Here is a 288,358-nt window from a genome sequence, read left to right on the forward strand (position 1 = left end):
GTTATTTTTTTTTTCCTTCAGAAGTGAGTTGGGAATTGCTTTCATTGAGCCAACGCACATATACAGCTAAAACCACCGACTTTTCTTCCCAGTCATTTACAAAATTGAGTTTTTGTCTGGTAATGTGGATTTCAAATGTTTCAAGGCTGATACTGATATCAGTGTTTTTGTATTGGAGCTGTCAATAGCTCACATTTTGCACTGATATTCAATACGGTTCATTAAAATTTGACCATAGTCATGCCCCAAAAAGTCAATATTTTTATTCTTGACAGTGAATAAAAGACTCTGAAACAGCATTTATATCATAATAAGATATTAAAGCACTCCAGTGAAACCCAGACAAATGAAATAATTTAGGTTTAGTGGCTCCTCGCTGCAGAGAGATCCACTGCTTTCACAAAGAATAAAACCAACCTTGTCCATTTTTCTGTAAATCAAAGTTCTTTATGAGCCCAGTGTATTAGACAAATCTCTTCCTTCCTTTCTTGCTTTCCTACTTTCTATCATGCGCACTCACATTTACAAGCCCGTCTTTCTCACACTTTCATGCACATTATTGACTCCACAGCGGGCAGAGTTTTCCTCCGCTGTTTAAATGACAGAATGTAGACTGCTAACAGGTTCATTCCTGGACTTGCGCTGTCTGGTCTCATCAGACATACACAACAACACCTTTCAGTATGTACTTGGAAATGAAACTGTTTGTGTGCCCAGGAGTGTTTGTGTATCACGCACTCCTCTTGTGTATATGCAAAGCGACGACTTGACGAAGTGGAACAAGAAAAATTACAAGCTGCATTCTCTGGTGTTCGTTATTTTCCATCCATGCAAGGACGTAAAACACAAATACACCTGCCCACACAACACACACACACACACACACACACACACACACACGTTTGTTTCACTATCCCCGTCGGGGACAGTCATTGACATAATGCTTTCCCTAGCCCCTTACCCTATCCTTAACCATCATAACTAAATGCCTAACCCTAACCTAATTGTAACCTGTACCCTAAAACCAAGTCTTAACCCTCAGAAAGCAGTCTCTTGAGGTCCCCACGGTGACACAAGTCCCCACGGGTTAGTTTGCATTCAAGTCCCCAACGGGATATAAGAACATGAAACACACACACACACTCAATTTAGATGTGTGTGTGAGAACATGTGAACACAAAAGGGCCATCTCTTTCACACATAAAACACACACATGCACTCAGCTAGTACTGTACATCACACATGTACACATATTTGTTCTCATGGCACATATGTGAGCTTAGCATGTTTGGCAGATATTGATGACATTGTCATAATAAAATCAGTAGTTTATGTATGTAGTAAGCCATGTGTAAACCATGACTAGTTAAATAAAAAGCAGATAGTGTCGAACAACACTGACTGTATGCATTATGTACCTTAAAGGATAATTCCTGTTTATTTCAACCTGGCGTATATTTCCCATAAATGTGGCTATTGTGGCTCTATCGGCTGTGCTAACTTTGCACTTGTCGCCTCGTACTCGTGCAAAACAACATATATCAGCTTTCCAAATAGACATGTTTTTGACATGAATCATTTCAAACGCTTGTCTCTGAGTCTGACCGAAAGTAAACACAGCCCGATACGGCCATTTTGGCAAACTGCATAGGCTCTACATCCGGGGCAACTTCAGAGCACATCGGTGTTTAAGGTTGTGGATAGCTTTCCATTCAGCACGTGTTCGTGCTGGAGAAGTAGTAGCAAACAAGTGCCTGCAAGTTTCTGAATTGCATTAATAAAATGACAAGATACACTGTGCTAGATCGAGCCAATTGTGGCTAATTGCTCTGCAAGTTGACTGAAACACTACTCTGAGATGTTACATTCTATTTGTTTTTTTTTTTATATTTGTTACCTGTGGCTAATTATCCAACACTTCCTCTCAGCTACCATTGTAATTTTGGATCATAGTGAATCCAGGAAAATGTATAATGTGGTACGTTCAAGTTTGTTGCACTTGAAATTACACCCATCAGTGATGTCACGTTGCACCATAGTACAGCATTTATGGTGTAAAAAAGTCAACCAGTGGATGGCAGCAAATGCAGTCTTTCATCATTCTAAGACATTTTTGACTGACCTCTACTGTTTCCAGTTGGAACTGCAACAACAATGATAGAACTTGATTTATTTCTTAAAAACTTTGGCATGAATTTCACTCCCCAATCTGATTGCCCCTATGATCATAGTAGATGTGCAACAGAACGTCTACTAACAAAATGATGTAAATAATGCTGCTCAGCAGTTTCTTGTTTTGGAGCCGGAGCAGAGCTTTAAGCCTCTGTTACTGGAATGTATTGGACTTGGACATTGTTGAGCAGCTGAAAATGCCAGTATTTGAGTAGAAGGAGTCTGGGAAATTACAGTGTCAGGTGATGAGTCTTCTGGCATTTAGATCTGGCTTTCTGTGTTTTTACCACCAAATAATTTAGTCATAAAAAATTGCACTTGGGTGCAGTATAAAACATAGATATTGTTCTTTTAAGTCAGGTAAGACAGAGGGAGGAATGGATGATTTGATGCATGAATAGATCTTCAGGGAATTAGGATTTGCACTCAGCGAAGAAAGAGAACAGAGAAAAAGAAAAAGAACATTGTGTCCCTTCATTGACGATAACATGTATAATATTGTACATCCTTAACTGGAGCTTGTATTGGGAGCATATTTTCCTTGTAATTTGTCATCCTCTCTCTTCATCCATCGTCTCATGCCCATCTGAGATTTGGTGGATGCGTCATTAATCCACACTGCTTTACTGTCTTAATCCTGTTCATTATCACTGCTCGGGTTTGGCCAAAGTAGCTCAGATTTATGTCTTAGTTTGCTCTTGCTGGGTTTTGCCGCTTCTGTTGGTTTTGAAGGCAACACTGACTCACCACAGTCCTTCGCTCGGGAGCTGGCTGGTGAGAAGTTTAACCATCACAGTTCACTCTGTGCAGTTTCTGAGGCTGCTGGGTTAATTTGTGACCTCTTTTTTTCATGATGTGTCCATGTGTGTCAAACTGACAAAACTTCGGCCCGCTACAGGAGGTTTACGGTTGAATGCAAAAGATGGGAAGTGATAGCATGGATGGAGGCCTGTAAGGGAAACAGAGGAAAAGCCATGGGGGAAAAATTCAGTCCAGATATGTAAACGGCAGTTATGGAACCCTTCGACATCCTCTGTAAACCAAGTTTTAAACAATCATGGCTGAATTGAAGTAAAGGAAACACTAAACATGTGCCATACTAATGTTGTAGTGAAAACAAATCACAATTATGAGAACTATTCCAAAGAAAATTAAAAATGCCCATGTGAATTCAATTTCATGTAAGTGAGATTATGTAATTATCCAGTCACTAATTCCATGGAGAACACTTTTGGTATAAAATAAATACTTTAGTAGCTCTTTTGTTTTAGATTCACGTGTGCCAATACAAAAGCACCATAGACTCTAGTACTATATTGTGATAGCTATGATGGCATATTACTCTATCAGTTAGTGCTGTAATTTCATTAATTTCTTAAGTATATACAGAGGACATGTGAGTGAGCTCCTCTACAGAGTTTATCATTGTTAACAGCGCCTTCTAGTGGTCAACTGCTAAACCAACGTGAGCAAATCACTTCTCTTTGGATCCTCAGCCTGCGAATGCAGAGTAAGGTAAAATAATAGCCACGTTTAGGAAATGACTCTGGCCGTTTATCAAGCAATGAGTGGATATGGGAAGGACAACCGATACAGCTTCCTGATACTCCGCTATTGCTTTAAGGAAGAGAAATCTGCCCTGAAAGCTGCAGAGATGGAAATAACAGCCCCGACTGGGCTGATTTAGAGTGCATATGTGGTGCAAGCAGAGCACACGCTGAAGCAATCAGGCATTATTCAGCATACAGGCTATAAAATAATAGAGCTCAGTTGCACTTAAGTTGTCAGGCTGTTGCCTCAAATCTCAGAGTTCGTGACATCCTTTTTCTCTCTGTTTCCCTTTTTCTTCTCTGCACATATAGGCTGTGTGTGTGTGTGTGTGTGTGTGTGTGTGAGAGAGAGAGAGAGAGAGAGAGAGAGAGAGAGAGAGCGGGGGACACTTTGGTGGAACACAAATGGTGTCCAATGGAAGCAACAGGTGCAGGCTTTAAAGGTGACTTATAGAGCGGAGCAGGTATCCCTGCGCGTGTTATCTAAACAAAAAAACAGTTCGGCGTGGAAAAGCTGTAAATTGGACGAGAAAGAAAAAATAACTGCAAATCCATTCTCCTGTTCCATCCCTTATATAGCCGAAGAGAATGATTCAATCATGAACACGCATGTGGTCATCCCGGTGCGGTGTACACACTTTCTTTCTCTTTCAACCATGAATGCAAAGCAGCACTTCAGATTCTCGCAGCTCCGTCCGACTTCAACTCGTGACAATGAGGCACTTATGACTCAAAGAGGGGGTTACCGATGATTTCTTTTTTATGAACACGGAAGAATCATGATGTAAGAAAGACTTGAAGACTTGAATAAACGTTTCAGATGTTTGAGACAATGCGCATTATTTCATTTTCATTTTCTGGAATTAAGTGCCATTTGTAAAGAGGCTTTCTAATCTTGGGCAGTTTGTTTCTATGAACCTCCAGGAGAATTATCTCACCCACAAGGGAAAAAAAAGAAAGAAAAAAAAAGAGCTTGTTTGACAGTGAGATTGTATTGCTGAATAAATGTGTATGACTTGTTGAGAATGGGATTTTTTGCAGTGTGGGGCATTTCAAAGCTCTTTCGGGGCGCATGTGAAGCTGCAGACCTGTAGACGGTGAAAAGCCTGCAGGATTTTGAGGAGCGCTCTGCTGAAATGTTTTGACGAGGGCTGCGTTGTTTCTGCTGTTGCCTCTTGCACCTCGGCATCAGCTCAGCCTTCAGGGTGAAAGAGCGATCCTCCTGCTGCTGAAAAAAAATGTTTGGCCGCCTGCCAAGCCGTGGAACAAGTGCGCCTCCCTTCCCTGCTGTTTAGCGTATTCATAGTTAGGGGTTTGGGCTCGGCTGTTTTTAAAAAGGCAAGGCAGCTCTCAAGTTGATCAGTCTGCTCAGGAAACTTGTGGTGGAGAAAGTACTGGAGTCCAAACTGAAGGGGAGAGAAGTTGAGATTCTGTGCAAAGAATTGCTTTGCTCCTGCAGAGGACAATATCTCGGGACAAATTTCACATAGGCTATATTTTAAATTGTTCATTTGAACTCGTTTTGCGCGGTGCAAGGCGCAAAGCCTGTAATTCATGTTTATTGAAATAGATAGCAACACTCTTGGATAAAGACTCTTGGCTTTAGCTTTAAAAATCGGATTATCTGACTGGCATTGTGCTTCATTAGACCAGTCTACTTTTCCCCCCCTCCTCTTCGCATTTGAGGTTTATGCTATAACTGAAGAGAACACCAACAATGTTTCTGAGTTTTTGCCTCTTGGTGACATTTATCTTGGGGCTGTCCGGGTGCTTGGGCTCATACGTGCCGTGCGAGCCTTGTGACCAGAAGGCACTGTCCATGTGCCCTCCGGTCCCGGTCGGCTGCCAGCTGGTCAAGGAGCCGGGCTGCGGCTGCTGCCTAACATGCGCCCTGTCTGAGGGACAGGCGTGCGGCGTTTACACAGGGACGTGCACCCAGGGCCTCCGCTGCCTGCCGAGGAGCGGGGAGGAGAAACCCCTGCACGCCCTTCTCCACGGCAGGGGAGTGTGCACCAACGAGAAAGGATACAAACCTGCCCACCCGCCCATAGGTAAGACGCGCACCGGCAGGCTTACTGAATGCATGCTTTGGACCCAACGATGACTTGAAAATGTGTGCGGCTGCAGTTTTAAACGCATCAATGCAAAAGGACAGCAGGGTCCCCACTCTCCTCTGTGGATCAGTGTTTGATAATGTCTTGTCCCATGTGGGGATCCGCTGTGTGCTGCTGTGGCATTGTAATGTCTAGAAGTAATAAATACAAGCCGAATAGAGTATATATTCCATGAGAAATCCAATCATTTTTAGTAGCCATTATTGATTATTTTCTTCTTTTTTGCCTCCTCATCCAGGGACCCCAGGTGGTTCCCTTTCCTCACCTAAACAGCCACTGTTGTAGAAAATAAACGGTAGGCTACCACTGCTCTCTGACAGAGCGTTTGTTTGACAGATGGTTTGAGGTGCCATCTGATTAACTTTTATCCACTGCCTTGATTGAAGTGGCTGCAGCAGCTTATTCCTCCTCTCCTCTCGGGTCTTTGTAGGGACACGCACGCACCTTGATTGTCACGGGTTCCGTGGCCAGCTGTAGTGACACAGTCGTTGTGTTATGCTGCTCATTGTCAACCTTCATAGTAATACAAACACAAGGTGAACCATCACTTCGCTTGTGTGTTAATCTGTTGCGAGAGGCTCTACGCTCCGCTGCGGTAAACGCGCACGGTGTGCACCGGCTGATTTGAACTTCTAGTGCGGGGCAGTGGCTGTCAAACTGCGGTCCAGCAACACCCAGCTGTGGCTGACAAGCATCCAGGCAGTCCCCATATTTAAATATTTACATTATAAGGCCACACGAATTATTAAACGCACCGTCTCTGCTGTTATCTTGACGCAAAGAAATTCTCAACCAAGTGAAAAACTTTATGAAAAGGGGTCTGCGCACTACATGATAGTCTAGTGTATTTATGTAAGGAATATTGAGAGGAAAAATGTCGGAACACCTAAAGTGGAGCTTATTCTGCAAATTGTCCCCTTTAATAACTACTAAGTGTCTGTCAAACCCCACTGTTTTCCATCCTCACGCCAGTGCGCATTCGACCTTTAGCTATGTCTTTCATTTCTCTCTGTTTTGCGCCTTTCCAATATCATCCGCACCTAACTGCTTGAGACGTGGAATCTAGAGAGGCATGAAGAATAAGCATAGTATATAGATTATATTGGAAGGAATGAGGTGCCACTCCACAATCTGTGGGTCTTGTTAAAGCAGAAGATAGATAGATTTAGGTCTGCAGGCTACCCATAGTGTGGTGTTTAGAGTCGGATTACCACTAAATCTGTGTGCCTGAGAGAGACACAGCGCTAATCAGACAGAGAGAGAAAGAGAGTTGAGCCAATGGCCTTGAATGATTTAAGACATTTCTTGGTGTAGCAGAGAGGTTCACTGTCACTCAGAGTTTTAGCAGCTTGTCAACAACTAGATAAGTAGGTGGTAACCACAAAGGTTTTGGCTACATGCCTCATTCTATAAAATAGGTGACCACTGGACTCATTTTGGCTGTTGACAGAGTCATTAGGTTGTTTGCACCCAGTTGAGCAGCCCCCACCTCTCTTCTTAATGACATTAAAGCAGAATGTGGTTTGTCCATGAATGCCATTGCTCTAAAAACACCCAGCAAACCTTATGTTTTGCAGAGCATTGAACTGAAACACAGTGAAGGTAGGCTATCAGCTCTGTGTGTGTTTCAAATGTGTGTGTGCGTGTGTGTTTGCTCTCATGTATACTTGGGGCGGGACTCTGTGGGTGTCTGGGTGTGCATTGTGTGTGATTGTTGTGAGTGATGACACCTCAGGCAGTTTTGTCTCACTCTGGCTTTGCGCGCAGCGCACACAAACACACACAGAACCTGGCTTCTTTGTTGGCCCACAGAGGTAATCAGAGCATCTTGTCCTGCCTCTGGCAGTGCATTCATTGCATGGGCGCTCAGTCACAACGCAGTGATTCAGCAGAATGCTTCTGGCTCTCTGTTTCCTCTGAAGGGCCTTCTGTCAAACAGCTCAGTGGATGGGTACTGGTGAGGTGAGCTTCTGGTTTCCTGTGGTGTGGGGTTGCAGCTGTCTGTGTGCTGTACCAGCTGAGCAAGCCAAACACTGGGAGGAGGAGCTCAAGTGTCCACGGCACTCAGGAGGCCGTGAGAGCTGCAGCCTACTAAATATTGACCGGGGCAGCCAAACAATGGGAGAGAGGAATCTTTGCTATCGTACAGTCCCCAGTCCCCCCTCCCTTTACTATTCATGTAAGAAAAAGAATCCTGGCCATCACTCTGCGTCTGAGTTCATGTCCCAGTGGAGCATTAATTCACGTTTTGCTCTTGCACTGTGATCCCAGGAGTTGCTTAGATTGTATGGCACCGGAGGTGGTATGTGCTTTGGGGGCACTCAGACTTTGTTAGCCCCCCTACGAGTGAATCAGACTCTGGAAAGCTTGCCAACAGATATGACTTCATGGCAGCAGGCCCCTCGTCCTTCAAGCTTCTGAAAGGGCCTTATGTTTTAACAGATTGCTCTTTGCCAAGAAACAAAAGATGATTAGGGAGTGGTTCCAAATCCAGAATACTCCACACACACGGACAGAAATATTATGCCCCTTATTAGCATAGCAACAGGAAACCTGGTGCCTTTACTGACAACTTTAATACTTTACATTTGTCTTGGGTCTTTGTATGTGTGTAAATGCAGTTTTAACCTGTTGCCAGACAGTTTGGGAGTTATTTCAGCCACAGCGACATTTTGAATAATTAGTGATTTTTCACGTGTCTCTGTCATTGATATTTACAATCTAAAGTAAGTCAAGCGACCGCAGACTTCTGATGCTTAATGTTTGCCAGAGAACTTCACATATGTATGGTAACACTGTTGCCATCTAATTTCTAAGCACCATACAGAATCACTTGTCATCACATACTTTTAGAAAGCTATTCAACTCAAACTGGAGAATCTCCATCTGCTTTTTCCATGTCCACTGACACAGCTGGTTATTGGGTCATAGCTGGGAAACTAATGCAAGTGGTAAAACACTGATTCTCTCTGACCGTACACTTAGACTAATGACAACCAGCCACCATACTCTGTCTGCTGTGGACGTTGCATGCTCATATAGACATGCCACATTAGATATAGCTCTGGTCACGTGTGGTCCCAGCTGCCTGACAGCTTCATGATGGGCTCATGCGAAAGGAAAGACTGTATGTGGCTTTCCATCCGTCTCACCTTGAACATCTGAGACAGTGCAGTGAAAGCTTAGCATGCTGCAACTGATCTGTTGCAGGTGCTAGGGAGAATTATTTGAAAGGTCATTTTGTCAAGATATCACATGAGGACTTCAAGAAAAGGCACACAATTCATGGAAAATGTGATGCCAAGAAAATGTAGAGAACCTGATTTCTTAGATATGACATTGATACTATTGATGTTGTAATTGGTTTTGTCTGCACATAGCATTTTGAGGTGCAGTCTGATCATAGGGACAATCTACAGCACTGGAGCTGTCGCTGGCAAGCACATAACCTCTTTGGCACACTTGCCTGATTTCTCCCTATAAAACTTAAATTCAATTCAATTCAATTTTATTTATATAGCACCAATTCATAACAGAAGTTATCTCATTGCACTTTTCCTGTAGAGCAGGTCTAGACTGTACTCTTTATAATATTATTTACAGAGACCCAACAAATCCCACTATGAGCAAGCATTTGGCAACAGTGGCAAGAAAAAACTTCCTTTAAGAGGCAGAAACCTTGGACAGAACCAGATTCAATGGTGGGCGGCCATCCGCCGCTGCTGTGTCGAGAGGCTTTGGAAAAGGGGGGGAGGCACAATGTAAATACCACCTAGAATTTTAAAAAAATTAAGGAAATGTAATTGTAGTGTTAATATTAATAATAATAGGAATGACAGCTGTAGGAAAAATAATGTCAGTATTAGTAACAAAGCCAATAACAACAACTGTAGTAGCAGTTGTCGAGCAGGAACACAGGGGCAGCAAGCGGCCCACAATCACAGATCCAGTCTCTGCAGCTCCGGAGGCAGAAATACCTGCTGAAAGTGATAGAAGGAGAGAAACGAGAAGGCACAGAACTACGGGAGAGTGAAGATGTTGAGTTAGTAACATGCAGTAATAGGATACAAATGCATACAAATGGAGAGGGAGCGAGGAAAGAGGTGCATCATGGGAAGTCTCCTGGCAGTCTAGGCCTATAGCAGCATAACTAAGGGATGGTTCAGGGCTCACCCAAGCAAGCCCTAACTATAAGCTTTATCAAAGAGGAAAGTCTTAAGCCTACTCTTAAATGTAGAGATGGTGTCTGCCTCCAGAACCCGAACTGGGACCTGATTCCACAGGAGAGGAGCTTGATAACTGAAGGCTCTGGCTCCCATTCTTCTTTTGGAGACTCTAGGAACCACAAGTAACCCTGCATCCTGGGAGCGCAGTGTTCTAGTCAGGTAATAAGGTATTATGAGACCTTTAAGATACAATGGTGCCTGACCATTAAGAGCTTTGTAGGTGAGGTGAAGGATTTAAATTTCTATTCTGGATTTTACAGGGAGCCAGTGCAGAGAAGCTAATAATGGAGAAATATGATCTCTTTTCCTAGTTCTTGTCAGTACACGTGCCACAGCAGTCTGGATCAACTGGAGAGTCTTAAGGGACTTATTCATGCAGCCTGATAATAAGGAACTGCAATAGTCCAAACTAGAAGTAACAAATGTATGCACTAGTTTTTCTGCATAATTTTGAGACAGGATGTGCCTGATTTTTGCAACGTTACATAGGTGAAAGAAGGCAGTCCTTGAAGTTTGTTTCATGAGGGAGTTAAAGGATAAATCTTCATCAAAGATAACTCTGAGGTTCCTTACGGTGGTGCTGGAAGCCAGGGCAATGCCATCTAGCTAACTGGTTAGTTTCATCTGGCTTGATCAATAGAAATAATTGGGTATCATCTGCATAACAAGACATTTACAGAGACAAGTCCATTGTCTAATGCAATTAAAAGGTCATTTGTAATTCTCACCAGTGCTGTCGAACGCAGCACTAAGATCTAACAAGACATTTGTCCATTGTCTAATGATGCATTCTCTAAATCCTGACTGAAAATCCTCAAACAAACTATTGTTATTTAGAAAGTCACACAACTGATTGGCGACTGCTTTCTCAAGGATCTTAGCGAGAAAGGGAAGGTTAGATGTAGGTCTATAGTTGGCTAAAACCCCTGGATCTAGAGTGGGCTTTTTAAGAAGTGGTTTAATTACAGCTACTTTAAAGGATTGTGGTAAATAGCCTGTTAATAAAGGCAGATTGATGATATCCAGTAAAGAAATGCTAACTAAGGGTAAAACGTCTTTAAGCAGCCTAGTTGGTATGGGATCTAAGAGACAGGTTGATGGCTTAGATGAATGAATCGTCAAAGTTAGTTGAAGAAGGTCGATAGGAGCAAAGCAGTAAAATATATATATCAGGTTTTACAGTTGTTTCTAAGGTTCCTGTGTTTGAAGATAAGTCGGTACCGGTTGAAGGGAGGACTTGATGGATTTTTTCTCTAATAGTTAAAATTTTTATTGAAGAAACTCATAAAGTCGTTACTACTGAGGTCTATAGGAATACATGGTTCAATAGAGCTATGACTCTCTGTCAGCCTGACTACAGTGCTGAAAAGAAACCTGGGGTTGTTTATATTTTCTTCTGTTAATGATGAGTAGTAAGCTGCTCTGGCATTACGGAGGGCTTTCCTATATGTTTTTGCCAGACTAAACGAGAGTCTTCCAGGTTGTTGGAATGTAGTTTCCTTCCAAGTTTTGCTCCTATCATGATGTTTGCTTTAATTTGCGGGTTGGGGGGTTATACCATGGAGCTAACCTTCTTTGTTTTATTATCTTCTTTTATAGAGGAGCGATAGAATCGAGCGTCGTTCGCAGTAAGCCTGCAGCACTATCAACTAGATGGTCAGTTTTGGAGGGGCTGCGATTTGCATAGGAGTCCTCTGTTATATTGAGACATAACACTGAATTAAATGCAGATGGGATCGCTTCCTTGAATCTAGCCACAGCAATATCAGATAGACATCTAGAGTTTTTGCCTAATGGCGTGTAGTCCAGTAATAGCAGTTCAAAAGTTATTAAATAATGGTCCGATAAAGAAGGATTCTGTGGAAAGACTATTAAATGTTCAATTTCAATGCCATATACCAGAACAAGGTCAAGGGTGTGGTTAAAACAGTGAGTGGCTTCATGTACACTCAAAAGCTAATCGAATCTAATAATGAGATAAATGCAGTACTAAGGCTATAATTTTCAACGTCCACATGAATATTGAAATCACCTACAATAATAATTTTATCTGTTTTAAGGACTAAACTTGATAAAAACTCAGAATAAGGACCAGGAGCGCGGTACACTATAACAAATAGAATTGGCTGTCGTGTTTTCCAGGTTGGGTGTGAAAGACTAAGAACAAGGCTTTCGAATGAGTTATAATTTAGTTTAGGTTTAGGGCTGATTAATAGGCTTGTGTCAAAGATGGCTGCAACTCCACTTCCTTAGCCGGTGCCTTGAGGAATATGAGTATTAATATGCCTGGGCGGAGTGGATTCATTTAGGCTAACATATTCTTCATGACCCAGCCAGGTTTCAGTAAGACAAAATAAGTCAATATGATACTCTGATATTAAATCGTTCACTAGTACAGCTTTAGATGACAGATATCTGATGTTTATGAGTCCACATTTAATTCTCCTATTTTGTTGTGCTATTTCAGCGTTTTTGTTTAGGTTTTTATGTATAACTCCTCCTCTGTTATCTTATGGTTTTATTAATTTAAGTGGTCGGGTTGCAGACACTGTCACTAAGGAGTTTTGGGTGGGTAACTGCTCTGGAAGTGCAGAGAAGCATGTAGGACTGCAACTCTGCCTCCTGATCTCAACTCTGAGTTGTCATGGTTTAGGTCCACTAATAAACTCGGCCAATTTGCCAATGAATGCTAATCAGACCAGGTCTCCCCCAAAAAGTCCGCCAATTATCTACAAAGCCCACATTGTTTGCTGGACACCAACTCGACAACCAGCGGCGGAATGAAGACATGCGGCTAAACATGTCATCACTGATCAGGTTTGGCAGGAGCCCAGAGAAAACTACAGAGTCCGACATTGTCTTTGCATATGTACACACCGACTCAACATTAACTTTAGTGACCTCCGATTGGGGGGTGCACGGTGGCAGAGCGGCTAAAGCTCCTGCCTCCCAATAAGGAGATCGTGGGTTCGTGGGATCGATTCCCGGTCCGGACCAACATCACACAATCTCTCTGGGTGGAGTCTGCATGTCCTCCCCGTGTTACCGTGGGTTCTCTCCGGGTTCTCCGGCTTCCTCCCACCGTCCAAAGACATGCATGTGTAGGTTAATTGATAACTCTAAATTGCCCGTATTGGATGAATGTGAGAGTGAATGGTTGTCTGTCCTTGTCTGTGTCTGTGTTAGCCCTGCGACGAGTTGGCCACTGTCCAGGGTGTACCCTGCCTAAGGCCCAAAGTCACACCCGCGACCCCTAACGGGACCAAGCGGTAGAAAATGGATGGATGGATGGATGGACCTCCGATTGGCGGAATCGGGAGTTGTTACCACCAAAGTGAATAACAATCTTACTGTATTTACGTTTATCCTTAGCCAGCAGTTAAGGATTCAACGTCGCCTGCTCTGGCCCCAGGAATACATTTGACTATAGTCGCTGGTGTCGCTAACTTCACGTTTCTCAAAATGGTGCAGTGGTATTTGTACAGCTTATTGGTCACTGACACCTAGCCTGCTGGTGGCAACAGCTGCAAAAGAAATCAGCACTCACCGTAGTCATTCTACGCTGGGAGAATGTGATTGAAAAAAGGCAGGGATGGCCACATGCTGGGCTTCAAAATGATGCCACATGTGTTTACACCTGACCTGTGCACTGTAATCTCACCTCCAACACCTGGTTACCCGCTAGCTTGGCATGAGAAAGGATCAAACTCATCTCATTGCATCTACAGAGGAGTTTTTCAAATTCCCAACCGCAAGCACACAATCTAGGCCTCTTAAGTTTCGTCGGATTTGGAGGCTCCAGTGACTTCTCTGAAATGCTGGTGTTGCTCAGAATGTGAGACAGGTAAACCTTATATGGTTCCCTGTCCTGGTAGGTAAGCTCATCTTTGGCATTGTGCTTCCTCCTAATTACTTGAAATTGTGTCATTGCAGATTCTTACTTTTGACCACTTTTGAAAAAAACTTTTCAATATAAAAAATGACTATGATGTTACTTCTGTTACTTCCAATGGTTTATGTATCATGTTACATAAACAGGCGGTTTGCTCATTCTTGGGTGTGCTATGATTCACACCATTATAATGCAAACCCCAAATGAAAGTTAGTTCTTCGCCCACTGTGATGTTTCTTTTTATGCTGCTTGGAGATCAGCTTTGTGCAGTACATTCAGGAGCACTCGACTCTCGCCAAAATAGCTGCTTCTGCCACTGGGGAGTTAGAACATCGTCACACCCAGCAATTGTGTTGTGGTGATGGTGACCCAAAAAAGAGGTTGCGTCCGTCCATGTGGCTTGTTGAAAACCCAAACTCAGATGTAGGATGAGACCTCAGACCAAAATTAGGAATGTACAGTAGAAGAGCCATGCGCCTTATTCTTTTTACATGACTGGCTGCAACATGGATTGAGCATTTGCACTGCGGAAGCTGTAAACAGGTCAGAAAGTTTGCTTACCTACAGCAGCATTTCCCTCTTGGAAAGATTTTGCATCCTCTCATAAGTCCTGTTTTGCGATTTATAATCCTTGAATTGTTCTTGTTGCTATTTATACCATGCATTCAGAAAAGCAGGAAACTTTTTGATTGCAATGAACATATTCTCTCTTCACAATACCATGGGAAGAGTTATTTTCTGCATTTTCAGAAGCTGTTTGAGACCATGCATGGGGTCGAACAACAGAAATTCCATCCAATCAACAGGACATAAGGGTCAAAACATAATTCCCTTACACTTGTGGGCAGTCAAACAAAATAATGGACTGAAGTCCATATTTTCTTACTGCTCTGAGTGGTTTGGAACAGAGCCTTTTTCAGTCATCAGTCTCTCAGTCTTCTCATGTAACCAGGCTTTGTGCGCTGCTGTCCAGTCATGTGCAGAGGGTGTGTCTTATTGGCTTTTTGGATCAAAACCACTGTCACTTTGTGAAAATGCAACTGGCCATCCATGCCATAATTGTTTACTCCAGTGATACTAAACTTGTCATTTGATCTGCAAATGGTTTTGCTACCTAAGAGTTCCAGCAGTGGTAACTTTGCCACAAGTTTGAAAAGCCTCTGTGACCCATATTGCTTTGGTTGTCAGGACCTAACTTTTGTGCTGCTGCGCACACATCCTCAGTGACTTGCAGAACTCCACTGGTTTGTTCACACCTCCTTTTCTGCTCTATAAACTGCAGGGTTATCAGGCCATGGCCTTGCTTTCAAATATTAAGTAGTGGAGGCAGTTTGAAGCTGAAGGATGGTTTACTAACGTTGTGCTTTATATGACACAGGTTCCTCAGGCTCATTTATCCCTACATTATCTTGTCCTACCCCCTGTTGAGATTAAACAGCACTTCTATTCACTACTGTCTTACAACTTGTAAAGATGTAATTTCAGATGCAGCGCAGAGTGACTTAATCAAAGGCAGTAAATAACAAATGTGGTGCAATGCTGGGAAATCCAAAGAAAGGTGGGAGAATCTATTGTCCTGGCTTTTATGCCATCTAAATAGTATTATTGTAGTCTTAAAGATCCAGTGGAGAGAAAAATCCAAAGAAGGGGTAGCTTATCTTTCATGCTTGGACTGGTGCCCGTAAGAAACTTGGGATATTCATGAAGCATAATTGTGTGCAGATGTTAATTTTTAAACAGAGAAGTATCAGGTGCAACTCCTTTGGCTACTCTGCTCCTCTTGTCCTAATGAAATCTTTAGCTCGAGCAGAGAGAGAGAGAGATAGCAGCACAGCTTTGGGCTCAGCTGAATGGAAGAGCTGCACATGACTTGGCTCACTTGGCTCCAGTCCAGCATCTTGGCTGAGTTTCAGGAGTTAAACACAGACCCTCTAAGCCTCCTTTACAAGCTGGGTACCCTGAGCATGGAAAAACTGAGTTTTTGTGGCTAGAGCCCACTTCAGAAAAGATGAATTTGGTGATTTTGTGAGCGGAGGAGAAAAGAAGTCAGACACCATTGTCTTTACAAAAGCTACATATTTTTTTTTAAATGCAGATGAAAAACTTTTTCTATCCTATGTTTCTAACACCATTCTTTAAAGAGAAATTTTCTCAAAGAGACTGATTTGTAAGGTGAATATAATTGATGTGCCATGGCTCAGACCTTTCTTAGTCTGGCCATTTATATGCTCAAATAAGATTACACATGAAACAAGAATGCACGTTTAAAAAAACACAGACCTTATTTTCAACAGCATATTTCATAGCCAAATATGTGGCATTTTAATCAAGAGCCCTGAGAAATTATTGGACTGTACAGGAGAAATAAAGAGTTTTTCCACAGTGGTCACATGCATGGTGTACATAGAAATGCTTGTTTGACGTATTTATTTATAGCAAGTAATAGCCTCGTAGTCTGAACGGGGGAGACACAAGGACATATCTAAACACAAACCAAGGCCTGCCAAGTCATGAGTTGTGAGATTAATTTCAAAGAGATGGCAGTGCAGAAGCCAAAGACCCAATTCTGGTAATCACCCCCCCCCCCAGACTCCAGACGCTCATGCTGTGTCAGGCTCTTTGAACATCAGTTTCTCAGAGCTCATGTCCTTGTTACATCTCAGTGCCTTTCTCTACAGTGACTGTGTACTAACAGGCAAGTTATGGCAACTTGTTAAATCATATTTTCCAATTTTATTCTCTCATGCCCCTATACAAGTATGGAAGTTGATTTGTCTTTCAGCAGCAGTTGGCCTATAGTTGGCAGCCAACATTCCTCTCTGGTTCAGCGCGTCTGGCCCTGTGCACCACGGCGGGTTTCCTTGTCAGATAAATATAACCAGGGTCATCCACTGGCACCATCGCTTCAGCCAGTTGGGGCCTGGCAAAGTCCCCACAATTACTCTGTACTTATGGTACAGCTAAGCCAAGGGAGGAGGGGGCACTTCTTTCTGTGGCCTCAAAGAACCTCTGGCTGGGGGTCCAGGCTTAAGAGACTGAGCCCCAAAGATACGAGAGAGACGGGGGGGAGGGAGGGTCTAGGTTAAGGATAAAGAACCTCAACCTGTGAACATCCTTTTGAGAGGGACTTTCAGATTAGTGAGACTATAGTGCCCCCTGGGGGAGATGAAATTACGTCGAAGGAGTGCATAAAATGTAACAGTAATGTACAAGCAATTATATGAGTCCATAGAGCAATTGGATTTTCCTTAGCTTGACATTTGAATCAGTTTAATGTGGGACATGTCGCTGTAAAGTTACGACACTCAGAGGCCTTAGTCCCTGTTGAAGTTTTTCTGTCCAGATAACGTGTTAGCAAATTTTCCAGGCACAGTGTAGGCAGCCATGAAACATGTGATGCTGTTTTCCCAAGTTGTAAAGGTCTGTATGCTCACAAATATGTGCTGCTTGGTGTCTGTGTATGGGTATTTATGTGTGACTTCAACTAACGTTAAGACCAACATGTCTCACTGATATATTAAGGACATTAAACAACCATGGAGGAGTTGTTGTTTGTTGACTAGTGTCTCTTGTTTTCATGGATGCAGATCAGCTCTAACTTGTCTTACATGAATGGATGTTTTAGCGTTACTTTTCTTTAACTGTCATAGGTAGAGAATAAGGGGGTTGGGTGGGAATGGATGAGTTTAAACTCCTGTGTTAGCTGTAGGAGTTCATCAGCTGTTGATCCAGCCTCCTCTCCTCTATAAACAAATGAGAAGCAACAGTTGGTGGCACAAACCCCGGGAAAAGCAGCTGGCATTGTTCTCATGTGGGACTAACAAGCTGCAGAACTTCACATTTATGATTTATGCAGATAGCAAATTAATATATAATAATATTTTTTACAGTGACTGTAGAATATTGCAAATATAAATCATATCTTTACATTTTACTGGTTCGTCATAATACTTGATTATGGGTCTGTGATGACTGTTATTAGATCAGGCATTACCCTTTACAGAGACATGTTACATTCCTGAATTTTATGCTCTAGTTCAAATAAAATTTTAAGACTAGTTTCATCATGAAATAACTCTGGAGATTAAATAAACAAGCATAAAAAAATAGTGCAATGAGAAACAGATACATTTTTACTTACAAGATTTTTATATTTACATATACAGATTTATGGATTTTAACAGTGACTTGAGTTTGGTATAAACCGTTTCCATTGTTACCCATGGGTAATTAGTCTTTGTCTTGTCAATTACCATTTTGGGTAAAAATGGAACCAAACATCAGACTTAAATTTTTCACTGTCCTCAAATTGACATTTTGCCAGAGTCTATCTTGCAGTCAACTACATGTTGACACCAACAACTGTCTCCAAGACCATTCTGAATGTAATTCATTACCCAAAATACTGTATGAGCCAAGTTTGGGAAATTTATTTTAAAGCTGCATCAATCAGTATTTTTATATTAGCAATGGATCAAATGACTATGAGTACTGTAAGAAGGGTTGAACTATCACCCGACTCTGCACTTCCCCTCAGCTCTACGGAGCATTTTAACATCTTTCAGCTAGTTGTTTTGGTTTTAGGCCAACTTTAATGTTTAGTTTCAGTCACACAGCTCTCATCAATCTTGCTTCCTGCTGCAGCAGGCAGCTGTTAGCATAGCAAAGATGCTATTGCTAACAACACAAATGATAAACCCACTGTACGCTACCTGCCCAGCACCAAACAGCAGTCAGACAAAGTTAGCAACTAGCTGGTGAACATAATGGAGCTTTTAGCAGCTAAAGAGACAGATAGTTCCCTAAGGCATTAGTGGAGAACAAAAATGAGTTAAAATGAGAGTGAATATTTGACTTATATCTGACATTTGCTGCATGGACAGAAACACTACTATTAATGAATGCCAATGTCTGTTGGTTGTGTTAAGTGATTGTTTTTATATGGTGATAAGATGACAATGTTATGTTTACAGCTTGTTCTGAGTCAAAGCGAAGTGAAGCAATTCTATTCAATCCATTCAAACTTCTCTTAATTTGCAGCAGAGGGGAGGCACAACTTGCTTATAATAAACAATCTGTCGCACATCGCCAATCAAGAAATTAACCATACACATATAAAGATGAGATGATTAAAGATAAAGATGATTATATGTGACATTAATTGACCATATTTTATTTGTTTTCCGGTGCAGATCGTGAGTCTCGAGAACATGAGGACACCAGAACCACAGAGATTACAGAGGAGCTGCAGCCAGCTAAAGTGCCACTCCTTCCCAAAGACATTGTGAACAGTAAAAAAGTCCATGCGCTGCGCAAGGAGCAGAAGAGGAAGCTTGGCAAGCAGCGCTCCATGGGCTCCCCCTTGGACTACTCCCCTCTGCCCATCGACAAGCATGAGCCTGAATTTGTAAGTTTCAACTTTGGTTTTATAATGTATAATTTTTTAAGCACTATGGGTAGAATTTGAACATTTCTGACTTTGGTGATTCCTTGTGCTAGTATCTAAAAGAAAGCAATGCAAGCTACTCCCTTGTAGCGACTCTCTTCACTGTAATGCACGCTTTTGAATTCCGTGAGGGTGCATTTCAGTCCATCCCTTTGCATAGCCTTTGAACAGCCTCAAACAGCTAAACACTTTCTCAACACAGAATGACCTCTAATGACTGTGTTGCTTGATTGTAACCCTGGGCTGTCTTTCCCCAAAGGGTCCATGCAGGAGAAAACTGGATGGGATCATTCAGGGAATGAAAGACACTTCTCGTGTAATGGCTCTGTCTTTGTACCTTCCCAACTGTGACAGAAAAGGATTCTTCAAGCGCAAGCAGGTCAGTTTGCTTCAGAAGCCTTCCAAATATTTTTGACTTTGCATTGATATCTTGTATTTAGTCTAATTGCTTTCACTTTTCCAACACCATTCCAAGTACTGTACCTTTAAGATTCGGTCATACCAGCATTTAAAATGAAAATTCTGTGATGAAACCAGTTTATTTTGGAATCGTTAAGATAAGTAGATTCGCTCGCGAGGGCAAAGTAAATCTGCAAGAATGTTTTGTGTTGACTTCAACTTTGGTGAACTCTGACATGTGAATTTGCACCCATAACCTATCGGAAGCTGTGTTGACAGTGATGACCTTTGAGGGAATGGAGAACCGGCGAGTCCAAAGTGGAGGAAGCTATCATAGTTTATTAGCTGTGTTGCACCAACCACTTTTATTTAACCTTCTTTTAAGTATAAACTGCTCCACAAAAGAGGAATAGTTTGCTGATAGTTATGAGACAGGAGTCGGTGATACAAGTATGTCCTTTTGAATAAACTGTGTGAACTTATTGACCTGTTAGGGACCAAGCTAACCAGCTTGTTAACTGGCAATAAGCAAGCAAGCTAGTTTGAAGAGCTTTTGTGGCCAAGATTGTGACTGACCAGTGCTAGCATGTTCCTGGCTGGCTAGCGTATTAGGCATTAGTTTGCCAGCTACAACAGTTCAGCCCGTCGAGTAGTCATTATGTCACCCAGCTGCTAGCCTATTTCCCAAAGACATGCAAATAAACTTTGCTGTGCCATTGTGTGGTGTGACCAGGCCTTTATCCACACGACCTTTTCTAACCCTTATACCTGTTTTCAGCAAAACTATAATCTTGTTTTCTGTGCCACAGTGCAAGCCATCTCGCGGCCGTAAACGAGGCATCTGCTGGTGTGTGGACAAATATGGTGTTCAGCTCCCTGGCACAGACTACAGTGGAGGGGACATTCAATGTAAAGACCTAGAGAGCAGCAACAACAACGAGTGAAAAGGGGAGGACCACCCTTGACCCCCCCACCCCCCCCCCTAACCACCACGTGACCCAGGGCCCACGCCTCCTCTCTGAATCACACCTGTATGCTCCGCCCTCTGTTCACTTCAATATTTTTGTTTTTTCAAATTGAAAAAAAAAAGGAAGAAGAATAATCCAAACGAAAGGACAGGCTGAAAAAAAAGACACCTGTAATTTTTTTCTTTTCTTTTCTGTTGTTGACCAAGCACTCATCTCCGAAAGAGGGGAAAAGTCCCAGAAGATTTACTAGATCCCTTGACAATTGCTCATGGGACCCCTTGTATGAGGCGGGTCCCCTGGCTGCAGATCCATGAAAATATATGCACACAATGGATATATTTTTATAGAAGCTGGGGGTTTCAGTACACCACTTTGTATGATGTAAAATTAACAAAAAATCATTGTGAAGAAAAAAAGGTATCAGGCACATTGATTGGAAACAGATCAGTTTTAGGCTGTGGAACATGATGCCACTGTGGAACTGACGATTGGCAGAGCAATTTGGGTTTTTTGTCTGTTTTCCAAAAGAAAAAAAGAAACAATAGATAGGGATATGCTGCAACAGTTGACTCTATCTAGGTATGTGGTTCTGTCAGAGCACTTATGAATAGGGGAACCTACCTTAGATATGTGTAACTTCACAAAATGATGCGTGCATTTGTTCATGAATGTGTGTATGTGTACAGTGCGAGTGTGTGGTATGTATCAGCCTGTGTTGGCGTATGATGGAGTGAGCCCATTTACAAAAAGAATGTCCTTTTTCTTTCTCTTTTGTTTGATTTTGTCACAAGTATTGCTAGCGCTTGAAGTGGTCTTGGGGCTGGCCTTCTCTATAAGCGATGTAAAGCATGTTTCGGGACACAGAGCATTTGGAAACAAAAGAGTAAGCAGATCATCCCAGATGAACCTATGTAAGTGGCTCTTCGACAATGTAGCTAGCCTGATATGCCAACTGTGCCTATTTGAACAAACACTGCCATGCAGGGCAACACAGAGCATAGAGAGCGCTGACTCTACAGGTGAAATAAAGATAAGTGTTTTCAGCTTAAGTGATGGGACTTAAGTTTGACTTCGATCTTTCGAATTGAGTGCATAATCAAACTTGCCAGTCAGGCCAGTTGCTTCTCTGATTCAGTTGTGTGAAGTGTAGTTTTGTATGGTTTTGTTTGTGCTGTTTTCTTTGCCTTCAGTGAAGTAAAGACCGCCCACTTTTGAGCCATGTTCCTTTATCAAGTGGTTTTCCCTCAGTACTGCTACTACAGTGTAACCATGGTGTATTACATTACTTTTAAATATAGTTATTGAATGTTGTTTTCCTGTAGAAACATAGTATGACAACAATGTAATTGTGCTTGAAAAAAAAAGACTTTTAGCCTGTAAAGAATTTGAAAAGGTCCTTGTAGCCTGTCAGGAGAATGACCCAGAGTCATTTGACTACAGGGCAGTCAAAGAAGCTAACCCTCTGGAACCCTTCTGCTTACATGCCTCCATGCAAAGGTTATCTACCTACATCTAAGGGGAGCTTGATCAAAACAAAAAGGTTACAGGTTATAACAGGGTCATTTAAGTAGAGTTGTTCCTTCTCTGTGTGCAAGTCACAGTGCCTTCCTACATGCAAATACATTTAAAAAGTGACGTGAAAGTGACATGGATATCATACGGGGCAATTTCCTTTTACAGACAGCCCCCCACTGGGGCTGATACTTGATACAACGATCAAGAGGTCTAGGTTTAGTTCTTATTAAGAGAAGAACAATGAATGTGGTAGGTCCTGTAAATGGTGTCAGCAATGCATTTCAAATCCATTTGTAATCTCCGCCTGTACCTCGGGGCAATTCTGGACAAGGATGATGCGTGAGGAACTGCTGCGTAACCTCAGTCAGTTAAACCTCCCTCTTCTCTTTCCTTGACAACCAATAAGCTAAGATTCTTGCATTTTCATGTAAATGCCAATGTATATGATTGCCAGAGAGGGGAAGCCAAAGGATGTTTGGAGGTAAATCAACCATTTCCTTCGCTGTAACAAAAGAGAAATGATATGTGCATCCTAAATGGCTTCCGGTTGTGAATATATTATCAAGGCTCTTTGCCCCACTTCCAACACCAAATCCCCACTACCACTTTCGAAAAAAAGCAGCTTGCACTTATTTCATTTACTCACTATTGACATTGACACACAGCGACGTCCTAAGATGTGGTATCATGAAGTTAGTGGAACAAAAAAAAAAAAAAAAACAGCCACAAAAGCTAAATGTTGTGTTATATTGTGCTTACCTTTTAAAGGTGGTGCTTTGAGGTAATATTTGTCGACAGGGGCTGTGCAGCCCATGCCTGGGACCTCCAATACAGCAACATCTTTTAGGGAAAGATAGATTGAAAGTAACACACAGCTAGAGATGTTCTCATGGCCAATTGCACAGAGATGAGAGTTGAGATAGAGAGGGGGAAAAAGAGATGGAGGGGAAAGGAAAGAGGAAGAGCGAGCGCCATGGGCAGTGGTCATAATCAGGGCCTAGCCACTTCCCGATATGGGGTCACCAATTGCATGACATTAGACACAGTTAGCAAGACAGTTACCAGGAGTCATGGAAATCTGGGGAATGCAATACTGGAACGGAGCAGTATCAAGTTTCACTTTGATTTTATACTCTTGAATCAAAAACAATTAAATATCTGATATCTGGAACCATTTACTGTCTGGATCAATCAAGTATTCGAATACTTCAGTGTTCCAGGTATTTGTTTCTTTTGTGTGGATTGCAGGTTGACGTTCAGTCTTAAAAAATTATCTACTAGCATCAGTGACTTCCTGTTCCCCACACCTGTGTGTGAGTAGTGACTTCCTCAGGTTTCACATCTCCTACTTGGTTTAAACTCATATTCACATTTCATACTTCAGTAGTACAGTAACTACAGTACAGCTTTTTTCTGAGTACATAACACTTTCTGGATGTAATGAGACAATACAATTGGTTTTCATAATTTGGTGTTCACTGGCTTGTGAGATAGACCCATCGGTGGCAGGAGGATAGTGGGAAATAAAATGGTCAGTATTTGGAACTACATAAAACAAATAAGAAAATAAATAAATAAAAAAATCTCAAATTATTAAAGTGAATATCACTGTGTAATATTTATTCAACTTGTAATTTATGTACTCTTTTAACCTTTGTCTTTTTTGTTATGACAAAGCATTTATTTAAATAAAGTTATGTATTCATTTAAGCACTCTGGTGAGGTTTTCATTTTTATTGTTGCATTTTTAAGAGGAGTAAGTAGCCACTAAACTGGCTTGAAAAGTACAATTTGAAGTGGAATCATCCTGATAGTAAGCACTGACTAATCTCAGAGGCACGAGCTAATAAACCTCTTAGACAAGTCTGAGACACCCAGGCTAGCCCACAAGGATCTCATGAAGCATGCAGGATGTGACTTTATAAAGCCTCGCCCGAGGGCAAGTCACCTGGTTTTCAACACCATAGTCAAAAAGATTGCACAGGAACAAGGAAGTCATTTAACATGAGTTTGAACTTCAAGGGGGGATAACATCTAGTGGGACCAGCTCACTATTCAAATAACTGGGAAGAAGGGATTTGTAGCCTGGAGGAAGCTTCATCATGTTATGGAAAACCTATGTTTATTACCACTTAAAGGCAGAATGGACTCCCCTGAGACACGCCCATTCATAAAGACATACACATGCAGTGCATACACAGACACAAAGTGTGGACAGAATATGAGAGGGCGAAAAGCTATAGAAGGTCTGGTACATATAACGGTAAGTCTAAGGTGAAGCAATTTTGATATTCACACTCACACACCCACATATTTGTCACAATGCTCTTTTGAAAAACATTATAAAGCACAATGTAATTACCTGTGTTACCTGGTTAAGTAAAGATTCAATACACAAATCAAGGGCAATGATATCAGCTCTCAATCAGCAGTTTGTTTTCTATTTCTGCAGCATGCACAGACACTCATAAGGATAAAATAATGAAGGGATCTAAGGATCTGTGCCTGGATCTCCACAGAGGGGTGTCTGGTCATTTTTATTCCCTCATGGATTCCAGGAAGTGACATAATAGGACTTTTATTTTTGGGGGCCACCAAAGTCTTTCCCTGGGGACCTCAGGACTTTGACCAACTCCAGATGTGGATGACTGAAGCAGGGTATGAAAGGGTGGAGGGCCCAGCAGTTCCTGTACAGCAAGCAGATCAAGGCTGCCGTGAAGGTTGTTGTGTGTGTGTGTGTGTGTGTGTGTGTGTGTGTGTGTGCATACATGTAGTAGGGAGGGCACAGACTTTGACTTCAGGGAGGAGGAAACATGTGTAGAAGATTTGATTTGTGAGGCAGTGAACATGACAATTACTATTTGCCTTCAAAGAAACTGACAACTGCACTTAGGACTTCAAAGCATTTATGCCCCTTTTATTACATAATTAGGCCAACAACGTTGGATGGCTACATCTAACGTCAACTCATGCACCTCACTCCATCCCAAACCTAGTCAAACTGCTGTGCCGAGCATTACAGTGCTGCTCAGAGTGGCTCAGACCTCCAAGTTTTGCACAAAGGTTGCATACTCTTCCTCTCTGCATTTCTGTGTATGCTGTAATGTAATTACACAAATGATCAGTGCTGTAAAATCACATGCAATAGCTTTAGAGATGCTTTCACTTGCTTGTGCATCGATTTGCCTGTGGCTCATATCATTAAATGTGACTTTTAGAAACGATGATGGGGCATTTAAAGACATAAGCTTACAAATGGCATGCAGATGTTTACAATGCATAATTGGGATCTTTGCAAATCACTGCTTGTGCTCTTGTATAATGCTATCTCTTAAAGAGGTAATGGTGGTTCTTTTCATCACCAGGATGGAGATGAAAGGAGATTTGAAAGAATGTACAGCGGTTGGAAGTAAATCACACGACTTAGTGGTGGAATCCTCCAATGCCGGTGGTAGAAGACGGCAGACAAGTGTCTGCTAGTTTTCATCCAAGCCCTTTCATCAAAGACGGACTTAGACCCGGAATCCCAAATAGAGGGTTCTTCAGCGTGGATCGGATATGACTGTGAGAACCACAACTGCATGTTAAGTAAATCAACTTTAAGATTAAGATTTGACATCCTACAAACCATAAAAGGAGCATTTTAAGGTAGAGTTATAATGCTCCTGTTCTGACTGCCATGCATTGCAGTCTCAGGGTCTGTAGTCCTGCATTTCACCAATGGTCTAGTAAAAAAAATGATGCTTCATAAAGGGAGGGGAAAAACAGAGATTAAAAAAACACGCTATGAGAGATTTGGGCAATTTAAATCAGTAATCTGACATTTTCAACTTTTGTAGCTTGTAGTTCCGGCTGTTGGTTCTATTAACTTTGTACTCACCAAAGTCGTTGCTGAGATCTCAGAATGCGGCTACATGGATTACAGATTAATAATAACATAATTATTCTGTTCTGTAATCTGTTAATAACGGATTACAGAACGGCTTTTTAGCATTGTCACTGTGCTCGGAGATCTCTGCAATGGATTTGGTGAGTGTAATGCCATGTAACCTGAGAGAACGGATGGCAAGATCTACTTCTCAAGTTGTAATAAAGCTGTAGTTTTCCTTTGACAACGAGGTTTTTAGCTTCGAATCAGCATGCCATGGATATAGGCTAGACAAACACATATTAGCTTGTTCAATATATTCTTATATTCTTGCCTCCTGTACAGATTCCAGGGCAGACACTGTTACTCTCTGACTCTAGAGAGCTGAAGTCTTCCCCTACCTCCGGGTTAACTTGTGTTCCACATGCCACCGTTACAATGTATATTTTTGCAGAGGATTTTTTTTTTTTTATCAGTCTTTCTACAGAGCTGTAACATAACACCCGGCTCCTTTGTCCATATTCAAAGATAAATGTCTCTACTGTTGTACTTCCTGCTAACATTGGAGCACCTTGTCATTTTAACATAGATAAAACAACAATTATTTTGTTAACATTCAACAAGTACAGCTTCCATGAGTCTTAGACACAGACCCACCATCAACATATCAAGGGAAGTTGTTGAATGCTAACAAAAGAAATACTAGTCTGAAAGTAGGGCAGATCTTCGGCTCTCTAGGCCAATACACGCACATGTGCTTTTGCACATACACACACACAGACGCAAGCACACACATACTCACCCCCACTCTTATTCCCACTGCTAAACTACCCTCCTCAGCCCATTGTGCCTGATCTATCAAACCCAAAACAAAGGACACTTGTTTTGATTTGTTTTCAGAAAAGGCCAGCTTAAAACTACCATTAAATGTGGTGAACAACCCGAGGATGCCCGAGATCCATGTGTGACACCAAGCCAAGCAAACTCCCTGCCAAAAGCCCAGCATTAATAAGACAAAATAAAAAGAAATTAAATTATAAAGCATGTCACAAAAACTGAACAAAGCTGTCAAGATGTCGTTTCTGGGACTGCTCAGCTAACTGGCACACTGGCACATGTATAAGGTTACAAGGCCAAAGCCAGTCAGGAGTGGTCTCATATGATACAGGGTTGGCCAGAACTTCAAAGAAGTATGTCTTTACACCCAAGTCGAATCATTTTGATGGCAAATCAATGGTGACTTTAGTTTGGGGACTTATGCAAGTGTTTGCAATTTCAGCCGTGTACTTAGGACATACATAAAGTTTTTATATGTTATACAACCTGTTGCCTGTATAATCGGAAATCTCAATTAGTCAGTGTAAAGTCTATCAGAAATAATCTTTTCTACATTGATTGAAACTGATCAAGAGAATAAACAGACTTAGTATAATACTCACATGCCATATGTATGTGTGCGAAGCGATCCCTTCCTAATGCGACTACACACTAAAAGATGGGGGACAAAATCCACAGTTCTTGCTCTGGGCAAAAATTCATTCCAAACATCAGCTGCGTCGAAGCTACTTTAAGGCTACTTTTAGTTAGCCAAATCATGAGGGTATATTTGGTCTGCCAGTGTGTAGGTTTATTGCTGGTGTTATTTCCTCGCAACAAACCTACATGTGACTACTAGAATGTATCTCTCTGCCACGGCTCAGCAAGGAAATACTGTGGAAACACAGAGGGAATTTGGCACTAAAAAGAGCTTACATTTGGAACATATCCACTTGATTTGGGTAACTCAGACTGTTGTAGCCTCATATTAGCTTTAGCTGAACCTTAGAATGCATCTTTGAAACTAGAACTTTGTATTTTGTTTTTTTTTTTTTTTTTTACAGTGTTGCTTGCTAGGAAGGTGACTTTCTGTATGGAGAGAGGGAGAGAAAGAGAGGAATGACTAGAGGAACCTATAACTATTTTAACCCACATCTGAGTACTGCATTAAATTTGACTTGAGAAATTCCAAACCATCATTTAAGTCAGTCAGTTTGACCTGAAAGATGCATTCACATGCATATTTATTTGTTGTAGGCTAATTTATGAAGCTTGTGTTAGTAGGCTAGTATCAGTGATTTACACAAACCAAAACAAATATTTGTAAAATTATATCTATGCAACCTTATTTTTGAACTCACACATCACATTTTAAAATCCCTTGGAGGTATAGAGAATCATCGTCATGCACAACTCTAAAAAGCTCCGGAACCATTTCAGATCACTGGGATTCATGAGAATGTTACCATCACTTTAACTTAACAAGGACCTGTAGACATGTCAGAAGGTTATGCTATTAACTATTGCTCTCAGTCACATGCAAGCCATTACAAATACTTCCATAATCGTAGCAGGAATAAAAATATACAACACAACTTTCTGATTATGCTGCATCCGCTGAATAATCACCTTACTGTGTGTTTTTACAGTGGCTGCAATGGGTTACAGATACATTTTTGAAATATGATAAAAACATTCCACGTCATCCATCACTCATGATGACGGGCTTGGTTGTCAAAGGGATAACAACAGTGGATTGCTTACAGCCCAGTGATGGCAGAATTGTTCCAGCACAGCGTGTAAAAGTGAGACAATAGTGTACAAAGTTAGACACATTGCCATGATGGTCCCAATATCCCGTTTTGTCAGAGGCATTCAGAATCATTAATAGCACCCCTACATGCCTCTGTTAAGACTTCACATTGGTTACCTCTCTTTAGACCATGATCTGCAGCACAAATATGTGTGTGTGTGTGTGTGTGTGTGTGTGTGTGTGCGTGCGTGTGAGCGTGTGTTTCTCTGCGTGCATTTATGTACTTGGGTTGGTTTATTCATAGACACCTTTACCCACTTAGTATCACATTTGTCAATGTCAGCCCGCCATCCTAATCCCTCTTCATGTCAACACTTCATTAGTAACCCCAGCAACACACACACACACACACACACACACACACATATCCACGCTCATGCACACATATGCATGTCTGAACACACAGCAGTGAGGCCACACAGCAGTTTCCAGCGTTATTACCGTAAGTGCAATTTTTATTTAGTGACACTTATTTAGAGTTGACAAGTGTTGATAGGAAAACTGCTGACAAACAACAACAGCTCTCTGCAGCTACCTAAACTGATGGGCGTGGATTAAAAGAAACACTTGGAACAGTGTCAGATTTTACATTGAGAGGTAAACTGACATGATGCTTTTACTGTGAAATGTCAAGAGAAAAGAACCAACAACTTCAGACTCATTTTCAGTGTATGTCAGAGCAAAACAGAATTTAATTAATTTACAGCTAACAATTTGGAAGCAAAGTTCAACAGTCAACAGGGAAATTTTACAAGATATAATCAGTGAAAAATATGACAGTGATACAACTTTTAATTTCCTGATTGTAAAGTATTTACTCATGAAAACAAGGCTACACAAAATGTTGGCACTAAAATGGCTTCTAGATTGTGCGTAAATATCTTTGATATCTCAAGATTTCAAGGAGCACCTGTAAGTCTTTCACCTCCGCTCAAGAAAACTAGAGGCTTGTCTGCCTAAAGTATAAGTTCAGTGGCAGCCCCACTCCATCATTAGCATAGCATCAAATCTGGCATGAGTATTCCCAGACTGAGGCTGGTGGGGAACCAGTAACGCTGTGTGAATGTGAGCATTCAAATGTCAAAGCCTTCGACACACAGTTGCTTCTACAGTTCTTCTCTTTAAGAAATCATGACATTACATTAAATTATGTCTGGAATTCATGTAAACTTATTCAAATGTGAATAGAATTTTAAAAAGCATGTGAAATGTTTTTATTTATTGGTTTATGTTACAGTGACAGTGTAGCCTGCAACTTCACTGTTTTGGTGCAGTCTCACTGCTCCCATTAACCTTGCTTCCAGTGGCAGCAGGCAGCAGTTTTCAGCTGAATAGCTCTGATAAACCTACTGTATGCCAGCTGCACAGCACCAAATGGCAGACAGACAAACTTTGCGACTAGCTGATGAACATAGTGGAGCATTTAGCAGCTTAAAAAAACTGATATTTTCCTCAGGAGCTGGTGGAGATCAAAAGAGAGTTAAAACAATGAATGAATATTGGACATGTCAGGAGGTCAAAAACACAACTCCAAATGATAATAATAGTGTCGTGTTTACAATAATGATGTTGTGTTTACAATATTCTATATATGTCTTTTTATTGTCCACAAATCCCATGAAATGACAGAAACAACAATGACTAGATCCTACTGGCTGGTACTGTCTGTGTAGCCAAAGCCTGATACAACTTATTCCTCTATTAACGCACTGGGTGGCATGTTTTTTTCATTACAGTGAGGATGGAGAATGAGCTCTGTAGTTTGAGTCAATCCCACATAAACTGTCCTGCTGCCATAAATTCATAAATACTTCCTAGCACACCAAATGTGTATTAATCCACAGCTAAAAATAGTCTCAAACAAATGAACTATTTACTAATTTAAGTTTGAGTAACATTTGCTAAAAACTACAGTGCCCATCTGTTTCAGGACATTACTTAAAAAAAATGACAAGCTGGGGAAGTCAGAAAGCATTGAGAGACACACTAATACATTGTTGGTTTTAGTTTTTTCATGGGCTTTGTTGACAACAGGAAAAACAGAATAACAACAACTTTATCCTTTAGTTTCATATGAACCTTAAACCTAGTGTAAAATAGAGACAAAGCCTTCAAATATAGGGACTTCTTTACATGTTGATAGAATAAGCTTGTTGATGGAAAAATCTTCCCAGATTTCTTGAAGAAAACCCAACCCTGTCATAAGATGTTCTAGACTGTGCTAGTGAGACGTAGCTGCAGTGGGCATTGCTCTGAGCTCCTCCTCAAACTGGTTACAGTTAGGATCCCCTCTGACTTTAGGCGTCGCTGGAATCTGGACCCCAGTTAAAGGGTTAACGCACCAGCACTCGCCCCGCTGGCCGTGGGTGGACATGTTGCACTGGAAAGAGGGAAGAAAAACACAAACTAGACAAGATGGAAAACACTGGAAAAAAGAGGGAGGGGTAAAGATGCACAGTGGGAAGTAGGGGTGCGTTAATGAAGCATGGCGTACGGTGGCATGAAATGTGTGTGTGCATGTGAGCGTGTGTACTTTTGGATCTTCTGGTGGTCGGGGGCCATTGGATGAGAGTGAGGGCTATGGTTCGGGTGGGACAACACTCACCCAATAACAGCCCATCCTCAGGTCATGCCCCCTGCTCACAACCCACAACCCATACACAGCCACACATGCCATCACAAACACTCACATACACACACACACACACACATACACAGAGGCATGCCAGTAGACCAGTCCCCCCCATAGAGCCCCCCTCTACTCAGAAAGGAGGTCATAATTGAAGTGGACACAGTTTACACCGGGCACGCGGGGCGGCCGCGGAGGGGACGGTGTAAAGAATGAAGTGCCGGGGGGAAAGAAAAGACTTTGCATTTTCTTCCTTGGATGAAAAAGAACAAAAAAAGTGACAGTTACAGTAATTACCCCGCGACAAGGAGGGACAACTCCAAAAGGGAGCCGAGTGTTGAGGAGGTACAGTGTTCCTTCCTGGGAACCAAGGACTCCAGTCCGAAACAATGCTGTTGTTTGTGACCAGTGATGAAAATTGGCTGAGTGGTAGAGAGCCTTTAGGAAACTGTGGCGCCTATTCAAATCTTCTTTTCTGCTCTACTATCCTCGTAAGAAAACACTGGATATGTGACCTTGTTTGTCCTCCTCTGTCTGATTTCTATGGATGAGCAGAATTCAAATTCAAGCCCCCAGTCAGAAGCACAGTTCGTTCCTCGGCTTAACAAAAGTCTTCCCATGAAGTACGCCAAACAGTTTTATTGCCTTGTAACCTTGAGCTCAGAAGCTGTTGCCTCATTCATGATGACAACATCTCCCCACACATTTGTGTGTGTATGTGTGTGTGTGTGTGTGTGTCTAAGAGCAGCGTGTTTAGGAACAGTGTGTATGTGAGTCTATAAAAAAGAGGGTCGGGGTAGCGTGGTGGCAGGTGGAAGTGAGGGGGAGGTTATATTTTTTTGCCAGGCTGATACAAGAGAGTTTTGTGTGTGTGTGTGTGTGTGTGTGTGTGTGGGGGGTCAGTGTAGTGAAAGAGAAGAGAGGGGAAATCCAAGGGAGAACTAAACAAAATTATACAGTATCTATGAGTGTGTGTGTGAAAGAAACATTTTAGATCAAATTGGCCCAAACTAAAACAAAACAAAACCTTTTTTCCATCATCAAAGTCAGTGGTCACGATAAACCAAATTACAACCAACAGAATTTGAAACCTGATGACTTCTGCGACCACTCGAGTCTCTCCAAGCTCTTGTGTTAGTGTTCGCCATGAAACAGTAAGTCGCCGGTGAATCCCACAGAGCAGAAAACTGCTGCTGCATTGTTCTCTATGGGCTGAAACTTTCAAACATGTCCAAATCCTTAATGAGTGATGTCACAGCAGGAGTTTTGCCTTTGACAGCGGAAGGAAAACACCTGCTGTGACATCACTGATTGGGGTGTGGGCAGTATTGTGACATTCTTGAAAGCTTCCACCCATAGAGAGCGGCCGCTTTCTGCCATGCATTTCAGTGTATATTTAATGTTAAAATATGATAAATAAGTTCACTGATGAGTTGATAAAAAGAAGAGTTGAAAAGTTGATAGTTGAAATAATCAGCATCTGAGCTGAATAATGGAATTTGAATGAATGATGAGGCAAGATATTGTTGTGTGTCACAAAATACAGTATCAGGTGCCAAATTCAGTCAAACAACTCCCTCTCACCCTATTACCGACACTGTTTATAGAGTTTTTACATTTGCGTCATTTTATAGACATTTTCCTAAAATTCTGCCTCACAAACTGTATTTGGAACCTCTGGAAACTTTGGGACCTTGACTAGCATTTAAAATAAAAATCTGTGGGTTAGAATGATTCTTGTGTCAACAACATGCATTTGTAATCAGGGCAGAGGAAGTACACATGGCAGAGTGGCAAAAAAAATCAATTTTGTTTCTACCAATCTTCACCAAAAATGATCCAGTTTTCAAAAGTATTTGTCTTACAAATGACATTTCAGCCAGTGATTAAAGTCTATTCTATTATTAAACCCAATTACCCAGAAATCAAAATAAAATCCTCCACTGATTGAATTCATTGACAGTGACATGCGGTTAAAAGCACTGGGAAAATCTAATAAGTGGATAATGAGTGCATTTTTTTTTTGTCAAACTATTTCCAAGGTAAATTTTTACACTTACAACAAAAAACAACAATTTCTGAAATAATTACAAGGGAAGGTAGGTACAAGGGACCTTCTCAGTACCAGTGTATCTTAGTGCTAGCTTCTTCAACATGAAACTCTCTGGATTTATTCCTCAAGGCCCTGTCTCCCAATGGTCTCAATATGGGTTTTGATATTAAGCCATTCTCATAACCCTCTCCTTTTGTAAGTCCTTTTCCTACGAGTCATACATTGTTTGTTTACTATATTTTAGATGCTTTTATTTGTTGAAATAAAAAAGTCTTGTTTGGCGGATCAGCCTGTAACTGCACTGGTTACATTTCCTCCATTTTGCGTGGGGTTCAATGTTCTTACTCAATAACAGTGTGTGTGTGTTCAGGTAAAATTGTGTGATGGGGGACTAGTGTTCTCTCCATGGCTCACCTGTTTGAGGTTGTACAGTCCATGTTTGTCACAGTTTGGAAATTTGAGCCCATACAGGTTCTCCAGCGGGCCTCTGTTATCCTCAGGGGTAATTCTGGAGATCTCCTCTAAGACCTTGTCCAGCTCCTGCTGACAGGCGCTCTGTAAGGACGAGGAAGGAGAAAATTATTAATACCAATACTAATAATGACAATTACTAAGTAGCACTTATTGAAGCAGATGTACAAATACATTTACAGAAAAAAATTACTTCAAGTCAATTAGATAAAATGACCAGGAAACAAGAAATAGAGTAAGGATAAGTTTCACTTAAGTTTGAGTCCAAGGAATGTGCTCTGTCCAAGAAAAAGAATGGAGAAATAAAATACGTCTGTGTGTCTTGTAAAAATGTCACAAATACACACATTTATAGCTAACATTTTTATGAGGTGCAGTTAGGCAAGCAGAAAGTTCAGCCAATATTATTGATGTGAGTCTGGTGGAGTGGAACACGAGTGGCTAGACTGCTTAACTCAGCAGGTGGCCATGGCCACACACACACACACACACACACACACACATACAAACGTAAACCTGTGCAGACACATGTTCATACACCTACATAAATACCGTGGACACTATTCATGCTACATGGATGTGCACACACACACTTACCATGTATCCACATGTACATGCACACACACACACACACACACACACACACACACACACACACACACAGAGTGTGTCAGGCTGCTGGTGGGATCAAAGGGGCCCAGTCTTATGATTAGTTGGCTGAGGATGAGAGAGAAGGGCAGGGGGAGGTGCAGTCTGCCACAAACCTTATCAGACATCTGAACATATGGATAAAAAGTACTCTCTTTCTTTCTTTCTCTCTGGCTCTCTCTTTCACACTTTCTTTTACAGTCTTTGACTCGTCTCTCTCTCTTTCTCTCTCTCTCATAATGAGGACACACATAAACCACACCTCAGGACATGCACCCTCCAGTTTCATGGCTGCCTAACTGCTCTCATATATTAAAAGATAGGTTCAGGCCATTTTATGCCGTACAATAACTGCCATATGTACGTTTAAAGAGCTAGCGGTTGCTGTATTATTGCTTCTTTCCATACTGGCCTTGAAGAGATCCCTTCATAATGCGACTACACTGTGAGAAATAGGGAACAAAATCCGCAGTCCTCGTTCCAAGCAAAACTGCATATGAGGCGTCAGTGGTCTGAATTAGCCCAATCAAGTGGGTGTCTTTTAAAGTTACAATTGTTTCGCTTTGTGTTTCCACACACAGTGTTTATTTGCTAAGTGGTGGTTGAACGTAAGTATGTAGATTTGTGTAACTCAGACTGCTGAAGCCTCATATTAGCTTCGTCTGAACTTAAGAATGCAGTTCAATCTGACTGGACCTTGACACACATTGATTGACCTCTCATTCAGGCAATATTGTTTGCTTATATTCTTATTTTATAAATGCATGAAAAAATAATACATGCAGCAGAGAAGGAGGGATGCTGCTTGGCTGTAGTGCAAGAGTGCAAGAACAGTGACAGAGTTGAACAGACTGCTGTTGTTAACCCGCTAGCCATGCTATATATTTTAACACCTGCATTTAGCCACTCCACACAAATAAACTTTGTCTGGCAAAATCCGGTCTGACTGCGTCTTTACAGTGTAGTCATGTTATGGTCAGACCAGATTTTTCCAGGCAAAATCTACTCGCATGCTGTGGCAAAACGGCAGGTGGGACAAGAAGTAACATGGGTTGGGTTGTAAGCATAAACTGCGGGAGCAAGCATGGCTAGTGACTAACAACAGCATTCCACCAAGTTGTACGTTATAGCCTACAGCTTGTCAAACACTTTACAGTATTGTCATTAACCAATATCCTTGCACTCACTGCAGCCAGTCATGTGCCCTCGTTATTCTCTGCTGCTTGTATTATTTCAACATGCACACAAGGATATAAACAATCCTTAATGAGAGGTCAGTCCCACAACCTCTGTCAAACTGACATTGGAGAGCATTGCGATTTTCGTGTCAGATATTTTCTTCAGATTGAACTCAAGGTGGAGTTCATTCACGACTAGAAGTGAATATGTCTTGCCCCGTTCCTCAGTGAAATGAAAGGTCTGACTGCACCATAAGGAAGGGATTGCTTCATGGCCAGTATGTAAAGGAGGAATGATTTCAACAACCAGTAACTCTTTGAACGTACATCTGGCAAGTGAATATTGTATTAAGACACACTTCCAAATCCAAACCTAACCTTTAAACAGTCATGAGTTAATCAGTGCAAAGACAACATATGACTCTGAGCCATACTTATAGGCTGTGCACAACAAAAAGATCACATTACCTGAGCTGCAGAATTTCCTTCCTCTTGCACTGAAACCTTAGCATTTCTGTAGATGTTAAAAGATTACTCGAACAACTTTGCATTGCACTGCTATAACACTGTCGGACTCACGGTCGACCATTTTTAAGTATCAAAATCGATGTAGCAGAATCTTCTTCTCTTCTTGTCAAAACCTGCTGCTTACATGCTGCTTATTGCTTACCCACAATGCAACTCGACCAACTGTGTTATGATAGTAGTGGCTGCTAGCCTCAAGCAGAGGCTACAGTGGGCTACAGAGGTCTGGTAAGCTCAGTTCTTTCTGTGCAATGAGATAACTTCTGTTATGAATTGGCACTATATAAATAAAATGGAATTGAATTGAATTTCTAACTCCACACCCCCAGATGTTTTTTTTATTGTCAAATGTGTAGCTCAAGTTGTGTAACTTCAGCCTCAACTCAATCACTTGAGTTAATTTATCAGACACAAATGGCTTCATTCACCCTTTTTCACATTTGCAGTAGTACTCCCCAACACCTGTAAATCAGTGGAATTCCCCTTTAACGTTTTCTTTTTCAATGACAATGACTCACATTAAAATCCTAATTTACTTTCACTTCATTACCATTAAATATTTTGTCTCCATAATTTGCTTTCCATGAACAAAGTTGAACATAAAATGCCTTGGTTTAGCTTGATCACCATATATATAAATTTTTTAAATTTCAAGTGGAGAATCAAAAATGTTTTAATGAGGCAAAAGGTTAAGATTTTTTTTTAACAAAAGTTATTTACAGGGTCATCGTGTGAAAACAATAATATGAGTGTGATGCAAAAGAGACTTTTAATTATCTAAAACAAATATGTATATTTTCAAGACATAGAGGGAACAATTCTGCCAGGACCGCAGCTCTGACGGCGAAGCATTCGTGTACAGTATTTGACCTCATATGACCACCCACAATGAACTCCATCCATGCTTGACACCAGCTGTCTGAAATCCTCCCCCTGCCCAACTGCACGACTCCTTTTACTGCATTCTCTCTTTTGTTGCTTCTAATGATCTTGACAATTGTTTTGTCCCTCCCGCTTATGAAATTTTGTTTTTGTATTTTGTTTTGTTTTGCTGCAAGCGAGTGAGTTAAGTGAGGGAGAAAATGGGCAAATGCACATAATTGTTTGCCATGTTGAGACATATACGGGCCTCCGCATGCGTAGCCCACAGCGCCCAAAGCTCATTTGCATGAAACAAAGAATTTCTATTTGTACGCCACCCCATTAAGGGTTTTCCAGGAACTGTTTTTAATTTTTGTGGAGCTGTGAAATGTTGAGTGAGTGTTAAAGAAGGGGGGGAAGGTGGGATTTAATCTATAGACTGCTTTAAACTGCCAAAACGCATTCCACTGTGGAGACCCAAACAATATCACTTTTCATCACAAAGACAACTCCGTCTGAATGCAGCTAATGTTGCTTATAGAACATCGTACACAATTGAAAATGCATCAATAAATGCACAAAGGTACTTTAGTGCTAAAAATAAATCTAAAGGTGTAAACAGATCACCATATTGGTCTAAAGTCAGTGTAAAATCTAAGAGTTTTAAACACAAGGCCTGCATTTGCTAACGAAAGCACAAACATGTTTGCTTGTGTTCCAGTTTTTTCCATTGCTAACTCACATTTCTCTATACCGAGTCCATCTTTTCAAAACTCTTCACACAGTTCTTTTTACCGACATGCAGCTCTAATGCACTAATGCAACCAAAACACTTCATACACATCTCAGAATCAACTTGTGTACCCGAACACAACATTTGTCTCCCAACAGTAACTAACAACAGGTAGAATTACAATATGTATCACTAAAGTCTTTGAAGTAGCTTTTATTTATTTATTTAGCGTAAACCAAGATACAAAAACAACACAAATACAACAACAAAAAGTTCTTTATTGGATGAACAACCTGACAGTTTATGTCACAGAAATTAAATAGAAATGTTGCAATATGATTCAGTAGATTCAGTAGTTTTTTTGGTGTGCCATTTTTGCATTTAGTAATTCCAAGTGCACAAAATGAAACAAAAGTAATTCCAGTAATGCAATATAAAACCATACATACTCACTATACATACATATATAGGACAGCTACAGATATAGAAATACAACAGTGCTGGCCAACCCTGTCTTCTGCATTTGTTCTCATCCACATCACCTTATGTCCTCTCCTCCAACACACCTGTGAAAGAATCTTTTTGTCTGATCCATCCCTGGCAATCTTCTGCAGATATGTCCAGACATCCAGCATTCATTGTGTTCAAGAGGGACATCTGATCATGTGGCTGGTGGTGATAAAATGTCCACCTCCAGGAGGAGAAGATTTTCTCAATGGGGTTGAGGAATGGAGAGTAAGGTGAAAGGAAAAGTGACACCATCATGGGATGGGCTGTAAACTCAAAGAGATGATGAGATGCCACATCGTCCCATACAATTACAAAACCTTCTGGATTCTGCCTCACCTGCCCCCCTTTTGCAGTCTTTCATAGATGTCATCAAGGAATAAAAATTGGTGTCAGTGTCTGAATTAGAAGTTTATGCATTTTTAAAACAATTCTTATTAGTTATCTTAGGTTTTGAATTAAATGTTCGCAGTTTTGACAATAGTGTGTAAACATGTGCAGAATGGAGTGTAAATACACAGAGTTTTGGTGAGTGCGAAAACAGTTCATGGAATTTGAAAGATGTGGTCACTGAATGCATTTTGTGTGAAAGCAATGAAAAGTGATCCACAGTTAAGTCCACATTGACTTCTGTTGTGCTGACTGTGTGAAGAGTTTAGAAAAAGTGAGCTCGGTATAGAGAAATGTGACTTAGCAATTGTAAAAAAACTGGAATCATGTTGTGGGGACAAAAATCTGCTCACACAGTTACCTTATAGGGAGTCATCTCCTATATGGGGACAAAAATCTGTCAGGTAAGGCATAAAAGTTAAGGGTTTAAACTTGGTTTTTGGTTAAAGTGAGTGTTAGGTTAGGGTAAGAGTTGGGATAAGGCATGTGGTAGTTATGATTAAGGTTAGGACAAGTCCCCAGGGAATGAATGTAATGTGATGTCAGTGATAAAAAGCGTGTGTCTGCATGTGGATATGTGTCTATGCACATGCATATGTTTGTTTGAGTGAAAGAGCACCCAGAGGAGGGCACCACTGTACCAAACAATGTTGCTCACACAGCACACTGTTGACCTTTTGTCACCTTTTGCTTGTTTTTGATAGGCAGACATTTCACTGCATCCTGCCATACACAACTACTGTAAGACTACATACAAAATATAAGCTGGGATGTTGCTGTGGGGAAAAATAAACGATTATAAGGGAGAAAATAGGGCCCTACATTCATGCAAAATTATACCACACTAAGACTTTGTTTTGTTGGTATTGTTCATTTTTCTACAGCAAATAAGAGAGAGGTTACAACATATAGTTACAACAGTTTTTTCATTTGACTTTCAGCTCATAAATGGACTGGTGTCAGTTATGGGTCTATACAAACAAATCCTGGTGTTGTAAATATATTTATTTTTAGAATAAGGGCAGACAACTTGTGCCTCATTTCAAATCCAGTGGATCAATCTTGTTGTGTGAGATGTGTGAAATGCTTTAAAACAGCCCACATGATAGTAACTAGAATTACCGCCCCACGGTTGTATGCCTCCACCAACTAGTCAAGTTGCAATTTAGATCCATGTCTGTCCAGACTCATATATGTAGTGAATACTTGGAAGAAATTGAATAAAAGGTATAAAGTGTATTTTTTGGCTAAATGGAAGTTATCACTATATTAATGATAAATATGTATGATTCCAGTAAATATACATTGTTGAAATGGTTAATGAAGGATTATCAGAGATGTATTGGTTAAACAGGTACACATGTACTCGATTACTATGTAAAGATGGATTCTACCCAAAATGTGGTGCTTTTGTTTTCTTCTGGCGTTTTTAGATGCGAAGCCTCTCTATGAGCTGCAGGTGGAACTCACTCACAGGATCACGATCAGCTAGACGCGCTCTAATACGTTGTTTGCAGTCACGTGAGTCCGATGACGCTCGCAATTCAGAATGAGGCAGGAAGTGAAAGGCAGAGTGGACGAGATGGAGGAAAGCCCGTACTGTGCTAGTTATTGTTTACTCATTGTGTCATCACAGTCAACATGTGTGTGTGATAATCTGGAATCGCCCAATTCATTCGTAAATTATGGCTAAAAACCAATTTTGAGGTCACAAAAAGTGTCACCTATTCAGTGTCCGACCAACTGTGAAATATGATCATCAATCTCCCCTTCTGTTCCTGAGTCATGGTGTTGAATAATGGCCAGGACAGGACATCATGATGTCACAGTGAAGTTGACCTTTGACCTTTTGGGTAAAAAAACGTCATCCCTTCTTCGTTGTATCCCATTAAACATCGGTGTGAAATTTTGTCATAATTACTGCATCAATTCTTGAGTTATGGCCAAAAACGTGTTTGTCAAGGTCATTTTGAGGTCACAGTGACCTTTGAGTCAAAAGTGTCACCAATTCATTGTCTGGCAAACTGTGAAATATGATCATCAATTCTTGAGTGTGATGTGTTTTGTGAGGTCACAGTGACCTTGACCTTTGACAACCAAATTCTAATCTGATCATCCTTGAGTCCAAGTGGATGTTTGTGCCAAATTTCAAGATATTTGCTTTGCTTTGAGTTATAGTAAGTAATAATTTGTGAGGAAGTTGAGAAGGTTTAGTTCTTACCTGAGGCTCTTTCTGGGTTCGAGGGTCTTCTAGTTGATTTGTCTTCATCTTGGTTCTGCGCTCATTCTGGTGTTGTTTCCTGGCAGACTCCTGCCAAATCCAAGCATCTATGGCAGGTCTTTTGGTGAGTGGATTCTCAGTCCCATGCACCTCTACAACCAAACAAGCACAAAAATCTTCTTAAACAGACAGTTAATCTGCAGCACCTGTACATTTATTTATTTTTAATATAAAATCTGCCAAGGCCTTCTTGAAAACATACTTTGTGTTTGTGCCCACAGAAAGCTTTTCTATGTTGATTCAACGTTTTGGTATACTTTCTGGTTTTAATCCCAGTGTAACATTCAATACTTTGGAGGTTCTCAGATATGCTTCTACTGAATCAGTTCTTTGAGCATGAAAGTAATCCGTGTCCTGTCTCTTAGGTAAGTAGTTAATGGACAAATGTTACACAAACACAAAACTGCCTCACCATCTTTGCTACTTTCTAAAACACTCACACATCATCAGCATTTATCTATTCTTTAATCTCAAACTGCTATTAAAAGCATTTTTCTAATAACAGGCCCTTTTACAAGTCATCTTAATCTTGGAATTAGAAGACAAAGTCATTCTGTGTCCTCGAGGCATCCTGTGTCCCTCATACATGTCATTAATTCTATACTGGACAGTCAGGCGTTGCAATGGCTGTAATTACTATGGCGACAGTGTGAACTTTTCTGTGAAATAGCAAAGTGCTACATCCACCCACTTAGGTTTATAGCGCTGGGCTTATGACTCAGAGACCTACTCTGTGCCACTGACTGTGAATGTAAAACGCAAATACATGGAGGGGTTAACACAGTATAGACATTTATCAACATAGCCATAGTCATCACAGACATATTGATGCAAGATTGTCTGACACATTTCAACAGGAAAACAGACGAGAGCGTTGACTGAATTAAAGAGCTGAGCTCGACTGCTAGTCATTGTTGGTGAGTCCAGACTCGTGAGGAGGTACTTCTGATGAAGGCTTTTCATGCTGAGTAAGGATTTTTTTTGGGTACCTAACCTACCTGCCAGAGGCTGTGTGTGTGTGTGTGTGTGTGTGTGTGTGTGTGTGTGTGTTTGTGTGAGAGTGTGTGTGTCTGTAATTAGTGCTGTAAAAACAGGAGCAGAACGCTGAGGTTGTAAATCACGCCTGAGAGGGAAAGGCCCCCCAGTGAATCCTCAGAGCTCCTTACATGCTATAACACTGTCTGAAATGTTTCTGTGCATGTTCACATGTGTCTGTGCGCGTGAATTTTGATGCACACACAGCCAGTTTTAAGAACTAAGTAAGTGTGGCTTCTACATTGCAACAGACATTTGTCTTACAAGCCACATTCAGCCTTAAACATTCATATAAACATTTTTTATTATTTTTTTTTTGGTTGTCCTGATGAGTTGAGAAAATGTGACTTGTCCTCAGTGCAGTTAAAATTGTTTCAGAAATGTGAATACAGCAACTGTGCAAACTTTAGCACTGGTACGTTCGTAAAAATTACTTAAAACACATTGTGTTACTTGTCTGTACAAAATGTGTCAGATGATAATGTTATTTTTTCCACATATTGCATGTTTTGTTGAAAAGGAACACAAATGTTTGCTGTCCCATATTGTACAAGACAAGCAGGCACCAATCTTTGGCATCTAGATCTCGTGAAGAGCCACGTGTCCCTGGGAGTTAAATGATGTAATAAGAATACAGTCAATGACTCACATGTTTGGAGTTGCCATCCTCTTAACTGGTTTTATATCCTGCGACCAGATCCAATTTAAGCAAAAGCTACCTCAAGCTTAAAAAAAAAAACTCTGAACCTAAGGTTGTAGCACCATAAATTCAATACGGGCGTGGCCACTGAGTGACAGGTGGAGGGTACTGGTGCCATCACCGCAGATTAGGGTATCTCTGCAGACTGGAGACTTTGAATAGGAGGGGTAACTGTCAATTATTTTTTAATTTGGCCAATCAGAGTCTTACAATCCAATACACTACTTGAACCAGTTGTCAATCACTTTTTAATTCAACGAATCACTTCACAGTATTATAAGGGGGGCACACAAACAACTCCATCCCTCATTTGTTTTGTACAGACAACTTTTCAACAAGCTAGCGCTGTAAATAGCAATGAGGAGGTTGCAGATGTAGACCACAGTCTTGCTGCCAATTGGAGCAATGTCATGATGATAGAAGACAAACCTGAACAGGCCTTTGTTGCTCAAGATGTTGTGCACGATGACATTGCTCTGACAGTGAATGTGTGTGACGCTGTTGGTTTGGGTAGCAGCGTTCAACAAAAAAATCTGAGCGGAAAACGGACAGACTCGGCATTAGGTCATTCTTACACCATGTCAACACAGTTGCCTAGCTGCTCTCTGTGCCTCTCTTCTTGATGGTCTTGATGATGCTCTCTGAGAGATCTTTCAAAGAATACAAAAGAAGAAAAAGTCAGTGTTTTCCAAAAGCTTGACACAATTCAAACTACACTGCACTTCAACTCTCCAAAGGCCTATGACTATGCCAGATAAGATGTTCACAATGTTAGAAAATGGTCCAGTAGCATCTGTGCAGATCTAGGATTTACTGTTGCTTCATTCACAGCTTTAAAAAGCCATGTCGCTGAGAAGAAGAAAACAGGAAAAGACACAGTTTGCTCATTGATGATGAATGAAATGTACATTCATAAGCAAACTGTTCTACGGGAACCAAATTCATGGCAATGTTGACATCGGTGCTGGTGAGATAGAAAATGTTGTGGGATTCGTCCTCATGGTTGTTGCAATCAATAAGTCTTGGAAGATCCCTATTGCTTCCATTCTTATCAACAGTATGACAGGAGCAGAGAGTGCAAAGTCCGAGTTAGGGTTGTCTCCTTGCCGTGTGATGGACCCTCCCAAAACTTCGCAATGATCAAGGAGCTTGGTGCCAACCTGGACATCATGGACATGAGACCTTACTTTCTCCATTCTGAGGATTACACATAAAGAGTCCATGTGCTCTTGGATCCATGTAACATGCTTAAGCTTCTTCGGAATGTATTCTCAACAGTTGAGGTTCTGAGAAGAAAAGATGGCCAGCAGATAAGGTGGCAGTACACTGGAGCTCCACAAGCTTCAGGGAGAAGAAAGGCTTGCGCCTTGGCAACAAACTAAAAATGGTGCATATTCAGTGGTGGAATCAGAAAATTAAGGTCCATCTTGCAGCCCAGCTCTTCAGCAGCAGTGTGGCTGATGCCCTTGAGTACTGTGAGCAGGAGCTAAAGTATGCCCAGTTTAGTGGATGTGCAGCCACAGTTCAGTTCCTGCGCATGACTGATGTTCAGTTCCTGCCTTTGATGTCCTAAACAGCCACAACCGACTTGGAAAAGGACAAAAAGCACCCATCAAGCCAGCAACTAAACACAGTGCCAAGGGTATATTAGAAGCAACAGAGTTACTTCTCTGTGGGATGAGACAACAGACTTGTACATGTACATTCCACACAGAAATAGACACCAATCTATGGTTTCATTGCTTGTGGCAGAAGTGTGATGGGCATCTACGAAGACCTGGTAGAGCAGCCAGCTGCCCCATGTCGTTGCCTTCTGACCTATAAACGCAGTCAGGACCACTTGGAGCTGTTCTATTCTGCAATCAGAGCAAGTTGTTACAACAACAACCCCAAATGTAAGGCAGTTCTGAGAGGCATACAAACGCTTCCTTGTAAGCACAGGCAACTATCTCCTTCGCGACAACACAACCATCCTTTACTCAACACCTGCGACTGTGAACATCGCAAGCAGGGTGGGTGTGGAGCCCGTGGAAGTGCTTGTGCCTGATTATGACACCCTGTCTGACATTCCAGATGTTTACTGCCTGTGTACAATGAAGCAGCAATCTCTTACATCACAGGCTTTATATTGTCAGTAGATTTTATCTGTTTGTGTGTACATATATATGTATATATATTTGGCCTTTTATATATAGTGAAGAAGCACTTGTATACAGAGATCCCCACTGATTACCAGGATGATTTTCAGTTGGCGTCTGCATGAACGGGGCCCAACTGTCCAGGAAATACTCTTAGAGCCTTTACACATGAAGCCTACCTTAAACCACACAGATATCGCTGCTTAAAGACTGTTATACTGTATATATCTCTTAGAGTCTGTATAAATGGGGCCTAAGGTGATATTGATCTGTTGACCATGTATCATGCGTAATACATACGTGACCTCCCTGGTCAATGTTTATGTAGATAGTTTCTGGAATTGTGTTTCTGGAATTGTGTGTCTAGTTAAGTTAAGGAACAGTTCACTGCATATTGAACAAGAGCACAAAAAATCTATTTAATAAAAAGCATAAAAAAGAGTTAGTATTTTTCTCATTCTCATTTACTTAACTTTTTCCTGCTTGCAACTTAACATTCGTTACATTTTGATTTTATATTATAGATATTTAAGTTATTGAAGTGTTGTGGTAATGCAGTAATTTAGCATTGTAGGTTATGTTATAATCTAAATTGAACAAAAATGGCTTTCAATCCAATTTTAATTCAAATTGTTTCTTAGGTGAATTTTTGGTCTGATTGCTGTTTTCATTAGGGCTGGGCGAAACGTTAGTGTTATACGAATGTTGTGATGGCCCACCCTCAGTTTTCACCATTGTATATAGGTTCTCCAGTGTTGTATCTGTCATATTTTCTCCTTTTTTTCTCTCCTTATATGTTGTACCCCAGCTTTTTAGTGTCTTGTATGTTTGTCCTGTGTTATATGTTCCCACTCCTGGCCTCCACCTTGTCTTGGTGAGTGGGCTTTTAACCAAGACAGGCCATACTGAATGTTTTCCACCAGTGTTTTTAACCTGACATCTTTCTCTCATGTAGGATGTGTGACGGCCCCTGCATAGTCTACTTGTGTGTGTGCTGTGTCAGTAACTGTGTCTACCCATGTTGTCTTTTGAGGTGCCAGAGGAGCTGATAGCAGTATCCAACCAGATCTGGAGCACCTGGGCACAGTGCTCTACAGGATAAAGTCCCAGCTTCCATCGTGGCTCGCTCTCTTCCCTGCCTCTACCCTACCCTACCCTAGCATTTTGTTTTACTTTTTAACACCTTATCCCACACTATCCACACACATCCACACAAACACTGCTGATTTCACTCACTAACACACCTCATATCCGAAGTTACAGATGAGTTTATTTTCTTTATTAAACTTGTATTTATTGGCATTTCCGTCTTTTCCCATTTTTGTCATGGCTCTATGGGCCCGGGTTATGACAGACACTTGAGGAAAGTTGCAACACCTAGGCCAATGTGATGTGTACTCCACAGTAAAGAGGTTGGAGGCATTACTTGTTTCACAAGACATTAAGATTTTGCCAAATTATGACACTGGGATCTCATCCCTAGCATTATAATTAATGTTACAACTGTTACACATCTTTTCATTTATTTTAAGTGTACTTAAGTCATACAAAACAACTTACACATTTGTAACCTTTAATATTGATTTTTTTTCTTGAATGGAATATGTGATTTTAATTGAACTGTTGCTTGTGTAATGGTAATAATTTTTGTTATATAAAATGGATAAGACTAAATATACTTTAGAGTAAAAGCACATTCTTAAAAGCTGTCATTCATCACTTCCCTATGTTAACTGGAAATATAGTGGTAATCTAAACTTTTAACAAAATCTAATAGTTATAAATGAAAATATTAAGATGATATTTATAGGTTAACATTTTGCATAGATCTTAGCAGAAAGTAAAAAATGAAAAGATAATGTTATGTGCTGGTTTTGTTTGGACATTTCTTTAAGACAAATGTGGAATGTTTACTGAGGAACTATAGTCTTTTGAAAACAATTATCTGCATACTGAATAGTTTCTATCACAAGTGGCCAGTACGGTAGTACAGGACCGATCACTGAAAGAAATAAACATCTTGTAGTAAATAAATGTGACTTTCTTTCTCAGCAGTCATATTCAAGATAGTAATCTCGCACAGTGCTGTCGATAGCTGTAGTTTCAGTCCCCCACGGACTTCTATCAGTGCAAAACCATAACTATGCACACTGTTATGCTATAGCGGTGTGGGGAATTAGAAATGTATGTAAACTGTTATGCACTGACGCATCTGCACTGATAATCGAACTGCAGATTTTCAAATTTCTTGTTTGGTCTAGCATTAATTCCTTAAAAAGTGGCAATAATAACTAATAATAAGACTATGCAAGCTAAATAAGTTAACGTTAGTTAAGTTATCACATGTAACTTAACGTAAACTTATTAAAAGTAATGTTATAATCAAGTTACATCCAAATAAACAACTTTTAACTAAAGTTATGTAAATCTAAATTCAAGTTAATTGATTTGCATTCAATTATTCCTTAAACATGTAACAAGTAAACCTTACGCTGATTCGCACATCTCGACAAAATCTAGAGTTGCAAATGACCATAATTATATTTTTAAAAAACGCTGAAGCATTTTAAATCGTGTGTTTATCAATGACAGATAAATCATAATTTCAAGTTTTGTTGTATAGTTTCAGGTTAACTTACCTCAAGTTTAAGTGGGGACGACCGGGTACCAAGACCATGCCAAAAATACCATAGGGTTGGGTTAGCCGGCTAGCAATGCAGTGTAGCATATAGCCTAGCTGCTTAGCCTAGCTCCTTAGCCTTAGCTAGCTTGGTAATGTCGAGCAAGTGGGTGTGGTTCAGCAACCAGGCTTCATCGCCCCAGCTCAGCTCCACCCACGCTCCACCTCTTTGCCCATTTTTGGTTACCCGGGAGTTGGGCCGTGTGACGAGCTGCCAAGATGGCGACAGCCAGCGCTGACCACTTTGAGCTTCAAAACTGCTTTTCAGAAACCTATGGGTGACGCCACGGACACTACGTCAATTTTTTTATACAGTGTATGGTTCACCATCATAGTTTAACATGCTAACATTTGCTAATTAGCACTATCAACAAAGTACACCTGAGTCATTAGTTTTGTGGGTATTTGGTCATAAACAAAGTATTGGACAAATGGAAATTCGATGGTGATTACAATTCATCCTAAGGGAAACATGAAAGTTTGTAGCAAATTTCATGACAATCCATTCAACAGTATTACTCTGAATCAAAAATATCAACCTGCTGGTTGCACTAGATTAAAAGTCAGGGAATCACCAGAGTTAGTAAAATACATTGCCTTGAAGCCATGAATATTTGTAACAAATTTTGTGTCAATTCATGCAGTAGATATGGAGTCATTTCACTAGATAAAAACTTTGACCTGCTGGTGGCACTATGTGTAAAGTCAAGGGATCACCAAAGTCGTTATGATTCATCCTCTGGGGCACAATCCATTCAGCAGTTGTCAGGACATTTCACGAGAAACCAAAAATGTCAACCTGATGGTGGCGCTAGAGAAAAAGTTAGGGATCCTCAAAGTCAATGGTTCATTCTCTGGGGACCATGAATGTCTGTGCCAAATTGAATGGAAATCCATTCAATATTTGACGAGATATCTCACTCTGGACCAAAGTTTTGGACTGAGCCGTCATTACCATCCCCAGAGCCCAAACTCAAGTTGACCGTAAATTATAACATCCTTGTTCTTTTGTATGTTTCTGTGTGACTGTAGCCACTCAGTGAATTCTTTCCAATCTGATAATCCAAATAGAAAGGCAACACTTGCCATAGGCAAACAGTTAAAACTGTGTGGTCACAAAGAAGACCTTAACATTTGAAGACATCAGATTATATTCACTACAGTGTGTATGTCCAGATTGTGTTAAGATACTCACAAACTGTGGAAGAATCCCTCACATGTAGTGAGAGCTTTTGCAGAATATTCAAGAGAAAGCTTGACATTTTTAATTTAGGTCGGCTGCTCTAAAAAAAAAAAAAAAAACTAACAACACGGTGAAAAGTGATATAGTTTTCTTTCCCCTGGAAGTTGCTAGTACACTGCATTTACACTTACATTTCAAAAGACGACACTCAATGGAGCAGAAATGTTAAAAAGCTAACTGAGGTGCAGGTAGTAAAGGTGTAAAAATCTCAATGTATGTCTATAGTTGTGTTTAAGAACTTGTTTTCTATAGACACTTATATGAACTCATGACAGCATGTTCCAAGGAGGAAAAAAAAACAAGTCTTTAGCCAACAGCTGTCATCTAAATACTGTGTTGTTGATCCTGTCTTCAGTGCCATAGAAACTACCTGTCTCGAGCTGTTGGGAGTGTTGGCTTTGGGTATTGCCTTTGAGCAATGCTTTCACAGTTCTCTCATAGCACAGAATGAGTAATGTCTTTCCAGAGTTGCTTATTAATATATTTGCCCTGTTATCATATACAGTGAAGCTGTGTCTCTAAAACTTCACTGTGCTTCCACGGCCAAGAAAGTGGCCTTACAGTACTTGAAACCATTGTCAATGTAAATGATTCCTCTCAAGGCTTGGCCACTTCAAACACTTTACAGCTGGCAAACAGACAAAAAGCAATTGAATAATGAAGAAGGTTTTGCCTAGCCAGAGATCCCTTTCAAACCTTTTACGGTTAGCTAGTTCTTTCAACTCTTGATGTTGTTATGCTTCCATGTGGCCTTGTGTGTCATCCTAACCAAATGAAGTTGCCTTTGTAGTGTGAAGGGGAAACTGTTGCCAACTGGTGCTCCAACAGTGTTTGCCAGACTTAAAAGACAATAAGTGTACTCTAAGGTCGAGGTGATTTTCTCTTACAAAAACATATGCTTTTTACCATCAACATAAGTGCTCATAGTATAGACTGACACTAAATTTGGCTGTCCAGTGTTGCAGTGCCGAGAACCAATGTCCATATATATTTTTATTCTGTATGTTTGTGTGTCGCTAATGTTTTCTGTTGCATGTGGTTCCTCAAAGAAATATTTCACTTTGGAGTCTGTGACAAATTACTAGTAATAATGATAACTAACCTGCAACCAATAGACATAAGTCCTTTCCCACATCTGTTTCTTCTCTTTAAAAATATATCACAGACAACATTTATTGTTCATCTGTTGTTAGTGGTGTAAAACGTATTTAGATTTTTTACTTTAAAATGCACTGATCAAAATTTCTAACAATTTTTTAAAAATGGAAAAAATGACAGGGGAGTGAATGAAAGGAGTCACCCATAGAGACATCCACAGAGAACTCTGTAGTTGCCCTCAGCTCTACAAAAGGTGTTAGCATCTTTCAGCCCACTGTTTTTAAGCCCTTAACTGCTGGTGAACATAGTGAAGCATTTGGCAGCTAAAGAGACAGATATTTTGAGGGGTTTGTGGAAGAGGACGGCATTGAGATTGGGATCACACGGGACCCACCGCAAATCTCAATATCTGTACAGGAACACATTGCAAAAGTGTACGGTATGGTCAGAAATCCAGCGGGAGAGGGATTAAGAGTTAACAGTCCCTCGCAGGGCTCTAGATGGTGGACACCAACACAGAGCTAAAAGGAGAGTGAATATTGGACTTTAAATTTAGATTTGCCAAGTGACCAGAAATACAACTACAAACAATTGCTAATATTGCTCTGCATGCCTGTTAGCAAACACTGAGGCAACAGTTTGCTGCACGTTCGCCATATCAACTTTATAAGGTGATAATATGTCAGTGTTGTGTTTATAGCTTGTTGTGCTGCATTAAAGTCAATTAATGCAGGCTTAAATAACTAGCAAAACCACAGTGTGAAATACTTAAGTACAGCTATACATTTTTTTATTTAATTCAAAGTGTAGAGATATTAAAAGTAAAAAGTTACTATCAACAATGGCCTCTTCTAGAGTATTATATTGTTATAAAAGAATTTTACTATTACTGGTGCGTTAACATGGACGCAGAATTTTAATGATGATGGAGCAAATTTTAGCTATACTGTTGGGTAGTTTAATCTATAACAGTGTATTATGATTGCTAACTTGAATAAATGTACTTAGCCTGTTGTGATAGTAAATTCTGGCTCATTAATGTTGTAATCATATCATGCAACATAACTTTTAAACAAGATCTGTTTTCAGATCAGCACGAAGGAGGGATGGCTTCCTATTTACACCTCAGGGGGAGCTTTCTCAGAATTACAGGCACCAACATGCAGCTCCCACCCAAAGTGATCTCTTATGGCTTCACCTTTTCCTGTTGATGTGTGCTGCACACATATTGTGTGCACACACATCTACATAGAGTAATTAAAGACCTGAGAGGGCGAGTGAAGGAGAAGGAGCATGTCTCAGCAGAGGATCACCTGCAGGGCAACAAGGGCAGTGTATATCCCACCAAAAAATGGTCTGACACTTGAACTGATGATTTTAGATTTATTGGCAATCCCAAAACCAATGTAAGAGCTGGTTAAAAAACGCAAAACAACAAATATGTTAGCTACCTTCCCATATGGATTCAGAGCATTAACGTTAACACTAGCTCACATTAAGCTAACGCTAGCTCAATTTAACAAACTTAGAAAGAGTTATTATAGATCAAAACTAATTCAAGACACAAACCACATCTTAATATTACAGTATTACAACAGATACTAACCTTGTGCCTCTTCGGAGGTGCTAATACATACCATTTTATGTGATTTCTATCTCTTCTCTAGGGCTAAAACATAAAATTGGGTTATTTACAGGCAGTCTTGGATCACCGACAACACAAGAAAAGAAAGGAGGGAGAAACAGAGAGATTCCCAAGGAAAGTGCAAAACAGCATTATACAATGGTTTCCTATTGGCAGGAGAAGGGGGTTTGTCAGTTGAGAATTGGTGGTCTGCATAGTTTAAATAGCAAAGAATACACACATGCCCTTCTATTATCAGATAGTGGTGAGTTGGACATTTAGGAAAAGGCCCTACTGTAGCATGTGGTTGTAGCAAGACAAATTTCCCCTCAAGAACAATAAAGTTAAAGTTGAAGTTGAACCCTATCGCACAGCAAGAACATGAATATTGGATGATTCTCCAAAACCCTGGACTATGTTAAATAATGTTTGTAAAAGTCTTGCTTCTTACAATATCTGTACATGGCAACTACAGTTTGGTTAAGGTTAGATGGTAGATAGACTATGTGCAGAGAGAGAAACACATTTACAACAGTGGCATGGTAACATTATACGATCAACATCATGAAAAATAATTCAAATAAAGCTAGTCTTAAGTATTTCAACTTAAGTCTGTCTCCTAAATTTTCATATTCTCCCAGATGACTTTTTTCACACTTTCAGTAGGCCTTTTTCACAGAAGACATGTCACAGTAGGAAAATCAGTCCTGGTATTATGCATGCTAGCTCCCTGTCACACTGGCATGGCTTACAGGGACACTGGAATAGAACTGAACCATCATTAATGTTTTTAGTAACACCTGTGCTTTTCCTACTATGACAAGGCAAAATGTCTGCTGTTAGAAAGGCCTATCATGGCTTGTGTTCCTGAGTTTTTCTTAGTACAATTTCTTGTTTTACAGTTACCTCTTTAATGTCATGCAACCTCACTGGTGTAAAGTGGATATAATATAATATAAAAAACAAACAGTATACAAGTATACAGGAATATCTGTGGGGGAAAACAGTTATCTGTGTTTCAATGTTGAGGAAGTACTGTCAGTGATGTCAAGTAAAGACCACTGGGACACATAGTCCCATATCCATCATTACGACAGTTTCAAGTGCAATTATATTTTCCCTCCCTTACCAAAAGTGGACCTACCCCAATATGTAAATGGTAATTATTTATTGTTTACATATTTCAATTCAATTCAATATTTATTTATATTCAATTCACAACAGAAGTTATCTCATTGCACTTTTCCTATAGAGCAGGTCTAGATCGTACTCTTTATAATATTATTTACAGAGACCCCACAAATCTCACCATGAGCAAGCATTTGGCGACACTGGCAAGAAAAAAAGAAGCAGAAACCTTGGAAAGAACCAGACTAAATGGTGGGCGGCCATCCGCTGCTGCCTTGTTAGGTTTTGAGAGGGGGGGGGGGCACAATGCAATGACACAATGCCTGATTTTTGCAACGTTACATAGGTGAAAAAAGGCATTCCTTGAAGTTTGTTTCATGTGTGAGTTAAAGGATAAATCCTGATTAAAGATAACTCAGAGGTTCCTTACGGTGCTGCTGGAGACCAGGACAATGCTATGTAGAGTAACTATATCTTTCGATAATGTGTCTCGGAGGTGTTTGGGACCAAGTACAATAACTTCAGTTTTGTCTGAGTTTAACATCAGAAAGTTGCAGGTCATCCAGGCCTTTATGTCCTTAAGACATGCTTGAAGTTTAGTTAACTGGTTAGTTTCATCTGGCTTGATCGATAGATATAATTGGGTATCATCTGCATAGCAATGCAAGTTTATGGAGTGTTTCCTAATAATATTGCCTAAAGGAAGCATATATAAGGTGAATAGAATCGGTCCAAGCACAGAACCTTGTGGAACTCCATGAATAACTTTGGCGTACATGGAGGACTCACCATTAACATGTACAAACTGAGATCAATCTGATAGATAGGATTTAAACCAGCTTAGTGCAGCTCCTTTAATGCCAATTACATGTTCCAGTCTCTGTAATAAGATGTAACAAGACAAGTACAGAGACCATTGTCTGATGCAATTAAAAGGTCATTTGTAATTTTCACCAGTCTCTAAATCCTGACTGAAAATCCTCAAATAAACTATTGTTATTTAGAAAGTCACACAACTGACTGGCGACTGCTTTCTCAAGGATCTTAGAGAGAAAGGGAAGGTTAGATATAGGTCTATAGTTGGCTAAAACCCCTGGATCAAGAGTGGGCTTTTTAAGAAGCGGTTTAATTACAGCTACGTTAAAGGATTGTGGTACATAGCTTGCTGTGATTTTCTGTCAGCCTGGCTACAGTGCTCAAAAGAAACCTGGGGTTGTTTTTATTTTCTTCTATTAATGATGAGTAGTAAGCTTCTCTGGCATTACGGAGGGCCTTCCTATATGTTTTAAGACTATCTTGCCAGACTAAACAGGATTCTTCCAGGTTGTTGGAACACCATTTCCTTTCAAGTTTTCGTGATGTTTGCTTTAATTTGCGGGTTTGGGGGTTATACCATGGAGCTAACCTTCTTTGTTTTACTATCTTCTTTTTTAGAGGAGCGATAGAATCGAGTGTTGTTCGCAGAGAGCCTGAAGCGCTATCAACTAGATGGTCAATTTGGGAGGGGCTGTGATTTCCATAGGTGTTTCCTCTGTTATACTGAGACATAACATTGAATTAAATGCAGATGGAAGTGCTTCCTCAAATTTAGCTACAGCAATATCAAATAGACATCTAGAGTAAGAATTTTTGCCTAATGGCATGTATTCCAGCAAAAGTAATTCAAAAGTTATTAAATAATGGTCCGATAAAGAAGGATTCTGTGGAAAGACTATTAAATGTTCAATTTCAATGCCATATACCAGAACAAGGTCAAGGGTGCGGTTAAAACAGTGAGTGGCTTCATGTACACTCTGATAAAAGTCAATCAAATCTGAGTATACATTTAAACAACGGTAGCTAGCAAAAATGAATAGCGTGTAAACTTAGCGAGAAAGTCGTTAAAAGAAGGAGAGCTATGAGTGCTTGAGCAGAACTAGTGTACGTTTATAGCAGATAGTAAGAATTTTTGCCTAATGGCATGTATTTTTGCATGTATTTTTGCCTAATGGCATGTATTCCAGCACTATAATGAAGAATCAAACAAAATTAACTGTGATGAGCTAGAGCAGCAGAAATACGCTATTAGTAAAACACAAACACCGGTGAGCGGAAATGACACAATACGCTTACCGCAGCACGTCCATATCATCTACCAAAAATATTTAAAATGCCTTTATGATTTAATGGTCCCTTGTTTTTCAAGTGGTAACTAGATTTGATTCTGCTAATTAAAATTTAACCCAATCACTATGATTATATAGGCCTCCAGTCAGCTATCCCCCTCACAAATATTTGAATAATTAAATGTCCAAACTGTTGCTGGTAGTGGATTTAAAAAATGCAGTGGAATAGAATTATTGAGTTTCAGCTTTTCAAGTAGCTTTCCAGATGAACATGGTTGTGCTGAACACAGAGTACACGTTGCTCAACAGATCTTCCCTGCATAAATACAGTACGTGTTGAAATGTTAATGGCTAATACAAATATTGTTGTATAATGATGCATCCATATCACTGACAGATGCTCCACACCTGCAACGGACTTCAGTACCCCATGAGAGAGTAAATTAATTTTCTTTGTCCAGGATTCAAAGGAAGAGAAATGTTTTGATTCATTTGAAGACTGAAACTCATACACACTCATCACCAGACTGAAACCTTTGTGGACCTTGACTGAAAGAACATTTACAAGTCAACTCCCATTGCAAAAGTAGTTCAAGTGGAAACTTGAACTTTATTGAAATTTCTAATATTAAATGCTTTTTGGATTTCAAGAAGAGTTCAAACCATGGATTTAAAATATCAGTGTTGCTGTTTTCTGTCCCCTTTGGAGGAACAGGAGCAATAGTGATGGTGAATGCCACATTAATGACATCAGTAGTATAAAAGAGCAAAGTTTTGTCAAAATTGTAAGGGGATATTTAGTGCGCTTACACCAGACAAAGCTGGAGTGGTTTATTTGAACTCTGGACTGTTTACTCAGGCCGTCATGCTGTTTACTTCAGTTTAGTTCAGGCAGGTGAGAATAATGCCATTTGAACTCTGGATCACACCAAATAACCACAATCAAATGCTTAAAAATGCAAGTCTCTGTTCTCTTTCTATTGAACAGCAGTGTGGTTATTTAGTAGTGAGAATGTAATCTCAACCAACTACTCGAAGCAACCCCAAAATGTGCATTTTAATGGGTACAAAGAACATCTGATAGCCAGCAGTTGCTCAAGCTTGAAAAGCCAAGAATAACACAGTGAACTAAGGGCAACCGCAGTCTGATGTGATGCTCATTGTCAGCTTTTCCTTTTTGTGTTCTGACTGGTTTGAACAGCAAAGATGGTAAATCACAGCAGAGAGTGCAGACATGGCCATCATGCGTAGCTAAAGTTACAGGGACTGGAATTGGGTTTGTTTTTACTGCTCTTTCCCAACAAAACAAATGAAGATCCCTGCTGAGTCTTTTATTGTCTGACAATATTTCAGTCCAAGAACTTATCAAATACATTCCTCAGAGAGTTCACTAAAGATATGATGATTGAGAAATTAGGTTGCACCTGTTACCATGGAGATCTGCAACTTTCCCAACACCATTCTGAAGGTCGTCTCCAAAATTCATTCTGCTTGTAAGTTTTTAATTTTCAAATGTGTATCAAATCACTTTCCTTAAGTATCATTAACAGTAGTCTACATCAAAATAAGACACTCCCAATACGAGAGCTTTGAGGATATGTGGGTTACAGACATGTTATGGGTTCATCGGAGGGATACTGCTTGTTTGCACACAGATGTGGGCCTGCCACTGCCTGCCAAACACATTGCATATGTCAACATTAATTTTCAGGAATCAATAGTGACCCTTTGTCCTTAATAACTGTAATGTGGGAGAGCAAAGCTTGACATTTCTACATCCCCCACAGGATTTCTGTGTTTTTTATTGGGTAGTTATTGTGACCAAATACGTTTGATGTAGATGTGGTTTTTCAGACATTACAAGAGTCCTGCAGTGAAAATATTGTTTTGACTCAGTGTACAGCTTCTCTGTGAAACCTCTTTACTTTGAGGTAATCGTTTTAATATCATGCCCAGGTATGATGACAGGTTGTTTTTGGTCTTACAGAACCTAGCTAGTCATTACTTACTTCTGTGTGGTAATCAGATTTTTATCTTTGCTACATTTTAAATGTTTAGTGTATTGTCTGTATGTAATTTCCCATCATGAAAAAAAGATCCCTTGGAAAAACCGCAATAATGTACTTGCATTATGACCCTGACAGTGACAGAAGATTCTGTTCCTGGGCACATATGAGTAGATATTTAGTAGTTAGTTTAGTAGTTAGTTGATTTAAAGGAAAAACTAAACATTTACAACTGTTACTGTTGAGTGAAAGCAATAGTTAAGCACTGCATCCCTTCATTGTGAACCATGCAATAGTAAAATTGAGAAAAAAAGTTTAAGTCAAAGAGCCCTTTGCATTCTGGCCCGAAAATTTTTATACGCATTACAACCACTATGCAGACTTAAAGCAGCATTCATTGATTTAAATGCCCAACTTGGGGAATCACAACAAGCTGAAAGCACAGCATCTGACATGGTATCATCTTATGTTGTTTTTACGACTGTGTTAGCAGACAGTTGCAAATTTACACATCCAGCAAGCACGTAGCAAGATTAGCATCAGCAGCTTGGTGTAGTGTGTCTGGCCTCCTGATTAATGTAAGTCTAACGTTCATCCTCCTTTTTTAGATCTGTTTTGGTCTCCATCAATTCCTAAGGGAAATAGCTGTCTCTTAGCTGCTAAATACCACTATGTTAACCAGCTAAGTTCACCATCTAGTTGCTAACTTTTTGTGCCAGCCAGTTAGCATACAGTGGGTGTGCCTTAAGTTTTTCTTTTTCTTTTTGCTGAAAAGCGCTGCTGTTGAAAACAATGTTGATGAGAGCAGTGAGACTGAACCAAAACAGTAAAGTTGTGGGCTGTGACACCAAAACAATGAGCTGAAAGAGGCTAAAATGCTCAGTGGAGCTGATAGAAGCTGAAGAGTCCAGGAAAAATTCTCTGTGGGTTCATCAATGAGACACCTTTTACATTACATGTAGTCATTTCATCCATTGTTAATATAAAAATGATTAGTGCAGCTTTAACTTCCCCCTTTCAATACTTTCTTAGAACTTACCATTTGTAGCCTGGTTGTCCAGACTTGTCGTGACATCCATGTCCACTTTTTGTCCACATCGTCCTAAACCCTGGATGAGCTGTTGCAAAGGTAATTCAGCCTCCGTACTTGGGTAGCACCTTTGGCCGCTGGAGCACCTTGGCGTATAGACACCGCAAAGCTCCCCCTCCTGCCTGGCACATACTGGACAGCAGCCGCAGCCTGGCTCCCTCACTATTTCTGTACATACTGCTGTGACTTTGGGACACGCAGCAAGTCGCTCCGCAGTACAACTTGGGCATCGGAAAGCCAAATCCCCAAGTAAGATTCCAGGCAAAACAAAGTATGCAAACAGCAACCCATAAGTCAAGTATATGACCATTCTATCGTTTTCTAGGTTTATTAGTGACTACCGAAAGTCCAAATGACCCTTGGAAGATAGCAGTATGAACCTCAGGATCCTGAAAGTGAACTGTGTGAGTAAACACTGTGATGCCACTGACAGGGTCCTATCTGCTCTCATATTACTGCCTGACTGTATATCAAAAACCCATTACTTTCACCATCAAAGTATACATGGAATATACCTGGAATGGTCATTTTGGTTTGGTTTATATGTGAAGATACAAATATGCAAGTTTAAAAAGTACATTGAACATATGTAAGGGTTTTACAGATTTGTGCATAATTAGATGTATTACACCCATATGCTTCTAATTCCTAAATTCTAATTCAATTTTAAGAAACAGACAAAGAAAGTGGACTGCATTGTTTTCCCTTTTTTTCCATTGCAGTGCCAAACTGAAATGACAAATACAACTGACTCAGCATCATGCACACTCACTTTTATAAAAAAAGTTAAACTCAAAGCAAACCATAGAAAGCTACATTCCTGGGGAATATTAAAGTTAGTGCTGAGTGTCTGTGATGTGGCCCCTTCATTTGTTGCAAGTCAGCTGACACTCAGTTAAAGGTGAGGCCAGGGGGAAAAATAACTCTCCATTTCTATGTAGCTCAATTATTTTGCCTAGTGGTGGTAGTCAACATAATATGCGATGTTACCAAATGCACTTGGAAAGCCCAAGTGATTACGACCCGGCTGTCCCTTAGCCTAAAACGTGTATTCAAAGAAGATGGGCGCGTGTGATGTAGGGCTGACCTCATGGCGGTGTTTCTTTCCTATGCTTTATTTTTAGTTCACCTTGGTGTTACTTGATTTTGTCATTTATTCCACAATAGGATCAAAAATGTCTTCATCTTCCTATATTGTTTTTTGATTTTTATAGCTAGATATTTACCTAGCTACATCCTAGAAAAATTGCGACAAGCGTTAATGAGATCCTTACAGAAATAACTCTTAAATCAGCATATAACCAGTGTCCCACTCAATGAAAGGGGCGCACATTAAATCCCTGCTTCTAGTCAATAATAAACTGCACATTATTGTATTTTTTAATGGTATATTTAGAGTAAGAAATGCAAAATACACAACTTTACATATTATGATATGAAATATCAATAAATAACTGCCATATGTGAGTCCAAATAGCCAATAGCAATAAGTAAAAGCATTTTTCAACCCAGATCTTACTAACATTTTGTTTTTGTTTTTATTTAATTTGTGGTGCTGTACAGGACAACTTAATTGACAGCTGTAGAAATGAAAAACTAACCACTATGTGAGCACAGGGGTGAATTTCTCATGTCTCTACAACTGTCAATTAAGTCCTGTGCAAAATTCAATTTAATAAGGTCTTATTTGAAACTTAAAGGGCAGATGAGGTAATTTTTTAAAAGCTGAATTTAGGCTTCAGGAAACATTATAAAACTTCTGTTTGTACATAAAGACAGATACAATATTTGATCATCAAGGCAAAAACCAAAGCACCTTACAGTACAACAAATGTGCCTCCATTATTACTGTCACTTGCATTTATTATTTACTTATGTGTTTAGAATGATTAGTCATTTCTGGGTATGTATACCAAATGATTCAAGTGTAGCTATAAACTCAGAATCTGTGTGTAATATCTAGTACTCTAATATCTAGTTATACCAGTCTGACAGGTAGAAAAGCACCAAATGTAAAATCTTATTCAATTCAAGCCTCCTACTGTGCATCTGAGAGAAGAGGCAGGAAAAAAAGAGATGGCTGGACCACCACTTTTGGGACCAGAAACCAACATTTTCTTGCTGTTTGGCCTACTAAAACCCAACATCACCTGGACCATATAAGACCTGACTTCACCAATGTGGGTAGAGTTGGTTACATGTTTGTCTTTTATCTCAATAGACTGCCTTCATCGTGAGTGTTGGTAATGTACAGGTAAAATATGGAAACACAAGCTGATGTGAACCTCTAGATCTTTTATAGTATGACAGTTTTGTTCTGTGGCATTAGTCATCCTCCTGTCTCCCTCTTCTGGCCTCTTTCTTTCCTTATCCTCAAATTTATAGCTGTGTATGAAATGACTCCCTTTTTGCTACATAGTGCACAAAATTTTCTTAACCCCCTTTTCATTGTTTGCACTACCTAGTACCTACCTCAAAAAATGTCCACAATGCAATACAAAATGTAGTGTTCATAATGTGTACACTACTATGGCTATAAATGCCACAAAGCTATGTATCACGTCTGATCTTGGGATAACATGCAAATTAATCTGACCTCTCCTTAAATTACTCTTTTCACATTTTCACCTTTCACTAAGCCACCTTTTAAAGAAACAGTTCTGACATATTGGGAAATGTGATAAATTAATCTGAAAGCAAAATGTGAACATTGATACCACTCTCCTACCCGTCTGTCACGGCTCAGGATTGGACCCAAGGAGATTTATTTACAGTGATGGTGGTATAGTGGTGAGCATAGCTGCCTTCCAAGCAGTTGACCTGGGTTTGATTCCTGGCCATCGCAGATGTTTTTTATCCCACCAAAAAGCACCACAGAGCGCCACAGGAAGTCATTCCTGCCTGTGGCCATCAAACTCTTTAACTCCTCCCTCTAAGTGTTAGTCTGTATGACCCTAGGTCAATATACTGGACATTGATCAGTACAGCTCTGCCATACTTGAATAACAATATTATGTGTACTACTCCCGTGCAATATTAGTTTCCCCATGTTAGTTTTTCTTATTTGTTGTTATTGGTATTATATTCCTCTATTATTCTCGACAGTACATGCACCTCTGCTTATTACTTATTACTTATTTTGTTACATTGTATTATTATACTGTACTATCATCATCAACCGGTAAACCCACTTGGTACTTGACACTTAGTTTATCTTATACCTATACCAACCTGATACTTAATTTATTTTCTGACCTGTTTTTGTAGTGTTTTATAGTGTATCATATTGTTTGCTAGTACTTTCTCCTGTGTGCACTGACGTAAAGGCAAGCTGCTGTAACAAAGAGTTTCCCTACGGGGATCAATAAAGTTTTTCTGATTCAGATTCTGATTATTGATACGAAAGGCTTACAGACAGATGCTGGTAGCCAGGCAGACAGTCAAGGCAGAATAGAATGGCTAATTGGTGACTTTGTTTTCACAACTAATATATTTGTAATGTATTTTCATGTGGTGTAATGTTGGTGTGTTATGTTTTGGGAGATACTACATGTAATGTACGGACAGATAGCACCTACAGCCAGTACTGCAGTGCTTGTAGACCCAGATCCACTCTATTGACATAATGTAGGAGGGCAAAATATTAGAAACACCTTTCAGTATGATGCAGGCTGGTACAATTCCAACACTATGATTTCATAATAAACATATACAGGGTTCCTACAGCAAGTTACATAGACTTATTTAGACTTTTTTAATGCCACTTGGAATTAAATTTAAGACCAATTTTACAATACCCAAATTGAAGAAAAGAAAAAAAAACATGAACCAACATCAATTGTTCATTTGTCATTTTGGTCTCCTACTCCCAGAGGTGTAGTGCTATTTATGTACCAGAGCACACCTACACATGACGCATGCGCACACAGGGTTTAGTTGTGGCTTGTTTAGAAGGTTATGTAACCGCTGTTCCTACAGTGGCAAGTTTACATACATTAGTCAACTATAACTAACCACACAATCAAATGTTAGACTATCTTCATGAATAGTTTCATCATGTTGAGGATATTACACAGCAGTCAGCCAAACATCTAGATAAGTTTTATTAGGCAATACCATAGACTGTATATAAAGACGGGAGTTGCCATCTTGTGCTGGTGACGTCATTTGGAGCCATAGTCTGTGCAATAGTGATCGGGGTTGGAGCCGATGTAGAGGTCTCGCCCATACACCCAGCCGACTCAATTGCGAGCTGGATTCAGCTGTCAATCATGACATGAAACTCCCTTTTTATAGCATGAAATGATTAATTAAAACCAGACTTATCAGAAAAATTTACACTTGAATAAACATTAGCATCATAAGAACTACCTAAAATGACAGAAACCATCTTTGGGAAAAATGTATTTGACATGTACTTTGAGTTTTTAGTTTAGCCCATGTCATCCCATGTCATCCCCTAACACGGGAGGGCCCCCCCCCTCCGTGTTAGGGGATGACCTCCTCCTTATGACCTATTGCAGCCTATTGCTTATGACCTATTGCAGCCAGCCACCAGGCTTCACTTTTGGGGAGCTGTCATGTCGTCCATCTTTATATACAGTCTATTGGCGATACCATGGAATGTAGTAGGTTGTAATTAGCATGGGATTAAGCAATATAGGCGAATGAACACAAGTTGTTTGTGTTTTGAATTTCATTTAATCACTTGCAGAGTAGTGCATACAGAGGTCAAGTTCATCTAATAGGCTAGGCTATGAAAACGTAGCTAAGCTAGCATTCATTTCCTGCAGACATTGGATGCAGCACAAGCTAGCCAAGTTTAACAGGCTGGCTTTGTAATGTTTCTTTGCAAAGAAATCACAAATAAATAAACTGTCAGAAGAGTGAATGATGAATAAAAGGATGATTTGTTGCCTTTTCATCTTTTAACGTTAGCTAGCTACAGCTCAAATGCTTTGCCCGACAATGTGAATACATTTTAATTATATCTTAAAACGGACACTGACTTTAGCACATATTAGCTTACTTAGCTTAATCGTCCAAACAACAACAACCCATAAAATTTAAAGTCTGCATATTTAAACAAAATCGACAACAACTACCGACATCCATAGTCCTTACAACCATAACTAATGTGTTGCCATTGGTTAGAATGTCAAAATTATAAAAATAACAGCTGAGGAGCTATGTTAGCATTAGTGACGGTTGTGTCCAGTTACCTAACGTTGTAATTCCCTCAAACAATGCAGCATTATAACAAAGATGCGTATCAGAGGGGATTTATAAGTGGGCCAGGGTCCGACATAACCGATGGCCGGGGCCAGTTCAAGTTTATGCAGGGCAAGTTGACTGACCAGTCACAGGTCCGTCCAGGCCAGCGGTGGACTGGTCCGCTTATGAAAAGCTCTTCTTTAAGAACGGAGTGGACGTGGGATCCCAATATATTACCAATGTGGCATGTCGAAGGTGAATTAAGGGTTAGAACTACTGTAAATCTGCTCATTATAGCGTTTAGATCCAAAATGTGAATGGTATTGAGGGTGTCATCTCATATAGCAGTCTAACGTTAACCCTATTATGAGACATCCTGTGGTGACATGAGTCATGTGGATTTTTTGTCTTGCTTTGCAGTTGATTTTCATGATGATACATCAGAAGGTAACAAAAAATGTCCTACGAAAACAAAACAAAAAAGGTCAAATATTTATATGCATCTAATGTGATTTCATCATTTCCTATTGACTATGGATGACACAGATGAAATTGTAGTCCTCCCCCCAAAGACCTTTGCTCCTACCAAGGGCTCCACAGAAGTGCCTCAAAAGAGGTTACACACAAATGGAGTGTGATTCTGTGCATAGTGTGATCGAGAGAAGCCTGAGGAACAGAGACATCTGCGTTCCGGCTGAGTACGCTGCAGTGATCCGGGGAGCTTGCTCCAATCCCTGGTCATACCATGTGAGGTACATGGACCACAGCTTCTTCACAGACTTCAGCTAAGTGAACATCTGGAAGGCCATCCGACCAGGACAAAAAGCTGGAGATCCAACAGTGCATGACCTCCGAGCAATCAGGTATTTTATCATACACATTCATTCTTGGACAAATATTGCCTTCTATATCAATAGAAATCAGTGGTTGAAAGTATCTAAGTACAATTACTCAAGTGCTGCACTTAAATACAATTTTGAGGTACTTGTACTTTACTTGAGTATTTCCATTTTATGCTACTTTATTCTTCTACTCCACTACATTTCAGTGGGAAATGTACTTTTACTCCACTACATTTATATTGACAGATATAGTTACTAATCACTCTGCTCTTTGAAAGTTCTTTTTCTGCACGTAAAAGAGCTGATATTCTACAAGAAACTCTCTCATTTAACCGTATTTAAGTTTCTTCGGAATTTCGAGTCACCAGATTACTAAGGATGAGCGAGTACACTATTATCTGTATCTGTTCAACCAACTAAATGATCTGTATTCGTACTCAGAATGGGAGGGCTTAAACCGGACATGGGTGGGCCTAATCAGAAGTTGATCATTTAAGCCTGAAATTGATATGGGATGATCAGTAGTTATATTTATTAGAAAACTATTTACAGCCTTAGAATTGAGCTTCAGAGCAATGTTTTTATCACAAGAGTAAGAGAACATTTTCAGAAAAAGTTTTTTTAAAATTTTTATTGTTAAAGACGAAGGCTGGGACCCTCTGGAGGCCGGCGGCAAAGACGAAGGCTGGGACCTGGCGGCGAAGGCGGAGACCCTCTTGTGGTCTGTGGCGTAGACCAAGGTTGGGACCCTCTGGAGGGCTATTATTTATCGCCCCCCTAAACCAGCTGGTTCCTTCTTGTTGAAACTCCCTGAGTTTTTATCCAGTCTTGTTTTAAAATATGATAGAATTGTTCTTTGTGGTGATTTTAATATTCATGTTGCTGATATTTTAAATATCACTAACTCTTTCAACTTTCAAGAGCATTGCGCCCCTTTTGCTATCTATTTTGAACAGCTCCCTGTCTACTGGCTGCATCCCAGATTACTTTAAAACTGCTTGTGTCCAGACAGTCCTAACAAAACCTGGGCTTGATCCCACCCTCCTGGACAACTATTGTCCAATCTCCAAACTGCCGTTTATTTAGAAGATTCTCGAAAAACTTGTATCTTAGCAGCTTCTTGCTGCTGTGGAAAACAATAATACCTTAAAAAAATAATAATACCTTTGAAAAGTTCCAATCTGACTTTCGTCAGCACCACAGCCCTGAGACAGCCCTTCTCAAAGTCACTAATGAACTTATAATGAATGCCGATGCAGGATTGTGCTCAGTTCTTGTGCTGCTGGACTTAAGTGCTGCCTTTGACACAATTGATCATGGCATTCGTTTAGATAGACTGAGGCACTGGGTGGGCATATCTGGCACTGCACTAGACTGGTTCTCATCTTATCTGTCCAATAGGAAATTCTGTGTCACCATTAATAACTACTTGCCATCCTTCTCCCATATCAAATACGTTGTGCATCAAGGTTCAATTCTGGGTCCAATGCTGTTCTCCTTATGCACGCTTCCCTTGGGTGATGTCATCCGCAGACATGGGATTTCTTTTAATTGTTATACGGATGACACACAGTTGTACCTGCCTGTCAAGCCCAATGACCATAGGCTTATCTCCTCACGCCTTGATTATTGTAACAGGCACAGCCTGTCTTAATCAAAAAAGTCTGAAATGACTGCAGACTGTACAGAACTCTGTTGCTAGGCTTTTAACCAGGACCAAGAGGTACAATCACATAACACCTGTTTCAGCCTTTTTACAGTGGCTCCCTGTTTGTTTTAGGATTGATTTTAAGATCTTATTGATTACTTTTAATGCTCTTCACGGCCTGGCTCCAGATTATATTTTAGACCTTTTAATCCCTTATGAACCTTCACATACTTTAAGATCTTCAGGCAGGTCTTCTGTCTATTCCTGAGTCCAGGATGAAAACTAAGGGGGACAGAGCTTTTGCCATCAGGGCCCTGAGGCTCTGGAACAACTTGCCCGAAGAAATTAGGTTGTCTGAGTCAGTTCTTTTAAGTTTCTTCTCAAAACACATATTTATTGGAAAGCATATCCTGATTTTACCTGAGCTATCTATTTATTTTCTTGTTTTTATGTATTTCATTTATTTTATATTTTATCATTCACTGTGGTATTTTATTTCTCTCTTTGTGAAGCACGTTGTACTTTGTTTTGATAAGTGCTCTATAAATAAAGTTTTATAATTATTATTATTATTATTTTCATGCGCACATTGTACGGTAGATAAAGCAGTGTGTAGCAAACTGAAGCAGGAAAAACTTAAGTAATTTAAGGGTGTTTTGTGATTTTGGAGAGGTTTGTGTGTGCCAACTAAAGCTGCCAAAGTTGTCCTGCATCTGTGATAAGAGGTCTGGTCAGCTTTTAACACAAACACAATTTCGAGCCAAAATGAGCACCAAAATTGCACTGAGCTGCCTAATCAACATAAACACAGCATCAGCTGCGCCTCTTCTCCCACTTCAGTACAGACGCATTTGTTTGGAACCAGGAAATTAACAGCGCATATTTACTTTTCTCTGGGACTTTAAAGAGCAACTTGCAGGTTGGAGACCCCAGTGAATCAATGTATAGGAAAATGATGTAGAAACTATATTTCCAAAAAAAATCTATAATACTTTTCCGCCTCAAAAAAGACAAACTAGATGTGACATCACATAAGTGAGAGCAGCCAATCTAGGTCAAGTTTAACATAAATCCAAATAAATATGGATCCTAATGCTAGTTTTAAAACTGAGGTTGAAAATGTTTATTCATATGCAGGACCAAAGCCTTATAATTATGAATCTGCAAGGCGTCCAAGGTCCAAGAGACAAGGAACAGACCAGGATTAGAAGAAGTAATGGCCATAGGTGAGAAATGTAGTTGTAGTGTGAGGAGCTGTGGATGAAACCACACCCACTTTCGCATGACACAAACAAAACAAAAATTAGCTAGCTAGCCACTGAACACTGTATGTGTGTCAATCTTACCACTCATTAAGTACAGGTTTTCCATTGCTGTCAAAGTCATTGTTTTTGATAGACTGGCTGGGAGGTTTAAACTATTCACATAAACTAAGCACCCATCTGGTACCTTTCATAGGAATAGATTATCTCTACCAAGCCCCCAGGAAGTGTGCCGGGTTTTGAAGCCAATTTGACATAGTGGCCAAACTGTAATTACTCTTATTAAACACTCTTATTGATTTGGTTTATTTTTCCGATTGTGATCATGCTATGTCGCTGGGTTAAGTTGTTAAACGTGGCCAGTTGGTTTATGTGTCTCATTAATACATCCATGGTTTGAGCCCTACTGTCAGTTGTAAACCAAATTGTGAAAACACGTTTAGTGAACATTTCTAGCAATGAACGGTAACTTTGCCACATATTCTTGTTTCTATAACCATTAAGGGTAAAAGAGACCAAATAATTTACCACCAATAGTAATAATTAACAATGTCATCATAATAGAAGGGTTTATTTAAGAAATGGCAAAAAGGGAATATATAAACAAACTATATATACATAAGGTGCACAAATTAAAGGAAAAACCTGAATAAGAGTGGAGAAAGATATCAAATGCAGATGCTTCCATGCACCAGGGCTCACTGAATGGTTTGAGCATGAAAATTATGTCAATAAAATGATACAGCCTTTACAGTCAACAGATCTCAACCCAGTTTTACACCTATGAAAGATTTTGGACCAACGTGAAAGACTGTGCTCTCCACCACCAAATCTATTTAGTGATGTCTGTGACAGACTACGTTTTTCTTTCTATCTGCTGTACTCAGCTTTCTCTTGCTAAAGATATCTTGATCTCAATGAGATTACTTGATTAAATAAAGGTTGTATATATAAATGAGGGAATATCTTATGGATGAATGGTGTTCATCCCTCCAATCGAGTTCCACAGACTTTGCAAGGAGCACCACGAGCCTTTGTTCTGGAGGCTCGTGATGGCCTCACTCCATACTAAGACACTTCATGTTGGTTTTGCCTGTAATTAGTCACGCATCTGTGTATAAACTGTATATAAATTTCACAGTAAATGGGAGTGTAATATCTTTAGAACATAAAAACAATCACCAATCAAACACTTTGCAGTGTTTATAGCATAGGTAAAATTGTAAAATTGTCAGTTTGTTTTTTTGTTTTTTACTTCAGCATCTGTTGATCTGAGCTGAACTCTCCACAGGATAGGAAATTGCTGGGAAAAATACAAAGCTCAACAGTGAAGCTGGCAACACTGAACAAAATCATCAAGACTAATACAATTTCTTGAACTGAACATGTCAAAGCTCTCAAAGAAGATAAGCAAAAATTAAGCAAAGAACAATAGCATTTAAGGGAAGAAATTCAAAAACAAGAAATGAAAAAAAGTGTAAAGAAAGTTTATATTGATTAAAAACAATTCCATTGATAAATTCTACATCAGACATAAACAACACCAAAGCACTAGGAAGACGAGATATGGTTTGAAGACGGTTGAGGACGGCGTCAGTGCAGATAGTTTGGTGAGTCAGACTGCATAGGAGGATCAGTTCTTCCTAATAGACTTGTGGACGATGGCAGTATAGGAAAACTGAGGGGGAGAGGTCAGCTGCCAGACAATGGACAGTGGCAAGCCAGCAGTTGAAACAGGAGACCATGTGACAGGCAAGGTGGAAAGGGAAGAGAAAGAGCATATAAATTCACCATTTTAACATGTATTGTTTAATTCTATAACTGCAGGACAGTTAGCATGAGGTGTCTGGTTAAACAGCTTAAGTAACAGATATTTCATAACATAAACAGCCTGTCTTAGTTTAAAGCCCACTCACCACGTCAAGGTGCAGGCCTCGAGTCAGGACACAGGACAGATCACTTACAATACAGACAAGACAATACGTACAAATGTTTAAAGAACCTATATGTATATACATGGAGCTTCATTTAACCATATAAATATGTAAAATGACACTGCATCATGTTTCACCTGGCAATCCTGGCTAGAAGAAAGCTTGGGATGTTGCTGCTGACATTTATATACATCTCTCCACTGTTGAAAACCATGTGTTGGATTACTAAAACAACACATAAACAGAGGACTGTATATAACGTGGGATACATTTATAAAAATCTAAATACAGAAGAAAGATGTTAAATGACAACAATCATAAGAAGCACAAGGACATACAGAGCTCATACAAATAAATTAATTTGACACATTACAACAAGCAACCCTCATTAATATAACCAACTACTGATGATGAAAATGGACCAACTTGGTGTATTTATGCCAGACAATATCCTCAATCATTTTCTCTGTTTCACGTCTGGCGTAAGTGGTGCATCCTTACTGTACAGTATATGGAGGATGCCATTTTCACCAGTAGATGTACATGACTGTCCTCAACAGTGGTTTTGAACATGTGGTCCTGCAACTCTGGGAACAACATCTTGTCTGCACTGTAATTCAGGACTTGATTTGCAGTGGCTGATGTTGAGTCCCTAGGGGAGCATACCAGAGGTTGTTCTCAGAACCATTTGAAAGCAAGGCTCTAACTCTGTGCAAACAGCAACTATCCCAGGCGATGGTTTTTGCAAACCTCCCGAGTCTTCAGGGAGAACAAAGATATGCACAGTGGAATCAGAAGTCAGCATTTCAGCACAAGGCATGCAGTTGTGCATGTCTTTTATCTTTCGTACAGCAAAGCCATTCGATTGGCGGCCCAGAAGCAACCTCCGAGTGGCCCAGCATACATAAATTTGATATATGACAAAATAAGTAAACTACATATATAGTGTATGGAAGTAGCTAACGAGTGAGCCATCTTGCTTCCTTCTCATCTCTGTTGAGAGTTCAACATGCACAGTACTGATCGGGCAGGATGTTTATGGATGTAGCAACACCGCCAATCATGTCTTTCCCAAATCAATGTTTTCTCATGTGAGTTCCGACCACGCTTAGTAGCTTTTCAAAACATCTGGCTATTGACAGGCAAAAGTAGGGAAGTTCTCTACTGAAAATATGCCTCTGTTAAGATTAGGATTTGACTGTTGATAATGAGGAGCAGAAGAGCGTGAATGGTGATTACGTAGTGACACATGATATAATGATGGATTAACTTCATATGATGAAGCGCATGTTGTACCTCTTTGAGACTATGCACTAACAGGAAACTTCTCGCCCATTACATGAGGAAGATATTTCCTCCTCTTTGACTGACCCTAGCATGCACTTTAGGGTTTCCAACCTTGCAGTGCAGCTCCAGTGTGATGTCAGTGTAGCTCACTGTATAACACGCCTAAACTTAGCTAGTCTGGGAGAATGAAGTCATGTCTGTCAGGGCCATCTATCCTCACTTTGCCTGATTCTGCCACTTGCATAAGGTTTCTGGACTAGAAAAAAAAACAGTAAAAAAACAGCTTCTGGAAAGTAAGTTTCACTGTTTTTTGGAGTGAGTGACCTGTAAACGAGACTAAATTCTAATGTTCAAATGCATGATGAGTTCCTGACAAATGAAACTTAAATCTCACAATGCCCAGCTTGAAACAAAGTGTGAAAATACTTTTACGCCAGTAAATCATTACTGGCACAAAAGTAAAGCACATTATAAGCTTCATATAAAATTATGAGTGAACTTCAGATTTTTGGCTATAAAAAAGTTTTGGTTTTGATTAAAACCACTGTAAATAGAATTGTGGTTAAATTTCCAACTCTCTTGCCCAAAGTGGGCAACCCACTTACATTTTAAGGTACCTGCAGTTTCCACCCATGTATGCAGCTGCATGGTGCAGCTGCAGCATTGAACAACTGGCATATCACAAGACATTTCATTCTCGAGCCCCTAAACACTGGTGAGGCACTATGTCATCTATGCTGTCTGCAAACCAGAGGGATGTGCAACAATTTTGACTGGTCTTCATTAGATGCATTTATTGAGCTTACTTTTTAATGGTGTTATAAATGGACTGTACTTGTATAGCACCTTTCTAGTTTTCCAACCACTCAAAGCGCTTCACACTACATATCACATTCACACACTGATGGCAGGTGCCAACTGCTCATCTGTCCAAATAATCATCCTCTCTCACTCGCACACACACCAAAGGCAACGGCTGGCTGGGGGAAGCCAGGATCAAACCGCCAACCTTCCCATTAGTGGACAACCCGCTCTACCACAAAGCCACAGCTGGTTTCTCTTGTTACCTTACTGTGTTATCAGTTACAGGCCACCATACCTGAAAGTGGTGAGACGGGTATGACAGGGTGACTAAAACCAGTCAATATTGTTGCACATCCCTCTGGTTTGCAGACAGCATAGATTACATTTTCTCTCACTCACACACACACCGAAGGCAGCAATTTGGGGTTCATAAAACATTTTACATAATCTATTGTTTACCAGCAGAACTAATGAATAGCCTAGGCTATAGCGTGGCGCAGGGGAGCATAGGACAGCCGTGAACGGAATATCTGGATGGTCCATAGTCGCAGATGAAAGTAGTCGTTGTCTCTTTTTCCTTGGCATGACTTCAGAAGAAGAATTAAAACCAAAACTTGCCCTGTGGTGTTGGTAGGTATTATTTAACTTTGGACAGCCAGGCTAGCTGTTTCCCCATGCTTCCAGTTTTTATTCTAAACTAGCTGGCTAGCTTCGTACTGAATGCACACACGAGAGTGGCATCAAATTTCTAATCAAATTCTTTGGAAGAAAGCGAATAAATGTGTAGCTGAACTCTGTCTCCAACACCAAGATACATCCTGTAGGCCTTTTATTTGCCCACATAATCTACATACACAGTCTACATTCTTTTGATGAAAAACATGCAGTTGTTGTTGCAGAACATAAGCCAATTATTTATGATCTGTCCTAAAAATGAATGTATGCTATCCATGCTGCAGACCTCTCCTGTAAATCACTATATACCTTGATAAATGAAATGCAAAGGCAAGATCATATTTACACAATTGTGGAAATTTCCACCCATATCTGTGCCATTAAACTATATCTTAATTGTTAAGTAGGAGAATGTCTTTAATACTGTATTTTACAGTGTATTTCTACTTCTATCCATACTACTGAGTCATCTGAATTGTCATATCTCCACCAATGCAACTTTCAAAGCGGGGTAACACAAATACCAGTTAGTTACAGAACCTTAGAAATGTATACAAGGCTGATGGGTATGCACATAATAAATGTGATGAAAAAGAGTGAAGTAGTTTTTGTAGACCAAAACAAGGATTGATGTTTTCCCCCCCTCCTTTCTAAGGCAGGTTTACAGTATGTGGCCTCTTTGTTCTACTTTTGTTCCTACCTGAGAAAATATTTTCCATTACTTTAATGAGAGACACTGTCCAAACAGAACGTGCGTTGCCTTTCACAGAGCATTTACCAAACCGTGTCTATCTGCTGTGTACTCTGTTTGCTCTGTCGCTTATACTGTTATGCCTCCAATTTAGGGAAATGGAAATGTTTTTTTATGACCACTCCTCATAATTTGTCTGTTCACAAATGCATTCTGATTATATTATGTGTATGAGTTGCTTAGCAACTCCAAATGAATGGGCAATAGCTGAACAATATTGGAACGTTTAATTTTACACTTAAGCGGAACGACCTGATAGCACAGTGCTGAGAGATATTTTAAATGGGCTCTAGAAAGATCCATCTTTCAAAGAGTCATTTATTTGAGACAAATGGAATACCACAGAAAGGTGGTCACATTTTCCACAGTCAGTCATATTCGTCAGTCATGGCTAAAACTCAAAGGAGAGGAGTGAAAAGGAGGCCTGTTTTTGGGAGGATTCTAATATCCACTAAACAAGAGCCTGATGAGGCTGTGGGATTAAGAGAAAAGGTCTTGAAATGATTTTTAATAAAATAGCAGTGTGTGAGTAGTAGTATGTGAAAGAAGAAGAATGGAAGAGAGTGAGAGAAAAAGAGTTAAGGATATAGATGATGTGTCGAATCACCTGCTTTTAGACCACACAATCATTATTTTTTGCTAATGTTATTATTGTTATATCCAAGTGACGGTCTCGCTATTGACACAACTTTCATTTGTTTTTTGATAAAAGAAAATTCTACAACTTCTAACTCAACAAAATCAGTATTTATTCACAATTTTCTCCACATAGGGTAATATTTGTTCTTTCTAATAGATTTGATGACACAAATATAACTGTGTTTAATAAATATATATATATCTGCAGTGTTCTTTGGGTGCTTGGGACAGGAGCAGATCTGTGAATGCAGATTATCATGTAGCTACTCCAGAGAACAGCAAACATCCCTGCAGCAAGAACTCTGTCCAGCCTTATTGTTTGTTTTTTTTATCAGTGGCTCTATGTAAAGAGCTTGGACTGAATTTGAGCCTGTATCCAGTGGTCACCTTAACCAGTATGTAATAAGAGGTTTGCCCCCACATCTTTGAATACCTGGCTCTTTGGAACTATAATTATGGTTCTACTTTGTAGAACAAGATTTGTCTTGTTAAACTTCAATTCTGACTTGCATTGTTTACACATGAGCCACACAGCAAAAAGAGATTAAGCTTTTGTTTAAAGCTGCACTAAAAAAACAATGGATCAAATGTGAAAAGTGTGAAATTACCCACAAAGAATTGTCCCCTGAATCTACAATTTCCCCTTAGTTCTGCGGAGCATTTCTACCATCGTTCCACATGTTGTTTTGTTATTTTACAGCTTTACCTTTTGGCTAACTCTCACCACTTTCATCAAAGGCTCTAAAAACCCAGAGCACGCTGCCTGCCCATCACCAAACAGGTGACAGACAAAGTTAGCGAGTTGCTGGTGAACAGCATTTAGCAGCTAAATAGCCAGATATTTCCCTCAGGGGTTGGTGGACACCAAAACAGACACCAAAACAGAGCTAAGAAGAGAGTGAAAATTGGACTTTTGTCATGCAGACAGAAACACGACTTCAAATGATAGCAAATGTTGCCCCATATCTGCTGGATGTGTAAATGCATGTATGTATGCTCCTAGAACTAGGAAAAGAGATCATATTTCTCCAATGTTAGCTTCTCTGCACTGGCTCCCTGTAAAATCCAGAATAGAATTTAAAATCCTTCACCTCACCTACAAAGTGCTTAATGGTCTGGCACCATCGTATCTTAAAGATCTCATAATACCATATTACCCCACTAGAACACTGCGCTACCAGAATGCAGGGTTACTTGTGGTTCCTAGAGTCTCCAAAAGTAGACTGGGAGCCAGAGCCTTCAGTTATCAAGCTCCTCTCCTGTGGAATCAGATCCCAGTTTGGGTTCGGGAGGCAGACACCATCTCCACATTTAAGAGTAGGCTTAAGACTTTCCTCTTTGATAAAGCTTATAGTTAGGGCTGGCTCGGGTGAGCCCTGAACCATCCCTTAGTTATGCTGCTATAGGCCCAGACTGCCAGGAGACCTCCCATGATGCACCTCTCTCCTTCTCTCCCTCTCCATCTGTATGCATTTTTATCCCATTACTGCATGTTACTAACTCACCATCTTCTCTCTCCCGTAGTTTTGTGCTTTCTCGTCTCTCTCCTCTCTCCTTCTGTCGGTATTTCTGCCATAGAATCAAAGTGTTTGTATTTAATGTGTGGGTGAGTTTCTGAACTCCAGTAGCCTATGTCATGTTTGGGGACAAAACTAGTAGCATGGTTTCTAACTTAATTAGGGTTAGGATTAGTGTTAGCTAAGGTTAACACAAGCCTCCGGGAATTGATGTAATTAAATACAGTCCCAAAATCCAAGTAAAACAAAGTTTGTATGTATGTACACATGTTCACATCTGAATATGTGCATCTCTAGCCAGTGGTGAGCATGGATGGGAACATTCAGGTGTCTGTGTGTTTCCTCCAGGAACTCTGGCTCCGTCTCACAGTCCACAGACATGAGTCTCAGGTGACCTGGAAACTGAAAATTGCCTCTGGTTGTGAATGTTTGACTTTCTGTTTGTGTCTGCCAGCCCCGCAATAATAGCCTGGCAACCTGTTCAAGGTATTCCTCCACCTTTTGCTCAGTGCGTGCTGGATTAGCAGAATATAATCCACCCCCTGATCTCTAACCCCTACCCCTTTAACCTTGAATAGGAATATGAAGACATAAACACTGACATTAAATATATTTGTGAGGTACTACCATGCAGGCTTGTTGACATTGAGGCCTCTTAGTTCAAGTGTCTCTGGGGGACTGTGTGTGGAACATGTCTTTGCGTAGCATGGGAACAGCCGAGCTCAGCCTGGGAAAGGAAGCAGACTGTCCATTACTGTTGCACAATCCAATTAGCTCTGAGTTGCACCGATAAAAAACTGGACCAGATCACACAGAGGCTTTTTGTGACCAGTTGTGCATCTGTTTGTTCCCTGGTAAACGATTTGAGGCATCTTCAACACAGGTCCTAATCTAGGCTTTTACCAGGGATCCACAAGGAAGAAAATACTGCTTTAAAACAGCGTCATAAAAGCTGGGGTATGTGCTTACAGAGCATTGTCTCTTTGATTATCAGTTTGGGCTTTTAAGATTTGAAACCTGCTTTATATAATTGATGCATTTGTTGAGTACAATAACTGATGCAGCTGTTATATTAAGGTAAATAATATGAACAAGATTAAATCCATTTATTTTATGTCTTCAATTTTCCATATGGACCTGTAACTAACTTTCCAATTTGAGAATTAACAGTGTTTACATTATATTTGTTTCTTACATGCATAGAAATTATGTGTGCTTGTTCAAAAAAAAACAAAAACAAAACCTTCCTCTCACTGTATTCCCTGGTAACATGTGTTTTCAGTGTCTGCCTCCCACGAGATAAATTCATTAATTTGCTGGAATGTCCAGGAAGCAGATGGCCATCACGTCTGTTTCATACAGAGCTGATTGTTTTTTTCTTTTCAAAATGTGTGGGAAGTAATAGAGCTTGGTAAATGTGATGGTAGATATTTAATTTAAGAAGTGTCAGATCCAGTACCGGCAAGTAAGTATCTTCTCTAACTTTATAATTATATATCACCTTACAGGAAGAAATTGAGGTATTGAGGGCATGCATTGCCTTTGTGTTTTGGTTATGCATTTAATCTAAGTACTGTCTTGCACATTATCACTAAAGTGTGGGGGATGAAGCAGAGAAAATTGATTTTCCAGCTGGAGGAAGTGTGCCTGTGCGCCTTGACATGACAGATATCAAATTGAGACAACATTTAGAAACAAACATTTAGAAAATGAAGTTTTGTTGTTTGTACAGAGGAAGCAGAGAACCAGTCCATTCATCTTATCCTCATTATGTATGCATGTAAAAAAGTTGATCGGTTAATGTGCATTCTTGTTGTATGAGCTGGTTCTAAATGACTGATACAGAACACTGTGTCACATTGATTCAATTTATGCACTATTTAAAACAGCTTAATTACAGAATTACTTTATTTGAATACCATTTTTTTTCCTTTTAAATAGATGGTGTTGACTGCATACTTGCTGGCATTTATCTGGACAGGTAAGCCAGGATTTCAATATATCCAAGTACTTAGCTTGCTGGCAGTCTTTCCACACCATAAAAGAGAAATCATCAGTGGGTTTGCAGTTTAAAGGATCATTATGTGGGGTAAGCTGTAAAGCAAGAGTCATAATCCTAGTGATATAAAGGTTTAAAAATATTTCATGCACCATACAAAAAACCATTATGGACAGTTAAGTTTGACCCATCAGGTTTCATTGAAACTGATGCACTGTCCACACTAAGCCGGCAAAATTTGATGGTGATGCTTTTCTCTCCGTTTTGGTCGGATTTATTACCCGTGATCAAATAGCTGTTATATGCTCATTCAATAGTCTGACAGCAGGAACAGAAAAATATGTCAATTACAACACAATAAATTGTGAGTTTGGCTGTATTGCAACACAGTATAGGTGAACACAGAGCAGGAGGGGACAGAATGGAGGTTTAACCAGCTGAAACTCCGCAGAGTAACTGGGCTGTGACACATAGTTTTGTTGCTTGCTGACTGAAAGACAAGAATAAAAAAGAGGAAGAAGTGATTTTCCAGGTATTTTCAGTGTGGACAAGATCTTTACTAACACATGTGGACACATGTCATTTTCACACTTAAACTACATTTTCAAAATTTAGCCAATTAGCATGGACTTAGTCTCATTCAGACAGTAGGTGGCACTGCCTCTGCAGTCTGGTAAAAACAACTAATATAAAGCAAGATTATGGCGAAAAGGGCTTTGGCGAACAATTCTCTTCTACATTACAAAGCTGTGTAGTACATAAACTAACCAATAAAAACATGAAAGGCTGAGACAGAGTTTATGCTAAATGATTTTTAACTCTGTCATTTTTAAGGATTCATTTGTTTATTGATAATATATGTAACAGACATAAAGCAACCATGTCTGTGTCTATGATGTTACTTGTTTGGCTTGAGTTGTACGGAGAATTCAGACTGTTACCCTCACTTACTACTACTGCTACTTTACTAAGTGTCTGGTTTCTCCAGGAATGGCTGCGAAATTTGTTGTTCCACCATGTGACCAGCACATGTTTGATAGCAATGTTGACAACTGCCTGTCAGACTTCAACAAGAGCATGGAGACAAGTGGTTATCAGGACAGGTGTCCATGGCCTGCTGTAAAACGGTACATTTTATTTAAAGTTTCTTTTTTGTCATCTTTTTGCAAATGTGGGGTTCTTTCCATAAATTATTAGTATGAATGAATTTATATCAGACACTAATTTATTGTATTTGAGTGGACAAGTGGTCCACATTAATTTATAACACGTATTGTCCCAAGTTGATCCGAAGGCATCTTTCAAAGGATTGGTATCGGCTAAAATAAAGCATATTAAAGGAACAGGATCAAGGCCAAAAAAACATCACTACTATTGTGTGTGATTAGCAAACATCTTTTTACAAATGCATATGCACCATGTCATTGATGAGTGTGTGGCAATGGTTGCTGTTTGAGCCCTGGCATGCATGTGTTTCAGGAAGCCGTCCCTGAGCCCAACATTGTAGAGCCCAGTGAGTGAAAACACAGGAAGGCTGGATAAAGTGGCACATTACACACTTTTTATGGCCTTTTCAATAAAGAAATATGACCTTTAGTCATGGGAAAGTCAACTATTTTCCTGTGTCCTGGCTACATTTGGTGCTGGTCAAAGTTTCATCTAATTACTCAACTTTTAATGAAAAAGTGCTGGACTGTTGCTGCTGGGCTCATATTTCCAGACAGCAGATGTTTGTGGAGACTCTAGCTCTTGCCGTACTACCTACAGTACACTGCAGTAGACTTTAATTATAGCTGTAATAATCCATATTTTACTGTTAACATGGTTTGCTGAGCTCCCTTAAAGCTCAAATGGTGTGTTAGGGTGGAGTGTCCATCATCACAAGCAGCCCAGCTTGTTGATCAGGCTTCCAGCTGTCAGGCTCAATTGAATTTTAGTGGATGTTTTCCATACTAAAATCTTGTAGTGACAACTGTGTGCATGATTTATGTTAGTTTAGTGAGTCTATGGTCGCTTCTCCACCCAGAGGAGGTGACATATCAAAACTTAACAGTGAAACGTAAGCTGCATCCTAAACATCAGTGGGTGCAGCTTGGACTTTCCAAGGCTACGTGTTTTTGGCTAACTTTGCATTATCTCAAAATGCTGAGTTTAGATATTAAAATTGCAGCTTTAAAGAATCATGCCAGCCTTTTTTTAACCAATGAACTTCAAATCATATTGGTACATTAGTGACCACTTTCCAAACCATGCTTTAGCTCAGTGGTTCTCAAACTTTTTTAAACCAGGGCACCCTCGTCATAGAGATGTTTTCATTACAAAATTAGCTTTCACTTTACAGTTTCATTCTTTTGGATGGCTCAGGTTCAGTCATCTCAGACCTCTTTGAGCTCAGTTTATAGTGACAAATAATTTCATCAATTTCATTTGCTCTGACAGATGTTATTTCAGACTGCTGAGCTCCTGGAACACTCCTGAAAAGTGTGTTGTACTACTGTGACGTTTGGTAACGTGGAGCTGTCATGTCAATTAACATGCCTATTAATGCGAAATGCTTTTATTGCTTCACTATGCAACTATAACATAACTGAAATATACAATTGTACATATACTTAATAATTGCACACTTGACTTGAAGTATGTTCAGTCAAGGGAATTAACAAGATCTGATTCTCAGCCTATAGATGAATAAAAATGTGTTAGTAGTGAAATCCTCAGGACTGCTGGGACCATTTTGAGCCATCTTAACTTCTGCCTTACTCTCTTCCTCTGCAGCGTCTACAACGAAGTGAAGCATTGCGTGGACAACTGGGCAAATGTGTCTTGGTGTAGGGGTCACGGATTTCTGGTAGACAAGATTTTCTTGGAGGTCCATCACATGTACTTTTCGCTTTGTGGACAGGCCCACGACCCCCCACTCACCACTCTCATTCTGTTAATAGCACCTGTTATCATTGCCACACTCTTCTTGCCACTTGTGTGTGTTAATCTCACTACCCGGCACATGCCCAGCACTTTGGGGCTCTGATGTGCTGAGCTGACAAAGGGAAACAGCAGTATAGTTCAGCCTGGAACGTATTCTCTTAATTGTAGCCTTTCTGACAGTAGGTCAGGCTAACTTTGCACTTGTAATTTCTGTGCTTACTTTTGGTCTGACTCATAGACAAATGATTAATGTAAAACTGAAGTTTATTTAGAAAGCTCAGGTGTTTGCCTCGATATAATCTTCCTGATATCTCTAAAACAGAGGTGTCAAGTTCAACGTTGGCATGACCCATAGTCAGAACTGCCACAATTATGAAAATAAGAACAGCAATTTTCCTTTAAAGAATAGATACATGTGTATACACGTACACAAAAACGTTCAAAAAGTAACAAGCACAGATTTTACATCTTGGAATATTCTTATCAAAGTGTCCAAATATGGGCAATATTTTCCACTAATATTTAATATGTTCAAATCTTTTCATTTTCATACTAAAACATTAAATTGCATGATATCAATGGTGCACCACAGTTGCTTTGGATATTTCTTCCAAAGCAACTGTCATTGTTGTAGTACTTGTTTCTCGTCAAAAGTTCTATATCTCCTAGTGGGTTGGGCTGGGTGTGTAATGATGTTCCATAAATCAGCATGCAATGAGAATATCATATATCCCATGGGCAGAAATTTATATTTGTCTAAATACTTTGCTGTGAGTGTCTGAACTTTCTGGAACTCATTATTTTGTCATATATGGTGAACCCCACCCATCTGGCACCTCTAGTAAGTAGAGAAAACAAAACCTTAATGACTTACCGCAGTTTCACACCAACTTCATTCCAGAAGTCTATGTGATACTTGGATAATCTGTATTGTTATATTGTTTAAATTTTTAAGTTGACAAAAAAGAATGATTCTGTTTTTATTTCAAACACATAATAAATATTTATTTCAGACAAAAAAATAATGTTTTACAGTTGTTTGAAAACCTCTTTACAGCCATAACAAGATGGACCTGCTATTCAAGTATCCACATGACCGAAGTCTGTGTTACCAATGCAAACATACTGCATTTCATAATTTGTCATCAGCTTCGTATATATCAAAGGATTGTTGTGTAGACCTCATGAAGACCAGCTGTGTGTCATCAAAACGATGTACAGTGTTTTCAGTTTCAACTTTGACTCTTAATGACTATGCCTATAATGTGAAATTGGTGCTAGTGCAGGTCAATCTCAGAGAATCAACACCCAAATCTGCAGTTCTGTGCTGTGCTGAGTGCACCCTACCTGCCCAGCATGGCAGACAGATAAGTAAACAAGAGGGCATTAAAGAGAGTACACACTTTTTCTCAAGAACTGATGGACTACACCAAAGAGAAAATGAACAATACTGGACTCCAATGGAATACGCATGTTTCTCTATTTCTGTTGGATGTGTAACAAGGCAGTTAATTGCGAACACACTAACCCTTAATGTTTTTAACATTGCTTTCTGTGCTCTAGAGGTTAAAAATCCCTTAATACAGTGCTTTAAAATAAATACTGTTTATGGAAGTTTTATGGAAATCATGGCTTTAAATGAGTGGTATGGTTGCAGAAATCATAGGTGTTCCTTAATGAACATACCTGTCACAACACTGAAATAAAACCTTTTATGTTAAAGAGAGCATTTCACTGAATAAAAAAGACTATCCACAAAGTATTAGTATTTAATTTACAACATAGGTGATGTGAACAAAATGTGACGACCAAAATTAGGAAACTAATCTGCTAAGGGACTAATCCTTTGGTATGCAGTGTAATTAAAGAAAAATGAATGGCATTCCTATAGTATCCAAAAGATACTAACTATACACTATAACTCTGTTGCTCTTGAGAGAATATCACATGAACAACCATCCTTATAATAGCTGATCTAGTTTCACACATATCTGATTTATAGTTATATAATGATCAAACTTAATACACTATTCCATATGCTAGAACTCCAAGATCGCCAGACATCTTTACTCAAACCAATGATGTTGACTTAAAAGAGGTTCAAAAATAACAGAACCAAGTCTTAGATTTGGGTGGGTGGTCTGCCCTGCTACCATGGTGGTATAAGGCGACGAAACGTGGTAAACTAGAGTATTGACATGGCAGAACTTTTTGAGGGTCAAAAAAACTATTTTTCTTTTCATCTTGCGTGTTTCAACATCTAGCGCCCAGACAGGACAGAGTGGCAGCACCATACCTTTTATTATCTTAAATAATACCCACAATTCCACTTTTTCTCTTGTGTAAATACTGAAAGGATGTTTTGCTAAGTATACGCTTTGCCGGCTCTGTCTTGGCTATGGCCTACGCAGCTCCACACATACTCAGACACCAGTTCTTGTCATAACTATAGCACGTGGATGTGTTGAATAGACCTTGTGACTCTTTTACGAACCAGCACAGCAAATACATAGTTCCACTGGATTCAGATGGCAGATCCCAACTACTTGGGCCAAAAAAGTACTGGTCAAAAGTCACATCAGATGTTAATGAGCTAATTTAGTATTAGTTCAACTCCTGCACAATGTTTCTAATCTATATTTAAATAGACCTTCTGTTCCCAGCTTGTTCTTCACCAGGTCAAAATGTTTTTGACCAGACGATCACAGTTGGTGTCCATCTAATCTTTGTTTCTCACAGCATTGCACTTTTAAGTGGTGTGCGTATAATTAACTGAATATTAGCCTGTGCTGGTTATACATGGAAGGTAATTAATGACAAAACTATTCATCAGACACAAAACAAATTCAAGCTTTAATGAAGCTGATAGTCAAGATGAGAACGTGCATGGACAGATTTATCAGCTTAAAACAAGTTTGGTGTAAAAACCCTGTTAAAAATCTGCTCTCACTTTTCTCAGTTTGTCTGAGTCCGAATCTTGAGAATGTCAAACTGCTTACCAAACATTTTTGGCTAAGAGACTTCAACAAGACATGCGCACGTCCAGCTATTAAGGTTACAATTAAAATCTTTGAACCAGATACTCCAGGTCAATTTAAATGAGCTGTTCTGCTGTGACTTTAAAGACAGAGAGCAGAGGAAGCCTTACTGCTGGCTTACAGGGCTGTAGCTACTACACACAGAGGTCATGTCCTCTTTATTTGTTTTCTAGGAATTTGGGGACCTGAATTGTAGTTGCATTTCATAATCTTAAAGTACATATGGTTTTAAAGGCTGATACCAATATTTTCTTAGACTTGGTTCTTTTAAATTGGGCTATTTTCCGGCCAAGAAATGTTACTAAACATATAAATTAAAAAATAATTTTCCTGACTAGAATGTAATCAAGCTCTTCATATAAGGATACTTGGACATATAATTGTTTTAAATTAATAAAAACAAAATAAGGTAAAAAAAAAAAAAAGCAGCTGATGAATTACACATGGAAAAATATCCATATTAAAGAGGCCATATTATGCTTTTTCGGGTTTTTCTCTGCCCATTATTGTGTATTTTTGTGTATGTAAAAGGTCTTAAAAGTCACAAAATCTAAAGTCCCTGCCAAAGGGAGGACTTCTGTCCCACAGAAGACACTGCCTGACACCAGCCTCAAACGCCTCAGTGCAATTCCACCATCTTGTTCACACATTTGTCATTGGCAGCGAGGCTCTGAGCATGGCTGAGTACAGGGACGTGCCCATCCATCAGTCTGTCTGAGTCGGCTGCTCTCAGGCGCTCTGATCATAGCGCTAAAATGAAGTGTGGAAATAGGTCTGGCTATGCGATACTACTCTGCTCAGGACTACCCTTCATCCCTTGTTAGTTTCTTAATGGACATATAGCTTTACTTGTTGCTAAAGTAACTGCTAACTGCAGCTACCGTTAACTATGTTAGCCGTGCAGCTAGCGCTATTAGCTAGCTGCAGCTAGCTAGCTAATGCAGCTCCATTTGTGGTCTGATAAACAGTAAATACAGAGAAATAGACAGACAGAATTAAAATGGACAAAGGATGAACTGAGGGTCTGCATAAAGGGCCAGTATAAACTGTGAATCATGCAAAGCTACTCTAGTGGAATCCTAGAATAAAAATATAGAGCTGTAAATGAGCATTATAGGTCCTCTAATACAACATTTTACATGTTTTTTTTTCCTGGTCTCTTTAAAATTATTTGTGGCTACAGCCCTGCTCGCTTACATCTAACAGATAATCCTTTTTGTGTGCTCAAAGCATCTTTTACCCTTAACTATCACTTAAATTTGTTTGTGGTCATGCAATAGCTTTGTCGTTAATGAACCTATATCTATAATTGGAATCAGCTTTGCTAAATCTCACAAGCAAAATCAAATCAGCCAAACATGCCTGTCTACATTCAATAATGTCATGAACACAGTGGGGCCAAGTACAGTAGAAAAACGTATCAGTGTCTCTGCCCTCAGTCTGCCATTCAAGTCTTTGTAAACCCTGAAACATAAACATGTGGTTGAAAAGGTCAATTAACAGCGCAACCTATTTTAAATGAAAGGGCTATATAGAGTGCTAATGTAAAGCACATTCAGTAACTCATTCACTTGAGGACCTGCATAATTAAATACAGATTACAGCAGCTGTATGCTTCACATCAAAGTGTAGCTTCAAGTGTAATCCTAAAGAGAACAATGGATGGGGGAAAAAAGTATTAATTTACAGTTATATTTCCGTGTCACTTCACTGGCATAAACACATTATTCTCTTCAATTGACCTCCTTTTCTCCATTGTATAACACAAAAGCCTGGACTGTAAGCCATATATTTTTACATTGCAAGTGTTGGATTGCCTTGACCGCTTTATGTACACAAAAGAGACAACAAACTAAAGGCTGGGAAGCAATATTTACAGATCGAAGGTCAGTTTCCCCTGAGACAGAATTCTTGCATGGCTTAAAATGGAGGGCACGGTTATGTGAAATGAGATAAACTAATTCTTCTCGTTAGCATACAAAAACTATACTACACTGGTGACCATTAAAAGTTTTTCAGTACTTTTAGAATGTCATCATCTGTGCTCCACTTTTTAGCACTTTGGAGTTTTTTAGTTGATTGTTCGCCTGCAGCAGTAATCATTAATATCAGGTGAATACAAGAAAAAATAACATATTTTTTATATAGTTTTTTATATTTTGTTCTATTTAATGTACATTTAATGTACATTTTTTTATCCCTTGCAGCAGATACAGTGTAGAGGTGAACACGCAGAAAAAATAGTGAAAGGTGTAATGATAGAAGGATTCTGCATACTATTAACTCTGAAAACGTTATGTTTATTGACTAAATATCGAATTGGGAATAGTGACAGCGTGCATAAACTTTCTTCCATTTTAAATTGATTAATCCTTCGCATCTAGCACCTTTCAGAGAAACTCTATTGCCCTTGAATGTGATCAGTGATCAAAGAATTCAGTAGGGCTTTTTGCACTGTGGCCTATTTCATTTCATAATATAAATCCAAGTGCATCTGCTAATATCTGATCACTATTTATTTATTTATTTTTTTTTTACAAAACTTTATTACCACATGTTTGAAAAAGCATCCCAGAATCGTCAGAATGTATGTAATTCATTTAGGCCTCCTTTCATTCACAGCCTCAGGCTTTAATCTAATGTCCACACAACAAGTATTTTGAGTGGACCGTGTGTAGTCTAACACATGGGCCTTTTAGTAAAATCACTGAATTACTTCCTCTTCTACTTAAATAAGAGCATCACACAAATCTGTGCACAACTTGTTAATGAATTATTATATTTTATTATTATATCTTGTGAAATTTTGAGTCTGGTGTTTCTATGTGGCAGAAGTAAGGTTTCTGAAAATGGTGTCATGGCTGAATGGTAATTAAATTTCTATAGTAGGCTCGCAATATAGGAGGTGAAAACTAAATTTCTGGGTATTTCAAAACAACTCTGAACACAGATGTTACATTATAATTCCAAGCTCAGTCTTACTGTACAATGCATCATTCATACATCCTGCCAACACTCAACTGTTCCCCAGTGTTTTCAGTACTTGTGTGTTTGCTTAGTTTTTATGCTTTTCCAGTCAAGTGTGTTATTATACTATTCATGACATCTGTGAAAAATGCACCACGCTATGGAAATATTGCTGAGAAGATGAAAGAATGGATGAATAATGACATATTTTCTGTTTTGAATGTGTCAACCTACAGAATGTTCTTTTTATTTTATGTTTAAGCTATTTGGAGTCTAAACATCACTGATAATCTGGCATGGCATTAAGTCCAAAGGTCACAAAATAAATAGATACAACAAAGTAGAAAAATAAGGTTGAGACCATGTTAGTTATTTACTTATACATCCAAGGTCACAATAAATGTGGGGTTAGTCTGGTATGTTGAGCATTAAACACCTAACAAAGTACAGTAACACCCCTTGAAGAGGCTTGCACAGTCTCTGTAGAGCTGTTGGCTTCAAGGGGAGACTACATTTAGAGAGGAGGCTTTGTGCCAGGGAACTCGGATGGCAGCAAAAAAGGTGAACTTTTGCCCAGTGCTCATTGCTAAATGTCTGTACAGAAAGGAAAAAGGCTACTTAACTCTTTGTTTGCACATCATTGCAACCTATAGGCAATGGCAGTAGGGTAACAGAAAACGACAGCTAAACTACATAGACAGTGGAATTCAGGGCTTTGAGATTTAGTGTCAATTCATCTGGACAATTATGAATTTTGATGAAAATCCGCTTCCTGAATGAAGTGAAATGAAAGCAAATTGACCCTATTTCCCGCTTTCGGGACAAAATACATCTGAATCATCCAGCCCGCTGTACACCTAGAGGTCACCATCATCATTGCACTTATGCCCAGGTCACCATCATCATTGCACTTATGCCCAGAACCTGCAGAGTAATTAAAGGGATCGATAGGATAAGAAGTTGGATAAAGTGTTCATGTAAGTTACGTTTTTTGCTAGATTTACATCGTCCAGCCCAGGTAGGGTTCTTGGGGCTATTTTCTGGCTTCTGACAGAATAACATCTTCAGGGAGTTTAACACAACACCACCACCACAGAGATCTAACATTAGGTGTGTTCTTTAAAAAAAACTGGAATAAACAAAGGTAAGAGGTGATTATCCAGCTATAGCCTTTGAATATTTTACAAACACCATTACGGTAGCTCCTCTCGCTTTGTCACCGTTTCCAAAGAGGCTTGCTCTGATTGGTTAAAATGAGTTGGAGGATAGAGGAAGTCATATTGGCTGGGACCAATTTAAATTTATACAAGCATGTGGATCTCGTTGTACTCATCTCGTCCATCTTCATCAAAGTTGGGAGAATCCTCGTCGCAATCCAGCTGTGAAAAGACAAATTATCTTCAGTCATTTTCATTCAAGGTTTGCTCAAAGGTCAAAATCAGGCAACTTAGGATGCTTTCATACCTAACCTGTTTGGTGATGTTCAAACAAACTCTGGTGCGGACTAAATTATTGGACCATGTGAAAAGGTGGGTCTCTGTCTGCTTTCAGGTGGACTCAGGTAGATTTTATGATAGTAGATATGTGATTCTACTATAAATTCAACAACTATTGTTAAATCTGCTAATTATGAAAGGAAAAGTATGACAATTTGGGAAATATGCTTATTGGCTTTCTTTTCTGGCTGTATGAAGCTACAGCAAGCAGCTGGCTAACTTAGCTTAGCATAAAGACTGAAAACGAGAGAAAACAGCTAGCCTGGCTCTGTCCGAAGGTAACACAATTGGCCTACCAGCACTGCTTAAGCTCATTAATTAACACGCATCTCATTTGTTTAATCCATACAAATAACAAAGTGTAAAAACAACAATTCGTCGTTGTGTGGGGGGTTGTGTGCTGGACTATTTCCAATCTTTGTGCTAAGATAAGTTAGCCGACTGCTGGCGCTAGCTAACTCTCGGCAAGAAAGCCCAAGTATATCCCAAAATGCGCCCAAAAGCAAAAACTAAAAATGTAGAAAAATACATTTAAAGAATATAATCTGGTTCATATACTGTAAGGGTGAAAGCAAGGCAAGGCAGTTATTTGTATATATAGCACCTTTCAACAACAAGGCAGTTCAAAGCGTTCAAGGGTGAAGGTTAGAGGGGTGAGGGATCTGACATCATGGAGGTCCAATTTAGGTAATTTTCCAGTTTGAACTTGATTTCAAGGTTCTCTGTAGTTTGAGGCAATTCTACAGTGCCTTGGGTTCATGAGACCTTTGGATGAACACAACACGAATGGTGGTCAAGTTAAGAACAAAGCTGTTTATCCTAGCTCCTGAAAAAGTTGACATTTTGTTAAATGGAAGGTTTTAATCTGACAGTGATGACATGTATGGGTTTGGGGGATCTAACCAAGAAAACATGAAGCCCAGCTTCAGGATGGACTGTGACCCTTTTTCTGGTTAGAACACAGTGCAAAAAGAAATATTTGCAAATCGTTTGAAAATATTTGGAGGAAGCTGTCCATGATCACAGAGGAAAAAAATCATTCGTAGTTCATTTGTAGCATTTCTCTAAGAGATGTTAGTGTTAGATAGATATAAAAACAGGCTAACATCCATCAAATGTTAAATTTGCTGTAAAATCAGTATCCTGAGGCTATGTGGGATCAGATTATTATGGCAAAGATTCAAACATTCCTAAAATGTCTCTGCTACCCAACCTACCGCCTGGAGCTCACGTTCCTCGAAAATCCTGGAGAGGATGAGGCGGCGCAGCGGCACCGTCATGATGAGGACGAAGGGGAATGCCAGGGAGGCCACGGTAGACTTCACTACCCACAGAGCCACGATGCACGCCAGCTGAATGATGGTAAACATGTTCATACGCCATGTCTTCACCTGAAGCAACACACATGTGGTGGTTAATGGGTAGAAAACCAATAGACCATAGACCACAGTAAAGACACACATACACATAGTATGAAAGACTCAAGTACTCAAGGGCACATTAAAGACATTGAATCCCAAACTGCTCCCCTGCATTAAGAAAATCATATATGTTTTTGGCTCCATCTAGTGGATCTAATGATTTGTGTAAAATATGCAAGAGGGAATTCATTTTCCTGTCCTTTTCATGTGTTTTTCACGCCCACCAAAAAATTTATTGATTGATTTCAATTCAACACCAAGTGACATTAGGTCCAGAATTGCCAATTTTCAGCTAATGTACAGCCATGTGTGGGCGAGCCATGTGTCCTACTACTTCAGAAGGCTACTTCTGAATACATTTACATTACAACAGATTTACCAAAGATATTTCTTTTGACTATTCTCTGTTCATTGCTTAATCAAATGCCTGACCATATTTAGTGATGAATGATAAATGTTTACTGTGTGAATTCTCTGAACTAACGAGGTGACAGCGGCTCTAAAACTCAAAAAGAAACATGCGCCCTGTTTCTGCTATGTATTATATGCCAACATGTTGGTTGTGTTAGTCTAGTTGTGGCTACTAACTCATAAACTGCCCTTTTGTCATCCTCTCATTTTTCTCCTATTTTAATGAGTAAATTAGTTTGGTATTGGTGTTTCTTTTGCAATTTTTTGTGTTGAAGATAGTGCTTGGTTTCGTTATTATTATATTTTCATTTACTATCTTAGCCTTGCCCCCCCTGAAGTTGATGCATTGTGTGCTGTTTGCATGATAGAAAACCCACGTCTTTGGTTGAAGATAATCTGAAGTTAATATAAGGCGTCATAATCTGAGCTATACAAATCAAGTGAGTATCTTACAAGTTACAGGTTTTTTTATTATGAAATTCCCTCTTTTTGTTACTATCCCTCCACTGCAGCTCCCTGTTACAATGTTCATATGGGCATCTGACTATTGTTTTATGACAGACTTGAAAAACTGTGAAGCTATCCTTTAATATTACCCCCTTCTGCTACATCACTTAAGTACGTTTACATTCTTTCTAGTATCCCGACTATGATCAGGTTATAAAGTATCCAGATTATGTGTGGCACATGTAAACTTAATATCCTGGTTTCAACAACATGGATAAGCCTTTGTCCGACTTTTGAGAATCATGAATATGCTATCTGAAGTGCTTCGATAGAAATGGGAATACCATAGTATGTAAACACCAGGTTTCTGAACTAGAGTTACAATGCAGTTTGTCAGTAAAACAAAAACTATCACAATAAACAACACAATGAGGATCAACACACTGAAATGAGAGTTAACATCTGACACCAGTAATACAGTTGTATTCTTCCTTACTGATGATCAGATGGAGACGCTAAACCCAGCAGTGTGAGGAATGCTGCAGTGACCAGGGGGGCATAAAGCAAACTGTGTTTATCCTTAAATGTTGATGTAGCTCTCTGTTTAGGGTGAGTTTGAGTCCAAGACTTGCATAGCTGTAAACACCTGGACAATGTTCATGTATCATGTATACAGGGATCTGAATAATCAGGTCTCTCTATCAAACCAAGGTAAAAAACAAGACTGCAGAAGAATGGTTGCCTGGACTCTGCTGCAGTTACCACTCTGCTGGGTTTGTCTTCTCCATCTTACCACTAATAATAGAAGACGAAGGCATGTACTGTAAACATTGTTATTGCGTGTGTTACCTTGGTGACGTAGATGTGGTCAGGGTGATGTTTGGCGGGCGTGACCATAAGTGTGATGCGTTCATACAGTTGGATGCCTGTCAGTGAGGTGACCCCCATGTACAGGAAGATGCCGAAGAGCACAGCCAGAGGGATGAGGCGGAGCACGTCTGTCATCACTATGGACATACCTGATGGGTAGAAAGGTGTTAAAGGTGAGATTTTTCAAATTAAATTACTGTTTTTGAGACACTGCACACATGTACAAGAACTGTGGAGAGAATTATTCATTCAACAAGGGAACAGCCCTCATGACAAACACAATGGCAATGCTGTTTATTTGAAACTGTTCAGCTGCCTTGGTTGAATTGCTATTTGGGCTAATTCAAAAAGTCTTATTCCTAATCCAAATAACATTTCAATCAAACAAAAGCTCAACAATCATGATGAGTCAATATGGTTGTATACCCAAACTGGATCAAACTATACTTAAGACTTTGGGAACCTACCTTAACTGAAACAAGATATTCTGCTGGCAAAATAGTACTAGTCAGCAGATGAAAACAATGTTGCAATGTCAGACATTGCATTTTGTGTTTAACAATTTTCATTTGGAAAAATTACTCTTTCAGTTAATTTTTGAAGACAATTTGTAAACAGAATGTAAAATCATTTAAAGCTGTTGCAGCAGCTGATTCATACTTCATGAATGTCTAGACATACAGGAGCTGCAGAATTGCCATTCTGTGCCTTAGAGCTAAGGTTTGTTTTTTTCAAGACAAATAATTGCCTGGAAATTCCAGCACTGTAATAATGCTGTAGAAAAATACAACCCCCACAGCCAGATAAGCCAGATAATAAAATAGAATAATTGCTCTGGAATTGATCAGTAGTTCAGATTCAAATCAGGCACATCCTGTCTCAAAATGATGCCGAAAAATTAGTGCATGTATTTGTTACTTCTAGGCTGGACTACTGCAATTCCTTATTATCCGGCTGCCCGAATAAGTCCCTTAAAACTCTTCAGTTGATCCAGAAAGCTGCGGCACGTGTACTGACAAGAACTAGGAAAAGAGACATATTTCTCCAATATTAGCTTCTCTGCACTGGCTCCCTGTAAAATCCAGAATAGAATTTAAAATCCTTCTCCTCACCTACAAAGCTCTTAATGGTCAGGCACCATCGTATCTTAAAGGTTTGATAATACCTTATTACCCCACTAGAACACTGCGCTCCCAGAATGCAGGGTTACTTGTGGTTCCTAGAGTCTCCAAAAGTAGAATGGGAGCCAGAGCCTTCAGTTATCAAGCTCCTCTTCTTTGGAATCAGATCCCAGTTTAGGTTCGGGAGGCAGACACCATCTCCACATTTAAGAGTAGGCTTAAGACTTTCCTCTTCGATAAAGCTTATAGTTAGGGCTGGCTCGGGTGAGTCCTGAACCATCCCTTAGTTAGGCTGTTATAGGCCTAGACTGCCGGGAGACTTCCCATGATGCACCTCTTTCCTCCCGCCTTCTCTCCCTCTCCATCTGTATGCATTTTTATCCCATTACTGCATGTTACTAACTCGACATCTTCTCTCTCCCGTAGTTTTGTGCTTTCTTGTTTCTCTCCTCTCTCCTTCTGTCACTTTCAGCAGGTATTTCTGCCTCCGGAGCTGCAGAGTCTGGATCTGTGGTTGTGGGCCACCTGTTGCCCCTGTGTCCCTGCTCGCTATTGGCTTTGTTACTAATACTGACATTATTTTTCCTATAGCTGTCATTCCTATTATTACTAATTTATTAATATTAACACTACAATTACTATTCTAGTATTTAAAAAATAAATAAAATATAAAAAAGATTCTTGGTGGTATTTGCATTGTGCCTCCCTCTCCCCCAAAACCCCCCTCTCTCTCTCTCTCTCTCTCTCTCTCTCTGTCTCTCTCTCTCTCAAAACCTGGCAAAACACGGCAGCGGCGGATGGCCGCCCACCATTGAGTCTGGTTCTGCTCGAGGTTTCTGCCTCTTAAAGGAAGTTTTTCCTTGACACTGTTGCCAAATGCTTGCTCATGGTGGGATTTGTTGGGTCTCTGTAATTAATATTATAAAAAGTACGGTCTAGACCTGCTCTATAGGAAAAGTGCAATAAGATAACTTATGTTATGAATTGGCGCTATATAAATAAAATTGAATTGAATAGATTCGTCTTTTCCTCCAGCTCATTCCAGATGCACTGTTGTGATTTTTTTATATAGTGAATTTTAATGAGATAAATATTTTGTAGCTTTTCTTTATTAATTTGTAATTAAATTTATACTAAAACAAGATTTCATATGGTACTTAAAAGCCAACCAACAACCATCGTCGCTGGCAGAGTTTTTCAACTGCTGCTAGCGTAAGCTAATGATAACTTTAAAACTCTGTGAGTTGGTTGAAAACTCTGTCTCCAGCTGACTTTTTAATGTTTCCAGCTGATTCGTTTTGAAATGTAAATCCTGTTAACGAGTCATGTAGTATGTACATAATAGCTGCATACATGATATCATGCTAAAAAACTGAGGCTAGAGCTAGTCCCAGGCAAAAAGTCAGCATTCTCACCAGTTGATGATCCATGTAGAAGACGTGGAAATAAAGGAGCAGCATTGTTTGTGTATTGCAGGGTAGAGCTAGTTAGCTCTGAGCTGTACTTAAATGTTAGTTCTTTACTTTTACAAGAGAAAAAAGAGCTGGACAAAGTCGCTATCATTACTCTAAACTCTGATATACTAGCTTCTTGGCTCCCACAGGGTGGATGTTCTAGTCTTGTGTTTTTGGTTTTGTAAAGGCTAAAAAAGCCACCGTCTGAAATCTTGAAACAGTGAGTATCACTCTTACTACAGCCCAATGCACACCTTTTCAGCATGTGCAGAAATATATAGCTTGACAGGCCTGCGTGCCTAGCTATGGTTGCTAAGTTATGATTGGACAATCGCTGTTTGGGGGTGGGGTTTAGCCAATGGTCAATTGGCACCCCACACTGCCATCCTTCCCTTTCCTCTTACCAACAAGAACAGCCACAAGAAGTCCAGTCAGCCTCTGTTCTTTCACCTCCTGGATCATGGGCTTTTCGCCAGGCGCCGTGGCTTTGCTCATGACAGTGAGGGCGTTGACATGAGTGACAGAGCGCACAGTGGCCGCAGTGAGCCACGGCAGGCCGAAAAGAGGACAGATGGCACCCAGAATGACGATGAGCAGAAGATCCAGGTGGAAGCCTGAGCCTTTAACCAAGCGACGCTCCTTCTTACTGACTATCAATCTGATGGGAAAAATGGGAAAATATTTAAAAAGTGGAAGTGAAGTAAAGCACACAGTTTGTAAAAAGTATACCCTACTATTGCACACACAGATTCTACACCCAGAGCGTTACCACTGTAGATAATCATACTGTGTAGTACATACGAAGTGATCTGAGTTTCCATGAAAATGAGGATGAAGACGAGAAGGGCAGGTATAACAGAAGCTCCCATCATCCAGGTGGGAAAGGGCTGCTTGTCACCAAAGGGACTGATGAACCAACCTCTCTTGTCAGGGGAGGTGACTGAGAAGCCTGATGGCACATCGAGTTTCTTAAAGTAAATAAACATAATGTTAGAGTACTGAGAAAAAGCACTGATTTGTTGGAACTGTAATAAAAATGCACTTCAACTGCTGCTGTTGCTGTGTTACCTGTGTGTAAGTGTCAGTGATGGCGTAATCCACTAATACTGAAACTAAAATTGAGATGGGGATGCCAAAGTCACCAATGATTCTTCTGGCCTGGGGATATTGAGAAACCAAATATAAATAAAATCAAGTCAACATTCAGCACACTTCTTATCACATAAAAAGTGTGAATGATTGACGTGTCCACTTTCCCTCAAACAGCCATGGCTATTCAGAGCTCCTGAATTGTTATCTACAGCCTTGAGGCACCCAGCATGAACAGAATTCCTTTGTATGATACAGTATTTACTATTGTATTGCTTTAATTCTAACCAATGCCACTACAAGTGCTCTATTTATCATCTATCTGTAAATATTGGCTTTAATAATGTCTGTTATTTATATTTTTTTATTTTACATATACACTTTGGGTTACCGTCAAAGCCCAAAGGCTCCTTTCTGGACACACCATATGTACACCTATACATATGTATTAATGTTTCTGTTTTCTCACTATGTTGACAGGCTATAAGGTGACAACAAAACCTGACATTAATAGTAAGTGTTAGACAGCTTCTGTTAAGATTTCTTGTAGCTGTGCTGGACACATCTTGTGATTGACTAAATTTGGACAATTATTCACAGTGTGATAAAATACACAATCAGAACAAATATAAGCTATATTGGCAATACACATTTTGTGTGGTGACTTTTTACATTAAGTGGATTTAAAGGGACAGTTCACCCCAAAATCAAAAATACATATTTTTCCTCCTACCTGTATTGTTTTTTATCCATCTAGATTGTTTTGGAGTGAGTTGCCGAGTTTTGGAGATATCGGCCGTAGAGATGCCTGCTTTTTTTGACTATAATGGGACTATATGGCACTCGGCTTGTGGTGCTCAAAGCGCCAAAAAACTAGATTTGATAAACTCACCAGCAATGTCTCTTTCCAGAAATCATGACCCGGTTACTCAAGATAATCCACAGATTTTGTTGTGAGTAGTTTCATGTAGGAACTATTTTCTTTCTACCAATAGTTCTTATATGAAACTGCTCACAATAAGGTCTGTGGATTATCTTGAGTAACCGGGTCATGATTTCTGTAAAGAGACATTGCTGTTGAGTTTTTCAAAGCTGAGTGCCATCTAGTTCCTTTATATTCAACTCACACCAAAACAATCTAGCTGGATAAATAGCACAACAGGTGAGAGGAAAAATATGTGTTTTTGATTTTGGGGTGAACTGTCCCTTTAAAGGAACCCTGTGGACTTTTTCACCACTAGTAGTGCCATGGAGCAATGTTTTGCTCCATGGCATCTCCATGTTTTGCTTTGAAAAAGCGGGCCCCCTTTTTCTTCGTTTCTCATGCGCATGACACGTTCCTGTCTACGGTTTCACATTATTCCACTAATCAACAGAGGGTGGAAGCAATGTGCCAACAAACATATCAATAGGGAAAGAAGAATAAGAAGATTACAAGGTGGTGAAAACATGGATGTGCTGTCAACAATGCAGGCTTCAAAATATAAAAAAATCAAAAATCAGCTTTGTAAATGTTTTGTGAGGAAGAAAATGCATTCAACATGTTCTCGAGGATACACACTATGAATTTTGGTCAGAAACACACAATGTCAGCATGATTTTGTTCATTTACAAGAAAGCTGTACAGGATACTTTTAAATGCCCATGAGAAGCCTGATATCTACTCTGAATCTTATCGTTTTTAAGAGACTCAGTAAAGCAGGGTACCTTGCCACCCAAAAACCGACTGTTTCGGAATTTCCTGAGGAAGAAAGCAACAAAGAAAGTTCCCATCATGAGGACCAGAGACAGGAGAGCAGTGTTAGGCTGGTTGAAGATGGGGTCATCAACATCTTGAAGCCCAGTAGCTGGGGTGGAGTCAGTCGGATACATTGCCATCAGTGGATGTTCCTTAAACACCTGGAAACAAGAAGAGAGTCTCAGTTTATCGTCTGTTGATTGGTTGTAGTGGCTTTTTGCAGATATATTCTTGTTATGGGGAAATATGCATAAAAAAGTGTCATTTATTTCTTGTTGAGCTCAGTGTGCTGTGCGATATCTGGCGTAGTTACCTTGATGAGCTTAGAGAAAGTCTCATAGATGAAGATAAGGGAGATGAGGAAAGCAAAAATCTCCTGGGTAAAGGGCGAGATGTAACGAACAAGGAAGCTACCCTCTGCTGCCACAATCACCAGCACAATGAAGATGAGCCAGAAACCAATCCACACTCGACCAGTCAGGTACTCAAAGTTGTGGGCCTGACAGAACTGAGTGAAAAGACACAGACATGATGGTTACATGGTCAGGGGAAAATGGGAATTATTTTAATTATTTTTTAATTATTTTACACAAAAACTGGAGTATGCAATATACTATGTGGTAGTTAGTGTGTAAACACATATAATTTCTACATTCTCAGATAAAGTACCTTGTAGTAGGCTTCTTCAAACACCAGTAAGGGTCCCGAGAAGCCTATGATGAGAAGGGGCTGACCAGCAAGCAGCGAGAATATAACTCCAAGAGTTGCAGTTGACACAATAAGCTCAGTCACTCCCATCATGCCTTCTGTTTTTTCCCCTGTATGTGAAAACAGCCAAAAACACATCTTCAGAGCACAGTTATCAAAATGACATGGAATCCAAATTTCTTGTTTCTTGTAGTTTCAGTTTACCCAGCAGGCCTCCAAATGTAATAGTGGGCGACAGTGCAGCAAAATAGATGAAGATGACAGCAGCGATGCACTGCATGTCCAGGGCATCTTTTAAGTCGCTGACGTAGTGTGGGGAGCGGCGGCGGATGTCGTGGATCAGGCCTCCGAAAGGGATCCCTGAGCGCTTTAATGGGTCCACCTCCTGGTCTCCCTCCTCCTCCTCCTCTGGACTCACCTCTAGGGGGTTTGTTAATGGCTCCATTACATGAAGAAACTACTAATGATCTTCATCATAATAATATAGCAATTAAATAAACAACTATACAAGTCAAATAAATAAATAAGACAATAAATTCAAGTAAATTAAAGGCACAATCTGTAATGCAAATATAAACACCACCAACAAAATCTACAAGGTAAGAGGCAACTCACTACCACAAGGAAAACACTGGTGATATTCTATATTTTTCTAACAAGTATTGTCTGTGTATCTAAAGCCTGAGCTGTTCCTTCATTATCATGAACACGGTCACTGTAGTTGCGTTGATCCAACATAGACTGTCCTGCTACCTTAAATATTCACAAGAGCAACAAATGGGTATTAATCCGCAGCTGAAAATAGTCCCCAACAAATGCACCATTTACTCCTGTTTGAGTAACATTTCCTAAAAACTACAGTGCCCAACTGTTTTAAGAAATTACTGAGCATTGTTTAAAAATATAAATATATTTGTGACCTGTTTTGTTATGATCTTCAGTTGGAAGGCTTGGGTCTGAGTGATACACTAGGGAATTAGAAAAGTACTGAGAGATGGACTGATTGTTGGGTTAGTTCTTTTCATGAGATATGCTGATAATAAGAAAAATATAGAATAATCCCATCCTTATGGCCCTCCCATAGGCCGCTATGTGTAGGATTTGAAAATGTCTTTGGCGCATCCCAGTGATAGTATCAAAAAAGGACAGCAACACACATCTTGAGGAACACAAAATGTAAATTTTTTATCTAGAACTCAAACTCTAGTTATTTATGTGAACATACATCGCATTTATTTGGTAAAAAAAATACTGACTGGACCTTTAAATGGGTGGATGGCAGCTTTAAAGCATCAATCATATTATTTAGTTTTTAGTAAGCTTTATCATATTCTAAAAAAGAGTAATAAAAGTCTAATGTTTTTCTAGATATTATATAACTTGTGTATGTATGTATGAAGAGGATGTCAAACTAACTTTTGAATGGAAAGGCTAGTTGTTTACTGAGGTGATGGGATGTATCATATAATTTGTAAAACTACTGAAAATTACAACAGCTTTTCCCCCCCTGCTGATTTGATAGCTGTAAAAATACATCTGTGTTTGTAACAATGCGAATGCAGGGAATGGTCTGCACACGATTTAAAAGAAGTTTGACTTTGAACCATCTGTTTGCATTGCAGGACTAACATTGGCTTGCAGAATCAGAGGTGCCTCCTCCAAACCTAGTAATTGAGGATTTGGCTTAGAAAAGAGGGTCTTTAGGGACTTGACAGACTACCTTTGTTGTTCTGCTCCATTCCAGATGAGGAGTGGTGCCTCTTGAGTTCTCTTTCCTTCCTCTTGCGCAACATCTGCTTCTGGAAGTCAGCCACAGTCTTCAGGAGGTCTTTGCCCTCCACATCTGAGGGTGGAATGACGATGCTGCAGTCCAAGAATTCATTGATACCATTCAGGAGGTCCTGTCTGTCATCAGCAAAATAGGCCACCTCGTGGAAACTCTACAGCAAAATACAATTGAATGTCGTCACCAGAATGCTAAAAAAAGGCCAGTCAAGCTAAAAGGATCTTATCTACAATTTATAACTGCAATAATTGTGTATATATACAGTATCTGTTAGTAGTGAGAGGTGCTTTACTCTGAGTTACCATCTTATTAGTGATTAGAAAATCATTCAACTTCTCAGGTGTCCATTTTTCTCTCCACCTTATTAATACTGGGGTCGTTTTCTTGACTGCCCTCTATCATTCGCTCCGCCGAGAAGGTGATTGGCTGCAATCTACCTTCCCTCCAGGACCTGTACGCCTCCAGGCCTTTGAGGCGAGCAGGAAAGATTGTGGCTGACCCCTCCCTCCCCGGACACAAACTGTTTCAGACACTCTCCTCCGGCAGGAGGCTGCGGTCCATCAGGACCAAAACCTGATGCCACAAAAACAGCTTCTTTCCGTCTGCAGCCGGCCTCATCAACAAGGCCCAGAACCCCCACTGACACCGACTCCCATAACTCCCCGTTATAGTACAGTAATACTGTAAACTTTTGCACATTCCCATGTAAATATTTTGCATAATGCACAAACTGTAATATAAATAACATATCGTCATATTGTACATATTCTTTATTATTTCCTTATCATATTTTAAAATATTCTTTAATATCTTATTGTCAATTTTATATTTTTTATTTCTGATTCTTGACCTGCAGTACTTGCTTTAGCTTTCTTTATATTTCTATGTTTATTTTTAAGCACCAAAATACCAAAGCAAATTCGAATGGCTCGGAAGAACATGATCCCTTTTTTTATGTTTACTTATTTTAAAATGTTTGTGTACAAAATGGCATAATTTTATCAATTCGAAATCTATTTCTTAATGTTTTGAAGAGTGAATAAATTACACCATTCATCTGTTTGCTTTTTGTGACTCAATCCTTTAATTGTCTGACTGAAATGTGGCTTTACATCTTCTAAGTTTTATATCTACCTTGTCAGACATGAGAGTGGCGAAGGAGCGTCCAATCTCATGATAGTCCACGTTGGACTGAATGGGGCCAAGCAGGACGAAAATAAAGCGAACAGGGACGGGGACCTCCAGTACCGACTCCAGAAGGACTGCCTCATTCAACCTGACAAAGGCCATGGCTGGCTGCTCCAGAAACTCAACACAACCTGACAGGAAACGACAACAAAACCACAACAAGTTTAGTAATTTGCAATTTTTCACACCTTTGGTAACAGAACCTGTGCTTGCACTTCAGCTATTATTATTATTATTATATTCATCACCTGTTCATTCTCAAATATCTAAACATAAATGAATCTGCAAAATGAATCTCCTCATTAACAACTTTTGTAATGCTAATTTGCTGTTGAGGATAAATCAAGACATCCTGCAGCTTTACAGTAAAAACTGTCCAGGTCCTCAGGAGGTTTAACAAAGCAGCCGCAGGTGTTGACTTTAACAGCAGGGTAACACTACACCTACAGTAAAGACAAAAGGTGATCAGGTACCATTAGCGGTGAGTATGACATGATTATGGTGTTATACTAATGTAATTTAATTCTTTATTTTTTGTATTTGAGGCCCAGCCTAATGGAGAATTTACTACAAGCAGATTCATCTCTTAGCAGTTTCTAAAAACAGAAGAAAAGAAAAGACATAATTCCTCAAACTAATCTACTTTGTCAAAACTCCCGGAGCTTACCAACTAAAACAAGGACAGCTTCGGCATCTTTGGGAATCTTGGCGAGGAGTTTCATCGATCTGGCTGCAGCTGGATGGCTCTCAGGAGGCAGAGGGTGGAGAGATTTCTTGGAGGAAGAACAAAACAAAGATTATCCACATTGTTCTTCCAACCATAACATAGCATGGGACCAATAATGTGACATTATTGTGGGAATAACAATGCATGTATGAACAATAATATTCTAATGCCCCTGTGCAATTCATTTTAAACCTCACAACTGGATGACTGGTTCTTTATGTTTGAGCAGAATTCTTTTAATAGGTTGGTTTAAATTTGCCAACATTTTAAGCCATGGGGAAGATTAAGATTTCACAGTTAATGCATCAGGAAGCTTTAACTAGAAGCACCTGTAAGCTGACTAAGAACATAATTCAACACATGTGGCACAGGGAGGCTCGCTTTCTCTGACTTCAAAAAACTACCTACACAACTTCTGACCTCATGGAGGGGTGTTTCAAAGAACAATGCCAGAACCACAGGCCTCACATCAGGAATTTAGTGTAATCATGCTTACATCTATGCTTACTGCTGATTCTTAGACCTTAATGCAAACCATAAACTAGAACAAGACAGCTCAACGTCTCTTTTATCTCCATTTAGATAGCTGAGTTCAATTATCCTTGTGGATTCTTGTCAAAACTAGTTAACCACTTACTTTAGCTGTGGTAAATCGTATTTACTGTGCTATCCTGCTAGCCTGCACTGCTTCAACTATGTCAGAGGCTATCATCACTCCGATCTCATATCTCACAAAGAGAGTAAAAGACGTGTGAAGAATAAGGATTGCTGTAGAGTTAAGAACAAACAAATGGCAAATAAAAAAAAGACCAAGGAAACCAGGGGAGCTGGAAGTCAGTCACAGTGGGGGTGATGAGAGAATGTCAGTCTATATAATGACATCATACTAAATATTACGCAATATTCATGTTTTTCGTATTAATTTAATGGCCAGAATATCTTATATCCAACAACATAACAATTTGAGAACATTTAACACTACAGACTTGAACGCCAACATACTGTATGTCAAAGCAGCCACAGCAGCTACACAGTTAACAACAGGAACTAATGCATGAGAACTACAAGGGGATGAAGAGGGAGAGACAGCGAGAGATGTGACCCACAACCAGTTCGTCATAATTTATAATGATGCAGCGCAGTGAGGATACAGATCTGTGATGCGTGGATCGGGTGGGCCGGTTCATAACAATGAACATTCTGATTAATAGCGGATTGGGTTCTGGGTGAGTGAAATAGGGTGAAGCCTCTCCCCATTAAGAGAGACGCTGTGCGCATTTATGCACGAGGCACAGCAGCGTAACTGCATTGATGTTTTAAATTTCCCGACATGCCGACAGGATCGGTCAGGATCTAATGTTAATTAATGTGCTGTGTTCTTCTACACATCCAGAAGGTCACACACACAGGTTGATCTCTCCATGTTCATACAGTGAAATTGTTTGGAGTAAAGCAGCCGTCCTCCTGAAGAATCCTGAGCTCCATCAGAGCTGTCAAAAAATCGTGACTGTCTGTCGTGCATGATGTTAGAGGAGACGAGCGTATAGCATATAATGCGGATCTATCTTTCTGTCACTGTTAACAGAGACTCCAGTCTGCAGTGTAGTTCATACACTTAACTGATAAACCACAGAACTGCCCATATTCACACACTTGTCCACATGATGGTCAATTGATGGTTTTTATAATGCCTGGTTTTAGGGGGTGCTGTAGCCCCCACTGCACCCCTACTTCCCACGTCCATGAAGGAAACTTACAAACAGGCTGACAAACACGTCTTGTTTTGGGTCGTACACCGGCCCTTTGTTATCCTGGAGCTCGTCTTGTTCTTCAGCCACCAGTGGCAGATTGGTGTCCTGGACGTGGTTGTGATTGAAGCTGCCATGCAGACTGCCGGACGAGTGGTGGCGGTGAAAACGATGTTTCAGATCACTCGGATGGCTGTGGGACAAAAACAACAAAAATATTAGCAAGAGCCTACAGCCATGATAGCCACTTTGTGAGGCTGTATGTAGACACAGCATGCTAAAATGCTCACAGTGACAATGTTAACACGCTGATGTTTTGCAAGTAGTGTTTACCAGGGTCACCATCTTAATTTTAGTATGCTAACATGCTACAGTAACATTTGCTAATTAGCGCTAAGCACAAAGTACAGCTCATTAACCTAAATAGGTAACCAAAGTTATTACACTACCATTTTCATGGTATTCCATCCAATACTGTAGCTGTAGAAACTTTTAACTCTGAACCAAAAATGTTAGCCTCCTGGTGGCACTAAATGAAAAGTCAGAGGAGTCATCCTTTGATGTGATTGTGGTGCTAGATGAAAAGACTTAGAGAGTCCTTAGGATTTATCCACTGTGGCTCATGAATGTCTGTAGCAAATTTCATAGCAATCCATTAAATAGTTGTTGAGATATTTCATTTTGGACAAAAGCTTTGGACTAACATTACCCATAAAGCAACACTGCTAGCATGGCTAAAAAGCAGTTAGTACAGGGAGGATTGCTGTCTATTATGTTCTAATAAGGCCTAAAATTCCAAGTTTCACTCCCACTTCTGGTAGACATTGTTGAAATGAGTCAGCATTGCAGACTTTACTTTAACTTCAGTGACTCAGAAAAACTCAAACCCTCCTAGCAGCACAGTGGAAGGACTAACAGGTGCCTCAGCACCACAACACTACTCTTATTTCCCTTCATAGATGTATCGATATATGCTCAATTCAGTATGTTTGACAAACTCTTCTTAACACAAGGTCCAGTTATTAGCTTTTTTCAAAGCTTTTAACAGCATCTCACTGCCTTCATCAACAAATGTTTCCTAAATTGTCATGCTAGTAATACAGATTATTTTGTCAAGCTACTGCTCCCAAGCTCAAGAATGAACTTTCACACTCACATGCCCTGTTTATTTCTCCAAAGTGTCAGAAACCTCAACAGGAATGTGTATCTACTTATCTCTCCAGCCTGAGGATGAAATAAATAATTATTATAATATAATGATAATAGTACATTTTCCACATGTAAAAAAAGGAAAAAATAGCATCATAAAGTATTTTAATTAAGAGTGCTGCAGGATAATTTGCATTCTAGAAATAACCAGCACAGCTGTGATTCTTGTTCACCAAATGTACCTTATGTTCATTCGACATGTTGAAGAGCTTTACCTCATGCTGCTGCAATGCAGCTCATAAATTTAGAACAGTCATCAGTAAAATCCTTCTAAATCTAAACAACGTCTCAATTCAAGCTAATTTGAAACCTCTTACGAGAATATCTGAGATGACACCTTCATTTTCCAAAATGTGATATTTGCATTAGAACATCAATAAAACAGCCAGAGACTAATCTGTGCAGCCTTATTATCTACACTTTTGTGCATGTGAGTGTATGCATGTTTTTCTCCCTCCTGAAGAAAAGTATTTAGTGTGTCACACCAGCCAAGTTTTTTTAACACTGCTTCATTACATCATTGCTCAGTCTAATGGTGACATCACCTCACTCATTAGGCCCACATGGTCCAATAAGACACTGCCCAAATTGGACATGACAGCACCCAGAAACAAAAGAACGAGGTGTGACACTGAAGTGAATTGTGCTCAAGACGTTTCCAGAGGATCTTTAAAGTGGTCTGAGTAACCGATGAGCTACATTTTAGCAGCACCTCAATGTGTTTCTTTCCACATCGTAAATCTGATATCTCAGACGGGTGATGACTTTAATGATGACATAGTGTTTTTTTCCCTGTGGACACAGCCAGTGACATGCTGGGAATTTATGTGGAAAGGCTGTGAAAGATGGATTGAATGCATGATGGCCTGCTGCTACGAATGCCCGCTGGCTGGCTTGTTTTGTGTGTATCTGTTGTGTCGCTTAGTGTGTGAAAAATCCATCCCATGCACACAAGTTTTAGTGGAACAGCAAATTTGGTCGCCACAATGTCAGTAATATTGAATTATTTACTATAATCTACTGGCTTAATCCAAACTTTTGAAGTGTCATCACACCAAAGCATTGTCCATGCAAAATTACTGTTACTGATCAAACCAATGCTGTACCATTCTGGTTTGACATAGGGGGAGTCAGACAGAGAATGCTGGACCAGTGGCTTAGGAGAGCTGTATACAGAGACATAATGATTAGATGAGTTACTTGGAAAATAGGTATGGGTGAAGGTTTATTCTTCACCTTGGCAACAGCAGTTATCAAAACAATCTCATCCCAGTGTCCATTTGGTAACTGTTCTGGAGCTTTCGATTGTATCGCATGATAAAAGCATGTGTGATGCGATCAAAAGCTCCAAAACATCTAATAAATGGACCTACTGTCAATAGGTGTGTATATTGTACATGTTTGCAAGTGAACATTGATGCCAACTTGTATGCATGTCAACTCAAAGAAAGAAGACGTCTATAGCCATACAGCCTAAATGCTAATGCCAGCATGCTAACATGCTTCCAATGACAATGTAAATAAGCTGATGTTTAGCAGGTATAATGTTTACCATGTTCACTAACATAGTTTAGGGTGTTAGCAAGCTAAAATTATCTAATTAGCACTAAACACAAAGTACAGCTGCAGCTGATGGGAATGTCATTAATTTTGAAGGTATTTGGTCATAAAAAATGTATTGGACAATTTAAACTTTTGACCATGTGATGGCTCTAGATGAGAAGCCCAAGGATCACCAATTGCTACTATTCATCCGGACATTTGTGTTCCCCACAAACCAAATTTAATGTCAATTATCAATCTCAATCTCAATCTCCTGGTGACACTAGAGGAAGAGTCAGGGGATCACCAAAATCACGAGGATTCATTTTCCTGGCACCATGAATATATCTACCACTTTTCAGGACATTCAATCCAATAGTTTTGGAGACATTTCTCTAAAAAACTAATATGTAAACCTCATGGTGGCGCTAGAGGAAAAGTCAGGGGAGCACTTAAGCCAGACTTTATCTGGGGACCTTGAATGTCAAATTTCATGACAATCCATCCAATAGTTACAGACTGACACATACTGTACTTGGAGAGACTTAATAAATTCTTTTTATAATGACCATCTCTCATTAAATGCAGAATGGTATTTAAAGTGATCCCTGATGTGACACAAAATATTAACTGGAGAATGAGTGAGCATTATGACAACATCCGTACTTTTGATAGGCATTGCTTTTCAATCCTTTTGGTAATTTAATTTGACAGCCGACATTTAGTTAACTTGTTTTTTGTTATATAACTGAAAAATCCATAATGCACTATGTGTAGCGCATTTTTCCCCTGGCCATACGTGTTAGGTCAGTTTAGCCGGGATGTCAATGCAAGTGCCAATCAATAAGTGGGGACCATTTGAGAGAGCTAGAGATGGCCAGGAGATGACATGTCGCATGTATTACAACCACATGCTTGTGTTTATTTGACTTTATATTTAGCAGTGTGCAGGGTCTGATGTCACTATCCCCTTTGGTGTTTTGGTTGGTGTCAGCAGCAAAGCAAGTTGTGGTGTCCCATGAAAACCATCCACTCTACACTACCACTGGTTTAATATCATCACACCACCCAATAATTTCCAACAACACCATCGAACTTGATACCAACAGTGGCTGACTGGGCTGGCTGGAAAGAACCTGCTCATGAAGACACGACAAAACACCAAAAACCAAAAAAGGCTAAAATAACAACTGACCCTGTTGGCGAGAAACAGTCAACCTTTGGAATGAAGACACCCAAATAGCTTGATGTTTTGTCAGTCTCCTTTCGTCTGGAATCCTGGGTTTTAAGTCTGTCTTATCTCAAACCAAACATTTTAGAAACATAATGAACCTGTGAAAAGTAACAAAATTGTTGGTTTCAAGCTAGCAAGCTTATATATTTTTTTACAAAGCCTCTAGTGTGTAGTTCTGAGCATCAGATTGAAACACCCACTTGTTTGTGTATGAAATAAGAAGTAAATCTGACAAATACTGAATAGACTGAGAAGGCAAAGATCTTAACAAAGGCAGAGATCAAAGGGCTAGGCTGGTTCACACAATGAAGAATCAAACTTTTAATCTGATGGTTTAGGCTTTAAGACCCAGTGCAGCTACAGCACAGTCTTGACATTTGAAATTTAGTCAACCCCGGGGAAGTACACCAGATGATGAGCCAAGTGTTGTTAAATGTCACAATTTGGAAATTCCCTGTTCAGTTCCCCTGAGTTTGACTTTTTGTAACAACCTCCACCCCACTGATGATTAATAAGGAGGAGGAAGAGGGCTAGGGTTTTATTCTTCATGCTGCCATACCTACAATCAGTGATCAAAATGTAAACAAAGCTGCATCCACACAACCATACACTGACAGGTCTGTTAATACATGGATAAAGAAATAATTCAATCTAAGATAACAATGTTTTTGGGACCTGTTTCATGAAGCAGGAGTAGTGGGTTCGTCATCTAACTTTGGTATTAAATGGGATTGGGATGGTTTGAGATTAAATCAAGATCTGTTGCCATGGTAACACCACAGACCAAAACTGCAAGTATGAGTTCTTGTTCAGGTTTTCAGATAAAACATATAAAAAAGAAGAAAGTCCTCATCAATCAATCATGAGTCAGAAATATTTTGTCCACATTTACAGTGACAAGTACTAAGAATGGTGATATTGTGTGATGTATTTTTAATAAAAGTTTAGTAAAAATAAAAGTTTTTGGATAACAATGGAGTTCTATGGCACAGAGGAAGAAGATATACTAGGCTTTGATACACACACAATGCCTGTTAGTAGGACACATTAATTTTTCAGATTTGGCCTTTAATGGGATTTGTTGACAATGAGAAAACTAAAGAATATTTCCAGCTTTAAGAGCACTAAGTAAAAGAGTTTACAAACCAGTAGCAATACTTTCCATGATAATTTATTGTATTACAAGTATAATAAATGTTTATACTCTGTCTATAAAACAGGGTATCTAGCAAATAGCACAGAGCTAGTTGCCAGTATTAGTAATGAATAAAAAGTAATGTTACATATTACTTGTGCTGCCATTCTTTTACAGCATTCCTGACAGTGACTGGATAAGTGTAGCCTCTTTAACATACTCATATTCCATTAGTGGAGCCCTGAAGAACCTGATTCCGGCACACACACTCAATTTTCTCCAAGACTTATTTATGCTTTTATACTCCTGCAATTCTTCCTTAAATGTCTGCTCTGTGACCAGCTTCATGAGGCTGGTTATCAGAATTGTTAATATTAGGTTTAGTGAAGCATAGTAAAAAATATGACAGATGAGGCCTTTAAACTCCCTACCCTGTCCTGGGTTGCCACAGTGGATAACTAACTGTACTGAAACCAGATGATAAAAATGTTCTCTTTGCGAGAGGTACATCAAATTAGATAATTAGATTAAATATTAAAGTGAGTGTTAGCCTGGTGACTGACCTGTGTTTGAGAAGCAGAGCCCGAAGGACACTGGGTCTGTCCTCAGCTCGGATCTGATCAGAGATGATCATCGTCTCCACCACCAGATGGGCAATGCCGGGCAGAGAGTTCTGCTCGAGGTCCAGAAGGATGGCACCTAGGGAAAGGAAGATAAGGAGCCAAATATAATAATCCCAGATTGATTAAAAAGCATCCACATGTAAATGTTAAGAGAAAATATCTGCATATTAGAATTTGAGAAATTTAGCCCAAAACACACTGGATCGTTCAACAAAGATGAGTTTTGCTTCTTTTTGTATGTCATGATATCTTTGTGGATTTTATTTCAGCTGCACATGGAAATAGGTAAACCATAAGTCTAGCGCTGTGAGCATCTGCTTTGCTGTATGCGTGCAGCAGCCGTGTACCGTGTGTGATGGTGCGGCGAAGCTCCAGCAAGCTGCGGAAGGAGAGTGAGGCCACATGAGGTTTGCCCCAGCGGTCTGTCTCCTCCTCCACATCCTCTTCAAACTTGATCCAGCGGGCCCGCTCCTTCCAACGCATTTCATGGTCCTTCTCCACAATCAGCTCGTTCAGCTCCACAAACAACTGAAGATCAAGTAAAGCAGACATATAAACAAAAAAAAAAAAACACAAGATACATGGCTTAACATTTCATAGGTACTTGTTGTCAAAGATTACTTTCTTTTACAGAGACTGGGAAAACACTGAGGAAAAACTGCATATCTATATATATATATTTTAAAACCAAAACATGATATTATACTAATAGGAAAATGAATTCAAAGACAGCTAATACAATGACACACTCGACACACATGTTTATGGGGAACAACTAAACTAAGTGGTTTGGATCCAGCTAAGAGTGGTTTGGACTAAGAGGATAACCAGATGGTTTGAAGAGACATTTTGTCACATTTCAACATAGAATTCATTTTTTGCAAAGTGTTCTCAGAGCAACACAAAATAATACTCATATGATTTGTGTTTTTGACTGAGGTGAAACATAATGAGCAATTTTTTATTTAAATTTCATCAGGTCAATGAAGAGGAGTGTGCTTAAGCTAAGACTACACTCCAGGTGGCTTGGACCTTCTAAGTCTTATTCCATTTATAATAATAATAATAATAATAATAATAAAGCTTTATTTATAGAGCACTTATAAAAACAAAGTACAAAGTGCTTCACAACAAGAGAAATAAAATACCACAGTGAATGACGAAATATAAAGAAATAAAATACATAAAACACACAAAAGCAATAAAATAAAATAAACAGCCAGTTCAGGTAAAATTAGGATATGCTTTCAGATAAAAATGTGTTTTGAGAAGAGACTTAAACGAAGACACTGACTCAGACAACCTAATGTCTTCGAGCAAGTTGTTCCAGAGCCTCTGGCTCTGATAGCAAAGGCTCTGTCCCCCTTAGTTTTCATCCTGGACTCAGGAACAGACAGGAGACCCATGCCCGAAGATCTCCAACTACGTGAAGGTTCATAAGGGATTACAAGGTCTAAAATATAGTCTGGAGCCAGGCCATGAAGAGCCTTAAAAGTAATCAACAAGATCTTAAAATCCATCCTAAAACAAACAGGGAGCCAATGTAAAGAGGCTAAAACAGGTGTTATGTGGTCGTACTTCTTGGTCCCGGTTAACAGCCTAGCAACTGGGTTTTGTACAGTCTGCAGTCATGTCAAAGTTTTTTGATTTTGATTTTGACTAGTGAACAGGATGTTACAATAATCAAGGCGTGAGGTGATTAAAGCATGTACAACAGTTTGTGCATCACTAAGATTTAAAATAGATCGTATTTTTGCAATATTTCTGAGGTGATAAAAACATGATTGGACAAGCTTAGTGATATGTTGCTCAAAACATAGATTGCTATCAAACAGGACACCAAGATGTCTTGCAACAGGCTTGATATGTTGTGACAGGTTACCAGTAGATGGCAGCAATTTGGAGATTGGGCGATAGTTATCCAGGAGGGTGGGATCAAGCCCAGGTTTTTTTAGGACTGGCTGGTTACAAGCTGTTTTAAAGAAATCAGGGACGCAGCCAGTAGACAGAAAGCTGTTAAAAATAATTTGTAAAAGGGGTGCAGTACAATCCATAACTTCCAATAAAAACCTAGTTGGGATTTTGTTTGGGGTTAACTAACTGACCCACAGTCTTAAATACGAATTTGGGGTTGTGCTGATGGGCAGAAATAAGTGCAGAGAAATGACATGTTCTTGCATCCTTCACCATCCTATTATAAAGGCGTAATAACTCTTTCATGGCCACAAAGTGGACCTGGAGACCTGATTTCTTCCATCTGCGTTCTGCTCTTCAGCATTTCTTTTTGCAGCTTTGAATACTGTCATTTAACCATGGCTGTTTTCTAGTCTTTGAGTTTGGTCTATTTTTCAGAGGAGCTATGAGATCTAAGGTTGAAGAACACAGATAGTTAAAATAATCAACCAAATCATTGGTGTTGGAGGAATCGGGAAACACACTGCCAGGAGAATTGAACAGTATACAGAATTTTGAGGCACTATGCTCATTAAGGACGTGTGTGTACTTAGAGCGGGATAAGACAGTACTAGCAGCCTGTAATTCACAGTTAAAAACAATGCAGAGGTGATCAGATATGAACATGTCCCTGATTTCCACAGATGGGGTTTTCAGGCCCAGACTAAGGACTAGGTCTAAGGTGTGGCCACGGGAATGAGTTTGGCTAGACACATGTTGTTGAAAGTTAAAAGAGTTAGTGATATTTAAAAAATCAGCAGCAAGGGCATTAGAGGAGTCAAGAACATGAATATTAAAATCACCACAAAGAAGAATTCTATCATAATTTAACAAAAGACTGGATAAAAACTCAGGGAGTTCCAACAAGAAGGAGCCAGCTGGTTTAGGGGGGCGATAAATAATAGCAAATGTGACCGGGAGGGGGCCACCAAGTTTAAACATGAGCACTTCAAAGGAGGAAAAATCATTGCAAGCTATGAGGTTACACTTTAAATGCTTCCTATAGACAGTAACAAGGCCCCCACCTCGACCACAATCCCTAGAGCGCCTAAAGCAGTTATAATCAGGAGGGCACAATTCAGCCAGCTGACTGTGATCACCAGGATGTAACCAGGATTCAGTTAAAAACATAAAATCTAAATCAGTAGAAGAGATAAAATCATTTAAAGTAAACGCTTTGTTAGAGAGGGATCTTACATTGAGAAGAGCCATCTTAAAAATCTGTGCTGCTTTAGATTTGAGGTTGAGACTGGAGGTAAGGTTCTGGCCCGGATCTTTATTAAGTTATTATTGCTGTGTAGGCTGTGCCTGTTTCGCATTAAGGACCTATGCAAAATTACCACAGAAATGTTAAAAGTGGCACTAGAGGGATCCGGGCTCCAGATAGCAGCACTATGATCAGTCCACAAGGGGGAGTTAGTGACAGTAGAGAGTGTGGGGCTCTTTTTGGTGGGCAGAGAAGAGAGGAAGAAGAAGAGCGAGGGGAAAGAGGTGATGTAAATAGTCAACTACATGAGGAGGACAGCACAGCGTGCTGCAGGTTAGCCGCCAGCATGCGACTACCTGACTTGTTTGGATGAAGACCATCTTGTGCAAACAATCCCAGAATAAGTTATGTATAAAACCAACATCATGGGTGCTGCAGACAGACTGGAGCCAGGTATGAAGGCTGAGGATCCTGCTAAAATGGCCAATTCCCCGACAAAGTGTAGGAATTGGACCCGAAATGAAAGCATGCTTTCCGGTGCTGTTGAGCAGGTCAAAGAGGCTGATGAAGTCAGCTTTCGTCAGCTCTGATTTCTGACGGGCGGTGTCATTGGTGCCGACATGGACTATGATTTTCGTGATAGTCATCAGGAGTGCAGCCAGAAGTCCAGGGAGGTTTTCAAGGATGTCGGGGGTTGTAGCTGCTGGAAAGCAGTGTGTGACCACATTAACGAAGCGGATATTCCTCACTATGGAATCTACTACGATCAGCATAGTTGGGGGGATGAGAGGCAGAGTTGGTGATCATGGAGACCGCCGAGTTCCATCAGCCGTCCCTGGGATAGTTGTGGCCGGGGACTGCTGCGGCAAGGGGGGCGGCTTCCTTCTTAGCAGAGGTGTTCTCTGCCGTCTCAGGACGAATGAGACCCCCAGAGCTTCTCCTGATCACGGCCTCTTTCAGTAACTTGCGGCGAGAGGAGGAGGAAGACTTGACCGCTGGAAAAAGGGAGCGTCCCTCCAGTGGAGGAAAGTCCTGCGTATCCAGGATGTCAAACCTGTTGGCCAACGGGAGGTCCCGATGTGAAGGTGGAGGAGGCAAGCATGTCTGTCCTTACAGGCTACAGTCCCGTGCTCCAGTTGGCGTGGAGTCGAACTTACCGGAGCCTTCTCACCACCCCTGCCGACGAGTGACTGTGCATCCACTGGGGCTCAGCACGGAGTAGAAATGTCCATTGCTTTGGGCTTTGCACCCATGAGGAGCCACGGATCTTCAGGCTTAACTGAAACAGCTTCATGCTCCGGGCCGCCAGTGATGATGGAGCCGAGCCACGGAAGAGTGGGATCATTGTCCAGTGCTGCAGTGGGGCAGTCAGGGGAGTGAAAAGGGATGGTCGCAGTCCGGCTTACGCAGCCAGAGGAGCTGAAGACTGCAAGGTGTTTTGCCTGGGCCGAGGCGACAGCACAGCGTGCTGCAGGTTAGCCGTCAGCATGCGACTACCTGACTTGTTTGGATGAAGACCATCTCGTGCAAACAATCCCAGAATAAGTTAAAGTTGTGAATAAAACCAACATCATGGGTGGTGCAGACAGACTGGAGCCAGGTATGAAGGCTGAGGATCCTGCCTCAGGATCCTTGTCTTTTTCTCTGAGCTCGGCTTCCAGACAGGCGATACTTTTCTTCAGCTTTGAGACGGTAAGGTGACAAAAGCCACACATCATTTAGTCCGTGAGAGTGCTTCAAAGCTTAAAGTCCACAGTTAAGTCCATAAAAGTGCTACAAGCTTAAAATCCTTGGTAAAAGCAACTGGCTAGCCTAGCCGCCGGGCTAAAAACAAACCTAGCTAAGCTAGCAGCAGTGGAGGTACTCCGTCGAGTTGCACCCAGCTTAAAATCACTTAAGATTCACACGTCTGATGACTGAAAACTTTTACCAAGTTAAAACATATGGGTAAAGCAGTGGCCAGGAAACTTGGCTTAAAAACTCGATAAAATATAAATTTATGATGGTTTAAGACGAAGCTTCTAACGACGCTTCTGCCGGGTACACAAAAACGCTGACACATGCGCAGTAATGAAAGAGCCCCTAGTATATAATGGCCTACTAGCAGTGTGATAGTATATGTGATAGTAATATGTTTTAGTACGATGGATTCATATTTAAGCATGCACTAATCAATATTTCTATATTAAAAAATGATCAAATGACTATGTGTAATGTTAGAGTGGTGATAAACACACAAAGAATTATCACCCAACTCTGCAGTTCCCTTAAGCTCTACAGAGTGTTTTAGCCTCTTTTAGCTCATTGTTTTGGATTTATGGCTGGCAACTTTACTTATTGGTTCACTCTCACTGCACTCATCAATCTTGTTTCTAGCAGTGGGCAGCTGTTTTCAGTGCAGATACCATTGATAAACCTACTGTATGGTACCTGCCTAGCACTAAATAGCTGAAAAGTTAGCAACTAGCTAGTGGGCATAGTGGAGTAGCTAAAGAGCCAAATATTTCACCTCAGGAGTTGGTGAAGACCAAACCAGAGCTACAAGGACAATGAATACTGGACTTACATTTGTTGGGTGGACAGAAACACCACTCATGATGAATACTAATGTTGCTCTGTGTCTGCTGAATGTATAAATAGACAATTGTATGCTAACATGTTCAACATAACTTAATAAGGTGATAAGATGTCAGTGTTGTGTTTGTAGGTAGTTTTTTGCCCCCAGGTGGCCAAGAAATCCATACAGCTTTAAACATGATGAGATTTACAATTTTAACAAAGCAAACTTCATGTTTTTATGTTGCCTGCATATTGAAGTATTCACCCTGTGGTCAATATGCAGATTAATGTAGTTAGGGGGGGCTCCAAACCTCATGAGTTTTCTTATCTGCTGCTCTCTTCTTCTTCTTCAGACTGCATAGCGGTGTGGAACTGTTGCTGGTCCGGCTCATCAGACATCGTGATGACTTCTTCACCAGGTGGCGTCTCACCCCGGGGTTGTCCTCAAATCTATGACCTGTGAGAAGTATTTTAAGTCAATACAAAAGGTCAATATTGCTAAGTCATGATGTCTAGATTTTTGGAGGAGTAATTCAGAAACCAGTCTAAGTGGGTGCATTCTGTAAGCAGTAGCCTGAAATACTCTTTTTAGGACTGTTCACAAATAAAACATTCTTTCTAACTCAGAAAATGTGCTCCATGCTGGAAAATCAGAAATCAAATTTGTATGTCTGTTTAAGTTTCCAGCATCCAATAACAGAAGGAAAAGGCTTCATGGGTGAGTGAGAATCTATGTACGCCATCGGAAACTGTTACAGAGGAGGTGGTTTTGCCCTCTGACATTTGTCAGTTCAAAAAGAGTAATTTCATTTTCAATTTCCTTGACCCACAAACCATAGTTTATTGAATTTAGCATAATGAGGAGGTCTTTTCATTACAGTGAGGACCTGGCTATCATTTGCCATGTAAAAGAGTGGGAAGCTTTGGATAACGAACTGGGAAATGAAAAGTAAAAGGCTAACCATCTGTGTGGAAATGTGTTTAGAGAGTGGTAAAGGATGTCTTACATGATTTAAGGTAATGACTATAATTTGGCAAAATTGTGACTAATGTATTATTTTGAGGCCCAGTATGTGTCTGTATACAGAAATTGTAAAATGTTAGTATTTGGTGACATTTAGGTATAACTTATATGAGATGGTTAAAGGAAAATACCAGTAGATTTACATGTTTTAACTACAAATCAGGTGTATTTACAATTCTGTCAACCCTTTTCCAAAGCATACCCTAAGTGTTTCCAGGCAGCAATTAGTTTATATTCATCTTACTTAAAGGTGAGGTATGCGATTCTGGAGAAATCCAACACCATGACAAATACCATGATATAGAGCAAATAGCCACACAGCAAGTAATGGAACTAACTAGTTAGCTAGGTTATGGGTTAGCAAACTGTCGCTACAGTTGCTGCTGTGAAGCTAACAGCCAGAGAGGACGAGACGTTTCCCAGAGCCAGCACAGCAGCTCCAGACAGCGATACTCACAACTCTCCTGCTACTGTAGCTAACATCACAACAGCAGCATATCTTGGCAAACTAGAAAGTAAGCTGAATGTCCGTGGGCAAGTCATTTAACGTTATCTGACACACAAATCATGGCTGGAATAGTGTTGTGTGGCTCGGGCCGAGACACTTTGTTTGTTTCCCATTTACAGAGCCAGGGCTGTGTTTTTCAGCGCACACACTGAACGGAACAAATCACTAGCACAACAGTTAAGATTTAAGAGTAGAATTACGGGATGGTGATATATGGGTAAGCTATGACATGTGGTTGGCGTATTTAGGGGCAGGGTAAAGATCTGGGGGCAGTTTAGAAACTGACATTTGCATTCAATCTGGAACTGCTGTCGACCAGTCAGACTGGCCAACGGCTGAATATAATTTCCTACTAAATAAACACTGTCTTTTTTAATCTTATACATGAGCAGCCGGAGGTAACCAAAGTGGAGGTGAGAGAGAGAGAGAGAGAGTGAGAGAGAGTATGTATATGTGTGTGTGTGTGTATGTGTGTGTGTGTGTGTGTGTGTGTGTGTGCATTAACTGCAGTAAGTGTTTTCCGTTCTGCTGCGTCATGCCTTCCTCAGGGAAACAGAGGGAAATGGAAATCAAGATGAAGTTAGGCTGTATTTCACTTTGTACAGTCTCCCAAGGGAAAAGTTCTAAAGGCTGCACTCCTATGAACTGCTCCAGCTGATATGGATGAGCTGATTTTCTCACCATAGGGCAGGACATGGACAGGGCAAATAACTCTGGGTGAAAAGGACTTTGGTGCTCTTCCTTCTGTTGAACTGGTGTCTGACCTGGGCTAAGGCCTTTAATCTTGTTAATCTAAATACAAATACACTATATACTATGCAACTTTAGTGACTTTAGGGAGCTATCATAGATAGAGCCTTTAAATGGCAATGTCAAGTACCCACAGTTCACACACAATTGTTCTTTAATATTAGACATTTCTGACTGCCGAGCCTTGTGGCACATTCATATCATTATCATTTCTTTTGTAGTGAGCTGGAAGACAAACACGTTGCCTTTTTTCTGTGATGGGACTTTACATGAGCAACATGAGCAGCCTCATGTCTGGTCTTGATTGTTCACTTGGGTCAATGATAAGACACACATGTTCTAAATTATATTTATTCTGAGGAAAACAACCCAGCTAAACTATCCTTGTGTAACCAACCATCTCATTTTGATTATACTGATCTATGTGCATTTTAGAGATTAAATAAAGCCCAAGAATGACCAAAAGAAATCCCTTCAATATCAAAAATCATAAGGCAATTTATTTTTCAATTTATATCTTGCCAGGTGCCATGTTGTCCACATATCTGACTTTCCGTTTCTTTGTGCTCTTGGCCTGAGTAAAATCAAATTGTTGTACAAATCTGATTTGCACCATATTTGTAACCAAATAATCTAAAATATCTAGCTTCATTTTAATCCAAAACAAAAGGGACCCAACCATTTGTTTTTTTTTACCTATAGTGAAATTTCCTTTTACTTCTGTTACTGCAATCTGCAAGAGCCTAACCGCACATTCATTTGTTCAATGAATAAGTCTTATTGTTAAAAAGGACTGGGCATGTGTACAAAATCAGAAGGGATGTGGCTTTATGAAAATGAGAGTGAGACACCCAGTTTAGACATTATGTCATGATCCTTTGAATTTAAGGGGTAGTGCTTGAAAGGAATATTTCTATATTAGAAGTCAGTTGAATTAAGATGCTAACATGCTAATTAGCACTAAACACATACAGCTGAGGCTGATGGGAATGTCATTAGTTTTATAGGTATTTCTTCACTATCCAAAGTATTGGAGAAATAGAAATTTTGACGATGATGATGAGGAGGAAAAGTCAGGGGATCAGTCATTAGGATTCATTCTCTGGGGATCATGAATGTCTGTACGAAATTTCATGGCAATCCATCCAGTAGTTGTAAAAATATTTCAGTCGAGACCGACTGACATTGCCATACCTTCAGCCCCGAAAAATAGATTTAAAATAAATACGTAAATAAGTGGTAACATTATTTTCCTAAATGGATTTGAGCAAATCGAAGACAGGGTGACACAAGCTCAGTGCCCCGTTTAAGTTTACATTATTGGTTAACGGAGTTTGGCAGACACAGTCATCAAGAGCAACTAATAATACTGCTCAAAGTTCAGACAAGCCCATCAATCATAAAGCATCAGCTAATGCTATTAGCTTCATATGCTTGGAGATAACTATATGAGAACCAATCATAGTTTCATTATTTATCATTAGAGGAATGAAGGACAAAGTGTCAAGTTATAGTTCCTACCCTATGTACCCACATTAACCCAGCTGTTGCTAGCTGTTTTCAGCTACAACTGAACCCTACGTCAATCAGTGCTTATAAATGTGTGAAGGTACTGCAGGCTGATCACCTTCATTTCTTTTGTATGTGCTGGAACCTAGCTTCATCACAGGACTAATGTGCCATGTTTGTAGGTTCAAATAGCGATAAAAATAGCAGAACCACACATTGTTTGTCAATGAAATCTCTTTCCGCTCTAGCTGTGGCTAACCCCAAAGCCAAATGGGTGCCACTGGATCAATAGGAAAGCAGGAAGCAGCAGCTGTCGAGCACCGTGTCAATTAGCTCAATACCTCGGACAACTTTGTTCTGTGTGTGGCCATGAGTGAGCCTTATATTGCCATTAATTAAGCAGCAAGCTACATAATCAATGGAAACAAGTAAGCTCCTGTCCATTGTCTATATATGTAAAAATAGATTAAAATGCTTGCCCATGTGACTTTCCCATTGTGTTATTGCATCAGAACTTCCTTCATCGGAATCTTGACATAACTTTCACTACTGTCAAATGTGCATGATTGAATGGTCCATTGAATGGACAGAAATGTAATGCTACCCAGCAAGAGTATACAGTAGGTGAATCTCCACAGAACTACACAGAACTTACGGATAGGCTCGACTGGTGACCCCAGTTGAGTGTGGATTGACTCAAGCAAGTCATAGTCATCAAAATCCAAAACAAACTCTTCAAAGTCCTCAACCCCCTCCACATTGGACAACGAGCTGTGGTGCTCATGTTGGTGCTGCTTTGGAGTGCCAAAGCCTTTTTGGACACTGCACCGACGCTCTGGACCACGGTGATCAATGAAATGCTTCTTATCAGAGGTCCCATGCCCCTGGTTCTCCTGTCCCTCAATGTCTGTCATCTCCACGGTCGGTACCACCTCCTATCCTCCTCTCTCCAAGTGGAAACACTGCTCATCCAGGGCTTCCAACTCTTGAACGCCGTTGCTTGCCCTGGGTCACTGTTCTGATGAGCCTGGGTCTTTGCAGAGACCACTAGCCTACCTCTGTTGTATGGCTCTCGTTGTGCAAAAGAACCTATGTGTAAACCAGCTCCAAAATCAGATGTTTTTAAAAAAACTTTCGCCTCAGGCAAACAAGAAAAGAAATAGCTTGTGTTCAGGAGTCCAACTTCTGAAAAATAAGTTATATGAAGCAAGAAACAAAAACAAAAAAATCAGTCAGCAGCAAGTATTTCTGATTCTGATTCTAATCACCCTTCAGTCCAAAAAATACAAATCATAAGACACAGGCTTCTCAATGTTACAAAAACTTTTTTTTTTGCTTTAAATCCAAACAAAATGCAAAGTTGGAGCTACACCCTCAGGCAGAAGCCCCCCTGCTGGATCCACAATCAGAGAGCTGCATAAATGGCAGCAGCATTCCCTTAGCTGCAACACCAAAAAGAAGTATTGATAAGGGATGGTCTACTTTGTGAGACCCGCCTGTCAGCTGAATGGTAGTGCCGCCCTTTTTTAATGATGTCCACAGCCCATTGATCTTTGTGGCTGTTGGAAAACCATACATAAAGTGAATCGGAGCAGAAGAGTTGATGCCTTTCATTTCCATAGTGCTGCCATCACTTTCCAACCTGTGATGTGTAGGAGGGTAAAGGTCAAGTTCCAAAGGCTGCCGTCTCCACCCGAATTGCACTAAACTGAAAAAGCACACATATACACCAAAAGGACACGTGCAGAAATATATACTGAGAACTCTAAGTACACAAACACTACTACTGTAGAGTGCAAGCCTAACTGATGAGAATAATAGAACAACACCTAAGAATCAGCTCCAGCACTCTGCTTAGTGAGATATCATGGTGCTAATTATCAGAGCGAGCTGCACCATTCCTGTCCCTGGGTGTCCATGGAAACCATGCGTCCTCTGAGGTGTCGTGGTCTGAGTCGTCCACAACAAGTGCACCAATGTGAGCTAAACAGGACCCTATCTAAAACGTGCCCGACATGCTTGAACATTGTGTCTGTGTGTCTCACTGTGCATTTGCATGCATGTGTGTGCTAGCGTGTGTGTGTGTGTGTGTGTGTGTGTGTGTATACATATAGTACAAGCATTTGTAAGAAAGCATGAGGTATTTTCATTTTTACTGACTTGTATTTCTTTTCAGTTTATGAAGGAGCATAAAAGTATAATTAAATGTTGAATACAATGTGTGACCATCTTTTCTCTACACTGTTTTAGTTATTTGTGTTCTCAACAAAAAGACAGTCACGACTCATGGGTGAAACCAGACAATTATCTGCTGCTTTAAAACAGCTTATAGAACATACTACTGAAAAAGTTCAGTACAGGGCTGAACAATCTGTGGAAAATATCTACACTGATTTTTCTGATTGCAATTTAAATTCAAATTATATATTATACATATTACAAATTGTCATCATATCATATAATTTTTTTTCTATACATTACACTCTGGTCTACTGGTGGTCTCCATAGCATTAGATTTCTACCAAGCACAACTTCAAACATATCTTATTTTTACATGAAAAGAATCAGATGAAATGGTGCAGCTGTTTGTCGCCTCGCAGAGATTGACACCAGCTCTCCCAGGGCGTATATGACTGCGTATGATGCTGGTCTCCTGGATGCCTGTTGGACACACTCAGATGAGACACCTGTCACGGTTGATCTCTGGTTGTCACTGTTAGCAGAGACTCCTGTCTGCAGTGTAGCTCCATACACTTCACTACACCATAGAATTACACTGAATTACATTGCATGAATACCAAATTCAGTTTCTGCCAATACACATGCTCCCTCTCTTGCTTGCCCACCTGCTTGGACATGTTTTCCCTTTCTCTTCTTCCCTGTTTCTTTTTTTTTCCTTTTCAGGGAGTCTGTTAAATGACGTTTAAATGCCAATATTACTCAATTAACTTCCATCCTTAACAGAAACGCTTGGCTGACCCATTCAGATAGACTGTCGACATGTCATGATGTTAGCCTGAATGGAGAATTATCTTCACAGCCTGTCAGGTCAGCTCTGACTCATGGAAGTACAGATTCAGAGATTATAAACTGTAAATAATGATATTTAATATCATGATAGCTGAGCACACTAGACCATGGACCAAAGACCATCCCTGAACAGAGACACTGATTATCATCTTCCCCTGATATATGACCACCTGTTACCACAGGACTGAGGTCCCATACTCACACGGTCACGTGGTGACAACTGAGCAAACTCCATTCATTGATGAAGACGGTTGAAAGCTCCAGAAAAAGCTAGTAAGTGGTTTACGATTTTTTTCATTATATTATCTCATATTTCTCTCTCATCTCACTGCACTCAACCTCGCTAGCTGCTGATTAACTAAAAATCTTGAAATGACATGATGCAATCAGCAGGATCCTTCTACCAAGAGCATCACGCAGTCTACTTATAAACATTTCAATACAGACTGTTGTTTCTCTCTTAAAAATATATCTTTGACTGACATAGGTTAAGGACCCAGACACCAGCAGAGAGCACACTATGACAGCTCAGTTTCATTTCATAGATTTGCAAAATGATGAACATTAATTTGCCGTCGACCATTTATTTCAGCCGGCGAAGGTGATGGTCATCGGTCAGCTTTCAACTTCTGGCTTGAAATTGCAGTTTATGTGATTTTGAAGTTTGAATGAATTCTTCATCCAAAGTTCATACTGAGACGAAAACCAACTCACAATTAAAGATGACAGATTACCAGAAGGGAGAGGGACATACAGAGGGACATACAGCGGTGATATACATGGCCTGTCAATGTCGTACATCACTCCCTACAAATCCGATAGCTTGTTTCGAGTGACTCTGGGTGCCCTGTTTTCTTTTTCCAGATGGTTCCTAAACAGTCAATGACTACTCTGCTCTGTTAAAGCAGGAAAGGCCAGAGGCAGGGTCGCTGCTAAAGGGGAATCGACTGCAGCCTCTGTTAATTAATGCCCCTGGATGCTGCAAGAGAGAGTTTTTCACTGGCAACAGGAGCTGTTGCCTCCCCATCTGTCTCTCCTCTTCTGTTGTTTTTCTCCTATCTTTTACCATGCGCACAGGCACACATTTTCAGTAGGGGGGCTGCCCTGTATACGTGCACATGCGTATTCATGTTTATAATAAACAGCTGACAGATTTGGTACATTTTCTATAGTTAAATCTGAAACTTAGACGGAAACAATATTACAGAGGGATTAGCAGTATGATCCATATGATTAAGGACCTATAACAAGCTCTGCTGCTGCTAAACTGTATTTATTCCCCTGGCAGATCAACAGCTATGCATTGTTTTGATGCATTTGATTCAGTATCTCATACAGTGCATCCGGAAAGTATTCACAACGCTTCACTTCACACATTTTGTTATGTAACAACCTTATTCCAAATTTGGTTAAATTCATCATTTTCCTCAAAATTCTACAAACAATACCCCGTAATGCCAACGTGAAAGAAGTCTGTTTGAAATCTTTGCAAATTTATAAAAGAAATAAATAAATCACATGTACGTAAGTATTCACAGCCTTTGTTCAATACTTTGTTGAAGCACCTTGGAACCAACTACAGTCTCAAGTCTTTGAGTATGATGCTACAAGCTTGGCACGCCTATTTTTAGGCAGTTTCTCTTCTTTGCAGGACCTCTCAAGCTCCATCAGGTTGGATGGGGAGCGTCGGTGCACACCCATGTTCAGATCTCTCCAGAGATGTTCAGTCGGGTTCAAGTCTCAGGGGCATTCACAGAGTTGTCCCGCAGCCACTCCTTTGTTATCTTGGCTGTTTGTCTTTGTCTTGTTGGAAGATGAACCTTCACCCCAGTCTGAGGTCCAGAGCGCTCTGGAGCAGGTTTTCATCAAGGATGTCTCTGTACATTGCTGCATTCATCTTTGCCTCGATCCTGACCGGTCTCCCAGTTCCTGCTGCTGAAAAACATCCCCACAGCATGATGCTGTCACCGCCATGCTTCACTGTAGGGATGGTATTGGCCAGGTGATGAGCAGTGCCTGGTGTCCTCCAGACATGACGCTTGCCATTCAGGCCAAAGAGTTCAATCTCAGTTTCATCAGACCAGAGAATTTAGTTTCTCATGGTCTGAGAGTCCTTCAGGTGCCTTTTGGCAAACTCCAGGCGGTCATGTGCCTTTTACTGAGGAGTGGCTTCCATCTGGCCTCTCCACCACACAGGCCTGATTGGTGGAGTGCTGCAGAGATGGTTGTTCTTCTGGAAGAAGAAGTTGCTCTGTCAGAGTGACCATCGGGTTCTTGGTCACCTCCCTGACTAAGGTCCTTCTCCCCCGATCGCTCAGTTTGGCCGAGCGGCCGGCTCTAGGAAGAGTCCTGGTGGTTCCAAACTTCTTCCATTTACGGATGATGGAGGCCGCTGTGCTCACTGGGACCTTCAATGCTGCAGAAATGTATCTGTACCCTTATCCCGAGATCTGTGCCTCGATACAATCCTGTCTCGGCGGTCTACAGACTGGTCCTTGGACTTCATGGCTTGGTTTGGGCTCTGACATGCACTGTTAACTGTGGGACCTTATACAGACCGGTGTGTGCCTTTCCAAATCATGTCCAGCCTACTGAGTTTACCACAGGTGGACTCCAGTCAAACATCTTGAGTATGATCAGTGGAAACAGGATGCACCTGAGCTCAGTTTTGAGTGTCATGGCAAAGGCTGTGAATACTTATATACATGTGATTGTTTTGTTTTTTATTTTTAATAAATTTGTAAAAATTTCAAACAAACTTCTTTCACGTTGGCATTACGGGGTATTGTTTGTAGAATTTTGAGGAAAATAATGGATTTAATCCATTTTGGAATAAGGCTGTAACATAACAAAATGTGGAAAAAGTGAAGCGCTGTGAATACTTTCCGGATGCACTGTATGTCACAACAGTATCTGTTAACTGAAAATATACATCAACGTAAAATAATAATCCTGGATCATAAAAATCCAGGAGTATTCTGGAGTTTTCTCTTCATCATGTGAGGCAACCTAAATGGGATTAACAATTATGAGTAGATACTGTAATTTCTCTGTCCTCCATCCTTTGTGTTGACAGTGCATGTGGGGGCCAGGAGCTGTGTGGGTTGGTTTCATGAGACAGAATGTGTGGGACGCTCATAGTCGAGCCAAGTCAGAGGCGGCAGTAAGAAAACTTGTCAATGGTCAGCACCAGAGCAGCAAGGGAGTCATTAAATGTTGCAACCTTTCCAGGTTGACCATTATTTCAAAGAGGTGGGAATAATAACCAGCTTGATAAGATATTTTAACCATGTTTATCAAAAATGACTGGTCCAATACTGTTGACATAAAATAGGCTATAAGGTAAATGTATTTTTGATATTTGACTTTAATCTAGCTAATTAAAGTAGATTGTCTTGAGACACTTAGATAAGATACTCTTGGTTTTTTTCTGAATGTTCTAACATTTAATGAAATCCAAATATAAAAATACTGTATAAATAGCATTAATATGCTCTAGTCTGTACACAGTCTTGTTGGTTCCAAGTAAACGTCTGTTGCATAAACTGTGAGATTTCTATGGGTAGAAATATTTCTATACAGGAGCTGTTTTGATATTACTACAGTTAGTAATATGCTGTTTGAAGCTGACATCCAATGTCTCTTGCTCTACTAACAGGGCCAAATAATGGATTTGCTCCGTCAAAGTAACGGATAATATGCAGCATGCATGAAAAACATAAGCAACATTTAAAGTCAGTATCTATAATTAAGGTTTCTTAAATTAAATAAAGCTCTCAATACTTAGAAGCTTATGTTATTTTCCTGTTTTGGAGGCTTACAAAAAAGAGCTACAAACCAAAGAACAGCAGCTGCTGAGTCATAATCAGTCAGGGAAAATGATAACTGTTACTTGGTTTAGAAAAATAAAAAAATACTTTGTGCATGTGCGAAAGCCACTGGGTGAAATATCTCTCAATACGTATGCTCAGGATCCGATTACTGAAGGAGGTCAGAACGAAGTCATGGACTGATATTTTAAAAGCTAAAATGTTTAAATTGTTACATTCAAAATTAGCCATAATTTCTTTGAACTATTAATGTGCCATATAGGCAGACTAGATGACTGTGTAGGACAGTAGTATTTCTCTCTGCCAGTAGAGGGTGCTGAACCCTACAAAAAAATAGGAATCCAGCCTTAAAAGCAAAATGCAGGTGAAAATACTATCTGACCAAAACATGTTATTTCTGGATATATTTGCTGCTTAAAATTGATATTCTGACAAAGACCATGACATATAATTAATATGACAGTAAAATAGGCCTATAACCAGCAGGGGTCTGTCTTCCAGTACAAGTTAACATCAAAAGAATCCGGGTCTCTGTCAGGTAGAACAGATGCTGACGATGCCTTTCCTTTACTGTCTGTTGAGAAGCGGGATGCACAGAGCCGAGTGCTGATGCAACAAAAAATTGTTTTTTCTCTTTTTTTTTTTGTCAGATGAAATGTCTAAGAAGTCCTCAGTCTTCTCCCTTCTTCCCTCACTGTCATTTACTCATTTATCTACTCAAACACATACAGTCCTAACCTCCATTCTCCAATACTGACATCCCTCAGTGCAGGCCGACACACACCGAAGGAAGCTTCTGGCATTTGCCAATACCTTTAATCTTACTAGCATTTCTCATTTTGGCCTGGTACCTCATACCTCAGTCATTAGTTTAGTGTATAGCATTAAAGCAGAATTAGAATATTGTATAATAATTATAATACAAATAATAATATATGATATAAATACATATACAAATAAAAGAGGATGTGAACCTTTGACATTTGGGAAAATTAATCACCAACCTAAATACACAGGTTGAACCACATGAAAATAAACTGCTATAGAGACAGTTATATCATAAATATCCTAGCAACCACATCAGGTGCTATCATGGAGGTTTGATGGAGAACTGGTAGAGCAGCTGACATATAACACCCCGCTAGAAAAATATACCTCACAAAGATCCCCCCACAACATTGTTGTGGCGTGGGAGAAAAGTAAAATTGAGTCATCTCAGAAGATACATTTAGCAACAGAGGAAATCATCTCCTGCTGCCCTGCTGCAAAGCACTTATTTCTCTCATAGCAATGAGAAAATATAAAGTAGTTCTTCAGTCTACTGGTAACAGCAAAAGTGCCGCAGCCATGACATGACTTTGCAGGACAAAACAAGCCACAAGATAGCAACTGATTCAGATTTAAACCCCTATTATATTTGCAGAAAAAATACTATAAAATAACATATGAAACAACATCTTTGTTTAACTATGAACCCAATTTACTCTACACATGCACTCTAGGGGGGCAAAATATTAAAAAACACCTTTGAATATAATGCAGTCCAATACACCACCAATAACAATGTCCTCAAAAATGACCTCAGAATTAAATCAACACCATTTTGACACAGTATCAACAAAAAAATATCAACAAACCACAGAAATAAACGATATCTTTCGAATTCTTTTTAGATGTTTATATTGTAGTATGCCTACAAACACAATCAGAGCCACTTTCACCCAAAAGATCATCAAAGATGCCCCCCAAGAAATGTGCTACGTCAACCTGAAAGCCCTCAATTATATCTCCCTTACTTTTCATGTCATCCAAATCGGCACTGGCCAACATCTGGGCCTCAGCCTCATCAGTAGGCACCTGCTGGTAGACAGCCATCTCCAGAGCAGTCATGCTGCCTATGCAGATCCGCTCCCGCAGGTCATAGTTGCTCCGCTGGGCGCCCGCCATACGATGGTGGACGGGCTTCCTACGGAACCAGCCGCGGGTGATGGCTGAACTTGAGGGATCTGATCCTGGAGGAACACTGACAAAAGACAGATATTGATTAGAAGAAATTAAACGTGTTGTGATATTGAGCTCCACATCATATGACATTAGGAAATACTGTCATACAAATGTGTTGAAATTTAGATGTTAAAAAAAATAATTAGATGTTAAAATGTGTGTTTCAAACTAAATTAAAATGTTGCTGCTGGCTGAAATGCTTTGTGTTGTGCCTCTTGGTTGCATTGCTGTCTCTTCACCAGTAGAGGGCTTCACAACACAGCAACGGGCCAGGATCTCCTCACCAACCCCTGAGTCATCCTCGGCTGCCTTCACTCAAACACAGCAACACAATCTTGCATGGTACAGGCATGATGGCGTTTCTGGGCTTTTATCTAACCAGGCATTAGCAGAGACAAATACCTGAATCACCATGGGGCCCCTGACATCCCAGCAGCAAACTCCATACTCTGTGCTGCTTGTATCCTTTGCTGCTCAGAAAAGCACCTGCTTTAATAAATGTGCTGTACATTTGATGCTGGGGCTCAGTTCCAAATTTAGAAAGTAAAATAAACCTTTGAATATTAATTAAATCATCTTTAATCCAGCTTTGGTATCTGTATTCCTCTCTTATAACCATAACAAAACACTCATTTCTGTCTGGCTGGCAGGTGGCTGTTAAATTTTTAAAAAACAGTACACCACAAACACTGTTCTTGTGTGAGTTTAACCAGTCCACGGTAAACCAATCCACAAGGCATATTAAACTGCAGGTAACCATAGCAACGTACTTCTGTGTAACAGGCGTTTCATTCTACATTACCAGTAAACACTCCCTGGTGAAATGGAGTTAAAATAATAAAAGGACAAACTGACTACAAACAACCTTTAAAGCTGCATGATCAATATGTTTCTATGAATGAATCACAATGGATCAAAAGACAGTGCGTAATGTGAAAGCGGTTGCTCATAGTGGTGAACCCACAGAGAATTATCACCCAACTCTTCAGTTCCCCCCAGCATCTTCAAGCTGATTGTTTTAGTTTTATGGCCCACAGCTTTCCTTCATTGCTTTAATCAACCTTGTTTCCAGCCACAGCAGGCAGCTGTTTACAGCAAAAAAGCCCTGATAAACCCAGTGTGCACTACCTGCTCAGCTCCAAACAGCAGTCAGACTAAGTTGGCAACAAGCTAGTGGCACATTTAGCAGCTAGAGAGACATTTGACAAAGGGGTTGGTGGAGGGCAAAACAGAGCTAAAAGGAGAGTGAATATTGGACTGGCATTCACCAGGTTGCCGGAAACTTGACTCCAAACCAATGCTAATGTTGCTCTGAGTCTGCTGGATGTGTAAATAGGCAACGTTTGCTAACATGTTAGCCATAACAATTTTATAAGATGATAATATATCAATGTTGTGTTTGCAGCCCATTCAGCTGACCAATAGGATACGATTCAAAAGTAGTGTTAATTTCCCATGAAAGTGTTTTGGAGCATAAAGCTACATTTCACCTTGCTATAGTAGCAAAAGCACAGGTGTTACTAATAACATGAACGTTTTAGCCACATGGGGGCAGCAGTATAAGCAGTAAACACAACACTGACAAATTATCATCTTTTTGTGGCGAACTTGTAAGCAAATAGCAGCAACATTAGCATTCATCTCGAGTCATGTTTCTAGCGACCTGACGAGTATAAGCCCAATATTCACTCTCCTTTTAGCTCAGTTTTGATTTCCACCAAATGTTAGGGGAAATACCTGGCTCTTTAGCTGCTAAATGCTAAATTTCACTAGCTATATTTGGCTATGTTCACTCTGCCTGCCGTTTGGTGCTGGGCATGTAGCGTTCAATCGGTTTATTAGAGCTTTTTTTCTGCTGAAAACAAGGTTAATAAGCACAATGAGAACGAATCTAACGTTAAATTTGCGGGCCTGAAAGCAAAGCAATTAGCTGAAAGATGTTTATAAGAGGAAGTCTCAGTAGAAGTGAGAGGAACCGCAGAATCAGGTTATTATTTGATTTTAGATATTTAAAGATTAGAAACTCATGCAGTCTTCAGTACAAACAGAACAACCTGAGATGTTGTAATAGTCTACCTGCTGCAAGCCGCTTCCTCTCCATCCACCTTCTCATTCTGTCCAAGAACAGCAATTTCCCCATTATGAGCCTCCCCCTTTATCAGACTGGGTGCGGCTTTCCGTGACAATGGATGTTCTTCGTTTTCCGTGTGGAAGGTAGTGAGCGGAAGGGGTTCCTCCAAGTCCTCTTGGCTCCCCAAACTAAACTGAGAGGAAGAGGAAGATCAGTAAGAGGGGAGGAATATGCTAATATGTGGTTATACATAGTAGGTTGTCAAAAGCACAGATAGCTATTCTGTGGTAATAGTTAGCAAAGTGCTCCTGCACCAGTACAGTTGCACGTGTTCATGACTTGACAAAGAGCCTGCTTTAATTGTATGAATTCATCTTGCCACCTTTACACTGTAGAGGTCCCACGGCTCCTCAGTCTTATTTTACCTGTGGTTGGACATCAGGTAGCTCTGTGGGCGTGGCAGCCACCCCCTGTCTGTCTGTCTCAGACTCCGCCTCTTCCTCGTCTACCTCATGGATGGTGGGTGTAACATCGGAGGGGGGAAGAGAGGTCTTTTTTTTCTTCCGTTTCTTTTTGCGCCTTCTGTCCGTGCTGTGCACCCTCTTGCGTAGACGCTGGGACAGGGGCAGGTGGGTGGACAAGGGGTGGTGCGTATGGTGAAATGTGTGTCTGTGATCTGTTTTCAACAAAATTAAGAATAAAATCAAAAGTACATCATTGTATCAAATGTTGAAATGATGTCTACTGACTGTTTAGATAGTGTCATACAGTATGTCATGCTATGCCCATTTATACTGTATCTCAGGTTTATCTGCACAAAGTATGAGGAAATTATGTAATTGATTTTTCTGTGAACAGATGGCACACTACTGTTCTACTGTGCTTTTGATATGAAACTAAATTGATGCTGCAAATGGTAAGTCGTGAGCTCTCCTCAGGATGACAGCAGTATCATCAGGGGAGGTTATTATTCTGAGCTACTTCACATACTTCAGACTGTCTGGAATACTCCTGGACCTATTACAGATTTTTAACACAGAAGCATTCCAAACAAAACTAACAGTAACCTTGAAATCACATCATTTGTATAGCTACAGCACCTTATACAAATACATTATTGAGTTGTCAACACACACTGCCTTTCAGGAAGCATTACTGTCTTCTAAGCTGCAGGCTTTTGATTCCATTCAATAAAACATGCAAAGAAAAAAATGGTGGGGATTCTCAGAGGGGATGCTCTCTCTCCCCCTAATTCCCTATTAAACACTTGAAAGACACAACACAAACAAAAGCTTTAGATTTTAAATAACATGCAATAATGAAGAAATGCAGTGTTTAATCAAAAGAAAGCAGCTCTATCTAATCATAGCCACTATTATGTCCTACATGTGGTATCCATCTGCTAATCTCTCTAACACTGATCCACCAATATGTGTACATACACAGAATCTGGTGCCCTGCTCGAAATCTGATCTCTTAATATAACACAAGTCAAACTATGATAGACAAGGTCAGGATCAGATTTTATACATGTGTATTCATACACACTTAAACACATTTATATTTAACTGGACTACAATATGACAAAATAATGTGTTTTTACAACAGTATAAAAACATAATTAATATGAATAATTTGGAACAAGACTAAAAGTTTAAAGCCATGCTAGTGTCTTTGTGAGGCTGTATTTAGGCACAGAGGCGCTGTGAGCTAAATGCTAATGCCAGCAAGCTAACATGGTCACAGAGACTATGCTAGCAAATATCAGCATCTATCAGATGCATCAAAGTGATATCAACCCTCCATCAAACTTCCGGTAAGACAGCGAACAAGCCGACCCCCAAATGTCAAAGTAAGTAAAGAGTGTTGCTGGGATTAGTAACTGTAGTGTCATCACTGAATTTCAAATTGTAATCACTACTCAATAGTGAAAAAGAAATCACATCACTGTAACGTTTTACTGTGTTACTGCCCAACACTGATTAGCAAACCCAAAGTCGGCTATACCTGGGGTTGTACCTGTGGTATTTGGTCGTAAACCAAAGTATTGAACACATTTTGACCTGATTATGGCGCCAGATGAAAAGTTATGGGATCATGCGAGTTATAATAATTCATCCTGAGGGGGAACATGAATGTCTGTACTCAGTTTCATGGCAATCCATTCAACAATGGTTGTGGATACATTTCACTAAAAAACAAAAATGCCAACCTCATGGTGGTCACCAAAGTCAACAGGATTTACCCTCTAGAGAGCATGAATACCCATCTTGTAGATATTTGACTGGGTAAGAGGAAACTTTGACCAGCTGGTGACGCTAGAGGAAAAGTCAGGGGACCACAAAATTCCTTAGGATTCATCCTCTGGGCACCATGTATCATTGCAACAAATTGTTAACCTCATGATGGCACTAGAAAAAAATTCAGGGGTTCACCAAAGTCAGTGGGATTCATCCTCTGGGGTCTGTAAAAAAACTTCTTGTGTGACTGTAGGTATAATGTGCACATGGTTCTCGTACACTGTACATGGTAGCTTTGCTTACATTCAAAATCTTTCTCAGTGTAGTGTCGGCCCATCCTGTCTCCGCTGGTGGAAGCAGAGTCACTGATGATGTCTCCAAAGCGCTCCACAGACAGTGCTTTCTCCCAGTTCTCCTCCTCCTCCTCTTCTTCCTCACGTTCCTCCACTGATCCTTCCTCATCTTCTTCCTCCACCTTTACCTGGAGGAGGATGGAGAGAAAGAGAACATTTTCACCTGAAAAAGCCCAGGGACAAAGAGCCAACAAGGTGAGGGCACAACAAGAGAAGAATTGCAATAAGTAGTGATGAACTTAATCCATCACCAATTCTACAGCACGTCTATATTGTTTTGAAACTGTCTCAACACACTGCATGCGAGTAGTTAAGATTTTGGATTGTGAATAGCAAAGTAAATTTGCTGCCAAGCTTTTCATTGTGTCTGCTCCAATTTCAGCCAAAACCTCTCCACAGTTGGCCCCAAACCCTGTTTTTGCTTTGTATTTATCACAGGAGAAACCTCAAAAATGTATTTTAAAGTAATTTTGTTTCAGTACAATACTGTCTGTACATCCTCCACTTCATGTATGGAGGACATCAAATCAATATGACAAAGTGCTAAGCAAAGAACTAAAGCACTAGACAGCCCCTGGAGACAGTGGAGGCTGAAGGGAGTGTCCCACCAGAGCCATTTGGAGCCTCTGATAGGTCAAATCACTGGGACAGGCCTCTCCTCTGCCTCAGATTGGTGCTGGCAAGGTAAGCACTCTGGCTACGGTTCTGTGGTCTCAGATTTCTTTGTGCCAAGGCTCCATTACTTCCTAATTACCAGTGGGATGAAGGGACAGGATACGTTTAATGATCTGAGCTACCTATCTACACAAGGCTGAGGCTGATGAAGCCAGACAGAATATAAAAGGAGAATTTTTAATTGAGCGAGCAGTAAAAGCCTTGTTTTCGCTGGATGGCCAGCTCAATTTTGTTCATTATTTAAGGTGCTGTCATGCGCACCAATTCTAATTTAACGTCAACCTCTCCTCTAACACCCTCCCCTCCTTAGCTTGCTCTGGTGAGCACTGTTTATCAGTGTAAGACCCTGGATTTAATAGTCCAAATGTAATGTAAGAGGGAAGAATCCTCTCAGCTGAGGCAGATATCATGGTAGAGGGACTTCTTCTAAACCCGGTTTTGCTTTGCTCAAGCACCATTGCTGCAAATAACTCAAAACTCTTTCATGTCAGCTTTGAAGTGGGTTAGGGTGGAGGGACCCAGGAGGAGGGCGACCCCAGCCCAGGTGGTGGAGAAACTATGTGAATAGGAAATGGATGACAGATAATTGAGTACAGGGATTTCAAATACAATACATATTATTATCAACAGTAGGCCCCACTGGCAATCAGAGATATTACAGTTAGAATGCTTAAGCAAAATAATGCATATTCCTGTAGTGTAGACATTGTAAGAACAGACCCCTAGAATTAATCATCCAGACAGAAACAGATGGAACATTCATTCTGTCTGATGAGAAATTCTGATGTGAAGTCAAAGTGAGAGGGAAGTTAGAGCGCGTTCAGCTGCTTGATTGGTTCACTCAAAAGTGGCTGTGGCTTAGTGAATACAGCATGATACGGAGCTGTAGCGAGTTATGGAGTTTAGGAAAAGGGAGAAATGAATAAATTAGTGCATAATCACGCTCTTTTAGAAATGCAAACAAAGTTTTTGCCAGTTGGCAAACACGCACCTCTTGCTATGATATTGCTCTGCTAGCTGCCCACTATAGCTGACAGTCATGTGCGGTTTTACATGATGGGTGGGGTTATCTAGTTGCTCCAAATCACATTTGATTGGATAAATGTATGTGTACGCCCCAAAGGTCAAGATGAGTCATCAAAAGTATAACTATTTCCAGGAAGAGAGAAGAGAGGGATTTTGCTATAAAAATACTGAAAAATGATTTTTTTTTGGAACATATTTATGGCATGTAACAAGAGATAACTGAACAATTAACACAGGAGACAGAATTGGAAAATGTATTTTGTATTTTTAAAGCCACACTGTGGATTTTTTTTTTTGTAATCACAGTTGTTTACATTAAAGGTTTCTCACTAAAATGTGTGTATTTTCAAGGCTGAGGATGGGGTATCAGATGACCTGCAAGCTTTTGCACATGCTTGAGTTGCATCATGCATGTGCTAGTAGAGCACGAGATTTCAACAAAACAGAGACACACTCATAAAGCCATTGTTCCATAACTCCACAGTGTACCTTTACAGCTGTGCTCGGGGTGTGTGCCAACCGTTAATTTCTATAAATGAAATCAACAGTTTCCAAATCTGTAATTCTTGTTCTTTTTTGACACCAGAGCAGTTTCACTACTGCATTGCATGATAATCAGACCAAAGCTTTTCAAACTAATTGTTTTTGGTTATTTTGTGTAGCTGTTAGATATAATAGGTCTATAATACGGTGGCCCTGAGGGTCAAAACATTTCACAAAACACGACATTTCACAAAACATAACAACATTAGAGAAAACACAAAGACTTTTCACAACGAAAAGGTGGGACAGCACTTGTTTGTGATTGGACCCAAGTCCCTGACGATGGTTCAATGTCATTTCCTGTTTCTATTGTGTACTACTTTCAGCAGTGTCCTTGCACAAATTTGAACTGAGTGTGAAAGGATGGAATTGGAGATTGAAATCATAAGGGAATACTTCAACAAAGAACATTCATATGACGTAATTCTCGATATGCTAAAAAACGACTTTATTAACTGTATTAGAAGTGTTGGTGTTATTCCCATGAGACTGTGCACAGACTGTGGAACAGAGAATGGGACAATAGCCGCCATCCAGTGCACTCCTCGCCATCACCGCAGAGATTACTATGCTGGTACCAGAAGCCATATGTTTGGGGATTCTATGAGTAACCAGCGCATAGAGTCCTGGTGGTCAATATTCAGAAAACAAAGGTATGTAACTAAACAGTGTATATTCGTCTTTTAACATTTTCTCTCAACATACTTTGCTTATAGCGGGGTTCCATAAAAATCATTGAATAGGTAATTCAATGACAGGTAATTTGGACCCTTAGAATAGTACGTGCGTCAAATAAACCTATGATGTGTCCGCGACAAGGTTCCGCGTGGGTTCAGTTCACAAAGCATTCGCATTACCATCTTCCTTTTAACACAGAGGCCATGTTTCAAGTCAACCACATAGTTCTATATCCCAACATCTGTCCAGGTCCGCTCAGCTCTGATAAAATGGCCCTGTGAAATGTTGTGTTTTGAAAAATGTCGTGTTTTGTGAAATGTTGTGTTTTGTGAAATGTTTTTGTGTTTTGTGAAATGTTATTGTGTTTTGACCATCAGGGCCAACGTACTTTAAGCAACCCACCAAAAAGAGTGTGGGTCCGCTCCATTTCAGTGCGCTGGTGCACCACTACTACGTAACGGCGAGGCCCGGGAAAACTGTTTAAATGGAGTGTAATCTGTCAGCCAGCGGCAGCAACCACGTAATTGTCAGCTGACGAAACAAACAACAATGTCGGCCTACAGGACAAAAGCTATGGAAGCTTTCCTGGTTGACAAATAATTGCCAGCATGGACAGTGATATTTACAATATGATTTTATGAAAGCCTGAATGACATGCATCAGTTCTCTGTCTTATCAATCTCCCTTGACTTGCTTGTGTTTTTATGGGCCATGTGGTCGTGGTGACGTATACGCTGACTTGCCTGTGTTTGATCCCGGACCTCGCTTCTCCTGCCTGCGACCTCTTCGGTTTTGGTTGCCTATTGGGCTGACTTCCTGGTATTCTGACCCTTACTTGCCCAATCGGTAAATTGAACTTTATTGTATATTGCCGTGCTTTTGGGTTCAGACATACCAGTTTCCTCTGAAACGTGACAGTGTTAAACAACTGATTGGTCTATAGTAACTAAAGAGCAGGTTCGTTTTCTTCAGGAGCACAGTTACAGTCTACACGAATTGTTGAAAACATACAAAGCACTCTCAAACCCTTCTATATTTCAAACCTATTTGTTACTTTGAGCTAGTATATCCAATGTTTTACACATATTGATTCTGAACAGTATCAGTACTACTCCGTCTTTCTTTAAACAGAGACAACATCTAAAATCTTTTTTAAACATGAAGCCTTTGGCTATAAATGGAACTCAAATAGTTGTAATGCAAAAACAGTAGTTGTAGTAAACATGGAAATATTGACTGCAGTCATAAAAAAATCTACTTGGAGAGAATTGCTTTCAAGCACAAATGCCAACAATTCACTGGTTTCAACTTCTCAAATATGAATATGCGTGGGTTTATATGGGTTTTGGACTATTGATTGGACAAAACGAGGCATTAGATGAAGTCACCTTGGGCTATGGCAAACTGTGATTAACATTTTTCACTATTTCACCATTTTATAATCGAAATGATTAAACGATTGAGTAAAATCATATATAATCAGCAGTCAACAGCGTGGATCCTGGACATGTTGTATAAACCCACTGGAGCACAAAGGATGTATATAATCCATTTTCAGTCAGCTGGGTTGCCAACACAGAGATGGAAATCTCCTAATATTAATATTGTTTTAATGAACACTGGATAAGAGAGCTCATCACATCCTGTTTACTGTGAGTGTTTGCACTGTGGGTTACCATCTACAGGACATCAAACACAATATTAGATGCATGACAAATCGACTACTCTGGTTTGGGCACTTCCGATCAATTATGAGGAGGGGAGGCTTCAATTAAAACTGCCTGATCATCTGAGCCAAGCCACTGTTCATGCTGTCTAACCTTTCCTCATGAACTGCCCAACTTCTACTGCAACATTAATATTTCATATTTAATGGAATGCTGAGCCAGAAAGATGCATTAAAATATTAATCAGCTGCTGACTAGTCTGGTGTGTATGTCTGTGTTATGTGTTCTCCTTGTTTGTCAGGATCAAATGCCCTCACATTGGTGATCAGGAAAACCCTCTGGAGTGAGGGCACATTTGGGTTATTTATGTCCAAGACATTAGGTTTATAGCTAAAGGTGGGTCAGGATTACTGTTATTAGGTCTAATATCAAGGTTGGGGATTGTAATCAGGCTTGAGTTTAATGTAACCAGCAATTAAAACAATTTGGGTAAAGACAGAGTAAGGTTTTAGTAATATTTTAACCAGAGAAATACTCACTGAAACAGGAATTCACCAACAGCAGAAACTAGTTTTACATTGGTTGAGTATTGAACAAAATGTAACTTATATACACATACACCTACAGACCATCTGACCAATGTAATTCATCTCTTTACCAGAGTTCCTTCATTAAAAACACATGCTGAGCAAGTATCCACAAAACCTCATTCATTATTCTATATAAAATTCTGCATACCAAATATTCATGCTGAAAATTGGGAGAAATGTGTAAGTCAATAATGTGTAAGACTTCCAGAATATTCACACCTGATGGGATGGTGCAACCATAAAAAATATACTAAGCTTAGTATAGCCTACACGAGATAATGGAACAATCAGATGCTGAATTTTATTTCTTGCCCTTAATTTCCTCCTCTTTGAGTTTAAAAGCTTATTTTCCGGTGAAATTTGGCCAAAATGGCAACACAAAACCATTGTTACAGTATAACAACAAATACAATACACACTTCAGAGTTTTCATCAACCACAAGTGCAAATCCTTTAAAACTGAATTCACCAAGTGTAATAACCTTGGAAATACTTTTGATTTTAAAGCTTTTTGCCAAGCTCTGTCCTTCAATAACTCTGGAAACCACACACCTGTAGAACATTGTCAGAGGGGGCCATTTTGGTTTTGACTACTTAAAGCGGCTATAATCAGTATTTTTATAACAACAATGGATCAAGTAAGAAAGAAGTCCCTTGTAGTGATGAACCCACAGAGAATAATCACCAGCAGTTTCCCTCAGTTCTACAGAGGTTTATAGCAACTTTCAGCTCATTGGTTTTACAGCCTGCACATTTAGTGTTCTGGTTCATTCTCACCGCTCTCATAGCTTTGTTTTCAGCCGCAGCAGGTTAGCTGTTTTCAGTGAAAAAGCTATAAAAACAAACAGTACTATGTGCACTGCTCAGCACCAAACAGTAGCCAGACAAAGTTAGTGACAAGCTGGGGAACATAGTGGAGCTTTTAGTGGCTAAAGAGCCAGATATTTCCCTGAGGAGTCGGTAGGGAGTGATTATCGGTCTTACATTTATCAGGGGGCTAGAGACACAACTCCAAATGAATGCTGATGTTGCTCTGTGTCTGCTGGATGTGTAATAGTCCATTGTTTGCTAACATGTTAGCCATATCAACTTAAAAGATGATAATTTGTCAGTGTTGCGTTGACAGCCGGTTTCCACTGCCACCAAGAGGCCAAAAAATCAAGTAAACCAGCCCAATCATGAATTATGTAAAAATGTGATAGGCCTGCACACATACTGTGATAGCCACTCAGCAGTAACATACAACGTACAATGGTGTGCAAGATAGCAACACCCAGAGATACAATGTAGAGGTGGTGTAGAGTGGTACAGAAGATCCCGACATTATCGGGCACTGCAGGTGCATTCATGAAATGCGGACCAACATCATTTAATAAAAGTAAGAAAGTTACTGATACCAGGGGAATATCAGATGCCATCAATTGATATAAGAACAGCTGAATGCCATGCTGCCATGATGAATGATTAAATGTACTGTATGATCTGTAATATCTTCAGATCAATGGGAGTTGTCTCTGTCTTTATGCTTAGCCAGATTTCAGTACTGATGCCTTCAGGCTATAGCATGTTACACTATGTGTGTCACTGTATGTTTGCTGTTCTTCAGGCAGATACTGAAGATTTTTAAGTCCAATGCCAGGCAAAGAGTTACAGTTGGGTAGAGATAGTACTAGGGAGTCCATTTAAAATGTGAAACACATTGTTTACTGATCATCTCACTTATTAAAATTCAGGCTGATAAAAATATGCATATTGGTTTGTTTGCCTCTGCAGATTACCCTGCTTTCTGTTGCTTCCTGCTCTTTTTATTTAGCAGTGTTTATAACCGCTTCCCACTCCCTTCATCCCTTCATCTCGGCCTCTTTGATTGAAGGAGCTGGCACACTTCCCAGACAAACAAATCACAACTAACATAAATATCAGCATCAGTGTTTTGCTTTTCTTTTCACTGTGCAGCTGATGTTTTTGAGAAATTATTTTAAAATGTTTGACTTATTACTGAGAGTTTTTTTTAAATGAAAGGTCCAATCATTACATGAACTAAAACATCTAACTAACACAATAATTTCTGTTACCTCCCCTACTCTTAAAATCCACCAATATCAAGCAGTAGCGATAAAGAGCCAGATTCCACAGACCTTACTCAACATCAAGTATGCTATTGGATCGTCTCCAAGATGAATACATTTAGATAATTAAGAGAAAATTAGAAATATATTTGGGATAGAAACTGCTACTTACAGAGGGACAGTAGTGAGGGTGATCCCTCTTTGAAGGGAGCCGGATCTTATGGCTCCGTTCATCGTTATGGGGCGGGGGTTACTAGGTTTATCTGCGAATTAATCACTAGGATAGTGATAGGGTAAGATTTGGATCAGATAGTTTAGCAGCACTAAATTACTCGTATTGCCAGACCTAATGTCAGTGATTTGCATTGTAAACGTTACACAAGGTGACGCCACATCCCTCTGCTTCGTCAGTGAATTTACTACTTCAAACTCACCCTCTGTATGAAATGTGTTGACGTAAATAAAGTTGCCTTGCCTTAAATGCAATTCATGCAACACATAAAATTAGAAAAGTCCAGCTGATGCAACACCAGGATACTGTACGCCAGGATAGTAATCAAGTGGACCCACTATCGCCATGTGAGTCGCATTTTGTGACTAGAGTGGTAACGTTACTGGTACACTGTTCACATAAAGGGGAGTGGATTTAGGGCAGGCAGTGAAATTTGGGCACAACAATAAAATGAACAGCTCTCACCCAGTATGACTCGGTACCCTTCGTTCATACCAAAGAGCCGTTGAAAAGAATCAGATCGTTCGCGAATGTCATGTCAATAGGGGGCAGCATTTAAAAAACCATTCAGCAAAACCAATAAGAAGCTTTATGATTTTCACACTCAATATTCAAACACATTTTTTACAGCTGCACGACTCTATCAAATGGAAACATTCTAGATTTCTTGACCATCATATATACACATTCAGCCTGATATATGTGGTAATCTGAAAACTTTGGGATCTCCATTAGAATTTAAAATATTAATGGGTGGGTTTGAACATTGTTTGGCTGCAGGAGTTTGTAACAACTGGCCCTCTATTGAATCACTTAGGTTTAAGAGGTTTAAACCTGCGGCCATTTTTCATGAAACATTAAATGAGGGTTTACTACAGTGGCCAATGGACACAAGCTAAATGACAAAGCACAAGCAAATAAAAAAAAGTTCTTCGTCACTTTGATAAAACACACAGACAGCATTTGGAAACAAATGCTGCAAATAAATAAAACCAAGCAAATTCTGCAACAAATCTGCCAATTTGACAACGTTGCATAAAAAAACATGCTGCAAATGCATAAAACACAATCAAATACAGAAAAACGGCATTACCACTGCATCACTATGTAAAAAAAACATTGCTTTATGGCACATGGTCAAAAGTCCATTGAGCTCCTTTGAACACCGTAATTTAAAGTTTAAAAAAAAAGAACATCTCCATCTTAAAGCTAGGGTAGGTAATCAGAATATTTGTTTAAATTCTCTTTACATCTCGACAGCAATCAATAAATCAAATGCTCTGAAAATAAATGAAAATAGTCTGGTATCTGTGGCTGTCGCAGGGCTGTAATAAGCCTACCTGCACTCTGCACATTAAAATATGTTTTGGGGGAGTGGCTTTGGAGGGGGGCCTGAAGGGAGGGGGTGGGATTTTTTCAGTTGGATACTTCCAAAAGCTAGCTGTCTCTTGCAAGTTTCTCCAACGTTACCTACCCTAGCTTTACGACACCAGCCGATGACCAAAACCAACAACACCCATAAGAGGATCTCTTCAAAAACTGCTGCTGACGTAAGCAGGCAGCAGCTGGTGATGTTTCTGTGGCAACAGGGGCCAGAGTTTGCATTCATACTCTCCATACACACATACCCTCATTCCAAACCACTTTTTAAAAATAAAAAGATCAGTCGGTCAGAGTTCAGAGTGGCATCAATCAGCTACAGGACGTAACAAAGAAGAAGTGCAAAAGAAGCTGTTCTGTCTCTCTCTATGGATGCTGTGTGTGTGTGTGTGTGTGTGTGTGTGTGTGTGTGTGTGTGTGTGTGTGTGTGTTTTAAGTACAGAGTTCACAAGTAACTGAATGCTTGGCTATATAAGTGGACCCTTCAATTTCCTACCCTCAGACTATTATTTCCTTCAAACCAGTGTCACAATATGCTATGCACACTGTGGATGACATGGCCCCTGCTGCGCACAATGACACATCACCTACTTAGTTGGCAGAGCTATTTCTCCCTGAGAACACAGGCTAATCTGTTTTACTTGAATAAGAGCTAGAAAGCATTCTGCTATGCAGGACATGAGCATTTTCCACAGACCCATGCGTGACTCATCCCTGTGTTGAGACGTTGGGGAGAAGGATTCAGTCTTGAAGACATTGCAGTGCTCCTTTCATTCCAGATAAGTGAATTTTACTCTGTTTTGCAGGGATAACCATGCCAACATGAAAACAGCAACTTTTTATCGCAAAATCAATTAATTTTAATGGAATCTCTGCAATCAGTGGATTCGCCCCTGGGGGCAAAGTAAATCTGTAAGAATCTCTTGTGATTACTTTGCCTTTGATGAAGTCTGACATCCAAATTTGCTCTGTTCACCACTAGCAAACCATCTTGATAGTGCAGAGAAAGCTATCGTAGCTTTAAAAGAGATACAGAAATAAATGTAACCATTTAATTGCTAAGAATTGCTAAGAAAAAAATACTTCACAAGTTTTAATGAAGCCTCTATATTAAACATGGAAAGTCATTAAACAGCTCTTAAATAACAAAGACATCTCCATTTATCTCTTCACAATTTACTGATTAATTTAAAACACACACAAATCCATTGAGTTTACTGTGTTATGAATAGGTTTTTTTGTCAATGTCGGTACAATTCTTTCTCAGATCAGTCTGGTTGATGGTTCTCCACATGATTATTTGAAAAAAGTCCTCCCCTTCAGAGTTTTGATCCTCCTACAGGGAGTGATGTCATTGATATTATTTCAAAAATGTGAAACTCAGCAGCAGGTCATGAAGAGATTAGGTTTACATTGGCCACCAAATTCATTTCTTCAATAGTTAAACCTCTAATTCATGTATTTACCAAATCATTTTCAACTGGTATTATTTGCACTGATCTCAAAATTGCAAGTCCCTCTCTTTAAATCTGATCATCGCTCTATCTCTATCCTTCCATGTTTTTCAAAAATACTTGAAAGGTTGGTGTATAATAAAATGCTTAAGCACCTTCAAGAGCAAAGCATCAATCATTCTACAGACATGGCTGTTATACAGCTGGTTGATAAAATTCATACTTATTATACTTAACAGTATTAAACAATACTGAATATGCTTTGAGTATATTTTTTGATTTTTTGACACTGGGGATCATAATATTTTGCTAAGAAAATTAGAAACAATTTGTAAATTTTAATGGATGGTTTTCTGATAGGGTGCAAGTTACTCGTGGTGTTCCACAAGCGTCCATTTTTGAACCCCTTTTGTTCTATCTAATCTACATTAATGACTTGGTTACTGCATATTCATCTATATTTCCATCGCTTTTTGCTGATGATACTAACTTGTTTCTTTCACATAAACATGTTTCCACATATACTGTTACTGTAAATCTAACCTTACCTTTTCATTGAAAATAACTCTATTTCTTGGATCTCATAAACAAGATTTCTTGGTGTTTTACTTGATGGAAAATTAAGTTGGAAAAAACGCATTCATTAAGTTTGCTGTAAACTTAAAAAAGGAGAGGTATGGTAACTGACTAACACTAGCATGTAGCTGGCTAGTTTGCCAGCTAGTCCTGGTACATCAACAAGCTTCTAAAACTACATATTTATTGGAAGACGCATGGATTAACTTTGCTGTGCCACTTGCTATCTGGGGGAAAAAAAAATTCTTATTGTCAATAAATGTCAAACTAATGTTAAATTAAGTTACATTAGGCAGAGCTTAAACTGTCCGTTTTACAGTATTGCAACAATATCAAAAGTTCCATTTAAAAGAACTAAAACAGGCCCTTTTTTTGACATTCATGATACACAAGCACTGACCAGAGGGTTTGAGAAAAAACAGCTACAGCCAAATATTTCTTTTTGAAATACCAGAACCAGCTGAGAAAATACACAATTTGGGAAACAGGAAAAGCCACATCCAACAAAAATGTTATGCTTCAGCATATGAATGTTACCTCATCCACTGGCATTGCTCACTGGCCTATAAGCTATTATATAAACAAGCTATTTGGCAGCTGATTGGTGCGAAAATGTGAAATTAGTGTTAGTGATTTTAGAGCTAAGATATTAGTTAACATAGGCACAAAGCATTTTCTCATAGCTATCTGTCAAATAAGCTTATAAAGTCTTTTTTCTCACTCCAAGCTTCCAGCCACACTGCCAGCATCAATGTCCCTACTAAAAAGGCCATGTACTATAGCTGTAAAGGACTTATTTTACTGGCTCACTGAGCATAACTCCATTGTACAAGCTGACATAGTAACATCTGCTACACACTCATTGTCCAGATTTCTCTCTTCAGATCCTTTTTTTGCATAGTACTTTTTCTCCTGCAAAGTCAAACTTTCCTCCACTTCTCAGCAGTCCATATTTGCATATCCTTGAGACAGCAGTCACTTTCCAAAATGAACTAATAACCTTCCTTTACTTTCCTTACTTCTAAATCCCACAATGTAAACCAGCACTGCCAGCTGAAAACGATATATACAAAGCATATTATTTTCCTTACATTCAGTGGTTTTGCATACTGCAAATAGACCTGCTGTATGAATCCAGTCCAGAGCTCAAAAAGTATGTCCTGTTTGCTGTTATAGCCAAGACAGCATAACCATATGTTTCTGTTCTTTTTGAACTTAGGAATAGTTTGACATTTTGGAAAATACACGTATTTGCTTTATAGCCATAAGTGAGATGAGAAGATCGATACCACTACCATGTGTGTGTGTTAGGTATGGAACTGAAGGCAATTAGCTTAGCTTAACATAATAACTGGAAGCAGGGCAAACAGCTAGCCTGGTTCTCTCCAAAGTTCATAAATATGTTTTCCAGCACCTCTAAAGCTGATGCAATGGAAAAAAATTATGGTTTTAGGGGTAGTTACGTGCTGTATCTAGGCTATTTCTTGACAAACAACAGACCCTGGGAAGACACTACATACAGCCACTGTTTGCCAAGAAAGAATTGAAGCTCTTAACTCCCAGTAAAACCACACACAGATTTTTATATTTCTGTTTGTGTATGGATTAAACAAATGAGACCGATAGTCTTAATTAGTAAGCTTTAGAAATGTTGAATGGTAGAGCTAATTGTTTCCCCTGTTTCCAGTTGTTATGCTAAGCTAAGCTAATCGCCTTCTGGCTATAAATCTATTTGTTAACACACAGACATGAGAGTGGCATGGATCTTCTCACCTAATTCACAGCAAGAAAACGAGTAAGCGCATTACCCAAACTGTCGAACAATTCTTTTAAACCTCTTAAACCCTAGCCCTATTTCTAGGAAAAAACGCCTTAAATAACATACCCAAAATGAATCAGCAATAGCTCCTCAACCATTAGGCCTATATGCATATATCTGGTCTCTTTTGATACATAATAAGCTATAGAATATGAATACATTGTAAAGTAGTAAAGTAAAGTAAAGTAAACCTTTTTCTATTACCATTCCAGAGTTAATGGAGATGCAATAAAGAAAAAAAATGTCATCCTTGCGTAGTTTAAAATCTAAATTTCAAGGCAATATAACCACCATAACAAGGGTCAAGTGGCTAATAATGCATGTATTCTCCTACTGCTTGTCTACAAATGTAACTGTAAATGTAATGATATAAAAGCACTAAAATACAACATTTATGATACAATTTATAAAGATATACTCTCCATGTTTTGGCCATGTTTACTGTTTACTTTTTGACTGTTTATTTGGACTTTTACTTCAAAACACTATTTATTTCTATAAAGCCATGTTACAAATAACATAAATGTCCCAAAAACATTGAAATATAGTAAACACAATGAATATTGATCAATATTCATATATGACGTAAGAGCTCCATGCGATACAGGCAGATAAATGCATAATGGAAAGGCCCAGAGTCATGTATGACACATCTATGGATTCCTCTCAGACAGACCAACAAGTCTTAGTGTGAATTTGAGGGGCTGTTTGTGTCGATAGCGTGAAATGAAGGATATTAATTGCGCTGTTTTCAGACAGACAGGCAGAGAATGCTTTTTGCTACACACTCAGTCAGTTGCTTGCTGTTTGACATGTGTTTCATTTAGGTAAAAATGGTTAGCATCAGCTTTTGGCCGAACTGTTATGTAGGTATGCAGCATGAATATGTTGCTTCGTGTTAGCATGACCTTAGATAGCATATGTTGTGAGATGCACTGCTGGCCCGGTACTGGGGGCACTTGGTTTATATGCACATGTTCACTGATTTTGTGAATTTGAAAAGAACACACAACTAGACAAGGAATACACTCCCATTTAATGTATTCCCTAATGCACTTTCTATAGAACAACAAAACATAGAGCACAGCTGTAGGAGCCCACGTTACCTTACTTGCCACAGAGACTCACTATTCTTAATCACTCAGTTGCATGGGAGAGCTCTCAAGTCTAATTAGGGCAATTCAAATCATACTGAAAGCTGTTGGCTTTTTTTACAAGGTTATGCCATTCAAAGCACTGGGTTGTATGGTTAACCTCCCGAGAGGCCTGCCGACCAAAAGGCAACAGAGTCTCCCCAGCACAGAACTGACTAGCTCTGGATTAAACAAAAGAGGAGTGTGTGGTTTGTTTATTTAGTTTAATTAGTACTTACTTGCACAAAACTACTTGACATGTTGGTGTTTCCAAATGGGATGAAGGAATTGAGAAACTAAGAAAGGTACGGTTAAGTAATATACGGTTATATTTAAATATTTTTTGGTGTACGTAAGTTATGTTTTCATATTTTATATCTTCTTCATACAAGGCTAATTTTAAGAAACACCTTAAAAGAATTCTTACCTGTTGTAGGTTAATCAACACATCTATCTCTGGGGCATGACCTCCTGTAGCCATGGGGCCTGAAGTGCAGCCAGTGGATGAAGAATAGCTCTATAACGAGGGCAGGGGCCTGCAGAAAAGATGGCTAGCGTGGCTGGAATAAAACTAAGAGAGAGACTGGGCTGTGGGGAAGGATTTGTGGGGGGAAGATGTGACTGGACGAACAGTCCTAGAGGTAAACGATGACAGGGGTGGCAGGGTCAGCTGTCTAAGTCAGGTAGGGTTAGTGCAGTTGGGAGAGGGGAATAAGCAGGAGAGGAAAGGGGGGAAAGATGGGGTGCAGAGCAGCAGGAACCTGGGGGAGGATGGGGATCAGCCTTTCTCTTTCACAGTTGGGGATCCAGGAAGCCTTTGGGGTGGCATAACCTGCAGGAGAGTGGATAGGAGAGATAAAATTGCTAGTTTAATATAGGGAATATATGGGTAACTGTTGGACAGTATCCAAGCACACATAATGTACTGCAAACACTGTAAATGATCACTGCATGCTAAGAAATATACACCTACCCACTCACACGTATGTTTCCATTAAAATGCCGTGCATGTTTTGAGCAAATTTGTGAAATTACATTAAAATAAAATATGAATCAGTGTGTTACCTTTATGCAAATGTAATATCAAAAGTATGCGACTAGATCATATAATTTATCAAGCACCTAACTCTGACATAGCATGGCATCTCATTGCTGCTTCCCACCCACATGATGGCATTTGTGTTTTTTAATGAATACATTCATCTCTTATGATCCCTGTGGTGTTTTCCTCAGCTGCCATGGTAACAGAGAGGGCGTTGACATGCAACAAGAGTCCCTGTCTGGACTCAAAGCGAGAGTGTTGTGGTCACAACCCTGCTCTTTTTATTCTTTATTTTTGGGGACTTTCTACTTATGTATCTCAGTGGAGTAAAGGTGAACACTATGCACTGATCTGAATAACACTGATTTTGCCACATTACATTCTCAACAGTATTACTTGAGACAGGAGATCCTCTAAGAATATGTAACATTTCATGCCATTCCCCAACACCTCTACTGTAATACTTCTTCGCTTAGGGTTTAGTGTCAGGGGTTCTAATACGGACCCCTGAACCTCTGACAGCAACTGGCTCCCATGCCAAAACCTTGCCACTCTCTGCTATACAATGATGTAATATGTAAAGACTATTTCCTGGCTGGCCGCAGTAACATTCTGGAGTCTCAGCCACAGAAAATTTCAAAATATTCCTTTAAAGGGACAAACCGAGTGCCATATAGTCCCATTATATTCAGAAAATGCAGACATCTCTAAGGCCGACATCTCCAAAACCCGGCAACTCACGCCAAAGCAATCTAGATGGACTACAGCTAATATTTTTGATTTTGGGGTAAACTGTCCCTTTAAGAAGTCTATGGATCATCATGTAGTAGAAACTGTTGCTGGATTAAAACAGTATTTGAAAGACAAAAATTTGGCAAGCCTCGTAATTTATAGATTGTATCAGTTTAAAGCAGCGTTATTTGACTTTTTGGCCACTTGGGAGCATGGAACAAGCTGCAAATGGAGGGCCTGTTATTACTAACATGTTAACAGTTGCTTACACATCCAGCAGTCGCAGAGCAACATTAACATTCATTTTGAGTTGTGTCTCTGTCCACCTTGGCAAATGTGAGTCCAACATTCACTCTCCTTTTAGCTCTGTTTTGGTTTCCACCAACTCCTCAGGGAGATGTTCACCCACTAGTTGTTCACTTTGTCTGAAACCAAAACAATGAGCTAAAATAGGCTAAAAAAAACTCCAAATGGCTGAGGGGAACTGTGGAGTTGGGTGATAATTCTCAGTGGGTTCATCCCAACAAGTGATCCCTTTGACATCACACACAGTCAGTTGACCCATTGTTAATATAAAAGTATTGATTAGTGCAGCTTTATGTTTGACTCCAGTTAAAAATTCAAGTGTTCCAGATAGCAATTAGCAATTTACTAGCTTCAGACTGACTGACTGATTGCAAAGACATGTGTAAGTTGTTATTGCCCTGAAGAAAAAATATACCTTTCTCTAAAAAATGCCATGTCTTTAACTCTTTTATTTGCCAGTAACATATCCTGCTACAGGCCTTTAACTTAACTCACTTATCAGTCTGATTTGAAAACCACTGGGACACATGTGTAAACAAACAAGAGAAGGCACCATGGGACCACTTAATTATCCTGAGGTTGCCAAAATAGACACCGCTGATTATTTTAGTTTTTAACATGGAGGAAAACAGGTGCCTCTCATCCCTGTAAACATGCCAAGGATTGTTGGTCTGTAATTATTCTGGGCAGTGTGAGAGGGCAAGCCAGACAAGTTTCATTTTCCACTGTCCTTTACTCCAGTAAAGATTTAGTCTTTGTATTTTTGTACTTTCATATTGTTGTATTGTTCAGTTAATTATATCACTTTTGGTTAATAATCGACAAGTATATAGTGAAGAGTGGGGTTTGTGAAGTTTTTGAGAAGGCTTTTACATGGCTGATTATTATGTTAGAACAGTGCTGAATCAAGCATACACTGTGAATATTAGATACTGTGGACATTGTGGAAATGTATGGAATATAGCCAATACATCCCAAGTGACCCACTCTGTTTGGTGCTGCTGTTTTCCCACTGTCACACTAAAAGGCTCTACACCTGTCTCAGTTTTGTTCAGCTGACTCATTTGCTCCCTCTGAGACATTTGCAGCTGGCTCATAGCTTACATTATGCACAAGGCGCTGCACAAATAAAAGTACGTTGTTGAGATGCAGAACAGCTTGGAGTTATCGCTTGAGCCCTTATGCAATTATTGTGCACAATATGGCATTATTACACTGTGCAGCATCTCCAAGAACTCCTTAGAGTTGGAGTTTTTAATCATCACCACACTGAAATCTTTTATTTCAAGGTTGTTGTTGTTGTTGTTGTTTTTGTTTTTTTACAAAAAGCAGATAAAGCAACAAGGTTCCAACTTGTTGCTTTATCTTGTGTAAAATCCAATTGTGCTTCTGTGTTGGCATTCGTGATTAAGTTGCAGAAGAAACCAGAGTTGAGTGTTTTATTATTATGCAGTCCATCAATGCATCATGCATGCACATCTCATTTGTAGGTTAAATTAAGAATTTGCAGATTTGAATACTGCAGAATCGTACTAGTTAATATGTATTTCAAAGCAAATAATCTCTGCATTGACAGCTCAATAAACAGCCTGCACATGCACCTAACACTACATGGACCATGGAATAATCCATTCTGAGCATCTCCCAACACCTTTTCAATAAAGACAGCAGTATTTGTGCTGTTTAAATGTGCTATGGGAAAATATACCTCCATACACATGTTCCTTCCTACCTTCTATTGTGCTTGAAGGGCCAGTGTGTCATCCTGATTGGCCACCGGTGGAGTGTATAGTCACCTTGGCCAAAGCTGCTCACAACTCACTGCTACAATCATATCAAATGTCCCACCCCCTTCATACCAGCTGTGTAATCAGAGCGCGCTGAACGGCTCGCCCTTTGAATGTGTGAAGGGGACGCTGACATACATAAGTGACAGACACTGATAGTGTTGTGGTGGGGAGCAGCTGAGGAATGCAGACACACAAAAAAGGAAAACAAAACCTCTGGTGAATGACAGGGCTACAATCTAAATGATGAGGGTGAGTCAGGACAGACCCCCCCTTAAAATAATCAACCACATATTTCATTGCAGAAAAGAAAAACTGGCCCAAATGCTCGGCCATGTGTGGACGAGAGGTCAAGCGCGCTCACCACCTGATGCCCAACTTCAACTGCCAAGAAACACTTAACACTAAAGATATTACTGGTGAGGGAATAGCCATGTTATAAAAATATTAAATATGTGGTGAGCACAAATTTGACTTTTTCTGTAAAAAAAAACCAAAAAAAAAACGGAGCGAGCATAACAACAAACAAAGACATTACATATGACGACACAATGATTATATAACGGATGGCTAAATAATGTGATTGTTGTTCTTGAGATTATCACACTTGAATGCAACTAGTTTGGTAGATATGAAATCCAGAAAGATGTGTTTATAGTCAGACATATGATCAGATTACTGTGTGAACTCAACAAGCAATTGACTTCATAAATACCCTCTTTCAGGGTTTTTCCTACATGCAGAATTGAAAGGCAGCTGCCTTGAACATGTCAGCAATGAAAAAACCTTTTTTCAAGAGCTTTGAATTAAATATGTCATTGCCAGCAGCAGTTATGAAGGTGGAAATGAAAAAATAAAGTAGCAGAATGATGCAATAGAATTAGCACTGAAACAATTAGTCAATTAACTGGGGTGAAAGTAACCTATATTTATGTGCTTGAACTTTAACTGAGTATTTCTATTTTACAGTACTTTACATTAAAGAAAACCTATTAGTTTTGCTAGTTACCTTGTAGGGCTATACCTAATGATTACTTCCATTATCAATTCATCTGCCGATTGTTTTCTTGATTAATTTATTAATGGTTATAATGTCACAAAGCCCAACGTAATGTCATCCAATGTCTTGTTTTGTCAACCAACTGTCAAAAACCTAAAGATATTTAGTTTATTATTAAACTTAGAAGCTTAGAAGAAGTTTTTGCTTAAAAAAATGACTAAAATAATGAATTCATTATTAAAATAGTTGCAGATTCTTTTTCAGTTGAAACTATTAACATCTCAGTAATACCACTACTGCCAATGAACAATAGTTTCTTCAAGCCATTTATATGATTGCATCTATTAGCACTAATGAACCTGTTTACATAACTGTCCAGAGGTAAGTTTTCCGTTCTTTTAAGATAACGTACATCTTGACTTACTCCATGAAATGTAACAAAAATAACTGCAGTCATAGTTCTGCTGTATCACATCATATCAGAAGCCAAAAGAAAAAAAAAAACCTGAGAGAGACAGACACAGAGGGAAAGTGTGAAAGAGAGAAAGAGGAGGGTGAACAGTTTGATGTGCACAGAAGCACAGATGTTTGTGTGCTTGCTACACCAGCAGCCTGCTGTTTGTTGCATATTGTTTAATTAAGGTAACCACAATGGGGTGTGCCTAATGGCACTGTGCTTTGGTGCAGCACTTTACAAATGAGGCTACAGATGCCAAACTCATATCTGCCCTGTGGCCTTGATCCCAATGCATCTACTGTTTGGATAGCATTTCTTTAAAGATTTAGTTTAGAGTAATACACTTTCTCTATGATTAAATAGAACAGGTTAATAACCGGATGCATTGAAAAACATAAAGCACTTACTCAAACTTATATTTAAATTATCCTTATATATAAAATGATGCTATAAAATGTCTCAAGTAGTAAATCTATTTTCTTTTCATTTATTCCATTCCCTGTTTTTTTTTTAAATTATATTCCATCTCATTCTTATTTTGTTGCCCTGCACCTCAGCAGGAGACTGTGGCTGCTCACACACCTGCCACCCAGTGTAAACAAACACACCAAGTTCATGTTCATGTATTCATTCTAGGGATGGGACGATATACGATTTTATAAAAAACACTCAAGCTAAGTTGATCGTGGTAAATTTCCATTATTGGGATAATCGTGAATATCCTCACAAGAGTGACTTGAAAAACCCAAATTCAATGCCAGTTGGTCTTTATTTTTGTTAAAGGACAATTCCTGTATTTCTGAAGTCTGGGGTAAATTATATATACTGCTGCAAGTGATGAAATTGTTGTCTGTACCATTTTACATCATGGTAGAGATGAGGTATTATCATGTAAGAAAGAACACAATGTTTCTATTATATATTTATCCTTTATTTATGCAAGGGGGCCTTATGATTCATGATTACCTTATTTAAGATTGTTTGTTTGTTTTTCATTAAAAAGGATGCTCACTAAAAAGATGTGTCCTATCTGTGATGCAATAAAAATATTTGTTTCTTAACAATATGTAAGGTGAAGTGATGCCAGTGTGTTTTAGTGCCATTTTAAGAGTTTTAAGCACATTTTGATCAGGATAATATCGTGGCCTGGACATTTGTCCCGTGCATAGCTGGAACCGCAGTTTTCTTAAGTAAATATTGAAACCTGCCAGAATTTGAGAAAATGTTGTCCCCAATTGTAGTTTGATTGATTGAATGATTATTCAGTATTTACCAAACAGCTGCTAGCTGGTGCTTACTGAGAACACAGGTAGGATGGCACACCCTCAGGTATGTGTATTAGGATGTTGTCACCAAAAATCTGCTATGTTAATCTTTGCAAACGGTAAATCATCATGGCACTGAAGAACCAGAGTGATTAGCTTTGATCGAAAACTGAACAAGAATGATTCCTGGCATCAGCGCTGAGACATCTTGCAGAGTTTCACAGTACATACTGACAAACATGGACACGACTTCACATAGAGTGCAGAGGGAGAGTGTAAGATCACGAGCTACTGCAAACCACAGTTAACCTGTTAAACCACACATATCAGTCAGTAGCACCACTAATATTGCTGAGTACCTAATGTTGCCTTGCATACAGTATATGCACAGCTTGAATCAACTAACAGGCAGCACTGCCAAAATGTCATCTGTGCAGGCCATTGCATGCTTCTGAAAACACAATGCAATCATAGTATTCTGCTCTCCTGTCATTCACAGGTCTTTGCCCGGTAACAACCACTCCCCTCACTCCAGGCCAGATCAAGCCACTCCAGACACAGCCGTGAGCTACTTCTTGATGTATAGATCTATATTTAGAGACAAGTGGGCAGCAAACTCAGAGACACAGTGGCTCACAGTTCTACACAGGCTTCAAACTTCAACACTAAGATGTTGAAGACAAGTGCAACAGTAAAATAAGCTTCAAGGCCAAAGCCAAAGCATACAGGCAATAAACAAAAATGGTTGTATCACCATATTGATCAGTCATGTATATTCATTTTGTCAGACAACAGAGGTGATGAAATCTGATTTGATGGGACTCAAACCAAAGATCTGTCGGTCAATTGTTTTTAATTGATTTAATCCAAACACAGAAAAGCCTGACAATACAAATATAAATAAAAATGTAAAAATATTACAGGCTCAGTTCACCCTAATTACAAAAAAGTAGGGATGTAGCCCTGCAACAGTTTTGCACAGGCTTTGAGATACAGTATCTGTCACACCAGTACAACTAAGGTGAATGCAATTCTGTTAGTAACGTTAGCGCGACAACACTGAAAAATAACATTTTGAAAAAATCAACAGTAATGTCCTTCCAGAAAATATGTCCTAGTGACTCTGAATGATCCACAGATGTCGCTGTGAAGAGTTCGCATTAAAACTACTTTTTACAAAAGACATCTCTCTGGAAAAACAAATTACTGTTGAATTTTTAGTCACGCATTTTGGTCTGAACTAGCCTATTGGAAGAGTTGCTATGAGTAAAATGTCTTGATAACTATTCGATCCATTGTCATGAACTTTGGTACACACATTCACGTTCCCCTCAGGATAAATTTTAAATCCCATAAAATTCCATCTGGCGCCACCACCAGGTCAAAATTACCATATACCACAGCTGTGGGTTCTTAGCAAGCTTGCTAATGTTAGCTACTGATAGCCTACATTCAGACATCAGCTGGTTTTGTTGGGACTTTGAGGGTGTTTGAACCCCACAGCTTCATTGCGAGGCCTGCTGCGTGCAGTCACTGGGGCTAACGTTAAGCTAGCTGGGGCTAACGTTAAGCTAGCTGGGGCTAACGTTAAGGTAGCTGGGGCTAACGTAGCTGGGGCTAACGTTAAGCTAGCTGCCGATGGTCAGTAAATGCCTGTGAACTGCAAGCAGGCTGCTTAAACTAAAACGTCTCTTTTTCCTTTTCTACTCGAGTTAAAAGGCAGAATATGTGGTGTGTGGAGGCTTTGGAGCTGTTTAAAGGCAGTTGGACGGAGCTTTGCTGAGTAAGGAAAGGAGAGTAATATAACTACTTTTGCTGCTGAGTATTTAGTAATTAGTAACGTTAAGTGTTCAGATGTCAACGGTGTGAGTACCGTACACAAAATTCAATTTACGTCATTGTATTGGGGTGGAGGAAGAAATCTCAGAGACAGATGAGCCTGGACAATAAAAAGCTATGTGTCTGCATGGTAAGATCCCACTAGAGGTAAGTGACCCTTTAGTCACTTAAAGTCAATCATCAAGTTTTATCTTAAGTGCAAAGAGTTTGTGTTATGTAAAATGAGACATGTTATTATTGCATGTAAAATGCAAAAAGAGATGGGATCAAATCTGTTGAAAGATGCAGTAGCCTAAAGATCTGGCGTCTTAGTTTACCCCTTCAGTTTGTATATAAGAATAACCCCGCTGGAGGACATACTGTAGAGTACTCAGCTTTTGAAATCCCACTCTCTGCTTCTTCTTGCTCAGACATAAATGGGACAATAATCAATACTTGGACTCAATTCTGAAACTCCTTATTTATAAAACATTGAAGCTGAAAGGTGTCATGTTACCACAGCCACTGGTGTCCACAACACTAAACAGCCAGCTGCTTTAACCCTTCATTTTTTGGAAACCCTGCCAAGCACCATTAGTTTACTCTCCTCAGCAGACGGCTGTTGCTGAGTCATTACTATGTGACCTATTCCACCTCCAGCTTCTGTTTCAGCTTGAATCTCAGACTACTTCACACGGCTCACACATGACAAACAGAGCTTCTGATCTGTTTAGAGCAAGAAGGCAGTATATTGTATTGTATTGTATTGTATTGTAGCCTACACGCGAAACGCTGCAGCACAACAACGACTGTCAACATACTCCAGTCAGAGAGCCCCCGCCTGCGGAGCGGTGCTGCGCTACCTGCACACAATGAAGACGTCTCTGCCTCACAGTGCAGCCCTGCGCCCAAAGGCAACACTATACCTGCAGGGACAGAGTCTTTGGCATTGGTTTACTAGGTTGCATATCTCAGTCTGAGCAAAACCTCAATTCTATAACGTTAGCAAGTCATCCCCTTTGCTCAGGCGCACACATGTCTTTGTAGCATAGCAAGTACCCAGATAGCGACTCAGCATCATTTTGATGCCAGTGCGCAGTTGCCCACTCAAAAGTCAATGCTACAACATTTGCATTTGCAAACCACCGCAGTCGTCGCTTTACCTGCGATTTCGGAGAGCAGTCCAGAATGCAGAAAAACTAGAAGCAAGAGATGCTGCGACTAAACACGGCAGCAGCAGCAGCAGCAGCAGTACTGGTCCATACCGTAACCCAGTGAAGACACGCCACACAGCCTGCTGGATCTGCAAAGGATGCTCAGCATGGCCACGTGACTCTGGAGGACAACCTGCCTATCTGAAGGCACTGATGGATGGATGATGGACAACAGCAGCATGCTGTCTAAACAGTTTGTGGTTTGTCTTAAGAAGGTAGGTAGGTAATATATTAAGATACTCTCATCATCATCATCACTATTATTATTATTATTATTGTGTGTAGGAGTAGTAGTTGTAATATAGGAAGCAGTAGAGGTAGTAGTAGTATAGTATTTGCAACAGTGAAATGATACTTTTATAGTAAACAAGTCTAAAGGGTGCAGTATATGTACCATGCTGTGGTGCAGTGAGGGGTAGGCTAATACATGCAGACTTAACAGGCTGCCCACTTCTTTTTCTACTGTAAGTATACTGTAGTAAGTACTGTAATCCAGTTTTAAAAGCTTTCACGTGGGGTGTTGGGGTATGGGCTCATGGTTAAGACATGTACTGTACCGTCTACTGTGTTCGCAGGTTCCCAGTTCAGTTCCTCCACTCTTTATCCCCTCATTTCCTGTTACGTCTGTCTACCTTTTAATAAAGAAAAAAAACCCTCTCAGTTCATATTGTTCTTCCATATTCCTAAATAAATGAGGGATTAATGAAATTACCAAACATAGACTGACACATTATAAACCTCGGGTTGGGGGGGGCAGGAGTGGTTGGTTGCAGGTCATATGTTTTTAATTTAACCTTTGGCTGTAATTGATTATTAAACTGCGTATGCTTATTGTGTGCATAATTTCTTTCTGTTGAAGCCAGACATTGTGACAGTACTGAACCCTTTGGCTCTCCACAGCTGCCAAACTCACTAACATTTCTGTTGGATGAGGAGGAAAATATTCATTAAATTGAACAAATCCTGTCTGAGCGTGAAACACTCGGAGTCTACAGTGGGATGTGCAGCTTCAAAACAATCAAACCTCCTGCTCTGAAAGTCACGGCAATCTTCAAATGTGCAGTCAGTTGCCTTTCCCACCCACTCTCTCACAAACCAAATTCTCTCCAAAGTAGTCACCAAATGGCCTCTATTACAATTCACACTGTCCGTGTAGGATAAATCCAGCCACAGCAGTATTTGTGATAGTGTGTTGAGCTTGCTGTTGTGGTGCTCAGAAGAACACTGAAACACTCAGTATATAACAGTGGTACTGAGCTGCGTCCCCTCTCACTGTACAGCTATTATTTGTTGTACCAGAAACCTGTATACTGAATGCTTTTCATGGAGCACCTGCAGAAACACACAAAGACATTTTCTGCTTATCTCACCATGTAAAACGCATGTGAATGTCCACTATAATTTCCCAGTTACATGAAAAATAGTCTTTTAATGATGTATTTATAAAATAATAAAATAACACAACATTCAGTTAAATTAAAGTATATACTGTACGCTTGGAGTGGATTCTCTTCCAATACTAACAAAAGGAAAAGGAAAACTCAAAATCATGAGCTACTCAAAGGTTTAATTCATTAAATGATAAACAATAAATGTAAAAAATCCAACTGTGGCTTTAAATGTATGGCTAGTAACCAAAGTCTTAGCTAACCTTGTGGCTTACAATAAACTGGCAAAACCAGAAGACAAATTCATACTCACATTGGTGAGAGTGTGTTCAAGTCTGCCGTGTTCTGTATTTTTTGACCGCATGTTTCGCCTGAATTCTTGGGGTCTGAGTTCTTTCTGTTCAGACATGACACACAGTGTGTCTTTATCCAGCACAACCAGTCACAATTACATTTGTTAGATTGTCCCAACTGAAAAAGACAGCTGCCCACAGTCAGTTTGATGTTTGTCAGGTGGTATAAACTTGCAAGACGCGGTCTGACTGGACTAGGTAAAATATTCTTTAGAGTGACATCTTTGCTATCTTTTGGAGGTGATGTATTGCTTGTGAAGTTTATATAAAGGAGACCAGAAAATAACAGCTGCACAGTTATATTAAACTGTACAACTGCGTGCAAACGCTAAGTTATACAGATACAGCTGGCAGCTAAGACAACACTGGGAAAGTCTTAAAGTGGCAGATCATCAACCATGTGTCAGTTTACTGTCAATGTCAGTGCCAGTGTGATTTGTAATATAGGAAAGTCTGCACATGCACACAAACCTTTTCAGACGCTGAATCACAAATGTAAAACAGAAATAGTATTGATAGCTCTCACTAAATTTACTAAAGCAACGTTTCAATATGTCAATGTTCTGACCTTTGTCAGGCTTTGCCAGACAGACAAACAATTCTTTTTCTCCCTGTGATTCTCGATTATCATATTTAACCATCCCAACAACAGGAAGTTGTGCTAAAAATAAATACACACCTAATATACCAAGCATACAACTTTTAAATACATTTTGTGAGGCATAGTTAAGATAAATGCATTGAAACACAATCTGAACGGTCATGCATGGAACTACAGATGTGCCAATATGCAATATGGGTTTGCTCCACTAGAGGGTGCTCTAACTTCAAATATAAAAAACTACATATTTTAAGAGTCACTTGTGTGTGAGTGTATCAGCATAATTACTAAACAGCTGCTTAAATGCTTATGATGGGAAACAAAAGGAAACACCATATGAATTCCTATAGGAATAGGAAGAGCAAAGCCTCCCAGGTAAAGGAGAACAAGTATGAATGCATTTTTACATTTTATCAAAATAGATGACAAAAAATGTTTTGCATTATTCTTCAGATTAGTTTATGGCAAGAGGTTGCCACACAATATCCTGTCAAGATAGGAAGACAGATTATATGACAGACTGTATAACGGTGTCAGGAAACCCTGTTAAAGTTTAAAGTTGAAAGATGTTTAAAAGACAGACGTTTCACAGTTGGAGGATCAACCAGATGGAACATTTTCCACTGCCGTTATTAGTTAAAGAGAGAGAGAGAGGACTTATAACGTTCCGTTCCCATGGAAGCAGGGATGTCACTTATTGTGTGACAGGTTTCCTGCTGTGATTTCCTTTCAATTTGAAGATGAAGATGATTTCACCCTCCCCTGCCCCAACACCAGTTTAACAAGATGAATGCCATCTGAATATTGTGACAGCGTCAAACATGAAAGCAGAGGGCCGGATTCAGAGCCAAAGAAGGAACAGTTAAAAGTGGAGCTCAGTTGTTTCTTAAGAGTTGTGGAACTGAGTCAGCTGTGCAAAATGCTGAATGCACATGCAGTAGAAACAGACCCTTCTCACAGCACATTTAATGAACTTATAGAGTGTGTAATCACTTGACAGACAGACTTCCTCAGGTGGTCTTACAGGATGTTTCATTTGGCTCCGTCAGTACCTGAGGCTCAAACTTTGAGGCCCAAGGACAAGGCGTTTGTCGAGTGATTACAGGTCTCGCAAAGAGAAATAATTCAAGACCACCAGCCATTTATTTCACTTTGTTCAAACACCTTTTTTCTTCTGACAGATTCAGTGACAACTCAGTCCTCCTGTTGAACTCTAAAGTACTGCTACAATCCAGCAGCCGCTTTACATTTGCCCAGAGTTTTGTCTTTTCCATTTGTTTATTTAAAGCTGCGCCAATCAATATTTTCATATCAACAATGGATCAAATGTAATGTGAAAGGGGTCACTCATTGTGACAAACCCACAGAGAATTATCACCAAAATCCCCTCTGGATTTTAGATCATTATTTTGGTTTTCTGGCCCACAACTCTGCTCTGATCAGCATCGTTTCCAGATGTAGCAAGCAGCTGTTTTCACTGAAAAAGCTCAATGACAAACCCACTAGACATTACCTGGCCAGCACCAAATGGCAGACAGATAATGTTAGTGACTAGCTGGTGAACATAGTGGAGCATTTAGCAGCTCAAGAGCCGGATATTTACTTCAGGAGCCTGTGGTAATCAAAACAAGGCTAATAGGAGAGCCAAGTGGCCAGAAACACGACTGAAATTAATGCTAATGTTGCTGTGGCTCTGCTGAATATGTAAATAGGTAACTGTCTGCTAATGTCTTTGTTAACAGGTAAGCTAAAACAATGATTGAGTTTAACAAATTAAAGTGATACCCTAAAAATCAATCAAAGTTTGCCATAATGAAAATGATATAAAAATCACTTCAACGTTGAGAGCACTCTAAACATTCGTTATTGCAATCTAGAAACAGTACAGTACCGGGTGGTTTAAATGATGAATGAAATGCACAGTCGCAGAAGATGTATTCAGATTAACTGAAAGTAGCAATGCAACAAGTACAATATTTCACTCTTTAAAAGCATTAAAAGGAAAGTAAAAGTAGCTCAAAATTGGACTTAAACAGTACTTGAGTAAATGTATTTAGTTACATTCAACCACTGGAAATGCAACATGTGTTTAGGGTGGATAAACTGAAATAAAAACTGTGGCAAATAAAAACAGCAGAACAAATATGTTCTGCGTGTCAGTGTATCAGAAGGGAATCTTTAAAAAATGACCATCAATGAGAGATAGCTCTTCAAATAGCAATGTCATGAAACAGCTTCTTCAGTGGTTATAATCTCATATAAAATGAGTTAGTTCCTCTATCTCAGACGTCCCTGCTTCCTTTGGAATTTGATGGAGTCAGTTAATTATTTATTTATTTATTTATTTTTACAGATTTCCTGTCTGATAAGCAAGTCACAGCTCGCTCTTCCACTACTCTCTATGCCAACTGCCAAAGTGCATTTTTAGGTGTCATTGCTTCTCATCTGGCCGTTAGGATTAGCAACAAGGAAAGTTTAAGAGCAGTGTTCAAGTGTTGTACGTTGCCAGGCAAACGTGTCCACACTGTGTTCAATCACCAGGAAGATGGTTCATTAGAAGGTTTGACATATTAATGAGGTTCTGATGTGTAACATCACACTCATTACACTAATCATTCATTATTGGCAGGGTTTCGAGCCTGATACAGGTGGTTGGTTTGAGGCCAGTAGTAACATGGATTATTATATATTGCTCTCTTGTAAATAATGGCATTAAGACATTTTCATTTTTTCTACTAATTGGTACAATTCATTTCATTTTGGGTATGAACTCTTTATTAATTCAAAATAAAGTATTAAGTAATATATTTCCTTTGAGAGCACAATGCTCTGCCATTTAAATGAATTGTAAATGATGATTTGGCGAGATTAATGCCAGTACATGCCTGTGCTGGAAAATGGTGAAGCCAAAGCAGACATTTTGAAAGGAAGTTGGCAGGATTGAGCCTGCAAATGTGCAGATGATGAAAAGCATGCCCCTTGGGAGCCTGGTTCAACAGAGCTGAACATCTTAAAGGCACAGTCCAACAGTTGAAGATGAATTGTGATCTAGCATGCGAGTCCAAAGTATCATGAAAGAAAAGTGTCTAGAGTGTATTAGACTCTGATCTTAAGTTAGAAAAGAAAACAGACAAGATCTTTGTGGGTAAAAATAAAATCATTAAATCAAACCAAATCACAGAAAAAAACTAAGTGAAGAAGAAGCTTTATGACAATAAGGACACAACCCACAACAGGCAGAGGGCAGGCTTACTCTGAGAAGTAAAGGGGAATGCTGTGGTGAGCCACACAATGCAGAGAGTAGAACAGTAGAAGAGCCGTAACCCGGCTTACGACTTAGCAAACAACATCTGTGTTGCCTCAGCTCCCACAAAGACCCAAAGGGTTTGATAAGGCTAACAACAGAACAACTGAGTCCTCTGTTGAATCGTATACCTAAGTTATTAGCGTAACTCCTATAATCATGTGAAACCCCACATTTCCCTCTGGAGAGTTTCTCAGAAGTCATAAAACAAAGCATATAGGCTATCTTAATTCTTATTTCCTCCGTTTCTTCTTTTCTGTTGCAAACTGTTTTAGGAAGATGTGTTGTTAGTGACAAAAAAATTACCCAGATCACCAACACAAATACTTAAAATTCCCTGTGCAGACAGGATTCCTGAACGATCCAATTCACTGCACAGCACCACTGCTGAATGCAAACAAATACAGACCACATGACTTTTGCATGTTTTATGAAGCTGTTAACAATTTGTATAAATACAGTTTGATATATGGAGCACCAAAACTGACAAAATGTAGTTAAATATATACTGTACCTAAATACATCATTAATTAACTGTATTAAGTTAAATACTTAAATATGTTAAAAAAAAAAAAAAATATATATATATATATATATATATATATATATATATATATATATATATATATTGGGCTAAAGCTGTTTGTTTCCTTTACCAATCAGTTGTTAAAATACCAATTGAAACCATAATTTATTTTACTCTCCAATTTACTATTTACCGCCTCTTTTTGTTTTTCAGCTCCTTTGTAGCTACTATTCTCTCTTTTTGTCTGCTGTAGTGTCACTGTAGCTAAAGCATTTTAATGGGCTAGCTAGAACTAATGAAGATAGCTAGCTAGTTGACAGACACATGCTTCTATCTTCATAACATTATCTTCATCCTCCAGTACAGTATGTCTTGTGTCATCTTTAAGGACCACAATGGAAAGTTGCCTTTTGTAGATGTGTGTTTTAATGTCTAATTACCAATAATGTCAAACAAACTAAACTTCTACACAGCATTAGACAGCTATCTTTGCTAGCATTAGCTTGCCGGCTTTGGCTTGTTTATACAGTTACGCTACAACAGTATGCAGTATATAGATGAATAACAATATTGGCAGTGGCTGGTGTTTATGAGCTGAAGCTATAGCTAGTTGAAAAGGCTGGTGCTCAGTGTGTTTAGGAGGAGGAAAATGGGAAATGTTGCGTGGGGGAAAAAGGGGATAGATAAATGATTAAATGTGTGCCAAATCATAAAAATAGGAAAATAAAAGTTAAAATTAGCCTAAGTTTTAATTTCTTTTCTCAACTGACTGATAGTGGTAAAGGAACAAAATAAAAAATAAACTTTATTTTTTATTAACTAGTTGGGGGTTAAAGAAAAGTATAAAGCTTTATATTTGTTTTTACACTCCATTTTGATTATTCAACTAAAAGTTTTATTTATTGATTTAATCAATTATATTTTTGGCTTGTCTGAATACCTTCTGCTGCCTTTTGTCGGTTTTGGGGCTCCATATAGTTGAAATGCTTACTTTTTTATAATTGAGACACCTAACATTTATATGATCCTTTAAATTGTTCATTATATCTTTAATGTATCTACTTATGTAAGTCCAAGCTTAATAAGAAACATTTGTTGACCTCAGTATATTTTATGAGTGAACCCAAATTGTAGGGGACATTGATGACAAACGCTGAATGCTACTTTAAAGTGCAACTTTTTCCCCACATGTGAGCCATACATCAAGGTGTCTGCTGGATTTTGACAGTTTTTATTGGGATGGCAGTATAAAGACCCAACTCCTGCATAAACACAAACCCAGACACATCTACAAAGAGGAAAACATGGCCTGCTGCCAGAGAGGAACTGTGTAAACAGTGTCAAACTACACCCCATCCAAATGATGATGATCACGGTGTCGCACAGGCTCATATATCTGCTCTGGCAAAAAAAGGCTAAACAAGGAGTTGAATTACTAGCCTATCTTGCAGCCACCAAACACTGGAAATAGTGGAGTCTCAGAAGAACTTATATTGTCATGTCAATCTTAGGAAGTGCTAGTGCTGAAAAGAAAAAGAAAAAGAACAAAGATAGGGGCAGTTTCGAGAACATTTTCTTGGCATCACTGTTTTGTGCTGCTATGCTCCTAAAATGGACTTTACACATGCAGCACACACCCCACACTAACCCTAAACACTCCAGCAGCACATGTTGCTGTAGTACTGCTACATTTTCACCCACTATGCCTTTGTACTATCACTCACTCCGGCAGTTAAACTCCACTTTATAGGGGGTAAACCTTCACCAGACTGGGGGAGTCCAGCCTGGGCCCTTGCATCTCCAGGAAACAATGATAATTAGCTCAGTCTTTCCAGTCTGATGTGGTGAACAGATCTGAGCACTGAGGTCATCATCAAGCATTCATCTTGGATAGGGGGCTTCCTTCTTCACTCTCTCTTGGCCCCTCATTCCCAGCACGTGTGAATTCTCAATGTTTTTTCAAAAGCTTTCACAGCGCAAACTCAAAGCACATTAAAAAAATTAAAAAACATTAGTGCATGAGTTGAAATATGATCTGTATTCATACTTTAACTCAAAAACATGTCTGAAGGCAGTCACTGGGTTATAAAAAAAAGCAGTAGCATAACTTGTGCATTTTTCATACAAAAAATTGTTTCTGATGAAAGAGTGAAGAAATAGTCAAGCGTTGCAAGTAACTGAGAAAAAAACAATGGAGTTTGTCAGTTTAGAGATACAGTATTACTGGCAGATTGTAGTGGAATAACACAACCCAGCTGTTGTATTTTGAAGGGAAGAACACACAAAAAAAGCATATAAAGGTGTTTGAAGGTGACTTGTCCACTGTGCCTGTAAAACAGAAACATTGAAATATAATTCATCTTGAAAAAACTCCAGGTGTACATATTGAAGGCATGGAAATTTGTATTACTTACATGTCGAGACCCAAGAAAAGCAGATTAGGGGAACAGTGGACATCTAAATGGAGAGGCTGCCTTCGGACATAACGAGGTGCACATATCAAACAAGCCTGAAGAAGCAAAAATAATTTTTCCAGTGTGATAGCCACTTGGCCAGTTGTTGATCTTGTAAACCACAAATTATTTGTTAATTCCTGTGTTGTGATGTACAGTATTTGAGCCATAGTGCACCAATCGCATGGCACCAAAATCCAAAGTAGTACGAAGTACTGAATGTACAAGTTGTACCATACTGTTTTTTATGTAAACATACCCTTCGAACGGTCTTATAGATCGAATCGTTGCCCTGAAAAGAGAATTAAAGTATTTATTTGGAGCCCAACAGTGTGCAGACCTTTCTCCTTTGTGCGCTGCAGTTATATATTTTTTGTCTTGCACCTGAATATTTTTGCCTGGATGTGCACACACCAGGCCCCTCTTCTTATGTATACATATAGCCATAAAATTAGCTACAAAAGAGAGGGATATTCTACAAATTTGACCTTACCTTATTTGTCCAAATTAAAGTCTGGATTTAGGAGAGAAATCCTCAAACAAACTGTGTCCCAAAGAATGTCAGTGCACTCTGTTGAGAGGAATCTGGACTGACCAAGATTAAATACTCTCTGATGTCACTGATAATCTAATTGTGTAGTGTGGTTGTCACGCAAGGGAGCAGGGAACACAAGGAATAGGACCCAAATGCAGGCAATGGAGGCAGGCTGGTAAAATGCAATGATTTAATAAAGAATAAAGGCCTAAATGGGTTTCAGGTCACAAATCCGACAGGGAGCAAGCAAAGTTCAAAAGTCCATATTCCAGGCAAGGTCCAAGGGAACAAACAATCAACTCAACAGAACTCACAGATAAGAAATACCGGGATGCTTGACAAAGGGACAAAGTACAACCAAAAATGCACATGACAAGGACAAAGAACCGACAATAAACAAAGGAAAAAACACGGACTAAATACACTTAGGTAGGGGAGACAATGAGACACAGGTGCAATCAATCAAGGTGGGCCCAACAGTCTAAACTGGAGGTAAAGCAAACAAAGACAGGAAGTAAAACCACAAGACACACGAGGAGAGGACAAACCCCAAACTATGACAAATTGAGAGCATGAATTTTGCTTTTTGTCATATACAGTACTAAGTGTATGGATGCTGTGATGTTTTTTTATGGCTACACCATTCCATCCAATGGAAATATTCTACATGTCTTATCATTTCATACACATTTTGGGATTGAAGAGGACAAAATGGACAGGGGCTTTTTCTGCTGTACATGCACACATACATGCAAGCATGCATGTGCACATGCAAAAATGATTATTTTTTTCTGCAGACACTGTACATCTATAGATGTATATGTATGTGCATGTGCATGTGTAGATTACTGTGGGTGTATGGTTGCATGCATCTCTGCATGCTTATATGTATTATGTGTATGGATGAACCTGTATGATGATTGGGTTGGTAAGATACCCATCTGTATATAATGTTTATTATTATCATTTCTTGGGCTTAGTGGGGTAGAGGGTAATCTCTATTAACAGATAACAGAGACATATGCAGAATCTGTAGGTAAGGGATAAGATTTTGGTATCTGAAGCATTCTGGTTTCTGTTTGTAGTCCGAGTAGTATTGACCTATCACATTTGAGTGGGCTTTGTTGCTTCCAGGTAAACAGTTTGTGTGGAGAGCAAAAGAGGGGGAACACATTGGCCAAAATGCAATCTCAGAACCCATCGACAATTGTCTGACAGCGATTTAGCTTTTCATCATCCTCGGAACCCTAGGGAATAGCTTTTTATTAGCCTTTTAAATGTATCTGCATTCAAATCGTCGTCAGATGATAGCCGATGGGTTCCGAGATTGGTGGGAGGGTTTTGGAGAAATGAACAGACCTTCAACATGTGGTATAAACAAGATTCTGTTATGCATAAACGTGTGAATATTCTCAAGAAAAATTAATAGAGGTTGAGGCAGGCATGGTGGCCAAATCACAACATAGCTTGCAAACTGAAGAACATGGCTTCACTCCAAACTCATTCCAGCAGAACTCATCTCAGTCAGGAACACACAACTCAAATGTTGGCTTACATCACAAAAGGACAATGAAGGTAATTTTGCTGAAAAATAGATATTTATAGATATAGATATACTTTAAATTGCTAGAACGTACTGTGACTTGTAATAATGTCACACTGGCAACAATCTTGAAAAATGAAGCTTAGGTCCACTATGTAAATGCTTGAAATTAAACCAGGAAATAGTTAATTTGAGGAGAAATAATTCAAATAGAGAGAAAACGTTTACATTTTAACTTATTAATCAGATTTATCTGCATACAGGATAAAACAACTTGCTGAGCTTCTGTCTCTTTTTTGTAGCTTTACAAGTCGGTACAAGACGAGGGAGGTGTACTCCATGAATTATGGGCAAGGAAACTCAACACATCTTCAATGCCTCACAGTTGAAAAAAAAGCTAAAGATGACAAGAGAAACACACACGGATCACTGCGGACAGGGTCGAGGCAGGCAAACACTCCTTACCTGTACCAACTACAACCCGACACGTTTGAATAAATAACTTTTTGAAGAGCTGTCATTACTCACCTATCAGGTATTTTGTAACATTACCTGCCTGAGGTTAGTTTTCCTTCTCCATCACTCAGCTCTATAGCAAAGGCAAGTCATTCTGATTTAAGGCTTCTGTATACATTCAAGGGTGTCTGCACAGGCACGCAGGAGGCATGTTGCAAAGAATATAACAGATACTGTTGTCATAGGAGTCAAGGGAGGTTGAGGTGATAACTTTTGTATTGCTGCTATTTGGAATAGCTTGCTATCTTTTGTACAACCATGATTTACTAGCAGGCTGAGGCTAAGAGGTGGTTTCAAGTTCCCATTTAGTTTTTCCTGCTGATAACAAATATATCAGATGAGTTGCCTTTTGCATTGATGGTATTTTGGTTGTACAAAGGTAGCTTTGTAACTTTTCCTTGTGAAATGCTTCACATAGATTCCCTAAACCCTGGCTCTTTTTTCCCTAAGAGAATTATACATCTTTCCTCTTGACTCATAGACCTCAGAGTGATAAATTACTCTGGTACATTCCAGTTTGGGCTGGAGGAGACCCCCACTCACCAGACACACAGGGGTGGTTTACCCATCTGTAGCAACTGGAATATGAGGGCCATTAATTTTTTCCCTCTTCAGCTGTGGAAAGAAAAGGCCCACATCCTAATAAAAGTGTGACATCACCAGAGTGCATGCATTTGTTTTATACCTAGTGATTATCCCTGTGTTGCAGACTATAAGAAAATAGGCTCCAGCTTCTTTCCCTTTCATTTGACAACTTCTCTGCCCATAGTTTCAGTTAAAGAATCCCAAATCACTATGGTTCAGACATTCTCCTATTTTTATTTTAATGCTATCAGAATTGCATGTACAGTATGTCAGGAGATTGTATACAGTATATAGAAAGGTTTACTGCAAAAAATGTGTAGCAACATATCTCAGTGCTCCATACAACTACTGAAGGAGGGTTGTAGTGAGATGTAAAGTTGTAGCCTGAGGTGTTATTTTTATTACATCTCCAAAGAATTTCCTATATTCACATTTCCGGAGACTATGAAGTTAATTTGACCTCATCCTCAGTGCATTGTAAGGAGAGAAGGCTTTATTACCCAAGCTCCATGAAGCCTGGACGTTTTCTGCCTCCGTATGCAGAATTGCTCCCCAGCTTGTGGTCACAGGGGCTTGGATGAAAACTACTCCTGCTATTACACCAAATACTCCTAATTGGACCAGTGTTCTGTGCATAGTATGGTTTCACAATGGAAGAGAAAGGTTCAAATCTCTCATATTGCTGAGATTAAATGGAATGTTTCATCATGTAAAGCCAGTTCTGGTGGTTAAGAGTTATTTAATGTGAGTCAGTGATAGTTATGCTCATACGTGGGTGGGGTAAGTTCTTTTATTTACCTGATTATGAACTTGTAACCCATTTCTGCATCAAAGCACATCATGCTGGCTAGATTCTGTCAGATGCCAGAGGGGGCATATCTCCAGGATAAAGACCAGATGATTAGGGCATCTGATCAGGATGTCTCCTGGATGCCTCTCTGTGGAGGTACATTTGATCTGGCCTGGAAACACCTTGGGATGCCCCAGGAGGAGCTGGAGGAATTAGCTAGGAAGAGGGGCATGTTGACTATTTTGTTTAGCTACCATTGTGACACATGTGTGTGTAATTCACATACAATTAATTCATTAAAAATACCGCACTCTGTAACTACGACAGGTCTTAGCCTGCACACTGTTGTCAAATCTTATCTGGCCTTCATGTCATCAAGTGGTCTCACACTCAGCTCAAACCCTTGCTTACCATCTCTAGAGTCTTGTATCCTGCAGAAAAGGTGGGGCAACCCCTTCCCAGCCCCTACTGTTCCACTGTAGTGACAGGCTGAGTGGACTGCCTCTCACCCATCAACCAAAACTTGATAACTTATGTTCAAAAAAGGAAGTGCAAGGACATCATTGTAGAATAATAATATATAATATAATGCAATATAATATATTGCATGAATATGATTCATGTGGTGACATAAACAAACAAAAGTGCTCTGATGCTAGAAAGGCTACTTTACTAATCTGAATCTTTCGTGTATTTCAATCACCTAAAAAAATGAAATAAATATGAAATTCATTTTTGCTGGGGTGGGGGGGCATGAACTGTTTTCAGTTTCTGAAGGGGGCGTGACAGAAAAAGTTTGAGAACCACTGTGCTACACCATGACACATGTCTGCGGAACACTACTTAAAAGATTTTTTTCCATAGTTTATTTCAGAACTAAATACCAATGGACTTCACTGTGTGTGAAGAGCCTATGCAAAACTTAGTTTAGGGGCTCGAGGACACATGAAATAATGTGATGAGCACTGCTGAAATAACAAGGGAACTGTCTCTCTTGATGAACATGGATGCCTCTTAACATGAACAGTGATTTGAAGAAGTCCTTTGCTGCGACGTGAAGTCACAGACTTTCCCTGATCTGTTGGTACCTTCACATCTATCATTGTTTAAACTCTCCCTGCATGGCTAATGCTTCGATGCCTGTGGGACACATTGTGTCAGATTAAGCTGAAAAGTATGAACTCAAGTATTTCTTCATCTCTTCAAGTCAAGTCTGAGCCCCCATCAAACATCAGCACACATACAGCAAACAGCCAAGTGGCCTGCCAGTTTCCAATCAGTTTGACAGCCGTGCTGCAAGCCCCGCGGACATGCAAAGTGCTTTAAGCCTATATAAAGCTGCCGCTGTACTCACAAACATGCAAGTTCAGTCCCGCTCCATGTGAAAGGCTTTTAGTATGAAACGTTGGCTAGAAAAGGTAAGGCTTTGTAATTTCTGATTTAGCTTTTGATATTTCTTAAGCTCCAGTGGAAATTTTGCAAGTGGAAGATTGGGGGGTCATAAAAAAACACTATTACTAATTCTCTGGGATCATGAAAATCCACATAAAATTTCATAGAAATCCATGATTCATAGAAATCATACCCTCACGATCATGAGTATCTTGCAACTGTCAAGATGCAATGCTCTGGACCAGGTGTTGGGCCTGCTGACTAATGGTAATGTGGCATCCATCACTAGCAGGACAGTAATACTGTATGTATTGCATTAAAATTGTTAAAGTATTCGTTCTTATGATTATCTTACAACAAAACTATGAGTCTACAGTCATGCTAGCTATATGAGACTGTAGCTAAATGCTAACATCAGCATGCTAACATGCTCACAGTGAACATGCATGTTTAGTAGTAATAGTGACACAGTTCAGCATCTTAGTTTAGGATGTAGGCATGCTAACATCTGCTAATTAGCAGTAAAAACAAAATGCAGCCGAGGCTGGAGGGAGTGTCGTTTATTTAGCAGGTATTTGGTCATAAACCAAAGTATTGGACAAATTAAAATTCTGACCCGATGATGGCGCGAGATGAGAAGTCATTAGTATTTATCCTCTAGGGACCTTGAATATTGGTAGCAAATTTCAACAGTTGTCAAGATATATCACTCAAAACCAAAAATGCCAACCTCATGGTGGTTTTAGAGCTAAAGTAAGAGGATCGCCAAAGTTGGTCCAGAGTTGGATGAACTCCTGAGAGGTAGTCATAACTTCCCAGTCTGTTGCATCTGCGTCTTTCAGACACTAAGATCCTCTGACTAACCATGATCTCATGAGAACTCCATCCACAGAAACAAACCACTGTTTGAAAAAAAGAAAAAAGAAAATCCAAGGATTATTGAGAACTGCCCACACCATCATCAAATACTTATACAGTTATGATAATATCTCTCATCTTCTGTTGCACCAGAAACATTTTATTTTACATGAATTTCTATCATTTTAATGTAATTTATTAGGAAAACATCTGTATTTTTATTAGGGCTGTCTACACAAACAAGTCTGGTCCTGTTGAGGTGGGTGCAGGGTCAGTGCAGAGAACTCATCATCATACAATTTATATAATTGATTAACACGAACTATTGCTGTAATCTGACTTCAAACACTTTGAAAGATCAAATACATTTCAACTTGCAGTGATGTTGTGTAAAATCTGAGCAGTGCACAAAACCCAAAGTAGCTTTGCTACAAGGTTTAGTGTCCTCAAACTCTCAAGACAGTGCAAAGCAATTCTGCGTGTAGACATACACGTTTTTTTCAAACATCGTGCAAATTTAAAAGGAACTTTTCAAGGAGACCGTACATTGTCCAAACATCATCTCAATCAAGCACTTTAATTGAAAGAATATCTGATCAAAACCATTGCTTTTAACACTGAAATGTGTTAAGTGACGCTTCTGCCCACCATTTTCCCCTTCTTGTGCCTCTCAGCTCCTCTGTCTGGAAAGTAAACAAATGTCTGAGTCCAACGCTCAAAGGCAGGACTTCCATCCCCCTCAAAGATAGCTGGCCAATGACTCATGCTCAGTGGCCTCAGTCCTCCTCACATTTTCCACAAGGTGCAAATCATTTCCCCACAACCATGTAAAAGCAAATGTACATGTGGTTAGACATTAGACCACTCTGAATACCTTTTATACCACTTATTTGCTCCAGTAGTTCCAGTTCTCTGGTTGTTCCTGCTCATTTAAAGAAGCTAAGCACTGACTAGTTGAAGCTATTCGACACTATTTCAACCTCCCATCCTATGCTAAGCTAGCTTTAGCAGAATAAGAAAGTATTCCATTATATTTGTAGGCACAAATGATTGGGATTCTAATATTTAAAATAAATCTTAGCTCGTGATAGATTTGTGTAATTATTGTGTCTTAATCGGGGCCTACCATAAGCTACAGCCAAAATCATCTTCTTTTCACATTCAGTCTAGATTTTGTCAACATCAAAAATAGTAATCCTCATCCATTTTGCCAGCGACGTGATATACACCCAGATAATGACACACACTGGGGAATGGACGTCTTTTTCCGTAATACTCTCCACTGAAGTGAATTTATTTTTTTGCCATAAATGAGATCCTCTGCTTACTGTCCATTTTAGTCCTCCCACATTACTGAGGAAATCCCTTCCCCAGATAGCTTGCTGTCCGCCTGGAGGAGCTTGTCTGAGACTGTGACTGATGACTGTTGTGTTATGGCTTCGTTTACTCGTTTGTCACCCAACATTCCTATTGGTTGCTCTGTTTGAGAAGTTTGCTGGGACTTGTTCTGATAGCTGCTCCACAATCTTTTTAAGAGCATCCATCACCATTACAACGCCAGAACCACTGTTATCAGGAGAAATGGGAGGAGGGGGAGTGAAAATAGAGGTTTTTGAGCATTTTGAAACCAGCATTGTTTGCATCCATGTTTACCTACCAGCAGTCTTCTTCTTCCCTTCCTTTGCTGATACATTGCTACGTTTCATGCCGCATTACCACCACCTGTAGATCAGTGGAGTGTGAAATCGTTGGCAGGAATGTGTATCACGTCACCCACACGAACAAGACAAACAAAACAGGGACCCATTGATATAAAAACTGCTCCAAAGCGCTACTAGTGGTTCAAAACTACACAGGGTACCTTTAAAGGTGCGCTAATCAAAATGTCTATATTATCAATGGATCAAAAGACTGTTGTGGGAAAAAGTCAACTGTTTGGTAACGCTGTTTGCAACTTTTATAAGGTAATGAGATGTCAATGCTGTGTATTTAGCAGTAGACAGACAAAGTTAGTGACTAGCTGGTGAAGATAGTGGAGCACTTAGCAGCCAAAGAGCCAGACATGTTTCTCAGGATTTGTTGGAGACCAAAACAGAGCTAAAACAGGAGTGAATAATTTGACATGTAGCCAGAAACACAACGCCAAATGAATGCTAATGTTGCTGGATGTATAAATAGGCAACTGTAGGCTAACACTTTCTCCATGTCAGCTTTATAATGGGATATTTCTGCCGCCCTTGTGCCCCCACAAAAAAATTGTATTGATGCTGCTTTAACTTTATTTTAATGGCTGTTTATTCCATAAAGAGACTGTGTAAACTAGAGCATGTTGTGATGACTCAGTGAATAGACAGTCTACAGAGCTATTAAATAACATATTTTTGAAACAATAAAAAGTTATTTTTATCAAACAAATCCCTCTTTGTTAAGGACAATTAATTTCCACACTCTATTAACTGTGAAGTGAAGCAGAGACACAGTAATTGTGATGATTCACTCATTGCTGAGCATTCCCTTGGCCTGTTTTCTTCAGGATACTGTGCCCTAGCGTCAGGAGTTCAGCAGGACGACTAAGGGAAACAATTCATTTCTCTTTGGGGCAAAGGAAGTTGACCATGCAGTTCACTGCAACATACGGCGTTCATATGTGGGCACTGAGGAGGGCCCCCTGGTGTAGGTTACAAAGTTCCCTTCACTCATGCTAGATGGAAATGTGCTTCATGCTAAAAACAACAGGGCCCTGCAGTCCAGATGAGTTTTGAATTACATGACCAAAGAAGCTAATTAGGTGAGAACAGTTTCATCAATTACAGGAAGAAAATAAGAATTTAAGACCACTAACAAAGTGATGTTCATTTTTCAAAGTGTGAAACTACTAAAAGACCCATTGCAAACTTTCATAGTGTTTTTAATTGTAATACAATATGTATTGATCTCTAGTGGCTCATTAATCCCCCTTTAAAATAGAGGAGAAGTGCCATGAATCAGGAGGACAGATCTGTTCCAATCTGGCCGACTGATATTACAAAAAAAATATATACTCTTTGATGACAGGCGCATGGCTGTTGTTCCACCAGAACAAATAGTAAAAATAAAAAATGGCTTGATATTGCGAATGTTTGTTTGTGTTGGACATTTTGTACCTTGGACTTGCGTTTCGTTCTGTTAAGAAAATCAGATTTTCTTGTTTCAAGTTGTCTCCTGTTATTGTCTCTATTTTATTGGCCTCAAATGTCTTTGGGTTTGAGGGGGGGGTTGGGGCGAGATGACTTTAGCAGATGAGCCAAGACCACGAAACTGCATGTTAAGAAAGAGGGAAAGTCATCACAGCCTTGGCAGTCAGAGTGGAGGGAGGATTGTTGAAGTACAAGTAGGAGATAGCACAGGGGAAATTTTTCCGCTGTAGGAAGTCCGCTCACAGCTTACATTGCCTGAGAGAATTCTGTCAAAGCTTTCTGCCTGTCCAGTCAGTTTCACTTTCAGTGCAACAAAGCACAGGTTTTGTGTGATTTTATGGAAGACCGGCATCATCCGGATCAAGTTTAACTATACAAAACTCAAGGTCAAAATACAAACATACAGTATATCTACAATATGTCCACAGTGAAATCTTTCCTAACTTTTACAAACTTAGAAAATGAATTTCGTGCTTTTATCTCTACTCACCTAAGCTACTCCAGCTCTATTTACCCTGGAAAACACTCTACAACTGGCCCAAAACACAGCAGTTAGGCTCTTAACAAATGCCAATGATAGACAGGCTTCCAGCTGAATTCGGAATTAATTTTACAAGAGTTTACCAGTCACCGCAAATTATATATGTATAGTGGTTAATGGCTTAGCTCCAACCATTTTGTCCTTACACTCTGGAATGTACCCTTATGTCTGCCAGTAAGTTTCTGCTTTAACTTCCCAAACATTCAAAGGGTAATCATGCATTTGTGGTCAGAGCCTCTAAACTTTGGAACAGGCTCCCTGAATCTATAAGAATTGAGTGTTTAACTTTTTATATATAATTATTTTAAGGGCATTTTATGCCTTTATTAGACAGACAACAGTAGTGAGATGACAGGAAATGAGAGGAGGCAGAGATGGGGAATGACATTCAACAAAGGTCCCCGTCCAGACGTCAACGGGGGATGTTTCGGCTAGTCGTCGGCATTGGAAGTATTCAGGTGTCTTTGAGAATCGTCCAATATTGTCGTCTTGTCTGGTGACAGTGTTGATGGTCAGCACCTAGTGTACTTTTAAACCCGCCTTAAAAGCTTACTCCATAAATGTCTTTTATTTTTACAAATTTGACTGTTTTATGCACTAATTCTTCTTACTGATGCTCTTTATTCTGTTTCATTTTTTATGATGGTCTCTAAAGGAGTTTTAGAAAAGTGCTACATAAATATAGATATTAATCTGATTATTATTGTACAGCTGTGTCAAATATATACAAAAATGTAGGCCATCTAAAGGTTTCTTTTTATCTCTGTGTGATTGTTTGACAGCATCACATACTCTGATAGAGAACATGGAGGTCTGCATTGTACAATAGGCTCCATGTGCATTCCATCTGCTCCAACATTCTTCCTGTCCAATCCAATAGTTTAGTTCTCAAGAAAGTAACAGAAGTAAAAGGAATTCCGTCTTGTGCATTAAAATGTGATCGTTGAAAATCCGAGGTGGAAACAATGGTGGTTCTTGGTTATGGACGGCTACTTTGTCCGAGGAATGGTGAGCTCGCTGATGGTGTGTGAGCTCTGGCTGCAGAGTCTGTTTATGGCAATATTTTGGCAGGCGTAGCCTTGGAGACGTAGACACTGCTAATTATTTCCATTCTCTGTTTCAGTCCAGAGCTAAGGTTATTTGGGATCGTATCAAAGACGCACCCCCATGTCTGTCAATACCATGAGATCCATGTGAACCTAGGATATCTGAAAAAGGAGCACAGAATGTACAGCAGTTGCATGGTTTGTCTTTTTGCAGAACAAAACATTGCATTAGCCCAAAGAAAAAAAAATTTACATTTTAAAACTACTTTCAGAAATGCTAAACATGCTGTTTTAGAGCTAGGCCTGACTTAGCTTCAACTTTTAAAAGTGTTTTTAGGTCATTCAAATTGTAAACTGCCTGTATCCAACATCACAGCAGCAGACATTTTCTGTAACTGCTGCAGTCATCAACTTTAGTTACAGAGACATTTTAACATCATATTAGAGGAGGAGAATGTGTGAAATATGCTGTGACGCAGTTTTGGCACAGTTACAGAACCAAAAAAAAAAAAAGCCACCCGGAGGAGTTTTGGGAGCAGATGGAGGAGTGAAATGGAGGATGATGTCAGTTGTACCATAGCAGAGTTTTTGTTAACTACTTCCTTCTACAGCAGCCTTATAAAAGGTCCTTAGATCAAAAACAGACTCTGCACACCTTCAAATCTGGCAAATATAGACTCCAACCCAGACTCGAACCAGAAGAACAGCACTGATGAGTCCGAAGCCTGCCTTTGTGTGTTTTGTTTGGAACTGTAACCACTACAAAACACTGTCAGCGTTTCACTCAGTCCAGCTAACAAACTATAGATCAATAGTTGTCTAATAAATGGTATGAGCAACAGTTTCTATGCAACAGCTCATGTTGGCTGCCAGACATCTACTTGTTGCCAGTGTTTTTGAAAACATACTGTATGCAAAGCCCACATGTCACACTGATATAGGGGGGAAATGTATTTGTCACAGCTAATTGTAAATTGTGGCTTTTAAATGTGTGCTTAAGTTGCAAAAATGTGTGTGAATAAATGCACACATTAAAAAGCTAATAAAGCCACACCAACCCTTCTGAGATCAAGTATATAACCTGTAAATGATTCATTATTCATCATGTTTTTCTATAATCCATGTTGTCTGCCTTCATTGAAACATACTGAACTCAGTTAAGCTTTAAAGGGGCCCTGTGGAGTTTTCTTGTAAACAAACAAAAGTTATGCTTACATTCGGTGTAACTCACCAACACTCATTGTGTGTATCTTTCAGGTCTAACAAACGCGTCGAATCCATTTCCTTCCTCATAAAACATTTGCAATTCTTCCCTGCCTTTGTTGGCGCATCGCTGCATTTCTTGGTGCATTACTGCCACCTGTAGATCAGTGGAATAGAAACCATAAATTGGCATAAATTGTTTATCGCATCACCCGAGTGGAAACAAAACGGTGACCCACACAGGTGAAAAAACAACTCCATAGTGCTACTAGAGGACAAACACTTCACAGAAAACCTTTTCGAACGCTATGACATCCATCTAGCTTCAACACAAAGAAAGCCTTCCCTTTGGTGCTGGTGGGACTGCAGAAGCAGAGTTACATCTGGGGGGAGAAAAACAAGTAGGCCTACACCTCCCTACATTTGGAGTCAGGTTGTAGGAGAACAGGAGTGCTAAGCCATATTTGTCAGGGGTGATTACTTCAACTACAGAAAATACAACCAAATACAGAAATGCGCTGCAAATACAGAAAACACAACCAAATACAGAACAAACTGTTTCCCGGAGACACTAAAAAGTGATGAACATGACTGGACACGGCTGGGACACGCTTGTTGTTGCCATGGTTTTTGACTCATGAAGTTAATGAAGTCCACAATCTGTAAGTGGTTTTGGACAATGAGCTAAAAGTAAGTTTTTTTGGGTGGGACAATAAGCTTGTCCCTTTGCATCATTTTTATAAATGTGTTATCAAATTGGTGAAGATTTTTTCTTAATGTGCATGTGTTTTAAGCAGTGCGTTAAGCTCTCAGGGCCACAAGCTATTAATAAAAATTAACTTTGGTTAGGAGGTGTGTATGTTTTCTCGCATACTGTACATTTTGTGGTGAGCTATGAGCTGACTGATAGTGATTTTCATTTGGGTTGAAGCTTCCTCTGATTAGCATGAATTAGCCTACTCCATGTGCATAAGTCTATGGCTAGCTGATGAAATAATGTGTCATGTATGTTTTGACATGTCCCAGTAGGAAAAGCACAGGTGTAAACAATAAAATGAATGGTGGCTAAATGCCATTTGGCTGCTTCGGTTTCTGGTACTGTGCATGCTGGCTCGCTGTCACACTGTCATGGCTTACTGGGACACTTGAATAGAACAGAGCCGTCGTTAATTAGTAACACCTGTGAAAAAAGACTGAAAGGAAACAATTAGCCAGGAGCTGGATAAGAAGAAGAACCTGAGCGGTGCATTTTATTATATAATATTTATTTTATTCTATTTTATTTTGTCATCTAATAATCTGTGTAGATTATATATTATATATTATATACATAGATTGTTATTGTTTATTTATTCTTTATTATACAAAGTGTTTCTTTGTAGCAGGATGACTCTGGTTAACTTATATGGTGGGGTAAAGAGAGGCCACATATGAGAAGGTGGAGGCGAAACGGCAAAGGTAGGGAACAACGCACGGCATTTCTGCTTTCTCTCCTCAAAGATTAGTAGGCCTACACTAGGCTCTTGCCATATTAGTCCCCCTGCAAACACATTTTGTGCCAAGGCAAAGTTAAGCTTTTAGACTAAATACAATAAATCAGTGCAAGCAACTAAACTGAATTATTGCACTAAATGAAAATCAATAAATGAATAATAAGAGTTAACTTAGAGCTAACTGTGCGTATTGTTTCCCCTTCATTTCTACATCAAATATGAAATTATTGTGGTAGGTTTTGAGGAATGAACCAAGGCTGATAATAGCAGCAAATAACCAAGCGTGATACTACGAACCTTGTGTTTGATTGGTGCAAAAGAATATCATGTTCATGTGAATTGTGTCATTTTCAGTGTGACACACTGACAGGGTCTGTCAGTTTATGGGTTTTATGTTTCTTCACCACACAGTGTGTCTTAATTATGTATGAAATTAAGCTTAAAAAAGGCAGAGATAGCATGGTACCCTGTGTTTGTTAATTCACTTTTACAGAACACAAACTTGTGTCCTCCAATCAGTGTGGCTGTAGGCTATAAGTTATTTTATTCTCTGAGGTAAATCAATAAATAAATACTGAGCACTGTTCATGCTCTGTAGAAACACACAGATATACAGTACCCAAAGGAAGCTGATTTGACTAACGCTCAGTCTGCATCCTTCTGGCCACACATATAACCTTGACCTAATACCTTGTCCCATATCCGACCTGTACCATTTCATTCAGTCCGATAAAAAGAAAGGAGAGTTTTATTTTACAGTCCAGTCAGAGAAGGAAACAAGCATTTGTGATGCATTAAGGCAGGAAGCAGAGCTGGATAATTATCTCTAAACTCCCTGAAATGTGAATCGAAATAACAAGTCTCTTATTTGAATTACTGTTAGTGATGACAGCAAAATTGCTGTGCCTTTATGTAAAAGGAAACCAGGAGTTGCAGATTGATCTGCTGCCTATCAGATGGGGATCACCCAAGAAGTAGATGTACACTGTGCATGTAAAACCCTTGCATTGTGAACATTTGATTGACTTTTATTTAGCCTGTTATCTCAGTGGTAACAATGCTGTTACTAATAACATTACAGGATTTGGTAACGTCACTTTCCTGAACACTTTCACAAAATCATATAGTGACAGAGCTGCATTACCCTCTGAAAATGTTTAAAATTGTTTATTTATTTCACCAAGGGGCATAAATAGAACAAATCTTTCAGGTTGGATAGTTGTTTTATATCATTTTACTGTAACAGTACACGCCTTCTCTTGAGATCTTCCTCAACCCCAATCCCAATATCATGTTCTTTGTTTATGCAATGGTCAGGCTGGAAGTGATTTATATGTGGTTGATTATAACAGACAGCATCTCAGATGTGACCGCTAAATTCACTACAAGAGAGCCAGTTAGCCCCCTGGCATCATGACATCATGACAGTCATGTAAACTGCATGTGTGCATATAGTGTAACTAATCGCGTCACAATCTACGAGGCTGGTAGCCAGCTATCTATGCTACTTTTTGTGTACATTTAAAAAAAACTCGATTTTCACAATGTAGCCATTTTACACTGGCTGAGAGCCACACACAGTGTAGGGAAGTCGGGAAGTAGAGAGATGAACTGCATTGTTGGTTTTGATCTTTTCATGGGATTCATTTAAAATAACAAAAATATAGAATTTTACCAGCCTTGTCGTTTAAGAAGTTAAACTGTAAATAAAGGTTTTCACAAATAGCCAGGCACACTGGCTCTGAATGCAGATTAATGTTGTTTACTTTCTAACCAATCAGTTGCAAAGCTAGTTTGTATACAGACCAGCAGGGGACAAAACACAAATTAACTCCCAGAGCACCTTCCCTCCCTTTGGCAACATTCTCTATAATGACAAAATCTTTGGCAAACAGGCAGCAACTGGCAGTATTTGCAGTGCCCCGATGTTTCCTTTTTTCTCCACTGTTTCCACAGGAAATACAACTGAAGCTTCTTGTGAGTCTTGTAGCAGAGGGACTCTGAATTGGCTGACCTGGTTTGTGGGCAGGGCCAACAAGAAAACAGCTGTTTTTCTCATTAGCTCTGCTCTGGTCTCTTGAACCCCCCCCCCCCTTCTCTATACACACACAGACTAACACACATGCACACACCCTGTCTGATGGAAAGCCAATCACCTGATGCTTTTAGTACCTTGTGAACATGGCACACAGCTGTTTCCTGTCATATGGAGCAGGGTTAGTTGTGTGTGGCAAAGCTTGGGCGAAAAACCTTGGTGTCATTTTAATGAGGTGAATATAAATAAAACTTACTTGAAATTAATTTGCAAATAGATTTGTTTTGTGATGTGTATTTAAGGTTATTTATTTAACCAGTTTGTTGAACTATAATTTACAGCTAAAAATAAGGTGTAAATAGTTACTGTATACTAGCACATTACTTGTGCCAGCTTTATGGTCTCAATGTTAAGATTTTTGAGTTGTTGTTCAAAATACAACAAGTGTTAACTGATGGTTATATCATGTTTGTATTCAGAATGTTCCTGACCATGATTCGCCACAACTGAATGAAACAATGAAAAATTGCTCCGTAGAGAATCCTTCTGCTGGATTTGTTTCTCTCCCACGTCTTTAATTTTCCCAAAGACAAATCAAAGGCTTCTTTACAAGCCATTTCAGTGACTTAGAGAACCAAACTACAAGAGATTCCTTCATGTCTTTTGGGGGGGGAAAGGAATGGCTCATCATTCCAAGTAGTCTGTTTGACAAAGGCAGGATCAGATTAGGAGTTTCATCTATAAATGTTATGTCTGTGGCTTAATCTGGCACCATATTGGATTATGACCTGTTCTGTATCAACAGAAAAATATTAGATTGTGTTGAAAATTATATTTTATATTAACGTACATGTTCGAGTCCAGATTAAGAACTTAACAGATTGCCTCGTTGATAATACACACTGACACAGTATGCAGACAAATCTGATAAAGCTCGTCAGATGATAAACTGGTATAAGCACTGTAGGTGGATTCCATGTCCTCGCCATAAGTCAAGAGGTGTTGACCTCAGATATCTCTCTAAATTTACACTCTGGATTCCATATCATGACCACCTACAATCATGACCACCCACAGTGGCTGTCACACACTGTTTCAGTTTGCTTTTTATCTCTCGTTCTGCACTTTTAGGACAGTGTAACTAAAGAGTTGCCACTGATTTTATAAGCAAAGAAACTGGCAAGCAATCTTGTATGCTACAATTTCTTGACTACAATTTCTCATCAGAAAACAAAAGTTATAAACTCTATTCTTACTTTTAATTGCCCAGTAAAAAGGGATTCTCCGCTTACTGTGTGTCTTGGTGCCCCAGAGACAGCAATAAAACAACAGCTTTATGATCTTGCTTAGCAACCACTTCTGAAGAGAGGCAAAAATCAGTGACACCTCCAAACAAGCAAAGTCATTTTTCTTATCTGTTCCCTGGTGTCTTTTACTGTGAGTAAGAGTTAAGACCCTTACATTCTAACATAGCTAGACAGACAGAGAGAATCACTGGAAAGTATGAGAACTTGTGAACATGGGTGTAGTTCTCCCACAGCCACAAAAGCCTGTGAGAGGATGGTTATGGGAGAGGGCTGACAAAAGGGGGAGGAAAATTAGGCTGGCCAGCATTCTTCTCATTTAAAGCTGTAACTACACAAAAAAGCACTCACGCAGTCTGGGCTGGGTCTGCTTGCTGCTTCCAAGGAGGGGTACTCTTGTATTCATGGTGGTGCAGTGATAACCTGAGCATTTTTTTTTTCTTTTCATCCTTTTTCCCCTTGCTTTGCGCACAAGGAAGGCTCATGTCTTTCTTATAGACATGATGAGCTTTGTGCATTTAAGGACTTTCCTTTTTCTGGTAGTCTCCGTAGCTCAGGTTTTGATTGTTACATGTCAAGACGGGAACAGTGGTAAGTGAACCCCTCTGCTGTTTATTTGAACACGTAATTGCTGTTGGGTATAATGTGTGAAGGTGGCTGATGGTTGCCCTTTGAATTGACTGAATATTAGCTTTTTATTTGTGCTTGTACAAGTTGTTGGGTTTATTTGTACAAATGACTTTTTCTGCCAGTGGTTTAAGCAATTGACTAGAAACTCCTTTAAGTGCGCTCTTGATGAAGTTATTTTAAGACAGATTTGTCAGTTATTGTTAATTTCCTACAACGTGTAGGATTTTTTGTGCCAGAGTGAATTCTCCTTGTACATGACAACTTCATTTGTTCTATCGCCTTGTTAAGGCTTGCCGATTCCTATTGGATAGTAGCTGAAAATGTAGTAAACTGCATGGAACATGTAAGACGACTGAGACAAACCTGACGTGGTTATTAGAGAATCTGTCTAGCTTAGAGAAGATTTAAAAGAGATGAGAGTAACTCTAGTGCGGATTATCTGCAATTGGCAACCAAGCCCTGCATGTCAGGAAACAGTCCTGTAGACATCTGTCAGTGATTGCATGTGATGTCACCCTCAGGCACTGAAAATGTGTAGAGGAGGGAAATGAGCACCTTTGCGGTTTTGCATTAGTCCTGCACTACTCCACTGCTTTGGAACACTCACTGTTACCACAACCATTTTCTTCCCTCTTCGGACTACATTGTACATCTGCAAAAAGAATTTCAGCACCAGAGCTCACACGCCTCTGAGGGAACACAGACTGCATGTTAATTCAGAGCAGATGTGAGGAGACATGAGAAGGAGAGATGCTGTTGGATTCTCTGAGTCACTCGGTGTACTGTGGGGCTGCTGATGTCTTCAGCTGGAAACACCAAGAGCTGGAACACCTGAGTGTTCTTGTTTTACTTGAACTGTGCTTCCCCCTTTTTTCAGATGGAGTGTTTGATCTCTTGTGTCGTCACAGGGACTGTGTTATTTCTACATATGATGTCATGGGCCACACTGAGCACTGGAAAGTTCATTTGATGGGCCCCTGATGGAGTGTGGAGTTAAGCAGTGCAGCACAGACAGTAATGTTTATTTTTTTAAAGCTGGATGAGTGAAGTTTTTCTTTCATTATATCATTAACTAACATGAATTGGCTTTACTCTTTATGTTCAATTTTACATAAAGCAGGGACAGCTGTGTGATAGTGTGGCACCAGATAGAGCACCACCCTGTGGTGAATGCAGCATGGGGCCCAAAACATGTCTCTTACTGAAGAAATAATTTAACACTAATAATAATGCTGGCATTTGACAAACAGGGCTACACTGCAGTTAAATGTTATTAAATTAACATTGATCAAGATTTACCTGACCGTGAAAGAAGATACAACTTTACCAAGCTCCATAGCTTTCTGCTGTTCTCACACAACCAGGGAAAAAGGTTTTATGTCAATGTATGTTTGTCTTATGTAGTTGAAAAGCTCCTAGAGACTCTGTTTTAATCAGCTTCTCCTGCTGAGGAAATGGCTCTGTCCATATTTGTTCATGTGAAACAGCACAGTGATCTTGCAGGCTTCTTTCCATGGAATGGTGGTGGGTGAGGCGATTGCATTTCGACCAAATAAAAACAACGGAAAGTTCATGGTTTTTGTAGACTAAGGGAAAATGTGGTTCACCAGTGCTTTGAGACAATGTACTTGTGTGTGTGGCTTTCAAGGCTTGTCCCACACGATGGCCAGTTTATATTGAATAGAATGGTTTTTAATGTGCTGATTTGTTGGCATTCCACATATGTAATTATTTGTTTAGTTAGTATGATTAGGCTGAACAGAAAAGATGCTAACCAACAATAAGGGACTGTAAGAAAAGCACAAGACTCTACACGTCTAAAACGACCCTCACAAATATCATGTTAAACCTGAAGCACCCACAGTGCTTATGACATTGAGTAGCAGTATATTACCTATACCCATGGCTACAATTAGCAGTGTTACTCCTTTTAATTGGGACTTTTATATGGAAAATTGCAACTTTAACTTGAGTGTGGTTGAATGTTGATGAAACTACATAATTGCAAGCAGACTCATTCTCTCAGTAAACTATCAACATGATTTTTTAAGTCTCTTCTGAAAAAAACAAACAAGTCAGCAGAAGTCTGTGTTGAGGACATTGAGGTTATTGGAAAGATTTCTGAGGAACCAGACTTTGGTGGAATTCACAAAATCAAATATGTTGCTTTGAAGACTGAAAACATGTTTAAAACAAATGTTGACATTTTTAGTTAATGCAGTTATACAGCTCTAGATGAAATTCGTATGGCTGCACATGTGTGGAAAGTTTGTCACAAAAGGACATAAATTGAAGATCAAGATCAAGGAGCAGACTTTAAGCTCACAATTGGAATAAGAATAAGAATATAGTACATCCCTCAAACAAAACCTACAACCTGTATTGGAAGAAGCAGAAGTGTTCAAATGATATTTGGAGAAAACAAAAAACAGGATAGAGATAGAATCATGCCTCTGTGTGTGTGTGTGTGTGTCTGTGTGAGAGAGTTTGAACATTACTCCTCCCAGATGCTGACATAGCTGTAAAACATCTTCAAAGATGCCACTTAGCGCCTTACATCAAAGAGACTAAACACTCAGACTTTGTGAAATCAGTGGATTACTTTAGTTTATTAGCAGAGTTGCATTTGTCTCGTCACCAGCAGGTTTCTGATATTCATCACAGGCAAAACGCAACTCAAAACCGTTGTTCCCTCTGTGAGAGACACACACGAGCAGAGAGCAAAAATCTGGTGTTCCAAATCAACAAACCTACATGAGGTCACTCTGTCTTCCAGATTGGTTCCAGTTGTTGTTGCCACATCACTGACATTGCAACAAATGGGCTGTTTTCTACCAAAGCTGAAACGTCCAAACATGTGAATTCAACCAGGTCCACAGACGGCTTTGATTAGAAACACATGCTGCATTTTTGAGCTATGACTTGATTACACGCCTCTTTTCTTCCAGAGTTAAGGGGGTCGGGCTCACCAGATTGTACATTGTCTTGAGTTACACGTTCGAGAAAGACAAAGTTTTATCAGTCGTCTGATGTGCATCTTCTGGCAGTGAACCTGGGAAGTGTTGGTGGTGCAGACGATGGAGCTGATAGATTTGTAATGCAGCTTGTGCCTGTGAGGACTGCTCCATGGGAACTACTTCTAAACCAAATTATTGCAGTCAGCAAATGGAGGCTTGGGGTGGGGGGATGACTTCCAGATGTTAAAATAGTCTCTTTGGCAGTATTTGGAAAATATATATTTTTTAAAGTCTTAGCCTTTAGATATAGTTGGAAGGGGAGGACGTTAAATGGCTGATGTAAGACATGATGTGTCAATATTGCTTTAGTGTGACTTGAGCATGGATAGATGTGGAACTTACTGGCTCATGGCTCATGGAGGAGATGCCGTTTCTCGCGTGTCTTTACACTGAATACCTCTGCAGGTTCAAGTTAAAGTAACTATTTGTTCAAAAGCCATGCAATTATGGCTCCCCCTGACAGGTCTCCTGACCCTTGATTGGCACTTACTCACCAATCTGCCCTGTGATCCTTGCAGCCAGTCCATGTGGGAGGATGACAGGACAAAACGTAAACGCAGAACGGGCTGGGTTCCCCAAGTGCTATCATTGTCTTAATTTCATTCTAATTAACAATGTGCCCGAACTGCTACTCATACTAGCCATACGGCAAGAGCTCGGCCACTAAATCCCCCTGTGACGTGTCATAATTGAATAAATAAAACTAATTCCAGGTTGATATTCGTGCTGTTCACAGTGAATACGGTATCCCACCAATTTAGAAAAAAACTAAAGGTGCCCTCCACCGATTTAACACGAGGTTCAGTTTACTTGTCAAGAGAAGTTCTACTCAGCCTGTGAAAACAGTTGAATAATGTCTCTGTGGGTCTGTGGAGCCTTCCAAAGTTTGAGAAAATAACCCATTTTAAATCTGCATAACATCCTGGAGGTGTGAGGTTTGACAGGATCCATTTTTTGTAGCTTGACTCATACTAAGGACTAAGAGGATATCTCAGCCTCTGCTACTTCACTTTTGACCATTCTTTTTTAATCTGACTCTTGTGGGTCCCCCAACTTTATGGAAGTGCAATGCTAAATTGCTGTACCTCTTTCATTGTTCAAGTATTGTTAGATTGATGATAGATGATTGTTGGTTGTCATCTAATTCAGGCATCTTTCTCAACAATTAAAAAGTAATATTGTCCATCCTCAAATGCCAGGAAAACAAACATAACTGTCATATTAATGCCTTTGAGAAAGCTGCCGTTGCTGGTGCACAGCACAGTTGCCTGTACAGTGAGTGTTGATACAGCTGGTTGTAGTTTTTTCCAGGAGATCAGGAGGACTTTTGCCCTCTGGAGCTTATCCACTGTAGGTTGGCAGGTCTCAGTGTAATATAGTGCTCCCTCCGAACATGTTCTCTGTCTCTCCCCTGGTGACTTTTTCAAAGGCTGCTGTAATTGCTTTAAATCTTCCAATTTCATGAGATGTTATGTCCCATCTGGGAATCTCTCTGGCTGTGGTGAAGTGCTTTGGGCCAGGTGATTCAGCAAAATCTGATTTGCTGTTGTGTGCATTTTCAAATTAAGCAAAGAAGAGTCTTACTGTCAGTAATAAACAGTGACTGTCATAATAGGAAATGCATGTATGAGTCAGAGTTAAGCTTTAGAAAGACCTTAATATATGGTGGTAGCATACTTTGCTTTAAAGTTGATGACAATAACAAGTAATGCCCAATTTTTTAGATGTAACCTTTTCCTCATAAATTCTTAAAAATCTGATATATGTCAGATTCTCAAGCTCTATGCTTACTTGTTTAAATGCCACAACATGGTGACTGTCAGCCATAATTGCAGGTTGTGGTCCAACCTAAATTCTAAGTTGTAGCTAGGTTGTGTATATTACAACTGTAGAGGGTGAAAAAGTGGAGCTGCATGGGTGTTGGTGGGTGACACGGGTTAGCAATGTGGCCCAAGTTATGTTTAGGCTTTTAACAACTTGTTGGACAGCTGATTGACTTGATGGTGAAATACCTCATGTAAGTGCGGTGAAATGCCTTGAGGTCATGTTAGAATCCAGGTGGTCTTCTTGTAGTGGAGCTGAAGCAGTGGGAATTATATTTTTGTAGGCTGTTAAAAGTAGTAATACCAAATTGTATGTTGCCTTACAAATAATTCATTTCTACTGCTGTATGTGATTAAAGTTAAAGGCGTTGTATTGTTGTCAGCGAGCTCAGGCATGCTGTATCAAGGTTATTCTCAGAAACAAGCAAAGCAGTACTTTATGCTGAATGTGTATGATTGATGCCATGGCTGAGTTGGACCACATATTTTGGAATTCCCCTGATCACTGTCACTTTTTTGATGTGTCTTATATACTCCATATTTCTATACTAGATCAATGGAATACAGTCTTAAAACAGAGAGGATACCTAGCAAAAACAATCATTATAATGACTGTACAATGGTCTTCCACAGTGCAAACATAGATATTCTCCAAGAGGCTCACGTTTAGAAGGAAAAACTATTAGCCTTAGTAGAGTTCCAACACACATAGTGCTGGAGTCTTTACTATGCACTGCCAGAGCTCTGCAGAAGGTATGATGTTTCTTGAAATGTCATCTACTATTAAACTCCTAATGTGTGCAAAACAGATACATGTATTAGCTGGGAACCGCATCGGTTCTGTGATGCACAAAGCAAATCAGATGAATTGTTGCTAAACGTTGCAGAAGTCATGTAAGACTGAGGAGATTCAAGGTTATTTAGACATCTTTTTTTGCATTGAATCATGGTCAGTTGGATCAAGATTCCTATGTGTTCAGTAGAGAGAAGGGTGCATTCTTTTAACACAATGTGAGTCTGTGCTGCCTTTACCCACTGGCTGCAATGTCCAGTCAGTGTTCCCAAACAAACACTGCTCACACAGAGCCAGACCAATGAGATGTGGAAATGTCTGCTTGTAGTCGGTGACTCATGGCTACCATTTAACCTAGATGATTTCACCAAATGGGTAAAACGCTGCTGCAGAGAAGTGGCTGAAAGAGATGGAGTTTCTGAGAATGAATTAAAGTTGGAAAGTTAACATTGAATGTCAGATGGTTTGGTTTGCATTCAGATTGTCAGCTAGCAGCCTTCAGACATCAAGCGTCCTTGCTACGCTAGCTTTTAATCATTTACAGTACATTGTGGATAGTTAGAAACATTTCAACCAGAAGAACAACAAATCCAAGTGCTGGCATGGTAATTTACAGTCTGCTAGCTTTAAAATGATATCCATATGAATGACATCAAATACTGGCACTTTGCGTTTTTGTATATATACTTCAGAATTAAAGCAAAGACACATGGGTTTTCCTAAAGAACCAGTATCCTGCAGAATAACCTTGTAATTGCTGTGGTGTATAGACACTCAGGCTTCACTTTATCAGCCACACCAGTTCCACACCAACAAATACCTCAGGTTTATAAAACTGTGAACTGTGTTGTGCATCATGCCACGCTTTATTTGCCTGGGCTAAATTAGACCTCTAAATATAGGCTTTGAGTCTTGATTTCTATTTCATCTCATGATCCCTCTTGTTTCTAAGCCTTTCACTGATGTGACCTGGTATTTATGGGGATAAGCTTTAAACATGGGATAAGACCGGAGAGGAGGAAACTTCATTTCATCATAATTTCATATCTATTAGGAGAGGGGGATTGAAGGGGAAGAAAAGCCCAGGCACAGTCACAGATCAGAGCGGAAAGAACAGAGGGCTGAAAGAGAAAGGAGGAGGAAGAGGACAGAGAGGAGTCAAGGCAGGGAGAGAGGATAAGAGCTGGACTATGATGAGAGAGAGAAAAAGAAGTGAGAATTTGAAAGGGTGTGGAAGAAGTAGCAATGAGGGAGGCCCAGAGGATTGTTTGTTACATGTCATTAAGGGCAAATACTTCTCTGCAGTCTCCTTCTCTCCCCCGAGAACATCGCGTTGTCTAACTCCAGCACAGGAAGTCATGTCAAACTGGAATTTCCTCTGGAAAAGCACATGTTTTCAGCGCTGGTTGTTGTTAAAGACCATTGTGATTCATGTTCAAAAGATAAGACATGAGATCAAAAAATTGTTTTTTTATTATTGGTTGACATTTCTGAGTGCAAATGCTGCCTTCCCCTTGTAAACACTTAAAATGAAGAAACACGTTAACTTTGCAAAAGGTCCTTTTATTTTATAGCTAACTAACTGTATCAGAATTAGGTTAGCTGGCGATTTGCTCTTTAGAAGTGAAGACAAAACTGTAGCCGTTTTTTCTTGTTGCAGTCTGTCTTTTGGGAAGACATTTCTAAGGCTCACACAGCTGCTGATGACATGTTGAATAAAGTATGCAACTGTTACTGATAGAAGGGAGGAGTTTCAGCAAACAAACTGCAGCAGATCTGCTAAGAAATAATCCTCTGCTTGGCACTAATGGCATTGCAACATGCTAGTAAAATAGTGCTTCACTGGTTGATGCAGTTTGGTGTTTTGCCATAATGTCACAAGGACATGGGTGTGAATATTTTCCTCATACTTCTCTCATTAGAGAAATACAGGTCACCGTGTGAGTGTGTGTGTGTGTGTGAGAGAGAGAGAGAGAGAGAGAGAGAGAGAGCATTTACTTCTAAGTAGATTTAACTACAATTAAATTTGGACTTCTTTTCCTTCACAAAACATTAAATTGAATTAAATAATATGGAATTTTATCATTAGGTTTGTCATTGCAAAAGTCACAAAGAAGTATGCCTGGCTGTTTATATGCATTTTTTACTATCTATCTATCTACTATCAAAGTTGCATTTATGTGCAAGCACACCTACATCACATGCAGCTGCATGCACACCTGATCAGGACCATATTGATCCACTCATGACCATTTAAATTTATGGCAGCAAAATTCAACTCACAAGAAGAATTAAAGTGATAAATTGAAACTTAAGTGCAGAATATGTAAGTTGCTCCTAAACAGCTCCTTATGTAATTGTAGACTGGCTAGTAACCAGGAGCGTATCACATGCTGTATACTGAGATTTACTCATTTACTAATCATTTTCGGACTGATAATGATATTATAGTTGTAGTTTTGGACATCATTGCCATTGGTTGTGATAATATTTTATTCCCCCCTGTCAATGCTGGGATCTGATGACGCTGTAACACCAACTGAGTCCACTAACTCAATTCAATGACCATACAGCTGCTGGTGGAATTTGTTATAAGCAACAATACGGTTCCATCAGCATTGTTGCAAAGACAAAAAACAAGTGTCATTATTTAAAACAATGTAACGATCCGTTAAGTAAAAAAAATGTGCTTCTTACTTTCATCGTCTGCTTCTGCTTCTTTCTTGTATGCAAGGTTGCCTATTGTAGATTCAATACTGTATTTTACAGTGTACAGAGTTTTTAAAAAATCTGATAAAGATGTGTGTATATATATATATATATATATATATATATATATATATATATATATATATATATATATACACACATCTTTATCAGATTTTATATTATATATATATATTTCTATAAAAACATAAACTAACATTTTTGATAAGGATCCCTTTAATTTTATTATTCAAGAATTGTGACCTAGATATGTGCTTAGCGGAACATGTTACAGTTGGAAATTAATTTGTAAGCAGTCTATGTTGGACAAACTATGTAATGGAGACACTGTTTCTAAACTACCTCAGACATGTTTGGCATTTCTGTACATTTCTGTCAACATTTACACCAACACCTATAGATCTGTGATAAGCTAATACTGTATTAGCATGGACGATCGGGCTCTAGTGAGTTTCACAGATGAAACCTTTTCCAAGGAGGTCCAAGTGGCCACTACTTTGCCAGGCCTCAGTGACCTCACTAAGCTAAAATGCATCATAACAGTGCTCAACAGACCTCATCACCTCTCTCCGTCTGTCTCCGGCATTTACAAAAATGCAGGCTGCAGTAAACTTCAAGGGCTCTTTAGCAACAAAGAGAAAGTGATAAATTCTGTGTGTCCCCCGGGGCGTCAGCCTGAGTGATGTGACCAGAGATAGGGGCCTCACAGTGTCGACCCCCTATCTGGCTCTGGCTCTTCTCTGTGCTCACTTATCTGGCCAGTATTAACCACAGCTAACCATGACTGCTGGACAGCGGAGCCACTGCACAGTTTATCTTTAAATAAGGATGAGTCTATAACAACCAATGAGAGTGCCAGGTGGCTTGTGCCTACAGAGAGGCAGTTACTGGAAACTGCCCAAGCTGTTAAGCCTCTACGTTTTCAGTTAAGCAACTTTAATGGTTGCTGTTAGAATAATGGTTGATGTGTTGACTATCCAAGCAGAGTAATAATAGATGTCTCCGGTGTGTGTCTGAAAAAACTAGGGGAACAGTTGATGTAGTTCACCTGGAATTAAGTCATGGTTTCCATTTCAGAGCTGATACTGGACTAACGCCAAATCAAGCATATCGGCAAATGTTTTGAGGAATTTTTGGCCCAAAGATCTGCTCTGACACTGTTTTCTTTACAGATTCAGTATGTGCTTCCATAAAGCCTCTCCACAACATTGGCTTTGTGTTTGCGTTTTAAGAGTGTAACCCATTTGTAAAATTGCATTTCTGTAAATACAATCATTCAATTCAAACAACGATCTTCCAGCAGTGTTTTGGATAGATCATGATGCAATTTTCTGCTTTGAAAAACTTTAGCTGTGGCATGAAGCCCTGAATTCGCTCCCCTAACTACTTCTTTTTATACCCTAAAACCCCTTAAACTTATAAAGGCTAAACCTTCATGGAATAAGTAATTTATTTCACATAATAGTGTGCTCTTTAATTAATTATAGAACGTAAGGGACATGATTAATGGACTCTCGGTTGACATTAAGCGCTGTCTGCAGATTTTTCATAATGTACTCTATGTTGGAATTGTAACTCATTCTGGTTTCGCTGACATTATAGGACATTCTGGATAAGAGCATCAGCTAAAACTCACAATCTAATTTAAATATAAAAAATATATTTACATAAATATAAAATATAAATAAAGCTTGTGACCTCACACTTTGCATTCCAGTTGAAAATGTAAATATTTATGGAGAACATCATTTTCCTGAGGGGCTGCACATATACTGTGTATGCTGCTGTCGTGACCTCACAGAGATTGGGGGGGGGGAAATAAAAGAGCTTACAATAGGAAAAGAAAAGAAAAAGAACAGGGCAGAAAAAGGAAAACAGAGGAGTGTGGAGGAAAAGTCCAAGAGGAGACAGTGTGCTTTGATAAGGATAAGGAGAGAGAAAGGGAGACTGGAGAGCTTGACGGGGATATGAGAAAACACAGGCTAATGCGAAAGAAAAAGAGGGATTTAAAGAGGGGCCTCCGGCAGCCATTTGGTTTGAGGAGAGGATGCAGCATCCTTAAACTGCTGTAGCACTGAGGTCAGACAAAATGTGGAGGCAATAAGTTTCTCTTGCCTTTGGGGTTGCTCCTCACCAGTAATATTGGACACCTCATAAAACAACTCTAAATCCTACCCCGCCTAAAAAATGGTAATGAACACTTGATAATAATAATGGTTCAACTCCATCATTTGGTTTTTACAAGTCAGCATTTAGATCGTTAGAGATGTTTTCAAATGGAAAGCCTCTGTTACCCTTGAAGTTGTGACCGTATGCTGTACTCACTGTGTACTTTGTGGACAGTCGATTGCATTTGTTGGATTTCTGTGGGTTGAGCTGCAACTTTGTGCATGATAGTGTTGGCTGATGAGTGTGATGTTGCTGCTGCATTGATTTAGGGACTCAGACTGCAGAAAGCCACAAGACTGCACAGGGGAAATGGTTGACAAGAAGTCACGTTAATGCAACCACCTGTGATTATGTTCCTGTACTCACATATTCAAATGGAATGCAGAGAGAGAAGGAGACAAAGACAGAAAGACGTTTTGTGCCAGCACCTCGGTCTGCACTTGAAAGGGCAAACAAATGTGTTCAACACTGATGTGAGCTGCAGACAGTGTGGTTAACTGTGCAGGACATGCTTAATGCATTATACTGTTGGTAAACCCAAATCACAAAAAAAACACATTTTCTCATTTACCCCTTAGTATCTATCAGGTTATGAGATATCAGTCTGCCACTAGCCTGATAAAATGGCGCAAATGGAATTCTGTTTGTGCTCAAAGCACCAACAAAAATGACATTTGAAAAATTCCACACCGAAATTTCTTTACAAAAACTGTGTCTCCATTACTCAGGATAATCTGCAGAACACGCTGTCGACAGTTTTCATAGTTTTACTTTGGTGGAAAGTAGCTCAAACCGTTGACAGTGAGGTCTGTGGATTATCAACAGTAACTTGGACACTTTTTTCAAATGTCATTTTTTTGATGCTTTGAATACTGCAAGCAAAATTTAATTCACCTCCATTTTATTGAGGTGGAGGAAGATTTTTAAAGACAGATATCTTAAAACCTTAGGAGCTGATTACAGAGGCCTGAAACACTTCATTGTCTTCATTGTATTTCTCTGTTTCAGTCCTGCAGCAAAAGCACATTGTGCTGAAAACAGCTTTCCTCTGAGTTCCTCTGCGTAAAGAATCCACAGTTTATTCTTTCACATCTGGCTATGTGCTCAGTGGATGTAAAACACCAGGGCTCTCTGACCCTTTGTATATGTTAACGCTCTGCTCTGGTAAACTGGAATGTTTGACGTCACCCATTTTCCCTTGCTGCATACCTGCTTTTACTTGTACATGGACTGGCCAAATGTAATTTTGTTAACTGATATTAACACATTTAAAAAAGTTATTGGAACTTTACAACTGTGACTGTGGAGATTAGATAATGATTGCGTATGCTCCACAATATATTCTGCTTGCACTGATTATGTACACGGAGCATGTAGCATAGAGAATTTTCTGCTGTTGCACTAACACCAACTTCTCCTGTGTGTTCTAGCACCAACAGGAAACGTCACAGTGTTTTATGTGTTTGATTAGATGGTCAGAGCTGATGGCCAGGCCGTCTATGTGGACTGATTCAGTTGTTTAATGTACATTACTGCAAGTACATACACTGGTTTTTGTCTATTAGGTACATTTCATGAAGTGAAGGGTCGACAGGTGGTGCAGCACATCATTTACACTTAGTAAAGTGTGTCAGTGTGTGCTATTTAGCTTGATCAGTGTGCACCGGATCTAGCTTGAGGATATGAAAACCACATGTTTGACAGTTTACCAGGACTTTCAAACAGCTCCACCTGGTAAAGTTAAAGTCATTTTGGTGCTTTGTTCTGTTTGTGTTGCAATTTGATCACTATGTTTTAGGCCAGGCTGTTGGATTGTATTGTTGCATGACTCAACTCTCGTCTTTTTCGTTGTTGTTGTTTTTGCTTAAATGCAAAATGATTGTGTTTCTGTGGCAGTACAAGTCACTTTACAATGAGATGGAGCTGCTGAAAGTCATTAGACCATTAAGCGTACTTTACTGTAATGTTCAAGGTTTAGTGTTTACATTCCATGTTTGTTATGATAAAGTCCCGCATAGTTTATATACTAAACAACACTGTCTTTTGCACATGTATGCCACATATTTGATGCGTGAAAATATAGAAAACAAAACAAACATAAAGAACTTATGTGGTCACAGAGTAACCTGAACATTATCAAACATAAAGCCACAGTGTTGAGTACAAAACAAAGAGAGACCAGTGGAATAATCCACATGAAGACAAAACATGTTCTGTTTCTTGCCAGACCAGAAAAAGATTGCCCTGGTGTTGGACTTTGACCCTGACCTTGGTGAGAGCCTCAGGCCAGGCCAAAGAGGGTCCAGCCTTTGGTGTTTGTAGAGAATAACATTCATAGATAATTAGCATGCATTTTCATTTCAACATCTTGTGTTTTCTAATTCTCTAATTACAGCAAATGATTCATTTTTGAGCATGCCATCTGCAGCATATTTAGATCATAATGAGTACACACACATGCTGTGTATTGCATTTTCCTTATGGCATGAAGACACAGAACCTGTTTGATGAGTACAACTGTAAGAACTAAGGATCTCTCTTTCTGTTATTGCTGTCGCAGTATTTCATGACAATGGCAGCGGAGGGTGCTTGAGAATATGTGGCCACATGTATGACTTTTAAATGCTTGTTTTTTTATGTTTTCCTCAGAAAAGGATATTTTGTAGGTTAAATATTTTGCAGGTAACTCTATAATGCAACAAACAGTTATAAGATGGAGATGAATCAAATCCAAGGCAACAGAAAGCAAGGAGTCAGTCAGCCAAATAGATTAAGAGGCGAGGAGGGGGGATGTGTAATTTAGCAGGACCACAACCCTCCCAGGGCTGAACATGGGATGGGAACAGCTCGTAACTGTGGTTGTCTCTTTAAAGGAAGACCCATTGGAGACGGGGACTGCTGATGGAAAAGCCTAGACATGTAATCAGCAAGCTACTTATTCATTTCAACTTTCCTGGCCTGAGCTTCCTACCCCTCCCTCGAGATACTGAGCTTTGTTTGTGGAAACCAAGGTGAAGAGCACGTTCAAACTAGAGCGTAATTTCAGATTTAATCCCTGTCAATATGATACAGCAAATCCTCCACACTTCAGAATATTAAACAGATAGGACGTTATTATGTATTAAAATCCTTGTGCCCGTCTTTGAAAAAGCAGATAGGGTAAGCGATAATCATAGTGTGTTGATTCACACTGAGGCAAAACACTGTGTTGACATGTTTATCAATGGACGGATCCCAGGTTGAGCTAAAGGTCCTTTACAGAGGGAAGATTTATGCTTGGCCATGACACCAAGGGTTTTAGAGCAGGAAAGTGCAGCTGCTGCAGAGCCACAGAGCCTCAGCAGCTGTAACTCATCTGCATCTGGACTAGGAATCAGACTGTACTCCTCACGGTATTAACCATGTCAGTTAGGGAACGCTACTCTCACTGCAATGAAGAACTTGTTCAGAACAAGAATGGAAAAAACCGTCAGAAATGGTTTCATAAACTTATCATCCAGTGGGCACTATCTTTCTGAAAATTACACCACAGTGTGGCCATCGGTTTGGGGCCCGCACTTAGACCCACTCTTCTTTTTTTTCTAAAGGAAATGAGAGTTCCAGTTTTATGTGACTCATTGTTTCCATAAGGTCATTTTCTAACCCCTCCATTTCTGGCTGCAATAGATTCTCCCCAAAGTCAGTGTGTTATGAGTATTTCCATATTAGCCGAGGAAAATCCATAAATTATCTGCTTTCTTTGTCTCCTCACGTTTGCCAGCTACATCACATTTGTGGCAACCAAATTAGGTTTCCCAGGTTTTTCCTCATGGTTGAGGACTTAAGAGAGAGGATGAGGGGTATTTTGTTATCTGGCTGATGTCTGGTGAATTGCACTAAATGATAGGTACAGAGCTCCAGACTCCATGTTTCAAACCAGGAGAGGAAACTGTCTGCCCTCTTAGCTGACTAGTGGAAAATCCAGATCAAGCAGTCACCGTCGGAAGGGAGCATGCCATTACACCGTTGTCACGATTGAACTGTGCTTTTACGGCATCTTTGGAAAAGTGTGGAACCTGCAATGAATTAGCTGAGAGGAGGGGAAAAAGTGAACGTCCCTCTCCTCCTCCTCCTCCTCCTCCTCCTCCTCCTCCTCAAGGCTTGCGGTAGGGTTTTTAAGACTGCTCTGAAAACCACACTTCTCTTCCAGTAAATTTCAAACTCTCCCAACATGCCGTGTTTGAAATCTCTCAAAACCCAACGGGAAATATCGTGCCCGATGGCTCGGCTAGACATCCCTGGTGTGACGTTTTTATGTCTCAGCAATGAAAAGAACTACAGTTACACAGTTTAACTCCTGTAAAGGTAGTACTTACCTCAATGAGATTCCAACAAGAGATAATGCAGCGGGTTTAAAGCTGAAGAAATAATATAAGGACATATTAACAAGAATTCAAATAGTCAGTCATAAATACTAGAGCATTTCTAAGGGAACAGCTAAGCTCGTTCTAGTGAAACAAAAAAACCCCAGATCATTATAGTAATAAAATGGCTAAAATGATTCCAAGCATCGCCACAAATGAAGAGAGATGCACTCTTGTGTTCCATGAAGCACTGGTTTTCATTTTGAAAGGCCACAACTTAGACAGTGGGATGTTTCTGGCTTTTAAAAGGCAGGAAATGTCATTGCTGAACTACGTCGTGTTTATAATGCCGTCATATACTTTGCGGCTGAAAGAACAAGGATGGCTGAAAATGTATACCTTTGGGTTGTTTTTGCTAGTTGGAGTGTTCATCTTCTAAAATATACACAGATAAAAGCTGCAGACCTCGGCCAACGCAGCTGATTGGGAGAAGCATGGAGATAAAGAGTCTATGTTAAAGTCTGTGGCCTTCTGTGTGGGTGAATGTGACCGTTAAGTCAGACCTGGGCCAAATAATAATACCAGAATGCTCTAAAATTCACTGTATACACACTTGGCCTAACAGTGTGTTAAAAGTCATAATGAAGTTTAAACAGAAATGCTGTAGTTAATTTTCATCATTATGAGTACATTTAAAGTGTTTTATTAGCATTTTTCACAACGATTTGATTCAGTTTTTTAATTCTTTACTGCAAGAGTCCATAACGTAGATTTACACTTGCTTACATTTAATGGTATTCATAATTTTAGCATTCACACTATATTTTTATATTTTGTCATGAATGACAAAAAGGACAGAAAAATGTAAATGTATTAACTAAGCAAAGAAAAATAATAATAACGTATAAAGGAGAAAAATACAAAAAAGAAACACCATATACAGAAAGTGAAAAAAAAAAAAAATCTTGATTCTGTGTTTTTGTGTACATGTGTGTCTTCCATGCCATTGTCTGGGGTATTACCCAAATCACAGCTACCCATACTTGTGAGATTAGATGTAATGAGCATAAGAGTGTCTGATTACATGGTGCGTTTGTACAGCATCCAAGCCTTGATCTCCTTTAATTCGAGGTATTCCAGGGGTCCCAGTGATGTCTTGTTAAGGCAAGTTTAAAGGTAATTTATCACCTTCTTTGATCTTGTACCAAGAGTCTCGATGTAGATTACCTGTTCCATCAGATTTTACATAAGGGGCCTTTCTTATTGGATATTAGATCTGTGGATACTATTTATAAAACAGGAATGACTTAAAAATGTGTCATTCAGTAAAGTAACGGAGTGATTCAGTGAGGGGTTGGGGGTACTTTGCTGACTCACAGTGTATTTTTTGTTACTACCAAAGGGGGGCGCCAATGTTGAAAATCTTTATAAAGTTGATTTCAATTTTTGTTCTTTTTACAAAATGTTGTGTTCTATATATTGTTAATGTTAATGATTGTTGCTAACCTTTAAACTATTCTGCCTCAGTACATATTTTCCTATAGTGTAACTCTTTAATAACCAAATATGAGGCACTCTTGACAGATTGAGTTTATGGAAAAATGGAATATCAGCCAATATTTTGTTATCAGACTTTTTCTTGTTTTACTCTCAAATTCAGTACTGATCAGGCTTTAAACTTACACCATGCTGTACTACAGCTGAGCCGTATACTGGGCCATGTGAAGTTCACATCCAACAGAGAGAAATCTCCAAATTCCAGACACTGTACATAATAATGTGTACATGTTATATTCATGTTGTTGATGTTTGTTAGCTTAGTTTAGTTATAAATCTGTATTTGTAGCTTCCTGTACATCTGTAGGCAGTGTGTATAAACATATTGAGAGCTACTGAAAAGCCGAGTTAAATTCCTTGTATGTGTCAACATACTTGGCCGGTAAAGTTGATTCTGATCATTGCTTAAACATTTTAGAGTTTGTTTTTACATTTTTTTGTACAGCTGACTGAAATTGGTAAATTCAGTACTTTCATAACTTAGCTGGCACTCCTGTCCTGTATTATTTACAGCTACTGTCTGTCCCAGGCTTGTCTAACACAAATATCACTATGGGATTGAACCATGTTAAAATATGCTTTCTTGTTGCACAAGGCCGCAGTATAAGTAGACCTGCACTTTTATCTTATTGTTGCTGCTCTTGGACTTTTTCATCCAGCATGTGCAGTGAGGTAGAATGAAGTCAGTGTTGTCCACAGTCCTTCCTTTTTCCTGTAGCTGGCTAACCTGACTTACCTGCAGTCTGAAGCTCAGAGCTGCCACCTGCTGTTTATATCAGGAACAGGTGAAGGCTTCAGAGCCTTGTAATCTGCAGACCTAAGAGAGGTGGGCTCAGATTACAGAGTCCTTACTTACAGGATTCTTGTTAAAGCCAGGCACAACCCACAACAGGCCTGGGGCCCCCCTCTGCATTCACAGCTCTTATTTCATGACCACATATTCTGAAAAAGATGCATTTTGCTATTTATAAAACATTTTCAGGGTTGTTGTGAACGGAATTGTGTATGTAGCTGTTGGCAATTTGCTGCAAGTGTTAGGCACTAAGGGCCACATTATTCTATGTTGGGTTTTTTGTGAAGTACGCATTAAAAATATAAAGTCAACTTTCAAACCAAAGTGGATAATGAGACTTCATAGGTGTCTGCAGGTTTTCTCTTTAGAACATGAGTCAAGTTTTTGAGACGCTGCCTCTGGAGGAAATGATCTCATGTCTAACGGCTGGAGACTTCACTACAATAAAGGGGCACGTTTTCCAGACCTTTTTTCTCCGACAGTGTGTGCAGAATATGGTGGAAAACCTTCCTTCTGTAAAATAAATTGAACAGCATACAGAAAGTATGTTGTTTGTGTGGGAATATACTGTAAACCCCACAATCTTACTTTTTGTGCAGTGCATCCTGGGATAGGCCTCGGCCCCTGGGACTCTATGACAGAGGAGAGAGAGGATGAATGAATGTTTAATTTCTGTTTACCTGCTTAAATGGTTCAGGAAAATGTGATTTCTTCCTTGTGATCTTGTATCTTCACTAGCAAAATAGTTTGACACATGTTTTTTTTTTTTAGTAAATTGTTGACACTGGCTAAGTATGAACAATTTAACAAAAGGTACATTTTGTCCTGTCTTGTCTGCAGTCTCAGGGAATTAGTAAATGTCTCTAAATGGCAAACCTTTAACGGATAAACAAAGGTTTAGAAAATCACAGTAGACGAGTTCCTTTTGCCTTTAATTTAAGTGTCACAAAGTTGATAAACTAAGAGTGTCCTCCACCTCTGTGTGTTCCAGGAGATGACATGAGCTGCACGGCGGACGGCCAGGTGTACGCCAACAGGGACATCTGGAAGCCAGAGCCATGCCGGATCTGTGTTTGTGACAACGGTCAGGTCCTCTGCGATGAAATCCAGTGCGATGAGCTGGCTAACTGTGAGAAGATGGTCATCCCTGAGGGCGAGTGCTGCCCTGTTTGTCAGACTGATTCATCCAGCAGCGGCGGGCAGGACACTTTCGGTGAGCAAACAGCTGCTCTCTGTGGTCATTTGTCGGGTTGAGAAGTGACAAACATGTCAGTGCTCGGAAATATGTTGGATTTGCTCCTTTATGTTGTAGGTGGAGGGCACAATCATTTGACCAAAGGGCTTCGCACACCCATGTTTTAACACTGATGAAAAAAATCAACTGTAGAGCCCCAATTAAGGACAAAAAAGAAATGTTCACATTTGGAATCAGTAATATTAATGATGTCATCACCATGAAATTTGTTTTAGTTTTGACAGTTCTCTGTGTTGCCAGTGAAATAATCTATTTATCTGTCAGAAACAATGAACAAATTACTGCCACCAACAAGGTGTTGCACATCAATAGACTCATGCTAAGAATGAGTGACCTCAGAGTAATTGAGTTAATTGACTATTTTGCCTTTGTTTATCTTGACCGGCCTGCTTAATGATGACAAATGAATCTCTTCAGAACGGCTTCACCGCCTACCCAACATTCTTAGCTTTCACACTGATGATTTATTGATGGTTTTTGTACCTATTCCTGACAAACTCACAGTGCAATTGTGGTAGGATGAACAAATAATGAGATGCTTTATGCTTTTTCCACAAAACAGGTGGGGGCAGGGTCTATAAGGTAGGCCACAGTTTTGTTACTACTTCATTATATGTTTGCAGATCTTATCACCATCATGGAGTATGTGTTTGAAAGGTTTTGTCATTCATCTGTTTATTCAGGGTCCGAAGGGAGAACCCGGGGATGTCCCACTTGTAAGTGTTCGCTAAATATAAACCTTTTAAACAGGCCTACAATATTAGTCAAAAAAGGCAGAGTCTTAATGCATGATGTGTTTGATGATATCCCTGCAGGTGACTGGTATCAGAGGCCGCCCTGGACCTATGGTGAGCATCTTGGTTGTTTGTTTTACCTGTAGCATCTTCTAAACAGCTTCTGCAAACGACATGTTGCCCAGTTTTCTGAGAATTCTAAACTACCTGAACTGACACTAGATGGCATAAGAGGACAGTTACCTCCTGCATAACTTCACCTTAAAAGGCCTTCTGCACAATGGGAAAGTCCTCTAGTCATCGGAGTCCCTGTGACATTTTCAGCACCCTCGTGACATATCTTGACAAACATCACGTTGTTGTGATGTGATTGCAAAATGATCCCTCTCAGATTTTTATTGGTTCTTTTTGTTTATCACAACAGGGACCTCCCGGCTCTCCAGGAGAAAGAGGACCTCGTGGAAACAAAGGAAGGCCTGTATGTCACGTCCACAAGTCTCCACAGACAAAAGTTTTGACATGAAATTAAAACTAAAATTGTCACTAGATTATACTTAAAATTCCACACATTGCCAAAGTAGGGAGATCGCTTAATGTTATCAGAAATATCAAAGATGAATGCAAACGTCATGTTGTTTAATATTTATTTGGGGGGTTTTATAGGACATATGGCAGTACACAATGTGATAAACCATAGCAGTATTTAATGGGTTACAGTATACGTTAATAAAGGGGTAACATTTTTATTTTATAGTCCAAAGTTTTATTACCTCAAATATAGTACGATCACAAACTCGTGTCTTAGTCTCTCTGTGTAAGTTTCTGTGTATTGAATGGAGTGAATTCAGCAGTAATGTCGTGGGAGTTTCTGAGCTTTTTGGCTTCATTATTCAGACTGATATTTGATATTTGTTTTTATATATTTTTAATAAACAAATTAAATAGTTTTAAATATATCATCATGTCTACATAATCCATTTGAAGCTCACTGTATGCTCTTAAAATAGCATTCACATGACATCTTGACTTGACCTTTTTCTTGTTAGGGTTCTGAGAATGACTCCTTGTTACTTCCTATTCTGTCAAACCCGCCAAAGCGGTCAAAATAAAAGAAAATACTGCAGTATAATTTTGGTAACAGTCAAAATATAATGTAATGTGGCAAGTTGTTGTATAATGTGCTCTGCAAGCAAAAATGTAGCAGGCTGATGAATTAATGTGCCCCTCTAGGTGCAGTTACAACCCCGTCATGGGGAGCATTTTTATGGTGATTTATTAGTACATAACCAATGGTTTTCCTACAGCACACACTTTACAGCTCATGGTTCATAAGCAAACAGAAATGAAGCTGCATCATTTGTATCAAAATGGAATGAGAGGGTCCACTGTACATCTTGGCCAAAGCAAAGTATCTTAGCTACACTGATTGAGTGATCAATCTATTCTTCAGTCTTTAAGTTCACTTAAAAAAAAAACACCAATAAGAACTGAAAACACATCCACAAAATAATGAATCAATGTCAGACTAAGCGTAGTTATAAAATGATTTTCAAACTAATGAGTCAGCATCTCTGTCTCTCTGCTCCCTAGGGACTGCGGGGCTTGCCGGGTTATGATGGAGAGCCTGGTGTACCAGGTCAGCCTGGTGAACCAGGACCTCCAGGACATCCAACGCACCCAGGAGTGAGTTGTGCAGGCAGCGACCCCACATGCTGCAAACACACATATGTACACCTACATGCATGTGCTAACATGCCCAGGAAGGGCCAGTTGATGACCAGAATTCTTGCTCACACACCTTAGAAACACAAATGAAACCAAAACTACACTTTCAGCTCTGTTGTAATGTAGTCATCCTTACTCAGCCTTACATGATGATTTAGGTAAACCATATTTAAGCAGAAACCTGTACCAAGACTTCAGCTGGGCTTTTTGGTTCAACTGTGTCAACTGTCTTAATTGATTAAATCACCTTCATGTAATGTTAATTGCACTCACTTCATGCACTCACACTGCTGCAATTTTAATTAATTCCCCATAATTCTACCTGTCCTTCATGTGTTTTGTTGTATATCATTTGTATCTAGATTTGCTTTTCATTTGTGCCTATTTGCCATACTGATGAATGGCAACTACATAGTGATTAACCACAGTTAACTAAACCAAAGGGTGTCTGCTTCCCCTGCAGGGCCTGGGATCCCAGATGGCTGGGGTGTTGGATGGAAAGACAGGACCTCAAGGCATGTTAAGTGGCTCAAGGGTAAGAGGATGTTAGCAAAATATGAACTAACCTAATGAGTCAGCGTTTCTTAACTGGATCAGCCAAAAAGCAGACTAATGCACTATTTATCTTTTAAAATGAGGTTTGGTTCAGTAGCAGAGAACAGTGGCAAGTTGGCATTTCAGAACAACCCACAGGAACATTGTAAATGTTTACACTTGGTTCCCAATACCTATTTAACATTTCTTTAACCAAGGCTCTAAAAATAGAGGGTGTCATACGTCACAGATTGTAAAGCACTCTGAAGCGATGTTGTAATTTCGGGCTAATGGAGTAAATAAATAAAGTCTATAAATAAAGTTGACTTGATTTGACTAGTTTTTCAGCTGTCAAAATCAAACCTGTAAGACAAACAATTAGCAAACCACTATCGATGTAAGGTTTAATATTTAATAGTCACCACCGGTCTTCTGGTTTTTCGAGGTATTCCAGCAATTTAGTATTGCACTTCCACAAAAATAGTGAACTTAAGAGAGATATTTAAAAAAAGAATGGTCAAAATTGGTGCAGTAGAGGCCAAGATATATTGACAAATACATACATTTCCCACAATGCAACTTGAACTTGCATCTTTTCCAACTCTTCCCTGTCTAGTAAACACCCACGTTTACTAGGGGGGATGTTACAAATGCCCCCAGTTTGTAACGCAGGCTTTCTGTTATAAATTTGTAGTCTCCAAGCCTAAGCCAAGGTAACCCTGATGACATCACCAGGGTTATTTTTTCAGACTTCAGAGCACTAACCCTAACCCTCCAGAGCTACATAAGACACATTTTTACTTTATACAACTTTCATAGTTTGAATAGTACTCCTCATGACGCGTAAACAACACTTGATGTATTAAATCGGTGGAGTTCTCCTTTAATCATCAAAATTATGTAACATTGTATGTTGTTCTTCCAGAAGTAGCTTCCTGCAATAAAACCACTGGCAATTTGGGGCTTCTCACCACATAAACACACACTCTTTTTTTAAATCAAATGTAGGAAACATTATCCTTGAATATTGCAAGATTGAAGATCAAGACATATTAAACTGTTGAGCACTGATGAAATATCTACTGCATCTTTTGAAACTACAAATGTTGCAGAAGAAAGACGTTGCCTAAATGTCACAGTTTGTAATGATTGTCATGATGAAAAGCAATATTTTTTTTAAACTGAAAATACTTTTTGGTTTATAGCTCAGCCATAGACAGAACGTAAGCCCTATTTTTTTTTTTTAGCTTTATAGCTTGTCAGCTACTGACTTCAGATTAAGATAAGTTTGCTCCTGTTCTAATAACAAAAAACATTAAACGGGTTAATTAGCAAGAACACAACTACACCTCTTTGGCACACTGTGGAAATCTTTGGTAATGGGGATACAGACAAGAGATGAATAATCGGGCTTTACTTTTGTGTTTAAACAAACAGTTGGACATGGTAAATGTTTTGGTAACTTTTATGATGTTTTACAGTCAGTGAGTTACATTTAACTTAAAATAGACTTTTATATCCTATGCTTATATTCTAGTCAAACTTCAGCAAACTAACAACACATCTGCTGTGTGAGCTGAGTGGAATATATGGGTGTACACATTGCTTGAACATCAGTCAGATGGGGAACGGATCAGTATTTAAATGCCTATTGTTTGTGCCATTTGCACATGGCTTCATATAGTTTCTCCATTAAAAGAGAATCCACTGAATGAATCCATACTGCCACTGAGTGTCTTAGACACTTTAAATCAGTTTAGTACTTCCCTTTATTGTTCTCATATTGTTGCTTTGACCCCAGGGAGCACATTTAATTATTTCTGGCATTTTATGTGGATGAGGCTAAATTCTGTTCATTATTTGATTTTGCATCATGTTTGTTTTAGGGAGAGGCTGGAGCAAGAGGACCTCCTGGGCCAAATGGCTCACCTGTAAGTCCACAACATCTTATCTTCCACAAGCTCTGACTGACCCTGTGCAGTAAACACTGATAATATGTCAATGGCATTTTATTATTTTGTTTTGCTCCCTGTTCATCTTGTAAATGTTCTCCTCTGACTCCTCTAAGGGTCAAGCTGGACCACAAGGACCTCCTGGAGATGTCGGCGATCCAGGGCATATGGTATAACATAATTTTTCTGTACATTTTGTGTGTATGGTCAAATCACCTATTCACTTGGTTTGGTTTTACATGTGATTTACATGAGTCTGATGTTCGTTTTGGTGTGCTGCTTATTGAGAGAGCAACACCACACCTACTGTATGTGCACAGTTTGGTTGGCACGAATACATTTTAATTCTACTGTGATGTATTTCAGAAGGATGGGCTTTTGCTGGATGTTTACAATCTGACTATGTTTTTCAGGGTCCACCTGGGCAAAGGGGACCCGAGGGTCCTCCGGGGAAACCAGGTGAAGATGTAAGTCAGCTCTGGGACAAAATCACACTTTTTGTTGCACCAGTTAGGCCAGCTACAGTAAGACTCAGAAAGCAAGAAAAAGGTTGAGCGTAGATCTGTAATCATAAATGAGTCTTTCATACAGTTAGAAAAGCCTGGCTGCATTCATTACACTGTGAAGTGGAAGATCCTGGAGATGCTTGATGATGAGAAGGGGTGAACTGTCAAAGTTGTTAGGTATTATCAGTGCCCTGCTCTGTTTTCCATGCCAAACTGACAGAAGCTCGAGTCTCTCTTCAATCCAACATACATTTTTAAACATGTTTATAGCATTTATCTTTGTTTTCCTTTTATGGGTTAGTTAGACAAAATAAAAGACCACATGCCACTGACAGTGTCGTGAAAAATGGCATAATGAAAGTGTTTGGTTCTTGCAGGAAGCCAACAATATGTGTCTATGTTTCCAAACATCTTGATGAGTAAAAACAACACAATGAGTAAAAAACCTACGAAGCAACCTATAATAGGCCTCAGCTCTGCACCTTGGTATAGTATGTGGTTAGAGGCTCCTTGTGTGACACAAAAACTGAGAGAACAAATCTGATGTGTGATTTGGTGTCTTGGTCTTATTTCACTTTCCCCGCTAAACTTTGTCCAGCTTGTAATGTGTAAATGTCATGTCCTCACACAGGGAGAACCAGGCAAGCCAGGAAATAGTGGAGAAGTTGGATTCCCTGGATCAGCAGTAAGCTTCTACACCCCTGTTACCTCCATCACTTTTACTGCACACACTGTATCTTCTGTACTTCATCTAGATTACACAGGATAAGACCCCACGATGTGTGTTGTTAGTTCATCTTCAATGGATACAACTGATAATGCTGTTCAATGTCGCATATTTCAGGGACCCAGAGGATTTCCAGGTACACCCGGGCCTCCTGGACTGAAGGGTCACAGGGTGAGTATATATTCTCTGAAACATTTATGGACATGTTACTGAGTTTTATGTATAACAAACAGTAGTGGGACACCCTTTAGCATGTGCTCTTTTCCTCTGACCTTCTGATAAAAGTGAATTGACGTCATTTTGCTGCTTGTCTTCTGTTCTGTTACTCCTTCTCTACATGCTTGCTGAAGAATACATGCCAATGCACTCAGCGCGGAGTTTGTTAACAGTTTTTTTCCCCCTGTTTTTGATAACAGGGTCATGCTGGAATACTTGGCCAAAAAGGTGAAACTGGAGCTGTTGGATCCAAGGTATGAATGAAGTAAAATAAAACGTGCTTTTTGTCTGCCAGTTTGTTTGATTGGTTGAATAACTGATTTCTAATTCAAGTGATACCTGTTTTACTCAATTACTTAGCTACCTTGCTAAAAGGCCAGTAAAACATCTTGCCATGCAATAGTGCTTATTACAACTAAACAAGTACTTTTTCTGTGGTTTTTCTAGGGTGCTACAGGGCCCCCTGGACCAATGGGAGCACCTGGACCCATGGTAAGTTATATTCTTTCTTTAATAAGGGCTCCATAGAGCTAGTGAATGCTTAAAGAGCTTCTGTCACTCGTAAGTTGCCTGGAGCAGCCCATATAGATTATGCAGTTTATTATGCTTATGAGTGTATGTGGACTGCAGGACACACACTGTTCTGATTTAGCTCTTATCTTGAATAAGGCAAGGCTATATCCAGAATACTGTAAATAACTTTCTGAATTTAATTTAACTTTAAAATGTTGCATTGAATGGAGCACAGCTGTAATTTATCACTGTCCGTACATAACAGGGTCCTGCTGGGATGACAGGGGAGAGGGGACGCTCTGGACCCAGCGGTATACCAGTAAGGATAAAACCACTATGGATCAGAAACACCTGCTACCACGATCACAGTTTTATCTCTGTCATAGATTTTAAAAGTAACAGGTGGTTGTATCTTACTGATACGTGTATTATTTGTTTCTTCAGTGTCAGCTGTTTATAAAACGGGGCACTTACAAAAAGTCAGCATTTAACGTCAGCATTTAACTATGATTTATAAGTCAAAGTGATTAGATTTTGTCTTTTAGGGTAAGCGTGGGTCACCTGGTAACATCGGAAAACCTGGTCCAATGGTAAGTCAGCATTCACAGTTTTTTATCATTGTGGATTTACAGTACACTTCAGTGACCATTTTTCATAGTTTAGCATAGATACGCATTTTAAGGTGGACCTGCTGTGCATATTCCATTCAACATGTTTGTACATTTGTCGTGTTAATGCACATTTCCAGCGTTTATTACTAAAGTCTAATTGTCATTGTTGTTGGTTTAACAGGGTCCCTTGGGTCTCAGTGGCCCACCTGGCTATCCAGGAACCCCAGGAATGAAGGTAAGTACAGTAAAACAAGAAGGCACTCGCCATTCGGCTTTATGCTCATGTTAATGGCCTCTTTTAAGACTTTGTAATAGAAAGTGAATAATTGGTTTCTAACAAATTAATTATTCACCCTTAATTGTCTTAGTCGCTAAATTGTCAATTGTATCGTATGAGTGTCCCATTTCTGTATACTAACTGTACTTGGTGACTGTCTTCCACAGGGACAACCTGGTCCCACAGGAGTCCGGGGGCCAGAGGGCCCACAGGGACAGAGAGGAGAGACCGGTCACCTGGGCAGAGCTGGACCAGTTGGCCTCAGGGTTAATTTCTTACTTACATACAGCACATCATAAGGAAGTTATTAATGAGGCTACTTAGTGTTTGGCTGTGATTGAAAGTAGCCTCATAGTTGAATGGTATTGTTTCAAGCCAAGATTATCACTATACTTAGCATGTCAACATGCTCCTCTGTGTTTTGATGATCTAATTGGAGATATTTTGTGTTCAAAGGGACCCATGGGTACAGACGGTGGCCCGGGTGCCAAAGGACCAGTGGTATGCACACAGTTAATTTAAAAAACATATTCACTCTTTATGATAAGGATACACAAAGGTCACAGATAACATGGCTGACTCTTCACAGGGTAATCTTGGTCCACAAGGTCCAGGCGGCCATCTTGGACCTGCTGGACCACCAGGACCTCAGGGAAGCACTGGTCAGCCTGGTATCAAAGGACAACTGGTAAACTGGCTTTTTAAAAATCCTTGCTATTTATTGTTGGAATCTCTTTTAATACTGAATAAACAGCAACAATTGCTTGATGTGCAGGAGACTCACATTTTTACATTTTTGTGTTACAGGGAGATGTTGGTGTACCAGGATTTAAAGGAGATGCTGGACCCAAAGGAGAACCTGTAAGCTTCAACTACATCTGTAGAAATAACTAGGTTTTAATTCTACTGTCTGAGATATATAATTTGTATACGAGTTAAATATGCATTCATGCTAAAATAAAACCAAAATCCATGTTTTTTTCACTGGACATTTTTAGATAAGGACATGTATTTTAAGTAAGAGAATAGGGAAAACTTGGCTTCTAGCATTTTCTGGCTTGTGTGCCAACTTTCTAGGGTCCGCCAGGCTCCCAGGGAGTGATTGGACCTCAGGGTGAAGAAGGAAAGCGAGGACAACGTGGAGACCCCGGCTCTGTTGGCCCTCCCGGACCCGTCGGAGAGAGAGTGAGTCTGCATTCTGCCTCCTACTGTAACATTCGTCAGTCAGTGAGCTGCACTTTAAGGACAGCGGTGATCTCACTAAATGAGAGAAAGAAAAGAATTAGATTAGAGTAATTAGAAAAATGTAGGGACACAATGAATCACTTTTGGTAAATTAGTGGGTGAAACTGGAAGTGCTCCCATTTCTGCAGAGAAAATATTGACTCAAATGGCAAATGGCAAGAAGGTCCTGGGTTTGAATCCCAGGCAGCTGTGGCTTTTCTGCAGGGAGTCTACATGTTCTCCCCATGTCTGTGTGGGTTTTCTCCTGGTGCCCTGGTTTCTGGCCACCGTTTGAAAGTTAGGTTAATCTAAATTGCCCATAGACCCTGCACAAAATAAAGCCAGTGTAGAAGATGGATGGACAGTGGGTTTTCCTTGTTATATTTGGTGGTGCTGATTTTCTAGAAACATCCAGATGTTACCTTTTCTGTTTAGGAAACTTCCTTAGGAACTTCAGTACAGAATTTGTTCATAGTTTGTTGACTCCATTCATCTGGTTATATAAAACTGTTACCCATCGTTTGTGTAAGAATAAAAGTACGAACATGATGCAGAATCTAACTCATGATCTGTTTTTCAGGGGGCTCCTGGTAACAGAGGATTCCCTGGTGCTGATGGGTTGCCAGGACCTAAGGTACATTATCTTTTAGACATATTGTCGCTAAACTTTGGTCTACTACTGTATATTATAGCAATGATTCAAACAAATGGGGCAAGACATGTTTATAGTACCATAGTAGCTGATATTAGCAGCTTATTGCCAGATGGGACCAGAGTTTGTGCTGTGGGTGTTTTGTTTGACACTCACATGTTTCAATCGGCAAATTGAACGAGTTATCATCATTTTTCTTTCTAAAGGGTGCTCAAGGAGATCGTGGAACATCCGGTCCACCAGGGCCAAAAGGTTCTCTGGGAGACCCTGGGCGTACAGGAGAACCTGGTCTACCAGGTGCAAGGGTAAACACTGAAGAGCTTGGCATTCTAGATTTGATCTACTATATCTACTATATCATTATATTTATTGTGTTTATGTCTGTATCCCACTTTTCCATTGCTTATATTTTTTATCTCTTTATCAAAGGGTCTTACTGGTACCCCTGGAGTCCAGGGAGCAGAGGGCAAGCCAGGACCATTGGTAGGTTACAGTGCTCAATCACATTCACAATTAGACATTTGAGTTAGCTTTACATTGTAAGAAATTCTAAAAATGTCTGAGTCAAAGTATGTTTTTTCTTTGTTAAGGGTGCCCCAGGTGAAGATGGTCGTCCAGGCCCTGCAGGGTCCATTGGAAACAGAGGGCCCGCAGGGACCATGGGAGTGCCAGGCCCCAAGGGCTTCAATGTAAGAGTCCCCCAACACTTTGCATTGATAGTCAGTCAGATCAGTCTATTTGTCTCCCGTTCTGTTTCTAATTCCAAACATGTTTTTTAAACTTAAAGGGTGACCCAGGAAAGACAGGTGAACAAGGATCTCCAGGAGTGGCGGGTCAAAGAGTGAGTACTGTTTATGAATGAAACATTGCGTGGCACACTTTGGCCATCAGCGTGGAATGAGAGGACATAGAAACTCTCAGATAAAACACATGCAGGTGATTCATAGATCTGTCAAAAGAAAGCACAGCAAGAATACAGAACATTTTAGCATAGTAAAGACACGGCGTGGATCATTCTGTTGGCTTCAATATGTTGTACTTACTGCATTTCTGCAGTTTTTCTGTATTATGTTTCCTTTTTTTGATTCCACAATGATCCACCTTACCACATAAGTCTTTAGTTAGGTCATTTGAATTTACCTAAAAACCTCACACACCTTCAGGAAATCAAGCATTCTGGTACCTTCCAGATGTGTAATGGGCAGGTCTGTTAATTGTCACTTTGTCTTCAGGGTCCTCCTGGGAAAGATGGAGAAGTTGGCCCTGCTGGCTCCCCTGGCCCACTTGTGAGTGTCTGATTTCCTTTTTGTTACATTACTTGCATTTCTTTTACTGCTATCACAAAAGACTGAGACATCACTATCTACTCTCAAAGGGTGTCGCAGGAGACAGAGGAGAGCAGGGACCTCCAGGTGTAAATGGATTCCAGGTAATTGTTTTTGGTTGGTAGTAAGATGTGAGAGTGTTGCAAAAAAGTGAATTAACACTGACTTTGATACAGTAGATGTGAGAAGATGTGGCGGTATTGAAAATGATTAGACCTCAATCTGTGCTGAAGAAGTGCTCCAATGGTCATGTTTGACTGTCTTGTGTTCTTAGGGTTTACCTGGAAATCAAGGTCCTCCTGGAGAACCTGGAAAACCTGGTGACCAAGTGAGTGTGACAAAACCTATAAATGCTGTTTTGGGATAAATGACCTGTGACTGAAGTACATTCCTCTCAACTTACTATCTTTAATGTTGCTCTCTGTCCAAACTCTTATTTAAATCATTTGAATTGTCATTATTTGTAGCTTGATACTGATCAGGATTCAGTTTTGACTCAACATAAATAATACCATTGTTGGTTTCTTTCAGGGTATTCCTGGAGAGCTTGGTGCTGTGGGCCAAATTGGCCCAAGGGTAGGTGAATTTCACTATGCTAAATTATTTAGGCGGTTGGTAAAGTTGAATACCTATAACTGAAAGTGATGCTTTGTCTTCCCCAGGGAGAGCGTGGAATTCCTGGAGAGAGAGGAGAGCTGGGTCCAAATGGTCTGCAGGGACCTAAGGGTATCCCTGGTGCACCTGGTCCAGATGGGCCAAAGGTACTTTACAGAGGCATCACTTGTATGTACAGAAAAAAAATATTTTTGACCATGTGATGGTTAAAGGAGAATACTACTGAGTGCACTCAAACCATTGTCAGACAAATAAGGTAGAAAAGACCTGGATGCATTATTGACTATAAAGAGACGTTAGCCAATTAAATGGCCCACTAGTTATAAAGCTTTTACAATGAAGGATTGAACTAAAAAGAGAGCAAAGCTACAGTATTTGGTGTCTGTTATGGCAACAGTCTGGAGTGTATGCAGATCATTGTGTAAAAGGTATAGTTATAGGGGAAAATACACTACTGTTTATCACACATCTAGAAGTGAAAGAAAGCTTGTCACTGGGTTGGGCTCACTGTGTTGTCATACCAGTGTTATACCAGCATACACATAGACATACAGACTTCTGCAGAAAATGAATTGAACAGAAAATATAAGTGTTAGTGGGTAGCCCCGCAATAAAATAAAGTATGTTTGGTTGTACTGTATGATTCAATAAGCCTGCTAATATTGGTGTTTGCCACTGAAGGGTAGCCCTGGTCCCACTGGTGCACTTGGTGACGTGGGTCCTCCAGGTCTTCAGGGAATGCCAGGAGAGAGGGGCATCTCTGGCCCTCCTGGGCCTAAAGGTGACAGAGTAAGTCATCATTATCTTATTTTTTATGCTATTAATCCTTACATATAATTTATGTTTCATAGTACACATAAAAATAATAACAATAAATGTATCTTGGGTTGTAAAATGGGTTTACTTATGTGGCTGCAAAATTCATAACCAATTTGTTCCAGTGGAAATGTGCTGTAGTTATCTCTGGAAGATGGCAGTTGTTCTAAAGTTACAATCAATGATTCTGAGTTGACAGTCAAGTCCATGTCTGAGTCTGAACTAAATGTCACTAGAGAACATGTTGCCAACTTGGGTGCTGTTTTGCTGTCTTTTGTACAGGGAGCAATTGGTGAGAAAGGATCAGAAGGTACAGCTGGAAATGATGGTGCAAGAGTAAGCAAAATATCCTTCTCTCACTGCAAACACATTTTGTCTCAGCTCAACCATGAAGAAGGAAGTTACATTTACACTTTTAAGACAAAAAAACAAAACAAAACTGATGCTGTATTAGTGCAAATTCAAGACTTGTCACAGCTTGTTCAAAGAAATGTGTCCACTGACTTGACTGCAAGTTACTGGTAACAGTGATGAGCAGAGATCCCCAACCAGATTTGTTTTCTATCAACAGGGAGCTCCAGGTCCTGTTGGCCCGCTAGGATCTGCTGGACCCAGTGGTGAGAAGGTAGAGTTTTTCTTTTCTTTTTGACACATTAAGAGGCTGCTATTCACATCACGATGTTTCAAGGTTATGACAAGTTCTGCTTTAGGAAAGCGTCAGTTCCCAGGATGCCCAGTATGCTGTTAATCCTTCTGCTTCTTGTTTTCTTGGGTGCATCTGATAGCATCGTCCAGCGTGTGAAGGACAGTCTTTGGCTTGCATTGCCTTTGCAAACATAAAACTGCTGGATTTATGGGACAGCACAGGCTCAATGAATGGTTGTACAAATTATTGTCAGCAAACTTGTGACATCTTTGCAGGGAGAACCTGGACCCAAAGGACCACATGGACCCCCAGGATCCAGAGGAATGCCAGTGAGTAGACCTACTCATTGTTTACAGTGGTGATACAGAATGGGTGTACATTATTAGTGTGTTTCAATATAATAATTGATCTCCTACGACAGGGATCAAGAGGTGACCCTGGCCCAATCGGTGCTGTTGGATTTGCTGGACCTCCTGTAAGTCGTCTTTCATTCTCACGTTGTTTTTTCCCCTAGAAAATCTTTATGGCTCTTAATGATGCTCCAGGAGGTGATGTAAAAATTATGACAGATTCAACTAGTTTTGATTTATTCTTTAAAATCCTACCAACATTTTGCAGGGTCCTGATGGCCAACCCGGAGTCAAGGGAGAGCCTGGAGAACCAGGCCAGAAAGGAGATGCTGGATCACCAGGACCTCAAGGCTTGGCTGGTGCTCATGGACCTCCTGTGAGTTGCACACGTAAAGATACTGGATGAAAGATGATCTTGACAAATTTGTTTAAAAGTAGTTGTTCTGACGCATTTTTACACAGGCTACTACTTGATATTTGAAACTGTCATCAGTCGTCTCTGTACTTTTATTTGGTCCAGTTTGGAAGTTTGGTAGTTAGTTTTTGGAAGTTTGGTAGTTTTATTAGTTTTAGTGTATTAATTCCTGCTTAACAGTTTATCAGTAGTGCACTGTATATTTTCAAAGTTCCAGAGAGGATAGCTTTCACTTCTTGCAAATATACTTTTCTAATAAAGTGTTGTTTTTGTAGGGGCCAGTTGGTGTTGCTGGACTGAAAGGCGGAAGAGGAACACAGGGTGCACCAGTAAGATCATTTCATAATTACAGAAGTCATATGATAAGGTGGAATTGGATGGAGTACAAATGATTCCATGAGCACAGGAAGGCTGTCACTCCTGATTGTTCAGTCATCTTATGCAGAGTTTAACACCTGATGTGATCAATAACTCCAAACATTATATTCTCTCATGTCATTTTTTCAAACTGTAAATATTGCATTCTGGTATAAAACTTGCAAAGCAGTATCTGAGGACCTTGTATAATGTTTTGCTTTCAGGGCCCCACTGGTTTCCCTGGATCTGCAGGAAGAGTTGGCCCACCAGGCCCAACTGTAAGTACTGCCCTGAGTTTGCATGAAAATACAGTTAGGGTAACAGGAAGAAATATTTGTCATATTAGTTTAACATTTTAAGGGTCACCAGTGTCCAACATAAACTCTGAGTGTGATAAAGTCACCTTACAGATGGAACAGTGAAGACAACATTTGCACCTACTGAATTGTTTAACTTGTAAAACCATAGATAAGTAGACAACTTATTGAATAGAAAGTATGACACAGTGTCTACAGTATATTGGGACCAGCAACTGCTTACAAACAAGTAAAAACTGTCTTCAATTTCCTTCAGTGATCTTAAAGAAAGACACAGCCTCTGTGCATCTGTAACTAATCATGCAAATACTTTGTACTGTACATATTGTATAGTATGTACGAATATGTGTACTTTGAGGCCTCAGTATCTTTCAAATGTTCAAAAGTGCTTGTTGGATCATCTAACAGCATCTGAAAACCCCTTGGATGGGGAAGGGTTGCATCCGACAATTTTTTGACTTTCCAAAATAGACAATCCAAAAATCACACACAGTTTACGCAGCACATGGCCAGGTGTGCACAGGTGTGCATAAACACTTTTGCTTTGATATGTATGAACTAGTTTGTTTGAAACATGCTGAGACCTTAATGCTATACAACTACATGCATCTCATCTCATGAACACTTCTATTCCTGCCAGGGTCCAGTTGGAGAACCTGGACCTCTTGGACCTCCTGGGAAAGAGGGTCCTGCTGGTCTTCGTGGAGACCATGGACCCCCTGGAAGACAAGGAGAGCGAGGACCAGCAGGACCACCTGGCAGCCCAGGAGACAAAGGGGACTCTGGAGAAGATGGACCCACGGTAAACTGATTTTGTGACATTACATTTTAGCTGCCAGTTTCATCCAGATTATCTTACACCTAAACCACAAATAAAAATTTCTAAAGTAGCATAGTGTAAGAAATCAGTGTCTGTTGTAGCTACTTTAGGGTTCGGTAAAATTGCAATTTGTCCTTCATAGTAATAACATTCGAATTGATCAAACCCACATATTTCTCTGTAGTTATTGTGGTAAAACAATGTAAAACAACAAAGTTATAATGAAAAAAGGAAAAAGTGCTTCAATTAAACTTATATTGCTTTTTTATTGTTCCCAGCACACTTTGTTAATTTAGGTGTCTGATCATAACCCAAATTGATTCGAAATAAGTTGTATGGTTGTTGGCCAATGCGGTGTTATTGCCAACCAGACATATTACATCAAGATGGGATACACAGAGATCTCCCTCAGTATTTAATCTAAATGTTCTGTGTGTGTTGTTGTCGGCTTTAGGGTCCTGATGGTCCTCCAGGTCCAGCTGGAACTACAGGACAGAGAGGCATTGTGGGCCTACCTGGTCAGAGAGGAGAGCGCGGGATGCCAGGCCTTCCAGGACCTGGGGTCTGTATCATTTAAGTCCTGATTCTACTGCACATGAGCTTCTTTCTTCATGTCATCTACAAGAATGAGTTTGAACATGAATCGTACTAAACCTGTAACTTCTTAATTCCAGTGCTTCTACAGCGTATAGCTGATATGTATTTTGATTAGTATGTGTTACGTGGAATGGCCCTTTTAATGCTGCTTTGTGAGTTGCCTGTTTCTTTTTTTTAGGGTCCACCAGGAAAACAGGGATCCACAGGAACACCTGGAGATAAAGGCCCTCCAGGTCCAGTTGGTTCTCCTGGTGCCAACGGACCTCGTGGTGATCCTGGTCCTGATGTAAGTACAAGTTCTAAATTGGTTGTGGTTCTCAAATGATATTACCCCAGCGTGTCTCTAACATTTACAGTTGCTTTAATGCTTTCTGTCTGGTCCTCAGGGCCCTGCAGGATCTGATGGACCACCAGGCAAAGATGGTGTTCTTGGACAAAGGGTAAGAGACAAAGAGAATGAAAATGTGACCTGTGTGTTGTTTTACATATTGCAAGTGACTGATGGCTGTTGCTTTTCTAGGGAGACAGAGGAGATGCTGGTCCAGAAGGTTTGGTTGGTCCTCAGGGACTTCCTGGCTCTCCAGGTCCTGTTGGTGCACCCGGTGATGCTGGAAGGAGAGGAGAAGCTGTAAGTGGACTTTTTCACCTCGGTTTGTCCTACAAGTTTCTGTTCTGTGTGTTAGTTTGTCTGTCAGTTCATCAGCAGGATACAAGACTGTAACAACAGATTTGCACATGCACTAAGAACACATGATTTGATTCAAGCCCAGAGGGCATGTTGGAGCATGAATGAAGTTAATGTGAAGTGATAGGAATGATGTGTTATAACAAGGGTTTAACAAGGAGTTGGAGAGTTTTTTCAGTGCTGGCAGAGGTTTGTGGTTCTAATGGTTTCACTCATTTGCAGGGCTCAAGAGGACCTGTTGGTCCACCTGGCTCGGCTGGAAAGAGAGGATTAGTGGTGAGTTACCAACCAAGAACATCTTGTGGTTATACACTACACTAACGTACACTAGATGTATTGTAGATTCTGATAGATTTTGATGAAGATTACAGTTGATATAAGCCCAGAAGCACAATGCAAACTTCCCCATTTCTAAACAATCATGAAATGTGTTAAATATTTTTAATTCAGGGACCCCAAGGACCAAGAGGAGATAAGGGTGACCTTGGTGATCATGGAGAGAGAGGGCAGAAGGGACATCGAGGCTTCACTGGTTTGCAGGGTCTTCCTGGACCTCCAGTAAGTTAAAGTGGTGCTCAGTAATCTGATTGTGCTGACTCATCTCAGCCTGGTTTCCTCTCAGTACTCCTAACACACCCTGTGTATACAGTCACAGTTTTACTCCATTGTTCGGATTCATTTTTGCCAGCTATCTTCTAAAATGCAAATGCAGTGGGGCAGTGATCAAAACATTTAATGGTTTCTGGTTCTTTTAACAGAGTTTTCTAAACTTTTCACAAACTATAATGCAGTGCATCCAACACAAGTGCCGACACCGAGAGACACCGTCTCAGTCTAGTTCCTAATAGAGAAATCTGCTTCTGCTGTGTTGGCTCATTCACAACGACTCTGTAATGAGTGTGAAGGGACACTCTAGGTTGGTCACCTGCTGTTACTGTGTCATAACAACTGAAGCAGAGAGAGCGGGAAATGCAGCTGAGAGATGCGGGAGTGTGTGAGTGTAAGGTCGGACATTTTATGGGAGGACAACGGTCGTCCAACTTTGTTACAGTATCGTACTGGAAATTGTGGAGTCACATCAGACTGTAGTGCAGCAGTTCAGGAGAGGCTCCAAAACAATCCAATTCAATTCATAGTCTAGATTTCAACATATTCATCCTGTCATTTCTTTATTAAGCACTGTAATAGAAAGTTTAGAAGCACAAATCTCATGTCCAGGTAATTCTGATTGAGGACATCACTGCAGGCATGCCAAGGTTGGGTTATCAAAGCTGTTTGATAAATGGAGTCTGAACATGGACAGTGTTACAGGAGATGTGATGTGGATGAAAATCTACGGCTGGAGGAGCAGTGAACGGACTGCCTAAAATATTTTGTTAATTTTATTTTTATCACCATAAATGACTGCAGGTGTGATTTGGTGATCTGTGTTGCTTTTTTGCTGTAGCAATTTTCACTTTTAAAGCCCCTGAAAACCTCATTTCAAATCCTGTGTTTCTTTAACATGAAAGATTCCTGACTAAATAAGCAACAATTAAACTTGAAGTTCAGAAAAAAAATATTAAGCTAAAAATAAAACATTAAAACTCAGCTAATCTGCTTCATCAGGACTGTGTGGGTGTGGTTTGATCAATTTGGACTGACAGTGCTGCCAACATCAGAACACAACCCCACAACTGTCATCTCATTTTGATTTAGGTATTGCTAAATCCTGATTCAGGATTCAGACTTTGGCAGAAAGGTTTGTGTTCATCACTCAGAGGATGACGCTCATTCAGAAAACTGGTTTTAAGGGCCACTGTGTAATTTGGTTGATTGCCGGTAGAGTTTTGAACACACCACTTTTTGGAGCACGCATTCGCTGTCTTGCAAACTGGAACACGGGTGTTTTTGTCACCTATTCTCAAAACTGGGTCTTTAGTTTCTGAAAATGCATCTGAAAATATACACTGTGTAATATAGAACATAAACATAAGCAGGAATCAGAATCTGTTGCAGCAGTCTTCTACTGTATGGGGCAGTTACCAACATGGAAGTTTGAGTATCATCCAATGGGTCATAGTCATCAAGTGCAGGTGCACCTGTGCATTGTGTGCATTCTGGGAAAACTTTAATGTGTAAATGATATGTATAAAAAGAGACTAATGAATATTCTCCTTTTGCTTTTAGGGTACAACTGGTGAGCAGGGAGCTCCGGGAATCGTTGGACCAAGTGGGGCGAGGGTAAATGCTACAGTTCCATTTGTTTCAGATGGAAAACATGGTTTCCTGAATTTCATCTTTTGTAATAATATAATGGGTTTGTCATGGAGCAAACACATTATACATATTAGTTTTATGCCAGCATTCATTTTGGAATCAAACTCTTAGTGTTCAGGCTCTAGGGGCTAACTGTCTTTACTGGAATATGATTCAGGGGCCTCCTGGACCTATTGGGCCTCCTGGAAAGGAAGGATACATTGGACAGCCAGGACCGATGGGACCTCCTGGAACTCGTGGAGTCAGTGGAGAAATTGGACCAGAGGTATTGTCTCATTATACAGAGAGGACGTTCTTACTTTACAGTATGTGAGTTGAACTAATAAAAAGATTGCAGCAAATTTTGTTAAAAAATAGCCAGCAAAGGTCATTAAAGTAAACATCTTTTCAACAGATGTTCGGTAAGTAAGGAACAAGGCTCTGCTTAAAGTATCTTGTTATTGTCTGTACATAGTTTTGGGCAGTAAATAAAAACACTAAAAACTACACATATAAATAAAAGTAAAATACCCTACTATTTCTAAATCCACAGGGTCCTCCAGGAGAGCCTGGACCCGCAGGCCCCCCTGGTCCTCCGGGACCTCCCATGGCTGCTATGGATGACCTCTTTGGCGGCCCTCAGGATTACGACGACGGCCCTCCCCCTCCTCCTGAGTTCAGCGAGGACGAGGCTGTGCCCAACAGCAACTCCTCCACTATAGTGCCCGTGGACCCCGGTGTTCAGGCCACCCTGAAGGCCCTCAGCAGCCAGATCAACAGCATGAAGAGCCCTGACGGCAGCAGGAAACATCCTGCCAGGACCTGTGACGACCTGAAGAGATGCTACCCCATGAAGAAGAGTGGTGAGTGTCAGTGAAAATCACTGTGGGAGAAGAGTGTTTGGGAAGAGTTTACACTGCAGCAAGAGGCCCCTATATGTACAAAACAGAACTCACATACACGCATTAGGAGTGATCAGTCTTCTATGGTGTGCAATAAGAATTTTAATGACATCCTTATTTTAGCTGTTATTTTTCCTGTTCTTCTTCCCAGTGCTTCTCTTTAACTTAATAAATCTAGAAATATCGTCAGGGCATGATGCTTCTGAACTGTGAACTAAACCTGCTTACATGCAATATAACTGATTTATTTCACCGATGCAGTCACGGCAGCTGTAGAATAAATCAACGATGTGGTCAAAAGCTACATGTCCAAAATTCAGAGTACCACATCCTGAACATTTTGTTGTGTAGGTGAGTACTGGGTGGATCCAAACCAAGGCAGTGTGGAGGACGCCATCAAAGTGCACTGCAACATGGACACCGGAGAGACCTGCATCTCTGCCAACCCGACCAGCATACCTCGTAAAGTGTGGTGGAGCTCTTCCAGGAACAAACCTGTGTGGTTCGGAGCTGACATCAACAGTGGAACACATGTGAGCAGTTATATTTTGATGGTGGGAGAGAGAGGGAAGCAGGGCTGTGTACAGCAAAGGCACAGTGAAGTTGTTAAAGACTTCATAGAAAAACGACTCTCGTAAAGAATATGTTCTTGCAATTGGAACATTAAGACAACTACAGACTGAATGAGAAAGTTGTGCTCAAAAAGCAGCAGAACAATGAAAATTTGGGGCAAAAGTAGTGGAAAACCTCATGTTGTATTTTTAGAGGTGTATCTTGGTCTGATGGATTTTTGAGAGGCTCTGTATTGAATGCTTTATTTATTTCTCTAGTTCGCTTATGGCAACAAAGATCAGTCGGCAAACTCCGTCACAGTTCAGATGACTTTCATCCGCCTGCTCTCCAAAGAGGCATCCCAGACCATCACCTACCACTGCAAGAACTCTGTGGGCTATAAGGACGAGAAGACGGGCAACTATAAGAAAGCTGTAATCCTCAAGGGCTCCAACGATCTGGAGCTCAAAGCAGAGGGAAACAACCGGTTCAGATACACAGTGGTGGAGGACTCCTGCTCAGTGAGTTCCCACATTTCAACAGCTGCTTTGCTCTTTTCACATATTCATTAATTATTACCTGTATCGATGGATACTATAAGGCTGGCATTATGCTATATTTTTCCTGTTCTCAAATCCCTTGAAATGAACAAAACCAACAATGAGTTAGTCCGTCCCTCAGTACCTTCTGAGACGTAAATCTTTAGAAAAATATACAGTTTGATATTTTTTTTAAAGGCGAAGTTATTTCCTAAAAGAGCAGGGTGCAGCAGTTTTTGGCCAACAAAGCTGCTCTATCAGTATTTATATATTAATAATGGATGAAATGACTCTGTGTAATGTCAAAGGGGTCACTTGTACTGAAAAACCCACCGAGAATTATCACCTCATTCTTCTAGCTCTACAGCACATTTGGCATCTTTTAGCTAATTGTTTTCATTTTATGGCCCACTACGTTACCGTTTTGGTTCACTCTCACCGCTCTCAATAGCATTGTTTCCAGCCAGTGTAATTCAGTTCAATTCAGTTCACTTCAGGCAGGCAGCTAGTTTTCAGATAAACTCACTGTACACTGCCTGCTCTGCAGCAAACGGCAGACAGACAAAGTTGGCGACTAGCTGGTGAACACAGTAGTGCATTTAGCAGCTAAGGAGCCAGATATCCACATTTGGTACTGTAGTGTGTATTTCCAGCAGCAGGACGGTGTATGTGGGATTGAGTCAAAATAAACTACAGTGTGTGTGTTCATGGTGATGAAGGAACATGTCAGCCAGTGCAACAGTGTGGTTCACTGATGTGGTTTTAATAGTTTTTGGACAACAATGGAGCTCTATAGCTCAGAGGAAGAAGACATATCAGGCTTTGATACACACACAATACTTGTTAGTAGATACATTCATTGTTGGTTTTGGTCTTTTAATGGGATATATGGCATATAAGAAAAATATAAAACAAATGCTGAATGTCTACAGTCACTATGCAAAGAAAATTCATTTCTGAAGTCAGTGTCCAGATGAGATTAATACAGTAAAGCAGCATCCAGATGCATGTAAGCACAGGACAAAGTCAGTAAAATACTGTATACCATTTCATTGCGATGTAATGCTCTTCATTGTAGAGGAAAATTAAGTTAGTCACTGAACATCTATTTGTCTATCTTTTACAGCAAGCAAATGGCAACTGGGGCAAGACAGTGTTTGAGTACAGGACACAGAAAACAGCAAGACTTCCTATTGTGGATATTGCCCCTGTGGACATTGGTGGCCCAAATCAAGAGTTCGGTGTCGATATCGGGGCTGTGTGCTTCTTGTAAAATCATCAGCAGGGATGCGTCGAGGAGAATCCTGAGACTATTGAACTGACAGCTGACGACGATCAGCCGTGTTGTACATACGAGTACTGAGGACTATTCTGGCCCTGTGGCAAGATATTTATTGTGCCTTTCAACCCAGTTCAAGACATCGAAGATTTGTAAGTTAGAATGAATGTTTGGAATTTACTTAAAATTGGTAAAAATCAGAATCATTCCTCTGTCTTCTTGTACATGTTTGACTTCAAGCTTCAAGAGGCTCGCTATGGTGTAGTTTGTCCAAAGATCTTACCCTTTAATTTTATTTCACAAAACAACATTGCCAAAGATGAATGAATATGAAAGCTTTAAAATGGTAACTATAACTGCTGTTTATAGGCCCAGAAAGATCCAGCTGAAGTTACGTCAAATGTTGTCCCTCCACTACTATTTTTTACAGATTTGTCTAATAATTTTTTGTTTTAAATGTCTGAATATAAAACAACATTGTGGTGCTATTGAGGAAACAAATACAGCCGATGGTGCGTTCACCGGTGCAGGTATTTTCTCAAGACAGTTTCGATGAACCAATGTCTGTATCCAGTTATTTTAAACTTTGTACCGACCATGCAGAACATTAAAGACACATTAAGACTGTCGATTCCTCAGTGTTAGCTACCTCGTCACCGAAACTGAGAAACAATGACACTACATGTAAATTTTTTTTTACAGGTGCTGTTTGTAAGTAGTGTGATCCTTGTGCACTTCTCCAGGCTGCGCGGTACAGGGCAGGGTTTGGGGATACCAATAAAGATCTTTCTGTCAACGATGGAGAGATGAATGGTGTGTTGCATGAGTGGTGTGTGGTGATTTGTAACATTTTTTCCCCCTTCAATTTCAATATCATACAGTAAAAGGTAGCACAGAATATTCTATTTTTATGCATGTCAGTTCCCCCTTTTCAGTTTCTTGGACTTATATGCTCTTGAAATCCTTTTTATAATCAGTTTTATAGAATAAGGTGGCTGTGAGTGCCTGTTTGCTTTGTATTTCTTGCTATGCAACAAATTAAATGCTTGTTAATCCCCCCAAGCTCTTGTCATATTAATTCAGGTGTAGTTAGGTCCTTTACGCTTGTCATTTTGCACACAAACTCATTTTTAGACCTATTTTGTAGTTTAAAAAAACATTTATGTATTTAACATTCACAGTTGTTTCAAATGTAAGCTGTTTGTTTTAAATTTTCATGAATGTGCCTTCAAGTAATTCTATTGTGACCATTTGGTTCATATTTGAGTATATTTATTATAGATTTGTAACATTTGCAGGGCTTGACTGCCTGCTAACACCCCAAAGGCAGAGAGGAGGAGGAGGAGGAGGAATGAGCTTTCCACACTGGAAGCAGATGCGTTTCATCCTTTGAAAATAAATATTGAAAATACTTCTCTCTGCCTGTTCTTGTCTCAGAAGAGTTCATTTGGTCCTTTTAAAAACTTTGTAGCGTAATAGAATTTCAGCCTCAAGAGTGTGTGAAATCCTGAGGCAAAAAACACAGAAAATCAGAGATAAAAGGTAAGAAAATGTGACGTCGGATAACAAATTGAACAGAGATGTAACTGTAACTGAAGAAGTAGGGCAGCGGCAGAGTGATGCTGCTCCCGAAACGTCTTCAACATTACAAATCACACAAGAATCTACAGCAAGACTAAGACTCTACCTCTGCGAGACTATAGGCCTGAACTAAATGCTCTGAACTAAATGCAAAGGTCTGCATGCTAACATGCTCACAATGACAATGTTAACATGTTGATATTTAGCAGGTAATATTTGCAGTTTAGCGTGTTAGCATGCTAACATTAGCTATTTAGCACTAAACACAAAGGAATGCGAACATGGGAAGTAAGTATTTGGTCGTAAACCAAAGTATTGGAAAAATGTCAATTTTGACCTGATCATGGCACTAGATGAAAAGTCAGGGGATCACCAAAGTTATCACAATTCATCCTGTGGTGAACATACCACATACCAGCAAATGTCCGCAACACATTTCATAGCAATACACCCAACAGTTGTATGGATATTTCAAACAGAACCAAATAATGTCATGCTCATGGAGGAAAAGTCCGAGGATCAGCCCGGCCATCAGGATTCCTCATCTGGGAACCAAGAATGTGTGAACAAACCGTTGTGCCAATCCATCCGGTAGATATTAAGCTATTTCACAGACTAAGTGAAAGCTTTGACCTGCTGGTGACGCCAGAGGAAAGTAGGATTCATCCTCTGGCAACCATGAATGTCAAATGTACAAAATTTCCTGGCCATGGAGATTTTTCAGTGGGGACCAAAGTGGTGGATTGAGCCATGCTAGCGGCGTGGTTCATGATAAAATCTTTGAAGTGAAGAGAAAACATTTCGAACACAAAAACTATACACAACAGCTCAATAAAGTCAAGCAAATAATATTAAATGACAGAATCCATGAGTAGCATTTTTTGCAGTAAAATTTTCTTTAATAACTGTAACAGCAAAGTCAATGCAACCAAAAGTAAGATAATGGGAATACTACTGTATATGGACAGAGGCTGTCCAAAAAAAGTGCCTTCTGGTGCAAGAAAAGAGGCGACTACAATGATGACAAAAATATGACAAGTAAATACTGAAATGGCAACTCAAACTTGTGAATTAAAAAAAACAACAACAACAAACAAACAACAACTCAATGTGGAAAGGTCAGTAAGCCAAAAAAAATCAGACTCCATTAATGAACTACATAATGTGTGAATTAATGTTGAGTAAAATAAGCTTTGTGATGTTACGGGCAAGCTGTGTTAATGATACAGATTCCATTTATTTTCTTCTTGTGTTTGGCATACAAACAGGAATGTGTTAACAATACAGAATTCAAATGGTGCATACAACAAACTGTCTCATATGAAAATTCTGTGTACCATTGGACATATTCAACTATTTACATCTCTCAATGCCTGTGCAAGCAAAGGTACTCAAAACTACTCCTTCCATAAGTTTTTTTTTTTACAAAAATAGTTCTTTTCTACAATGGATCTGAGTTTACCTTGAAATATCGAAAAACCAATCTAAATGCAAATGCATATAAACCTCAAGATGAAAACTGTGACATCTTGACTCAACCGTGGAGTGGATTTTGGCACTTCTTCATACAAACGAGTTAAAAGTACGCGACAAAGAGCATCTTCTTGGCATCAGCAGCGGCTGTCTAGCGGGTCCAGAGAGAAGACGGTGCCCTCTAAGGTTAGTCCCATTTTGAACCCCTCCTGGAAGACAAGCCAGAGAACAGCTGTGACGTTCAGTGACCTCGTACGCCGATATGGTCTCTGCCAGATTACATGTCCCAACTTTGTTGATAACAGGAAGTCAGAGTAATGTTTAGATTAGAGCCAATGGGAAGAAGTCTATAAAGCTCTGGACGTAAAAGAGAATGAAACGCTAAACAAAACAGAGATTAAAACACTGTTGCTCCGTCATGCTTGGTCATGAGTTATGTGCAAGATCATAAACTCAAGGAGAAACAACACGGCATGCATCTTGATGGGAGAAGCACTGGTGAAACTCATTTATCTTAGATGAAATATTAAAAAGCAATTTTATTTTGCAAACTGCAAATATCTGGTGAAAATGTAGCCAAATTGTGCTTGTAATTGTTTTAATGTGCTCTTTTATATAGATGCACAATTTGATATCAAATGTGACATCGGCTCCAAAAACGAAAGCATACTTCCAAGCAATTATTTCCTGAAAATCAACATCACTTTAGAGCATATAAAGTGTGTGTTCGCTCACGTTAATAAGCCACAGTCTGAGGCAAGAGCAGCTCATCAACTACAGAGCAAGAGAGCTGAGAAAACAGATGGAGGCCTGAACACAACATACTGTATATCTACTGAGAGAACGACGAAGGTTTCAGAGAAGATGAAAAAGTTACATCACACTGGCTTTGTGAGAGCGTGCAACATCCCACATCCAAAGCATGCAAGACAAAAGACACAACCAGTCACGGCACAGACAGCTAGCTCAGGGCAAAGAGTACAAACCATCTCTGACGCTACAAGTGGAAAGGACAAGAGATGAATTCAGTTGTTAATAATTAAGAAGCAGAAGAAATTAAAGGAAAAGTTCTTAGTGCACTAAAAACAAGTGTGTCAGTGCAACATTGCCTCCTACTGGCAATTCCTTGCTAAAACTCAGCAGTTATTTTGCAAACAGAATCACTTTCAGTTCCAGTAGTTATTATTTTCTATTCATACTGTAATTCAAAACCTTGTAAGTTTATGCTTTACACAGACCCACAGAGGATGACTGCTGTGGATATGGCAACTCAAGCTACAGCGGAGCTTCTCAAACCTTCTCTCATACCCCCTTTGGAAGCAGAGAAAAATGCTTCTTATTTATACTTTCTAATACTACTGCAAACCCACTTTATTGTTCTCAACCATTAACAACATTGGGAAATGCGTACACTGTAAAACATCATAAAGGAATTTAGTGGAATCAACTAATCTTCTATTAATAATTAGAACATTTTATTAATTTCAGGTGAGGTCAAAAGGTTTTATTTTTCATTTTCAGACTATTTTATAACATGAAGTCTTGTGACTTCAAACGATGAGTCGAATGAACGTACTGCTGAGTGTTCACATTCCTCACTAAATGAAGTTTCTAAAGAGAAGGGTTAAAACTCTCCAGACACACTTTACTGTTGTCGTTTGAAGAACACTTGTTGTGTCTTCAATATGTTACGTTTCTTCTGATAAATGAAAACAATGGGAACCATGGTGACGGTTAGTATCCAGTCCCTACCCTCGTACTCCCTACTCCGCGTCCCCCACAGTGAGAAACACTGAGTGTCAGCAATTATATCTGATGCCTCTAAAGAAAGCAATACAATATGGCCCCTAGTGAAACACTGCTGATTGACCTTTTCTCCATACTTCCAGATAGCAGGAGCTAATGATAATGTGTCATTTCTGAAAAGCCACAATCGTCAAATTTATTTCTGAATAGTGAATAAAATGTTAAACTCAGACCACAAATACAGTTACATATAAACATATTAGGACATTTTCAGTTGTTTTCACTCCACTGAAATGCATAAAGGGACATGACAGCAGAACTGAGTGACACACAGGACTTTTTATTAATGCATTCCTAAATTAATGTGTAACTGGTTTCATGTCCCTGATAAATCCAAATAAAGAAGTGAGTCATATTCACCACTGAGTTTCATTAAAATCTTATTGTGCTCAGCTTTTTCTGAAAGGAATAAACGGGAATATAGATGAGGTAATCCCTCACATCTGCTTGTTTTACTTAACAGTATGACAAACTTGATCTATTTTAACATTTCATAATGTTAATAAATGGTACTGGAGCTCGCTTGCAGTCCACAACAGGCCACTAAGAACCAAACTGTCCAGAAATGATTCAGCATGATGCACAAAGCCTTTGTTCATATAAACAAGAGAAAATCTTCAAAGTGCTGATACTGATAATAAGACAGGCAGGAGACCTGGGTTTCACAGTTGAACCAGCCTCCATGCAGGTCTTTAAAACACAATGTGGAGGGATCAGACACAGACCGGCGCTCACCTGCATCTCATCCAGCTTTGACTGAATATCTGGAGGGAAGTCAGCTGCCCCGCAGGTGAATGGATCAAATGGCTCAGCACCAAACAGGTCTTTCCCTACAAACACAGACAGCAGATACACATCGCACTGACTGAAAAGGAAAAACAGCTTCACCAGACAGTGAAGTAATGTCTTCTTTGTATTATGCTACAAATATTTCAACAAAAACCAAGTGTATTTTTAACAGCCACAATCCTTCAGTTCAGCAGAATAAATCTTGCAGGACAGAACTATTTAAAATCTGTAAATCTTACGATGAGGAAGTGATGCAGTAACTACTCACTTATATCTGGTGGCAATGTGGTCGGTGGTGGCGGTGGGCAGCCGTTGCTGGCCATTGTGGGAACCAGCGGTGTCACAGGGGAGAAGGGAACCATGTCGAAAACGTCTGTAGACTGTGGTTTCATGGAGATACTCCCTGCCTGTATATCAAGTCGTGGAAATGATTAAGCCAAGGTCAGACTTGTGTAAGTTTGCACACAGGCAAACGACACAGCTATTTTTATACAAAAGCAAGAGAAGAAGCAGAAAAAGCAAAAGACAGACAAAAGCAGGCGATACTTAGGCCTCAGGGACAGTGACAACGCACAGAGCAGAAAGAAAGAAAAAGCGTAGGGTGTTTACGCGAGGCCGCGGGATGCTGCATCCCTCGGTAGGCTTAGGAGGAAGGACAGCGGGTTTGGCAGGCGGAGGAGTTAGTAGCCCGGCGGACAAGTTGGACTCCGGCGAGCTCATAGGAGTGAGCGTGACAGAGGAGATTTCCAGGCAGGAGAGCGACTTGATGCTGTGACACCAGAAGAGAGAGGAGGGCCTCTGCAGCATGTACGTTTCATTAGCTGCGTTTATGTGCAGTGGCTGAGAAAAGATCGCAGACAGAAAATGACCAGAGAGGGACAATATTATTCAGTCTTGCAGAGTAGGAGAGGTGTGGGTAATTGCATTCACAGGAGGCTGTCACAAGTGCAGGCATTTGGCCCAATTAGATGGTGAATGTATCACATTCCTCATCAGACCATTCAGGTGTGTAATTGCTTTGCTTTGCTTAGGCCCCCACCGACTCCCTCCAGATAGGTTTGGTCATTCTGAACGTGCATTTAATCACAGGAGCGATATCAACAAACCCAGCTGGACTTATACTTCAAAAATTTCCAAACTTCAATTTGATCAACTTTCGTAATTAAAAGACGGTCTTGGTTGTGTACCTTTGGCTGATGTGGAACATTTGAATCCCAAATGATTTGAGTCACATTACACTGGGAAGCTGTTTTAGTTTGTCTGCAGACATTGCGGTTAAAGCAAGACTATGTGACTTTTGAAATAGAAATAACCCAATCTCAGTCTTAGAAATAAAAAAGTTATATTCATACACAACATTTTGCAGCTACAGCCTTACTTGGTCTGGTATGACCAGTAGCTTATGTTAGCTAATGTTTAGGGATATATTGCTATGTAGCAGATATTAGCCAGTTTGCTGACTTTGACTCTCTACTTGTGTTACGGTTGCCCTACATTTAAGCATATAACACTTTCCCTTACTTGTGGCCACAGTGGCTGCTGTTCAGAAAAAAAGTTACAAAGATTTGCTTTTATATGTAAAATTCAAATTTTGTTCAGTCTCTAATCTGAAGAGGTGTGTGTCGGTGCAGTTTCTCCTTACTGGTGGCACGTGAGCTATCATCAGCTGTTCTTCTAGATCTTGAAGCTGTTTCTTTAGCTCAGAGTTTTCTGTTTCCAGTTCTTGAATCTGCATAAAAACAAGAGCAGTTCAGTCATTTTAGAAGCCACAGTAAATGAAAGCATGAACTGCAGTATGGCGTCTGATATTGAAACAGCCGAGTTTTACAGAAATGATCATACAATTATGCATTAGGTTGGCGTGGGCACAATTTTTTCATGACACTGTATATCGTCACTGTTTTCAGCTTTGGGATAATGCATTTTTTAGATAACCTAATGGGTTTTTGATTGGTTTGTTAAGTTTAGAAGTTAAGGAACACTTAATCCTTCATTTTTCATGAAAAATTCAAAATAACTACATTTGGAGATACATGGTTGTCAGTGGATAAAACAGCAGATAGGAATGTCTGCTTATGATAGAATTAAATACAGCAACAACTCAAGTTACTTCACATTGATGTGAAAATCCAGAAATCTAAGTCAGAGATGGTATAAACAGCCTGAGAGTAGACACATCTATCATCCTATCATCCAAACCCTTCCATAAAATCTAGTTTGACAAAACAATTCCAACTCAAGGGCCACTTACTAGCTTTTCTCAGGGCTTTCAACCTTATAAAACAGTCTTCATCACATTTGTTAGGACTTCTTGTCCATGTCTGAAGTCCCGAAAGTGCTATGGATGAAACCATAACAACTACTGAGCTCACATGTAAACAGATCCATCTCCATGACAACGAAGCAATCCTTTTCTGATGAAGACTGTGTGATAGTTGAAAGCTCTAGAAAAAGCTAGTGAGTGAAGCTTGAGTTGAGCTTATTTTGTCAAAGTACTATTTCCAAGGTCAACAATGGACTCTGATGTTAAAACATGTAATTTCACCTTTGACTATGTAAAGTTTGGATGCATTTTCATTAAATAGCTAAAACACCAAACAAAAGTCTTTTTAACTACCGTTTTAGAAATTACTGCAAATTAACTTTATAATACATCACACTGGTGTTTAGCCAGCACATCCTGTCACTCATTTAAGTTATACAAGTTGATACCAACGTTTTAATAAATCACCATTTAAACAAAACCACTGGCTCCCCAGTTTCAGCAGGGTGCACGATAATTCAATTGCAGATTGGGTCTGTAACAACGCAGCTTGCTATAATTAATATTCATTACTGCCATTTTCGTCAACACAGCTTAATTGTCCACACTTGATGATTTAAAACAATCAATACAAACAAGCTATGCATTAATTAATAAAAATATCAATGTGTCAGCATGGTGGCACAAGTTTTCAAAGTAAATTAAAGTCTATGCGAAAGCAAACAAGCTGATCAAATGTGAGACGTACTCTTTTCTGTAGGCTTCCAATCTGTTTCCTGGTCTCCACGTCTTTGCCTCCAGACTCCAGGAACTTCTTGTAGGCCAAGTCGAAGGCCTGACCGATAGTTAGAGTTATCTCTTCGGCCTGCGGCAGGGGAGCAAAGACTTGCTCATGATATTTACCTATATGTCACTACAGCTTATGTGCAGTTGTATTGATCAGTGAACATGCAGTACACAATAATTCTACATTCTGTCAAATGAGTTGTACATTTGTTTCAATGAAAAGACAAGGAAGCAGAAGACACTTACACACTTTTCACTGTCAAACACATAGCAGAGGTGTTTGTTGGACTCTGAGTCTTTGCAGATAAAAGTAAATATCCTTTTATCTGTTTTGTCATCTGCACAAAATGATATCCTGTGTAACTGACAGTTATGCTGCACATCCTGGAAAACAAACACAGTACATTGATTATTTACTGACTTCATGAATGTTGACTACGAATCACTTCCTCCTCTACATGGTGTTTGTCGTCACTATCACTTCAGGTGTCATGTACAGTATTAATGCATTTGGACATTTGGACTCACTTTTGTCTTGAGATCTAGTATCTTCACGCCATAAATGGAGATCTGCAATTCCACTTTGGGGGTTTTCTGGCCCTCTGACTTCTTGATATGTCTCTGAAACTGCCAATGAAGGAAATCACAAACAGAACATTTTGATTAGTCCACCCTATTAATGCACTGATATTTATAATGAACAAAAAAACACATGCCATGACACAACAGTACAACTAGAAACCTAGCAATAAATCTGGTCAAAAACATAACCCATGTACACACCTTTAAAGCTGCTAATTTCTTTGGCCACTAGGGGGAAGCAGAACAAGCTTTAAACACAACATTCTCACCTCAAAAAGTTATGATGAACGCGCTGGCAATTTACACATTCGGCAGACACAAAGCAACATTAGCATTCATTTGAAGTCATATTTCTGGCCATTTGGCATATGTAAGTCTAAAATTCAGACTCCATTTAGCTCTGTTTTGGTCTCCACCGACTCCTGAGAAAAATATCTGGCTCTGTAGCTGCTAAATGCACCACTATGTTCACCAGCTAGTCGCTAACTTTGTCAATCTGCTGACTGGTGCTGAGCAGGGTTTATCGGAGCTTTTTCACGGAAAACAGCTTCCTGCTGCAGCTGGAAATGATATCTAATCGAGTGGTGAGAAACGGTAAAGCTGCGGGCTGTAAAACCAAAACAATGAGCTAAAAGAGGCTTCTCCGTGGGTCGGTCACTACAAGCAAAACACTTTGAAATTACAAATAGTCATTTGATTTATTGTTAATACAAACATGTTGATAAGTGCAGCTTTAAAAATATATATTACATTTTGCACAACTTGAAGGTACATTTACTACAATACAATTTTAAAAAGCCCCAAACAACATAGACATACTTGGGAGTAAAACAGCATCATGTTATCTTTAAAGGACAATGAGGACTTGTTTAAGAAAATGTTCAGAAAATCATTAAGGTTAAGTGTTTTACAGAAGATTCAAGAGGAAATCAAACAAATCTGTGATTCATTCAATGGGTCACTCTTTCAAGCACTGCCAAAAACAAAGTCTTTCAGTTATGTTGCCAATGGACATGAATACTAACAGGACATGGCAATGAATTTCAGTCAATAACCAATGAAAATGTCTGTTAAAAGGGGAGTGAATATGGTCAGTTGAGGAGACACTGGGTCATTACATGTAAGGGAACAGGTAGGAAGCTGATGATAGTTCTCAGTTCTCACTTTTGCACCACCATCAATTCTTTCCCTCATTGGAATAAAAACTTTGTCTGTCCTAATTGCCAATGTATCTGGGAGAGTAACCATGGAGCCTTGGTCTCCAAACAGGCTTTCAAGATCAAATGTTATGTAACAATAGAGGTATGGGTTTGGGAAAACAGTCCTCCCCTACAAGTGGCCTCACAGATTCAACTCTTGGCAGGAGAAGACAGAGGAGAGGCCAGCAGGCAGAGAGCAAAGCCACATTACCAAGAAGCTGTGAGAAAGGAGAAGTTGTCTGGGCTGTGGCTGTTCCCATGCTTAAAGGCTAGCATAGCACTGCTAGTTTAGTTACAACTTCTGGTCATTGCAACACGCCCACAACCACGCTGCAACGACTACAAGCAAGTGACTGTGATATTGCGCTGACGAATTTGTTTTTGATAGGTGCCAGTTAAATGACAAGTTACACTAGCCTGTGGCGGGTCGCTGAAGACCCGAGGTATGTAGGAATGCTTAAAAAAAACATGCATGCATTTAAGAATTAAATATTAAAGCTGTAATATTTTTATATTAATCTATATATCCTTTTAGTGTCTTTCAGCTCATTGTTTTGGTTTTACGGTCTTACTTAACTGTTTTGATTCAGTCTCACCACCCTCATTAGCATTGTTACCAGACACAGCAGGCAGCGGCTGGTTTCAGAAAAAGCTCTGAAAAAACCCAAATGTCCAGCACTAAATGGCAGACAGACAAGTTAGCAAGTAGATGATGAGCTTAGTGGAACGTTGACCTCCCAAAGAGCCAGATATTTCCCTCAGGAGTTGGTGGAGAGAAAAACAGAGCTAAAAGTAGAGTTTCCATAGCCATTTCAACTTTATAATGTGACAACATGTCAGTGTTGTGTTTACAGCTTGTTACACTGCTCCCATGTGGCCAAAGGAATCTATTTATTTATTGGCCACTTGAGTTGTTACAGCAAACAGTAGCCTATTTACAAATCAAGCAGACACTCAGAGCAACATCAGCATTCAGAACAGGAAACTGGAAACAGGAATAGAATCTGTGGACCAAGAAACCAAAACAATGAGCTAAGAGAGACTAAAACACTGAGAGCGGAGGGGAACTGCAGAGTTGGTGATAATTCTCTGCGTGTTTGTGCACATCACCTGAGCTAATGCTACTGTGATTTGAATTACCCTCAGCAACAGGGAGGAAACTGGGAAAATGTCAAAAAGACAATCAAATTTGATGAATGTCTTCAAGGTCAGTCGGACCCTGAGCAGGCCAGAGTCGTGTCGGCGGATCAACAGGGTGGCAATAATAGCACTGTATGCTGGCAAGTGGTTTAATGCTTTTTGGTGTCTAAATATATTGGCGTATGATTAGTAAGTAAATGTACTTGACAGACATGCCCTGCGGTATGCGGACTATTGTACTTACATAATATACTTTGGGTTTTCTGCCAAATAAATGCTGTTGAGATGCCTAATCCTACCCCTTGTCTAACTCTGAGAATGAATCACATTACATTTACTAATTAACCTACATAATGTGGCAGACTACTCCCCCCAAAACACATGTAGGCCTATACCTCATTTTCGTTCCTATTTGGAGCCAATAAACACGTTTTAATCATTTTTCTATCTTAAGGTATGTTCCCTTACATTGCCAATAGAGTGAAAAGAGGTAGAATCATGTTTTGAGTGGAGTATCCCTTTATTTTTGTAATACTGTGATATAATACCATCACTGAAAAAAACAAAAACAAATACGGTGATATACATTTTAGGTCATATTGCCCACTCCCAATAGTAATTTAAACCATTGTTAATATATGATAAGTGCAGCTTTAATCGATGCATTAATGAACATATATTTATATACCTTATAGCACACTTGTGTTTACATGGTGGTACTAACACTAACAGTGTAGCTTAGCACTAAGGGATTATATTGTTTCAAGAAATCTATTTTTTCTCCATTAATATGCAAATGTGGGCTGCAGCATCTAATTAGATCATCTAATTCATATTAGGAAGCAGTGGTGGAGAATATTAAGTGTCAAGAGTCTTTATGATGTGTCACTGAGTTCTGGCAGTGTATGTTAAAGTACCTGTGCTTTAATAAAGTGACTTATTATTATTAAGTAAAATGGTATGTTGTTATTTCAAGACAAAATGTTATGGTTAGAGGATTTAAGCTCAGCGGTGAGAAACAACAGGTTTCATGGCAGATAAATATCCGTTTTATTGAATTTTACATCTACGTGGGTGTGCTTATCCCGCAGTTATAGGCATCCACACTCGGGAGCTGAGAAACTCCAAGGGCACCTTGCTGGTAACTGATGAGGGAGGGGAGCATTTGTCACTCACTCCCACCTCCCCTCCTCAAGATCACTTTTCTATCCTTTAGGCTACAGCTTATTCTGAGGACTGGCTTTACCTTTAGCTTTCTGACTGCATCCTTTACAACTTCTGTGCCTTTCGGGGCTTCAACCTCTGTGTTTCCAAGGAACTGGAAAGAGAACAAAAAGGCATACATCTATGATATGACAGTGACACAACAAAGGCATATAGTATACTGTATATATGCAAGTGTTTGGTGCATTGAAAAGGGCATAAATGTAACAAAGAGAAGATAGAAATGATAGAAGCATGCTTTCATTGGACATGATAAAGTATTTCATAAATCAGGCCAGTAAGAGTAAACTGTGGAATAGAAAAGTGTAGGAAAGCAGATTTCTATCTGCATGAAGAATGAACTCCTTTATACTAGCATACCAAGCACATGTGACATTTGAGTTAATATCATCTGGTATTTCTCAGTTCAAATAAATGTAGATAACATTTGTATCATCATAAGTATTCATGCCCACATCCTTCAGAGACATACATTTACCATCTTTTACAATTTCACTTGCTAAGGTACAAAGCATAAGCCGTATACATGTGAGGAATGCATGTATGCAAATGCACAAACATGCACAAACACACACTGGAGCAGCACTTCTGCCATTCTCCAACAGATGGAGCCATTAACCTTTGTGGCTGAACATCGTGTTTTCCATCTGGCAGCAGCAGCAGTAATTGTTCCAGTCACAGACAGTGCTTCAGTGACTCCTGAGCTTAATGTGTGTAGCCTGTTCCAATATCAGACTTCATAAACACTGGTGTCAGCCCCTTAAAGGTTGGGGAAAACAAAATAACAATGTCTCCCAGTGGAACACAGCAAACAGCTCAGACAGACATGGATTGTCTCTACGACGCGACAAAAGCTGTGTGAAGCTTTCCATGACCTGCCTTTGCTAATGTCCATTTACTTTTGCAGCTCGGCTTGCAGATGAATTGTCCTTGTAGAAACTTTATATGGATGCTTTCCGACTGTCTGATGAACTTGGCAATTAGTTACTATTATTCTGACATTTTGTGAAGCAGCATGTTCATGCCAAGCCATGCCAGCAAAAATCTCTTTTTAGACGTTTAACAGAAATAGAAAAAGAACTAAAGAATTAAAGGAGTTTTTTTTTTTTAAATATGTAACTAATTAAACCTGCAATATTTTTTTTATAAATAACAGTCAGTGTCTACATGGAACTTTCAACTTCCTTCCTCATTTCTTGCAGGAGAAACAACAAACACCAAAACGGCAATCATCAACAGAGCCAGAAAACAGATTGAGGCTTTATATGAAAGTGTCAGCACCCTGTACCGGTGTGACAAATGTACTCTACACACTTAAGGACATGTCTGAGAGCACCGCTGACAGATGCCCAGAATAGAATGGAGAGGCACTTGTTCCTGACCAGTGCATTCTGGGCTACGACTGGGGAGGTTTCACAAGGCAAACCAAGCTCGGAGGCTCATCCATCATCTGCTGCATGCAGCTGAAAAACGAACCACCCCTGCCCTTCATTCCCCACAGTGAGATTCACACTTTAGCTTTAAGGGACTGCGCATCCGCAAATGCAAAAATCTAAATAAGTATGCACACACAGAACACACAATCCTACGGCAGGTCGGAAAATTCATTGAGATGACACAACGAAGAGCGAAATCTGCACTCAGAGTTCCACCTCATTGTCTACGCACAGCTCACTCCTGATTGAAAGGTTCTCTGCTTTTTCCAACACAATTTCTGTGTCTGTGTCATGTGCAATCCAAGTGACTTCTGAATGTGATATGATGACGATGGTGAGCCCAGCAGCTTAGAAATTTACCTGTCATTATTTTCTTTCCTCCTGTAGTCCACAGGTCAATACCACTTGATTACAGAGGTCAGAAGAAACCCACTGAAGCGGCACCCAAACCGCACCAATAGCAGCTTTGTACAGCAGCCAAATGCACGAGGACCTCTCAGAACAAAGAAGTGGCAGAGCAGGTGGGCTACAGGAGTAGATCAGTCTCTACTGTCACCTCAGGAGAACATAAAACTAATTAAATTCAAAACAGGAAAATGCCACCTGGACTGACATATCCTGGTTGCTGTTATGATTTGTTCATGACAGGATAACAATTTGGAATAAACATGAAACAACAGATCTGTACGGTGCTGTTGGAGGATTTCTTCATACAGGATCAATCACGGTTGCAACTAATAATTATTTTCATTATCGATTCAACAAAATGTATTCAGATAGCTTGTTTTATTTAACAAAACCCACTCCCTCCATTTGTTTTATTCTTCATTTATTCAGTTAGCTGTTCAATTACATTTTCAAGTACAAATGTTATTTAAAAAGGAGCTGCTCTTTCAAGGTAATTCTCTGGAATCAATAACTGCTTATATACTCAACTAAAATAAACATCTCAGAACTTTCGCTTTGATTTAGTACCTAATTACATTTATCTTTCCATGAAACTTCCTAGAAAATGTTTAAGAAATGAGTGACCTGTAAAATGAAGCATTTTGAGCTGAAACACTTAGTAGATTGACTGTTTTAAAAATCCATCAGTTGTTTCAGTCATTTTAAGCACAAATGCCGATCATGCCCATCTGGTTCCAGCTTCTTCAGTGTGAGGATTTGCTTCTTCTCAGTTTTAGATAATTGAAAATGAAATATCTTTGGGCTGACAAAACAAACAATTCCAAGATGTCACCTTGGGCTCTGGGAAACTATGATGGGCATTTTTCACTATTTATAGACTAAATAATTAATCGATTAAATGAGAAAAAAATCAGCAAATTAATCGGTAATGAAAACAATCACAAGTTGCAGTAAATGTTATTTCCTAACATGAGGATGAAGTGAATCCTTTACTTCTGTTTTTTTCTTGTTGTCAGTAGTCAGAGTTGAACATAGAAGTCTAATAATAAATAAAAAGTTTCTAACTGTAGATTGTAAAACCCCCAAATTGCCAGAAACATACAGAGAACATGATCTTAGTGTTCTCATTAGTAGCTACAGCCCTGTTTCTACTGGAGGACTATGTGCCATGTCACAAATCATGCTTCATCTTAGGTTTAGTTCCAGAAAGCCTGGAGGAAAACCTTCGGGATCAGGAGAAGAGGAAAATATTGCAGGTAGTTTAGTACTGCCATCAAATCAAAAACATTCAAGACATGCTCTTGTTGAATCAAAGGATCAAAACAGTTAAAAATTCTGGATTTTCTTGAGGCAAAAAGAGGGATCCTTCTCATTTCTAACTAGCAGTAAACTGAGCTGAACAATCCTGAGTGCTTTAAAGCAGGGAGAATATACCAAGCACAGTCTCAGCACTTTGGCTGTCTCATTCCCTCCAATTCCTTCAGCGATGAGTGGTGTACTCACGCAAATTTAGCCAGACAGGCAACTCATCAGTGAAAGCTGACAATATGCTTTGATTTTAGCGATGTGTCCTGTGCCAGTCCCCCTGCTTCTTTGCTGCATACAGTAAGTAAGCTTGAGCAGTTTGGGTGATGTGGTGGCTTTGGAGTTCCACCTCAATTCCATCATAACATTTCTGAAGCTCAGGATGCTGGCTGACAGGGCCTCATAGGAGAGAAACTCTTTGTTGAAATGAAGCAGAAAACCAGGCTGAAAGGGAAGTGCTCCCCAAGTGAGACAGTCCTCCTTCAAGATATGTTTGATATTTGAAAGACTTTTTTGGCAAGTGTTTTGTAACACGCCATGTTAGCAGTCAAGGGCGAGTGTCCCATTTCATTTCAAATTATTCTCAGGACCAGGTGTTTTGGCTGATTTTGACAGAAGCACGAGTCACTTTACATGAACACCCCACGCTCACACGCACATTAATAAATAAACAAATTAAGAAGGCTAAAACAGAGAGAAACTCTTTCAAAATAAAGTTTGACAAGGACGATTTCCCCCATCACAGCACCGAGGGAAAACAGCTGCTCGGGAAGATAAATCCTAGAATACACAGTTTGACAGTTCATACTTAAAGGGACAGTTCACCCCAAAATCAAAAATTCATATTTTTCTTTCTACCGATAGTTCCTACATGAAACTGCTCACAACAAATCTGTGGAGTCTCTTAAGTAACCGGTTCATGATTTCTGGAAAGAGACATTGCTGTTGAGTTTTTCAGATGTATTTTTTTGGCACTTTGAGCACCACAAGCCGAGTGCCACATAGTCCCATTATAGTCAAAAAAGGCAGACATCTCTACGGCTGATATCTCCAAAACTCGGCAACTCACTCCAAAACAATCTAGATGGCTAAAAAATAATACATTTAAGAGGAAAAATATGTGTTTGTGATTTTGGGGTGAGCTGTCCCTTTAAATATCCAAATTATTGTTTTCACGTAATTCTTAAATGAGGAAATGAAACGGATGATGTGAAGGGGCAAAGGCTGTTGGTGTAGAGAGGAAAAAACTTGCAGCTTCAACTTTGCAACAAAAAAAAAATTGTGTTTCAGGAGAAATGCATCATGGAACACCTGGACTGAGAGGTGCTGGTTTGATAGGCCTGACAGAGAGGGAGCATATCAACAGGAAGGTGGAAGACACAAGCCACACACTATATTTCAATTTGGACACTATCAAAGCCTCTCACCCTTGTTTAACAGCAAAATGCCTCTCTGGTCTTTTTGTGTTGAACCATTTTACAGTCACAAAGCTTATAATGCTCATTATAATGCAACAGCCTGATAGTAAAACATACCTTGACATTGTAGGGTATGTAATGCTTGGCCAGCGCCTCCGGGGTATGCATCCATGATTTATCTGAAATGATACAAACATCTCACTCAATAAAGCAGTCTGAACCAATGGTCTCATACAATAAGGTGTGGCAGAGGTACAATCAACTATATAAGTGGTTAAATCTCACACAAGTAAAGGAATAAAGAGGTATTCTACAACAAAACACATACATACAACTTTAACATCATAGAAAAAGGCAGTGCTTTCTTTTTCAGTAGGATTCACTCTCACACAGTTAAACATTTACACCTAAAATATGCCGGTACAATCACAGTCTGATTTGTTGGTCAGTGAGCAGTTCCACTGGAACAGCTGGGGGGTACGGGCCATACTCAAGGGCTCATCAACAATTAGGCAAGGGCAAATGCTGCTTTCACTTTCCCACCTGTATTTGTCTTGCGGGTCTGGTGATTGACCATGTGACCTTCTAGTCCACCACTCTCAAGTGTGTTCAGACTGAGTGCAGGAGAGATTTCAAAGTAAATAGAGTATTGCATTCTAAGTTAATGGAGAGATGTGAGTGGATGCAAACAGATGTGAATGTGCTCCTGATGCTGCAAATTAAAGGTACCCTGTGGAGTTTCTAACCACTAGTAGCGCTATCGAGCAATATTTTTAGGAGGGGGGCCATGTTTTGTTTGTATCCTGCACATGCTCAAGAATGCACATGCACAATCACAATCACAAGGGCAACACAATACACATTCCTGCCGCCGGTTTCATGCTATTCCACTGATCGACAATTGGTGGCAGTAACATGCAAAGAAGCATAGCAATGACCCAACAAAGGTAGTGAAGAAGAAGACTGCAAGCTAATAAACATAGATGTAAACATTGTACGATTTAAAACTTTAAAAAAAAATCCACTTTGCAAGTGTTTATGAGGAAGAAAATACGTTCACCATGTTTGTCAATGATGCGTTTTGGTGAGTAACACTGAATGTAAACATAACTTCTGTTTGTGAGAAAACTCCACACTTTAAGGTGAAGATGAATCCGCAAAAGCTCAAAATGTCTTGAAATTTTTGCTTGTAACCAAGGCTGACAAAATGAAAAAGTAGAGACACTGGGAGGAATAAACTGGACTGGGGTTCTTGGCAAGTTTTGAGATCAGTGAGTCTAACTTGTCACACAGACAGACAGAGAGGAAGTTGTGTGCACATCCCATCCTCTATTTAGGCCAGGTGCAGGACAACAATGAAGAAAAAATATTGCCTCTATGGAGTCGTTGCCTTTTTCAGTCTAATAAAACTATTTTAAGAGCTACAAATCTGGTGTGAGGACACTCAAACATACACACAGAAACACTCTGCACATGCATGGTCGGAGTGTATGTTGCTAGCTAATTACAGCTAACATCTGTACATTGGCTGTTCCTCAACAACAAACATTTACTGCACAAAGAGTCTAACAGTCAGAACATAATAAACGGAGGCGAAAACTCACTTTGCAGCCAATCTGAACGCACCTTCCAGTATCAATCCTTAATTTATTTTAACTTAATGAGTTTCAGGTATGATAGCTGTCAAAAACGCTCCACTGCACTCCAATTAAACATTGTAAACTATTCCTGAAGCACGAAGTTGTCAGTGAGTAAACTGTTGCGTTAATGAAACAAACAGCAGTCAGCCATTTCAATTAATATTATCCAGTGACAGCAAGCGTAAGTAAGAGGTGATTTGGAGCCCTCTTGAAGCTAAAGTTCTATTTTGCAGATGTATTATGGCTTTAAAGTGCCAGTGTCAGATGAAAACTGCATTTTTTTCTTGCAGAGAATTAAAGGCCATCCATAAATCTTGTGTGATACTGGCTTCATAATCTTATTGCAGAGCTATTCATCTGTCAAATATGTCTAAACTGAATTGGCTAATCAAGGCCTATCAGATCGAGAGTTAATATGCTCTTGATGTGACTGGAAGATACTCTTAGCAGACCCTTATTGGTTGACTTGTATTGGACTCTTAGTGGTTTATGCCACTCAACAGAAGAAATCTTGTATTTTCAAAACTATTTCACAGTTAATAGAATTAGAAATGAACACCACACGTTCTTTGAGTATACTTTTTGAAACAATATCACATATTACTGTATATGCAGCTAATGACTTACTTAAAAATTACCATAGAGATAGTCTTTAAAGATTACACCAACACAAAATGAGCAGCGGATCAGATATCACTACGGGTCATTGATGGTTTTTAGCATGTCTTAATCATCCACTGATTAAGGATCCTTTTCTTTCTTCATTTCCCATTCAGAAACAGCTTATCGCCCTGTTAATGAATCATGTGAAAAAGATGCATGCCTGTGACCTTGGGGCACTCCTGTAGTGTGATTGTGTTAATCAAGACTTTGCAAGGTGCAAACGATGTGAATCAACTTTACCATGTCCTCTGCACAAGTATGCTAATGACTTTGTTTACATTGATGTTGTTGGCTAAGTGGCTTGATGAATTCAAAGTCTATTCTAATTAGTGTTCATTTGGTGCTCTACGTTTGCTTAATTGTGATTGCTTATGTTTACTAATCTATCATATTATTTACAAGGAAACCAACAGGCTTGTTCTTACATTGCAAAGGAAGTCATGTTTTATTCTTCTGGAAATCAGTTTGAGGGCAGGAAATAAACTAATACAGGTGAACGACCACTAACACACACAGATGGTAACTTTGTTTGACTTTTCAGACACTGCATGGTAAGCTGGGAGCCTTTTCCTCTACTTAAATTGTCCTCCTTTTAAGTTTACTTAACAGCTGTGCAATGTGATTATCCCTGCTTACACCTTGCAACAGTCTCCTCCAAAGTGCAATCAATTTCCTAGAGGGACTCTTATATGAAAGTTGATGGAAGGATGACGTAGCTCCTCCTTTCCTGTACAGCTAAGGAGGCTAAAAAACTGTAAACTCCAAGAAAGAGTAAGGAGGAGGGAAGGAGGAGAGTGGTGAGGGCTGACACAGCGGCATGGCAGGTAGGCTGACATTTTTTCAAGGCGTCAGCACACACTGTTCTGATTAAAGGAGGGAAGGTGGGGGGCATACTTCTTTCTCTCTCTTTGCTGCATAAAATGGCAACTACGTGAGCACACCAAAAGTGGAAAAAGTTACAAGTGCTGCCCGGGTTGCCAAAAAGGAAGATTAACTGTTGGGGCGTAAGGATGAGTCGTGGCGTCTGAAGGTCACTCTGTGTGGTTGAGCTGTCAGGTGTTAGATGAAGATGAGGGAGACGTGTCAGTGCCTCACACTGTAGTGTACTGCATACAGGTCTCCGGAGACAGGGAGTGCACTGATTCTCAGTGCTTTCCTGTTTCCTGCAGGACCAGTTTGGAAATGTGAAACTGCATAAAGGTCACATGTCCTTCATGCATGTTACACTCCAGCAACTACCGTTACTAGCAATAGCTGCCTTCGTCTTTCCCCTGTCACATCGCGGGGTTGGGTCTTCCTGAAAACAGGTATTTTATAATTTAACATCCCCTGCTGACAGCATATATATATATATATACACTCACTGGCCACTTCATTTGGTTCACCTGTACACTGTAATGCAATACAATACAACAGCTCTGCCATGAATTCTACTTTTACGAAGTTTATATTTTTTTGTTGACACTGTCAGGAATGTACTAACTCTTCTTTAAGTTTATTATTGAAGTTGTAGTGGGTGCTGTTGTTGTACTGGAGTGCAATATATTGACAGCTGTTTCTAATATTCAGGCCCTCTCATGTATGTAAATGGCCAAAATACTAGAAACACCTCTCAATATAATGCAGTCCAGTTCAACACCACTGCAAACTACAACCTCAATAATAAACATGTAGTTAAATTAATACCTCTGTGACAGTGTCAATCTGAACTGAACATTATTATCTTTGTAAAGGTAGAATTTATGGCAGAGCTGTTGCTCTGGATCACATTAAATTGTACAAGTGTACCTAATGAAGTGGCCGGTGAGTGTATACATATATATAGATTGAAATTGAAAATATGGTGTGCTAAAATAAGTAAAATGGCTTTTGAGTCCTGGTCTGCAAGTTTCAAGTATAATAAATTATAACACCTTGACCAGAAAGTCCTCCATTCTTGATCCTGATGCTCTTGTTTTCTAAAAGTGAATCTTATATTTGCCTTGTAAAAAATCCTACCTGATCTATTGACAAGTCTGTGGACTGGAGCCCAAAATACTCCCCATAGATAACTTCTCTAATTAAACAGAGTAGACAGATATAAATGGTTAATCGTTTGGCATGGGAGAAAAAAAAAAGTATACCTTTAAATAAAGGCTAATTCCTTGGCAATGCAAATAAAAAGGCTCTGGAGTAGTGATGGCTCTTATCTGCTCTCAGCTGCAGATTACACAATTGCTGAAACATATTACTGTATTCACATTTTGTCGAGAGCAGTTCAAATGAACAGCCAATTACAAAATTAAATTAAGTTTCACTAAGTTATGAGTCAAACACTGGCAATGTTGACTTCAATACTATTCCTTTTAAAATTTACAACATATTTTATAGCACACAAAACTGCATTGCAGGCCTAACAAACATTTGTATTGTGGCGCACTGGAGGAATAACACCTTGCATAGAAAAAGCACATTGTGGTAATTTGTGGATTTATTGATGGTTTGATCTATTAGACCTTTATCACACAGACTATCTCATTATCTACAAGCTAACAGCTGTATTTCCCTTTATCTCACATTCTACTGTGAATCCAGGCATTGGGGTGATAAAGGTTCTTCACAGTCTTTGATGTCAATGATATTTGCATCCAAAGAAGAGAGTATTAGAGATTATTACATATCCTTCTTTCCCTTTAAAAATACTGAAAAACAAAAGAAAAACAATAAAATATACCAAAGATCAGCTGACAAGAAGCTTTTAAAAGACCAGATATTGTTCAGGACACAATTATCTTTGCTCTCAGAGCAGCTACATTTGGCAACTAATTGCCTAAAGAAATGTGTTTGCCATCCTCCGAATTAACTCAATTAAAATGGCACTTTGTCTTAAGTCTGTTCCATTTATGTGGTTGCTTTCTTTGCAGCAGTTTTTCACCTCACTATGTACAGTACTTCTGAAAAACAAGTGGAATACAAATAAAGTCCTCTATTATTAGTAGTAATATATTACTTCTATTACTACGACTACTACTACTGCTAAAAACCACAAGAGCCCAATGTAAAACATGATCTTTTCTAACTCATATTGTTGTGTTGTGGTCGCCCCTCTTTAACATTCTCCAAGCTTACTTTTCAGAGCTTGAGTGCTGCACTGTAAGTGCACAATTTTTCTATAGGGACACAAGAAGTGGGCAGGCAATAGCCTAATTCACTGCAGTGCTCAATCAATGACACACAATGAATTTGCTGGGTATGCACAGTTCTCCATCATGCAGAAGACAACTTCAAATGGGCTCCAAACAGAAAGAACCTGTACCACAATTCTACCGAGGCCCACTAGGACACTGCTACTTTGAGATAAAGCATTTTAACCTGTACGTCTGGGCACAAAAACATCCATCTGGTTCCATACGTCAACCACTGTTCGACATCAATTATGACGCCAGGGTAGAATGCGAAAAAGGCTATGCAAATCACAGAAATAGTGACAGTGTGTCAATCCCACTTGAGATTTTGTCTCCACCACATACAGCACATTTGGGGAAATCAACAAAAAATGTCACAACATCCCTACAATTCAATACAATTCAATACAACAACACTGCAATCTACAATGGTAGTACTTATTGCAGGATTATTGTCCATCCATCCATCCATCCATTTTCTACCGCTTAGTCCCGTTAGGGGTCGCGGGTGACTGGAGCCTATCCCAGTGACTTTGGGCCTTAGGCAGGGTACACCCTGGACAGTGGCCAACTCGTCGCAGGGCTAACACAGACACAGACAAGGACAGACAACCATTCACTCTCACATTCATTCAATACGGGCAATTTAGAGTTATCAATTAACCTACACATGCATGTCTTTGGACAGTGGGAGGAAGCCGGAGAACCCGGAGAGAACCCACGGTAACACGGGGAGGACATGCAGACTCCACCCAGAGAGATTGTGTGATGTTGGTCTGGTCCGGGAATCGATCCCACGAACCCACGATCTCCTTATTGGGAGGCAGGAGCTTTAGCCGCTCTGCCACCGTGCACCCCAGGATTATTGTATTGGGTTAAATTATATTGTACAAGTGTTCATGCTTTTGTGTCAAGCCCCTGTAACTTCATGTAATGTCACTTCTCTATTACGTTGAAAAGCTCTTGAAAGGGTTCACTCAGTTTAATGTCTAGATCAAATGCAGAACGTATTGCTGGTAGGAAGAAATTCAGGGTCCATTCAGGGCTAATACAGATTACACAGAGCCAAAAAAGGAAACGCTTAAGGATCATGGCCCATGGTCATATGGCTTTATAAAGCAGCATGGTGAGAGCAGACATTCAGGGAATGACACGGACTGTAAAGCTCTGGACTCTCCTTTTAGATCATAGTGTCCTTCCAGTACAAGGTCCTCAGAGATGCATCAATTACATTTAGGGGGAAAAAGCACCATCAATTTACTTGTTCTCCGAAACAAACCATTAATGAAGGCTTGTGTAATAGTTGCAGGGTACGTGTCTGAACCGAGCATCACCATTTATATTGTCCTGCAATTCAGCTAAGACGGCCATGAGGATATTAAAAAGCTTGTATATCCTCCGCATCTAATTTTCTGTATGAGCGCCTTTTGTTGATTCGATCATAATGATGGATAGAGGACATCTGACCTTAATAATAATAATAATAATATAAAAAAAAACGGCTTAAAAATGATGTGAATATCACAATTCAGTGACCATACCAGAATGCTCCATCAAATCACTTTAGTTTTGATTTCACCGGCTATCATTTAGATGTAGCTCCTGACAGTTCTGAAATTAGTCACAGTTCAAGTTTGAGAATATAAACCTGGAGAATCTGTCATTCATTGTGTTCCAGCAGCTGAAACACACAATAAAGACAGATTGACCATGCCTGTACGTATAATTATGTAAACTTGAGAAAATGTGTGTCGGAAAAAGTAGCTCTGGTTCCCACTGCTGCAAGAAAATCTAGGGCTAACGGTGCACTGTCCTCGTCTACTGTATAATCACAGTACATTGGACCATTACATTCAGGCTATTCTTCTGCACTAACGCGACTAATCTTCAGCTACCATCTGTTGGTGTGGCAGAATTGTAATATATTTATTACTGCGTTCAATCAGCTCAGATATGATGCAGCACGTTACAGTGACCTGCAATGACATGAAGCCAGATTTCTGCAGATAGATGCCAAACACACACTGTGGATTCCGTGTGTGTTTCCAACCACTGATACAGTTAATATGTCTGCGAGTCTTTTAATACATCACCAGGACATTGTGACATTATAACTGGACAGTCAACAATTTCTCATCATCTTAACTGTAAAAGTCCAACTTCTACAGCTACTTTGTAAGCTTTGCATGTTGGGGTCAGTAGACTACATGTTGTGGCACTGTGCAACAGGTTCTCTGGATCTAGTTTAACACTAGTATGGAAGCCAATCCTGGTTCAAATTTACTTACACAAGTGTGATGTGCAAACGTCAGTGCACATACAGTGAGAGTGGAGTGGGGGACATCTTGTGTTCGGCAGTTAAACCTTTGATATGAACAATATTTGCATATTTATAGATTCTGGATTGTTCAGTGAGGTAGAAGGAATAGGTGCAATTTTAAGATTTTTTAATGAGGTAATTTATTTTTTTGTGAAAAAACAATATCAGACACAAATTATTATTCATATCAGAGTATTTTTATCTGTCTTGAAACATGTCTGTTTAAGAATGTTGTGTCAATTATGCTAGGTATCATGATTATGTTGTACATGTAATTAAATCAACATTAAACAACTGTTGTAAAATTACACATATATTAGGTAATATAATGTAATAAACAGGTGCAGATTTCTGTATCAGACCGTCGACAGCTGTCAGAGAAAGAGAGGCTAGCAGAAGAGGTGAGGCCATGTTGTTAGTTTGACCCTGGTCAGGTTAATTTACATTTCACAGAATCAGATTGCTGTTCAGGTTTAATAAAAGTTAAAAATAATCGCAATATTAATAAAAGGTAAAAAAATGTCCACCTAAAGGTCCTAACTGGATAAAGTAAAACTCAACTTGTATTTCAATGTTTATCAGAGACGTTAGCAAATCGATACCATACAAAGACATTTTTACAAATATATGAAATATTGTGCAGCTACATAATTTGTAGGTAACCTACATAAAACGCCTATGTGGTAAATGAATAAAGTATATTTGCTATTTGAGGCCAAGGAACTACAACATGGTGAGGCAGTCAGAGTCAGAGTGAAACTAGGGGTAGAGGTAATGAAATACACTCAGTTGCCAGTTTAGCTAACACAGCAGCCTGGTACTTTTAACTAATCTTTCTCCATGGAGGTTATAGTGAACCCATGTATATCAGTGAGGTTAAACTACATAGTAGAGACACATGTCATCATAAGTCAATACAATTCATCATCACCACAAACTACATCCTCCAAAATGATCATTAAGCTGAATCAACGCCTCTCTAAAACAGTTTCAACAAAAACTGAACATTATAACCTTCACGAAGGGAGGACTTATTGCAGGACTGGATTAGACTGCAATAGTTCTGCAAGGTGGCCTAACAAACTGGCAACTGAGTGTAAATACTATACAGTATTCACAAGGTCATCAACTGCCAAGTCATGCAATCTCTTTAAGAGGTCATAGTAGGTCGCATTACTGGTACGGTACATTATATGTTAGATGCGTTATGTTTTCTAAACCGCTGCTGTGTGCACACAAATTCTGTAGAGTCCAACTATTCAGTGCAAGTCACGTCCAAGAGCATGGGGCAATAAACACAGGGGATAAAAATTATCAAGATACCCGTTGACATTACTGGCTAGACGTGATCAAGTCCACAAAACGCAGCCAGACACAGAGATAAAGGGGGAGGTAAATCACTGGAGTGGGCCTGTTGTCACTGCCAGCCTTCACTCTCGCAGCCAAAAGAAGCAGAGGCAGCCAGGACAGGTCCAAAACATTATTAAGAAATAAAAACTGTTGGACATTTATACACATGTTGGACTGTATGATGACTATTCAGATGGCTATTACCAATTAAGAAGTGAAAGAAAACAATGAGTAACCATCCTGTAGCCTTCGCCCCAGCCTTGTGTATAAATAAATAAATCAACAAAACAAAATCAAAAATGATAATTGAAGGAAACAATGTTATCAGTATCAGCAACACAAGGCAATTATCCTCGACATCCTAGACATATTAAGAGTTCAGCAGACACTGAATAATTTACTCTAATGTGAAATCACTGGCAAGTACACCTTTGTGCAGCCCATGTGGAAGGTTGTCAGCTGCAAATGAAATGATGCATATCAGATGATATTTCCGACTGATGGGAACGTTTCATCCACAACTGAAGTCAAATTTGGTAAGAAACTGAAAAAAGTAATGTTTTCAAAGGAATCAAATCATCGCATAATGAGACAAGAAACAATCTACCAGGCTGGTCTAAATATATTTTAATATGGCTCAAAGCCCTACCCAGAGCAGCAATTGCATTATGCATCGTCTTATCTCGTCATCATAGGATTTTCATTAAGGAACAGTTAAAGATGCCAGCTAATTCAAACCTCATATAAAAAAGGCAAAAAACAACAGTTCCATTGAGCATGCATGCAAGTAGCAAAATATACTGTGCATACACATGAATGGTTCCAGATACGTTGTATATTATGGTTCAAGCTCTTTATCTTCCTGGGAGGGAGCAGCTTTTATTATACTGTCTGTGGTGGACCTTTTGGCACCATTTGCCACAGATTGACTGTAACTAGTGTTGCAGAAATCAAATGTAGACAGAAGCCCAAGGGTCAGACGTCTGTTGGTGTTTAGATGTAACAGTGCACGGTGGAGGTCAGGAAACTGTTGTCCTCTTAGTGAAAAGGCTTTAACACACTTTTATGGCAGATGGGTGAATCAATGCAACCGTTTGCAGCTCCTCACAGTTGAAAAGAAGTGGACAGTGTGTGCTAGCCTGACTGAGAGCATCTGTTGAGAGAACTGTTTACTTTCTGTTTAACTGTCTTTCCTTTTTGCAGGGGCCCTCATTATCTGTCTGCTGCCAAAGCCAGCTTTAAGATGGTACTATAATTTACTTTTTCCAACATGCCCTCACAATATAGGCACAGGCATGTGCAAATGCACAGAGTATCAGCTAAAATTCACAGAAATAAAAAAAAAATCCCTGTTAAAATGAAAGCAATGGAGCTGCATTTCCATTACATGCAGTCAAAGGGAAATGTAATGTGAGGTGAGGATATCTGCCCTCCCTGGTCACCATCTTTAGCTCCTAAAATAGAGGACCTAATGGGAAAAAGTGAATTATAACACCCAAATATCATTAAACCTGGGTGCACCACCTGGGCCCCCGGACACTTTCCCCAACACTGTCCAGGGCTTCTCCAGGTCTGCTGATTCACACCAGAGGGAGTGGGACAGATGGTGGTAAACACATCAAGCTGTTCTGCAAACTGCAGCCCCAAACATCCCTTGCTCTGCATTTGGGCAGGGTCACCTCAAGACTCTATAGCGTTGCACAGCCTCCTTAACTGTCGTAAACGCTTAAGCAAATGAATAGCAGGATGTATATGCTGTTTTGACTGCTGTCTGTTTCATTCTGCTGTTGTCCTTCATAGCTTTATGGAAATGTATTTTATGCTTGGGCTGTTTTATTGCAACCAGTGTTGGTCAAACAGTCTTTGAAGCTGCACAGTACATGAATTTTATCTAAAAAATGTAATCATTTCATGGGCCAAAACTATAAACATAAACATCACACAGTTTTGTTTTTTTGCTTTTCATTTGGAGCTTTCAAGTGTGAAGACTATATAGTCCTGTACATAATGAATAGTATGGGGCTAAAAGGAAGAAGACCATTCCAGTCCTCGAGTTCAGACATGATTCACTGAATGAATTCCTAACATCTTATATGTACACCTTTCCAAAAAAAGAAACAAAGTTTTTGCCTCTTTTATCTCTTTGCCGTGTCATGTACAGAAATTTATTTACATTTTTTTTAGAAGTTTGTGAAAAGAAATACTAAAAGAAATGCTTGAAATATCTGAAAGGGGTACTCCAGTGACGCAGTATTACACGTCCATAAAGTTGGTTGACACACAAGGGACAGATTAGAATGGTGAAAATTGAAGCAAAAGAGGCCTGAGACTGTTGGTCTCCAGTATGGGTCAAGCTCCAAAAACACTGGATCCTAAATTTCCCATAATGCAACCGGATAGCATCTTCCATTAAACCCCCACTGCCTCCTAACCTGCCCACTTCTATCAAACCCCACACTCCCAGTTTGAAACGCAGACTTTCTGTTCCAAATTTGAAGTCTCAGGCCCAGGTTGAGATTGATCTGGGGGATTTTTCTCAAACCTTGGAAAGCTGCTTCAGAGCCACAGAAGACATTATACAACGAGTAAACTAAACTTAATGTGTTAAACTGGTCATCACTGTTGTGTGTTGCAACAAATAAAATGGTCTCATGACAGAGAGAGATCTGAGAAGAGTGTTCCTCTGTCAGACGTCTAAAGAAAGTCTGTGCAGCCAGTGGCACTGTTGTAGCTAAAACAGGCTTAGCTAAATTCCATAAGCTAAATAAGCATTCATTATTTCTGCTCACCTTTTTTCCTGTTGAAGGCGCGGTTCATAGTGGAAAATGTGCGTCTCCGAGGTCCCTCCTGAGTATCTGCCAATATTCCACCTGGAAAGGCAGCAGGGGAGAAGTGGGTTAAAATGGCTTTGACCTCAAGCCTTCACTAAAAGGCAGAAAGTCTAAAAACTAACAGTCTGAAGGTTTTCTGCAAAAACATCCCCACCCTCTGAGAGTGAGGCGATGTTTAGCTGTCAGAATGCGTTCAAATTAAAGTCCCAGTCCATCTGCATTATAGTTGCTCACCGCTGGGCCACATCATACTCATCGTCTGTGGAGGCTGTAATTCTAATAAGCTACTCACCGTCCTTACTGTACACGCAAAATGTGTCTAAGAATGGAGATTTCTATCAAAGGTGAGTAATAGTGTTGCACAGTACAATGTAACACTGTTTACTGTGATCCACTGCTGCAGTCAGTGGCATTATTTACTAATCTTTCCAACAGAACAAGGGCATATTTTTCTGTCAAAGTGCTACGTGTTGAGCTGTATTACCAATACACATTCAGCTACACACACAACATTCACAGGGCACAGAAGCTGAAACTGAACCCATCAAGTTTAGTCCTCACAGGAGACGCCTAATGTTGATCTTCAGTGTTTTGGTACTAATCATCTCCAGATTACATATACATCATACATCATTACTCTACTTGTACTGACATAGTCTGGATAAAGTAGGAGAATGTGGGCTGTGGTCAAAGTCAGTTTTTCTACTGTCTTTCAAACTTACTGTAGTCGTAGCAGTGCGGAAAAAGGGTGATTTCTTTTTTCAAATGCAAAACAACCAGCATCTCTAAAATCTGACACTTTGCTTTGACCGCTTTCAGACTTTGCATCAATTCCCCATGAGAGCTCAGCAATCTACTGTAGAGGGCTGCAAGGACAAACTGTGCAGGGCTAGGTGGCTGTCAGCCTCCTCCACAATCAATATTCGTTACTCCTTGCAAGACCTGCCGCATAACAGCCATTTCAGTCCTTGCCTTTGCAAACAAATTAACTTGTGCCCGAGCAATTTAGAAAATGAATCTAATTTTTCCATATTTGGCATTTTCCATTTATCAAGGGAAGCCTGACCTATTATAAGTTTTTCAGTGAGTGGTAAACCCTGCTCATGCCTGGGAACCAAACTGCCAACACTCCTGCGACAAACTGCTCCAATTTTAGAAACAAGGTTTGAAAAGTATGATAGCTCTCTACGTAAACATCTTCCGTTGGATCTGGGTAGTCACATAAAAAAATGGCAAATGACAATGTAGTAAGTCATTATTTCTGCCTGATGTATTTATACCAACAATATGCCAACCTTCAATTGGTGTAGGTTGAAGATATTCAAACTTAATTCCTTGTAAAATTATGTGAAATTGAGAAGCGCTCTAGTACGTTAGGTAGGTTTAAAATCATGATAGCTTCACACAAAGACATACATGGATTAGAGGTCTTAATGGGTCCAAAATGTTGGACCTGATCTGAAATATAACTTAAACAGAAAACCTACTCAAACTTTATGTGCAAAAACTCTTTTTAAAAAAAGAGGCCATGTCCAAAAGGGACCCGAGGCCAGTCAGACCTGATTCAAACAGACCTAAGGAAAAATTAACAAGCAGCCTGGGTCGAAAGAGTAGAAATACATGTAATTTTTCCTGAACTTTACAGTTCACACTCTCCATCTCGCATCAAGAAACACAATTTTCTCCTGTGGTGACTTTTACGCATCACGTAATCAGAGCTCAGATCTACTCAGGTATTACACATATTGATGCACACACTTGAGACCTGAAGCAATACAACGGGACCCTACCTGACCAGATTTAACTGAATATACTTCGACCACTTTATGCCCCTGTATGTACTGTAGTATGTACTACATATATCAACACTTTACTGTCAAATGTATTGGGTTACTTTAGTAAAATTTAATTTAACAAAGGAGACCACATTTTAGATGGTTGGTACTCTAGCCTTCCTCTCATGTCGTTCTTTTCACAACTTCTCACAAGAAATGTTGGCTTGTTTCATCACCTGCCACTGCAACAAACTCTGAGGAAGTTTATGCTGCATAATGCCTTGTATGAAGCACAAACACAAATTATGAGTGTGACATAAATGATGCCATTCAGAAAATAAGCTTTTATGTAAAAGGCATTGTCAACCAACAGTCCTTGGGGCTGAGAAATAAGATAAAAACTGAAGTATGTGAAAATGAATCCATCACTGTAACATGGGGGGTTAATGGGTCATTAGCTTTGACTGAATAGCAGTAAGGTGCCACTGCAAAATGATGGAGTTACTGTATGCTATTGAGCCCAGTATCTTTTCTGCTGCTGGGAGGAGCTGGTGACAAACAAACCACCCTTAAAAAAAAGACACATCTATGACAGGGCTCCAATTATTTCTGAATTTGCATTAAACAGGCTCTGCGATGATAAGCAACTGTCTCCTTAAGCGGAAAAAATGAAAAGCCCTTAGCTGTAGACGGTACATAATAAAGGCACATAATGATATATGGCATATATGTGAGGGAAATGTAGTTTGCAGATACAAATACTATGTATGTGGGTTCTCACAGTAAGGGGATATTTTACTGCAACAGAGGCCCTGAAAGGGCTGGAGAAATTTTAAATGGAACAAGCTTCAGGGTGGGGACTGGGACATTCCTCAGTGTGCCAAAACAGAATATCTTTGCAGCTGAAAAAGACAACTGGTGTTCCTTATTTACAGGTCTAACAAACTGCTGTTGAAAACTTTGCATGGGCAGATGAACAAGGACACTACTATTGTTTACATTTCACCAAAGGCAGGAAGAGTGAATTCTGCAGATCTCAGCACCAAACTCCTCTGCAGTATCTGGGCTGCCAAATCAAGACCTTGGCAGTGGTGGCCTTGGTACTTAGCCTTAGCATTTGAGAGAACCAGCTTTTTGGATTTAAGTGCACTGTTGCCTGTATCTTCAAAGCAAGCTGGATATGTTTTGCAGCAGTGCACTGCTTTAAGAAAATACAGCTTCCCATTAATGGTTTCTGGTATTTTGTGTAGTGTCATAATGTCTTTTTTTTTATAAACTATGGGGAGCAGTGGGGATCTTTTGCAGGGAGAATAGATGGGATTTGGACAGCCTATCTTCGATTCCATCATGAACATAAAAAAAACTTATTTTTTAACCAAAGGCAGCACTCTGGAGTTGTGGTACACCTGAGAAATGGAGCTAGACCTATTTTAAAAACATTCAAATGAACTGCCACTGGAGCTGTTTAAAAACAGGACAATGAGGCCTGTTTGACAGTTGGCATTCTCAGAGTAAAATGGGTGACAGCAAACAATGGATTGGAAATTGATCAGACTTTTTACATCCAATACTTAATCATTAAAAATGCCTTAATTGGCCCCAATCCCTAAAAGTCACCATTAAGAGCTTTAAGTTCTTAAAGCAAAGACCGGACTCATTTTGGCAGCCAGTACAGAAAGGTCTGGCAGCAGACAAAGACTGGCTACCCTTTTGTTTGTTTGTGACACACTGTGCTGTAATGCCTCGCCTGACACCTGATGTGATGGCACTCATTTTGATTGACAGCTGCAGCTTTCGGCCTGTTTTAATAGCTTCCTGTCTGGTGATTCAACAGCACCCCCTTGGGAGAACTGCCGACCCCAAGACACACACACACACACACACACACACACACACACACACACACACACACACACACACACAGACTTAACATTGAGCTGCAAACTTCCTCAGTCTACCTTCGATGTTTACCAGCTGCAGTAGAAGCACCAGGTTAGGTCTGCTCAATTCTTCACCAGAGGAGTGTGTGTATAGCACACATGCAAGAATACACACACATATAATGCACACATTAAATGTGCTTACAGTCTCTCAACAACAGAGTCCATACTTGGCTTACAGTATACTCAGTTGACACATTTATGCTCAGTTATTGTGAATGCTCCAACATTATTAGGCCCAGTAACAAAAGTAAATGAGCACACAAACCACAATTAAATGGTAATTAAAACCACAGAATGCAGTTACAGTTTACTAAGACCTAATAAGATACTGAAGCACAGTATGAACATGAAACAAAAAAAAATAGTGGAAAATATGAGCCAACATTTCTTACTTAGAAAATCATCCTCCAGAAGGCACAGCAAAACCATGTCCAGACTTTAACAATTCACCTTCAGTGACTCAAACATTTGGAATTTGGTTTGGGAAAGACTCTTTCTGGGAATGAGCGTGACCTACTTTGACCCTGTGGAGTCCTCTCTCAAGCCCAAATCACAATCTAAAAATGAAAATGAATCCAAATACAGACATTTGACAAAAGTTAATGTTTAAAAATACTTATTTAAAAAAAAAAAGAAAGCAAAGCTAAAGTCCCATTTATAAATGCCTCTCAGCCAGTCACTAATCTGACCCATATGCACTAAAAAGGCAGCAGGCTTTTAACATGGAATAGAGGCAGAGCATGCACTGTGGTCCCCACATAATGCCTCAGAAAAGAAAATCAACAAAGATCCTTTGTTTTCTTCACTTTGCTCTCACCCCGGCTCTGGAATCTTGCTGGCTAAGCGCAGCACATAAGACATCGCAACAACAATCTGTTTATGAATTTAGTCCCAGAATTCCTCAGTTGAATCAACCGTGGTGTCTTGGTGTCTAATCTAAAAGCCAGGCTTGCTCTCTCACAGCCTGGCACTTAAACTTCTGAGGATCAAATGCAGTACCCTGACATACTTTATCAAGGAAAAGCACCGCTACCCTTTACAGGCAGAAGAAGAAAAAAATAAAAGATCTATGAAGAGAAACATACAAACAACAGAGCTGAGATAAAAGCTACTTACTTGTCTTCAAACTGGGGAGGAATAGTGAAGAGGAAGTTCCAGCGGATCTTAATAGTTTTCAGCTGTGGGCCAGATGGTGGTACACTAAGGACTGCAGTAAGGAGAGATGATGGGGTTTGCAAACTCGACAAGAAGCTTTTGCCTAGACACATGATACTTGACATTCAAACCCAACTTCCTCCGCCCACAGTTTGTCCAAAAGGATTCTTTTGGAGCTTTGCATGTGGAAAAAAGAGACTGCTTTCGACAGGAACTGTTTCACTGAGATGACCTATAAAAGCCAACATGCAAGAGGTTGCAGTCTGACCCTTCTGCTGCAAAATGTGATTCATCATCACACTATGTGCACTGGCAATAGCCTTAGGTCAACATCTTGGCATCAATCAAAGCAGCAGTATGGCCAAACATTATGAAGTAAAAGTCCTCTCTAACACAATGCCCTAAAAACATCCCTGTGTGAGATTATGTCAATTTAAAAATTCCCTTTCCTTTTACATAGCACTCCAGAGACACAACACAAGACTCAAAAGTGCGTTTCCCGGGAGCTGGAATTGTGTTATACCGCTTTAAAATCTGACACTCAATTGTCCTTTTTATCACATAGAGATGAACTGTCACACTCTGAAAGTGAAGAGCAGAGGGCAGGGGCAACACAAAAAGCACGATGTTGGAACTGACAAACACCTGAAAGTGAGGCCCAATTACTCTGGTTATTGAGAGCACGGCAAAGAGCTGTGCGGTAGGGTGTTTTTTTTTTTATCTCCACATCTAAAACCTCATGCAAATGTTGTCACCCTGGGGTCTAATCAAGAAACTGTCTTTCTGGAGCTGCATCTTTCACAGCCTTTTGAGTGTCTCAACAAAGTACATCAACTTAAGGAAGGGCAACTGACCACTTTTTAAGAGTTAATAAGACTTTTAAAAGAGTATATGTGCATTTTCAACAAAGAAAGACAATACAGAAGTGCACATTTGGGATTAAGGTGAAATTTCATTAAGAAAGGATGAAAAGGAAGTTAATATAAACTCACTATCTGACATTAACACTATATACAGATGGATCTCCATAAAAATGTTGGAGATGCACAGCTGTCTGTGTTAAAGTGGAATTATAAATATTGGGCTTTAGCAGGTTTCACAACAATGAAGACATTCATCCAAATATAATGAGCATAATTTGGACCCAGAAGAAGTCTGTATTAGCACTGATGTGGATGCATCAGTGCAGAGTGTTTTGTGTATTTTGTACATGGACTTCAAAGAGCTGCTGTGAAATTTTGTGTATGTGGCATTTAGCAACTCAGGAGAATTAGCTTAGGAGAATCTGTGTTTGGTAAATAATCAGCATTTTTTTAAAAAGACAAATCAAAAGACAGAAAAAGGTCACAAACACTTGCTAGCCAATTTACAAAGGTCATTCAAATCAATGGAAGGCATTTCTTGTATTGTTTTGTTTTTTTGTTAAAATTGTATCTGGTTAGAGATTCAGCTTAGTCAGGGCCTTGGGTGGTGGTGTTTTTGCTGGCCAGACCTTTGATTTCTGCCTGAGAGAGCATTTAAAACAGGGAGGGTCTCAGGATTTGGGCTGTTCTATTCATACTTTATTTTTCTTGGGTTTTTCGTTGCTCTGCCCTGTATCATTTCATGTTTGCGTCTTGTATGAACAGCTGTGGTGGGGCAAGGGAAGTGGCTGGCCCAGACACTTTCTGGGAAAGTGGGGCCCTTTATGCTACACAGACACGGATAAAACAGGGTAAAGAAAGCAAAGGTAAAAATGCTCCATTATATAGACAAAGTGGAAAAATTGAAGCTATAATTGCTGATATCTGTAACACTTCAATGATTTGTCTGTGTACATACAGTATCTACATGTATGGTTGCCTCTACAACAGTGCATGAAGAGTGTCAAGGATTCAAAAGACAAATACAATTACACAGCAATGCATGCCATTTTGCAGCAAAGATGCACAACTGACACAACAACTCAAATGTATCTAGGTCAACAGTTGAAAACAATACCAATGAGTCATCTTTTGAGACTTTGTTTAGTAACTAGGCTACAGCATCATAGTTTTTTCATATTTCATGTTCAGTAGCAAAATGTACAAGGTGAAAAATCCAGTTGGACAATATATAACAAATAAATATACAAAAGATTTAAAGCATCTTCATCTTGCCACCAACTATTTCAGCACCAATGTATACAGTCCTTATGGTTTACAGATTTACACAAGTTCAGAGTCCAATTATTTCACTCCTCGCCTGGGATGTGTGTGTGTTTGTGGGAGTGGGGAGTGGGTGGAGAAGCAGGAATGTGCATCTCAATGAGAAGCATCTCAGTGGATTTTCATTGAGATTTGCTGCCTGCACATGATTTGTGTTCCATCTAAGCAGTAATGCAAAGTAGCAGTGTGCGATACCGGCCATGTATTTTCAGTTGGCATGGCTAGTGAACGTCCCTGCACCACTCACTGCACCAAAAATTATGATGACTATAGCCAAGAGTGAGAGCAATCATTTCAATCCACTACTACTGTACATTGAGCAATCTCTACTACATTAACAAGCAAATGTTGAGTTGAAATGATTTATATCCCACCTGCCCTTGATTTAAAGCTTAATATAGCAGGCAGGAAATTAGCTTAAATTTCTGGCAAGAATGCAAAATAAAATAAAAAAAATATGTTTTAATTGGCCAATAGCATAAAACCTGCAGTTGTTAAAAAAAATATATATATATATATTAGCTTAAGTTTATGAAAGCAGAGCTTCAGAAGAACTGTCCCCTTACATGAATCAATGTCACAGCCTGTATATTTTTGTAATAAGTGTCAAGCACTGGAATCCCTGGATGAGTGGTCTCACAAAGCTTGTTACTGAATCATTCTGTCAACCTGAGATTTTCAAATCCAAATATAAACGGCAGGGTTTGTAAGTAACTGCCAATCACATGCAACATAAACACAGAGTAGTGTATTGAAGATAAGATCAAATGAGACTATTAGCGCCATTAGCTCTGTGAGGCTGCTACTTATGTGGTGCTTTGAAAAAAAAAATGCTAATGTCAACATGCTAACATGCTCACAATTAGCAGGTGTAATTTTTTACCATGGCCACCATCTTAATTTAGGTTGTTAGCATGCTAACAGTTGCTAATTTTAACTAAACACAAAGTATAGCTGAGGCTGATGGAAATTACATTCGTTTTGCAGGTATTTGGTCATTAAACAAAGTATTGTATGAATTCAAATCTGACCTGATGATGGCGCAAGAAGAAAGGTTCTAGCAATTCATTCTGAGGGGAACATGAATGTATGTCCATGTCAGTCCATCCAATAGTTGTTGAGCCATTTCACTAAAAACCTCAAATGTCAACCTGCTGATGGCGCTAGAGGAAAAGTCAGGATTCATCCTCTGGGGACCATGAACGTCTGTTCAAAATGACATGGCAATTCGTCCAATAGTTTAAGAGATATTTCAGTCTGGACCACAGTGGTGGACTGATGGACTGTCTGACATTGTCATCCCTACAGCCACGCCACTAGCATGGCTAAAAACTATGCCTGACATTTATATTCTCCAGATGAGCAAAGCATTGCTATGAATACCACAGACTGCATAAAACCCATGAATAATATTACTTGATACTTGATTAATCAATTATCTAAATAGTTGCTCATAAATTTTCTGTCGATTGACAAATCATCTGAATCATTTCTTTCTTATTCTACTTCTGCATTTTTTCAATGTGTTTGTCCATTTCACGCCAACTATGCAGGACTGCCACTGGCAGCACAAAGGAACCAAGAACAGGAAGGAACAGCTTCACTCTGTCTGCTCATAAACTAATAAACACATAGACAGGCCTTACTGTCAATAAGTCACATGATGTCTAGCGAGATGTGCACAACCAGCAACCACCACAGCTGAGTGATGCTTCCTGAGCTGCTCCAGGAAGTGACTGTAGGCCCTCTGGCAGCCATTAGATGGCTACAAGAAAACTCTTAAACTTAAAATACAAAGCTATTTTTTAGACAGGCCCATGGAACAGATAAGACGTGTTTGGCTTATATTGAACGAACGAACGAATGAATGATGCATTACAGTCGGGAAAATAAAGTAGCTCCTTATACAAGTATACTCCACTTCATTTATTCAGTCTTCATGAAGATAGTTTCACATGGCCTCCTAGATGTTTATCATGCCTCTGTGGTGAGAGTGGGAGGAGGGGTATACATCAAGGGGTTGTCAGCAAGTCTCAAAAGCTACACTGTACACACACTCACATTTGAGTTAAAACTTCTAAAATACAGACTAGCATACTTGCCACCAACCAGTTTTATTATGCCTCATATATTAAATGCAGTGATTTTTTTTAAAAGAACTATGTGTTGTTTTTTTTCAAATATTCAAATACAAACGTAAATTTAACAAAACATCAATATAAAAATCACTGCACATGGTATAAAAAAGTGATTTTGTTGATACCGGGTTTTTAAATGTACATATACGTATATATACATTTACAGTAAAAAAACATAATAATAATACATAATAATTCCCACCTCTGGAGCAATCTATAGACTAACACTGAAACTCTACAGTATGTGTTCTCATCCAATCATGAACTCTGTCTTAAGCAGTTAGTGGTCAGTAGGCAATGGCAGACCTCAAAGTGCATTAACATTCATTTAAAAAACATCCCACTGAAATCAATTTGCCTCCAAACTGAGCAACAGGAAAACTCAGTAGGTCATGAACTGGACTTCTTTTGCTGAATCTGCACTGTGAAGCTAATTAAAAAAGACAAGGCATGCAATATCATGAGGTACAAGGTGAAAGCAGGAAGGTGTCTACTGCTAATGTTCCCCTTGTCACTGCAGAGCTACACACTTGCTCTAGACAGCTCAAAAGGTCATGTTATGTCTGCTGTTGTGTTGCACTATTGATAAGAATAAATTTTTTTTTGTTTTCATTCAACTGTTTTCATAATTCACCTTTAGTCTCTCTGCAGCACGAATCTGGGAAAAGGCTAATTCCACTCCACAGTGATATCAGGCACAATACTCAAGGGCAGTAAATCTGGGAATTCTGAAGTGTTGGTTTGGAGCTGATCGATTCTGCATCATTAGTCACAGAGATGCGACACCTGAAACAGATATACATGCTGAACAGTATTTTCAGGGAGATTAATGTCCACTATACTGTAAATTAACTGTTGCCTCTCTTTTTTTCCTCTTTTCTTTAATTTCGTTATATTTTTTTAACCATCAGTTGGGATGACTCATCGGTTTACAGAGTGTTTTAGCGTTTAAGTTTTCCATTCCTGTAAAGTCCGCTCTCATCAACCTCGTTTCAAGCCACAGCAAACAAGCCCTGATAAACCCACTGTGCACTACCTGCTCAGCTCCAAACAGCAGACGGTTAGCGACTAGCTACTGAACACAGTGCAGCATTCTGCAGCTAAAGAGCCAAATTTCCCCCAGGAGTGGGTGAAGACCAAAAACAGAACTAAATATTGGACTTACATTCATCAGGTGGCCAGAAACACAATTCCAAATGAATGCTAATGTTGCGCTGTGTCTGCTCGATGTGTAAATAAACAATTGTTTGCTAACATGGTCGCCATAACAACTATATATAGTCATAATTATGTGCAAGGTTGTGTTTTTAGCTTTTTAGTCTGCGCCCAAGTGAGAAAAAAACAACAATTAAAGCAGTCTTGAATGTCCAATTCATTCTCCTATATTATCCACTCGTGTTTTTTTAATGTAAATCTTATTTTTTTCATGAATCAATCTTTTTTATTTCTCAGAACCTTAGCATACACTCCATTTTTTCCTGCCATTTTTTGAGCCTTTAAAAATCTAAATAAATAAAAGTGCACACGGTAATTGCCCATGCCTTTATATTTGGGGTTTCATTGAAGATGCAGCCATTTGAATCCCTGTTGTGTTGGGATAATAATAGACTAATAATAATAATAATAATAATTAATTCAATTCAATTTTACTTATACAGCGCCAAATCATAACAGAAGCTATCTCAGGGCACTTAATACAGCAGGTCTTGACCGTACTCTTTATAATATTATTTACAGAGACCTTACAGCTCTTAATGGAGAAATCGGGGCTTTTTGTGGTTTTTTTGTTAACCTGTCAAATTGCTGTGTCAGATCTCACGTCATAGATCCAATATATATAACTATTTCAGTGTTCACTAACCTCAGGTACAACAATACAAACAGTTTTTCTTACTGTAAAGTTTATCACAGCCTTGGGAAACATTTCAGAAGTGTTCTGGTTTCTCTTGGCATTTGTCCTACAAGGAGGAATACAAACATGTTTTTGTAGTCACAGAGAACCTCAATGTAGTCTTTTTCTTTCAATTTTAATCAACCAGATACATTGAGGTCTTCTGAAATCACATCATCTTTTCTTCAAATCCTCCCACATTTCACTTAAGTCAATAGAACAGAAACTTTGAGGCATATCAGATGGTTCATGGCCTCTGCAGTTTGTGCTTGCTGCCTGAGTCCAAGTGTTTATATGGAGCTATAAGGCAGAAATGTGAGAGCAACCGACAGCACGAGTCAAACATCAGAATTAGCTTAAAGGCCAACAGATCTACTCAGAACATATTCTAACTTTTCAAATATCTGCTTTGTGATGTTTCCTTCTTTGGCCAAGTATGTATAATACCCACACTGTCTTAGTGCATTTAGCAAAGGGTTTCATTTTGGAGTTTGGCCAACTAACAGAGTTAACCTTAATTAGCTGCAGCCAAAAAAACAACAGTAGTCATTTCAGCTCGTGAAATTGATGGTTACTGGTTAAAATGAGAGTCCTGAATGTGAGTGATACATATTGTTTCTGAGGTATTTGCACTAGACAGATCTGTATTTTGAGTAACAAGGGAATATGAAAGGGTGGAAGATTATTTTTGATTTTACCAAAATCCTGTGTATTTAAAATAGATTTGCTTCAGTAATTCACAGATCAGAAACCTATTATAATGGCGTGAAGCACAAACTTGTACTTTGGACATATTTACAAGAACTGTCCACCAAGACAGGATTAACCATAAGTGCCTACTATGATTTTTTTTTTTTTTTGTTGGTCTCAGTATAGTGGGTTCACTAATCTAACAATCTCTCAATATCTTTAGGGAGCACTGCACCATTCAGCTATTGTTCACCAACCTTGAATGTCAACAATAACAACATGTTCACTTCATTGTTTAGAGAGTATAGAATATAGTATAGAATATCCATTTGGAGGTGAAAACACTTTAAAGAAACATGTATTTCATGCTAATCACACTTTTCAGTTATATAGTATCATCATAGTATTATCAGAGATGTATTGGCTGAACAGGTACACATGTACTTGATTACTATGTAAAGATGGATTCTTATGGAGTATAGCTACACAAAATGTGGTGCTTCTGTGTTCTCACAAAAATTATGGCTAAAAACCATAATTTTCATAATTTTGAGGTCACAATGACCTTTGAGTCAAAAGTGTCACCTATTCTACATGAGTTATGGTGTTGAATAATGGCCAAACAGTGTTTTACCAGGACATGATGATGTCACAGTGAAGTTGAACTTTGACCTTTTGGGTAAAAAATGTCAGCACGTCATCATTGTATCCCATTAAACATCTGTGTGAACTTTTGTCATGATTACCACATCCATTCTTGAGTTATGGCCAAAAACGTGTTTGTCAAGGTCATTTTGAGGTGACACTTTGCTTGGATAGTCCCCCTACAGATAGTTTATAGAGTATTTGTAACATTTCAACTGTTTCGCTTTGTCTGCAGATGTGTAACAGATTGTCAATAGAGTATATGTGACAATTCATGAACATACCCTAACCGAGATGTTTTTTGTGCCTAAACCTAAGAAAAACCTAGAAAACAGTTTTATTTGTGAAACAGTTGAATTGTTGAAGAAATTTCCTTCAAGGCGTTCCTGAGATATTGCGTTCACGAGAATGGGTCAGACGTGAGGTCACAGTGACCTTGACCTTTGACCACCAAATTCGAATGAGTTCATCCTTGAATTCAACTGGACATTTGACCTAATTTTGAAGAAATTCCTGAAAGGTTTTCCTGAGATATTGCATTTCACAAGAATGGAATGGATGGACGGACAGATGGACAACCCGAAAACATAATAAAACATAACAATTGCTGACGTGTTTCTTCAGGATGGAAAGTAATGGAGAGAGGAAATAGGGAGCACTGAACACAATTTTAGTGAAACCAAACTGGCAGTTATCAATGGTTCAGCTGTACAATCCACACTGAAAGTGCAGAGCATTTCCACTTTAAAAACACATCTGATACAACCTGTTCCCCTGGAGATTAAGATTTCAAAAGGCAAAACATATTGCTCGAGACATGCGTGTGGTTTTCCATGGGGAACAAAAAGTTATGACATATATGGATGTTGCTTGCAGATACGGTAAGTCAGTTTAAACACATCTGTGGCAATATCAAACTTTTGCCTCAAATGTCTGTAACTGCAGATTCCTGATTTTCCCTAGTAAATGATAGATCTCTTTAGGATATGTGATGCAAGTCTGAAAATTTCAAAGACAGCAGCACTTTAGTGTATCCTTCAGATGCTTTTCCAGATGGGAGGGATCAGGAGGGGTAAAATATATATCTTTTGAGTGGCGCATATGAAATATGTTTCAGCCTGTTCTGACTGACATGTTTACCCCTTTGGGATATCTGTGTAAGAACTGATGGTAGACTCACTTGTTTTCAACTACTTAGTCATTTTTATGGTAGTTATTACAAGCATGCACTGCACCACAGGCTCTTTGTGTATGGTGTCTACCAAATGGCACCAGCCAGCTAAAAAAAACATTCATACTAGTCAGTTTTGGAACAACCATAGAGGCCACTGGAGGTGTTGGAGTAAATCGTATTTATTCCAGCTTTGACGAACAAGCTAAAACAGACAAATGCCAGATTTGGCATCATTTAATGGTGTTAGGTGAGCGGGCAAAAATGGTGCAACCTTATTTCCATTAACCAAGGAAAAATCCCCCATAGCAAGCATTGCTTAATCTGTTACAAAGCTGCATTTCCATAACTTGATAAATAAAGTAATTACAGACTTGACAGAATTGTTTGCCAAAAATGATTTTTAGAATGAAAAACATACATATACATTATGAGTCAAGCTTATTTGTCTTGCTTCCAATCACATTCACTGGCTGAAATGGCCTCACAATGCTTGAATTATAAAAAACAATGTCCCCAAAGAATCCAGAGAATCTTCCACCAAAGCCTAATTGAGATAAGTACCTAAATCAGAAAAAAAAACTACAGAGAAAAAGAGGAGAAAATCTTGGAAAGGCTTCAAAAACAGACATCCCATTACAATTACTGCAATGAATACATTTTCAGTGGTGTGGTTTCCACTTTCAAAGCATCCCCAGCTTAATAATTAGAATCTCAAACCTTAATCTCACTTGGCAATAACATAAAGTTGAATGAGTTGAGTTTGACATTGAGTCATGACATTTTTAACAATGTGTCTACCAAGACACTACTATTGCAGAAGTTTTTTAAATTCTATCACATGTGCAATAGGACTTAGTTTAGCCTCATTATGTTTGTGAAGTATAAAATTGAAAAACCTAGGGGAACTAAGTCTTGGGAAACACAGTGAAGTCTTGTCATCACATTGATGTTGTCAGATTTGGTACCATTGTGCCTTTGCAGAGACCAAAACCTTTCCTCACAGACTGTATCTGACAAAAGTATAGGGCAGATTGGATGAACTGGTTTGTCAAGAAATAGTTCCAACACATGATTCCCCCTAAATACAAAAACTGTTCTTCTTACATTTCTGTACGGGTTGTGTAAATGAGTCAGCTTTAGAGGCGCTAGTGGGTGCAAAGTTAGGTGTTTCCCCTGGTCCTGGTCTTTATGCTATGCTAAGCTAACCACATCCTGACTCCAGCTCAGTACTTAACGCAGTGACATGAGATTGATATTGATCTTCTCATCTCACTCTCAAAGCAAATAAGCATATTTCCAAAAAATGTTGAATTATTCCTTTAACAAATATTACTGGCATGACTGAGCAGGGAGTATAGGAATAACATCTTAGTACCTTAATTATAAAATGCTACATCTCAGTCTTAGGAAAAACTTGGTTACCAGGCAAATATTTAAGATTCTCCCCTGAAAAACTGAACTAGTTTAAAAGCAAATAAGAAATCTGAAACTTAAGCAACAACCAGCAATGTTCTTAACATTCATGTCAGCAGTCAACATGAGATAATGTTATATAAAATAGTGCATCACTTGGGTACAAGACTCATCATTTGTGTCAGAGTAGTTTTTCTAGATGAAGCTCTGAAGGAGAAGTCTAGTTCTTGACTGAACTGTCTGAATTTCTGGGGAGAGGAAACAGCTGACCAAGCACAGCAGCATATCTGCAGGGGCATGGGAGCTTCTCCAAAGTGTTTGGATAAAGATTTTGCAGATCTGTCAAGGGCCATCATCTAAAGCCATGATGAATGGATGCTTACGCTGCTTCCCAGACAGCAACAAGTATGCCCACTGCCTTCTTAAATCAAACACTTATTTCCTTCTTTAATCCCTCCAGAATACACTCTTTCTGACTCTCCATGACTCTTAATAAAATGAGGTTTCAAGTTGTAAACAAGGTAATTTCTAAAGAAAAAAAGAAGAAACAAATCTTAGTATCAGTAAGACAGAAACCAATACTGTGTTATACAGTGCATGATAGCAGGTACCCATTACATTTGCAATTGCCTCAGGATTGCGGAAATGTTTCATGGGGAATAAAAATGCTGCTTTAACTGGCGTGACATTCTCATAAATCTTAAAAAAAGATTTCAATGGCCCATTTATGGCCCAAATCTACCTCAATAATTTACTTCCAATCTACATTCCTGTTTCTGCATGATAAGGCATTCCTAAGCTTCAACATAAAATCTGGCCAAAGTAATTTATACAAGGCCATATTTTACTGTCAGCAACTGTTTTACATGAACTGACTACACTGGAGAGCCTGGCAAGCTCCATTTTCTAACTAATATATATATATATATATATACAAATAAAGACTTCAGGTCATGTTTACTCTCGCTGATGCTTAAGATATATAAGAAGTGCATGAGAAGCAGACAAGACACTCAATACAGGCCAAAAGGTCCACAGTAGCTCAGATGAGACTTGCATGATAAAAGACCTCCTGCAACCATACAAACTGTCCTCCTTTAAATGGCAAGCAAGGTGCTGGTGCAGAGGTACAGAGGCACACCACTCACGTGAAGTCTAGCCAAAAAAATAAATACAACTTTGATCACATTTTTAACGACAATGCCATTCTCCTTGCAAGAAAACATCAAAGCTTCTACATTATAGCATGCTGGTCTCCTTTTCTCTGCCTCTTTATCACTCTCTGTCCTGACTGTGCCTCTAACTGAAGAAGACACACAGCACCATGTAGTTTGGACTTTTAACCTGACAAGCATGTCACTATGAACACAAAGGGCCACAAAGAGTTAGGAAGTTTGGTTGTGACGTTTTTCTTTCCATTACTTATTTACTCATCTAACCATTGACCTTTAGTGAAGACAAGGCCAGAGAATGAACGTTACACAAACGATGATGCAGCATTTGAAGTGACATTTAAGACCCGTGCAGTGCATTGCTTGATTTGCTCGTATCCGCACAAACATACTATATACATGTACATACATTTTAACATTACTATTGTAGAGTGCATCCAATTCTATATCTCTACAGCTTATCTATGCCTATATGATAAAACCAAGGGCAGTGGTTCCCAAAGATGGTGCCGCGGCAACTGGAGTGCATTACGGACAGGCCAGTGGTGTCACAGGATTTAGATTTTTTTTTTGCTATATTTTTCATGTACATTTTTAATTAACTTTTCACCACATCAGAAAAGAAGGGCAACATTCCCATTAACTACCTTTTAATATTACATTTCCAAACGTATCAATATGAAAGAAATCAGCAACATCAAAACCATCATATTAAAAACTAAATATGCAGTTATGTCACAGCTAAAACTAGTGACAACAGCTCATAGCTGCCGGTTGTCATAGCAACACATTTTCTGGCATACAAGTTTTCCAGGTGCACAGCAGTCAGAGACAGTGACTGTCAGTAGGCCTGTTGCAATTATTACATGAGCATCTGATCGCGATTATCTGAGCTGACTGCGACCACTTTGCATAAACGTTAGATTCCACAATCAAGGGAAGTTTTGCAGTTGAATATTATTTATTATTATTTACATGTTGATATTTTGTCATATTTGCTTTTATTCTTAATATATTATGTTTAATCCAGGTGAATAGCCAAAGTCACACTTTACGACACTTTAGGGCAGTGAGGAGCTGCAGGTGCAGAGTAGAGCTGCTCAGCTTAACGACTTTTGTAATATTCAGAGGTCAACGCTGGCCTTTTCTTTTTGTATCAACCAAGTTCATTTGTGTATGTTAATAAACCCTTTTGCTTTGATCTACAAGAGGAGTCAATGTGAGGTTTGTGAATAAAGCATAAGAATACACGTGTCGACTTAAGGCTGGTACACTCTGTACCAAGTTTTGGATCATAAATGTGCGTTTCCATCAGCTGTTGAGGCAAATAAACTGTCTACCTGAGCACGAGGTTCCAATGTCAGGAAAAAACACCTTCCAGCTCTTGGGCAGGTTCTTTTGTTTCAGCTCATATGAGACCATATTTCTTGCTCTCCGAAGGAAGATGATGACAGAGAGGCGCCAACAATGGGTCTCTTGATTTATAGCAGAGAGTCTCCCCTAAGGGTGCAGCAGTGCATTTGACGGCTCTGGAGAAAGTTATGCTGGAGATCATTTACAGACTGTCCTCTGCTGCTTAACTACAGTATGTTTAAACTTAGTTTAGAACTGATTAGATGAAGAGAGACAGGAAAGGGGGGAGAAAGAGAGGGGATGACACGCAGCAAAGGGCCGAACCCGGGCCGAACCCGTATGACAATTTATCGGCAAGTAAAATTTCATGATTGTGACAGCCCTAACTGTCAGAGCAAGCGATGGAAAGATTTGTCATCGCAAACAGAGCTCAAAGAATGGTGCTACATCTCATCCCTCAACACAGACTGATGTGACCAAACGTGAGCCCACAGTGAAAGCTACGCATGGCTTTATGTGGAAGGGGGACGCTAGCTGTCCAAGACTGGAACGCCTCATCTGCAGGGAAAAGCTATCCAGTGCAGTAATGATGCCGTTTAAGCTCAAGAGACATCTTGAGACAAAACATCTCTTTAGCCTGCAAAGACATTGAATATTTCAAGGGACTAAGATAGGTAAATGGAGAGCAGAGTCAATGCATGATGCCATGTGGGAATGTCCTTGAAAGCTGAAAATGTAAGCTAATTTTACTTTTGAACAGAACAAAAGAAATACATTTGATTAATTAGCATACTATATTTTTTAGTTTAGTTTAATATTTATCTGCACAGCAATAAAACAGCTGACTCCTTTTTTGATTTAATATAGGCTTATATTATTTCACTTAATATTGACATTAGTTCATATACAGTATACCATGTGACATATGGCGTGTGTGTGGGGTCGTACAGTGCATGGAGGGGTGCCATGATGAAGACAAAATCACTATGAAGGGGTTTCATGGCTAAACAAACATTTGGGAACCACTGACAGAGAGTATGTAGACAACAGTATAAAAGTGTTTCATTTCATGCTGTGATATTTACCAGTACTGTATGAATTTGAATGATGGTCTTAAAAGTAGAAAGTAGAGCTGTCACTGCCAAGCATACATACATTATCTAAGAATATAAACAGGATGGTGTCAACATGTCACCTCACTCCTGTCTATGTTAAATCACAAAGCAAGAAAGACCCTGACAAGAATATACACAGCTGAATGTGGTGTCAGAGCTGTATGTGTGAGTGCTACTATGTGCCACTAGCTGTCTTTTGTTCCCATGATCACACAGAAAATCACTGATCAGAACAATAAGCAGGTGCATTTGAAGTATGGGAGGTATAAATATATAATGGTAATGATCTCAACCCAAGCAGCAGCGGCGGATGGCCGCCCACCACTGAGTCTGGTTCTGGCCGAGGTTTCTGCCTGTTCTTGCCACTGTCGCCAAATGCTTGCTGATGGTGGGATTTGTTGGGTCTCTGTAAATAATTTTAGAAAGAGTACGGTCTAGACCTGCTCTATAGGAAAATTACAATGAGATAACTTCTGTTATGAATTGACGCTATACATAGAATTGAACATATTGAACATATAACGATAACTTCACAGACAGCTCTGGAGCGTGTAAGGTAGCAGATATGGAGCCTTACTGTTACTGTGGGCTGTTGATGTTCAGGTGTCTTCGTTGAGCCTTACTCATCTAAAGGCTGACTGGTGCTCATTAGTGGAGCATTGTCTGTAGACCAGAGAGAGACAAGAAAAAACACTTAAGAAAAGAAATGAAAACAGATGAACGAGCACTGCTGCAAATCCACTCTCTGCATTGATTACATTAGGCTATTTAATACAATCTATGCAGTTCTTTATCTGTCTAAAAGATAATTATTCATTTCATTCAGTGTGAGAAAGTTCATTTGTAGATTGAAAGAAATAACCAAGTGTTTCACTTGCATTTAAGGCTGTGACAGATACATAGTGAAGAGCTGATTTTTGTTTTTCTTTGTTTACGCCATCAAAGTGATACAGTGATTTTTCTACTGAACTATGTCGACCTGCAGACTGACAAATGGAAGAAGGGCAAGCCTAGACTTACAAGGCAATACACCTGCCCTGTCAATCCTGTCAACACCCTTAAAGAGTACACAAGTATGTGGATCAGACAACACAAAGTAAATGAACATTGGGGACACCCAGGACGAAGGACATGGATGACATTAAAAAATACTTTAAGAGAATATATTCGACCAAAGTTAGTATGGTAGTGTGTGCTTGATGACTGAGGTGCTGACACACATTAAAAATGTTTAAGCACCACAAGCTGTGCCTTCTCTCCAATACTATGAAGCAGTTTTTATTCATATAATCTACTGAATTTATAGCACTCAGTCAGCTATGGAGATTTGTGAGCTGTCAGTGTTTATTAATAGTTTAAAGAAAGCAAACAAACACATTGATCAATCACTCTCAAAAACACAATGTTGCATAAAAAAAAAAGAAAAAAAATCAATATAATGCTTCTCTGGCAAATTTGAAATCAAAAGCCATTCAGCCTTATTCACGTGAATGCAAGATCTCTTCTGTCTTTATTAGACCTTCAGTCCCTCAAGTTGTCCAGCATAAGTCCAACAAATTGTGTAGAAAACAAGAAGGAAGATAGTGCTGAGTAACTCTGTTTAATTCCAAATGAATATTCTCCAAAACTCAAATCCTTCCCCTCCCTATAATGTCATTTCCATCTCAGCAAAAACAAAGCTGACATGATCAAATTTCTCCAGCTGACGAAGAATGTAGAATGGATTTTCTTCAGCATTTCTCTCAGTGTTAGATCTGTTCAAGTGGGTGCCTTTTGGCATCTCACTGTATATATTATAATGAATAATGTAGGAGAGTAGATAAATAAACATTTGATTCTCCCCTCAAGCAATGAGTTTAGGTAGAAAACCTAAGAAAACAGGTGTTTAGGAAGCTATGCACATTGTGAAACATAATTCTAATACATGGTTAAGTTGATAACACTTACATTATTTAAATGAGAAGGAGTATAAATGCCATGGAAGTAAATAGTTTGGCCTGTACCTAGGAGTGTAAAAGGCTTCAGTTTATGCTGCATGACTTGTCTCTTAATAACTCCACGTTGGAAAAACATGAAAGAAAATGGCAGAGGATCACAGCACCATTCAGCTGAAATGAATTTATCTGGTTCCTTTTGATTAGTGGAAGCCAATCACCCAAATATCCTAATTAAGATACACTGGCAATGAGACGCTTGAAGTCTCGAGGACAGGGTGGCTTACTAGTTATGAAGGAGGGAGGTCTACTGGATTAATCTTCTTAGGGAAGTTTTGACAGCTCGATAGAGTGTCGACTCCAAAACAAACTCGAAGACGCAAGCCTTGATATAATATTCCAAAGCAAGTTTATTTGTATGGTCCAATATTAAAACATGACTCAAAGGGATTTACAAGGTCTCCAAGACAACAAAAAGCTCGCAAAAACCCCCAAAGTACATTCTTCTCAGATGGCTCGGGCTGCAGTAGTTGAAGGAGGGAAAATTGAAATTACAAGATTTAGATCGCAGAAAATTGGATTATAACCCAACAAGAGGATTATAATAGGTATCATACTAATGTGGTAAATCCAATATAAGACATCTAATAAAGTCAAAGAGATATGTCCAGTGAAGGGAGTGATGAAATAAGTCCAATTGCACACTGAAATCAGTTCTTCCCATTGCTCCAGGAAGGAGGGGTAGGGGTTAGGGTTAGGGGGGCGTATCAGTGGATGGAGCAGTTGTGGAGAATGGGTTTTTTTAATTTATGAGGTCACGGTGGGCATCACCTTCCATCAAACACTCCCATTTAATAATTCTCATTAAAAATAAAGTTTTCCAAAGATCTTGAACCTTTTTTTTGCCTCTGGGCTCTAAAGCATGAGTTCCCTGATAACTAAACACCATCATGTGGGCAGCAGCACAGATCCAGTGTGAAACATGCTGAAAGTGGTAGATAAGAGACAGGAGACCCACGGATAGCACCAGACTGGCTCTGAACCATCTTCCCTGCTGAGGGGCAGGACTCCTGCACTGGGCAGATGTCAGGTTCTGAGTACAGAAGGTACACGCTGGCATCTTAAAACCTGCAGTGTCCTGACCTACACAGAGACAGTACTGATAGTCAAAATGCATCAGCTTTGAAACCTTTGAGAAAATAGGTTGCCCATAATAACAAGCAGAGACTTTGTGACTCCTAGGCTTTCTAAATAGCTCATCCTTCACGGTACATTAGTGCTCTTGGAGAATTAAATGACAATGGGAAAAGATTATATATGTGTGCTTTAAATAACACCACCATGACCTGTAGAGCATATCAAGTGCAGCTCTCAAGGAATATTGTACTAGAGATTTCAACCTAATAATGATTTTAATTTTAAAACTTTGTACTAGTACTAGAGTACTGATAATGGAAAAGTCTTTTTTTTTTTTACAACCTGGATCTTGTTTTTTGAAACTGGGTCATCATTCATATTGGTTATTTTATTCACTGGTTTTATGGCTGACATTTAGGGATGCGGTGACTCAACTGGATGCACTTTTCCAGTCCAGTAGAAGAAGCAACAGAAGCAGTCAGACAATCAGACATATCCCCAACTTGACCCCTAAATTACAATTAAAAACTAAACACCAAAAATGACGACAAGTGCTATGAGTGCAATAGGTCATGGTTTTTGCAGTGAATTCAATTTTATTAGAATTCTTCTCTAACAACCACAAGGTCCATTTAGTAGCTGTTCTGGAGCTTTCAAACATGGACAACACGGATGAGAAGTCTGTAAGTGCTCAGAAAAAAATCTCCATCTGCTGAAGAAGATCATGTGATATGACTGAAAGCATAAGAACAGCTACTAAATGGACCTTGTGGTGTATTCCATACATTGAAAAATCATGACACTCATATGACATGTGTGTGCTCAGCAGCCATTTCACATGTACAGTAATTATCTGCACTTAAACATCTGCATAGAATATGCACCGCACCATATAAACTAAAAGCCCTACAGACATACAGTACATTGTAAACATGCATTCATGTACCCAGATGTTCATGGGTGAATGCATGCATTTATGGGTGACATGAACCCATCATGCATCAGAAACACACTGCATATGTTGATTGGCCCTTTTTTGTGTTGTGGTTTAAAACATTTTTTGTTGACTTTTGTTATTTGTCCGCATCCCCAGATCCCGGCAATACAGTTGTTGAGCAAAATGTTCCCAGAAAGATGGCAACAACTTTAAAAATGAGATCCAGGAGTGAAAAAAAAAACTATATTTGCATCACCTGGGTTGGAGCTGAGAGGCAGGCGTCCTTCAGTGTATAAGCACATAAGGAAGAAAATATTGAGTTGGACTAATGAATAAAATAAGGTCTGTGTAAGTTTATTGAAAAGCTGAGAAATATGTAAGAGGTGCAAACACTGTTTATGCTCATGTCATATACTGCATCTCAGAAGGCTAGAAATCTTGCCAGCAATACACACAATACACACACACTACAGAGAATTTTGATGCAGTAAAACCCTGCTGCATCTCCTTTAATAGAATAACAGCTGCTTTAATGTAAAACCTGACCCAGTTTAAACACTAACTGATATTCCATGTCAACTTCAGCCGAGCTAGGTTGAACTGCAATTCCATGTGAGCGAGGCAGAATTAATCAGGTTCTCCCCCAGTGTGCACACAGCAAGACCATTGGCTGACAAGCAAATGCAACAAGGGGATTTGTATTATTGATAAAACATTACCAGCACACCTCCTCTATTTAGAATATATACAGAAGCACTCCACATCCCGGCTTCTGCTGAGCCAGGCTAAGCGTGCACAATAAACATTGTTACTTCAAAGTGTGTAAGTGAATTCTACTGTTTTCTCATGTGGTTTGAGGGTTTCGACAGACAACAAATACCCCCCGCTGAGCATTACAGTCAAAGCTGAGGAGAGCTTTTCTCCCTTTGTCATAGTGTTGACACTTACGCAAGCAGCAACCTTAGCAAGTCAAACCAACACAATGCTTTTTAGTCACAGTAGTTCTGCTGTAAAAACATACAGTATTCTAAAATGAGCTAAAACAAATCTTTTTTTGTAGATGTTTGAACCGGCAGGTACTGCCCGTGAATGCAAGACGGATAAAGAAAGGTTACTCTGTGTCTGTGGCCCTGGCTGTTAAGGGCTAATATAAGATGTAGTCTGCTCATCAAAACATTCTCATCTTCAGTGGGGAAAAAAACTTCCTGAAATCATCTAATCAAGCTTATGTTATGCAGATATGGCACTGCTATTCTTTAATTATTACTGACACAATTAAGCTCTCGGATAATGAATAAAGATGATGTCTGTGGCAGTGCTTTTGCTTTGCTACTGACATTATTATAGACCTTCACCATCGGAGTTCACATGTCTGTGGAATGCTTATTAGATCAGATTCATTGAATTTTTTTGTTTTATCTTAATCAATTTGTTAATTTTGTTGTTGCTGTTTGTCAGCTTAATGTACAATTAAGAAATTACTGTCCAGTGGGGCAATTTATGTCTCGCATCGAAACCAACACAAAATCATGGCCAAACCAGTGCTCACATTGTCATTTGCTGGTTTGATTGTTTGTTTGTTCAGCTGCATCTGCATGATGGAGAGTCAATCTACTCTCAAGCTGGACCAGTCGGAGCTGATCAATATTATATAGGCACATATTAAATCCAACACATCAAAAGTTGAACCAGAAGAAACAATTATCACAGAAACTTCTATATAGAAAAATCAGATATAAGGTTTAGGCGCAGAAACGACTTGGTTAGGTTTAGGGGTTAATATATAGGCTTAGGGAAACATCGTGGTTTTGAGTACTTCACTAAGGAGGAGCACCTTCATTATCATGGTTACAATTAGGGCTGACCGTTATGCAAAAAAAAAAAATCATATTGCGATTATTTTGACAGATATTGCGATTGCGATACGAGTCACGATTTTAGTGGGAATGGTAATTTTTGTATTTAATTTTCACTGAAAACCAAACAAGCATGTTCCCTTCCGTCTGGAGAATATGATTTGTAGGCCGGAGCATCTCTGTAGCACCACAATGCTTCATTTATAATGGTACATCCCGACAATTAGGGAGTTAATTAGGGAGCGATTGTGGTCATGCTTGGGGGAAAAAAACATTTATAATATATCAGTTTGAATTGGGAATCAAACAGCAGTCTCCCGTGTTAATGTCCCATGTTTTGTTGACCCATCCATCCATCTCGACCTCCTCGTCCTTTGCTCCCATTGTAATTACCACGGTCAGGCTTTATCACTTGAACATAGGCATATGGCACTTGCTGAAACGACTGGAAATCTTACATCTTCTCTCAGACCTGGCCTCAGATGATTGCAGTGGCTGCCAGGTAATTTCAGAATTGATTACAAAATTGGACTTATTGTCTAAAAAGCCCTGCATGGCCTTGCAGCACAGTAACTCTGACAGGCTTCTCAGAAATGAGTCAAACCTCCTAGATCTAGTACAGGATGTTTAGGTGTTCTGAGGGTTAAATCATAAGTCTGTTTAGTTTTTATGATCCTAGTTGTCGGTATACTCGGCTAGATTAGAAGTGCATTACATTCATTAAATGTGTATTAGACGTGCTCCAATGTTAAAATAGTTTAAAAGCGAACTAAAAGCAAAACTACTAACCTTCAAACTTTCTTTTTTCTCCCTCACATTGGATTAACTTTGTTTTTGGGTGGATGTGTTTTTTATTGCATTTGATTTTCTAAATTAGAACCAAAAAAAGCACTAGCACAGTCTGTGTTTCAAGGGAAATACAACTTCACAGAAAAGTACAATGTACTATACACAGTTTTTCTTGCCTGCTTGTTGTCATGGTCACATACAAACTGCTGTCTGTACGTTAACACATTCTTTTCTATTAAATGGATTGAAAAATGGTACACTTAGGCTGTCTGTCTTTAAGTCAAAATATCTCAGTTTCCCCTCGTCTCCTGGGACCCCGTTGCCAATCCAGCATAACACGGGTTCTACTCTGGTCATCCCTGCTTCCTGACTGTGTAGCTAGTGTTCTGAAAATCCCCTCATCTCAACTCAGAACATACAGTTCCTCTCCAGCACTCTTCTGCAACAAACTTCCAGCTTTACAATTGTGTTTTCATACTTGTTTCAATTAAAGGTTTGCTGAATTAGTTTTTTTTTTAATGGAAAAGTTTAACTGAAAAGCATTATATGGACCAGAGAAACCAAGAGAGTCATGCTCCTTGAATAGCTGATGGCTGCATAAATCCCAATAATGTGAAATATATATAAAACCTGGGCAAGGAAACTCAGAGTTGGTGGTGCCTGAGTTAAAAGCCAGACAGGTCCACTAATGCCAGCTGCCTTTTAGGAAGCACTCCCAATGTCCCAATTGCTTAAAACATCCTTGAAGTCTTGAAGTGGGTGAAGGCCACAGAAACATAGATCATTAAAATATATATTCATTATTTTCTCTTCAAGAAACCAAAAATGAGTTCCTTCAGTGCTATAAACTTGTCAGAAAAGTGAAGAATACACTTCAGTGAGTTGAATCAGCAAAGTGTCACAGAGAGGGTAAGCTGCATTATTCACTCAGAACTTGCATTTACACTTACTGGTTCTTCTTGAGGTTAAACTCCCTTTTATGCAGAATGTTCTAAATCTATTCTGGGAAAAGTGACCTTTGCAATCTGTTGACCTTTGTAAGCATCACAGCAGCTGTTATGTGTTGACGGCTGACTTCAGTTTTCATTTTGTATTTGACAGGAACACGTTAGACGGTAGGTCTAAGCCACTGTGATGGGGAACCATCAGTTTTCATTATCTTTACTGTCGATTTTTTAAGAGAGAGCAGGACAGTGTAAAGTGTGCCACTCTAAAGATAGATGACGATGAGAAACTGAGGGACTCCAATACTGTAAAACACTGAGGCGACTCAAGTGTTTTAAACTCCAAGTGGGACAAAAGAAGATGTTAAAATAGATTGCAGTACTCTTTTTTTGTAAACAGCTTCCTGAAAAAGGTTTATGAGGGTGACATTGCATGGAAGTAGGGGTGGGCGATATGACCTGAAATCCATATCACAATGATCTGTGTGCACAAGATTCTCCGCCCCTGCAGTGGACCTCTTATTAATTCTTTGCACTGAACATTAAACAAAAAATCATTGATTATAACTCAGAGGAACATTCACTTCATATATTCAGTAGTTACAGTAAGAACCCTTTAGGCATTTGGTGCTAAAATAGAAAATCTAGGTAAAACTGATACAAAATACTGTATATTGTATACTAAATGATTTAAGAATATAAAAAGATTTCAGTAACACATTTATTGCGTCCATATGTCTATGGAGTGTCATTATCAAACATTAAAACAATAGGAGTGCTTTGTCTGAAATGTGACCTGGTGAGCTGTGTGATATTCTGCCTTGCACTGGCCGTGCACTTGTCATATTCTATGACATGATTGGGACTGAGTTGGACTGGCCACTAAAAGCTACTTACACTTTGACTGACAGCGATAGTAGTTTACACTTGAAATTAGATGTGACCCGCTGCTGTACGTTCAGGTGCATTAAAAGGAGTTAACTACAAATAGCAGCCTGTCTTAGGGACTTTACATGCTGACATGATTCAAATAATGCGGTTGATATGTTAATATAAGCAGCATGCAGCCCTACATGGAACACTCATGAACTGAACTTCACTGGAGTGGATTCCACTCACACAAAGAAAGACAGACCTGATGCCAACTTTAAAGTTCAATGCATGTATGGACCGGTGGCCAAAACAATCTGCCAAGGGGCCATCCTTCTCTGTCAGAGTACGGAGCAGCTGTGACAGGAAATAGCCTTGAGGGTAACTAAGCAAGCGAAACACATCTTCAGACTTCTTCCAGCTCATCTTGATTTAGCGGTTCAACTCAGAGGTCAAACTCCCTGTGGGGCACAATAAGAGCATCTAAACCAAGTGAAAATCCTTTTCCCAATGTTGAACGAGTCATTAAGCTCCCACTCAGAAACAAATTGTTATCTCTTGCACATATATTGTAGCATTAAGCATATTGTAGGTGGGCCAACTACATAATTCATTATGATATACAGTATTTGTCACAGTCTGACTAACAGTGCACAGTAGCTGTGATCAAAAGACTGAAAAAAATCTAAAGATTTGTTGTGCACAAAATATTACCTCCTTGCTGGGCTTTTCAGGTGAGCAGCCATTCAAATGTGCCTATCAATCAGTGTGACAGAACACTTGATAACAAAAGCAGCAACATGTTTTTGCACAAAATTGCATGGCATAGTGAAAGAAATCATTTGAAATACATTCCCCTAACTTCTCTCATAAAGGAGGTCTGCGTTTCATGAGGGCAGACACTTAAAGTCAGCATGACATGTTATTGTTACATTGGTGGTGGGTATGTGGTAGGTGATACAGACAACTGAATGTGTTGTGAGAATAATTTACTTTGAGTTTGGTCAAATTGTGACTTTAAACTCTCCTCTGTGTCAAACCTGTATCTGTTAGTCTACTTAAAAACTTAAGTTTTAAGTTAACATTAGTCTAGACCAGTCCACAGATGAAGGTTCACTGCTGCATTCTCTAACGTGCTCTTTGACAGTGCTGCTACAATTCATATTCATCGCTCGTCATTTGGAGGCCGAGATGAGTCAGCATTCAGGATTAAAAAGGGACAAATAACAGCGGCCTTTTTCCATGAGGATGCCTGCTGAATCAATGCAGCGCTAGTGTAGAATATGTTTCGGGTCAATACACTTCACTGCCTTAAACCCGGTTACCATCAGACTCTGTGAGCTCCAGATTTACCAGCTCGTGGCTCCTGAACAAAGACAAGATACTATCACTGTGCGACAGTTCACGGACTGGATCCTCCACATTTCTACACTAAATATGTCATAATTGACCCTAACCCCAAACAAAGGCTCCAGGGAATGTGGCTTCACTTGTCTGAATGTGTGGCACATCATAATAACTCTATACTTTAAAGCCCTCAGTATCCCATAATCCATTGTTTGGCAGGTCAATTGTTCAGGGGAATGTTCAGGAAAGTTTTCAAAGGCAGAGCTCTGTTTTGGAGAATTTTATTGTCCTCAGTTTCTCCAAACAAAACAAAACAAAAGGAAAGAAAAAGATTGTTGGATGGACAAATGATTAATGAATGAATCAAGAAAATAACCAGCAGATTAACTGATAATGAAAATAATTGTTAGTAGCAGGCAGCCGTGCATTTTTATAATTTGGTTCACATGATAGGAAACTCAAAACAAAAAAAGGTGAAAGGCCTGGGAACTCAGCACCGCTCAGGAGAATTGTTTTTGTCTTTGAGACTAAGAACACAAATCCAGTTGCCTTGGGCTTAGCGGTTTTCGACACTGCATGTTTTTCTAAAATTTGTCCACCAAGTTTCTGGAAGACCACAGCAATCAGTCAGCATTTTGAGAGGGTTGATGTTCTCCTTCAGATACTGCCATGTGGGTGATTTTCATCAATATTTAATTTCTTCCTGACAAAGGAACTGAGCAGCTCATTACTGAAAATGGGTTTCTGTATTCCAAACTGGACTGCAGAAAAGCACTCATCAAACCCAATGCATTGTTTAGGAGTGTGAAAAGCTTGCTTCTATTCATGATTTTGCCAAAATGTATTATGAGCAAACCACAAAGCTAAATTTACTTTTTCAGAAATACATTTTCAAGACTGCAGGTCACATCAAAAATCATGTCCTTTAATGAATCCAAAGAGAATGTTAGAACAGGTTTTATGAATTGGGGTGGATGATTCTAATAGTTAGTGCAACATGAATTTTAATCAGCCGCCCAGATATATTTCAAGCGATTATCATAAGCAACAAATCACAGCAATAAACACAACAAAGCCATCTGTACAAACAAACACGACACGAGGCCTGTCAAGATCAAAGTGGTTATTTTGAGGTAGGTTTATCAAGAGACCTCTCCTTGTCAGCACCTCATCTTTTAGCGAAGTAAATAAATGGTTTTGGGCCACAAAAAGATCAATATTGCATATTTTTGACTGTCTCTGACTCTGTAAAGTGTTTCATTTCCTGCGCTTACAGACACTTTATGAATAGCAGAGTAGATTAGACGCCAGTGAAAGTTCACTTTGTGTTTTACATCACAGAGATGGCTAAAGAAAACAAGGTGTTTTAGTTTGAGGTAATGATTTCGCTAAAGTAGAAATACACATACATTTCTTGTTTTACATATTTTAATGTGTGCGTCAAGTGCAATGAATACAATAATGGAGTACAGCTGCATTACTAGCAGGGACAATGGTGTTAGACATGAGGAGAGCAGCTCATTTATTCATAGACTAGAAGGGGGAAGCCTGGGCCAAGCTTGTTGACTAGGCAGTGGGGTGGATGGGCACACAGACAAAGTGATTAGCATCCATCACTGTCTGTTCCTCTCAGACAGCGAGAGGGCTGTGACAGATGAAGGAGACACAATCAGGGGTGAAATAGCAAAGCATGGCAGAAGAAAGAAGCCTGGGAGGGAAGAGGATGAGCCTGGCCCGCTGACACGAATGACAAAGTTGGGACATTTAAAGGTCAAGATGAATACAGAAAAAATGTGCTCTTTGTGAAGATGACAGAAGTCTGAATACCCATTGTTTGTGTGTGAGGAAGCTGGAGAAGATGCATTAGTAAAACCTGTAAATTGTAGACTACAGGCAGAATTTTAATGTACGCCTATTATGAGAAACTGTCAATGAAGACAAACATCAGTCTGGAGGTATTCCCACATCAACACGGGCTACAATGCATCTTAAAGGGACAGAGGAACAGCAGCATGGTCAGCAGAGGTTTCAAAAACTATGCCATTGCAAATGTAGGATATTTGCACTTAGAGCAGGGCGGCAGAGCGTGACCATTCCCTCATATTTTGTTTTCCCCCCAAGTGGTGGCACTCCTTTGGTCACACTAGTGTGACTAAAGACCTCAGCTAAGTGTCTGAAATTTCTGACTTCTAATTTTCCTCATGACAAGGGAACTTTCAAAGCAGTGTTTCGGGTTTCTAAAGTGATTAAAGAATGGGCTGTTTCTGGTAAATGACAGTCCATTACAAAAGGACAAAGCTGTGAGAGCTTCATTTGTTACTGTTGGCATTTTTTCATTCCCTGAACTGACTACTCTGCCAGTATGTCATCAAAAACAGTAAATAGATGTACATCGGGTGCTGTGAGCAATGTTATGGTCGCAAATGACAGTAAGTAGTAACCAATCCATAAATCAGTCTACTGCACACACTACACTCTGATTCACAAGGCAAACCTGACAGACCCTATGGGGGGGTGTGCTCGAAACTAACTAGTTCATACGTGTCGTCCAACCCCTGCTGTCTGAAGGCAAACGTGTTTTCAACAAAGGCAGGGTGAAAAGCCAGCCGTCATAGAGAGGGGCGACACGCGATAACTGTTCATATATGGGGGATAATGCTGCACACTTTCAGACAGTCTTTCCTTGAAGGCGTAGTGTTGCACGCGTTAGTACATTTTGAAAAGCGATGGAAATCATTATGTGAAGAATGAAAACAGAGAGCTCAAAAGAGAAGCTCAAACCCTGCTTACGTTCTCACCTCCGCACACCTGGCCTGTCGCTGCGTGACGTGAGATACTTGCTGGATTGTGGATTTTGTTACAGAAGCTGTCAGATGCAGTAGACATCTTTCATCATTAAAAAACTGGCTCAATTTATAAGGGTTGAAGCAATGCTGCTTATGTCAGTACCATTTACATTACTGGTTATCCCATTATGTTCTTTGCTGCAGATATGTATGTATGTATGTATGTATGTATGTATGTATGTTCAATATATAATATATGAATGAGTTTAAGTAATTTTTTTGTTCGTATGTTTTTTTGTTTTCTTTTTCTTTTTTTTCTATTATTATTTTTTATAAGTGTAGTGTTTTTAAGTGGGTGAGCTGTGTGTGGGTGTATGTTATGTATATATGTATGTATGTCTAGATGTATGGCTTGGCATGTATCTGCATCCCTTAGAGTGACTTACTGTGACTTTTTATTTATTTATTTATTTATTTTTATGTGTGCCTTTTGTGGGTCTGTCATATTATTGTTAGGCCACACCTTACTGGCCAGTCCTTATACAATTAGTGTTTTGCTTTATTACTTATAGTCACTGCTATATTGCAGATTGTATGTCTAAATTTCTTCAGTTCTAAATATAATAAAAATTTGATAAAAAAAAAAAAAAGAGAAATTGTCAGATGCAGCCCTCCCGATTCTGATGTGGGGGCAGGAGGTTTCAGACGCTGTTCAACCATCCGACAACCACTTCGTTTGAAGCATACTGATGCCTTAACCCATGTGGACAGGTTCAGGTTGGGCCGAGCCATCACATCTCCAAATTCTCCCTGATTTGATCAGGTCAGGTTTTGTTTATTCATGAAGAGCAGTTAATTTAGTTGTGACCTCACCATGTTATGACTGGATAAATACAGACTGACTTTAACTTTTATTATATTATCTTCAAGGTGCTCTAGATTTTCCCTTGGTGCCACATACTAAAAATGTTAGCAGCACTTGTACAACAAGATCTAGGGGTTTGCAGAGTCAGGTACTGATGTATTGATCACCCAATGATCAATAAATCTTAACTTAAAAATTACAGCTGTCTAACTATGAAGAAGGTAATGAAGTGCATAGTGTGGTGCATACATGAGTTTAGAATAATGTGGTAAACAAAGGTCTATGTACTTTAAATACATTTCATATTGTAACTGCTGTGTTGCTAAGAGATCTAGATACAGTTGTCAAAAAGCTGACAAATAACATCTACATTAAGCTTCCATATAGTTTTATTTTTCATCTGAACTGTATTTTCTGTAACCGGGGAGAAATAATTATGTCTTCAGTCGTGAGGGAAGCGCAGCATATAATTCAGCTGCAATTTCATTTTCTAATTCTTTCTGGAGAACGATCTCAGCCGCTGTGGCGGCGGGCCACAGAGTCGCCATCCAGCCAGGCTTGCATCAACAGTCTGTGAGGAGTCACCCTCAGGTCTGTATCTCAGCTCCTGCATAAAGAGCTAACCCGGACTGCAGTTAGTGCGGCAATTACACACTAGATTTCCTCTCTGGCCTCATTTTTAGCCATACTGCCAGACAAGCTTTCCAAGCAACCGCCAACCAAGCTGGTGAGCTGGATGAAGCAAAGAAACAAACGGCAAGAGACTGAAAACAGTCTGAGTTGGTTTAAATAGAGATTGTTTTAAAATTTGACAGGGGGTGTTTTTATGTTGATTGGAGGTCTGTGGAGAATTAAAACAGCCCTACTGACACTCTGCCATAAAGTTGTCATAATCAGCGGCTGTGGCTTAGTGGTAGAGCGGGTCATCCGCCACTTGGAAGATCAGCGTTTCGATCCCGGCTTCCCCCAGCCCGCATGTCGAAGTGTCCTTGAGCAAGATATTAAGATATTGAACCCCAAATTGCTCTAGAAGACTGTGCCATCGGTGTGTGTGTGTGTGTGTGTGTGAGTGAGTGTGTGTAATTAGTTAGTTTCTTTGGACTGATGGAGCAGTTAGCATCATCAGTGTGTGAATGTGATATGTAATGCGAAGCGCTTTGACTGGTTGGAAGACCAGAAAGGCGCTATACAAGTACAGTCCATTTACCTAAAAAGTAGACTCAAAACAGATTCATGTAAAAATGAAGATATCATATTATTAATTGTGTTACTTTGGATAAACCCCATATTAGCTTGACACACTATGACAACTTGACAACTATCTCCAATCAAAATATTATTTTGAAATATTGATAGTTTTTCTTTCATTCTTATTCTCCAAGAGGTCATGCTGTTTTACTTTATTACAGGGACTGCAGTGAGATTTTACTATCCATTTTCATACTGGTTATATTCATGTGTTAATACAGTATATTGTTGTAACGTTATTATTAAGTTCACCGCTATAAAGCACTATGTGGTAGTTTGCAATGACAGTACAATATCAACAAAGTCCAGAACAGAAGCTGTTTTTAATGTGTGTGGTGATGAACCCACAGAGAGATATCACTCAACGCTGCAGTTTCCCTCAGCTCAACAGAGCATTAAAAGTGTCTTTCAGCTCAATGTTTTAGTTTTACGGACAGCAACTTTACTGTTTTGGTTCACTCTCACTGCTCTCAGAGTCATTTCCAGCTGCAGCAGGTAGCAAAAAGCTCTAAAAACCCACTGTACACTACCTGCCCAGCACCAAACAGCAGACAGACACAGTTAGCGACTAGCTGATTAACACTGTGGAGCATTTAGCAGCTAAAGAGCCTGGTATTTTTCTAAGGGAGTAGGTAGAGACTGAATCAGAGCTTAAAGAAGAGTGAGTATTGGACTTGGATTCGTCAACCGGACACAAACGCGAGGCCAAACAAATGCTTATGTTGCTCCGTGTCTGCTGGATGTGTAAATATGCAACTGTTGCTAACAAGTTCAAGAAGAGAATATGTCAGTGTTGTGTTTGCAGCATCTGTAGTTGTTGATAAATTATGTGCATCATTTACCAGAGAAGTATACAAAATGTAAAACTTGTAATTAAACAACATGACACATGCTGTGTGACAAAAACATTTAACTTTAACTGATAACTAGTGGTTCTGGTCATACGTGTGCCATGAATGATTTGCATCATTTGGGTGATCAAAGTCAAACCGGTGGCCAGTAGTCAATTCTGCAAACCTGATCGGGAGGTTGATAATCAAATTGTCAGAATATATACTATCTCAGCCTACTGTCACCTTGTTAAATTTGGCCAAATCTAGATCTTGTCAAGCTTTAAAAGGTGGGGTATGTGATTCTAATCCAATACACATCTTTTTGTCAAATTCAGCGAATATCTCCTCACGGCCCGCTAGCTGTCCGTTCAGTGTGTGCGCTGAAAAACACAGCCCTGGCTCTGTAAATGGGAAACAAACAAAGTGTCTCGGCCCGAGCCACACAACACTATTCCAGCCATGATTTGTGTGTCAGATAACGTTAAATGACTTGCCCACGGACATTCAGCTTACTTTCTAGTTTGCCAAGATATGCTGCTGTTGTGATGTTAGCTACAGCAGCAGGAGAGTTGTGAGTATCGCTGTCTGGAGCTGCTGTGCTGGCTCTGGGAAACGTCTCGTCCTCTCTGGCTGTTAGCTTAGCAGCAACTGTAGCGACAGTTTGCTAACCCATAACCTCGCTAACGTTAGTCACATTACTTGCTGTGTGGTTGTTCGCTCTATATCATGGTATTTGTCATGGTGTTGGATTTCTCCAGAATCGCATACCCCACCTTTAACCGTTACAGTAAAATTGTATTTGTTTAAAAATTATGTAGGTCTTTTCCTCCAGCAGTGGGCAGTTATGGTGCTACAGCGGAAAAAAATAGCAAGCTGAGAAAAAAAACAAAAAAAACAAACAGAAAATACTGTTGCAGTTACACAAGATACAAACTTTAAGATGTTGTCCTCAAATAAAAAGTTAGAAGAAGTTATTAGTTGAACCTTTGCTGAATGATTCTGTGTTAAAATTATCTCACTTTTTGTTTGATTTTTCTTTTTTTGTGCTTGTTGGCTTTGGATACATGCCAGATTATATCCAAGCGGCATGTTAAAATGCCCAACTTTACAGCAGAAATAAACATGTTTACAGCCTGGTACAAAAAACGGTTTTGGTCTCTATAGCTAATTTCCCCCTTCATGACAACTTTTAAATTATATTAAGGCTTCATGTTACGCTTAAGGACATGGTCGCTTTGAGTGACAGGTGGGTGCCCTATCAGGTGGCTAGCCGCTAGTTGGTTCAGCAACCAGGCTTCATTCGGCCCGCCTCAGCACCACCTCTTTGCCCATTTTTGGATTAGCTGGAGTCAGGCACTGCCAAGATGGCGACAGCCGGAGCCGTCGTCTTTGAGCTTCACTCTTCAGAAACCTACGGGTGACGTCACGGACACTACGTCCATGTTTTATACAGTCTGTGATTACGTACAGCAGATGAGAAAAGGAGTGTCTGACCACAGAAGAGGATGAATTTCATCAACAATACCCAGGAAGATGGACTCTGGTTATTATTGGTCAGTTGGTTTTCAAAGCTTTGATATTTTCAAACAACTGAACAATTCTTTGCTTTTGTGTGATGTCATCACAGTTTCTGTGAACAAACCACAATAATGTTGGAAAGTGACTTAACTGAGACAGCCAAGTATATGTCAAAGTGATAAAGAAGGTTTATGTTTTAGTCAACTTAAAGCACAAACAACAACAAGAGAATAACACTGAAATCCTGACTGTGTTTGCACAGGGAGGCGGCATTGTAATGAGCCCAAATAAATCTAATTAGTTTTAATGTGAATGATCTTTATGGAGGAAGCTTCCGGGCTGATAGTGTAGAAGAAAGTAAATAATGTACTTGAGCAGGATAAGTATTTACTCCAGACTGCAGCCTTGGCAAAACATCTACAACACATAAATAGCCATTCAGCCCTGCGAGGATGAGATATGCAGCATACTCAGAGAATGAACGGAGAAATCGGCCTCCCAACTAAAGTGCTAAACAATACCAATAAAACACACATAACTCCTGCCAATTCATTACCAGAAGGAGGATAATGCAGTCATGTTGTCTCAAGGGGATAAAAAAAATGCCGGCTGCAAAGCACTGAGTCCTGCTCCTTGAAATTAATGGTACTCATGAAGAAATAAAAGAGCCATAAAAATCAGTCTGATTTCGCCCACAACGGGATGACTTCTTGAATTAACTGGGGACGACTTGGACAGGCGTATGCCAGTGATTTCTTTGGAAGTGTTGGATCAAGAAGACATGCGTTATAAAGCCTCAGCAAAATTGGAACACCAATGCCAACAGTGTTAGTCTGTCTCCCTGTCTCATTTGCTCAGAGCCATCAGCTCTAAATGCTGTTTGTCAGCTCCATAAATGCTGAACACAAATTTGTGATGGTATGACGAAATGCAGATATCTGAAGCCTTCACCTGCACTGTGCTTTTCCCATGCTTCTCATGTGACACGTGACTAACCAAGAGATGCAGGGCAGCACCTGGAGGAGCCTGCTGTGCCAAATTTCTATACGGTTGGGATACCCACGCCGTGAGCCCAAGTGCTTCTTCATTAAACAGAAATGTCACAGTTTAGTGTTTGCGTAAAATACATCACGCGCCTGTCACCTGCAAATCTTCATCTGGCCAGTTCACTGTGTCAGCATCTGCTTTTGCATTCCTATCTTGCAATATTTAAATCCGGTCCAAAAAAGTGCAGATAATGTACACGTATTTTGATGTAGATCACTTACATCAACCAGGGGCCAGACGTAAAAACAATACGTACGCACAAAAATCATACACATCATTTTCTACACATAAAGTAGTAGGTATTTATAAAAGGAGAATGTGCGCACCTCACTCATACTTCAGACCAGTGTACACAGCGTTTTCTAGATATAGCTGCAGGTGACATGATAAGGAGGACATGAAATATAAGGTGAGAGATGTAACCTTCTGGTAAAACATTGTTTAGGTTGTTTTCCAATTTCACTGATTGTGTTATTATTTTTGCAGTCTACACAGCGTTCTGTAAAATGTCAATCAAAGGCGCACTGATAAACTTAATTTTAAATGATTTATGGGTGACGTATTTGAAGTCTGTAAGATGAAGGTGAGAACCGAAACACAGCAGTGAAACAAAACTTTAAAGCACAGCAACTCTTTCGGTAAACTTCTGAAAGCTGAACATAGTCAGCAGTCTTGTGCTTTTTCTCTGGTTGCCTGATTACCACACGTTGAGCCAAGTGAAGGCACAACTCTGTTAAGGGAGCGAAGACTGTCCTGGCTTGGCCAATTTCGGGAGTGAGCAGAACCCCCCGCCGTACGGTTGCAGCACAGTCTACAAATAGAGCAACTTCTTCTTTCCTGAATAGTTTGGGGACTGAATGGATCGTTTTCAACATGACTAGTTTGAAATTGTATGTGATATCATATTTAAGTAATGCACCAGTACTTTTTTACAAGAGCAGGATATCCTACTACTCTTTCCACCCCTGGTGTCATCCCTTATGCTGAAGCCATGCAAGTCAAGTGGATGGGAGACTGCTACACTTTCTGTACTGCATTAATGTGCAGTGTAAGCTTTAGTCTACTGATGGAGTAGCCTGTCCTGTGTGTCACTCAGCCTACCTCCATATTTATGCTGAGAACTAGGTAAAGACAATAAAATGTTAAGTTATATTTACTTCTTATTGGACGTCTCATAGTTGTCTTTCAGATGTGTTGTGCAGCCATGTTGTTTTAATCGCTTCCTATGACTTACTTGGCAGTGCATTTTGCATTAGCCAGCAAGTTCATTGAATGTTTGAGCAAAGGGAAAGAGTGGAGAACTTATTCTGCACTACAGTATGGGTAGGCCATGAGTCAAATAAGCTGCCACAGGGTCTTGATCATGCACAGAGCTGTAGGAAAACAAACGTACTCCTAAGCAAACAATATGTATCACCCTGTGGTTAGTTTAACAGCACTGATTTCCACAACAAATTAAAGGTCAGCTCTTGTGATGATGAAGGTATGAGGAAC

The 288,358-nt window shown here is 39.6% G+C and overlaps 5 protein-coding genes and 1 long non-coding RNA gene across 18 annotated transcripts in view; 2 read left to right on the plus strand and 4 right to left on the minus strand.

Annotated features, from left to right (window-relative positions):
- Positions 1–5,050: 5,050 nt before the first annotated feature.
- Positions 5,051–23,995, plus strand: LOC122885316 (insulin-like growth factor-binding protein 5). Its single transcript, XM_044216229.1, has 4 exons — positions 5,051–5,773; positions 19,147–19,361; positions 19,660–19,779; positions 20,609–23,995. The coding sequence occupies exons 1-4, from the start codon at positions 5,440–5,442 to the stop codon at positions 20,741–20,743; spliced, it is 804 nt and encodes a 267-aa protein (XP_044072164.1). The 5' UTR covers positions 5,051–5,439; the 3' UTR covers positions 20,744–23,995.
- Positions 23,996–30,237: 6,242 nt separating this feature from the next.
- On the minus strand, positions 30,238–58,292 carry LOC122885315 (insulin-like growth factor-binding protein 2-B). The gene is made up of 4 exons (XM_044216228.1): positions 57,852–58,292; positions 40,996–41,147; positions 33,876–34,016; positions 30,238–31,159 (listed from the first exon to the last, which is right to left on the minus strand). Exons 1-4 carry the CDS (start codon positions 58,210–58,212, stop codon positions 31,001–31,003), a joined length of 813 nt encoding a protein of 270 aa, XP_044072163.1. The 5' UTR covers positions 58,213–58,292; the 3' UTR covers positions 30,238–31,000.
- Positions 58,293–84,975: 26,683 nt separating this feature from the next.
- On the minus strand, positions 84,976–154,022 carry slc4a3 (solute carrier family 4 member 3). Of its 4 annotated transcripts, none has more exons than XM_044216230.1 (23): positions 153,802–154,022; positions 144,659–145,063; positions 130,340–130,517; positions 128,222–128,472; positions 127,802–127,989; positions 125,518–125,744; positions 113,382–113,527; positions 107,699–107,879; positions 107,292–107,427; positions 101,618–101,801; positions 99,801–99,906; positions 99,080–99,264; positions 97,880–98,099; positions 96,364–96,579; positions 96,121–96,269; positions 95,765–95,959; positions 95,421–95,612; positions 93,693–93,782; positions 93,426–93,592; positions 93,029–93,282; positions 90,029–90,198; positions 88,118–88,291; positions 84,976–86,783 (listed from the first exon to the last, which is right to left on the minus strand). In XM_044216230.1, the coding sequence occupies exons 2-23, from the start codon at positions 144,710–144,712 to the stop codon at positions 86,706–86,708; spliced, it is 3,741 nt and encodes a 1,246-aa protein (XP_044072165.1). In that variant the 5' UTR covers positions 144,713–145,063; positions 153,802–154,022; the 3' UTR covers positions 84,976–86,705. The 4 variants fall into 4 exon arrangements, with proteins under 4 accessions (XP_044072165.1, XP_044072167.1, XP_044072168.1 ...); XM_044216232.1 differs by lacking the exon at positions 153,802–154,022 and adding an exon at positions 148,044–148,118; XM_044216233.1 differs by lacking the exons at positions 130,340–130,517; positions 144,659–145,063; positions 153,802–154,022 and having other exon boundaries at positions 127,802–127,984; positions 128,222–128,371.
- An 8,119-nt stretch (positions 154,023–162,141) lies between these two features.
- LOC122885318 lies at positions 162,142–163,078 on the minus strand. Its single transcript, XR_006380090.1, has 3 exons — positions 162,971–163,078; positions 162,439–162,533; positions 162,142–162,352 (listed from the first exon to the last, which is right to left on the minus strand). It is a non-coding gene; the product is annotated as an uncharacterized LOC122885318 (long non-coding RNA).
- A 16,631-nt stretch (positions 163,079–179,709) lies between these two features.
- col5a2a (collagen, type V, alpha 2a) lies at positions 179,710–222,139 on the plus strand. 2 transcript variants are annotated; one of them, XM_044215955.1, is made up of 54 exons: positions 179,710–180,085; positions 198,338–198,559; positions 199,164–199,183; positions 199,285–199,317; positions 199,417–199,449; positions 199,760–199,813; positions 200,926–201,018; positions 201,524–201,595; positions 203,481–203,525; positions 203,663–203,716; positions 203,960–204,013; positions 204,684–204,737; positions 204,897–204,950; positions 205,196–205,249; positions 205,443–205,487; positions 205,774–205,827; positions 206,054–206,098; positions 206,301–206,354; positions 206,564–206,662; positions 206,853–206,897; positions 206,986–207,084; positions 207,204–207,257; positions 207,474–207,581; positions 208,201–208,254; positions 208,479–208,577; positions 208,702–208,755; positions 208,863–208,961; positions 209,060–209,113; positions 209,505–209,558; positions 209,648–209,701; positions 209,872–209,925; positions 210,129–210,173; positions 210,260–210,358; positions 210,894–211,001; positions 211,311–211,364; positions 211,600–211,653; positions 211,950–212,003; positions 212,096–212,149; positions 212,293–212,400; positions 212,715–212,768; positions 213,021–213,074; positions 213,754–213,915; positions 214,388–214,495; positions 214,709–214,816; positions 214,917–214,970; positions 215,051–215,158; positions 215,438–215,491; positions 215,666–215,773; positions 217,385–217,438; positions 217,632–217,739; positions 218,007–218,316; positions 218,707–218,888; positions 219,186–219,428; positions 220,573–222,139. In XM_044215955.1, the coding sequence occupies exons 1-54, from the start codon at positions 179,995–179,997 to the stop codon at positions 220,717–220,719; spliced, it is 4,488 nt and encodes a 1,495-aa protein (XP_044071890.1). In that variant the 5' UTR covers positions 179,710–179,994; the 3' UTR covers positions 220,720–222,139. The 2 variants fall into 2 exon arrangements, with proteins under 2 accessions (XP_044071890.1, XP_044071891.1); XM_044215956.1 differs by lacking the exon at positions 179,710–180,085 and adding an exon at positions 181,090–181,138.
- A 1,039-nt stretch (positions 222,140–223,178) lies between these two features.
- Positions 223,179–288,358, minus strand: part of gulp1a (GULP PTB domain containing engulfment adaptor 1a) — a 74,130-nt gene continuing 8,950 nt past the window's right edge. Inside the window, exons 2-15 of one of the 9 annotated variants that reach the window (XM_044215966.1) lie at positions 269,331–269,416; positions 254,938–255,028; positions 250,062–250,142; positions 238,253–238,314; positions 233,591–233,662; positions 230,207–230,233; positions 229,952–230,050; positions 229,670–229,807; positions 229,386–229,502; positions 228,017–228,103; positions 226,984–227,214; positions 226,643–226,781; positions 226,321–226,415; positions 223,179–223,988 (exon numbers count right to left, since the gene is read on the minus strand). In XM_044215966.1, coding sequence (XP_044071901.1) covers positions 223,917–223,988; positions 226,321–226,415; positions 226,643–226,781; positions 226,984–227,214; positions 228,017–228,103; positions 229,386–229,502; positions 229,670–229,807; positions 229,952–230,050; positions 230,207–230,233; positions 233,591–233,662; positions 238,253–238,314; positions 250,062–250,089 — 1,167 coding nt within the window. In that variant the 5' untranslated portion in view covers positions 250,090–250,142; positions 254,938–255,028; positions 269,331–269,416 and the 3' untranslated portion in view covers positions 223,179–223,916. Of the gene's footprint in view, positions 223,989–224,765; positions 224,777–226,320; positions 226,416–226,642; positions 226,782–226,983; positions 227,215–228,016; positions 228,104–229,385; positions 229,503–229,669; positions 229,808–229,951; positions 230,051–230,206; positions 230,234–233,590; positions 233,663–238,252; positions 238,315–250,061; positions 250,143–254,937; positions 255,029–269,330; positions 269,417–288,358 lie in introns of all 9 variants that reach the window. The other 8 variants (XM_044215959.1, XM_044215965.1, XM_044215960.1 and 5 more) reach the window with 8 other exon arrangements.

Source organism: Siniperca chuatsi, linkage group LG12 (genome assembly GCF_020085105.1).
Source record: "Siniperca chuatsi isolate FFG_IHB_CAS linkage group LG12, ASM2008510v1, whole genome shotgun sequence".
NCBI lineage: Eukaryota > Metazoa > Chordata > Actinopteri > Centrarchiformes > Sinipercidae > Siniperca > Siniperca chuatsi.

Bases quoted from the DNA above. Each gene is read 5' to 3' on its own strand.
- LOC122885316 (XM_044216229.1), top strand. From the start codon at position 5,440: ATGTTTCTGAGTTTTTGCCTCTTGGTGACATTTATCTTGGGGCTGTCC. The intron at 19,362-19,659 runs GTAAGTTTCAAC...CTTTCCCCAAAG, and splicing joins ACAAGCATGAGCCTGAATTT to GGTCCATGCAGGAGAAAACT. The intron at 19,780-20,608 runs GTCAGTTTGCTT...TCTGTGCCACAG, and splicing joins GATTCTTCAAGCGCAAGCAG to TGCAAGCCATCTCGCGGCCG.
- LOC122885315 (XM_044216228.1), bottom strand. From the start codon at position 58,212: ATGGTCATATACTTGACTTATGGGTTGCTGTTTGCATACTTTGTTTTG. The intron at 34,017-40,995 runs GTAAGAACTAAA...TCGTCCTTACAG, and splicing joins GAACCCAGAAAGAGCCTCAG to AGCGCCTGTCAGCAGGAGCT. The intron at 31,160-33,875 runs GTGAGCCATGGA...CCCTCTTTCCAG, and splicing joins GACTGTACAACCTCAAACAG to TGCAACATGTCCACCCACGG.
- slc4a3 (XM_044216230.1), bottom strand. From the start codon at position 144,712: ATGGCTACAGGAGGTCATGCCCCAGAGATAGATGTGTTGATTAACCTA. The intron at 101,802-107,291 runs GTCAGTCACCAG...TTTGTCCCACAG, and splicing joins GCTCTGCTTCTCAAACACAG to CCATCCGAGTGATCTGAAAC. The intron at 96,270-96,363 runs GTAAACTGAAAC...TTTCACATACAG, and splicing joins TACATTTGGAGGCCTGCTGG to GGGAAAAAACAGAAGGCATG.
- col5a2a (XM_044215955.1), top strand. From the start codon at position 179,995: ATGATGAGCTTTGTGCATTTAAGGACTTTCCTTTTTCTGGTAGTCTCC. The intron at 199,450-199,759 runs GTGAGCATCTTG...TTATCACAACAG, and splicing joins GAGGCCGCCCTGGACCTATG to GGACCTCCCGGCTCTCCAGG. The intron at 210,359-210,893 runs GTACTTTACAGA...TTGCCACTGAAG, and splicing joins CTGGTCCAGATGGGCCAAAG to GGTAGCCCTGGTCCCACTGG.